The sequence below is a fragment of the Camelus dromedarius genome, chromosome 7 (genome assembly GCF_036321535.1).
Source record: "Camelus dromedarius isolate mCamDro1 chromosome 7, mCamDro1.pat, whole genome shotgun sequence".
Classification (NCBI taxonomy): Eukaryota; Metazoa; Chordata; class Mammalia; order Artiodactyla; family Camelidae; genus Camelus; species Camelus dromedarius.
Genome location: NC_087442.1, coordinates 13,427,184 through 13,650,515, shown reverse-complemented (window position 1 = coordinate 13,650,515; position 223,332 = coordinate 13,427,184). Strand labels below are relative to the sequence as shown.

At 44.1% G+C, this 223,332-nt stretch overlaps 3 protein-coding genes and 1 non-coding gene across 10 annotated transcripts; 2 read left to right on the top strand and 2 right to left on the bottom strand.

Annotated features, from left to right (window-relative positions):
• Positions 1-3,797: 3,797 nt before the first annotated feature.
• On the bottom strand, positions 3,798-73,898 carry ATP6V0A4 (ATPase H+ transporting V0 subunit a4). 6 transcript variants are annotated; one of them, XM_031455449.2, is made up of 23 exons: positions 71,579-71,657; positions 65,327-65,465; positions 64,069-64,146; positions 46,326-46,459; positions 44,731-44,809; positions 44,354-44,448; positions 39,532-39,657; positions 38,984-39,078; positions 37,665-37,791; positions 35,211-35,293; positions 34,462-34,555; positions 31,843-32,055; positions 28,398-28,548; positions 27,398-27,537; positions 25,648-25,805; positions 22,145-22,238; positions 18,623-18,741; positions 15,767-15,980; positions 13,027-13,128; positions 10,738-10,866; positions 7,259-7,376; positions 5,481-5,652; positions 3,798-4,258 (listed from the first exon to the last, which is right to left on the bottom strand). In XM_031455449.2, exons 4-23 carry the CDS (start codon positions 46,440-46,442, stop codon positions 4,165-4,167), a joined length of 2,520 nt encoding a protein of 839 aa, XP_031311309.1. In that variant the 5' UTR covers positions 46,443-46,459; positions 64,069-64,146; positions 65,327-65,465; positions 71,579-71,657; the 3' UTR covers positions 3,798-4,164. The 6 variants fall into 6 exon arrangements, with proteins under 6 accessions (XP_031311309.1, XP_010981477.1, XP_010981476.1 ...); XM_010983175.3 differs by lacking the exons at positions 64,069-64,146; positions 65,327-65,465; positions 71,579-71,657 and adding an exon at positions 73,834-73,898; XM_010983174.3 differs by lacking the exons at positions 64,069-64,146; positions 65,327-65,465; positions 71,579-71,657 and adding an exon at positions 73,260-73,409.
• Positions 73,899-73,937: 39 nt separating this feature from the next.
• Positions 73,938-79,806, top strand: TMEM213 (transmembrane protein 213). The gene is made up of 3 exons (XM_010983169.3): positions 73,938-74,019; positions 77,056-77,127; positions 77,999-79,806. Exons 1-3 carry the CDS (start codon positions 73,938-73,940, stop codon positions 78,166-78,168), a joined length of 324 nt encoding a protein of 107 aa, XP_010981471.1. The 3' UTR covers positions 78,169-79,806.
• Positions 79,807-90,290: 10,484 nt separating this feature from the next.
• Positions 90,291-90,362, top strand: TRNAF-AAA (transfer RNA phenylalanine (anticodon AAA)). The gene has a single exon. It is a non-coding gene; the product is annotated as a tRNA-Phe (tRNA).
• A 7,355-nt stretch (positions 90,363-97,717) lies between these two features.
• KIAA1549 (KIAA1549 ortholog) lies at positions 97,718-213,083 on the bottom strand. 2 transcript variants are annotated; one of them, XM_031454529.2, is made up of 20 exons: positions 212,903-213,083; positions 164,637-167,306; positions 163,271-163,359; positions 162,009-162,186; positions 160,166-160,296; positions 157,828-158,011; positions 156,592-156,651; positions 155,247-155,395; positions 147,277-147,454; positions 144,282-144,466; positions 137,324-137,520; positions 135,479-135,594; positions 130,265-130,467; positions 127,551-127,774; positions 126,423-126,576; positions 122,601-122,918; positions 116,277-116,323; positions 110,887-111,047; positions 105,697-105,842; positions 97,718-103,522 (listed from the first exon to the last, which is right to left on the bottom strand). In XM_031454529.2, the coding sequence occupies exons 1-20, from the start codon at positions 213,051-213,053 to the stop codon at positions 103,268-103,270; spliced, it is 5,796 nt and encodes a 1,931-aa protein (XP_031310389.2). In that variant the 5' UTR covers positions 213,054-213,083; the 3' UTR covers positions 97,718-103,267. The 2 variants fall into 2 exon arrangements, with proteins under 2 accessions (XP_031310389.2, XP_064343396.1); XM_064487326.1 differs by lacking the exon at positions 212,903-213,083 and adding an exon at positions 210,640-212,196.
• Between the last annotated feature and the right edge of the window lie 10,249 nt (positions 213,084-223,332).

Below are 223,332 nucleotides of genomic sequence, written 5' to 3'. Positions count from 1 at the left end.
ATACTTGCAGGGGAAATAGCTTGCAGCCTTCCCAATAACAAGCTTTCCCTGGTACCTTGCTGATGGGGTGGCCACTGAGATACAGGTGGAGGTTGTTGCCTCTCTGTCTCCTCCCCCAGATCATGGGGATGTGATGGCTGGCACTTCAGCAGCCGTCTTGGGTGGTGATAGAAATGTGAAGGTGGAACCACAGAAACTCTGGGCTAAGTCTGGCACTGCATATGCCGGAAAGAGCCTGCGACCTGGTGACAATGATATGGAGCTCTCCTACAGCCTTGAACTGTTTACCTCCAGACATATTTTCCATGGGAAAAAAATAAAGCTCTGTCTTGTTTATGTGCTTTTTTTTTTTTTCTTGAGGCTAGTCAAGTGAAGGAGTGGGAGAAGAAACAAAGAAATTTGTCACTGGCTGTGATCATTGTTAACACCACTGCACTTGGACTAGCCAGGTGTGTGCAACTCTTAACTGATAAAGTTCCTTCTCTGAAGTGTGTGATGCAGATTAAATGAGATGATGCTTGTAATAACATGGCGCAGTGCCCACTGCAGCATATGCACTCGTGGCAGTGCTGTTTCTCATCTCTGAACAAAGGTATCAATTACATTTCTAAAATTTCACCATCATCACAAACCAAATACACTCAGTTTTTAAGTATCTATGGAGTTATCAAATGCATATCTCCCCAAAGACATTTACTGCTAATATTCTGCTAACATTAGAATACCTTGGGCTCAAATGAAAAACCACCCAAATAGGGGTGGGGTTACCTGTTTTCTAAAATAGATTGATTATATTTCAAGGGTAATCGTAAGTGGCATTAGGAAATCCTCACATGGGCCACATACCTACTGGAAAATAAGACCTAAAAAACCTTTCCAGGGAGGTGTCTTACACCGATACCCATTCCACCCAGTCACCTTATACTTATAAAAGGCACAACACGATGAATAAATTTCACTAAAAAGACTCGTATTCTACATTGCCTTAAATTGTAAAATATGCATATCGTATAGAAAGGAAAACCTTCCTGACGTGGAATGATGTAGGGGGAGGTGCTGGTTGAGAAAAGGGCTGGCAGTCACTTGTGACTCACTCTGACTTCACTTAGAAGAACAAGGCTGTTCTGTTTCGCCAATTGTAACATCAGTCTTTCTAACACCCAGCCCTTGAAGATGGTCAGAGGGGTTCCCAGTGTCAGGGGAGGTTGCCAAGAGATGAAAAAAACAAATGTGCAACCTACCTGCAACAGAAAAAGTTCTCATTCCTGCCCCAGTAGGTTATACGGGGTCTTCAACAACAGGGTTCCTCTGATGGGGGCATGTGGGGTGGCGGCAGGGGCCAAACACTCAAACACTAACTCGCAGTTAACAGATAGGGAAAGTACTCTCACTGTTTCCTTGAGTTTCAGCCGAACATTTCATTAAAAAATGTTTCCATAAAAACATTTCATTAAAAATGTTTCGGAGATGGATATGAGGAATGTTACTGAGAGACAGAGCTTGCAATCTCAACTTTGAAACTGAATGTTGGAAAAGCTAAGTTGGCACCTTCTGTTCTTGGCTCCCTGAGTCAATCTAAGTCCCTTATAACCAAGGAAGAGGATGGATGGATGGATGGACGGACAGACGGAGGGAAGGGTGGATGCCTGGCAGTTGGATAATCAGTCAGACCAATTCCAGAAAATGGGACTAACATGGCGAAGGACGCTCCATACCTCTCACTAGCATTCCTTAGAGACTACAATACGCAGGTAACCCAGTGCCTGCTTTCACAGACCTGACAGGTTGGGGATTTACTGTGGAACACAGGGCTCAGATGAACTTCAAGCTTCATTAAAACAAAATCTAAGGGACTGATGGACATTGTGCTCTATTGCATTTTGCTACACTTAATTTTTTTAGCCAGAAATAATTGGGCCCCTATAGAGCTTTTTAAAACTAAACTTCTGTCTGTGTGATGTAATTTGTTTTGCAATATCATCAGAGCAAAATTTTTATACTCCATCTGTACTCTGCCAAGCACTAATGGTCAAAGCCCCCCACCCCCAGACCAAAAAACAAAACAAAACAAAAGATCCAGATCTATGTTGACCGTCAGAGTTTCTTACCTCTGTGTACTTCCTGGAAAGCTTTCCAGTCTCGGGCTGTTTCGCTCCCCCTTACTGCAGCCACGTCTCATACAGAAGTTGGACCACTGATGGCCTCTTGGGGACTTCTGGACTTACCTTCCCAAGAAGGCTGGCTCCAAGGTCTTCTCCTCCTTTTTTGGCTCAGTTCTGTGAACAAGATTCTTCAAGAAACAACCCTGCATCCTGGGCGAGTGAGTGACATCCAGGTCACACCCTCTTCTCAGCAGCCCTTCACCCGATCCCTTTTTAAAGGGGAAATTACATCTCTCGTTGAGACAGAACGAGGCTGCCAAACCTTGGAGGAAACTACCATGCTGTTCTCAGGAGGGCCAGGGATTTCTGAAAGAGTAGGGATCTACTCCAGGGGCAGAGGGCAGCCTTGCTCATTCGAGCCTTTTCTCCCAGCCATCACTGTTTAGACTCAAAGGGCAAAAGGCTGTGATCCATCTAAGCCAAGCACAGGTTTAGATAACCACTGAGAAGGGCAGTGGTGAGCTGAGGACCTTGAAACTGCCCAGGGACCTTGGCGGCATGGGCATTTACGGACTTACAACCACCATTACCTACTGCTTTTGTCTGTTCTTTCCTTTGATCGGTATCTTTGGCCAAGTACCCCGTCCATGCCCGGTGCTCTCTGACCCCCTCCCACAATCCAGAGGGGTGGAGACCACTATTCTCACTTCAGCAAGGATGGGAATAGCTCCATTTCCTGCCTGAGGGCACATGTGATAGACCATCAGACTTGGAACTCAGATGCACCACTTCCGGCTCCAGCGATCACTCTTGGGTTCAACCTGTTTTAACCATTAAATGAATACCTGTTGAGCACCTAATTGTGCCTTAAATGGTGCTGGACAAGTCATGACGCTGACATAGAAGGTGACATGGATGCTTCCCTGGGTTTGAGCAATGACATTTCCATGAGCACCAGTCAATCCCACTACACAGAGGGGCGGGTGGGAGCTTAAAAACTTAGAGAGCTGTCCAAAAGGTGATTTTGAATTTGATCAGATCTTCTGGAATCCTATTAAGAGCCAGATACTACGTGACAATACTTCCTCAACTGCAAGGCACTACACCAGTGTGAACATAGTTTCATAAAGATGGCGGTTAACCTGGATAAAGGTCATTCAGATGGACAGTCGACGGAACACATCTTATTCTATGCCTGGCTCTTGGGAGTCTGCCAATCTCGGTGCCTGAGAAATGACTTTGGGGCCAAACTGATCAGAGAGTGTTGGGGCAGACCGTCCAGCAGTCTCCTTTCCAGCAAGCCATTTTCCAGAATGTGCCCAACTCTACAAATCTCCTTCTCCAGTGACTCTAGCACAATGTGCGTTGAGAGTAAACAAAAAAGATGCTGATGTCATCTGGTTACGCTTCATTCCACAGGATTTAACAATTCTGAGAGCCATGCTGGGGCCAAGAATATTACCTGTTCTTCCTCACCTGGAGTGAAAATTCATGAGAAAGTTCCTAATCCTGTAACGCTTAGCCCCAGACAAGGGGGAAGAAAAGCTGTTTGAGGAAGGAGGAAATCAAAGAATAAAACAAACATAATCTTTCTCTAGGATTAGTTTAGGTAGCCCTATTGTTCAGCTTTGACCTACAATTACCAACACGGAATTTTACAGAATACTGCTGAATAAAGACATCTTACAGAAAACGTGAATGGCCCTAATGGAGTTTATTTTCTTAAAAATAATACTTAAACTATTGCAAGAAACCAGCAGTTCAGCGCTCCGCCCTCCCCATTTCTCAATCATTTCAGTGTTCAACAATTAAGGCCCCCCGTGAGGTTGACATGACTTGCCTACATGGTTCCTCTATGACATGGTTAAGTCATATCAAATCCCACGGCTGAGAGATAAATTACACATGGATTCCTGCCTCCGGTTAGCCGAGAACAATCATCCCATTGACGGCGTGCGTGGGCTGACGTTAAAGACGAGACCGAACCCCTTTCACTGGCGCAGAGGCTGGTGCAGGAGGTGCTCGGAGGAGGAGGAGGCGGCCACAGCCGCCGAGCTGGCAGCTACTCCTCGCCTGTCCCCTCCAGGATTTGTTTAAAGGAGAATGGAGAAAACTTGTAGCCAGCCCCGATGTAGAACTTGTTCTGGAACTCCACCCTGTTGTTGGGGGCAAGGAGAAGGGGGATGGAACACATAAACTAGAAGCCGGCAGCTGGAGGGGAGAAGCAGAGAGTCTGTAAAATCAAGTACCCAGTGTGGAAGGCAGGTGCCTGGGGAATCCTCTGAGGCTTTTCTTAAAAAAATATCTTTCTCTTGCCTCCATCTGACACCTTTCCCACCCCCTCCAGACCTCTGCTAGTGGCCTCAGGCCACAGCATAACACGCCCCAGCCCCCCAGCAGGGAAGCCCTCACTGGCCAGGGCTGTGTCAGGAGCGGAGTCACTAGGTTATCTGTGGTTTTCTGTTTCCATCCTGGCCTTAAACTGCAGGGCTTACATCATTACAGAACAACCAAAGCCTTGACTTACAACTTTACAACTTGCATAACAGATACCACGTGTGATTGTTTAGGTTTTATGATGTTGGACAGTTCATTTCTTTAATGACATGGGGAGAAATGATGTCATAGCCTCAGGCGGGAGCATTGGGGTTCTCTCCACTGAACACGTGAAATGCGAAAACTTTTCTGTATGACGAGGGGCCCTGGAGGGAGGTGGGCAGCATCAGTGAAGCTAAAGAAGGCCTGGGAGGTCCAGCGCGCACGGAAGCACCGATGCCTCAGCGGGCTCGTGCACTCAGAACTCTCAGCTGAAACGTGACTTGGGAGAGAAACAGAAGCCTAAACAAATGTTCTCACAACTGTAAGCCCAGGGATGGCCGACGGTCTCCGGGTGTGTCTGTGAATGTCAAGGGCCTCCCGTGAGCGTCTTCGTCCTGGTGGGTACCCTCCTTCTGCTTCTGCTTTCCCAGAGTTTAGTAGCCTGTTCTGTTGGTATAACTCCTGCACTCAGCAGCAGGGGCCAGACATCCCAGATCCGCTCAGCCTGCGCTCTGTGAGCTTTTCAGGTCTGTCATCTTACCAACACTCGGGGGTTTCCCTTATTTTGAAGCCGATTATAATAACAAATGAACATTCAAAAGAGAAGGCATGAATGGGAGCTAACGTGCCCTGCAGGGCAGCCAGTGCACGTGCATACACGTATACGGATATGACGTCATCTCACGGTACACCAACAGGTGACTACGCTAAGGTTCCAAAAAGGCACATGAGTTGCTAATGTCACACAACAGGTCAGAACTTGAACCCAGCTGGCTGGCCCTACAGCCCACCCTCCTTCCCTGGAGCACACCGAGAGCTCCCAGGTACAACCGTCCTTACCAGTGCAGCCGCAGGGCGTGCAGGAAGGCGGAGAGGCCCTCCATGATCAGAAGGATGGCTACCGTCAGGACAGCAAACACAGCAAAAATGACGAAGACCCCAGCAAGTCCTCCCCAGCCTCGCACGCAAAGGCCGATGTTCATCACCATGGTCCAGAGCACCTCGGACAGTTCTGCAAGGGGCAAGAGGAACAGTCTCAAGCACGCAGTCTATCTGGCAAATGAGGATTGTTCTTACACTGTAATCCTGGACCCACACACCCTGTAATTCAGAAACTCCAGCCCCAGGTGGGGAATGCAGGCATGTGTGCCCCGGGTACCTGCGTGAGACTGTCTACGGCAGCTTTGTTCACCGTGGAGGAGTTTCCTTCAAGGGGACACGTGTATGGTGGCACACTATTCACCAATGAAAGTGAGCCGCCTAGATACTGGCAGCAACATGAATAAACCTGAGTAACATTAAGTTACGCCAAAGAAGCAAAACACAAAAGAATGCATGTAATATGACTTGACAGGCACTGAATGTTTGTCTCTCCCTCAGCCCTCAAATTCACATTAAAGCCCTAACCCCCAAGTGATGGTACTTGGGAGATGGGGCCTTTAAGAGGTGATTTGGGTTAGATGCGGTCACCCGGGTGGGGTCCTCATGATGGGACTAGTGCCCTTATAAGAAGAGATACCAGAGAGCCCTCTCTCTCCCCCTTTCTTTCTGCCCCAGGGAGATGCCATCATTACAGGAGGTGGTGCAAGGAAACCAACGCAGCCAGAGTGGTCAAGAACCAAACTAACTCCGAGCACTGGCTTTTCTGCTGTAGAGCAGCAGTCAGGCTCCCCTCCACTGCTGTGGCTTCTATCCATTTAGCGCACACCTTGGCCTGGCTTCTCTGTTCTTGGCATTAGGCTCAGTGCTGAGCACGCAGAGATAAACGTCAGGGTCCTTGCCTTTCAAGAGCTCACAGTCTAACAGGGAGACAGGCTAATGAGACAAAATTACAATTAGTGCTAGAACAGGGGCACCTCCGGAACCCCAGGGAAGGGCACCTTCCAGACTGGGGATCAGGGAGGAAGACCACCAGGGGAGGTGACATCCGAGCTGAGCTCTGAGGGAGGAATGAGACATCGGGTGGGGAGGGAGTTAAAGAAGGGAAGACTATTACCCACAAGGGAGCCTGTGGGGCAGACACACAGCGGGGCTCAGACAGCCTGGCACCTCCAGGAGCATTGACGCAGCTCTTTGCGGCCACAGCATATGAAGTGGGGGTGGGGGGAACCAGTGGGACACTAAAGAAAATACCAAGAGACAAGACTAGAGAAGCAGGCAGAAATCAAGAAGGGTTTTACACAGCAGGTCGGTGAGTCAGGATTCCAGACTTAAGTCAGTCTTGGGGCTTGAATCTTTACCGAGGCATGCAAGCAGCCTGTGGAAACTAGAAAAGGCAAGGAAGTAGATTCTCCCCTAGAGCTTCTGGGGAAAACAGTCTTGCCAACACCTTGTTTTCAGGACTTCTGGCCTCCAGAACTGTAAGGCAGTCAATTTCACAGTGTTTTAAGTTTGTGGTAGTTTGTTACAGCAGCAAAAGGAAGCTGATACAGAGGGTAAGCATTCCAGCGATAGGAAGCCAGACCTACTGGAAAAAAGTCACTTCTGCTAAGAAAGGAGAGCCGCTTTTCCAGCAAGCACACCAGAAGTGAGCCAGGGAAGGCACTATCACCCACAAGTACACTGCGTCTGTTTCCAAAGGGACACTGTCTCGTGACCCTGCTGGGCGGCCCACTCACGTGCATGCGCCAGGCTGAGGGCCCAGAGCCGGAGGTAGGACGCTGTGTTTGAAATGCAGCCCAGGCAGTACTCGATCGTGTGGATGGCCTGATGCACAAAGACATCTCCAAAGTTGAACTGAAAGAGAGAATTTTTAATTCTATTTCATTAAGTACTTCCTACATGAACGTATCACAAGTGATACCCAGATGAATGAGGCCTGGGCTCTGCTGTTAAGACATTTCCAGTTGAACGAGGGGGAAATAAGTATTAATCTACTTGTAGAAAGAGAATGAGCAGCCCCAAGTAGGACATTGTATGTGTGCAGTAACATTTCCCAGAAGTGGCTGAAAAAAGCTCAAAGCAGAAGAGAGACTGGTTGGTGTCGGGGAGGCGTTCCAGCAGGTGAGAGCTGTGCTGAGCCTGAAGGACGGGGAGGGAAAAGAAGCCAGATCATTCCTGGTAAAGAACATGACTCCAGGTAAGGAACAGACAGTGGTTGGGAACTTCATGAAGGCAAGTTTGGGCGAAAAACCATCCAGCTGAAACTGGGAGCTTGCTGAGGTGAGGGGAGACTCAGCTACAGATGCTGCTGGAAAGGCAAGCACGTGCAGAATGGAGGCGACAACCGGTGTCATGAGAAAGCATAAAAAGTACCTTAATAGAAAGTGGTGGGGGGATAAAGAAATACTGGGGGGAAGATTAATCTGGTAGCAAAATGGATCAGGGAAAGGATAGCCTAAAAGCCAAAAAAGCCAACTTGTTGATTAGGTTAGTAACCCAGGTACAGAGGAAAAGAAACATCCATGCATCCATTCTTTTCCTTCATGCACTCTGATGTTATGGGGGAAAGAATTTGACTGGCACCACCCCTGCCCTCAAACAGCTCGCCATCCAGTAGGGAAAAGATGCAAACAGACAGTCAGTGCACAACAGCACAGTGATCAAGAATGCAGGGGTGCTGTGGGAGCACAGAGGAGGGTCCCCCACCCAGCAGAGGTCAGGGTCATACAGGGCACTGAGGTCCCTGAGTCCAAATAGATGAAAGAATGGCATTGACAGGAACAGATAAATTGGAGAAAGGGAATAGCTGATCTGCGTGTTGCATTGCAGGCCATTCCAGCATCATCTCTCGGCACACAGCAGTAGAGGCAGGACAGGCTCAGAGGAGAAGTCTGGGCTGGAAATGGACACCTGGGACCACACCTGTGGGAGGAGTGGGCGTGGGAGCTAAGAGGACCGAGAAGACTGGCAAGGGGACATCATGAAAAGAAGCGCCTTGGGAAACATCTTAATTCAGAGATAAGAAATTAAAAAAAAAAAAAAGATGATGGAAAGGAAAAGTCAAAGAATCAGGAGGAGTCACCGGACTGCAGTCCAGGACGTGGAGGCTGGAGGGATATCCAGGAAGAAATGGGGGCTGTGGTCCCGGGGAGTTGTAGTCGGATGCTATGGTGAAAAGACTAAATTCAATACCCTCCCGTTCATCAGTGAAAACAGTGAGGAGGAACTCACTGGGCGGAGGTGGAGAGAGTGAGTAGAGGAGTGTGTAGTGAAGGGTTAATCTCAGCCAAAGAGAAGTCTGGCTTTGTCCTGGCTCCCAAGAGGTGACCTCTAAACCCCTGGCATTTCCCAAGTGAAAGAAATGTCTGGTACTTATGGTCCACCCCTGGGACCACACCTCACACTTCTTGCTAATGAAGTGACCATGGTGGGCACGTGACAGTTTACGAGGGAGCTGGCCTCGCCAGAAAGACCAACCAGGTGTTTTGAGATGAGGCTCTGAGCCACTTGCTATCACTCCAACCCGATCTGCAGGGAGGGGAGCGAGCTGGAGGTTGAGGGCAGCCACCTGGACTGCACTTGGATCAACCACATCTACATAGTGACACCGCATAAAACACTGGACACCGAAGCTCAGGTGAGCTTCCTCAGTTGGCAATACCACACGCATGTTGTCAGTGCTGGGAGAGTAATGCATCCCCAAGGACACAGAAGCTTTGCATTTGAAACCCTCCCAGGGTCACATGCTGCCTGTGTGCCTCGTCCTCCGGCTGGTTCTGACTTGTAGACCTTCACTGTAAAGTAGCAAAACTTTAATGGAAAGTATATAGCATTCTCCTGAGTTCTGTGAGCTGTCTGCAAATTACTGAACCCGAGGGAGTCTAAGAGGACCCCCAAACTTGTGGCTGGTGTCAGAAGTGTTGGGTAGACTTGGTGGTCTGGAGAACTGTGCCCTCAACCTGGAGCCTGGCTACCTCCTGGTGGGGAGAGACGGGAGAGGGGCCCTGGACAGGGAAGCAGAGTCAAGTCTAGATTTGCCTGTGCCAGAGACCCATGCATGGCTGTGCTGAGGGAGGAAGCCATCCAACGGAGCCTGAAGTTGCCCAGCCAAGGGCTACCAGTTCATGGAGGAGGTGACAGGTGCACACAGACTGGATATTTACTGAAGCCACGAGGAGCATGGATGGTTGTACTGGACAGGCTGGGACTTGATGAGTCAGAAGATGCATGGGTTGGATTCTAAAACATTCCAGCTAGTCTGACAACCCTAGTAATGCCAATTGCCACTAATAAGGGTTACTCTCTGGACCTGGAATCTTGTTAGGAAAATTTTCCACAATTCAGATTAATATTTCATTAATTCTAATTGGTTACCCATGAGTGCAAATAAATACTTTTTAAAAAAGTAATTAACACCACAAATGGAGCTACTTATAGTATCTCTCAGGCCTCACAGGATCCCTGTCCCCACCTCAGAATTGGAACAGAGCTCTGGTTAAAATCTCCGCAGCCTGGAGTTCAGGACTGTGGGTGACTCCAGTCGTGGATCAACAGCCCACTGCCTTATCTGGGAAAACATGGCACATTCCTGAGGGAGTAGCGGCTGCCCTGGGACAGAAAGGGGCAGGAGGGAGGAAAGAAGAACACAATCTGTGAATTTATGTGAGAGGCGGACAAGGTTACAAAGATACGTGAACAATGTCCAGACAGGGCCAGGGTTGAGAGGGGAGGAGGGCTGGGAATAAATAACCCACTTCTTACTTCAATGCAAGGGACTAGATTTGGGCTCTGCTCTCACGGTTGGAGGGCACTGATGGGAAAGATCGTGATAAATCTAGCAGACTCCCCAGGGCATGGTTCTGAGCCCAGGAGGCCTCCGTAGCATATATGTCACTAAATTGGAGGCCGACATTCACAGATAGAGCAGCACCTGGCGAAATTATTAAAATGCTCCCTGATTGGTTGGTAAGTAGCTGTAAGCACAGGTGCCCTCCCCTTCCCTGGGACCCCCTCAACTTCCCACGACTCAGGGGTTACAGGGCTGCCACCAGCAGGGTCCTCCTGACCCTCCCAGCTCTGCTGCCCGAGTCCATTCTGATGAGCTGGCGCCCACGTGCTGCTGGCTGTTCAATGTGTGAGTGTCACCCCTGACCAGGTCTTGCTTCTAGAACCTGCACAAATTGGAAGTCTTCACAGGGTGTCAGGTCCCACATACCTCTTCTTCATGGTCATCCTGAGCCCCATGGGCACCTGCAGAAGCCCGCTGACCAGAGCTCATGGGTGGACCAGCGTGGCCACCTTCAAAGTCCTCGGCGGCATTGTCTTGGATCATGGTTGCCTGCAGCTGTCCGCAAACAAGAAAGTGAAGCGCTGAATTCATCCTTGGAATTAAAATTACTAAAATTCTCTATAAAATAGAGGCTCTCATTAAACATCAGCTATGCACCGATACTGCTCTGAACTCTCTCTAGTCTCTCACTAGCCTTCATAACAGTCTTCTTATGGAAGCACAATGATCACCCCCATTTTGCAGAGAAATAAACTACAGCACAGGAAGGTTGAGAAACGAGCCCAGGATCACACAGCTGGTAAGGCTAGTCAGGGGCAGAGCCAAGATTCAAACCCAGGCAACCTGATCGACTGCTTTTCTCCACGGTGTTCCAGAACGTGCCGGATTGATCGCAGTCTCTACAGGAAGCCAAAAGTCTTGCGACCTGAACAGCCAGGTTTCTATAAGCAAATTAACTGGGAGAGATTAATGGGCTGGCCCGGCCCCGAGTGGTTCTGGGGAGGAGACACGTGGTCACTGGCTGTCTACGGGGCTTATGGTTAAAGGGCCGTATCACAGGTGGCTGTATCACTCAAGTGAAGGGGTTTCCTAACCACATTCTGCAGGGGTCCTGAGTTACAGGATTATAGAGAACCCTTAGTAGAGGGGACCTCTGTTCAAGTCCCCTAAGGCCCATCAGAACAAATTTGTTTATAATCTCTATGTATTGAGCCTCCTTAAGGTTTCATAGGGGCAGCTGGGAGAAAGCCAGATAACTCCATTATGGAATCATCTCTTGGAGGTCAGAGAAAGTGTTTCAAACTTGAAAAAGGACCAGCTAATCAGCCAACAGCCGTGCCTCCCAAAGGCCAAAAAGGCTGACCTCCAAGCCGTCTTCGGGAGCTCCGGTTACCCAAGGTCAGGAGGTATCATCGAAGACGGCAGACCATCAAAACCCTCTACTTCCTTCCCTGTTGTACAAGTCACCCGTGGGTGCTTTTGCAGAGCAAAGAGCAAGACAGCCTATTGTTTGAGTGTCCTGGGACTCAGGTGAGCCAGCAGTAACCTACGGACAGGCTGAGTTCTAGGAAAGAGCGTTGCATCTATCTCTCCAAAAAGGTATTTGCCACCTTCCTTTGAAACACCCATCACCTCTTTGGACAATGGTCCACCTCACCCGTCATTTACCATCTTGGCTTCTCACCAATTAACCAAACAATAAACAAGTATTCTTTGCTCTGCCTTCCTATGTATTTAGATCCCACATTAATTATATTTCAGACACGCTTTGGATCTAGTCAAGGCTGGCAAGAAACACAGTGGGAGGAGAAGCAGGTGATTTAGAGAGGGCGCCACCTAGGGACGAAACTCCTGCACTCCAGCCTCGTCCCCTCTGGGTCTCTGACTCCATCAGCCAGGTCAATATCCAACAAAGAGTTTAGGGAAAAAAGGAGTTATCTGAAAACACCTACAACCATTTAAAACATATGCAATCTCAGCACAGTCGGCTTAATCTTCTGTACTGACAGAGGAAAGCGAGAGACTGATAACCTCAGCAGCGCGTGTGTATCCTTTCTAGACTCTGGTGCTCCCTGGAAGCTTAATCTTCCCAAATCCTATCTGATCTCGGCTGATAGTAAACCCTTCTTCACTCTGAGTAAACCTGAGGCTCAGGAGAAGTTTAGGCAAAAGGAAGAAGAGGGCTGGAACTGGTGTTTGACAATAGGGGAAAAGTCACAAATAAACAAGAATGGACTTAGTGGCTTTTTGTTGTTGTCGTTATGTGACTTTGTTTACTCCCTCTTCTGGCTCTCTCACACAATCTGTCACTTAATACAGTGAAAGCTCACAACTTTGGAATCCTGATGAAAACAACTTTCAATATTCATTAACACACTAAAACTGTAGTAGAAGACTCTTATTTTCAATAAGAAAATTAAATAAGCAACCAAGGTCAGATTCTTAGAAGTCATGAACTACCCCAGACGCAGCACACACCCCCCAAGCACAGGCGGCCGCGCAGAAGATTAAAGGCGACCATTATGCTGGAAATAAGCAGACCCCGAGGAAAAGCCGGGCTCACAGAAGGAAACGTACCTGGAGTGGGTCAGGTCCTCACCTCACCAGCATCTTTGGGATCCTGGGAAACCCAGCATCCTCTCCAAACCCCTGACATATATTTCCAAGAAACCCACATTCCTACCCAGTGAGTGAGTTGAAATGAATGGCGCTTACCTGGGATTTCCGATGATTTGCTCTAAGAATAAATGGCTTAATCAGAAGCATCCATGGCACAGAAATCAAAGCCATAATAACAAAGAAACTTTGGACTTCTTGCTGTAAGAGCAAAATGGTAAGCTCCTATCATCTCAAGGTGACTGCAGAGCACACTTCATATGACAAAATGAGAAACACGGATCATTTCAAAACACGGATCATTTTGGTTGCACTTTATTTGAGGAGGGCTAAAGCATTTGAATGAACCCATTCACCCTCCCATCATGGGACAGTCCCACTGCAGAGAGAGAACTGCCAGCCCTGCGGTGCCCGGGGGCCAGTCATGCCGGCACTGGAGATCCCTTTCTTTATTCCTTCCTCTCCAAGCGGCCCCGTCTCACACACCCGCGCTACAGGGAACCCGTCATTGGGCAGAAGTGCTCATGAGACATATCATAAGGGCAACTTTATTTGTCACCTGTCCCTGTAACTCTGTTCCAGAGCAGGCTCAGGACATCGCCTGTCACTCTGCGGTGACCAAAAGTCCTTGGGTCACTTGAAGTCACAAACATATCTCAATCAGTAATTTTATATTTCCAGTATTACTGAGCCCTCTTGCTTTCTCTTTCAAAAAAAAAAAAAAAGTCCTCATAATCACCACCTGACTTGCACAGCCTTATTGTGGGTGAGTCACCCAACAGGTTCTAGGAGGCCTACGCTGAACTCTCTTTCACGGTCTCTCTCTCTTCATCACAATTCACTTTGGAGTGAGGAGTCTAGGGGCTTCATGCCTCACTGAAACCTGGGAGTCATGCCATTTTATCATCCTGTTCCAGATCTCCATCCACATCCCCACCCCCACCTCGTTGTCCTACCCTCCCGAGTCACTGGTTTTGAGGCATGACCCAGGGCTGCTACATCAAAAGAACCAGGAAGCATCAGAAGGCTTGGTCAGAGCTGTCAAAAAGGCATGGAAACTGGGTGCTTGGAATGAAAGGAAAATCGTTTCTTGAGCCCTCACATTTCTTTAGCAACTCCGGCCAAGCTCCCAGGGAGACGGTGCATTGTTACCCCCATGGTAACAAGACTGACCTGGACGGCAGTGAGAAGGCCTTATCTGCTCCGTCTCCTACCCACCTCCACTCTGAACTGCTCACCAGATGGAGAGGGACCACGGGAACACACACCGCACCTGCCAGGCCCAGATCCCCACCCTTGGAGCTATCTCGCGCCGTCTGTCCATTTTTATACCACAGTTTCCCCTCACAACGCACAAAGCAACCAGACATTCCTATTTATCTGTTGCTCTTCTTCTTTGACTAAAGCAGCCAGGGCAGTGGGGAGGGGGCTGTATTTATTAACCTACACTGGTCTCTTCCAGCTGCATGACAGGAAAATGAGGTTATGGAAACTTCAAACTGTGTCAAGATAATTAACCTTCATACGAGGGTGTGGAAGCCAGCCAACTCCAATGTTTTTTAATGGAAAAAAGCAATGCTCAGTGCGCTCAGGGAGGGCTCTAGTCTTTATGAAAGGAATCAGCACATGAAATACTCGGTGAATCTGAGACGTGTTTGGGAAATCCAAGGAAATGATCATTTGGACTCCAGCATCGAGCAAACGAGCCTTCCAAACACATTCACTTAACGCCAAGGGTCTAGGGCTGGTTCATACCCCACTGGTGTAGAACAAGCAGGTGCCACCCCAGGAAGGCGGGATACAGGGGAGCGTTCAGAGCGCTGTCTTCTCTGATTATAATCTAAAACCATTCCTTGTTTTTCCTTCTTATTTGCTGTGTCTCTAGGAGAACACAGTGAGGACTCAGACTCACAAGGACGTGCACAGCTGGAGGAGCAGCATGGCTTTAACCAGGACCCAGGACGAGCAATGGCTGGCAGGTGCCATGTGCATCAAAGGGCCACCCAGTATTGGGAAACCAGCCCTAGGGCTTGACCCAGAGGAATCAGAACCTAAATAAGTGGGGCCTCCTTTAGGGAAAACCTAGCCCGCAAACCGCAGCATCAGGCACAGCTAGGAGAAGCCAGAGGAGAAGAGCTATTTGCGTTATCAAAAATCCCTCTCCTGGGACATTTATGCTCTTTAAAAACTAAATACCAAGTTGATAATGAGGCTGAAAGAGACAGAAGAAGTCAGAATGGCGAGAACACCCCATTGCTGGTTGGTACTGCTGTCCATGGAAAAAAAGCCAAAGAAAAAAGACGAAAAGCTCCCTCACTGGCCACAGAGGCTCATAGGAGAGTATGAATTGGGTTCCTTTTTCCAGAAACTCAGCACCCATGTGAACAGAGGGACTCCTCTTCTTGACTCTATTTCAATTTCCTCTCCTGTGAGAACCTTACCTAGAGTTTACTTTTATTATAAAAGACAATTAAATTTTAAGGTGTTCTTTAGAGTGTTTACCGTCTTAAGCCACTCAGATTGAAGGATTATTTTTTTCTTTCTTCACAGATAAAAGGTACAAGCCAATTTTCAACCCCACAGCAGTAATCCCCCTCAGGTACCACCCAAATAGGAGCGGCTAAAGCGGGCAGTTTCTGGATGGTGGCTGCACCACCACACAGCCCTAAGCACCTGGACACTCATCGAGAAAGAACTTTCTGAAATGTGAAGAACCGAACACGTTGACTGGGTGCCGAGATGGCTGAGCCTCACAAACGATTACTCTCTGCCACACTCAAGAGTAGGAGAGAGATTTAACAGAGTCAAGTGCACAAAAGAAGAAGAAAAAAAAAAATACCTGATGTTTGTACAAGGGTGTGTTCGAAGAGTCGTAGTTAAACAGGAACATGTTGATGAAGTGGATGAGGATGCTCGGCGCCCGCCGGGACATGGAGACGTCAAAGTAGCACCATTTGAAAATAATCATGAAAACCAGGTATCCAAACAGACACAGGATAAAAATCATCTCAGGGATGAATTGCAGAATGATGTTGAGAGTGTTTCTGAAGAATCTGGGGGTGGGAAACACACACACACATACAATATAGAACATTGAGGGCATATTGATAACTCACTATTCTTGCCAAAGTCCTAGCTGTTCCTTTCTTTGACCCTGCATCCGCTCCCCTGGCAAGCAGCAATCATGCATGGATGGAAAAGAAGAGAAAGAAAGGGGCTTTTGCACAAAGCATTCAGAGAGAACCAGGGTGTAGGGGGAGACATCTGAGGACACGGTCGGGCCCACACAGACAGCTGGTGATCCAGCCACAGCTCCCCAAGCGGACCTAACTCTTATCAGCACAGCCCAAGGCACCACATACAGGAGGGTCGTCTGGCAGCTTCTCTCCAGTGATGGCCCACGGGCCAAACTGAGCCCATCGCCTATTTTTGTACAGCCTGCAAGTTTAAAATGGTTTTTACATTTTGGAATAGTTGGGGGGGATTAAAAGAATAATATTTCATGTTACATGAAAATTATAGGAAATTCAAATTTCAGTTTTCATAAAGTTTTTTTTTTTTTTTTGAGAGTTATTTTTTATTTGGCAGGAGGACTCGAGCCGGGATGACAGCCTCTCAGATGGCTCTGAGGGACTGCTCCGAAGAGGTAGGGGAGGAGCTAGGATATATAGGACCTTTACAACAAAGACCAGGTAGTTGGAACAATAAAAGATTACTTGTTATCTAAAGAAAACCAGGCATCTCAAGTTAAAGAATTTAGTGCTTTTCTATGTATGGAGGAAGCAAACATTTGAGCTCATTGAATCCATTTCTTTGACAAGCATCTAGCTATCCAGGGCCAGCATCCTGTCCTTTCTTATTCTGAGTCTGCTCAGAGTGCACATTGTGAGTGGCTGCAGAGGCTGGGCTGCAGGCTTGTCTTCACTGGGAAGTTTTCATAAAGTTTTATCGGAACACAGTCACACTGGTTTATTTGTACACTGTCTAAGGCAGCGTTCACGCTACAGCACCAGAACCAAGTAGTCGGGACAGAGGTCGTCTGGCCTGCAAAGCCTAAAACATTTACTATATTGGTCTTTACGGAGAAAGTTTGGCAACTCCTGCTCTGAGACATGGAGAGAGTTCCAGGTTAAGTTGGGGGCCCCCCAGTTAAAATGTTGGAAGGGGCCCCCATACCCTTTGTTAATTGTAAGTGTTACTGGGGGGAAGAGGAGATCCCATCATAAAGCAGGGTGACTGGAGACAGATGAGGCCAGCCTGACACACGATGATGCCAGTCGCCGTGCAGCCCTCAAAGTCCCTCCTGGTCTTATCCCCCACTGGCTTCTCACAGCAGCTGTACCAGGCACTGTCACTCGTTTACTCACTAAATAGTTCTTATTTTTCAATTAGAATCATATGTCTATTAGTTTTCCAGTTAGGGGGTCACCATATGGCCGGCTCTGGTCAATGAAATGGGAATGGAAGTGGTACGTCTCACTTCCAGCAGAAGCGTAAGAGTCGAGTGTAACTGACCACACTCTCCTGCGGCGGCAACTGGCAGCTTCCAGACGGGTGCCGCCCATCAGCCCCGTCCCAGGGTGAGGAGGAGATGGGCAGCGCTCCCTGGTGGGCCCACAATGACATGTGTCATGGTCTTGAGCCACTGAGGTTTGGGACATGTTTGCTATTCCGTAATAACCAGACCTATTTGGACTCCTCTCTGCCCATTCTAGAGAAGAAAACAATCTCAGAGATGTTAACCACCATGTCTATGATCACACAGCTAGAAAGAGTTAGAACCAGAAGCCTACTCACAGATATAGAGAACAATCCAGTGGCTACCAGTGGGCGGGGAGGCAATAGAGGTGTTGGGGGGGTGGGTACAAACTACTGGGTGTGAGACAGGCTACAAGGATGTATTGTACAACACGGGGAATATAGTTAATATTCTGTAATAACTGTAAACGGAATGTAACCTTTCAAAATTATATAAAAAAATTAAAAATTTAAAAAGAAAAAAAAAGAATTAGAACCAGGAGGCAAACTTCTGATTGCATCATTTCTGGGGCGCCACGCTGACCTCCTGGCAGGTGGGGGTTCAGCAATCCCTACAAGCCACTGTGTCCACAGAAGGGGTCTCCAGATAGGCATATTTGAGGCCGTCCTCAAACACCTACAATTTAGCACAAATATGTAAGTTTGAGAAGCTTTCCACAGAGAGAGATCTTCAGAGAAAGAAAAGAAGAGGTGGAAGAATGTTAATAGCCAAAGGGGTGAGGCAGAGGCTGCTCCAGTACGAAGGAGCTACACCAAATGGAATTCAGAATCTGAGGGCACCCTGGCCAAAAAGCACTTATGTCCCCATTTGCCCACTGCAGGGGGCTAGCTAAGGGAGCTGGCTACAACGCCAGCCCTCGCAGGCTGAGGGGACACGAAGCACTGTGGGCTTGTAGCCTCTTTCTGAACCCTTGACCCTTGACCCTTGAATATTTCTGTGGCGAAAGCGCACCCACCTCAGAGAGACTCAGCTCAAAGAAACAGAGGTGCCGTTTCTGGCAAACCAGCTTGTCCTAGCTCAAGGCAGGGACGTGGGAAGGCAGTCCCGGAAGGAAGGAAACATGCACAGAGGGACTTATGACTGAACTGTGGCTCTGTCGCCGCTCACCATCCACGTGGTCAGACCAACAGGCAGGAAGTTCATCATGAAACTTACATGTGATTGAAAAGGCTGAGAATAACGCCAAAAACCATCTGGACAATCCCCAGGATCACCGACATCTTCATCTTATAGGAGTTCAAAAATGTCAATTTGTTTGAAGCCAGGTTCCAAATCTGGAAGAGAAATGTGCAAGAACCACATGAGATCAGAGTCTAGAAGTTCTCCCGGAGTTGGGAGTTAGAGCACACTCCCCTGAGTGAGTCACCCCCGGAACCACATTTTCAGTTTTTTGTCCAGTTCAAAACGTGCATTTTAGGCTCAGAAAAGAAAATGGACCAAACCCCTTATAAATGCAATTTTCATGACAAATACGTCAGAACTAATAGCGCCATTAGTAAAACATCAAGTAGCTGGAAGAAAAATAATCCAACATGATTTTTCCTCTGTTCTAAGTGAGAACACATTCTGAAACATTATGGCAAAATCTCAAACTTACCTGGGTTCCCTTATTACTCGTGTAGATGTCTGGCCCATGAATTTAGCCAATCCCTTCTTAATAATACCACCTTTACTCTGAATTTCTGTAGTGCTTCACATTACAAAGCACTTCCCCGGGCCCTTCTCAAGAAGCCACTTCTGTAGCCAACATTTATTGGCACTCTGGGGAAGACAGGGCTCCTGCCTCCTACACGGTCTGTGTTTTAAATAGAGCTGCCAGGCGTCCACAGAGAGGGACGCGTGTGCCCTGCTCACACAAGACAGACACACCGAGGAAGCACCCAGAGTGGCTGGGGGGCTGGTCAGGGTCTCACCGTGGTTAATGGCCCCGGCCACTAACTTTCTTCTTCCCCACAGAAATCTCAAATGCCCACCCACATGCAAACAATTCAAGTCCTTGCTGCTACCTCTGACCCCTCCAGAACATCAGGCATAAGCTAGACTCATCTGGAGGATTTGCTATACTGTTTCTCGGAAGTAACAAAGGCATGGGGTCTTCTTATCTTTCCTCCTCAACTACTTCCTCCTCCAAACTCCTTTGCTTCTGCTCAGGGGTCAACATCCATCTAGCGCAGCCTCAGCGGATGGTCTCCCTCCCCCTCCCCCATGCACACGCGGCAGGAACCACATCTCACTGATTCTGTCTTGACGATGTCCTGAGCGGCTGCCAGCCGAACAATTGCTAAGGGGGCTGCTGGGAAGATGGGCAAAGGAATTCCAGTAACAGGTGCCCCGACATCAGAGGCACCTCCACTACCCTCTCCACCTGCTTTGGCATCGAAGCTGCACCAAGCTTGCCCTCTGCCCTCTGCTTTTCCCTCTGCCCACCTGGTTGGCCAGTCCCTGTGGGATCACACGACACACTGAGGGCAGAGTTACCAGTGCACCGTAGACCCAGCTTAGACAAACTAAACACGTTCATGGATAAGTGCCAGGCACATACTAACCTCTGTAAGTGCATTTCTCTCATTTAATTCTAACAAAAATCCTATGAGATAGATACAAGCATTCCCATTTTACAGATAAAGGGATTTATCATAATCTCAGGGAGATTGTTACTTACACACCCAGGAGAAATAACACAATAGCAAGTGGAGTGTTACTCTGTTCATGAACCAGAGTCTGTTCTGGGTGTTTTACCTATAAAATTCATTTACTTTTCTGAGCAACTTTATGAGGGCTGTTATTATACCCATTTTATAGATGAGGAAAACAGAGACACAGAGATGTTACCTTGCTCAAAACTCACAAAGCAAGGAAATAGAAATGCCAAGATTTAAACACAGGCTGTCTGATTCTAAGCCTGGGCTTTTAACTATTGTGTAATGTTCATTGATTATGAAGTATTTACAAACACCTTGAGAAAGCCCCCTCACCTCTGCTGCCCAAATATTTTGTGATTTGATTCACAAATAGATGCTCAACACAGTTAACAAATGCAGCTATAGAAATTTACATGACGTAAAAATCAAACCCTTCGTGTATATGTATTAAGTGCTAATATAGGGACAGAAATGTTCTGTGAATGAGGTTATCTCTGGGGAATCAGACTGCAGGAACACGAAACATAGGAAAGACTACTCTTTCTTTTTGTTTTTTTATAATTTTCTCATTACATGGATTTTTGATCATACATATATCATCATTTTATAATAAAAAGACCAGAAATTTTCAAAAATCTAAATGTTACTAGGAAAAAATTAATTATTTTCAATACCCTGCCTTCCCTTTCACCCTCGCATCTTCCCTTTCTCCCTCACATCTTCCCTTTCTTTTCTAACTAGTGGGCAGATGACAAAATTGCATGCAGAGTAGAAACGAGACCACTCAGTTCTAAAATGTGAAATGCACTGCCCTCCCTTTGTCTGTGAGGAGCAGCACCGGGAAGACAGGGTTTGCGGGTGCATTAGATGTGGGCTATGAAAGGAAGAGACAGGACAGGAGGAGCAATGAGACTCAAAGCAGAGGAAGGTCAACCAGACCCTAAAACCACCCCTCCTCTACTCCCCAGCTGCCTGCTTGCTAATCATGACATTCCTTGGACCAAAGATAAAGCCTTCCCTCCCAGTCTACACAAATAATAACTTGCATTTATTCTTAGCACTTTGCAGCTGCCAAACCAGCTTTCAAGGACTCTACCTCTTTTGATAAAACTTAGAATGCAAGTGCCCCTGGGTGGCAAGCATAAACCAATCCTGGGTGATGCTGTTTTTATGGGGGGGGGGGGGGGCGGGCAGACAGTGGGAGGACGCAGGAAAACTGAAGAGAAGATGACCACAAGATAGGAGGGACCAGAGAACCAATTTTATGGCCAGTACTATTACTCTTAACTGTCAGCAATTAAAACTGTGGTCCCACGTTCTCTTCCAACAAAAAGAGCGCAGAGAAAACGTTTCTGGACTGCCTTCTGCCAAGTTCAGTTCTAGACGCCTGTGCCCATTTGGAGCACAAGGCCGCCACCTGGTGGTGATATGCGCTGGGCCCTCGTGTGTGTTGCTTTGCACGGAAAGGCCTATGTGTCTTCTTGAAATCCCTTTATATCTGAAGGCTGTGCAAGGAAGCACCTTGGTTTTGCTTGGCTCAAATCCAATTGAGGTAGATATTAACAAACAAAAGTTAACACTTTTTTAAAAAAATCTTGTATCAATTCCATGCAGTAAACGAAAACAAATATAAAAGCAAATCCATACTTTCCTAGGAAAAAGGAAAAGTTAAGCACCGCAAGAAAATGCCAAAGCTGGGAATTTGGTTAGGATGCTAAATTGCTTATCCAACCAAGGGCCTACTTTGCAGGCAACCAAGGGCCTTTTAAAGAAGCAATTGTTAACCACCAGGGGTATAATTGAGGAGAGACAGATGTTTGGGGAATTGAATGGAAAATGACCCAGGGGCTGGGTAAAGGGTGCAGGTAGGACTTTTACTTGAATCCAGTGCAGAAATCTCTAGGATACGTTATTCTATCTCAACACAAGTTTGTGGATTTGACAGGTTCTGGTACTTTCTTTTCCTCCACACAGAGATCTCCCTCAGCAAAACATTTTACATAACAAATATTTAACCTCAGAAGACATTAATTACCGGATCAATCCCAAAAGGGTATGGATTTCCAGAGTACACTCCCGGAACGGCTGGGTCCAGCTGTAAATACGGGTTTGTTCCCACTACCTTCATACTACAGAGGGAGGAAGGAAAAACAAAAACAAAACCAGTGATCAATCAGAGGTAGGACAAAGACGACGGTGCCATCAGTCATGAACTTGCAAACCAGCCAAAGCCCAGCTGGTGGTGCAACTCACCAGCTGGTTCATTCAATTATTCCACAAATGGGTACTAAATACCTACTATGCGCCAAGCATCGTCCTAGGTGCTGAGGCTACAGAAATTACCACCTGGCCCCCAAGGAGTTCTTACTTTCTCAAGGGCTTTCAGCCTGATGACGTACAGTAAAGAAGAAGTGACATTACATCAGAAAAGAGGCAGGGGGCAGAAGAGATGGGAGCATAGAGGAAATAAAACCCAGCCCTGGGACCAGCCTGGGAAATCTCCCCTGGGAGAAGGAAAGCCCGTCCCAGAGGAGGGAACCGACCTTCACACATACACAGGCCCCTGAAACGCAGCCCCTGGAAGCTGTAGTCCATTGACTGTGTTTAAATCTGTGTCCCGTTCTCGCCCAGAAGCACAAGTGTCAATGGGCAGGAGTTTCTTATCATTTCTAACCTAAAGGAGTTGAGAATATTAGGGCTTAATTTTCCTTTTTTTTTCAAGAGCACACATTTGTGGAGGAGCCCAAGAATGAGTATTTGAAAGCATGAAGAACAGAATGTTGGCCACTTTGACAGGCTGCCTAGAAACACACTCCCTTCCTCCCACAGCTGAGATGCTGGGGGTATCTGGTAGCTCGGGGGTCCGGGGGGATCAGGAACCCCAGCCGTGCTGGCTGGGCCCTCCATGACCATGGAAACAGCTGGCCCTGACTGGCCATCCCAGACACAGGCCCCTGTCCGAACGACACGCCTTCGTGCAAATGGTTGGGTTTAATTAGCAGAGACGTGTTTGTGTGTCGACAAAGAAAAAAGGGAACTGGCCTGGTGCCCACAGCCGAGCTGCGGCCTCTGCTGTTGAACATAAACACTTCGCAGAACAACATCAGTGAAGGCCACCCGGGGGCCCTGATGGATAGAGATAAAAATAAGGCCGTTCCACGATCATATCTGATACCAAAAGGTGGGCATTTCAAAATAAGGACGTCGTCCAAAATACAAAAATCTCCGAACATTCCCTGATGGTCTCAGCAGCCAAACCCCCAAAGCCCTTCTAACACCCGTCCCCAGGGGGCGCCGTCTCCCTCTCTGAGTCAATAAAGCCAACCTCGGTGATCACACACGTTTCTGGTGATCTGTGGCACCAGAATGTTATGAGAGGGTCTCAAGTCCCCTGCCAGGGAAAGCCGGCCCAAGACCTAGCCTGTGGCCGGCGACCACAATCAGCCCGCTCTGCCCTTCGCCTCTCAGGGGCGCCTCAGCTTTCCTTTGCCTCCTTGCTGGGGAGGGGCTGCTTCAGACGCTCCAGGCTTGGGCGTGAGGCTGAGCAGCTCTCACACTGGGCTGGGCCTCCGAAGGCCTGGAGTTGGGGCGGAGGTCATCTGTGTGTGCCCCAAAGACCAGCAATCCGGGCGAAGGGGAGGGGATAGCTCGGTGGTAGAGTGTCTGCTTAGCACACGTGAGGTCCTGGCTTCAACCCCCAGTACTTTCAATTAAAAAAAAAAAAGAAACAAAAATAAATAAATCTAATTATCCCCCCTCCAAAAAAGAAATTTAAAAAAAAATTTTCTAAAGACTAATATTGCAGCCCCGCCTGCAGAGTGACAGCAAGTGGCAGACTCAGGCTTCCTGTCACACTCAGCGCAGAGGACAGTTCATATAAACAGTCTGATGAAGTTATGCTGATTTAACATGTTTCAGATTCCACCCCTATGCTTATGAGCTTAAATCTGAAGAGCAGAACTAAGCCATTGGTCTTGAAAATCTAGGAAAGTTTCGCCCTTCCAGGCATCTCTTCAATTAGGATACAAATTACAAAGAAAAACCAAAACAAAGAAAACCCCACAGGTATCCCCGTCTATAATTGTAATTCTGGAAAATGTTTTCTCCTTCGTGTTTATTTACTTATTCATTGTTTAACATTCCTGTTCTCTGCCGAAGGGAACTGGACCCAGCAGAGGGACTGAAAGGCAATGCATGGAGCCTCTGTGACACCCCCACCTGCATTGTTAAGGTCCCTCGGAGCCCCACCGGGCACCAAGCCCACAAACGCACTTGGGAACACGCCACGCCAAAAGGAGCCCTGCACTGCATCTTTCCTAGCTGAGAAACCCTAGGACGAGACGGATTGTGTATTGTCTCCCCCACTGATGATGCCAAGTGTAGATGTGGGTAAGCAGGTGAAACCCCTAAAGTATCTTAGAAAAGTGTAAGTCCTTCCAGGCTTGAGAGAGAAAAGACGGGAGGCGAGGCTGCAGATATGCCCACACATCTCTGCCTTCACTCTCCTCCAGTGCCCTCCTGTCACACTTTCAGCTGGAAGTTCCAGAATGAGACAGAGAAGCCCAACGTTGACTGGAGGAAGCTGGGCGGGCGGACGGGAGGGCACCCGAGAAGTAGCCGAAACTGCTGTGGCTTTCTCAGGTGTGCGACACAGACAGCCCAACATCCCCCAAGATCACAGCGGTCAGCATTTCCACGTGCTTCCCTTCAAAGTCCCCTCTCCTCCACTGCCCTTCTCTCTTCCCACAATTCATCACCCTGACCCACCTCTCAAACTCAAGAATCTTCCTCCCCACAAACATCTCCATTCCTGAAGCTCTGTTTCCGTTCTGATGACTGTGTGTGTGATGGACGGCACCCTGGCTGCGGGACGCCTGTGGGAGGTGTGGTTTGTGGGGACGTGGAGAGCGTCCACGTCTCTCTTCCCTGCAGCCCAGACCTCTCCTCACCAGCCACCCCTCCTACCCCCGCCTTCCTCACTCTGTCAACCACAAATACAGGGAACCAGCATCACAGAACTCACCGTCCCCTCCTTTGCTTTTAACATTGAATCAATCTGCTCAGGGAACCAATCATTCATATAGTTCAACACCTGCATCAGCCTTTTGTAAAGCCAACCCTTCTCTCCCAAGTGCCTGGGTGCATAATTCCGCTCTTCCTCAACTCCCTGCCAAGCAGGATATGTTTCAAATGCCACCTTCTTCTCCTGGAAGCCTTGCTCCCAGGGCTGCTCCTCTGATGCCCAGTTTATAGCTGCCCCACCACTGTTTCCACACCAGTGCCTGGCATGGGGGATGCTCCCCATGACTCACACTTAATTGAGCTGAAGTTTTAAAAACTATTTCCACGCATTACAGTCACCAGCACAGTTACTGAGGAAGTGGCCTAAGGTCTCACACTCAGTAGATGAAACCAAATTGTTTGTTGAGGGGGTGGGCGCACCACTGAGCAGAGCCAGGCGTAGAATCCCCCGGCCAGGAAGACCATCACTGCGGCCACCGGATGGCCAGTGAGCAACCCGTCCCTGTCCGGACTTACTTCCATGTGCCATTTCTGAACATGGGCTGGACACTCCAAGAGGAGCCGAAGATGCTGAGAGACTTGGAGAAGCAGTCATTGTAGATCAAGCCCGTGTAGATGGAGAAGATGCCCATGAGGAGGATGAGATAGCGTCCGTGGAAGAAGGTGTTCCAGATCTGGCCTCGGGGAGACAGAGGACGACTGTCAGTGGGCTCTGAACCCGGCCCCGGGGGCACGGGGGTTAAAGGGTGTCTCCAGCCCCACTGGCACAGCCCCAGTGCGGCACACGGGCATCCTGCACAGAGGGGCCACGGGGCGAGGCAGATGTCAGAGTGATCCCAATAGAACGGGCACACACATCGTGAGCTTACACGGGTGACTCAGTACAGTCTTCAACTGGTAGTTGTTACTGTGGAAACAAAACCTTATAAGCCTCCTATTCTTTAATTCAGCCTTGGTTAGAAAATGTAACTGAAGGAGAAGCTCGGGCTTCACCTGTGAAGGAAGGGACGTGAAAGTGGGCGGCTTCTGTTTCTCACGTGCTTCCAGGGCATAAGAACGGAGCTGCCTCGGGCAGGGGGCGGGCTGGGGTACAGCTCAGGGGTAGAGCGCATGCACCGCATGCCCGAGGTCCCAGGTTCAATCCCCAGTACCTCCACTAAAAAAATAATAATAACAACAATTTTTCAAAAGTAAAATGAGGGGGGAAAAATGGAGCTGCCTCATATGCTGCTAAGTTTTATGGCAAGTTAAATCTGCACTCATTGTGGGTCTCATTGGAACACCAAGCCTCTGTCTAAGCACATCCACTGAGAGCAAAGTGCTTTCTGTAATACTGGGTGACGTGTATCGACCATTCTCAGAAAGGCTAAAGGATAAGTTTGAGACTTCAAATATTTATTATAGGAAAGCACATCTGATCAAGTGCTTGTCATGGAAAACTATATTGGCCATCGTTTGATTCTCCCACTAACCTTGCTTTTGACTGACTTGCTATGACATGAGCGAACTAGCTCGAGTTAAGTCAACTTAATTTCAAGGTTGCAGATAATTCTTAAAATCACGAACATAGATAAAAGCATGTTTCCCGTTTATGAAATGTGTGACCATGGACATAAAGTGATGCTGACTGATTAATCTGGAAACAACGCAGACTTGAGTTGTCTCACCCTTCACAACACTGTGAAGGGTCTTCACGGAGAATGTGGAAACCTTGAGAAGTCACGATATTCAGAATTTCTCAGTGTTTCATAAAAATGCTGATCGTGGGCTGATTGTAAGAGAAAGGTTCAAATATGAAAGAATATCTGTGATATTTTGAGTGAAAAAAAGGAGGTTACAAACTAATATGAAGTATTTGATCCCAAATTTTGAAAATTACATCCCTGTGTTTAAGCACAGAAAAAAAATTATGATTTTTCTCTAGTAGTTAGATGATTGTACTTCCCCAATTTTTATAATGAATGCATATTGCTTTTATAATCAAAGAAAAAAATCAATGTTAGGAAAAAAAAAGTAAACGAAAAGATCAATGCCTCGTCAAGCAATGTACAAAAAAACAAAGATGCTGGAAGGAACTGCACCAAACCATCTAAAGGATTATCTTTGGCCAGGAGTTTTTATGTTGAATTTTGGTCCTTTTCATTCCCTGTCTTTCCCTTACTTTTTATAACAACATGTTATTTCCATGGTGAAAACAACATACACATTTTTACTGTTCCACTTAGAACCGCCAAGAACCAAGGCGAGACATTTGATGGACACTCACCTCATTGTTCGTCTTCTGGGAGAGCAAGCGTCTCTCATTAAGGACCATCCAAAGCGCTGCCAGCAGCATCACGATTCCGTGACCACAGTCTCCAAACATCACGGCGAACAGGAAGGGGAAAGTGATGATGGTATAGGGAGCTGGAGAGGTGAGACCCACAGCAGCCTGAGTCCTCCCAGCCTGGGACCCACATCAAAGATTTCTCTATCTCACTCCACGATCTCCAAGGTGGTTCCTGTGTCTTTCTGAGCCTGTCTTCCCTCACCATCCCCACCCCTGCCACCCACTTAGCTCCTACAAACATTAGCTCATCAGTGAATAAGCATTATTATTCCCCACTTCACAGATGTGCTGAGTTTGGGGGTGACTAAGTGACCTTCCCCAAGATCACAAAGTTTAACGGGATTTAAAACCGGTTTTCTATCTCTTAAGTGCTTTCTATACTCTTTCCACCAGCACCATTTGCCTGCTTCTCCACCATTCACACGCACCTCATGCCTCTAGCAGTTACCCCGGGCCCCTCAACCTGAGGTGGCCGCTGCTGTATGGGCCACAAATTAGACTGGGACTCAGGCTGGAGAGAAACAGCACCATGAATTGCTTGGCTAAAGGGCATCTGGTCGACCCTTTTATTTTACTAACAAGACTTAGTGACACAGTTTACGTCAGGAAGAATCCAGTCTTCCTAGTCCAAGCCCTGTGTGCGCCCCTCTCTCCCACACAACTACGGGACTGTGAAAATGCCTACAGATGATCCTACAGATTGAATCGATAAGGACGCAAGAGCTGAATCTGACTGCCTGATAAATCTACAGTTTAAGGGAAAACATGTGAAATCTTGACCAAGAGCAAATCTTTCACTAATCACCATTTACACAAGACAACACAGATATTAGGAAACCGAATAAGATTTTAGGAATGTCACCATTCAAAGCAGTCAACTGCCTGGGCCACCTCGGGGATAAATCTTACCTAGTTGTGCAACATCAGACCCCTTTACCTGGGTTCATCTCCCGGTAACAGCCTACACCATACGCATCGACAATATTCTGGAAGCCAGCTGTGAATTTATTGGTCCTGTTAAATGTGGGAGGAGCTGTTTTAGACTGCACTGCTGTCATGATGGGGACCATGGAGGAGCCACTCAGTTCCTGCAGAAAGAGCATACGAGAAACATGTAAGGAAGACAGCCTTGGGCTGGGTGTTGGCACATGGATCCCAGCCCAACTCCTGCCATCACTTACTGGGTGAACTTGGGACAATTTCTTGACCTCTCTGAGACTCAAGACTTATCTGTAAAGTTAGTGCGTATCTAATTTATCTTACAGGAGAGTCATCAAGAAAGTAGAGTTCCTCCTGATCCTCTGGCAATTTCTATTCTCCCGCTCCTGCAAACATATATGCTACGCCTAGTTCTGAGCCCTCTTTTCTTTCTTTCTTTCTTCCTTTCTTCCTTCCTTCCTTCCTTCCTTCCTTCCTTCCTTCCTTTCTTTCTTTCTTTCTTCTTTCTTCCTTCCTCCCCTTTCCTTTCCTCCCACTAATTCTCTCAAGAGTTCATTCACTTTCCTAATGTTGTTCCTATTTTCCAAACAGCCCTGACCCTCACCCAAATTTTAATTCTTTTTTAACTGCCTGCCTATGCTTTCTAATGCACATGTCTCAGCAACCCCACAAAATCCAGGAACCTTAGACTAAACTCATCAACTTGCCCCAAAGCCAGGCCCTCCCTTACCTCTCTGCTCTTTGAGCAATCTCCAATCTCCAGATGCCTGAAACTTTGGAATCATCACATCTGTCCCTTCTTTTGCTTCAGTCCATCACCAAATCTTGCTAATCGTCCCCTTCAAATCCCTTCTCATCTAGCCTCAGAGCCACCGGCCTGGCCCCAAGCCTCACCATCGGACTCCAGTCTCTTTCACTTCCATTTAGTGTATACCCCAGACTGCATAATACTTCTTTTAATAAAACAAAACAAACAAAAAGCACTACTTTACTCAAGTTTCCCTCCTACTCAAAAATATTCAAAGGCTTCCTATTACCTAAAGGATGAAATCAAAACTCTTTAGTTTTATAATCAAGACTTCTTTACAACAGGATGTAAATCCTCTAATTACACCTTCACCCTCACTAGTTCTCCACGGAAATCAGCCAACTCCACACTAGCCTTCTCCCTTCTTCACTTACCCAAGTATTAACAACTTTCCTGCTCACCCCCTGGGAACCTTCTGGTCACTCCAAACTCCAACAGCACTTACAAGGTGCACACTCAGTGGGACTTAGCACCAACTAAATGAGTGCCCATTCGATCCTCCTAACAACTCAATGAGACAGCATCACCACAAACCTCACTTTACAGATGAGGTAACTAAGGCACAGAGAGATTAAGTAACTTCCCCAAGGTCACACAGCAAGTGGAGGAGACCCACCCTCTATTTTTATATACCTTTTCGTATGTGTGATCATGATCTCCTTGAGGGCAAGGACTTCCTCCTTTTTAAACACACCCTCCAGCAGCTGACATAATGCCTGGCAGAGAGGATTTTTCTCTTATTGGTAATGCTGATCATGACAGCTATCCGCTTCCATTTCTCTCCACATCTACACACACAGGGCCTCTACTCCTAGCTGGGGAAACATTTTAATTATCTCAGAGGACTGAAGACACTAGAGAAATCGTCCTAAGTGGTCCTGCAGAAGTCTGACCCCTTCATGATTACAGGATGACACCGTTCGGTTCAGAACCCTGAGTTAGGACAACACCTCCCCAATAGCCCTGCTGTCTTACCCACACTGCCGTGAAGTGCTTCTAAAATGCAAACTGGATCGTGTCAGTCCAGCATGGGGAGACATACCACTATATAGTCCATCTGTCCGTCAGGACAGGCCTGCAGCCTCTCCCGGACCTCCTTCCCAGTCTAAACTTGCCGCCCCCTCCCTCCAGCCGCTGGCCTCAGGTGGGCCTCCACCGTGTGCTCCCCCCACCCCTCTCCAACTGCTCACTGACCGCCCATCCACGTTCAGCTCATGCACTCCTCCAGGAAGCGTCCGGCCCTTCCCAGTCTGGGTGAAACACTCTCTGTAAGTTCTCCATCCGGGCAGTGACCAGCCCATGATGTGGGGACGTTTGAATCTTGCCCCCTGGCTACAGAACTGTGGTCAAGTTGCTGTTACTTTCTGGGTCTCAGTTTCCTCATCTGTACAAAGGGGATAAAGACAGAGCCTGCCTCCTAGTCCAACCCCACCTCAAGGCCTCTACCTCCAGAACTTTCAGCCTGACAGCTCTTCCTCTCACCCCGCCCCAATCCTCCCGTGACTTTTAGGAAAGTCGGCTCCAGTGCCGCCTCCCCAGAGGGGCCTTCTCCCCAGCAGCCCTATAACCATACTGTAAAGACCCAAACCTTCAGGGCCCCACAGGTCAAGCCATGAGCTCCTCTGCTCTCACCAGATACGCCACCCACCCAGCAGGAAAGGCTCCCCACCCAGCTAGTTCTCCCTTCAGCCAGATCAACGGCACACTGCCCAGCCTTCATTCTAATGAGTTTCACCTCCCTGCCGCCCCAGAAAATCACTCAAACAAGATAATCACATCCTCCCATGGAAGCCAGGGGTCCTCTACCCTCTCGTCACTATAAAGCCTGCCTCCCATAGCCCCTGCTGGTTCATTCTGCTTGCAAGAGCAGGTCCCAAGTGGAACCTCCATGTGGCCCTGTGTGACGTGTGCTGTCCTCCCCTGGGCTGTGAGTATGTGTGACTAATAGACCGCGGCCACGCCCACCTGTCCAGTGTCAGGTGTCACGTGCTTGTCCATCTTGTACTATTTAGGGTGAAGTTTCCCTTCTTCACCAACGGGGTGAATAGGTGATTGGACAGGGCCCCCACTTCACACCCCCTCCTTCACCATCCCCCCACTTCACTTCCTGTCCACCACACATCACTCACTGCCTGAAACCACATTAGTTATGGACAAGCTTGCTGTGTCTCCCTTTCCAGGAAGTCTACCGGAGCAGGGCCTTGTTCCACCAGCACAGCCGTAGATCAGTGAGCATCCAGAGAGATGACTCAGGAGCGCCGTGAGGGACATGCCTGTGGTCTCCTCCCTGTGCTCTGGCCGTTACTGCGGGTGCCTGCTTATCTGTCTTTCCAGCCAGACTGAGACCTTGACCTCCACACGGTAAAGGCTGATACCCCCAGACACAACTAGCAAGGTGACGGCACATCAGTGCTCAGTGCACACTCGCTAAGATCAAAGAAATGTTGCCTATTTGTCAAATGAGGAGGAGCTTTGGACATGTGCCCAAGCGCTGGGTAAGGACTGGAGGTCCTTAAAGGAGACAGTCCTACCAGGTGATGTTCACAGGAGGCTGAGGGCCTCCGAGCACCTGGCAGAGGGGCTGCTGAGGCTGGACGTGACTACCTGTCCACCCCCTGCCCCACCAGCCACTCACCATGCCTTGCTCCAGCGCCTTCTTGATGCGCAGGGCATCTGCCACAGGGAACCAGATCTCGGCGATGACACACTGCTGGGTGACGTCGATGTTGCACATGTTCAGGATGTGGTAGACGGCCTTCACCTTCTGCACTTTGATGACCCAGGAGTGCCAGCTGGCGGCTGCTTCTTGCAGGAGGCGCTGACGGTGAGACTCCGTTTGCGTGATGACCTGGGCAGAACAGCGCACAGCCAAACAAGGAACACTCATGGAGATGGCCGACGGCATGGCGACCCTGGAGGCTCCTCAGGCACCAGGGCTTCCTCTGCTCTTGGCTCCCTCCCCTGGCCCACAGCTCTCACCTGGCTGTTAATGCTCATGAGCAGTGTATCTCCCCTGCTAGAGGTTAAAACCTGCAGGCAAGGGTTGTATCTTTCTTTTCTTCTCAACTCCTTACAGTACTCTTACTGTAACATGCTGAATTGTGTCCCCTCAAGAGATAAGTTGAAGTCCTAACTCCTGGTAACAGTGAATGTGATCTTATTTGGAAATAAGGTCTTTCCAGAGGTAATCAAGTGAAAATGAGGCCTGCCCTACTCCAGTATGACAGGTGTTCTTAGAAGAAATTTGGACACTGAGGCACACAGGGAAGAACACCCTGCGTGATGGAGGAGGCAGAAACTGGAGACGTGCATCTACAACCCAGGGAACACCAGGGACTGCTGCCAACCGCCTGAGGCCAGGATGATGTCTTAGTCTATTCTGGCTGCTCTAATAAAAGACCATATAGACTAGACTGGCCATAGACTGGGTGGCTTATAAACAATAAACATCTGTCTCTCATGGATGAAGGCTGGGAGTCAGACCAGAGTGGCAGCATGGTTGGATGAAGGCCATCTTCCGGGTTGCAAACTCAATCATCATTCTATCTTCCCTTGGCGGAAGAGGCTGGGGAGCTCTCTGGGGTCTCCTTTATAAGGGCACCAGTCCCATCCATGAGGACTCTACCCTCATGACCTAATCACCTCCCCAAAAGGCTCCACCTCCTGACACCATCACCTTGGGCATTAGGTTTCCAACATACAAATCTGGGGGCGACACAAACATTCAAAGCACAGCAGAACAGGCAGGGGAGGATGCTTTCCTAGTGCCTGCAGAGGAAGCCTGGCTCTGCTGATACCTTGATTTCGGACTTTCCACCTCAGGACTGTGACGGAATAAATTTCTGTCATTTTAAGCCCCCCAGTTTGTGGTTGTCTGTTACAGCAGCCCCTAGGAAACTAACACACCTGTCAAAACGCCTTATATATCATCTCGCCAACAAATGACAAATGAGGCAATAAATGGAAGGCTGAATAGGCAATTGTGCCCACACAGAATTTAGTTAATGGAATTCGTTTCTGTTCTGGTGATACAGTAGAGTAACCCTTATCAGTAACCTTTACACGTGGCTACCCAAGTCATCCGGAACATAAGCATAAGTTTAGCGTAACTTCTTTTCCATTCTCCTCCTGAAGTTTGATAAAAATCTAGGAGAGTATTTGGGGAAAAGGGCTTCAAGGGTAATTGCTTCAGAGAAACGCAGTCTCCTTGACAAGTGACAAAGAGGGAACACAGAGGATCAAAGAAATGAAACACAGATTTTTCTCTGGAAGATAAAGATGTCTGTTAGCCTGAGTTCTGAAACCACACACACACACACACACACACACACACACACGCCTGATTCCTAGAGACACTCATTGAGAGTCTGGAATTGCACTGACCAATCCAGCAGCCACACAAAGTAAAAATTAAACTCCGGTTCCTCCGTTGCTCCAGCCGTATTTCAAGTGCTCAGTGGCTATCACGCTGGACTTGCAGATTACACAACATCACCGCCACCACAGGAAGTTCTGTCGGGCAGCCCTGACCTAGAACCCACGACCTGCCATAGGCCCAGCTGCTTTTGGTGACTGGTTACTTGCAAAGCTTACTGAAGAAAGTCACATGTGTTGAGGGCCATCCTAGGTGACGACAGGTTTTACAGGAGGATGTAAATTGACAGTGTGTTCATATTGAAACCAGACCCACTGTCCTGACAGAATTCATTGGCTGGCTCACACAACTGGGCAATTCACTGGAAAAAGAATCAGCAAGTTGGCTCTTTGACTTAATTGGCTAGTTAGTCATATCACAGATGCAGCCTCGGCCAGTCTGGCAACAAAAGGCTCCTTTCATCAGACCAGGGTGGGTACCTGAAGGCCGACCAGGGCTCTGGCTAATTCTAAGCCCAGCAAAGCATCACTGACATGCAGAATCATCACCGCAAGCTTACTGAACACTGTTGCCTAATTATGAAACCCGCAGCAGGAGCCAGAAGGGCATAGCAAACATTCCAGCCAGCCTCGGAGCCAGAACTCAGGGAGACAGGACTTAAAAGGAAATGGCAGGGGGGAAGGTATAGCTCATGGTAGAGTGCCGTGCTTAGCATGCATGAGGTCCTCGGTTCAATCCCCAGGACTTCCATGAAATAAATTAACTAGTTAATTAATTAATTTTTTAAAACCTAATTACTTCCCCCACCCCTAAATAAAATGGCAGGTGAATCCCAACAGCAGCCCCCAGCTGCTGTCACATGCCCAAACCGACACTCACCGTGACTAAATCTTCCAGCCTCATGTTGACACCTGCCAGCATCTCTCTGCGCTCCGCCGCCGGCTCTGGACAGGGGTATATGGTGGCTCGAAACCTGTGTTTCATACATTCCAAAGGACACACTTGGGTTATTGCTGAAAAGCCTCCAGCACGTCCTCCTCCTCCGCTAAGCCGTCATCTGCCGACTTGGGTTAGATCGCCGCCTTCCCCTAAGATAACCGTCTCCTCGGCAGTCGGAAACTGTCTGGGTCATAAGGTTCCCAACACATTGCTTGCACTATTTGAATTAAAGCTGTGGTTCTATCATATGAATGAATCTCGCTCAAACCATAAAACCCAGGAACTGTTATGTAAATAAGACTCCAATGAGCTTGATTTATCTCTTCTTCTCCCTAGAATTTATTAATTAATGTCCTTCTCCACTGAATTTCTGCTTCTAAGACGATTCTGTAACATAGCAACCGCTTAGCAGGCATTGGCCTACTCTGTAGAAACCAATCAAGGCGGGTAAGAAGGAATAAACTGAAATGGTGAAAATGTCTTTTAGTTACCTTTAGCTTCTGCTTATCAAGTCCTCTCTGTTCCTATTCCCACAGTTACTAAAAATCAGTTGCATTTTTAACACTATCTTGTCAAATGAGGGGAAGTTATTCAAAAACCCTAAGGGACCTCAAGGAAGCCCCATTCGAGAGTATTTTGCGCTGCACACCCCCCGACCGAATCCTGACCCAAACCACTGGCGATCTTACCCATCACAGATCTTCCTGATCTTCTGCCTGAGCTGTTCTCCTTGATAAAATATGATGAATATATTCTTTTTAATTTCTTCTCTCTGGAAAATCAGACCAGTAAAAAATAGATTTTCAGAAATGTAAAAACTTGTTTAAATTTAAAATGGGAAACCTGCAGCTTCTCCCAGTTGATTCAAGTTCATAAATCGCTGCGGTTGAAGGCAAGGCCACTGAGGCAGGCTGGACGGGACCCTCAGGGAGGCTGATACAGCCGTAAAGCGACAGCCTCGCCATTTGCTACACTAGTTGGATCACAGCTGAGCCTTGTACTCAGTGCTAAGTCCTATACTTAAAAGACATGTTAATAAACAAAAAAACATCCAGAAGAGAGGGACCAGGATATTGCTTAAGATAAAACAAATAAAATAGAGTGAACTCATTCACAACATCCACATTTCAGGGGTGAGTGGGTGTTTGATATTTAACAAAGGTAGAGCCGGGTCTAAATGTTTGACACACACTCACTGTATGCCCATGAGAACACTGATTAAGTGCAATTTTAAAGTCCAGGTTTGGCGTTTCACAGGAAAGGGCAAATAAGCATTTCACAAGCGTATATAAAAAAGTTCAACTTTTACTGCAGCAAAGAGATATGCTCTTTTACTCTTAGTTACTTTGGGGTGGGAGGTAAAGGTAAAATTATGAAACCCATTGTTGGGAAAGTGACAAATCCAACACACCCATCACACACCATTCATGTATCAGGTATCACTGGACTCAGGTATGACCCTACGGAAAAGCCATTTGTCAGGACCCATCAAGGGTTATGAAAATGCCCACCCCCTTGAAGCCGGCGATCCTGCTTCCTTGAATTCACATTGTAGAAGCTGTTCAAAAGAGAATAAAAATCCACATGCTTGACCATGCTTATCATAGTGCCTATATTCTTCAGGAAAATTGGAAATATTAAAGCGTCTAAAAATAGACAGTTAATGTCACATCAACTCAATGGAAATATCAGGAATCAATTGCAAATAAAATCAGAATGAATCCTGTCTTTGGCAGTTGCTTGTGGGAGCAGGGAAGGGCATTTTAAGCTTTGGGGAGCCGCCTGCTTTACATGATTTCCAAAGGTTCCCTCTTGCATGGAGTCCACCCCCAGCCCTTCTCTGAATCTCTCAGGTCTTTCTGTCTCTTGATCCACCAGAACCAGGAATCCATTCTGATCGCCTGTCATCTTCAGTGACTTTCAATGTCATGCAGCTAAACTCATCTTTTTCCAGGTGCTTACTTTATAATTTCTCTATCACCATGACTACTAGGTGTCAAAACATGCCTATGAAAGGTAATGATTCAATGTCAAATTTTAAAGGACAGATAGTAATATGGAAGGAAATTAATATACTTACCTAAAATCAAGAGAAGGCAAAAAGATGATTCCATGTTATTACTACAACCATGTTAAATTAATTATACCTGCCTGTGGCTATGGACTAGAGAAAAATAGTACAAGAAAAAAAATAAAAACAAAGACATTAGAATGGTGAATTGGGGGGGGGGGGTTAAATAAGCTTTTTTCTTGTTTTATATTTTATTTGCTTTAACTATGCAGTTGTTTTCCATGAAATAAAACAACTTTTTAGCCTCTCTTCTCAAAAGATTATGCCTCTTTGAGAAATAAACCCAGCTTCTTGGAATTAAAAAGTAAGTGGATTTAAATAGTAACCAGAAGGGTGGAGGACGCAAACCCTATGGAATTAGTAGCAATAACTGTGTGTAACTCAGTGAAGAGGCCCCTCGAAATCTTCGCTCGAAGCGTGTGGTCTGTGGACCACCAGCCGCTGCCAGCCTGTTAGGAATGTGGACTCCAGGGCCCCACCACGCAGACCCACTGAGTCAGAATCCGCGTCTAGCAGGCTCTTACACGCACACTGCACACTTACATGCACACATGCACAGTGGAGCACGCGTGGGGCACACTGGCCTGAATCAGTTCTCAGTGCTCCATGAATTAGACACAGCTGCCACCCTGGGAGGCACCAGCACAGCTAAGCTTCTAGGAACTGGATTAGCCACGTTATTTGGAGGAATGAACACTTCTGAGGTGGTAACAAGAATCAGTCCTTGGAGGGGAGGGTACAGCTCAAGCGGTAGAGCACAAGGTCCTGGGCTCAGTCCCCAGTACCTCCTCTAAAAAATAAAATAAATAAATGAAGAAAACCTAATACCTCCCTCTTCAAAAAAGGAAAAAATATTTTTAAAAAAGGATTAGTCCTTGAATTGACATTTCATAAGTTGTTTTTTTTTTTTTTTTTTTTTTTTTTTAAGGAGGGATTGGGAGAAAGGAAAGGAGAATAAAAGGAAATGGACACTCGCTTCATAGAGCTAAAGACACAGTGTTTGAGATAACAGAACCCTCTGGTGAGGGCTCCAGGAAGTTGAAGAGAACGTTTTCTGCAGCCTGATACCCACTGTGACCGGATCTTCCAGAATCGTGTCCATCTCAGTGAACTTCAGGTAGATGTTTCCCCGGCAAACTCGCCACAGCAGCCTCTCAAAGGAAGCCATCCTCTCCCTGTTGATCACACCAGCCGTGAACCTGGGCAGTCACAAGAGGAGACGCCACTGAGGAGCAGGGAGTGGGGTGCCGGCTGCAGGCCCTGTGGGCTGTGAAGATGGGCAGCCCGAGGGGGAAGCCCACCGCCCTTTGAGCAGAAGCAATAACACAGCCCACCTGGCAGGGGTCACAAGGCCACTCTGCGTCCCAGCCCCAGCTTACCCCAAGTTCCCTTTGACATGTGGAGGTTTGCTTAATTATCTCAATACTATACATTCACTTATTTGCAATTAAAAATATGATAGACCATTCATTATAGCGTTGTAGCTAAAGGAAGCAAATGTTCAATCTGCCCACCAATGGTCTGTCTGCATTTGTACAAATAAGGTAGTAAGCATGAAGGATATATACTGGTTTCTCTCCATCTTTACTTTTACAATCATCTAGGTATCTAGACAGTTTCTGACCCAAAATTTTCATATTAACTTTAAAATGGTTACTTTCATTGGCCTATTACTTTAAATGTCCATGGATCTTGTATTACCCTCTGATCAAATATTTCCAACACGTATTTTCCTTTCTGTTTCAAATTCAATGTCTAGTGCCTCAAATAGCAGGCCCCCAAGTATCTACAGAATAAAAAACTAGTATTCCAAAACCCATTACTTTCATCAGTTTTGCTTGGACACTAAGTGAAATCGCACCATTCTGAATCACCACACATTCGGGTGGGTGTCACCACATCACATTGCTGCTGCTTACGGAAGACATGGTTGCATAACTATCTCATTTCTAATTACACTTCAAACTTCACACTCCAAATCTGCTTCATTATTAAAACAGTATTTCAGAGGCAAGGGGGAAAAAAAAGGTGTGTATCCCATAGCCTTGTTCCAAAGCCAGGGAACAGCTGAGAAATCCCATCTAAATAATTATTGTTACATCCTTCCCGTGTGGATATGATACAGACACTGCACTCTTCAGGCTCCAGAATGTCAGTATCACCAATAACAAGGTAACACTACCTGTAACTCCACTGACCTCGTTAGGTTAGACCTGGGTTTATTACTGGATGGAGGGCTTATAGTCGTGTGAAATAGTCTTCATGCCAGCCGCTATTTGTTCATTCATTCATTCATTCACTCAGAGAACTCTGCCACACGCCAGGCATCGGGCTATATATGGACCAGGGACCCATCTACATGTAACTTTCAGAGCACGGAGTGTCACTAACCCCAGCTTTCCACTCATGTATGCAGGCGTAGGTCTTAACTCCAGGAGACCGGAAGTGTCTTCCATAAAGAAATCATCAGCTAGATTGGTTTCCGTCTGAAAGTCAAAGAATCACTATTTTCTTTTAAGTGATTTGAGACTAACTTAAAAGCACCCATACCTCATGGTTTTGTCTGTTTTTAAGGATGCTTTAATTCTCCACAAGTACATAGAATCCAAAAGGTAGAATGCTCCTTGTCAGAACAAAAAGCCTCCCCATTTTCTTCCTACCAAAATCACAGATCTGCTCAAACTAACCGTTGTGCTCTGTTCTGACTTCCACACCTGTCTAGGCCATTTTGGGTGCACACTATTTAGTAAGCAGCTCAATATTTTTGCACTCAATTCACCCAGTGCCACATTCTACCCCATTACCTTCCCTCACCCATGGCGTGACCATGGGACAGAAACAGTGCAATGTATTCAGATTCTAAACTAGTCAGTTTTCCAAACAGAAATTTGAGGATCTGGGGGAAAGGGACCTTGAATGAACAGTTCCCAAGTTATGACCTCAAAGAAGTCCTGGGTTTTCTTCAGGAGATATTTGAGTTCAGTCAGTTCTAGGAAGCTTTTCTTCAAAGCCTGATAGTTCTGATTGGCTTCCTGTAATTCTCCTTCCAGTTTTTCTAGAGTGGTCTGTGCAGGAGGGAAAAAGAAATTAAGCCAGGCAGAAATTGCTAGGACATTTACTGTGCATTAACCACAACAGATAACTAACTCCCCAAGAGGTAGTCAGTGCATGAGAAGGTGGCCTCAAGTCCAGAGGTCTCTTCCGTCAAACTCAACACGATTGTAGATTGTAGTTAGAGCCACAGTCACACAATCTCAGGAGTTCCATCACCAAATGGGGAGGACCGGAACACACTCTGAGAGAATGGAAGTGAGTGTCATCAGGAAGTCAAGGCATTTTGCCAAATCACAGGTCTCCTCCCCATTTTAAACACTGAATGGGGATGCTGGAGTGAATTTACATGTTGAGAATTCCTTCTGCCCCAACACTGTAATGATTCAGGAATAAATCTAGTGACAGGAAAAATCACCAACAAAATCAATAATCAGAACACAAAATCAATGGTTGAAATTATTTTTATAGATTAGTCTGAAAAAGGGTTAAAGGGGTTTTTTTGAATGTCCAAAGAGATAAATGAAGGCATTACTTCCACTAAAATGAAAAACAAGAAATTACTAATCAAACATGTCCTAAAGTGAAAGAACAGGAAATATTTTAAAAGAAGTATCTAGAAATTTTAAAAATGTCAAACATAGGTACTGAAATTCAAAATCCAGTAAGTGAAGATCAACTGTCTACTGGACACAACTTGTGAATGCACTACTGAGATTTAGCAAATAACTTAAAAATATGAAAGCTCATTTCTCATTTAACCAAATAACCATCAACAATAGAATGGATAAAGCGTGGTACATTCAGTGAAAGAAACACTACCCAGCGGTGAAAATGAATTAATTTCAGAAACATGAAACAATATGGCATCTTAAAAAATAAAATAATGTAAGAAAACAGCAATTTGCAAAAGAATAAACAGTATGCCTCATTTACATAAAGCTTTGAAATGTGCAAAGAAGCTACACCATATGCTATTTAGAAGACTAAATATGTGATAAAATTATGAAGAACCAAAGAAAAGAAAAATATGAAGTTTAGGACAGTGATTTTCTCCAAGATGGGGGGAGGAAGGGAAGGGAAGGGGTGGGGAGGGGTACACAGAGGGCTTTAAGAGCATCACTTGTGGTCACCTTTCATCTTGTACAGGGTGGTGACACTTGGTATTCGCTATGTTATTATTCTTGTACCTTACATGTATTTACTAAAAATCCTATATCAAATCAATTATATCAATTCTTTAATAAAAACAATTAAAAATAAATCCATACTTAAACACATTGCAGTGAAACTATAGAACAAAGACAAAATCTTAAAGGCTATCAGGGGAAAAAAAGACATGTAATCCACAAAGAAATGACCATGGAACCAGCAGTAGACTTCATGGGAAAAATTTACTAACCATGGATCCTGAGATGTTAACCATAACTATCATCTATAGTTTATAAACCTAGAGAAGAGGAGAAAGGATTGGAAGGTATCACAGAAAGGCAGGAAAGGGGGAAAAAAAGCAAAGGAGTGGTATAACACAGAGCCATTAAACCAGTAATCACGATAAATGAAAATGGATTAAGGTTACCTATTAAAAGATACATTATCATGCTAGTTTTTTTTAAAAAAAAATCCATCTGAGACACCCTTACCAAAGAGATTAAACAAACAAAAAAAATACAAAGATATTCATGCAAATGTTAGATCCCATCTTCCCCCAAAAAAGCACATTAATATCAGACAAGATTGAATATTCAACATTTTGCAAGCATTTTTAGTAGAGAGAACTGCATAATGATCCACACACTCATCACCCAGCTTCAACTGCATCCCATCTCTCTCCCTTCCCCTCTCAAAAACAATCACTACCCTGAATTTTGAAAACTGACTATAGGTAGCACAAGTTTGGGGGGAAAAATGAAATCCTCATTTCTTAACCAACTGCTCTATCCTTTAATGAGTCCATTAAAAATGATGCTGCCATAAGAAGTATTTTAGAGAAGAGAGCAATGTCTGAGAAATGCTTTACAACATGACAGTAAATGAAAAGGTGGAAAACTATAATGTATATTATGGATACAAAGTTATGTAAAAATATTGCTAAGTATGAAAACAGAAAAACTAAGGCAGTTTTTGCTGAGATGGTAGATTTGTGGGTAGATTTTTTTTTTCTGGATTATTATTTCCTGTAGGAGCGTTAGGAAAGCCTCCCTGGAAATTCTACAAGGCGAGGGCCCGAGCCACTTGCGTACTGTTGCCAGAAGATGGAATCCAGGAGAAACGCTCAACTGGCAGGTCGGCTGAATCAATCAGTCCCCGTGATCAACGGTCAGACAGACAGTAAGTACTCTCATAAGTACATGTTGTTTTTGACTGCATCTTTATAGTAAATAATATCTAGAAGGAAACTGCTGAGCAAAGACTGCTGGCACACACCTGACTGCCCCTTATCTAACTGGTTATGGCTACAAATGTATGAGTGTCCAGTTTCAGAGTCAGTCAGCCACTAACAAACTCACTGGTATGAATCGATTTTTTAAGGTACTATCTAAAACATAGAACCAACGTCAACTTGGAAACAAAATCACTTGTTACCTGTTTCACAAAAGCGAGAGTCTCCAAGCTTGTTAAGTGTCCGTGTAAATCAAATACCCACCATTATTTGAAAAGGCTATTAAGACACTCCTCCCTTTTCCTTTGCATATCTGTGCAAGGCTGAATTAACTTTATATACTTCAATGAGAACAATGATTCTCAACAGATTCAAGGCAGAATAGACATGTGAAGCCAGTCTTCCATTAAGCCATGCCACACATTGAAGAAATTTGCAAACATCACTTTCTCACAAAAGTTTTTGTCTTGGAAAAGACACTGATTTTTCATTTAAAAAAAAGTTAACATGTAATATTAGAGTGAATTTTTAAATGAATTTTTAAATGAATTAATAAATAAAAAGGGGCAGAGGATATAGCTCAATGGTAGAGTGTGTGCTTGGCATGCACGAGGTCCTGGGTTCAATCCCCATTACCTCTATTTAAAAAAAATTTAAAATAAAATAAAATAATTACCTACCTCCCCCCAAAATAAAATTTTTTTTAATGTTTTACTTTTTTAAAAATTTTAGCCCTAATGCAGTAAATATCAATGAATATAATCCACATAAATAAAGCTCTTTTGGGATCCTAACCAGCAGGGCTGGTATTAGAAGACTAGCGATTAGACTGAAACCAGAGATGATTTTATGGAAATCCTATTCATATGAATTCAAAACTTTCTCTCCAAATATCCAGATTTTAATATGACAAGATCCAAAATGTTTTTGAGGGGAGCTGCCAATCACCTATTTCTGTTAGAGAATCTGAATGTATACTACTGATGGCTTCACCAATTTCAAGGATTTTAAGTTATCGTAAAAGAAAAAAAACAAAAGGAAACCCAGCCAGAGATAAGGTTCAACTCCATGAAGCTCCTGCCTACCTGCCCACCTCCCTTCCTCCTCCAAGGATAAAAAAAATCAATTTTTTATCAAGCTCTCCAGGCCCTTCCAGGCTCTGCCTACCTTTTGACATTCTCTTCCACCACCTCACCCCTCCCTGCTCTCTCCACCACCTGCCCTTGAAGCTCCCAGAGGGCAAGGCCATGTTTCATTTTTCTCTAAGGTACTCTGTGCATGGCAGATACTCAGTGTTTTATAAAAGCAAGTGGACAGAGAGAGGAAAAAGAGGGGCCCTCCAGCCATAATGGTCTTGGCTACAGAAAACTCTTATCTTCTCATACTTGACCTCCTCCATTTGAGGAGGGGCCTCCATCCAGAGTGGACTCAATGCATCGGCTGTTTCCCATCAGACAGATAATTAGGAAACATCCCATTGGATGCAGGAATTCCACCAGGTATTTATCCAAAGGAAATAAAGTCTTGAGAAGGTATCGGCACCCCCATGTTCATTGTAGAATTATTTACAATAGGCAAGACATGGAAACAACACACGTCCACCCTAAGATGGTGATAAAGAAGATGCGGTCTATATATACCAAGGAATATTATTCAGCCATAAAAAGAAGGAAATCTTGCCATTTGCAACCTTGGATAGAACTTCAGGGCATTATGCTACGTGAGATAAGTCAGGTAGAGAAAGACAAATACTCTACGATCTCATATGTGGAATGTAGAACATTAAAAAAAGAAAGAAAGAAAGAAAGAAAAGCTGAATCCAAAGATACAGAGAACAGATTGGTGGTTGCCAAAGGCAGGGGTTGAGGGATGGGTGAAATCAGTAAAGGTGGTCAAAAGGTGCAAGCTTCCAGTTATAAAATAAATAAGTCCTGCAGAGGTAATGTACAGCATGATGACTATAATTTTCAAAAAGAAGATGAAAGAAAGAAGACATCCCATTGTGCCCGAGTAAGGTCTGTTCAGTGGCACCATATGGATGAGACTTCGCTGTCTGTAACCTCTTAGGCCCACAAAGGAAACTGCTCCTCCAGGTGGGGTGAGCGTCCGTCCCTAGGGCTGCGTTGAGAGAGAAAAAGAGCTCTCTCCTGGAGCAAGAAGAGTGACTCTAAAAATTGCACAGCAGGATTTTCCCGAGGGGATAACACAGAAAAGTGGGCAAGCACACAAGTCCGTGTCCACACCTTCAGCAACTGGGTAATGAGTCCATGAGAGGCTCTGAGTCCCCAGGACACGGGCTTCAGGACGATCCCGGGGAAGGAACCTACCTCCAGGGTGATCATTTCCCGAGGGAGAGGGGTGGGCGGGGACTTCTCCAGCAGTTGAATCTCAATCTCATTTTGCATCTGATCTTCCAGAAAACCTGAGGGATGAAACCCATCGGAGAACCCAAGGTGACTGTGTTTTCTCAGACTTCAGAAATGGGGTCAAACAGGTCAAGTGCCTTTCCCAGTTCAGCTGCCTAAATGGCCCTGGGGGCCTGTCACAGCAGCTGGACCCCATCTCTAACTTCCCCTACCTTGTCTGCAGGGTCACCTCAAAAAGTCTTACAAATAGGGACATGTTTGGTGCAGGACATCAGTCCTGCAAACCATGTACCTCCCTGCCAGGTCGCATTTAGAAAGCAAGCAGAAAATTGACTTACGGAGAATTCTTTCCAGTGATTCACACCTTCTGACTTCATTCACAAATTTCCTTTGGAAGCGGCTCTCATTCACATTTAACTAGAGGAGGTAAAAAACCACAAGGCATGCCAATGCATTCTCTTTGCTTATTTTATTATTTTTTCTTACTGCTGGAGAATGTTGCTGGAATCATCTTCAGAATAGATATTTCCTTGCACAAGAAGGATGAGTTATAGGCAAAATACACCTTCATGTTCTTACACTCAGTCCTCCAAATGCCCCAGCTCTGGTCTTCTTACCCTTCTAAAAGTCCTCCCACAGCTAAGGTTTCCTTAATTTCAGCTGCACTTACTACCCAAATACACTTGGAATTCCTCGATGGAGTCATGAATGTGACAGAACCTTGAAAACTGCACAGCTCCATGCAGTGTATTCTGGTCATCAACAAAAATTCAGCATCCTTGTGCTGGTGACCCTCAGTTCAGCCCAATAAATGTTATTGAGGAACTGCTCCATGTCAGGTCGTGAGCTTGGAGCTGGGGTCGCAAGGAACAAGACATAACCCTTCTCTGCAGGGCTTAGTTTTGACGCTGACCCTGGTGAGAAAGTAAAGAATCCAGTTTTCTAAACTGGATTCAAAAGATTTTGGTGAGGCTCTATAGCCGCCTCTGGGAAACGATGCCCCAACATCATACTCAAGACAGTCCAATGGTGACAGCTGGTAACCAGCCTATCACAGTGATCATTTTGAAATGTACAGAAATACTGAATCACTGTGTCACGTACCAGGAACTAACATAGTGCTGTAGGTCAATTGTACCTCAAAAACAAACTCATAGAAAAAAGAGATCAGATTTGTGGTTATTTATAGGGGGTAAGGGAAGGGGGGAATTGGATGAAGGCAGTCAAAAGGCACAAACTGCCAACTATAAGATAAGTACTAGAGATGCAATGTACATTATAAATGTAATGAACACTGCTGTACATTGCATATGAAAGTGTTAAGAGAGTAAATCCTGCGTTCTCATCACAAAGAAAAAATTTTTTCTATTTATTCTCGTATCTGTCAGAGAAAATGGATGTTCACTAAATTTATTGTGATAATCATTTCATGATGTATGTAAATCAAATTATTATGCCATACACCTTAAATTTAAACAATACTATATGTCAATTACATCACAATAAAGCTGGAAGAAAAAAAAATACAGTCTAGCCCAAGAATGTCACTCTACAGAGACTGTGGACTGACTCCAGGATACTTTTTCCTCAGACAGTGTAATCAGGAAGAATTAGTTTCTGTCCTCAGAACAAGGTTTGCCCGTTGGATATATCAAATGCTTTGAAGATGCCACACAGGAAATAAAATACAATGCCATCTTAGTGACTGCATCAGAGCTTTAAAACATCCCCATAGAGGAGACACAACTGGAGGAAGGAAGAACAATGTTTGTGAGTCACTTGCCCAACGTTATCGCAAATCCTAGCCAGAAGAACTAGAACCACGGAATTCCACCTATTCCAGCCCAGGGCTCTCCTCCCTGAACTTTGTTCACTATCACGAAGTGGTGTGAAACTCCACCTTCCTCCGGTCTCCAAAGAATGCGGTACTTACATCTTTGAACTGAACCAATCCAAGCTCTCCAAGCTCAGCTACACAGCAATATGCAGCCTCCACCTGGAGAAACAGTTGTGACAAACACATCTCCTCACTTCGGAATACAGACGCCATCTTGACCCAGCCTTAGTCTGTAGGAGACAAAGATATGTGAGTTAATGAATGTGTGAAAACCTTAGGACAAAAATTGGTTTTGGCTGAGTTAAATTAAAATCCAACAGGGGGAAGAAAAGCAACAGGAATCACTCCTGATTTTAAAAATATAAACAAAAACAAGGTAGTACTTTTCACCACCTATCAGATTGGCAAAAGATGAAAAAATATGATTAAGAACTCAAGTTTAAACAAAACAAAAAAACCCCTCAAGTTTGTGGAGGGTACAAGGAAGCAAACACACTGTCATACTCTTAGTGAAGTGTAAATTTGTACAGCTTTCTCATAGAGCAATTTGTCAATATTTATCAAATACTGTATTACTCTCCATGACCCAAGATTTCCACTGCTCATCACCCAGCTAAATGGAGACGTGTGGGGAAATGGATGCACAAGCATGTTTCCAATAACATTGTATATAATAATTATAGAAAATGGATCTAACGTAGATATCCATCAACAGATTAAACTGATACAACAGAACCCTGCGCAGTAGGCAGGAATTAAATAAATCTGTACGTTCTCTATAAGGAAAAAGACTATTCACCTAGAATCCATTCTCATCAAAGACCCTCTGGACTGCCCTACTGCTGCCAAACCAAGTTGTTTTCCCCAAAGTCCAACCTTCTGGAAGAACTATCACACCCTCCAGAGGGGCCCCCTTTTCCTCCTGTCATTCTGTAAGGGATAGAGGAGCTGCTATTTGCCAGACACTGGGTTTATCCCTCCTGTCTTATCCTTCCATTGTCCCATTTTCCCACAGGATAAAATCTAAAGCCCTAGACGCAGCCAACCAAGGGCTGCAGGCATCATCTGCCCTCTGCCCTCGTCTCGACTTCATCTCTCCTAACACACGGAATTTCTCCACAAGCCCCCTCTGGACTCTGAGGTCCCCTAGATCTGGGACCTCAACCTCCCTACCCCACAGCCCCACGCCTCACACCTCCTCCCGGGCCTCAGTCTGAGGGTCCTCTTTCCCCATAAGCCTGTCCAGATCCCATCAGCACCCCCGGTGAACTAAGCCCCCTCCTGTAAGCTCCCAGAACACAAACCATCTGCAATTACTTTGCTTAGTGTCTCTTTTGGCCACTAGCCAGAAAAATCCACGCGGTTAGAACTACGTTTGTTTTTCACTCTCACCAGTCTAGTTCAATCACAAAGAAGATGCTCAAAAAATATTTCCCGGTTTATTGACTAGAGGCTAGACGTCCCCCCTCCGCGCTGAATGCGGAGTCCAGTCTTCCACGTTTGCCTTGTGACACGAGATGAATGAACTTTTCCTTCTGCCCTTTCTGGTGAATGAGGCCAGGTTTTCACAGAAAAGAGACAGAAGACGTTAGCTTCCTGCACCAAAAAAAGAGCACCACGGAAAGACCCTTCCTTCCTACCCCAGCCTTGTCGGAGCAGGTCCTGGCCGGAGGTCTCGGGGGTGCCTCGGGGCTGCGGTTCTCCGGCGGCTGCCTTCGCCCGACCTCCAGCGGGGAGCCCGGGCCGCAGCAGCAGGGCCGCGGCGGTCGCGGCTCGCGAGTGGCGGGCCGGATGGGACCAGCCCGGCCGGGGATTCCGCCGGCAGCCTCCCCGCGGCGACGGGCCCCTCCCGGCGGCCGCTCCTCGCCGGGCGCCCGCGGGGCCCAGAGGTGGCTCTGTTGTGTCAACACCGGCCTGTCCTGTCCGGGGTGAGGACAAACCTGCCCCGCCGGCCGGCCCTGCTCAAACCCCGTCCCTCCCCCGCACCCCCCACCCCCACCCCGTGCCCTCGGCCTCGACCTTGGGGCCCCACCAGGAAGCAGGGACTTTCTTCCCTAAGGAAAGTGACTTACCCCCGGGGAAGCCGAGGGTTTGGAAAGCAGGGCCCTAGAGACCGCCTTCTGAGATGCCTACTAAGCACGCTAGAACACTCCTTCCTTTCATCGTAAAAATGAAGTGACAGTGAGAAATAGCTTTGGAACCAAAAAAAAAAAAAAAAAAAAAAAAAATCACATTCACAGCCCGATCAACAGTTAATTTCCCCCAAACAAATTAAATTCAAAGGAGAATAGACAGACATCCTTACACAGAGCCTAGGGCTAAAATACAGCTTCCCTGAGGCCCAGGTAAGTGGGGACCAGTGGGGGGATTTGCCCTTTTCTTACTAAGGACTGCTGTCTTTCCCATCTATGGGGCGGGGAGGGGGGGGCAGAGCAGCCAATTAGGTGTGTTTCTCTTGGCCCAGGGGTTACTCTGCAGGGGCTGCTCCCCAGGTGGGGTGGGCCAAGCCCCCACGGCACCGCCTGGATGTCTGTAAAATGGACCTTAAAATAAGGAGCGAGTGCTTTTTGGCTTTTTACACTTCGTAGTGGAAAAAATTAAAGCATCTGAGCAAGTACGGAGACTAGTTTGAGGAAGCCCCGTGTGCATACCACTCAGCATCAACAGTTGTTGAATTTTGTAACATCTAATCCCCACCCACTTCTCCTACCCACCCTAGACTATAGTATTTTTTTTCAGCCCAGACTTTTAAAGTAAATTCCATACATCGTATTATTTCTTTCAAAATATTTAAATATCAAAGTATTCAAAAGATAAGGATTCTTCCATGAATTTGTTATGCCCACACACACACATTATACTATGGGTCACACCTAAAATTCAGCAATAATTCCTTAATATCAAATATCCCATCAGTGTTCAGATTTCTCAGGTTGTCTGAGATTTGCCTTTTTCCGTAAACCCCCCAGGTGATTCCTAGTGATTAAATCAGAACCATTGCTTTTGAGAACACAGGGTGAAAAATCTAACTTTAGCTGGGGACGGAGCAGGGAAGGGTAGGGTGTAGGGAGGATGGAAACAATCAGCAAAGAAGAAGCAGCAATTTTGAATCTGGGGCCGTGGAGACCGGGGCCTGTGAGGACCCCATAGGAAAGGTACTGCTTGGGTTTCTTAAGCAGCAGAGCTTGGCCACACCCAGCCATCCCAACAGGGCAGATCCACTCAAGACTCACCTGGGCAAAGCTACAAAGACTGAACTCAGGATTCCCAAAGCAGAGCAGGAAGATTAGAAGAGAAAACTTGAAAAGGCATCACCAGTGTTGACTCTGCTTCTCCCACCCTAAAAGCTCTGGAGACAAGAGGTGCCTGGCCCAATTAGTGCCCCCCTCTTTTTGCTCCTCCGCCTGCCCACCTCCATTCCGCTTTTCACCCCCACTGGGATATGCTGTGTCTTCCAGTCAGCTACTGTTCCGGGTAGAACAGTAGCTCTCAAGGGTCCTGGTGCTCACAAATCACTGAGAAGCAGATAGAGGAAAAGTCCATCTTGATGGTTAAGAGCAAAGATCCAATCTGCCTGAATCAGGAACCCATCTCTGCCTTTTACCATGTGTGACCTTGGGAAAGCTATTTAAACCCAGGACCTTAGTGTCCCCATCTGTAAAATACAGTAGGATCTTAGATATTTATTTAGCATGTGGAAGTATAAGAAGGAGAGGTTATGTTAAGGTCTGATTTTTCTCCTAAAGCCTCAAATCAAAGGTGCTTAAGATCAGCATTCTCACAGGACACTGGCAGGACTATACATTACTGCAATCTATCTGAAAAGCAATTTGCATGTCCCTGGACCCAATGATCCCACTTTAGGAAGTTCTCTTTAAAACATCTTTTAAGGAAGTTGTGATATATTCATACAATGGAATACTATTCAGCCATAAAAACTGACAACATAACGTCATTTGCAGCAACATGGATGTCCCTGGAGAATGTCATTCTAAGTGAAGTAAGCCAGAAAGAGAAAGAAAAATACCATATGAGATCGCTCATATGTGGAATCCAACAAAAAAGAAAGAAAGAAAGAAAGAAAGAAAGAAAGAAAGAAAGAAAGAAAGAAAGAAAGAAAGAAAGAAAGGGGACATAAATACAAAACAGAAACAGACTCCTAGACATAGAATACAAATTTGTGGTTGCCAAGGGAGGTGGGTGGGAAGGGATAGACTAGGAGTTCAAAATTTGTAGATACTGACAGACATATGCAGAATAGATAAACAAGATTATGCTGTATAGCTCAGGGAAATATATACAAGATCTTGTGGTAGCTCACAGCAGAAAAAAAAATGTGACAATGAATATATATATGTTCATGAATAACTGAAAAGTTGTGCTCTACACTGGAATTTGACACAACATTGTAAAATGACTATAACTCAATAAAACAATGTTAAAAATAAATAAATAAATAAAACATCTTTTAAGGATATAAACCAAAATTTAACTACAATCACATTTACTGTAGCATTATTTGTAATAAGTGTGTAATTGTAAAAGATCTCAATTCTTTCATCTGTTCAGTAAATATTTATTGAGAGGCTACTACGTGCCTCCGTCTGGGTGCTGAGGACAGGGCAGTAGATAAGAGACAAGGGCCTTCCCTTCATGAAGCGTATGCCCAGACGAAGGAGATAAATAGTAACAAATTCCAGTAAACAATTAATAAGTTAGCAAGGTATTGCAGATTACGAAAAGCTCAATCGTAGAAAGATAGGCTTTAGAAAAGTGGAGTGACTATTTTAGATAAGTGGTCAAGGAAGGCCCCTCTCATTTGGGAGGAGGTGACATTTGAGCTGAGACGTGGAAGATGGAAATGAGCCAGTTTTGCTAAAAGAAGCTGCTAGAAGGGTATTCTAGGTAGCAGGAACTGTGGGGTGCAAGAGTAGGGGTGTGACCTCATCACAAGAGCTCGTGTATCTGTGGAGTACTTCCCATGTGCTGGTCACTGTCCTCATGACTGCAGAACACATTTAAGTACTTTACACATTTTAACCCATGTAATCTTCTTAACTCTAGGAGGCTGGCTGTCTTCTTATCCTCATGTTACACATGAGGAAATAGAGGCACAAAGAAGCTAAGTAGTTTGCCCAAGGTCATACAGTCACTCATGACAGGTCATCTGACACCAGAGTCCTTGTTTATCGCCACTGTGTGATATTGACTCATGGTCAGAAAAGGTTCAACATGTTCCGAAACAGAAGGAGGCCAGTGTGGCTGGAATATGTGAGGGGTGGGGGGTGGGAGTCTTATGAGGACTGTCAAGTGGAGGCAGGGGCCAAGCTCTGAGAGAGTTGATGGGCCAGTAAGAAATTTGGATTTTATTCTAATGATCTTGGGACGCCCTTGGGAAATTTGAAGCAGGGGAGTGACATTACCTGATCCATATTTTTAAAAAATTACTTGGACTTCTGTTCCTGGAAAGATGGAATAGAATGCTTTTTCTCCCCAGTAAGTAAAACTAAAAACACTCAGCATTATATATACAACAAATAATAGTAGACTCCAAAAGGTAGAGAGAAGACAGAACTTCTAGAGACCCTGAGATCTGAGGAACAGCACAGAGGTGGGTTCTCTGGATTTTCTTTTCCTCATATATTCTAGACATGTTGCTGCAGAAGCCAGCAAGATATGCAGACCAAAAAAGTTCCAAAGAGAGCCTTCTCTCTCTAACCAAAGGACCAGGAAGGAGGCAGCCTTCCCAGAAAGAAGACTTTCAGATAGTGATCACTCTCATCCAGCCAAACATCCCAGAAAAAGAACAGTGGCCCATGGCCACCAGTGCCTAGCCGCCTACCCTCACCCAGCAATGCCAAGCAGCCAACCTCCCAGTGTGGTGTCAGAGAAGGCCAAGGGGGAGCCTGAGCTCCCAGCCCACCTGGGGTAATAAGACCCTCCTGTTAGCCTGTGTTGGGGTGCTGTCAGAGGACACTCAATTAGGGATTAACAGATACACAGAACTCTATATAAAACATAAACAGCAAGGACTGACTGTGTGGCACAGGGAACTATACTCAATATCTTATAGCAACCTATAATGAAAAAGGCACTGAAAAAAATATATATATAACTAAATCACTTTGCTCTACACTTGGAACTAACACAATATTGTAAATCAACTACATGTCTATAAAAAAATACATTTTTTTTTAAAAAAAGAGACAATCAGAACTTTCACTTCTGCCCATTGGTAATGAGGCCACCCTTCCACTGGGTTGTGGATGTCACGTGAGGAACAGTAACCAGGCACTTCTGCTCCTCCCAGCCAGGGTGGTGCTGGGACCCAGGGTAGGCCATCCCAACATGTGCCTCAATGGCTTATTGATTATTTTGAATTAAAGTTACTTAAGAAACGGCCCACTCAAGGGGACACTGACTCTCCATCTGTCTTCCTGAAAGCAAGAAGTAAATCCCTCATGTGAAAGGTGCCCTCCCTGCGTCTGGAAGTGGAAGGACACCCTTATCACCAGAGACACAGAATTCAGGCCGAGAAGCCTATATAAACAAACCTTGTGACTTCTTTAACTTACTACCCCAAGCCCAAACTCTGTTTAGATTCTTCACTAATTGGGCACCCAAAACTGAAATTTTTTCACTCTGTCAATTCCTCATATATTTCTTGTCTCTTTGTCTAAAAAGTATAAAAGCTGCCCACTTTGGCCTCTTCTTATGTTCCATTTCTACAGGACCTCCATGCACATGGATTAAAGTCAAGTACTGACACCCTGCTTCATCCTGAGCAACACTTTTATCGATCGATGGCATTGCTGCATTTTTTTAAATTGAAGTATAGTCAGTTACAATGTGTCAGTTTCTGGTGTACAGCATAATGTCCCAGTCATGCATATACATACATACATTTGTTTTCATATTCTTTGTCATGAAAGGTTGTTACAAGATTACTGCATATTTCATTTGTTTGTTTGAACAAAAGATTTCTCCATTAAAGAGAAGTATGAAAACTAGAGAGGGGAAAAAAAAGAAATAAAAAACAAACTACTCTGAAAGCTGCATGAAGAAACAATTTGTAATGGACAAGAGAAGAAGCTGGTTTGTCAGGAAGATACCTGAAATGATTTCCTTGAGAGCTAGTGGTTCATCCTTATGCTGTAATTGGTAAAAAGAATGAAGCAGCCTTTATATACATCATATTACAGATTTTTAGCTGTTTAATCATTTTTGTGATATATATATATATAATTTTGTAAGAATAAATTGCAGAAATTTGGGATGAAGAGATTTTAAGAAGTTAGAAATAATATAAATGTTCCATAGGGAACTGATGAAATAAATTATGGCACAGCTATGTGATAGAATACAGTGCAGCTATTAAAACAGCACCAAAAGCATCCTACTAATAAGGAAATCTGTTCTTGGTACATGTGTTGATGAAAAAGTATTTTATGAAACTGTATACATAGTATTGATGGCAAGTTGAAATTATAATGGAGTGATCACAGTTCATGCATACAAAAATGGAGATGGGTGACCACTGAGGATCTGGTCTGACACCACTGAGAACTTGAACTTTCTTTGAACTGTACCAGATTCAAGGACACCACCAGCCGTGTTCAGAACAACACCCGCCAAAACCAGCAAACTTATGGTCTATGCAACCATTTTCCACCCCAACCAATCCTACTTAACAGGGACCCTTACTTCTTGCCAGCTGCAATTATAAATCTAGATAAACAAATCACGTAACTAACCATAACCTTGCCTTTTTTGCCTTTAAGTCTCCCCTATTTTGTAGTCCCACAGAACACAATTCAAGTGCTTCTTGAATTTGTGTCTCCTGAGCTATAGTCCTAACAAACCCCAAATAAACACTTTTTTTATTTCAGTCATGTCTCTCTTTCTAAAATTGTGAATATACTTGGAGTTTTCTTAGTGTCAACACTCTTTGAGAGTACAGTGATTTTTTTGTTTATTTGTTCGTTTATTTTTCCATCTTGAGATTTGGGTTCCAGGTTTTGGTGCATATTCAGAATAATGGGAAGTTCTTATAGAGAAAAGTCAAAGAAAGATGATCCCACTCTCAACCTTAGGAATCCCTGCTAGCTTTATGTTTAACATCTGTGGACCCTCATCTTGTAACGACTTATCTAAATGGGTTCATGTAACCTGGAATGACTTAAATTCTATTGGCCAAAATGGGGAACTTGCAAAGTTCCCAAATTAGTCTATTTTCATGCATGACTGCAAATGTTCCAGATCCAGACAAATAACAGGAAGCACATTTTAATTAGTGTCTAGAGGCCTCTAAATCTAACAATGAGAAAATTGCCTCCCTCCAAGCTCTATATGAAAAGTTGACTCACTGTCTCTAAACTTGAAAAATTCTGCATCTACTCCATCCTTTTACCCACCTCTTTCCAAACTCATATTTTTTCTATCTGACTGATCCGCCTCCCTTGTCCTCCACCGGACCCCCTTCCTCCTTTTCCTCCTTGACTCCCATGTCCTGGTAGCCCCTTTTAAAAATAAGCCCACTGGACAAGGGGGAAAATCTGCCCTATCACCTCAGCAATTCCTCAGGCCTTCCTACAAATAATCAGAAAATAAATCAGCTAGAAGACAGTATTCAAGAACTAAGAACTGTTTCTGTCTTGCAAATCTCAACAAAACCAGAAATACAACAACTAAAAACAAGTCAAGACCCACCTGTCTTCACCATCCCCGAGGCCTCGTCTATTCCTCTCAAAATGATTGTAGGTATTATAAAAGGTCAGGATATTAGAGCAAAACTGTCCTGTACTTAAAAAAATACTTACCCTAAGACTTATAATGATAGATACATTTTCTTTCTCCATCCCATAAAATTATAAATCTTATTTCTTTGAAATGTAAACACAGCCCTCATTGCCCGAGACTGCAGCCTTGCCTCAATCAATAAAACCTAAAACTTAAAAATAAAGAAAAGAAGAAGAAGAAGGAGAGAGGCTTTTTAAACACAAACTGCTAAAAGGAGTCTCTTGCCCAAAGAGCCTCCTTAAAATTGCTTGCCAAGGGCAAAGATGGATCTTTAAAGTCTTCTCCAGAAATAAGACTTCAGCCGTCTGAGTGAGTAATCTAATTTATTCCCACTGTTACTTACAAACTAGTGAATTTTGTGCTGTATCCAATTCATCACTAAGATTTTAAAATGAAAACTATGAGATCTCTGGTTCTGTCTGTCTCTATATTACCTCTGGATGATATCGCCAAAATTAGTTTGTAAAAAGAGCACTATTTAATTGGCTTAAACAAAAAAGCACATATGTGTGTGTGTGTGTGTGCGTGTGTGTGTGTGTATATATATATATATATATATATATATATCTCCTCAGAAATGTAACAGAAAGTAACCCAAATGCTTTTCAGGCTCATGTGATCTAGGAAAATATTCAGTATTAAAGCTAGCTTACATTTGTTGGTTTAATTAATATAGACATATCCTTAGAGTCATCAAAATTAAATATAATTCTTTCATTGTATCTAGATTTACTCCAAGTCAGTAATCTCATGTTATCTCTGTTGTGAAATTTGTCAGCAAGAAAAATAACTTGGTATGATGATATTTTCATAATTAGTGAAATAGATATAAATGAGATAAGAGTTTTTAGGTAAACTCTTTAAAAATAATTGTTTTATGGTAGGTCCACCTAAAAATAATTTCCCCAAATCTTTTGATAAATTAAAATCTTAGAGTTTTGCTAAATTAAATGAGAATTCATTAAATGTCAAGATCATTTCCAAATAAGATGAAATGCTGAAGCATAAAATCTAAGAAGAAAAGGTATAAGGAATGGGTATGTTTTTTGTTAAGGAAAATACAGAGATTTTGTCCTAAAGCTGTTTATTTCTAAATGAGAAATAAAATAAGGGACAAGTTAAAATGGACACAGAACGTTGTTAAAGGTTTACTGAAAGACAGAGGATATCTTTAAAAAGGAATGTTACGTGTGGTCAGAACTGGATAAGATTGAAGTAAGCTTAATTAAGTAAATGAGTTTTAATATAAAAAATAAGCTGGTCAGATTAGAATTTAGATTTCTCTCTGTTAAAAGGACAAAAAAAAATTTTTCCCTATTGGTCTGCTCTTGATACTGACAGATTGTAAAGAGTTTCTCTTTCCCTTTGAGACGTCTGTCTAGAAATAAAGGGGAAAAGAGATCTTGTATCTTTTCAAAGTGGTCACTTATGCTTTGTGTAGTCTTCATTCAGTCTTTAACTACTTGAGTAAAACTAGTCCTCTCAATATTAAAAGAGCTGGGTTTTGCTCAAAACTATATAGCCTTCTATATTTGAAATTTTCAATTGTTATTTTGGTTAAATAAATAATTAAACATTGTTTCACACTGACCTATTTAACTGAGTGTTTTAAAACCTTTTTGATCCCACTCCTGGGCATATATCCAGAGGAAACTCTAACCCAAAAAGACACATCCACCCAATGTTCACAGCAGCCAAGACATGGAAACAACCTAAATGTACATCAACAGATGACTAGATAAAGAAGACATGATATATTTATATAATGGAATACTACTTAGCCATAAAAAAGAAGAAAATATCACCATTTGCAGCAACATGGATGGACCTAGAGATTATCATACTAAGTGAAATAAGTCAGATAGAGAAAGACAAATATCTTATGATATCACTTATATGTGGAATCTAAAAAAAGGACACAAATGAACTTATTTATAAAATAGAGACAGACTCACAGACACAGAAAACAAACTTATAGTCACCAGAGGGGGGAGTGGGGGGAGGAATAAATTGGAAGTTTGGGATTTGCAGATACTAACTACTGTATATAAAATAGATGAACAGCAAGGTCTTACTGTATAGAACAGGGAACTATATTTAATACTTTATAAAGGCCTATAATGAAAAAGAATATGAAAAGGAATATATATATGTATAACTGAATCACTATGCTGTAGATCAGAAATCAACATAACATTGTAATCTAACTATACCTCAATTAAAAAAAATTTTTTTTTGATATTATTGATAGACTTCCCAAAGTTCAAATTCTAGGTAAAGTCTTTTGGCTTACAGCTCACTTTGAGATATTTCTCTCTCCTTATAAAAAGAGAGCTGTTAAACCAATTAGGCATATTTGATATATTAAATTACATGGGAAGCTTTACCAAATAAGAAGTAACATTAAGCCTTCTTTGTGTTGTGCCTGTATAGGTATTTTTGTAAGTGTTCCAAAAATTGTATGAAATTCCTGGCAATCTATTTCCTGACATAAAATATTATCTGTCATCAAAATTGAGGCTCACACTAAAGGGACCAAATTCGAGTATCAGTGAAAGGCCCTCGGTGACTTTCACGTAAAGACAGCAGCAACAGAATCTGCAAAGATTATGGTACATATGGATGAAGTCAATTCTACTTCTGCAAAAAAAAAAAAAAATTAACCCCTCATAGCCAGACTGTTGCCATCCTGATGTCCTTGTAATATGGCAACAGTCTGCTCCTGCATCAGAGAAATTAAGATTGGTAAACAAAAAAAAAAAACAGATTTCTTTTGTGTAACACAGGGAAATATATTCAATATCTTATAATAATCTTTAATGAAGAATATGAAAACAAATATATGTATGTATATGCATGACTAGGAAATTGTGCTGTACACCAGAAATTGACACATTGTAACTGACTATACTTCAAAAAAAAAAAAGTTGGGTAAACAATTCCTATAAATTAAACAAACAGTCAGGACTATGGGAAACCCAAGACAGCCGCTTTGTTCTTCCCAGTTCCCTGGCAAGCCCCTTTGTTTGTTTGGTGAGTTAATACCTTCACTTGCTGCAAGCTGATGCCTTCACAATGGGGGAAAAATACTATTAGAAAACGTGTTTTCCACTTGGGATACACATTCCACAATCTCCAGTGATCAAGGCACCCACTTCACTGGGCAAATCATACAAAGCCTAAAAAAAACCTTGCAAACGTTTTGGAACTATCACTGTCCCCATCACCCTCAATCATCAGGCAAGGCCAACAGAACTAATGGAAAAACTGGACTCAAGCAGAACAAGAATTCATTACATGGGACTGAATGAGCTGATAAATATGATTATAAATTTTGTGACTTTTTGTCTAACATGTTATTTTTTTCAATCTTTTTGTTTTTTCTTTTCTAAGGCTTACAGCAATTTGGTAAACTATACCTCTGTAAGGCATACCTCTACAGCATACCTCCGTAGAATCAAGACATTTTTTTTCTCCCTACCTGATCCCTCCAGAATTCAGAAACTCTCAAACTACAACTGCCCTTTTCCTGAAGTCCTGAAAACGGAAAGTAGACAACTGGATACAAATTTGAGAGAAATTGCCAGGACAACTCATATTTAAACAATCCTTGTGCCTGTTACTGTGTGAGCCACTCAGAAAGTTTACCTAAATATCCAATGACGTCATCAGAGACATATCAAACTGCAAAAGATGCTTCGACTCTGACTTCTAAACCTGGGGCTCAGAAACTGGTTTATAATTTGATCTAACCATTAACCTTTGTTTTTCTTTTGTTTCCATAGAAACGCCTTGTATTAAATACCTGATTACTTGTACCATAGGCCTGGCTTTGGGAGCCCGCTTGCCTCCTAAAATGAGATACTACTGTTCAAATGAACTGATTTGTTTTCAAAATTAACAGTTGGTTCAAACAAATGGAAGACTAATAATCCATTCTCTCTCTCCACAGTCACCAGCTCAGCTTTTAATATGTAAAACTTCCAGAGATGTTTCAGAGGAGGGAACTGTTGGGGCTCAGGGTAGGGTACCCCAAAAAGGTGCCTCAATGGTATACTGATTATTTTCAATTAAAGTCACTTTAAAAACAGCCAGTGCAAGAGGGACACTCTAACCCTCCTTTCTGTCTCCCTAAAAACAGAAAAGAAATCTCCCATGTGAAAGGTATACTCCGTGCCTCAGAAGTAGGAAGACACCTTTATCGTCAGAAATAGGGAATTCAGGCAGAGAGACTTACATAAACAAGCCTTGTGACTTCTTTAATTTACTACCTCAAGCCCAGATTCTGTTGAGATTCTTCACTAATTGGGCAGTCAAAACCGAATTTCTCACAAATGTACTGTTTCTTTGTAAGCACCCAACAGGAGGAACTTGCCGGCACCACTACCCTTGAGCTTTGGGGCCATTACCTGGTAAAATAAGGGTTCCTTGAACGCAAGCCCTCGGATACCCTGATGGTCGACCTGATGGATAACTAAGAGGGCTACTAAGTTTAGTGCTGGAGAAAGGAATGACTCACATCCAGGAGGGACGAGGCGGGGACAGCGCAAGACTGCATCACGCTCCTCAGGACGGCACACAATTTAGGGAATAGTTATTTGTGGAATTTTCAATTTAAATTTTTCAGACTGCAGTTGACTGAGGACAACTGCAACCACAGGCAGTGAAACCCGGCATAAGAGGGACTCCTGGATACAAGTCAGTAGATCACGCCTTAAGCAGACAAATCAAGAACAGCAATGTGAGCATCTTATCTGGAGATTCTGAAGGTAACCACAAGAAGAAAAAGTTACAACAGTCGAAAGTAGTTCTTGGGGAACTAATTGCAGAGGGAGTGGAGCAGGAGACTTCAGCATTTTTATTTTTTATAAACCCTTCATACTATTTGATTTTAAAATCCATGTCCATTTATTAATTTGAAGAAAATTAAACAATTAAAACCACATTTTTCAATGATGATAAAAGAAAATAATCTCACAAATGTTTGTTGCACAATGACGGTGTGCCAGGGAGGGCACTAGTGTTTGGGGTACAGCACGGACAAAACAGCTCCTGGTCCCGTGAAGTGTCACAGAGTCACACATAATAACCCTCATGGGGGGAGGGTGGTAGTGTTCCAGCTTAGCATGCATGAGGTCCTGGGTTCAATCCCCAGTACCTCCACTAAAAAATTAATTAATTAAATTTATTAGATAATAAATAAAATCTAAAAATGATAATAATAATCCTCATATCAGTGGCTAAGGCACAGATGATGCTTACTGTGGGCTAATTTAAGACAAAACCCTAAGATACAGGTAATGTTAGAATCCTTGTTGTTTGTTCAACTGTTTGTTTTACAGATTAGGAACCTGAGACAGGGAGAGGTGACCTATTCGAGGTTACTCAGCTAATAAGTGGTAAAGAGAGGACGTGAACTCCAGCTCCAGAGCTGAGCCACTCTAGTGTCAGTAATCAAAGTATCAAATAACCACGAGGACGAATGTGTGGTAACTGGGGTGGGTGCGCTGACTGAGGGCGCACCGCTCTCTGAGCTGCATAACCAGACCCAGCCCAGGCTCAGGGGAGGCTTCTGTGGGGAGAGGAGCCAGTGTACACAGGGCGGGGAGAGGGAGGGAGGGAGGGCTGGGAGATGGGGCTGGGGCAGTGGGCAGGATGAGGAAATTCAGGACCATGAGACCATATTAAAGCTGGTGTCTTTGTCCTAAGAGCAATAAGAAGGCCTTGATAGGTGTGAAGGCTGTGGGTGCACGCCAATGATACATCTTTGAAAACATATTTCTAATTATGGGGTGGGTTGGGGGGAAGGGGAAAGGGTCATCTCGGGCAGAGCAGTTAGGAGACAGGCACAGTGGTCCAGGCCAAAGAGGAAATGGTTTTTATTTTCAGTATCCCATGTGTCAAGATGGAAGGTACATACAAATCATTCTAACAGCATAACGAAGTAAAAAAAAAAAAGCAATTATTTGAGTGGCAAGCTGAATTAGCTGCCATTCTCACAGAATACCACTTTTTACTTGAAAGAACAGCTAACCAGCTAAGGTTATTCAGACTTTGGCATTCGGCAGGCATTTTCTCAGAAGTGATCCAAATCATGCTGTCACTTCAAAGGAAAACAACTGACCGATGATAAAATTACAATTTTAGAGAACTCTTACCTGCCACCATGAACTTGACAGCTTTCTAATACTAAAACCTTTCTAAAGAGGATATTTCTGTGGAGATATTTGTAAATATGATCTTCCTCTTAGTGTACTGTATAATGAAACATAACAACATTTGGAAGATCTGTGAACCAGTATTTCTCAAATGACCAACGTGTAATGTTATAAAATCGTGGACAGGCAAATGATTCATCAGAAGTGCATGATTAGCCAGTGGATTTTAATGAAAAGGTTTGGTTTCGAATTCCACATTGCAACTAAGCTTTTTTTTTTTTTTGGCCAGGGAGGGGTAGTTGGGTTTACTTATTTATTTATCTATTTAATGATGGTATGAGGAATTGAACCCAGGACCTCATGCATGCTAAGTATGCACTTCACCACTGAGCTATCCCCATCTCCTGCAACTAAGCTTTTAAATTTTACTACTTGTTAAGTTTTGGCGTAGTATCAAAGGAAAATATCCACAACTGTCTGAAAAAGCTAATAAAACATTTTCCCCCTTTTTAAACGACAAATTTCTTTTCTTCGTCTACTCAAACAAAAATAACCAACAGCAACAGATTGAATGCAAACATAAATGCAAAAGGCATCCAGCTGTCCTTCATTGTCAGACATTAAAGAGATTTGCAAAATAAAACAATGCCACTCTGTTGGGAAATACAGTTATTTTCATTAAAATGTATATTTTTATCAACCTATAACAGGTTTCATATTATTTTAGATGAGCTTATATATAAGATTTTTTAAATTTCTCAGTTTGAATTTCTATTGTGGTAAATATCAGTAGATAGAGTCCGCATAAGCCAGAATATTTTGGGGCTGTTAATTTTTAAGAGTATAAAGGGGCATGTGGACCAAAACATTGGAACTGGCCTGGGGAGGGGATAGAGGGGTGTATTAGGCTGCCAATACCACAAACTGGGTAGTTTAAACAACAGAATTTCTCATCTAATTGTTCCAGAGGCTAGAGCCTAAGATTAAGGTGTCAGCAGGGTTGATTCCTTCTAAGGGCTGTGAGAGACAGTCTGTTCCATGCCTCTCACCCAGCTTCTGGTGGTGTGCTGGCAATCTCTGGGGTTCTTTGCCTTGTAGAAGCATCACCTGATCTCTGCTTTCAACTTCACATGTGTGTGTCTATGTCCAAATCTCTCCTTCTTACAAGGACACCACACATATTGGAGTAAGGGCCCAGCCTACTGCAGTATGAGTGTGGCCTCATCTTAACTAATTACCTCTGCAAAGACCCTGTTTCCAAATAAGGTGACATTCTGAGGGACTGGGGTGCGGACTTCAACATGAGAATTTGGTGGGGGACACAATTCAGCCTGTCACAAAGGGGAAGCAATAAAGTCAGGTCTGAACATGGGAGAATTCAAGGTTTCAAGACGGGACAGAGGAGACAGACCAGAAACAGAGCGGGAGAAGGATCATCTGAAGGAGAGAATTCAAGAGAAGAAAATGTCTCAAGAACCATGGGTTGGTTGTGGAAGAGGAGGCCTGAGAAGCATATGGAGGTTCCTGGTGACCCCGATGGACCTACTTCAGTGGAATGAAAGGGGCAGAATTCAAAGTAAAGACTGTGATGTTAGGAAGTCAGTGGCTGGTGAGGAGACCACAGGGAGCAACAATTCTTTCAAACTATCAGGCTGTTGAAAGGAAGAAGGGCAGGGTAGCAGGTGATGAGAAAATGAAGTGTCACAGGATGGTTTCGTTTATTTTTCAAGGGAAGGGACAGTTGACAAGCCAAAAGAACTCTGTGAGCTCTGGTTACACAGCACATTTAAAAAAATGGCGACATCCACTTTTTCTCATCCATTCTGTACATTTGAGACACTCTCTTTGAACCATACAAAGATATCACTTATATTTCTCTGGAAGTTTCCTGACTGAGTGCTGTATTTTACAGGTAACTTTTCACAGCACTGAGGAGTCACAGACAGCTGGAAGAGGGAAAATGTGAACAACCGCAGTCCAAGTCAGTCTAAAACCAAAGTAAACCTCGGAAACTCTCTAGCAGTGCTGGGGCTCCCCACCGCGAAGGGAGAGGAGAAAGTGGGAGAGGAGCCAGGCTCGGCTCTGGCCCTAAAGGGTTTCCAGTCACTCGTTGAAAGAGACAGAGATTCAGTCCAACCCACTGGCTGGAGCGGAGGCATGGGGAGACTAAATGACTTACCAAAGCCGGACAGTATGCTCGCATTTCTGTAATTATTTGTGTCACTGACTTTTTCACTAAGCAAGTCATTCTCCTATTAATCATTAAATACTATGTATTTTAATAGACTTTCAAGACCCTCATTAACACTTACATTTGGCATTAGGTCTTGAGAGAAACCACCCTCTTAGAGCAGAATCAATTCCATATAGGATCCAAATGAACGCTGCTTTTGACACTGGATGTTCAATACCACTGTCCCCATTCTTTACACAAGTCTGGGGCCCGATGCCAGTTTGCGGCCACTCCACACTTGTCCATGCTGGTTTCTGGCAAAACACTTTCCTGCCCTGAAGACTTTCTATGAAACAGCTCTTGCAGAGCCGAAGAGGGAAGCACACCACTTAGACCTCTTCAAAGTAGGCATTCCTTTAAACAAACGGCCTCCTTTGTTCCCAAATCCTTGCACCCAGGATTAGGATGATACCACATGCTCAGCTGTACAAGATCAGTTTACAGGAGATCATCAGAATTTAAAGAATGGAAAGGGAAAACTGGAGAGCAAGCCAACATGCTTGCAAGAAATTTAAGCCATAAATTAAAAAAAAAAAAGGTAAGCTGCAAAAGTAACAACTTGATTTTCTAAAAGCAAGGCCTAATTTTTCTGAACTGAATTCCAGCCAAATTGCCTTCATTCAAAGAATTGATTTTACCAACCACTTACCTAGCCCTTCTCCACCAGAGGCCAGACACTGAGTCCACCATCCACGAGCCTTCACAATGGGCTCTAAAGGATAAAGCACTAGAGACAGAAAGAGAATGATCTGAGGTTGCCAAAAAGAAAGAATGATATTCAACTTCACACACAATCAGATGCAACTTGTGGACAGTAACATTCATGAGTTGACGAGTTTATGTTATCAGCACACTGAGGACAATATTATGTGTGCTAGAACCAGGACCATCCCCTGCCATGAACATCCCCACTCCTGGCCACAGACCTTCTCCTGTGATGGTTCTTAGTGCACAATGGTGCCATCCAATGTCACTTTGACCCTCACTGCTATTCTACATCTTTCTGTCCTCTAGATCATGGCCTGAGAAAGGGCCCCCCCCCCACCACCACCTGGTGGCTCTCAGGAACACCTACACTCTTCTCCACCCTCCACCCCAGCCCACTTCCCTGCTCAGCACACGGCCACCTCGTTCCTAGGGAGACCCTCCATCATGGAGCCTCTGGCTCCCTTTCCTCCAGCTCAACGCCGGGCTTGCTCTCTGTTTCCCTTCTCCCCAGAGCACAGCCACTTTACATCCCTTTGATTCCTGTCTTCAATGCAAGTCTCAGACTGACCGGAAGTGCGATTTAGGAAAAAGAAGTTTCATCCTGAAGAGGACAGAACACTCCTAAGTTTGTCGAGCATGGATTTTACCCATTGCATCTCCAAGTTTTTCACTGGGGAGCACCTCCCTGGTTATTTGTCTTTTCTGTGATAATATTTACCCTAAATTCTATTAGAGAGTTTCTTTCCAGTATGATTTCTATGTCTACTTTTTTAAAAAAATACTTTACTAGCTCATTTCTCTTCTTTCTCCATTTAATATACTATATTGAGCACAGAGTCATAGAACTGTGCCCCTGGAAGAACTTAGAGATCTAATCCAACCCCTTTACTTTAGAGAGAAAGAAACAGGCCCAGGGAGGTGAAGGGATTGGCCTATGGTCACACAGCTACTGACAGAACTGCACGCAGAACACAGGGCTCCTGACACAGGGTTTTTGCTTTATCCCTGCAGCTTTCCAGTTTGTTTCTCACAGGACTTAACAACCTTTGTGTAGGCAGAGGATGTAGCAGAACCCCTTCTGGGGATAATTTACCCCCTCTGGGGAGTCCTGAGGAGCCCAGACAAAGGTCTTCCCCCGTAGGATTGAAAGGAGCGTTTCTCTGGACTTTCCTCCCTCTGTCCCCCTCCCAGAGACCCACCTGCCATATCTCCTGGGTAACATCATCAGTAAGGTGATGTGACTTCCGCCAAGGTCACATCACCTTACACAAGAACACCAGAATCCAAGACTCCTGGCTCAGGGTTGGTTGTGTTGGCCCCTCAGGGGCCACGGGCAGCCTGGACAGAGAGATGAGAAAAAGTGAGTAAAGGAAAGTTCTAGAAGAGGCTGGAGGCCACAGAGGAGAGAAGTCAGATGCTGGGAAGAGAGAACCAACCATCTCTCACTCAGCTGCCTGGTCCTTTTTAGCTGCATGTGGACAGAACTGGAAAAGAAAACTCAGCTGAGTGTTGATCAAAACATGCAGCTTATTTCCCAAAAAACCTTAGCTTAAAATTACTTTCTGAGAACACACATCTCTGTTTATTAAACAAAAAAAGGAGCTTAACCACAAGCACTGTTGTGCCAACAGAAACGTTTTGCACAAATGGTAAGACTGGGAACTGAATTACCAATCATGGGGCTTGGAGCTGAACAGGACCTCCCCTCCAACCATTCATTAACTTCACCTTAAAATGCCCTTACCTGTTTGAGGCTAGTAACTCACTAACTTTCTCACAGTTGGAGCTATCCCACGGTGGAAATGACTGCCTTAAAAGTTAGTAAGAAACCTGTCACTTGAGGCATTTAACGAAGTCCAAGTAATGACCTTGAGAGGTCAAATGCAGCAATACCAAACTATTAACTACCATTTTCTTTGTAGGGGAGAATTCTTATAAGGTAAAAGACTGGCCTAGGTGGCCTCTAGGTGCCTTTCTAACATGGAGATTCTATGTTTTCTTTTTCCATATCTTATTTCTAGTCTTCTTTTTGTCCTGAACATTTGTGGGTGTGTCTTGTACATTCTGTTATATGTCTTGGGCACCCCAGGAACAGAGGCTGTCAATAAGCAGTTCTCTGCACCATATGCAACTTGAAACTTAATTAAGATTTTTTTAATGGAAAAGATTTACTGATATTGAATGTTTTTCCCAGGCAATCAGACAGATCCTGTAAACTCCAGCCTATCTGCTCTGTGATTGCATTGCTTTCCTGTGAACTACTCTTTTAAAAAATGTATTAACTTGATTTTATTTCCTAATTATAAAACACATTCATTGTAGAGAATCTGAAAGACATAAAAAAAAAAAAAGTATAAAGAAGAAAATAAAAATCACCTCAAAGTGTAATTCTAGATATGACCACTGCTAACATCTTGGGGAGGATGTTTTTCAAAACTTTTTCTTTGTATTATAATACTGGAAACATATTTAATATACAGTTTTATATCCTGCTTTTTCTGCTTTATGTTATATAGCAGGTGTTTTCCCAAATAATAACCATTATCCTAAAACATCATTTTAGAATTAAACATTATATCCCATTATAGGAGGCTTCTAAACTTTTATTTTCACAAATATTGTGATGTTGAGATGGAGAATCTTGGATGTACATTTCGTGTGTATGATTATTTCTTTGGGGAATAATTTCCCAAGAGCCATTAGAAGGAAAGGTGGCCAAAATAAGCTGAACCTAACAAAGTCTACAACTTAGCTACATACAAATCATCTCAGTTACTGAGACTGGATTGACAGGATGGCAGACTGTTGTGGTCCCAAGCACCTGACTGAAGCAACCAAAAAAAAAAAAGATTATGCCTCATCCTAGGTGATCCTAGGACTCAAGTTATTTCTACAAGCAATTGTCTATAATTACAATTTTTCACACAGTAGAATATAACCAGGTACGTGAGGAAACACAACAACATGAAGGAAAAGCAGCAGAAATAATTAATAGAAACAGACCAATGGGGGTGGGCAAATATTGAAGTTATCAGACACAGATTAAAAAAAATTTATCTTCACTCTGTTTGTGAAGATGAAAAACAAGACTGAATAACAGAAAGTTATTTTTTAAGATACAAAATGAAAATTCTAGAACTAACGCTAAAATAACTGAAATTAAGAACCCAATGAGTAGTTATAAAGTGAATCAGACACAGATGACAAGAGAGTTAATAAAAGGGCAGAAGAAAATATTCAGAATAAAGCGCATGAAAACAGAAGAATGGAGAATAAAGAAGAGGGTAAAGAATGAGAGGATTCAGTGGAAAAGCCTAACTTACATGTAACTGGAGTCCCAGAAGGAGAGAAAAGAATGGGACAGAAGCAGTATTTGATGGCTGAGAACTTTTCAAAACTGATGAAAGACATCAGACCCCACATTCAATTGCCTACAAACCCCAAGCGAGGCAAATAAAAAGAAACCCATACCTGAGCCCATCAGAATAAAACCGCTGAAACCCAAAGACAGAGCAAAACTCTTAGAAACAGTGAAATTAAAAAAGAGACAGATTACCTACAAGGAAGCACCAATCAGATGGACAGCTCTCAACAGAAACCAGGAAAGTTAAAAGAAATAGAAAAATATATTTAAAGCACTGAAAGAAAATATCTGTCAACCTAGAATTCTACACCCAGTAAAAATACTGTTGGAGAACATCTTCAAGAATGAAAACTTATCCATCCAGACAGACAAACACTCCAGTGAGGGAATCCTAAAAGGTGTTCTTCACGGAGAAGGAAAATGATGGCACATCAAAGACCAGACTTGCAGAAAGGAGTGAAGAACAATAGGTTGGCAAATATCTGGATAAATTTAAACATTCACTTTATTAAACAGTAATAGTGACCTGCTGAGTTAAAAAGTATGTGTATAGTTAAAAATATGTGACCATAATGGTATGAAAATCAGGAGTGAATTCCCAAAGTCTTTGCAGTATCTATGAAGACAATAAAAGTATCGATTAATATTAGACTTTGATGAGATCAGAATGCATGCTGTAATCTCTAAAAAAAAAAAAAAAATGGAATAATAATCAACTCAGTCCAAATGTAGTGAGGGGGTAAAAAAAGGAACATAAGACAGATGGGAAAACCAGAGAGCACTTGGTAAGATGGCAGATTCAAAACCTAAGCCAGTCAAACAAGTTTATACTGTATAGCACAAGGAACTATATTTATCTTGTAGTGACCCATAATGAAAAAGAATATGAAAACAAATATCTGCATGTATATACTGAACTATTATGTGGTACACCAGAAATTGACATAACATTGTACATTGATTATACTTCAATTAAAAAAAACCCTAAGCCAATCAGTAAATACAGTCCATGTGAATAGATCCAGTGGCCAAATTAAAGACAAAGATTGTCAGTGGGTTTTTCAAAATCCAACATCATGTTTTTTATAAGGTACACATCTAAAATATAATAAGGACTTACTGAAGTTGAAAGAAATGATGGAAAATGATGTACATGCAAAATTAAGCAAAAGAAAGGTGGGAGAGCTGTAGCAATAACAGACCAGGTAAATTTTATCACAGAACAACATTCCTAGAGATTAAGAGGAATGTCACAAAATTATTTCTTAAAGAAGGTTCAGTTCATCAGGAAGGTGTCATAATTCTGTATTTGTATGAAGCCTAATGACAACTTCAAATACTCAATACAAAAATAGACAGGACTACAAGGAAAAGAGGAATCCAACAATCTCTGTCTCAGTATTCAATGGATTTAAAAATATATTTTTAGAAGATATGAACCACACAATCAGCAGTCTTTACCTAACAGACTTATACAGAATACTGAACCCCACAACTGCATAGCATAGTCTTTTCAAGCACTGCCAAGCATTTATAAAAATTGGCCATGTGATGGTTCTTAATGAATATCAAAAAATAAAAATCATCGAAGTGTGTTTGCAGAGCTCAATGCAATGAAGTTAGACATCAGTACCAAAGAGGTAATTGGGAAACCTCCATATGCTTGAAAATTCAGACAGAAATACACTTCTGTGATAAGGAGATCCAAGCCCGGGGGAAGATGGTCTCAGCCAAGAGGAAGTGTTTTGTTAAACCCACCTCTGTCCTGGCCACAGGCCCACCATCCCCACTGCCCCCTAGCGCAACTGTGGGTTAAGAGCAAATCGAATGACTCACCCCTGGAACCGCTCAGAATTGGTTCCAAAGGGTGGGTTCCAGGCCTTGGTCACCTTGTTCCTTCTCTCAGCTCTATGACATGATCTCAGATCGGACTCTGTGTAGTTCTCCTCACTTCCTCCAAATCATGCACCCATAACTGAACGGCAGGTTAAGCTTCTCCACAAAGTGCTGCTTAGGGGGAGGTCTAGATGTTTCAGTCCTACGAGCAACTAGAGACTGACATTATTTTGTGAAAACAGATTCCGACAAAGCCCCACGCAGGGAGAGCCACAGACCCCATCTCTGCTGGGAAGATAGGGACCAGCGGGCACAGGAGCGGTCAGGGCCGCGACTCTCCTCCGAGTGGATGAATGAGAAATAAGTACCCCGAGTTCCAAGCCAGTGATCTCTTCCCAGAGGTGGGGAGGCAGGTAGAGAGGGAGATCAGAATTACAAGGGACGCTTCCTCAACAGAAAATGTCGTTCCCGTAGGCGGATGCGCTTCCAGGCCACGGAATGCTGGTTTTCAATCATTTTGCCCAGGAAACGCTTGGCTCCCTCTCTTTTTCAAATGAAATTATATCAGGGAAAACAGACAAAATGGGAGGCAGTGAGAGCCTTAGAACTCCACGGTCTTGGCCACACTGACCCCAGCACGGAGCCTGGTCAGAGACATTTTAGCCTGGACTGTTTTTAAAGTATGTGTAATCAAACACCTTCCTCAACCATTAAAAAAGAAAAAAGAAAGCTTGAGAAAGCTTCTGCAGAACGTCTAGCTTTGAGCAATACAACTTCCTGGTGCCCTTTGCAAAGCAAACCTGATGTAAAAATGCATGAAAAACTTACTAGGGGAGGTGAGGTAACCAGCTGCCTGGAGTTTTAGTTACAGACCTGTTAAAAAAGACAGCTAATGATGGTGACACTTGGAGAACAGTCACCATGTAGTCCTTCCATTGACAACTACTGAGTTCTCAGAGACCCATCAAAGAGGGGAGGGTATAGCCCAAGTGGCAGAAAGCATGCTTAGCATGCAAGAGGACCTGGGTTCAATCCCCAGTACTTCCTCTAAAACTAAATAAATAAGTAAACCTAATTACCTCCACCCCACCTCCCGAAAAAGGAAAGGAAAAAAACAAAAACAAAAACAAAATCTCAGAGACCAGTCAAGTCCATCCTATTTTAGGATACTAAAATCCTTTCATCTGGTGATAAGAGAATGCTTGTCTTTTAAATTGACTTGCAAACACTTAATCTAAGGCAGTCCCAAATCAAAGAACAATGTATAAAACAGAAAGAGGGTGGGGACAGATCATTACCCGTCCCCTCCGCATTCACTGCTTCCCAGAATTCTTTCCACTGTGTGATGTGATATGATGCTGTCGGCTTAGGTGGGTGCCTGCACTTCAAACCTGCATCACAGCAACCCTAGGCAGGGCTGTTTTCAGAATCTCTGTCCCAGGCTGTCATCATTTTGGAGGGACATGTTTTGCTCACATCAAACTTATCAAAATGCGCTCAACATCCTACATTAAGTTTTCTCTGTTTACATGTTTGAAATGAATTGTGTAACTTCACTTTGGAAAAAAAAAATTTTTTTGATTGCACAGGTTTTGTTGCTGTTCATATTTTGATCTGAGAACATTTTTTTTCAGGTCTCAAACGTCTGGGGGACCCTTGAAAATCCCATAGGCCCAACACACTGCTGTTATCTCCAGTGAGAATTGTATAAATCAGCCCATCTGTGAAGCTCACTGCAGGGTGTACAGTGAGGAAAATGTCAAGAACAGAGATCAAAAGATAGGAGAAAAAATAGGAGAAAGTGTTCATCTCATTAAGTAATGTTGCCCCCGTGGGGACCCACGGGGAAAATTCCTCTCTGGTTTTGGTATCGAGAGCAGTTGGGCTTCCCCTGCCGTTTTCGTCTCATGCCCCCATGAGTCACGTATGTGACCATGCTATGCTCTTCGCACTGGCTGCCAGGAAGCTGAGAAAACATGCGTGCCGTTTTGGGCTCTAAACCCACTCAGGGACCCATCTCCTATTTCCTGCCCTAACTTTCTCTTTGCCTCGTTTCTTCCCGTTTATTTTATTTCATCTAGCTGAACTAATTGTATGTAAACTTCGTTAAACCCTTTTTGGACCAAGGCAGAACATAAATAAATCAATACATAAATGGCATGATTTTTCCCTAAAACTGCCTTTCTCCCATACTTTCTACTTTTGATGAATCTTCTATTAAAATACTGGTTACCATTTGCTGAGTACTTACCATCATCCGGCACTGTGCAATGCATTTCCCATGGACTACTTAACTAAGTCATCATCAGACTCTTGAGCTAGGAGCTACTGTCCCATTACTCTTTGGATTAAGAACCAGAGGCTTGGGTGTATAAAGTAAACTGTCCAGGGCCCCTCAGCCAATAAGAGGCAGGCCTGGAAATCCACCCTCTCATGGCCATCCTCTCATCGCAGCTGGAAACCTGGCCTCCATCCTGGGGGCTTTCTCCTGGACTCCCTTCTGCTGATTTGGCCTCCTGAACACCCCTCGATTCTGTCTCCCTCTTCTCTACCCCTTCTTTTCTCTATCTTCAGTCCTACTTCTTATTTCAGGGCTCTCTTGATCTCCATCTGGGATTTCTGCAACAGCTTCTTAGATGATCTCTCTGAATCCAGGCCTGCCCTCTGTCATCCAGTTTTCTGAAATACAAAGGTGACCACATCTACAGGTGCCTTACAGGATGCCCCGGTTGGAAGGTAGAGTCCCGCTTCCTTATTAGACTTCAGGCCCATTTGTAATCTGTTCTTAGTCTAACCAGACACACTGTGACCCACTGCATGCTCCAAGGACAGTAATTACTCCCCAGATAAGGGACACACGTTCGTGTGTCAGAGGCTTTGCGCATGCTGTCCCCTTCTCCTGTGCCTGGTGAACTACACGGCTCTCAAGTCTCGGGTCATAATGCCACCTCCACTGTGAAATGTTCTCTGAGTCTTCTCACCCACAACCCTCCTCCCCACACTTATTTCATGGTGTTGTCATTACTTGTCGGTCCGTCTTCCTCACTGGACCCCGAGCTCCGTGAGGACGGGGACTGTCAGACCCCCACCCCCACATCAAGGACTAAGATGCAGCGGCTACGCAGTGATTACCGAGCATGCACCCAAGCGGGAGGCCTAAACCGGACTCTGGCACGCTGCTGGAGACTAGCCTTCCTGAAGCACTCCTGCCCCCAGCCCCCAAATCCAGGAGTATCCGGCCACCACTGATTTGTACCTTTGGGCAAATTAGAAAAAGTGCCTCTCCCAGGCTGATGTGTTACAACGAGACGTCCTTATTCGGGGCTTACACGTGGCCCACGTGTCCTTCCACGAGCCCGGAATGAGCTGCACTTCATCCCTCACTCTCTCACCCGGGGCCCGTCCTCGTTCAGGGACACAGCGCACATTCCCAGGCCACTGACGTGCACAGACCACTCTCCTGCCTGTGTTTGCTCGAAAGGCCCGTCAACTGCCGTCTGCACCTGCAAACTTCAATACCCAGCCGGAAGCTCACGTCAGCTGCGGCTCTCTCCCCTGTGGCTCTCAGGCAGACTTCACCCTCTGTCTTTTATGCCCCATCACAGGGGAAGATACCCATATTTGAGGCCTACCATAATCCCTCCCAGTTCTTTCTTCACTGCCTGTTCTCACCACTGCACTGAGTAGGAATCAGGAGGTAGGATCCGGTCTTGATCATCTCTGAGTCTCAAACGCCTGGGTTGGCGCCTTTCAGTACCTGGTCGGGTATTCAATGCATGTTTTAGACGGAAGGCAGAGCTTCATTCAAACTATTACTCAGTTCCAAATCTTCACAAAGCCTCCCTTCAGCCTCCTGATTGTCTCAATCCCTCTAGCCTGGCCCAGGGGAGGCTCAGCCTCACCGTCAAGGTGAACATCTGAGCACCTCTTACCTCCGGGCCTCTGCTCGCCTGTCCCTTCTGCCTGCGTTGCCCACTTCTCCTCTTGGCCTGTCAAAATCCTGTCCATCTTTCAAGGCCCAGATCCAAAGCCATCTTCTTCACAAAGCCGCCCACCAGCCAGTGAGGCCTCCTGCGGCTGAGAAGCAAAGGGCTTTGTCCTTCCCCAGTCCTTCCTGAAACACTGCTCTGTGTTTTAATGACGTGTGTTTGTAATGAAAGCCCTTTGAGGGCAGGTACGGCCAGACTTTAGGAGGATGCTGTGCACACAGTAAGGGTTCAGTAAATATTGGACTCGAAGGACTAAGGAATCTGGCGCTACACCTGTAGACAGAAGACACCACAAGTTTATCTTCAAACCCGCAGGGCACAGATCTCCTCTCCTGTCCTCTTTTTTCTCAGCAGGGACAAAATGTGAGCTAAGGAAGAACCATGTAAACCGCTCTCCCTTCCTCCCCCTCCCCGCAGAGCTCAGCTTCCCTCCCAGACAGGTGAGAGCAAGGTGTGACAGCCAGTTTCCTTTGCTCCACCCCCTGTCTTTTCCCTCAAACACAGAGCAGAAATTCACCTCTGCCAGCCTTGTTTTCAAGCTCCTGCGGGACGCGGCACCCACGGGACGGGTCGCATGCACACTCTGAGGGGCCGGTGCAGACAGCAGCCTCCCTCTCCGGCATGAAGCACCTCAGCTCTGCACCCCGGGCCGCCCTGGTCCTCAGCCTGGTCTTTGCCTCCTTCCCCTCGGCTGGCTTGGCAGGTAGAACTGTGGGCTTTATTCCCAGGCCAACCTGGGAAGAGGGAGGGAGGGGAGGCGGGAGGGAAGAAGGCAGGAGGAGGATTCTTTGGCTGGGGTTAGTCCCCCACAAAGGAAAGAGGAAACAGCTCTTTCTCATCTGAAGGATTAAGTGGGAGAGGGTAGGGTGGGATTGGGGTGTGTCTTAAGTTTACCTAAGACCAGTTCAGCTCAGACAGGAGCATCCACCTCTGCCGGCCCTTGCCACAAAGAGTCTCTCCCATCTGGTGGCCAAATTGGCCTAAACTAACATATTTGGTTGCTGTTTCTCAAGGGCTCCTTCTCAGCATCCCCACATTTTGGGGTTGTCATCCTCCCTTTGCATCTCCTCCTCTCACTAAGGACTTCTGTCCCTCCCCGACCTTTTGTGTCCTCTGCAACTTGCACAAAACCTCAACACACAAAAGCTGCCCTGTGCTGTTTAACCCTCTCCCGCCTCGCCCTGGCTCAGGAGATGTCAGGTTATCGCCCCATTTTCTCGTGGAGGCTGAGGGGGCCGTTAGGTGGCATCCCCCTTCTTGCTCCCCCAGGCTGGGCTCTGCACCTCAGGGACCGCAGTTACAGTCTCATGCTCCTGGCTTTGAACTTGCCCCTCAGCCCCGCTCAGAGCACTGTCTGCCCTGCTCCCTGACAGATTCTCCCTCTCTCGAAATCCATCCTCGCAGTCCCCCCTCCAGTGTGTATCTGTCTCTCTCATCCTCATGGTCTCTCCTGTGGAGGCTCAGAGCCTGGGCTCTCAAGAAACTCAATTCCATTACCTTACTAGCTTACTAGCTTCTATCAACTTATTAGCTGTGTGTCCTTGAGCAAATTACTTACCCTCTCTGTGCTCCAGTTTCCTCATTTCTAACATGGGGATAATCACAGTGGCTTATGTACAAGATTGTTGTAAGGATGAAATAGGGTTACTGCCTGTAAAGAGCTTTTAATAAAACAGCACATGGTAAACACTCAACCAATGTTAACATGTTCCTTTTATTTCCCAGTTACACTCCTCCCCACATAAGTGCTGTCTTTCTTTCTGTTTACCCCTGCGGCACCCTGCTTATGAGAGGGCCTCAAACACTTGACAAGCACAACAGCATTGAATGGTTAGGTCCTCCCCTCAGCCTTTACTTTGGAAGTGCCTGTAAGCAGGACCAGTTTCCTGGCTAGCTTTGCTCATGAAGGAGGTGGGTGATGTTTAAATTCTTCAGAATTTACAACTAGGCTATTTAGTTTGAACCACATAAAACTGCAGATAGTGAATAATGTTTGCCCTATAGAAATGGCAGTTTCATACCGTTTAACTTAACACCAGTGTTCCATTAACAGCTCGGTTGTTTTCACTTGCTCCAGACGGGGACCACTTCCATTTTAGGGTAGAAGAGAGATGAAAGTCAGGGTCAAGGAAGTGATCTGGGTTACAAGGGAAATTAAAATGTTGAGGAATCAATTTTTCCAAAGCAAATAAAGACCAAGCTCTACGGCATTTAGTTGTAAATAATTTACAGTAACAATCAGATTGCATCAAAGTAATGACTATACTTTAGCAGGACATTGGAGTGGCTGGGGCAGGGGGTGGTGGCATAAAATTAGTCGGAGCAGCCATAAGCATGAAGTTCCCTCCGAACCTGCCCTGCTGTGTGACAACAAGCACCTCTGAAGGACATGCTAACCTAGAGTCCGTGGGGCCTGGAGAGTTTCCAAACTTTTTTTTTTTTTTTTTTGTATTCCCAAAGAAGCAGATTGAACAGCAGTATAATTTCCAGAAAGATAGTTTGAAATTGTCTCTTGGTCTTGCTCTGCCTAGATTGGCACTGTCTCACAGAACGTTTTTGATAATGGAAACGTTCCATATCTGTGCTGTGCTTCCAATATGGTAGCCACTAGCCACATGTGGTGACTGAGCACTTGGAATGTGGCTAATATGGACAAGTAGCTGAATTTTTAATTTAATGTAAGTAAACCTGAACAGCCACAATGGTTGGTGGCCACCGTATTGGACAGAGTCTGTTTTCTTATTCCCAGTTAGGGAACTTGGGTCGTGGCTTTTCTCCCGCAGAAATCCTTATGTTCAATTCTGTAACCTCTCACCATCCGCTTTGAAAATTTCTGCTAAAGTGCTTGTTGTCACTGTTCTCCATGCTTATCAGTCAAGGGACAGTTCCAAGTGCTGCATATTATAGCAACCTCTCCACTTGTTGGCAGGGTGTTTAAATTTTTTGAAAACCCTCTGCCTTACAATGGGTGATCATAATCATCAGAAATAAAGAATTAAGGTCAGATTTCAATGTTAATGTGTTCAAGTTTTGGAAGGAAATTGAAGATAGTTATGAAAAGACATTCCAGATTTTTAAGTGACTGTGTTACTATATACTAGAGAAACCTTTGTATAGATGCACCTGTCTGCAGGGAAAGCAGCTAAAAGAGAGTGTTTAGGAATATGCAGAGACTGAAGGGCAATGAGACAAGAAGGTAAAGCATCTCCGGATGAGAACGGGGAGGGGCAGGAAAAGAGGAGTGTGTTCATTTGCTGCCTAACGAAATCCCACAGCCCGGGTGGCTGAAACAACAAAGCTTATTTTCTCACAGTTCTGGAGGCTCCAGGTGTCACCAGCTCTGTTGTCCCCTGCGGCCTCCCTCCTTGGCTTGCAGACAGATGGCCCCTCTGCGCCGGGTCCTCACCTGGTCTTTGAGTCCCCGTTCCTGGTGCCTCTTCCTCTTCTTACAGGGACTCCAGTCCTACTGGATTAGGACCCACCCATATGACTTAATGGTCTTATTTCTGTAAAATCGCACTCCTGTGGGGTAAGACTTCAACGTGCAGATCTGGGGGACACAGTTCAGTCTACAACAGAGGGTTAGATTTGTTGCATAACATCTCAATGTACCTAGACCAAAACTTCCATAATACTTTCATAATATGCACTAGTGATTCAAAAAAAAAAAAAATTTCAAATGCTGTGCCTGAGCATGGCTTTTCCTGCTTTCTGAACAATCTTCTATTGTTCCTTCCAGAATCAAGCAGCAGCAGCAATTCAACCTTGACCGTCCACCATCCAGACCTTGAGACCCTGGAGCAGTGCCCCAGTAAGCTTCCTCTGGCAACTTCCCTAAGCCCAGGGCTCTTCCTGGATCTGGGAGGGACACTTCAGCCTCCTTGCTTGCTGTGAATTGGTATCGGGTGGCTGAGCGCCTCCCTGGCCTTCCTGTGCACTGATGGGGTTTGTTCGCCGCCCCAGAACTGTTTGCCAAGCATGTCTACAAAGCTCTCTTGGCCTTGGTCCCCATTTAGGCTTACAGTCTTTGGGTACAAGTAGCTTTAATGGCCCATCCCCAGGACCGCTGCCAAAGATGTCCTGAGTTCAAATGCTTGTGAAAGACCCTAAAAATCAGCCAGTCCAACTTCTGCTGGGTGCGGAAGCTTTGTTGTGGTACCCTTTGAATATTTCTGTTCATCCTCTACTTGAATACTTCCAGCGGCAAGGAGCCCAGCGCTTCCTAAAGCAACCACTGCTATGTGTATCTAATTAGTAGCAAGTTTGCTTTACTCTCTCTGGTTCCCTTTATTCTGCCCTCATTGAATGACCAATTGTGTTTAGTTCTGGGCACTTGCAAAAGAGGGTAATAGGCTAATACGTCGAGGTTAAGAACATGGCTTTGGACTCCTACAGACTTGGGTTTGAGTTCTAGTTCTGCCGTCTCATGACCTTGGGCAGGTTACAGCCTCAGTTTCTCCACGTCAAACAGGAGGAATAACTGTGCCATCACCTTGTGAGGAATAAATAAGGTAACGTGTGTAGAGCACTTAGCATAGCGTGTGGTGTGCTTTAGTAAATGTTCGCTGTCCTGTTATTACAGTTCCCGATGTTACGCAAATTAGAGAAAAGGCTGGGGGCGGGGAGGAGAGGAGAGGCAGGGGTGATGCGCTCTGCCATTCCTGCTCTCTCTTCCCCAACAGATGTAGACTTCTGCCCACAAGCAGCCCGCTGTTGCCACACAGGAGTGGATGAATACGGCTGGATCGCGGCTGCCGTTGGCTGGAGTCTCTTGTTCCTCACCCTCATCCTGCTCTGTGTGGACAAACTGATGAAGCTAACCCCAGATGAGCCCAAGGACTTGCAAGCATGAGGCTGAGAATCCTAGTTCCAAGAATGGCAGTCACCACCAATCTGTGGCTAATAGCGGGAGGCAATAGTGCTAACGTGGTTTCCATGATTTTAAAGTCATTTTCACCTTTAAGCTTCAGTTACTTTTAAAAGGGAAGGAAGAAGGAAATGGGGATCCGAACGAGATCAGACCAGTGCTGCCATCACACCTAATTTCAAAAGGCACTCGGGGGTGGGGGAAGGGTCCTTTATGATCTGATTATCTCCCTGACAACCTCCTTTCTCAGGATGGTCCCCATGGGTATTGCCCGTATTTTACCCATTGCTTTCTTCGGGTCCCAGGAGTGGAGCACAAGAAACACACACCTTCGTCTTTCAATCAACATTCGAAACTAAACTCATAACCTTCTCACCAAAAACAAGTCACTGTCTTTTGTCCCTCACCTCAGTCAAGGGCATCACTGTCATTTCAAAACATGAGCAGCACCTTGGACACCCGGCTTCCTCCCTGCTCCTTGCCCTTTCCTCAACGTATCTTCCATGGCTATCCTGGCCCATTCTCCCTGTGGGTTCCCCAGTTCTGGCCTTCACTTCACCGTCCCTACACCGTTGTAGGAATATTCTGTTTCCTTCTCCCCGCAGCTTGCAGGTGCTGTCACACCCCTGCTGACAACCTCCAGTAACACTGAATGACCAGGACCTCTCAACCTGGCACTCAGTTCTTTGCAAGCGTCCAACCATCTTCCCAGGTCTATCTCCTAGCACCTCCGGGATGAGGCTCTGACCTGCCCATCCTTCATCCTGACATCTTCCACTCCTCTGCTACCATTTCCTCTGCTGAGGTAGCTGTCTTCCACCTCCACCTGCAGAAGGAAGGCCATTCCTCAAAGTCCAGCTCTAATGCTTGCTCTGCCTGGAGCCTCCTCTGCCTGTCTTAAGGGGGGCCTGGAGCTGGAGCTCTTAGGGCACTTCTGTGATGCTCTGAGGCACAGCCATTGTGAACAGGCCTCCTCACCATCCGCTGATGCTTCCTCACACTCTGGGGGCACAGACAGCTCTTCATAATGTTTGTCCAATGAATGAACGAATAAATGAACTAATGAGCTCTTGCCCTCAATGAATTCATGCTCATCGCTCTGCATTCAGAATCTCCATTTTTCTGTCGATGATTGACATAACTGACTTACTGGAGAAGCCACTTGGTTCCTGGTCTCACAGGGAGTCACTTAGGGCAAGGATGTCACCGTCACTGTGGACTCTTCCAGTGGGAGTCTGGAGGAGGGGAGGGTGGGTTCATCAGAAGGAGGGAAGGACAATGACTCTTTCTTCATGAAAGCATGTCTGCCCTTTGGGAGCAAACATGTGTTTAGATTGGATAAACTCTAAATAATCATAATGCAAAAGAGAAAAGTGAGAATCCTCTGAAGTAGGAAGAAACATCTAGAGGTGGCAAAGGACTCAAAGCCACCCAACTGCTCCTTCAGAAAGTGTAAATAAATTTCCCCGGCAATGGGAACTGAAGGGATTCCCTGGCTTGCTTTGCTGCCTTCTGAAGAGCCAGTTTCAGAATCTCAGTTGTTTAATCAGTAAAACAGGATAGATTTAATTGTTCCTCAGTGTTAAATAATCATGTGAATAAAAGTGTCTGTGTAAGTCCCAAGTGATGTCATGGATAGACCCATGGGCACGTGTTCCACTTCTTTAGAAATTCAAGGGAAGAGTTTCCATGATACGGGATGGTTTAATTCTTTCTTGATGAAAAGATTCAGTAAGGAGCTCACTTTGATTTACTATCTGCAAACATTTTAAAAATAAATCAGTGTGCAGTCGTGATCAGAACACTGGTTTAAAAAAAGAGAAAGAAAGAAGGGAAATTAAGATTTATTGCTGGTGATCGTGAACAGGGTTGATTCACTTTACCTTGCTGAGCATCGGCTTCCTAAGGGGAAGATGTAAGAACTGCATCAAATCAGTGGTTGTGAACCAGGTTACCAAAGCTCACGGCACTGTTTGAGGTGCACGTGGAAGGGGGTGGGCAAGAGGGCCTTCCTTACAGCCACAGCAGGGGGCTCTTGCCTCTTTTCTACATCGGACCTCCACAGCAAGACTGCATTTGCTGCTTCAGAAAGCAGAGACTCTTAAATTAGGAGTTTGGGATTAGCAGATAAAAACTACTGTATATAAAATAGATAAACAACAAGGCCTTACAGTACAGCGTAGAGAACTATATTCAATATCTGGTAATAACCTATCATGAAAAAATATGTAGATACACACGTTTGACTGAATCACTTTGCTGTACACCAGAAACTAACACAACATTGAAAATCAACTGTACTTCAATTTAAAAAAAAAAAAAAAGAGCAAAGAGTCAGAGCAGCAGCTGACATCTGAGATCCCTTCCAGTCTGGGACGACGTGTAGATTCTTAGACAACATTAAAATGAATTATGTGTAGCTGCTGCCACCCTCACAATAAAATTTAGGCATTTTGTGAATTGCTTTTCTTTCACAAAAGGAAGGCTAGATCAGATCCAAACAATCCTTCTTCTCTCTGAGACTGGAAAGAAAGACGTTTGTAAAATTTGATGGTTATGCTTCCCAGATGCTGTATCTCAGGTTGGGCTCCAGCATGGAATCTCTCTATTCTAGCAAAGCAAAGATCTGTCAATAATAAACCAAAAAGGAAAAGCTGAGCAGGGAAATCAAGGATCAGCATCCAGGGAACAAACTAAAAGCTTCCTGGTGAAAAGCAGCAGGACCTGCCTAACAGTAGCTGAACTTTTCATTAAAAATTTTTGCTTCCGTAATTTATGCTGTTCTCAGCACAGTTACAGACAGTGTGACCCAGAGCCCACACATTTCGGGGCAATGCTCTGTCAGAATGTCCTATGTAGAAATAGAATATTAAACATTAAGGTGTGACACAATCATCTGACTTTTAAAATCATCATTTAAAAGGTCTATTTCTTCTTAGTTGCAGGATACTCAAGGACAAAAAACACACAAATATATACATTCCTATTCAAAATGAAATGTTATGCCACACAACATTAATTAAAAACATATCATAGGCTAAGTTTGAGCCTCTTTTCCACAAAAATTGATGTAAGCATATTAAACTTAGAGAAGGAACAATCCAGCAATGCTTTTGATGAGGCACAGTTCTCTCTGTGGAAGCCCCGGCTTCTGTTCGGAAGTCACATATACACAAGACGTGCGGTGAGGTTGTGTGGGTCTTTGTTGGCGTGTAGCAGGAGTGCCCTGTAGACAACGTCTACCTGGTGTCTATAACTGGCCTTACCCGGCTCAGCCCGTCCTCCACACTTCCTTCCAGAGTGATCATTTTAGTATATAGATCAGTGATCTAGTCACTCTTCCCGCCTAAACCCCAGCAACTCCCCACGGCCGACAGAGTAAAAAACTCCATACTCTTACCTGACTCATGAGACCTTCTGTAATTTGACCCCCAGGCAGTTTCTCTAGCTTTACCTCTTCTGTGTTCTCCGTGCACACTCAGTTCTGAATTATTTCAGTTCTCTTTCTATCCTCCAAGCCTTCGTTCTTGTGCTTCACACAGCCTGGAACATACCCTTCCCAATAAGCAGATTTGCCATGAACCAAGAGAAGCTTAAATTTGGGGCCCCCTTACTTGTAGGCCCCCAATCCCAGTCCCACTACTTAATTTTGCATCTTCTTTTAAAAGAGGGCCCTCTTAAGTGGGGAGGGGAGAGCTCAGTGGTAGAGTGCATGCTTAACATGCACGAGGTCCTGGGTTCAATCCCCAGTACCTCCATTGAAAATAAATAAATAAACCTAATTACCTTCCCTCTTCAATAAAATAAATAAATTTATTTTTTTTAAAGGGGGCCCTCTTATTGTATACATTTTAGGTCCCATAACCCTGGACCTGCCTTCTTCTCTTTTCTTCTCCCTCTCCTGATGGGGTTCATTTGGTTTTCTGGGATTGATCTTCCAAGTCAAGCTATCCCCTCCTCCCTGGATGGACACACGCACGCACACATGCACGCACGCACGCACACCCCACTCAACAGCCTGTGCTCACCTCCAGGGCAGCACGGTGACCGACTCTCTCCTTGACAAACTCCTCCGAGCCTTCTCACCCAGGCCTCCACCTGGCCTATAAAAACTACAGACTCTCAACACAAATGACTTTTGTCCACCCTGTCCCCGTCACATTAAAGACTTGAACAAACACTAACAAAGTCCTCCTTAAAATGCCTGTCTGAGAAAGCTCCAGGCTACCAAAAGAATGTACTCTTTGTTCTAGAAAATGCCTGACGGCAGGCCTCTGACTACGCTTTCTTGGATCATTTACTAATAAGGGCTTATGTGTGACTCCTTCCTCTGTCCCTTAGAGATGTCTGCATCTCTCTCTCTCTGTCCACCTACATATCCATCCATCCACTTACTTCTCCTACAACTCAGGACCTGAAAGCCATTCCTCTAAAACTTAATCATTGGGAAGGATGGGGCCTCTGTCTTCCAGTCTCTGTAGGAGGATAGAATCCTAACTCTGATGACCGCTAGCAGACAGAGCTGGCCTGATCAGCACGGACATTGACCAGCTGTCTGTGATGTCTCACTTCCTTGACTCTGCTGAGCCCCCATTCATCCCTCCTTGCTCTCTTATTCTCCCTGTAAGATGCCCAGCCACCGCTGTACAGTTGAGTTCAGTTCATATTGGACCCACTTCCTTATTGCTAAAATCTCCCCTTATCACCTTAGTGTCCAGCTTTGTTTATCTCTGGTAACTGAGCACTTTGGACAATAGTATCTACCTGCTTGCCTTCCTCACTGGTCTCTCTGAAGGTAGAGACTGTGTCTAACCTCAGACTCCTCCCACCTCCCCAGAGTCTGGGAGTGCTGAATAAATGTCCGATGAGTTGGTGAATCAGAGGAGACCCGGGAACGTGACCTGTGTGATGACCCAGGTGAAGCAGGAGAGCTGGGAAGACAAAGAAAGAGGCTCTTGGGAAAACTTGAGGTTTCAAGATTGGGAAGAATTTAAATTATTGTTTTCATAAGTTTATAAGGATACATAATTAAGTCATTTGTGGAAATGAATATCTGGCAGATCTACCCAAAAAGTTGATTCTGTGATGAGAGATGAACTATACAAAGGGACGAGGGCCAGACCATATATAAAAATAGAACTTTGACTCACAATCCACAGCCACCAGTCCAGGAAGCGAACCCACTACCCTAGGGAACTAGTCCAGGAAGTCAAACAACCTCCACAGCAATTGATCCAAACAACCAGGATTTGGTTAACAATTGACAGCTGCAGTTAATTTAATTAATCAATTCTTGCCCCTACTTACAACTCAGGACCAACCAGAGAAAGCCAAACGTACCGCTGACCAACCACAGAGGATGTCCCACCACACCCAGTTAGCCCGTCTTACACTGTCCCATGCCAGTGGGCTTCGATGGGGCACACCTGAAGGCCTGGAACCTTCCCTCTTTTCACCAGCAAGCTTTCCCACCCCACCCCCCCAACCCTCCCATCCACCCCCGCGTGCCTTTGAGTCTCTCTACCAAATGTAATGATGGTGGCCAACTGGCTGAATAAATAGCTTTTGCTTGTTCCCAGTTGGGTGGTCTTTGTTTCATTTCCACAGTAATTATCTGTTGAACTCTTTGTTGAAACATTTGTCTTGTCCTTTGTACCTTGAAGGAGATCTTTTTACCTAGGAGATTCCTGTTACCAGGTCAAAACTGATGAAACAATTGAGAGGGACTGTTATGGGCTGAATTGTGTCCCCCAAAATTCATATGTTGGAATTCTAACCCCCAGGACCTCAAAATGTGACCTTATTTGGAAATAGGGCCGTGGCCGTTATAATTAATTAAGATGAGGTCACCCTGGCATAGACCTCCACTGGGCCTCTAATTCAATCTGTCCTTCTATAAGAGGGAGATTTTCAACACAGACACACACACAGGGAAGACAACATGTGATGAAGGTGGAGTTTGGGGTGATGCACCCACAAGCCAAGGAACCCCAGAGATTGTCAGCAGCCACTGGAAGCTGGGAGGATGCCTGGAACAGACTCTCCCCACAGCCCGCTGAGGGAACCAGCCCTGCCAACATGCTGATCCCAGACTTCTGGCCTCCAGAACTCCGAGACCGTACATTTCTGTGGGTCTTAGCCACCCCATTTGTGGCACTCTGTTAGAGCAACCCTAGCAAACTAACACAAGGAGTGTGGATTTTTGAAAAAAGAGCAGTTTCAACTTGAACCCAAGGGTAGTCTTGTGCTCAGGGTTTACAATGTCTGGACCACAGACCTGAGGTGGCTGAAGGCAGGCAGGATGCAGGATGTAGTTCCCCACAGAGCTTCAAGCTGTGGGAGTATGGAGTGATTCACCCTTGGTGATCAGAGGCCCGGCAGCCTCCCTGCACCTCCCCATGGCCCAACATAGCTCTCCTCTCCCACACGGCACATTACCTGCCCAAGAACAGGTCAAGAGGGCGGAGACCCTGCCTTGGGAGATGCGACTAGAGGAGACGTATACCACCCCTAGGGCCACACCATTCCATCCAGATTTACCGAGGTGAGAGCTGGGGGCAGCCGGGTGTGGGGAATGCAGGACTCCAGGGCTCTCTTTGAAGCCATGGGCAGCAGGGAGCCCCCTTCTAGAAAACCCCTCTATTAAACCCACACTGCACGCATGGCCGTGCACACACACACTGCCACCTCGTGCTGGCCACGCACCGGGGTCCCTGAGCTCGCTTCCCTCCCCGGCCCGCTCCCTAATGACTGCCGGACCCTGCCACGCTGGACGCCCCCCGCCTGACTCTGGATGGCCCTGGGAAGAGGAACATGGAGTATCTGAGAGCTGGAGGGCGGGCGTGGGGCCGAGGCTGCTGCCCACGGGGGTCTGGAAAGCTCTTCGCGGGTAGCTCAGGCTGTTCATTCACAATTACTCAGCTTTCCTCGAGGATTGGGCACCTTTTAAAATTCACGTAGAGGTGTCCTAAAGGCTGCCAAAACCTCAGAAAAAAGAAATGACATATAAGATGGAACACTTGTGCTGTACACCAGAAATTGACACAACATTGTAAACTGACTATACATATGTGTATATATATATATATACACATACACACAAAAGAAAAAAAGATGAAACACTTGGCTTCAATTACAGGCTTATCTGACACAAAACACACTGGCTATATATTTGTAAAAGCACTGTTTAAACCATCCTGAAAACAAAAAGCTGAAGTGTTTTTTAAAAATTTGATTACAAACAGTCCCTCATGGCCAGGCTGATAAAGCATCATTGATGAAAGAGGCTGCCGCTCGGGTGGCACCGCTGTCTAATGGACCACAAACGCCGAGTTCTGCGGTTTCCCCGCGCAAAGAAGCCATTCCTCTTCCCCACCAACGCAGACAGGAACACAAATGTAGCGGTCATATTTCTTTTGTGACATGTTCATTTCTATCAAGAAGGGATACAAGCTAAACTGGTGCTATAAAGACAAGCAAATATTTCTCTTTTCACTGGTTGAGCAAGTAGTTTCTTTCTCAAATTTTGTATTATTATAAAGCAATACGTGAGATACAGAGAAGAGGTAAATTATACTTTGGATATGCTCAGATCAAATACCCCTTTAAAAATGGATTTCTAAATTATCAAGCCACGCAAAGACATAGAGGAAGCTTAAATGCACGTTACTAAGTGAAGGAAGCCAATCTGAAAAGGCTACATACTGAATGATTCCAACTGTATGACATTCTGGGAAAGGCAAAACTATGAGACAGTAAGAAGACTAGTGGTTGGGGGTGGGAAGGGATGAACAGGCTGATCACAGAGGATTTTTAGGGCAGTAAGACTATTCTGTTATGATGCAGTAATAATGGTGGACACATGCCATTATACATTTGTCAAAATTTATAGAATGTACACCAAGAGTGAGCATTAATGTAAACCACAGACTTCGGGTGATAACATGTCAACGGAGGTTCATCAGTTGTAACACATGTAACACTCTGGTGGGAGATGTTGAGAGCTGGGGAGGCTACGCATGTGTGGAGACAGGGAGTATGTGGGAACTCTCTGTACATTATGCTCAATTTTGCTGTGAACCTAAAGACTTCAAAAATAAAGTCTACTTTTTTTAAAAAAAAAAAAAAGTGGGTTTACAAGTATCTGGGAAACTCTCAGTACCCATTCCAGAGAAGGGTGGTATTTTCTGCATCAAGTTAAATACCCATGAGTTTAAAATCCTGAACAAATGACCACTAATGGAAGAGTAAGTTCTGTATCTTATGCACTAACACCAAATTTTAATGCATGCGTTAGTTTATCAGCCCAATCTTAGGATCACTGAATAAATCAAATTGTAAGTACTTGTTTACTCTTAAGAGAACTGTACTCATTTATTTACTTATTTATTGGGGGAAAATGTATGACATAGAGCCAATGGTTGACCCAACCTTTCTTCATTTTACTCTTTGTTCAAATTACCCCCATTTCTCCTTCTCATTCTCCTGCTCCCATCCCCTAAGACAACCATATGCATCCTCATATGTGCTCCTGTAAAATACAAAATATGATTATAAGTTTAGGTGATTTGAATTTACATAAACTAGATCTCGTCCTGTCTCTTACTTTGTTCACTCAGTAGTAATATTTTTAAGATCTATTTCCTCTTCTATGTCCGTAAGTCCAGAGCTTCCTGCTGCTGTACTGGGTTCTACCCTGTGAGCAACCACACGGCTGACATCCCCGTTCCTGGGGACAGGGACTCCTAGATTGGCTCCAAACCCCAATTCCACATCACACTCCACGAAAATCCTCACAGGCTCCCTTTATGGGCCTGTGGATGTGTTTCCTTGCAGGACTGCCAGCTGCAGTAACGATGGGTCACGGGAGAAACACATTCTTAATTAAACTAAGTGTTATGGGATAACTTGCTTTCCAGTCAGCATGCAGATATTTCATTCAGTTGTCCCAGAAATTGAAATTGACTTTTCACTCCTTCTATCTCCTTGTTCCAGAATAGACATCAGTCATATCCATGCTTCACCCAAGAATAATATGCACATTTCCACTGTCAGATGGTGAATTCGATTTATTGAATGCAATTTTATCTCAGATCTGAAGACAGCATTGTTATCAATTTGTATCAGTTAGCATTTTTCTTTTAATGTGATTTTTTTGAAGCTTAGCTATAAATGAAATTCTAGGCAAGTGTGCATTTTAGCTGAATTAAAAAATAAAATTTATTGCCTTGTTACTCTCTTCCTGGCCCCAGGGCAGATTTCTCACCTTCAGATAGGCCAGGATCGTGCCAGGTTTGGGGAAATGTGGAGAAACCGTTTTGTTCAAGACAGCAACTCGGATGGACCTTTTGGGAACTATGATGAGACCTCAGTGTGTTTTTGCCAGAAATGAGCCAAAATGTAGCTATCGGTCAGTTCTGAAAGCGTCTTAGCAGTGAGAACAAACAACAGACTGGGCTATGAGGCTGTAGGACAGCCGAGCTCTGTGCCAAGGGGGTGAGAAAACCTCAGACGTCGTGACCTGCAAGGCTTATTATACTGAGGATACTTCTGACCGGTGTCATTTTATTAAACACTAGAATGTAAATGCCAAGGAGGCAGGGGTTTTTAATCATTTTAAAAATTTATTTATTTATTTATTTATTTAGGCGGGGGAGGTAATGAGGTTTACTTATTTATTTTTAGAGGAGGTGCTAGGGATTGAACCCAGGACCCTGTGTATGCTAAGCATGCGCTCTGCCACTTGAGATACAACATCCCCGCTAAAAATTATTTTTAATCATTTAAAATCATTTTCACAGACTTGACATACGACTGCAACAGTTAAATTTTACAGGAGACAAATGGAACCTCCCAGGGTTCCCCCATCATCTTCAGTTTGCACTCAGAGATGGCAGCCTTCCAGCCCATCTCTGGAAGAAGACACGTGGAAGGCAGCCCACTTGAAAGGAGCAAACAAACCTCTCACGTCCAGCTTCCCAAGGGTGATTCCCTTCGAAGAACCTTGGGGTCGGGGTGAGGGTGGGGGTGCAAGGGGCCAGGTGGGTAAGATCTGTGCGGTGGGAGGAATTTGCACATAAGGCAAATCAGATCTGCATGAGTCTGGGGATTATAACTTTTTTTCTTTTTTCAGCTTTATTAAGGTATAATTGACAAAAATTATAGACATTTAAGGTCTACAATGTGATAACATTAAAAATTTTGGACCAGAGGTGTTTAGCTTAACATTTAATGTTATCTACATAAATTATTTCTACGTGCATCTGTGGATTTCAGTGAAACCCAAGGAGACAATGGGAGTTGACCAAAGTCACATCAATCTGAGTAGCTCAGCCGGGATTAAAAATAATAATAATAATAAATCTGATTCCCTCCAGGCTTGGAATTCTCTGCTTTAAATCTTCATCAGCAAGACTGCCTGGGATACTGGGACAATATAGTGAGTCCCAGAATCAGACATGGAAGGGACCTCAGTGACCAATAGGTTCCATCTCCTTTTCTTGTTCATTCATGGTCACACACACACACACACACATTAACCACACCTCAAGAAAGATGACCTGTCTTTGCTTGGTGACTTCCAAGAAATGATGTTCATCACACTATGAAAGAGTCCCTTAAAACCCATGTATATTAAAGACATAATAATTCACGGAAATTCATAATAATTCAAAGGAAAAAAGCTAGCAAAGTAATCTGGAAAAGTAATAGTTGTTTCCAATAATTTGCTATTCTAGATAATGTAACATATTGAGAAAAGAACACTAAATTGCAAAGAACAAGGTAAAGGAAAGATAATATGACTGGAATATTATATAGATGTAAAATGATAACTATGAAAAGTATGTGGAAACTTTTTTATTGGTCAAATTATAAAGTATATATAAAAATATAATTCTATTACTCAGTTCTGGTGGAAGGTACAATCAGATGTATTCTTGAAGTGGACATTGGGGATATAAATTGGCCCAGGATGTCTGAAAAATAATTGATAATATGGAAAAAGACCCTTTAAATTTATTGATACCGTTCACTTCAGTAATTTCACCTCTAGGAATTTATTCTAAGGAAATCATCTAACAATTAGATAATTCATCCACAAAGATATTTAGCATTCCATTATTTACAATAGCAAAACATTAGAAACAACCAAATGTTTAACACTGGGGGAATGGCTAATTTATGGTAGATCCACAGAGAGGAATACCATGCAGAAAATACACAGCCCCCTTCGCCAGGTCGGGGGACAATGAGAAGTCTGCGACCAGGAAGAGGAGCCTCACCCCCACACCCACGCTGAGCCTGATCTCCGAGTCCCACCTCCGGAACTAATTACACTGCTCATATTTAGGCAAGAGTGGTGAAGGCATTAGGAACTCCTTTGCTGAAGTGTTAAAGGAACCAGGAGTGCCAACCACAAACCTTTACAAAGAAGCAAATGTAATCAAGTTGCTAAAGGAGGAAATGTTTTCAGTAAAGAAATTAACTCAGATACCTGGAAGCGGTAAGATGAATAACGAATTATGTAAGAATCTGGAAAAACAATGTCTACTGAGACATAAAATGATGAATAAAATAGGTCTTTAGTGACATGAGAAAATGTTTATGACAACATTAAATATAGAAAATTGTATATGGAGCCTGCCCCTCATTAGAAGCATAAGAGGCATAGGAAAAAGCCTGGAAGGAATTTCACCCAAATGTTGAGAGCTGTCTGAGTAAGTTGCACAGTAACCTCGGGCAACAACACTACACAGGGGAACGTGCATGTCTGGGTGGCACATGTGCATGTGTTTAATTGTGAAGTAAACATGACCATGTCTTCCCGATTCAGTGCGAAGAGCCTGGAAGTCGGAAGGTCTCTGCACCACTCGGCAGTATAGTGCTACTAGCAAGTGGCCTTGGCTTAGCCATAAATGTATATTATAAATGCTAGGGCAACGGCTCAGAGTAAAAACAGAAGTAAAAAACTGATATGTTAAGATAGAGGAGAGAAACAGAATGATATAAAATGTTCATAAAACCAGAGAAGCCAGAAAAAGAGTGGAAGACAAAAAACCAGAAAGGAAGAGCAGGGTTAATGAATGACTACAGTAACAGTGAGGGACGGTAGTATAGCTCAGTGGTAGAGTGTGTGATTAAAATGCACAAGGTCCTGGGTTTGATACCCAGTACCTCCATTAAAAGTAAACCTAATAGCCATCCCCCTCAAATATTTTTTTAAAAAAGAAGAGAGAACAGTAACAAATATGGCAAACATCAATCCAACCACATCCATAATCACTCTATTTTTATTTATGTTTTTTAGTGGAGGTACTGGGGTTTGAACCCAGGACCTCGTGCATGCCAAGTATGCACTTTACCAACTGAGCTATTACGCTCCCCCCATAATCACTTTAAATGGTCTAAATACACCAATTAAAAGACCATCAGAATGAATTTTTTAAAAAGGCCCAACTGTATGTTGTCTACAAGAAACCCCCTTTAAATATAAAGACATAGATTAAATGTAAAGGGATAGAGAAAGATACCATGCATCAAAAGAAAGCTGGTGTAGTTACATTAACTTTAGAGCAGAATTCAGAGAAGGCAATTTATCAGGGATAAAGAAAAGCATTACAAAATGATAAAGGGGCCAGTTTTCCAAGAAGATATAACAGTCCTTAATGTGTATAGTCTTAAGAACAGAGCAACAAAATATGTGAGGCAAAAACTGATTAAACTGCAGGCAGAAACAGATGAATCCGCTTTTATAGCTGGAGACTTCACCACCCCTCTATCAGTAACTGACAAACCCTGCAGGCAAGAAATCAGTAAAGACACAGTTGAACAGAACCGCACCATCAATCCCCTGCATTTAGTTGACATTTATAGACTACTTCATCCAACCACAGCAGATTACACATTCTTCTCAAACTCACATGGAATAGTCACCAAGATAGATTACATCCTGGGCCATAAAACACACCTTAATAAATGTAAGGGAGGAAATACCACTGTGCTGCTCAGTCATTATGTTACCCCAAATAACAGGCACTATTAATTTGAATATATCTTTCTAGCCATGGAAAATGAAGCAGAGTTCATCTTTAAACAAGTGCAAAATAAAACAATTTACTGTAAAATAATGTTTTTCTGCCTATTTTTAAAAGTCCTAAGCTAATAAATCTAAAGAAATGGAAACATATTCACTTGAAATTAATTTTTCTCAGAAGCAGAAAGGTTGTCCATTTTTGTATCTCTGCAGACTGACCTGAATTTGGGCTGTGTTCCATTTTCTCTCCTTGCACAATAGGATAACATCCCTCCTCCTCCAAGTGCCAGTTTCCTCAGCTCTTAATCCCGGCCCTTCTCAGTCTTCACTCCATGAATCAGCCCCATCAACGCATAACACATCTGGGACCCATAATTTTAAGATTGCCAGATTTAGCAAACAAAAATACAGACACCTAGGTAAATCTGAATGTCAGATAAACAATATTTTAGTATGTGTGTCCCAAGCAATATTTAGGACATACTTCAACTGAAAAAAGCATTCCTTGTTTATCTGAAACTCAACTTAACTGGGTTTCCTGTATTTTATTTGGCAATCTTACACCGCTTACTCTTCCAGTTAACACCCCGTTTCTCTGCTTCCCTTCTCAGCAAAGTATCTGAAAAGAGTTGTCTAAATTCTCAGCTGTCTTCATCCTACCTCATGGTCCTCCTTGATTCCTCCTTCAAGCTAGCTTCCACTGAGACCAATGACCTCCATGCTTGTTTATCTACAGCCCCCCAATTGGAGCAGGGGACTTGTCTTATTCCCCAGTGTATTCCAAGTTCCTGGTGCTTAGAACAGTACTATCACATAGCTGGTACTCAATATTTGTTTAATGAATGCATTCGTGTATCTGCAATATTACCATATAATCTCGTCAGTTTTCAGCCAATTTACTTACTATTGCACGAGATTCTCAACACTGGAATCATGATTGTTTGCTCTTAGGTAGCATGTTCTAGCCACAGAGGTGTATTTATAAACCGTTCAACTTTATTCATAGCTACTTTTCCAAGCCGTATTAAACAACATCTTTTTCTCCCTTCATTTTATGGCATGACTATGCATAATGGAACGGGGGATGGAGGGCTTCCCCATCCCACTGACTCTGGGGAGAGCCTGAGTTGGTTTTGTTCAGTCCCATCCATAGCACCATCTCCCTCCAGGTGTCCAGAGCCTCACCTTTCATGAAAATCTTGGAAAAGAACTTGGTGGGCTGCGGGGGGGCCTCAGGTTGCAGACCCACAGTTCTTCTGCTGGAGGACAGGTGAGGGAAAATGGGAGGACTTGGTGCCATGGGAAGGAGGTCCTTACAAGAGGCCGAGGGTAAGGACTTCTGGAGAGAGGGCTTTTCTGTGTTGACCTACTGAGATAATTGCTAAGTCCTTTCCTTTAACTGGGCAAGCCCTGCTTCGAGTTGGTCTGTCTTCCAGAATACCATTCAGCAGGTCAATTCTCCTTCTCATGATGATGCGTTGAATATTTGAAGACAGCTTTATCTCCTACAAGTCTTCACTCCTCAGGGCAAACACCTGCTGTCTTGATTTCTTCTGCAAATCACATGGTTTCCAGTCCTGACATTCCGGCCCCCTTCCTCTCAGTCTCTCCATCCAATTCATAAGCATTTCTTTCAAAATAGAGTACCTACATTCTTCAAGTAACCAGCCCAGTAGATAGGAATTCTTATAGGGCAATAATTTCTATTTATAATGTCTAAGTCTAGGCTGATCCTCAAACATCCCCAGTGCCCCTAATGATCCCCAACATGTCGATGAACATCCTCAGAGCTTTCCCTAAGTCCTCTTAGACTGTGTTCTCTTTATCATATTCACATATTACAGATTTTTTAAATCTATAAGTAGGACTTTCGGTTTAGTAGGAATAAACGAAATTTTGTTGATGTTTTTGTCTGTGTTTGAGCCTGTCGATACCACTTTTTAATTCTGGCTGCCGCTCATCACAATACCACTCTTCTGTATTTTGAGGCATATCAAATTCAGTCATGGATATGGAGCACATACAAACCCTAACTTCCGAGGTCCAGGGGCCAGGAACCTCAGAAGATAGAAGCCTTAATTATCCAGAAAGGGGTTAAGACACGGAGGACTCTGCCATAGGCGCCCACAGCACACTTCTGACCCTGCAGAAATGGTCAAGATGCTACTCTTGGTTCATCCTCTGTGTGGTCAATGGTTTTGCGGAGAAAGAGGCGAGCAGCCTTGGCAGGAAACACATTATGGAGAGTAGATGTGTATGCCTAGTTAGCCAGTGACGGGAGAGACATCAAGGTAGACACTTTTCACAAGGGTCCCCCCAAGGCAGTTTGTGGGCGGAAGTCTCTAAGTTACCTGGCGTTAAAGGAAAAGGCTAGAAATGGAATATTGCTTTCTGGACCCAGCCTCCCTACCCATGAAGTCCTCTATCTCAGCTACAAACACTGGGAAGTCCCTGCAAAATTCCATGAAATGTGTCAGGGGGTCAGTTGGGCAGTGCCCCCCTCAGTGGAGCACAGAATAAGGCACAGAGGAGTCGTGTTCTCAAGGACATGGTGCCATTTTCCTCCAGCAGTTGAAGACCCCCAAGCCCATCCCCGCATCCTTCTTTCCAGATTACACCCCACACCAATTCTAATCATTTTGCCCTCCTCCTGATCCTCCCCCCCACTCCCTACCTTAGTGTACTTTGGAATCCAGATCAACTGTTTACTGTAAGATCAATTAGAAAACAAATCATCCTGATCAGTCCCAACCACCAAACAAGATTAACTGGCTGAGATTTAAAACTTTTCAATTAAAATTTTTATTGCAGTATCTCTGATGGTAGACTTATAGTGGGTTTTATTTCCTTTTTTGCTAATCTGCATTTTGACCAGGAAAGGTAAAATAAAAAAGATTAGGGTTAATGGGCTACCTATAGTAATATGATATTCTGATTTAAATGTGGTTAATCACATCTTTTTTAAAAAAACTTTACTCCTAATTTGTGTACCAAATTTGTCTTGCAAGGAATCCAGAAATAAGAGAGTCTGGAAATGTAAAACAGAATTCTAAACACCTACTGGTTCCTGGACTTCAAATCCAGGCAGTGATTACACTCTCTCTCACTTAGAGCTTTAGGGATTTCTAAAAGGAACAGCTACTTCTGAATTCTGCTAAAAATAGAACATCCCTGCTGCTCTTCAAAAGCAGCCACAGTGCAGAACTATTTAGGGGGGAAAAAACCAACACTCATTTGTACTGAAATGCAACACTCCATCTTAGCCTTTAAGCCTTTTTTTTTTTTCCTTTTTTGACTCTGTACTAATGTTTCCTTTCAGACAATCACAGAATTTTCAAGTGCTGAATGAAAGAAACCTCGGATTGAGGTACATCATCACATCACAGAATCAAAATCTAACTGCTTCCCCTAATGCACATTTTCAAGGCACTGATACAACCACCCACGACCCAGCCACTCTAAAACAACTGTACAACAGGCGTTTTCCAGATTCATTCTGTGTTTCACACTTCTGTAATGCTATCCTTTGGCACAAGTTACAACAAATAGTTTAACTACATGAAAGTGGGTGACCTAGACTTGTGGCTATAATTTTTCCAGTTTCCCAACCCCAGAGAGATCAAACACACACCACCTCCATTTATTCCCCTAGAAGGAGTGTAGCAAGGAAAGTGTGGGAGATCTCTAGAGGAAGAAAGTTACTAGATAAATGGTACATGGTCCAACAGCAATAAAAACATTTCATTAATTTTGCTGGAGAGGGTGTGGAGAAAAGGGAACCCTCCTATACTGCTGCTGGGAATGCAGTTTGGTGCAGCCATTATGGAAGACAGTATGGAGATTCCTCAAAATACTAACAATAGACTTACAATATGATCCAGCAATCCCTCTCCTGGGCATATATCTGGCGGGAACTTTAATTCAAAATGATACATGCACCTCAGTGTTCATAGCAGCACTATATACAGTAGCCAAGACATGGAAACAACCTTAATTTCCATTGACAGATGACTGGATAAAGGAGTTGTGGTATATTCATACAATGGAATACTACTCAGCCATACAAATGAATAAAATAATGCCATATGCAGCAACAAGGTTGCACCTGGAGAATGTCACTCTAAGTGAAGTAAGCCAGAAAGAGAAAGAAAAATATTGTATGATATCACTCATATGTGGAATCTAAAAAAAAGAAAAGAAGAGGATACCAGTGAACTCATCTACAAAACAGAAACAGACTCATAGAAATAGTAAACAATCTTACGGTTATCGGGGGAAAGTGGGTAGGAAGGGGTAAATTTGGAAGTTTGAGATTTGCAAATGTTAGCCACTATATATAAAAATAAATTTAAAATAATATTAAAAAGAAAAGCAACTGAAAAATGATAACTAAACTAGCAGGTGATTTTCTCAAAGACAATTATGGTCATCAGAAAACTTCAGAATGATGTCTTTAAAGTAATGAAAGAAAACAGCAGTTAACTGAGAATCAAATACCCAGAGAAAGTACCTTAAGACTGAAGGCAAACCTTGGTTCATTGTACCAAATAAGCCACACTGATGAGGGATGTTGAGGGTAGGGGAGTATACATGTGAGGGTGGAGAGGGCTATGTGCGAACTCTGTATTTTCTGCTCAATTCTGCTGTAAACCTGAAACTGCTCTAAAAAAACGGTCTATTAAAAAAAAGAAGATTTCAAGTATACAACACAGTATTATTAACTACAGTCACTATGCTGTGCAGTAGGTTGCCAAGAGATGGGGGGATGCTGGTTAAAGGGTTCAAACTTTCAGTTATGAAAATAAGTCCCAGGAGCTAATGCAGCATGGTGACTCTAGTTAATAATATACTGTGTTGTATACCTGGGAAAGTTGCTCCAAGAGTGAAGCTTTAATGTTCTCATAACAACAATAAAATGGTAATTATGGGAGGTAAAAAAATTTTTTTCAAACACACACACAAAAGCAAACAAAAATTTCATTAATTATCTAACCCAGGCACTGGATCAAAGGATCTCCCTTATTTGTTATTGTTTCTGGTTTTCTTTTTACCTTAACTTGTGCTTGGCAGGTGCAACGTGGAAGAGGAGAAAAGCCACATGAGATGCCAACTGTGGTTTAAGTTCATAGTCACGTCAACCCAGTGGTCAGGCTCTGGGTGTGGGAGCAGCCTGACCTTCTTCCTCTTAACTCCTTACTCTTCTACCATTTTGAACCTATTTACATCCAGAGCATATAAAATCTCTTAGGCGAACGAGGTGTACCGGTTAGTCTACACTGTGTTTTTGGTTTTTGTTTGTAATCTGAAGCATATTCATTAAAACATAAAGATATATTAAAACTATTATCATGACGTCTTCAGTTAGGTCTAAAATATTGGGAGTCTCTGGTCATTGTGTGTATATATGTATGTTTTTAAATCCCTTTTTCTTTGAAGGATTCATTTTTGGTTTCATCATATGTGCTTAAACTTTCCTGATATCCTGTTCTTTTGTTGTTTACTTTTTTTTTTTTAGCCTCTTTAAACATCTGAAACATATTTTCTTTAAGGTTTTGTCATCGTGGTCTATTTTCTCTAATTTTTAGGTTCAGATTCTCCTTCTGGTTGGTCCTGCAAACCCCTCCTTCATGAAGGCTTATTTTCTGCGGAGACTTGCGGTTGTTAACTGTGGTTTCCGCTTCAGCAAGGGGCTGGCTGCCCAGAGGAGCGAGGGAGGTCCCAGGTTGTGGGTGTGCAGGGCGGGCTCATCTCAGCCTCTGCAGGGGCCTGTGGACTTTATCTGTACCAGATTCATTTTTACATTTTCAATTAATTTTAGATTTAGAGAAAAACTGCAAACATCACGGAGAGTGTTTCTGTATACCTTTTACAGAGCTTCCCCTAATACTGAAGTCTTAATAACAAGAGTAAAGTTAGCAAAGCCAATAAATTAACCTCTGTACAATACTAACTACACTATAGACTTCGTTTGGATTTCACCATTTTTTCCACTGATAACTTTTTGTTGTTGTTCCAGAATTGTCTGCAGGTTTCCACCTTTCAGTCCTTTGTCGTGTTCCACTGCGTTTTGTAGTTCCTCTTGCTTTCCTCTGTTTCAAGGGGTTTTTATTTTCTTGAGTTTCGTAAACAACTCCAGGCTTATCCTATTGCCTTTCAAGACTGTGCAGCCTTCGATCTCTGTTACCTTTCTAGATTCTAGTCCTAATCTTTTAATTCCAAAATGAATCTGCTCTTAGTGGAAGCATCAGTTTGATTACTGGGAAGCCATAAAGCAAAGCAATGGGTAGAAGGGAATGGCACCAACAATGTGAGTGACAACAATTAAGCAAACTCCACACATTGAATAGACTCCTTTTAACTTAATTCCTCGGAAAATGAAAATAGCAGGTGTTCTCACCAGGGACATGGGCATTAGAGAACAAAAAAGCATCCCATTCAACTTCCACATTTTACAAATGAGAGAACCATCACGTTGCAAAGGAAGTAAACAGAAAGTATCACTTGACACCAATTCTTAGCATTTATTGACACTTCCATTTAAAATGCTAGAAAGCTGTATAAATTGTAAACATGGAAACCAAACACTTGCATAAATTATTTCAAAAACTCTACAGCACATTAGAAAACAGTGCAGCTAACTGAAGGGTAGAAACATAACCGACAAAGAGAAGGGAGGGTTCCATCACTAAATCATGTACTCATACTGAAATTTAAGTGCCCGTCTTGAGACCAGCAAACCATGATTGTCAAGTTCAAGTTGCAGTATTGATGCCACGAGTGGCCTCAATTTACTCGGCATATTTTCGTACATTAACACTCCTAATTGGGGAATGAGAGTGCAGGAAGTCAGAAGAACATGGACCTTGACGAAGTAGGAGGAGACAAGTGGGCATCCCAGAGCAGCTCTGCTAAGCAGCCTTTCCCGAAGGATAAGGCTCGCCCGACCTCTGTGCTCCCTAGACCATGCCCTGGAGGAGGGCAGAGTTGAGAGTTTCTACTCGCCTCTTCTGAAATTAGCCCTCTGCTGTTCAGGGCAACTGAGCACACTGGTGGAGCCTCTGTTCCTCTAGTGCCTCCTCCTCCTGTCCCCACATCTGCAGAGGAACAGGTGCCTGGCTAGAACCCAGCCCGGTACTATTCCTGCCTTGCACACTTAGGGAGTCAAGTTATGAATGCTTGAAATCTGGTGGGCATGAGTAGGGGCTATTCATGACGCTCCAAGTTGTTCGGAAAGATTCCGTGGAATCAGGGACTGCGAGACCCAAATCACTTCCATTTTTCTCTCTGTCCCTTCTACTTATCCAACCTTTCTTTAAATGTGAAGCAGTCCCAGAGCAGAAAAATCTGAAGGAAGAAGGAAAAGCAAAGATCCTGCATAATTATCTACCTGCGGGAAACTCATTTGAATGAGGGTGCCTCAGAGGGAGACACTCCTTCCTTCTTTCACTTGCTTGCAGCTTCCCAACTTTGTTTCACGTTTCCAAGGCGTTTGGTATTTTTCCCCTAAATGTCAACGCTGCTGCGTGTTGAACTGTCAAGTGTACTGTTACACACACAGCATGGAATCAGGACTGTATCGTAAGGTTTCGGTTTTCAAGTCTTTTCAATATTAGCAAAAGGAGTCCTCGTTTAAACACTGAAAATCACCTCCAGTAATATCAAAAGAAACCTGAAATGCACAGACTCCTCGTTCATTTGGGAACAAGCGTAAGCCCAATGCAGTTCTGAGTGTGTTACAGCAACTGCTCAGAGAAACCCCTCTCAGCTGTTACAAGGCAATCTGTTAAGCTGTTGAATTAAATGTAAAAACAAAGTTCAAGCTCCCATTCCATAAAAACGTGTTTTGTGTTCCAACAATCGACATGCTTTTGGAGAAGTGGACTCCCTCACGTCCTGCCGGGGACCAAGGTGGGGAAGCGGGCTCTGGAGACTGGCTTTGGGGACTGGCTCTGGAGGCAGAAATGAAATGGCAGTGGGTGCAGTACTTAAGACTGGAGCCCCCTCTCCTCTCCGCCCAGAATCCTAACCAGCTTTCCTTCCAACCAACAAATTCATTCATGTCTAGGAATCTCGTATGAAAGGGATAGAGAAGTGTATTTAATGATTAACTCCTGAATTACTGCAAATGCAAATCCGTGTCCGGGTGACTGCTTTGCTCACCGGAGCGCTACAAAGTTGCACAAACGCAGTGTGGACACTGACCCTGTACACAGTTCAACGGGAGGCGCATAAAGCACAGAATTACCTGTTTCAGCCCAAAGCCCCCAGGCGTACCTTCACCTGTGCCCTGCATCACACGCCTCCTGCCCTGAAAAACCTGGTCGGCAGAAACCAGCTTAGTCTGCTGCTCAAAAGCCACATATCACCAAAGTAAAAACGCACTCTGAAATGAAATATAATTTGGAGGAAAATGTGTAGGTCGCCGTAAAGAAGTCAAATACATTTATTTATAACCCACTATGCTCCACAAGGGACGTAATGTGGCCGAATGGCTGACCACTGAGACCTGCTCTCAGCAGCAGACGTCGGTGCAAAGCTCACTCTTCTCACACTCGACACCCGGGCCAAGAGCCGTGCCTGGGACTCCCCGCTCCAGTCCCTTCCTGAGTGGATCTCTTCCTCTGCAGACCTTTTCCCAGGCCTGGCCATTTTCTCTCTGTATCGCTGCAAATGAATCCTCATAACATCACCTGCTCCTCTTACAGAACTCCCTCGACAGTGCTGGGAGGGACTCTGTCCGCTACTGGAGCAACTCAGGATCAAGGTCATTTTCAATGGCAACTTCACCCACTTTCTACATCCTTCCTCAGGCCCACTCCCGGCTCTCCCCGTGCCATCTCACCAGGTGCTGGGAAGCTCCTGTCTTCCTTAAAGTAGCTTCTGGCGTCAACTTCTCCCCAAGACCCCACTGTTTCCAAATGTGCAACCTTCACTTTTTCTTCTGAGTAACTAATGCACCTGTGTGCTTTCCGTGAATTTTACTGGTGTTTAAACTGCGTTATCCTTCTGTCTCTTCCATCTCTTATGCCCGTCTCTGTTGTCTGATTCCAAGATCTCAGAAGGCAGGTCTTGTGTTGACTTACTTGGTGCCAGAAACAGCAGAACATCAGGAGCAGAAAGATGCGTAATAAATGCTGTTTGAAAGTTAATGGCGAAGGAAGTGAATTTAAAGCAACACAGGAGAGAGGAAGAGGAGTCACAGGGCCTCTGGTTTTGCTCTGGTTACCGCCACATGAACCCCCACACTGGGAGATCACAGCACATCAGCTGGTCCAGCCCAGCGCAATCACCCAGGTATCACCCTGCATTTCCACAGTGCTTTGTGCTCCCTCCTCAAGGGACGTTTGCACACATGATCACATTTGATTCTCACCAAGAGAAATCCTGGGGGGTGGGCAGAGGAGGCCCGTTCTCTTCTGGCTGATGGGAGAATGAGGCTCAGAGAAGGGACCTAACACAGCAAGTCAGTGACAAGGTAGATTCTGAAAATGATCGTTTCTCCAAACAATCTTCTCTAAAATTCTGACTTAAATTTATTGCATGTTATTATCACTAGAACTTTAAAAATGGGGAAAAAAGAACAGACACTGAATTTAACTTTTCATTTTGGAGTGCTTCAATAAACAGAATTCCAAAGCCACGTGTGATTGCCACGAAGACCTTTTGTTTAAGGAGATCACATTCACTGAGGGTCTGAAGACCCCTCTGAAGGTGGGGCTCCCATGACAGCGTGTTGGTTCTGAGTCTGGTGACCATAAGACTGAGGGCAAACTGAGAGTGCCTGACGACCAACACAAGAGGGCTGGGGGTCTCACCGGCCCGCCCACACCCACCGCACACCACAGGTTCTTTATTACACAGTCTTCGGTCTTGACATCGGTTTAAAAGCATATCGGTTCTGAGAATAAAAATACAGGTAGGATCCCCATATGCCAGTTTGCAAGGCATCAAATTCACTACTGCAGCCCCGTTGAAAACAGAGGCTTGTTTCTTCAACGTACAAAGGAAGGAGCCGTTTCGTACGCTGCCTGCGAACCCTCAGGACGCTGAGCAGAACAGGAGGAGACGGGTCTGCACTGACTCCAGCAGCTGTCACACCATCTGAACTCACCACAGGGCATCCGTGATAAAATTCCGCTTGGATCTCTGAAACTTTAATTACACATTCAGGAAACCTGGTATTTTTGAATGACATGCAAAGGGAACCTTCCACTCGGGAGAAATCTGGTAGAAAAGCAAGACAGAGGTAAGAAATCCAGCCCAGACGGGGGTCTTTCTCCCACACTCTTTGGAGCCTGTGAGAGGTGCCTTTGGTGGTTCCGTTGCTTTATTTAGCATCCTCAAGAGACTTGCCTTTCTGCATCCCTCCTTTTTCCGAGGTGTAAAGATGAAAAATGGCCACGTTTTAATTTCCCACAACCAATTTTCCCTGGGTTGTGAGACTGTGGGCCCGTACAACAGACTTCATGAAGGAAGGGCAGAAACATGATTCTGGAACCCAATGATTACACTTTGGGAACCCATTTCAGCTGTTTCACAGTTTTTTAAATTTGACACAGATACACAGATTTTGATTAGTCAGAGCCCAAGCTCTGCCCGTGTATCTGTTGTTTAATTAAAAGCATGAATTGATCAAATCAAAAAGGATGCACAGAACTCTGTTATCTACTTCTGCTTTTCTTCTTAACCTCACTCAGGTACCAGAGAACAGAACGGCCCTCATTACTCTTCTCACGCGGCTTTGGGAAGGGGACAAATGTTGACTTCAGGAGTCCATCTCAAGTGAGAGGGTCCCTCTGTCAGGCCCAGGGTACATAAGATGGTTTTAACAGTCACTCAGCAGAGCCATGCAGAATGACATCAGAAATTAGGAGCAACTCTCTCCTTTCCCCCGTGGTCTCAAAGCTCTTCCAGCTCCTGATTCATTACAAAGAGGCTGAACTGAACTCCATTTTGTGTCCAGATCTTAAAACTCAGGGAATGTGATTACCTCTATTGGTGAATAATCATTTGGTGGCCCTAGGAGTTTTTATAAATAATTTTCACTTACATAAAATTTCTCACTCAAACCCAATTTGGGAGCAACTCCTCGGCAAAGTGCAAGGATTTGTTAGGACCCCCTGAAAGCCTCATTCTACAGGACTGGCCTTGATGAAGATATGTACTAAAATCAGATGCTATCTATAGTTGCCTGTGCCCGATTAATGAACAGCAAAGACAACTAAGAATGTAAATCTAAGCTTTGATATGTATTTTGAATAACCAAATAAATATTAAGCTTTCCCCCCCCATTTGGGGAGGGTTTTTTTTTTTTTTCCTTCTTTCTAGAACAAAATGAAACCTTCGAAATGAATTCTTCCGTTGAGAAAGCCAAAGCTGCATTTCACAGACAGGGTCAAGGGGCTCTTGGAGCGGTAGCACCAGAAGTAGAAGGAAAATGCAGGTGATGCTTCGTCTGGAATCATCAGGCTCTACGATCTATCATTTGGTTTCTCACTAGTAGCTTTTTAAATCCCCAAACAGTCTTAGTGTTCTTGTCGGTAATATTACTATTAAAATAAGTTCCTATGGAGGAAAAGAGGTTTAAATCAAGCTGTTAATAAAATGTCTTCAAATCTCTTTTCTCAGAAAACAAAGCAGCAGGTCCATCGTACAAACCAGCCTGAATCACATCTTCCCAAGGAGATACTAGATGCCTTTCATCCCTATGCCATCTACACATTTTCATCTTTTGCCTTTAAAAAAAGAGACTAACTTAGTAATTTCATTAGCTTAGGATTGTGGTTTGTCTTTTGTGAAGTGCTGCTGGCTTGTGGCCAAAAGTACATAAATTTCAACTGAACCCAAGTGGTCACAAAATTGCCAACTTTGCAAAAGCGTCATGAGCTGTCATGTGACTTATGGCATCTTCTATAATTGCAGCTTGCTCCTTTACTTGGGCACCGAGCCCAGGAGATGCTCGTCCTCTTACAAACACCTGCTCAGTTGATTTCCTTTTAGTCTTGCTTCCACAGGAAGCGGATACTTGGCAAATCTGCAAGGCGAGGCCGATCAGCTGTGGAAGTTCTGCACGGCGGTCTGCTTCTGGGAGAGCCGGAGGAGCTCCTCACGGATCGCTTTGATGAGGGAGGCGGAGGAGTGGCCGGGCTGGAGGTCTTCCGTGGAGCTGGCGGGGTAAGCCAGCCCGGCGCCCGACAGCCCCCTGTGCGGGAGGTTCCCAGGCGGAGCTGAGGGCTCCCTGCTTGCAGTCCTCGGCACCTGGAACAGCGGTGAAGAAGAATACTCCTGATGTCCACGCACGTGTGTCTGGAAAACATGGCAAACGTTACTGTGCTTCCCGAGGGCAAAGCGGAGGGAAGGGCAGGTGCAAAACCTGGCCGCGGACGGGCTCTGCCCACATCCCGCCCGACAACTCAGCCTCTGCGAGGGCCTCCCAGGAGTGGAATGGACAGAAGAAACTGCTGAGCAGTTGTCTGGGGGATAGCCCAACAGTAAAGACACCCATGAACGTAACAAGTGCCTGACAAACACCTGCTTAGAGACAGACAGAATGAATGGGCGGGCAGTCACCCCACGGGCTGACCCCTGCGCCGCGGTGCGGGAAGTGAGTCGGGGAACAGCAAGGGACCTGGGGAGCTGGAGGTGACGGGAGGCTGGACTACCCCTGGGAGCTGAATGGGGCATGGGGCTCTCAGTTCAAAGAGATAAGCAGAAGCACCGACAGGAATAACAACTGCCTTTGCTCTGGGTCCAGAGCCCAAGGAGGGCGTGTAGGGGGGCACAGCCTGGGACCACAGAACAGGGACAGGATCACAAAGCCACTTTCCACTCTGTGTGTCTGTCTGTGTGTCTGTCTGTGTGTCTGTATATCAGTGCTCTGTAGAGCCTTTTAACAAGTTATCTGCACTAAAATACACAATGGTTTTGCTGACATTGGCAAAATATAGGTTAACTGGGCATTCGTTTGACAAGAATTACACTTTTTCAGTGATTTTTTTCAGTGAACAATACATACACGCACAATACACACACATACACACACTAAATCTGTGGTTTCACTTGTGCCAAGAGCAACCTGATAGCCCAGTAAACATGACATTCGAGGCCTAGAATACTTCTATATTTCACTTCACCAAAGAGCGATAAAAAGGCCATCTCAAGTGAACATCGGATTTGACAGGAAAACCTGAAACATCTCAGGAAACTAAGTTGGGCACAGAAAAAGCAAAATGTTGGCAAATGTAAAGCAGATACCTGAGATTATGAGTGTAACAGTATGTTTTTCAGGGGAAAATCATATTCTAAAGTTGATTTCCTTTCAGTGAGTAAAAGCACCCAGTCACAGAAGAATTTAGTGTATCTGCTGCGAAGACGCATAAACATAGTGAAAACTGAAGCACAGTAATAAGGACAAAACAAAAAGCATTACCTTGGTTTGTTTTTTTTCCAAATTCACTAATTTATTCCCCCTGAATATAAAGTTCTTGAGAAAAACGAAAGAAAGCATTTGTAGAAATTACTTGTGCCCATATTGATTTTGTTCTTATAAAGGAACAACCAGACTGTTAAGAAGCCCCAAAAGATACCTTGTGTATTGAAATGTCCCAAACGGTGACCTGATGGCAAAGCCTCTACTCATGGTGGTCATAATGGAAGTGGCATTAACAAACCCACAATAAAGCTCAAATGGTGAGTAAGTAAGTACATAAGATCATGAATACTTATATAGTGATCACACCAAAGATCAAGTTCAGATTTTAGTTACCTCCAGGTTCAAGTTCACTACTTAAAAGTCAAAACTAGAGAGACAGAAAGGGGAGTGGTGGTTGCCTGGAGCTGGGAGGTTAGGCGAATGGGAAGTTAGTGTTTGATGGGTAGAGAGTTTCAGTTTTTCAAGACGAAAAGAATGATGAAGATGGATGGTGGTGATGGTTGCATAATATTACAAACATATTTAAAACCACTGGAGTGTACACTTTAAAAATGGTTCAGATGGTAAATTTTATGTTATGTGTATTTTACCATAATTGAAAAAAATGAGAGAAAAAAGTAACCGTTACCTAGGTCTCTGTGCAGATTTTCTGTAATGAATACTGCTTTTAAATTTTTTTCATGAATGGAGGTACTGGGAATTGAACCCAGGACCCTGTGCATGCTGAACATGTGTGGTACCACTGAGCTATATACCTCGACCCCTGCTTTTATAATTTTAAAGTTATTTTTTAAATTCACTACTTCAAGCCTGAAATCTACCTCAAGAAAAATTACATACTTTCCCAAATTTCAATGCCAATACTCTCCCACTCTGGTCAGAGGGAATTTACCATCTAAAAACTGCAAGGAAAAAATACACTCAAGGGGAAAAAAGTGAGGGAGGTGAAAACTTTATGTAGGTTTTAAAAATTGATTCCCTAAGGCGGCAGCAGCAGCAGCTACATGAAGTGATTGTGTCTGATGATGGCCCCAAACAAGATACTCACGGCCTCCCTCCGGCTGGCTTCGTCCTCCCCGTACGAAGGCCAACCTGGTCCCCCATACTGGCCACCTCTGCCCGGTGGGATTTCCACTGGCTGAGCTCCAATTCTGCTTGCGATTCCCACCTGCGTCAGGTGCTGGATCTGGGAGCCTGGAGGAACACAGCGGAGTGGCTGGTCAACACCGGCCGGGGAGCGAGGCTGCCCAGCAGGACACTTCAGTCCTGACCTCGGCACCCCCTTGGGGATACAAGCGTCGTTCAAACGTCGCCCCAGTTCTACCTCCAGAGAACGACATTTCCTAAGAAAAACACACCCTGAGCTTCTTGCTTCCTGGGTTTTTACTTCCCTTCAAAACACTGGCTGACAATGAGGTTCATATTTTCCTGGCTAGACATCAAAGAACAGGGAATCCAGAAAATAACAGAGGGCCCGTCCATTCATTTCTGCAGAGGCTACAAATAAGGATGACCTGATTTATTCAGAAGGAAGGTGTGAAAGGTTTTGGAGCCATAGAGAAGCTGAAACCTGGCTCTTTCTTGCTTAAGGCTCTGAGACTTACAAGAACTTGAAAACAGTATATGCATTCTTTTTCCCCCTTAACAGGCAGAGCATGTATTTATTTGAATTCAGAATGTTAAAGTATATTTTTCTTATTCTCACACTGTTTCCATAATAAAAAAGCCACCCGCCCAGCCTCCTTAGCAAGGGGTACAGGTGCAAAGGCAGACGATCTCTAGCATCCATTCCACACTTAATTTGCTGTAACCTTGTGTGGCTGGGAAGGCCAGGCTTTAAACAACATATTTTTCACTTCCATCAACTTTCAGCATAGGAAAAGATCCCTATTCTACAGACTAAGGGAGGAAAAACTGACCTTTAAGCACTATGAAATAAAATACCTATTTCCAAATGCTCCTAGGATCATCTAATTCGTATCTGATGCTCAGACTGGTCCTACAAAGGTTCAGTTTTCACAGAGGTAAGGCAGGTGGCCCCCTCCATCCTCAAGCCTACAGCTACTCCAGCTGTCTAATTAACAGCTTCCATTGATCAAATTCATTTTTTTAAATGTATTCTGCAGGAACACTTGTCAGTTACTGAAGATCCGTAACAGTATTAAAATTATTAGAACGATTGGTAGTGTTTGCCCAACAGACATTGTTTGAACAAATCTTGGAAAGAACAGAAATGCAGCACAGGGTCCCTCATCATTTATAAAGGTTCAGACAACTGCTCTAGGGAGAAAAGCACACCTTTGTGTTAAAATCCCAACAGCAGGTGAAATCATAGTGCAGGCATCATTTTGTATCTTGCTTTGTTCACCTAACGAGACAGCCCAGGCTCACCCCATGATTCAAGCGGCCCATCACGCCCAGCAAGCCTGGGTTTGCATTCCAGCTCAGCCACAGACAAGCCCGTGACCTTGGACACCCAGCCACCAACTCCTGCTGAGCCTCAATGCTGCACTTCTCAACCGGAGATAAAAAAAAATCTACCCCATAGCGTTATTTCAAGGATTAAAAGAGATAAAATAGGTCAAGTACAAAATGCATAGGATGTAACCAGGAAATCTTAAATTCTCTTTTTTCTGGCTCTGAGTTCTTCATTTTATGCTATACAGTTTACTCACTGATGCCCTTATAAGTAGGTACCGAGGGAGCTCACAGCTGTTTACTAATCTGAATAAGTGCTCCAATAAACATCTTTGTACATGTAGTTTTTCCTTCAGTATTTTGGAATTCTTTGGGCGCGGGGGGTAGCTAGTTCCCAGAAGTGGAATTACCAAATCAAAGGCTCATGAAGTCACATTGCCAAGCTGCTTTCCAAAAGTTTAATGATTTACACCAACACTGGAAATAATACAATAGTAATAATAGTAATGGCAGCTAATATTTATTAAAAGTTTATGACACTCCAGGCATTTTTTAAAGCATTTTATGTCTGTTACCTTCTTCAATCACCAATCAACCATGAGAGGGAAGCATTAATGTTACCATCACTATACAGATGAAGAAACTGGATGCTAATCTTACCACATCCCATTATTATAAACAATTTCATGATTGAACTGGTGCCTCATCATGGCTTTAATTCACATTTCTTCAGTCATTTTCAAAACTGGGCATTTTTCATGTTTACTTCTATATGACATACACACATTTCCTTTGTAGTCCTTTCTGTCCTTTGCCTGTTTATCTTTTAAAGTTTGCCCATTTAGCAATTTATATGAGTCACTCTCTACAATAAAAACACCCCTTGGTCATACCTGCTGTAAATCTTCCAAGGTAGTATTTTCCTTTTGTTTTTGGTCATTTTTAGACATGTACATATCTGATAATTTTACATACTCAGAAAAGTAACTTTTCTAGTATATCTTAATATTTTTTCCATTACAAAATTTTATACAATTTAATCTCTTATTACAAATTATTAAAAAATAGCTTCCTCTTCAAATGTTTCATACATATAATTTCTATATTCTTCTAGATTAAAAATGAATATGTTTGAATTCTGTTTGGTATATGTTCTACACAACAAGTTTAAATATATAACAATTAACAAAAGAAATAAGACTCACTGCAAAGCATAGCACCTGGAAAGTGTGGGAAATCCTGTAAGTTATCAGGATACATTATTTGTTTTGTTGCTTGACAGACAATGCAAAATACAAGAACTGCAAGAAGACCATGTGGATAATTATCCACTATTACTGCAAATTTGGAATTGGAATAAACTAGTTACTGGATGACATTATAAAACTGGATATACTCCAGAAAGTTAGAAAATAACAAAATAAATTATTTAACATGTAATGGCTCCTCCTAGCAAAACATCAATCTTCAAAAGGAGGGAAAGCGAATGGGGGAAAAAAGGAGTGACCGTGACCCCTTGTAATAAAATGCAGTAAGATGGAGTAATGAACTCTGAGGACTTTCTAAGAGTATGCAGAGCTGCACAAGAAACAAAGAGCTCAGAATCTCAAAGTACACAGGTGTTTAAGGAACACTGAGTGATATGCACAAATTAGTGCTCACAGTATCAACTATTCATGAGATGAAGTTTCAGGACATGAATCAGTGATTTGTAATTTGGGGCTATGAGGCTGGATCTCAGGCAAACTGGTGAGGACGATCAGCCAACTGCCTTTTAAGAATCTCAGCTCAGCCATGCTGAGTGCTATCTGCAATCTACCAACAGTGCCTCTCACTAGGCATCTGGAAGGGTCTCTTAGCTGGTCCACTTACACTTCTGTTGGACTGATTAGGGAAATCAACTATGAAGTACAGCAGTGTTTGAAAGTTTGAGGATTTACAAAGATCTCAGAACAAACCCCTCATAAATGTCAAGAATCTACTGAACTTGGTAAGAATTTATTGTGGGTTCAACTATGATCACAAAATTCCCAGGAGACTCTGAGATAAAGGGTTTTTTTTTTTTTCTTTTCTTCTCAGCTCATTTTCTGAAAATAAATTTATTCCTAATCTAGATGTAATTACTGAGGACACTCAATTCAGAAAACATTATACCTTTTATGCTTTACCAAAATTCTGAAAGCCCTTCCTTTTCTCAAATCTTTACATGCATCTCAAAACTGACCAAAACTAAGAGTGTTAAGATTGTTAAAATACAGGTATTTATAGCTCTTTTTCTAAAAAGACAAAAGTGAACACATAAAAAAATGTGATCCCTAATTTTTAATTGTGGTCTGAAAAAAGCACACTGTATGTTTACACTGAATATACTAAATATTATACTTTTATATAAGTAAACTAAGTTATACACAATGTTTCTCAAACAACTAATTAAAAATATATTTTAGCACATCTATATATTTTAGAATCCTTTCAACACAAAATTTATTTTCCCTCTGGCTTCAAGACTTCCAGAAATTAGACACTTCATAATTTGGGGGGGGGATTAGGTTTATTTGTTTGTTTGTTTATTTGTTTATATATATATATGGAGGTACTGGGGATTGAACCCAGGACCTCGTGCATGCTAGGCACATACTCTACCACTGGGCTCACCCCCCAACCCCAGAAATTAGACACTTTAAATTATATTCTTTTAGGAACATAAACGGAGAGCTTTTTTTCCTAGGTGGAGATAATTTGGTAGAGATTTTTATTTGAATTCCAACAGGTAATTAAAGCAAACCTAAATACTAAAAGTAAACAAAAGCAGTGTGCAAAAACTTAAAAGTTTAATAACGAATTAGAAGAAAACTTGAGAAAATGTGGCCTTTCACTGCTGAATTATCAAGTAAAAGAGCTGTGCTGGTTACACACAAATGCCACTAAGATTGTCCTTTTAATGACGACTTAAGAGAGGAGGCAGGAAAAAACTGGAACAGTTCCACACGGCCACCAACTCCCCGCAGGCCCTCCACCTCCTGACTCTGCCCATGCATGTGACAACAGGGAGGGGACAGCACAGAGGCATGGGAAGATAACAAGAACATTTTAAAAAGGGAGATAAGGTTTGAGGAGAAAACAGTGGTTGTACCCTCCCAGAAGTGACCAGATAAAACAAAAAGCTCCCTCCAGTCTCTGTCCATCAACTTTGAGTTGCTTATTACAAACTAGAAAAGGCCTTCTTTAAAATAAATAAAAGTGTTTGTTTTAAACTTATGGTTACCAAAGGGAAAAGGGGAGGTGGAGGGATAAACTAGGAGTATGGACTGAATGGATACATATACCACTATATACGAAATAGATAAGCAACAATGATTTACTGTACAGCACAGGGAACTATATTCAATATTCTGTAATAACCTATAATGGAAAAAAAATCTGAAGCTATACACCTGTAACTAACACAATACTGCAAATCAACTACAGTTACATTTTTTTTTTGAAGTGCTTGTTTTAATGCCATAGCAAGCACTCAGAAATAGGTCCTTCAGTTCACTGTAAGGCTTTAGAAATGTTTTTCCTGGAAGAGGTGTGCTGTGAATTCCATGTGAAGGGACTGTTTTTGAGACACTGACTCAGGAGCAAATCAGAGGGCATCAGTCTTGGGATCTCGGCCACTCTCCCACCTCCCCTGCCCTACGTCTCCACCAGGATCCGAGGGAATGCAGCTCTCACCAGCGAAAGAGGCCGCTGAACACTGGGATGCTGAGACCCTGCCAAGTCTAAAATGTTCGCCGCGGAATTGAGCCAAAAATACAAGGCAGACAGTCACACGTACCTGTGGTGCCCCCAACAGGCCGAGGCCGGGCCACCGATGGCATCTCCTCAGAGTAGATCCCTCGTGAAGCAAACGAGGCGGCTTCAGATGATGCTTGTGCTTGTTGGGGCTCAGGAGGCACCAGCTCCGCAGACGGCAGCAACCCGGGGCCAAAACCTGGTCTGAAGGTGGAGCACATCCAAGCATCAGGACCACTTACCCTGGCTCTGGCATTGTATTAACAGGTCCACCCCCAGCCCTGAAGACAAATAAGACCTATTTGTCTTTTGGCTTCTTCTCCATCTCCTCTCTTGGAACACGGGCTCTCTGAGGGCAGGGACTTTTTCTATTTGCTCACAACAAATCCCCAGTGCTGAGAACAGCGTACACACTGTCTAGTACACATCCTGGAGAACAGCTGACGCCTGGCCAATCTGTCAGACGACTGAAGAAGAAATGCTCTAGTTTACAGACCCAAAGAAGGTGCAGCTCAAGTCCCAGGGCCCCTTCGTCTTCAGTGCCTGGTGGTTCTCAACCCTGGCCGCACATTAGGATCCCCTGGGGGGACCCACGCTGCACCCTAGACCAATTAAATGAGGGACCCAGATACTGGCAGTTTTTTAAAACTCCACTGATGACCCTGAGGTTCATCAAGGCTGAAAACTAGTGCTCTAAAGCAGTGGTTCTCACACTATTTAGTGTTAGGACCCCTTTATATTCATGAAAGTGAAGATCCCAAGAGCTGCTGTTAATGTGGACCGTATTTACAAACAGTTATTACATTCAAAATTAAAACTGAGACGTTCTTAAAACACTCATTTTAAAATAATAAGAGTAAACCTATTACATGTCAACATTTTTCATAAAATTGACTATGTTTTTCCAACCGCCCCTCAAAAAATTTAATGAGAAGAATTCTACATTAAAAAAAAAATTTCCTTAGTATCAGACATCAGCGTTCTCATATACTTTGCATTCAATCAGTTGTCATCAGTTATTTTAAGAAGAAAATCTCACCTCACATAAATATGTAGTTGGGAAAAGGAGGAATATTTTAATAGCCTTTCCAGATAATATTCAAATAACAGTTTGTTATTAACAGTTCAGTTAAATATTCTTCTTCGATACCATACCAAAGTGCAACAGTATTTCCTTAAGGGTTAGTGGCAATACAAACTCTGAAATAGTATTAATGAACTTTTCACCTTCTGTTAGATTAAAATCTCTGGTCTTTCTTGTACTTTGAATGGACCTATACATGCTTTTATGACACTGGTCATTTGTAAAATATTGGTTCACTGAGTTATGCAGACTTTCTAAATATTGAGACACTTTATTTTACAGTCACCAAAAATCACATTCATTAATATCGCCATCAAGCTGACTAGAAAAGGCTTTAAGTACCAGGAAGCTGTCAAGGGCACGAGGGCAGATAAAAGTTTCCCAAATTCTAATTTTCATTTAGAAGCTGCACTTTATCACTGGTAACAAATGCTGTCAGTTGTTTCCCTTGAAGTGACAGGTTCGTTTTGTTCATTTTCGAGGCCAAACATCCAAGCCTGCCAGTTATTTATCCAAGCAAAACATGGCAGTGGTTAGTTCAGTTCTCAACGCAAACAACTGAAGAAGTTGCTTTCCTTCAAAAGTCCATATTTAGCAGAAGTGCTTCATATGTATCTCCTCTTTTGCCTCCCAGACCATTAAAGACTCAAGGTCTAGGATTAATAAAATTAATTTTTACTACTTCATCAAGGACATACTAACATAAAACTGGCATTTTTAAAAAATTGTGATTGCATAGCAGTGAAGGACAATTGAGTGAGTCCTTGAACAGCTGGGTGCCCCCACCTGGATTCATGCTGAGGCACCACAGTCTCACCCAACATTGCCTTCGTGCCTCAGTGCAAATGTCAACACAATGAGGAGAGTCAGATGAGGTCTTAATATTATAAAAATAGTTTTGATCTCACAGACCTCCCACCCTATCGAAAGAGTCTCAAGGACGCTCTAGGGGTCTGAGAATCCCACCCTGAGAACCACTCTTCTAAAGAAATTCAAGAATAAAAAAAGATGATAGTTTAATTATAGTTTCTTGTAAATGACAGTTAACCAGTCATTCATAGATCAAAGCAGTTTGATGACAAAGTACCTTGACTTGCCCTTATTCTACACTGTTATTTCTGGAGTACATCTTGTAAATTGAAACTACCCATATTACTCTCTTTAAATAAGAGCTGCTAATTAGATTGACCTCAGACAGAGATGTCTGACATCTCCAACCTCACAGATCTGAGAGCTTAGCAAATGCACACTCCTCCTTCCAGATCTGTAAACTGCAGCTCACCTAACCTAATCATCATCTCTGGACCATCCACCCAGAAACCAGCTCTTGCCTTTTACTTCATTATTTCTGCATTATTCAGTCAATTAGGACCTTCCAGCCCACATCTGTATCCCCTGTATCCTAAATTATGTGCTCAGATAGTTCAGTTTCAGCCAAATCCTCTAGAATCCTTTATCTTGGGTGACCATAAGATTTATCATCCAAACCAGAACACTTTTGAGAGTGAAAGTTATTAACAATTATGCTGAACAGCAGGTGTAAATTAGGACTGAACTGGGCAGACCAGATGCCATGGTCTTCCTATCACAAGCTTCTGCCCCGGATCAGCTCACCACCACCTATTCCTTTTACCTTATTGCTTTTGGACCACAAAGCAATGCCTGGGTTCGGGAGGAGGGTCGGGGAAAAATAAAACAAACCCCTCTGAAAATGTGGCAAATAAAGAAAAGTAAAGAAAAGGTAGGGAGGAAGCAGATAACATTTCTACTTCTGTATGGCTTCTGGTCCTTGAAGGGATAGTTAAATATGATTTCTGAGACTGCTTATGATTTATATACAGTCCCTTCTTTGTAATAAATCAACCGTCCACTCGTGTGTGGGTCTGATGATGAACTTTCTCTTCTATTCTGCTGGTCTATTTGTCTAGCTTCACAGCAATACCTCACCCTTAATTACTCGACAATCATTTGTAATATTTACAACAGTCCTAACAAAGTGCCTTGGCTATTCTTTCTCAAAGTGTCTTGGCTATTCTTGGCCCTTTGCATTTTCACATATGGTTTAGAATGAGTTTGTCAATTTCTACATACTAAAAAAACCCAATGAGGTTGCAATGAATCTGTAAGTCACTTGGGGAGAACTGATACTTTACAAATATTGAGTTGTCCAGTCCATGAATATCTTTCTTTAGAAAGCTTGAATAGCTTCAGTTAGATTTACTCTGAGGTATTTTATATTTTTGAGTGCTATTTTACATAGTATCTTTAAAATTTTTAATGTTCTGTTGTTGTTCACAGACTTTCGTGTACTGATATTGGAATTTTGTATACTGATCTTTGTAATCTCTGTATCCAGCTACCTTGCAATTTAGCTGCCTTGCTATTTAGCCATCTTGCTAAAGTCCCTTAATTCTAACAATTCATATATTGACATTTTAGGATTTTTTTTTTTTTTACTACAAAATGGTATCATCTGCAAATAAGAACACTATTATTTCTTTCATTGAATCTCTTAATCTTTTTGTTTCTTTTTCTTGCTTTATTACACTGGCTAGGACCCCCTGGGCAAAGCTGAACAGAAATTATGCAAGCAGGCCATCTTTGTCTTGCTCTTGCTCTCAAAGGGAAAGCATTTAACACTTCACCATTAAGTAATATTTCCCAAGATGCCTTTTATCAGATTACAGAAGTCTGCTTCTATTCTTTGTTTGCTCAGATTTTTACCATGAATAGATGTTAGATTTTATCAGATATTGTATCTGTTGAAATGAAAAGATCTTCCTCCTTTATTCCACCTCTAGGTGGTGAATTATGATTGATTTTTTAACATTAAATCACCCTAGCACTGCTGGAAAAAAATCCCATTTGATTATGATGTAATATCTTTTTGTGTATATTGCTGGACATGATTGCTAATATTTAGTTTCAAAATTTTTGCATCTATGATCATGAGTGAAACTGGCCATTAATGTCTCCTTTCTTGCGATGTCCTTGTACCTCTTATCTTTGGTATCAAGTTTATGCTGGTCTCACAAAATGAGTTGGGGAGCGTTCTCTTTTTTTCTGTTCTTTAGAAGAATTTGTATTACTTTAGTATCTTTTCTTCCTTCAGAGTTTGGTAGAAGTCACTGTTGAAGCCACCTGGCCCTTAAGTTTTTTTGTGGGAAGTTTTTAGGGTTTTTGTTTTTTGGTTTTTTTTGGTGCTTCCCCCCCGCCCGCCCCCCCTCCCCCAGCAGGAGAAGGTAATTAGGCTTATTTGCTTATTTTCAATTATTTTTATTTTAATGGAGGCACTATGGAATTGAACCCAGGACCTCGTGCATGCTAAGTATGTACCCTACCACTGAGCTATACCCTCCCCACTAGAAGAATTTTAATAATGATTTTAAATTCTTTAATAGTTATAGGACTATTCAGGTTCTCTCTTTCTAGGAGTTTTTCCACTTCAAATTTATTAACAAAAATATGTTCATAAATTATTCTTAATGTCTGTAAAATCTTTTAAAAATCTGCCTTTGTAAAATCTGTCAAAATCTTCTTAATTTCTGTAAGGTCTGGATTAACATGTCCTTTTTCATGACTCTTATTGATAATGTTACACAGTTTACTTGACCAAGTTCTCCAGGAGTTTATCAATTTTACTACCTTTTCCCAAAGAACTAACTTTTAGTTTTGTTGCTCTTCTCTAGTATGGTGTTTGTTTTCTATTTCATTAACTTCTATTCTTATTTTTATTATTTCCTTCTTTCTACTTCCTTTAGATTTAACTGGACCTTTTTTTTTTTTCTTTTTTAATACTGAGATGGATGCTTAGCTCATTGATTTTCAATCGTTTTTCTTTTCAAATATATTTTGAATCGTTTAAGGCATCAAAACATGCCTTAAACCAGCATCCTCCTAAACATGACTTAAAAGAGATCCCACAACTCTTGATATGCCACATTTTCAAAAGTCTGTCAAAAGTTTTGCTCAGCTTCTCAGCCACCTCCTCTGGAATCAGCAGGTATCTGCGGGAGAAAGTAGCCCAAAAGGCAGGGCTCACCTTCTCTGGATTTCCTGGATCTTGGCCCTATACTGCTTCACTGCCCTGTTAGCTACCTGGGTTTGGTTTCGTTCTGTTCTTAAATCTGTTCAGCTTTCCCAGTTATCCTCAGCAAATTATCTAGTCCATTATTACTGGAAAGAAGACTTAAATTCCAACTTGTTCTCTCTTCTTCTGGTTAGATCAAGGGAACACACCACCCAAGAGTTTTGTGTCTGCTCACATCAGCTAAAAGAAGTGAGTCTGCAAAGGTCAAGAAATAGCCTGTATAAGAAAGTCCTAATACATTTTCTCCTAAAAACCTTACCTTGGTAATGGGCCTGACGGGGGAGTCATTCCATAGTCTTCATATCTCTGGAAGAAATTCAAAAGGAGATGAAGATTAACATTCAATATTTATTATAAAGTGACAACAGCAAATTTATAAATTTAGATTTGCAGGATTGACTTCCAAGAGAATTATTTTCTCATAAAAAGTTAACATGCTCTCGGGGCATTCCGCCATTAAGTAATGCCAGAAGTTTCATTTTGGGGAACTGGGCTAATAAACACACAACTAATTTCTAGACCTTTCTTTCTTTTGTAAAAACATGAACAATAAACAGGCTTCTGCACCTACTCTTCCCTACAGACTTAATCTCTACAGGCCTGTACCTTCTGCTAAAAAGGGAGGCCTCCAAGGCCACATTTCGCACAGATGACTCCATCAACGATGGTCACCAGAGCTAGCAGGTGCCCAGTATCAATTCAAATACACTCAAGAAACTAAACAATGCAAATGCTGTACCATGTTGTAGAATGCTGTTAAAAGAGAAAGAATATAAAGAGAACCATAAGTTAGAGAGACTCTAAAAGATGAAGTGAACACCTTCAGTTTCTGACAGTTTCCTGGTACCAAGGAGGCCCAGCCATTCTCCCTGCCCTTAAATTCTGTAAGGTGCCCCTGGATCTGTCAATCAACTCTCTTTTCTTCAATCAACTCTTGTACTAACCTGCACTAACCAAGTGCTCTCTGACTAAAACAGTATGGCACCAGATTTAAAGAAACACAGATCTATGTTGCATTCCTCATGAAATCAACACATCCTAACTCTAACATACACGGGGCTCGCATTTCAACACTTCAGCAACTGTGAATCATTATATTGGAATCAGATACTTTAGCAGAATAGTAACTCTGGATAGCGTCCATTCAACCCCAGTCAGTTTGAATCAACTGGTTGTCCAGGATCAGGAACTTCAAGTTAAGTCACTAAGTCAGCGTTGCTTCTGGATCTTCTCTAATATTAGACCTTTATTTTTTCAAAGCTGCCATTTACTGAGTTAGTATATTGTGCTAAGCACTGTATGAAAATTAACTCAGGCCCACAGTAACACAAGAAAAGTGCTCACTACCTCTGCCTACAGATTAAAACAACACACAAGGAAGTTAAACAATTTCCTTCTAATTCATGTTTCTGACTCCACAGACCATGATTTTAACCACTGGGCTACACTGCCCAGTATTCCTAAAATCAGACTCTCCCTCTCCAATAAATCTCTACTTTTGGGGTGGGAAAGGCAGCTTTGGAGTTAGACACACTGACCAAACTACTCCACTCCCCTTGGCCTATTTCCATAGGCCAAGAAGATAGAATAATCTCTGCACTTCTCAGAGTCCTGAAGAGATTATTAGACATGAAACTGTGCTCAAATTACTTCACCTCTAACCCTCACTGCTTCCCTCCCCTTGGCAGAGGGAGAGAGATTAGAACCCTGTAGAGTTTCCCAAATGAGGTAAAATAAGCCAAAGGGATTATGGAAGAAGAGAGGAAGAGGAGGAAAAGGAGTGTCAATTCCTTTTCCAAATAATTAAACAGAAATCTGAGACTGGATAAAGATTATTCAGTGTGGCCTTTGTGCTTTCAGCACAGCGTAGATTTTTAAGAAATATTCATATGCAAAATAAAACTTAAAAAGATCAAGGCTTAACAGCTTACCTATCAGGATTTTAGGAGATCTAATAAGTGATAAACTAAAAGAAAAACAGAGCTGTCTATTCTTTATCTGTTTTACTGTTGTAGTGCTAGGCGTTTCCACTCTATTGTAGTAAAAAAAAAAAAAAAAAGGATTTTATGTTTCTAGAGACTTCACCCCCCCCAATGAAAAGGTGGGTTTTTTTTTGTTTTTTTAATTGCAAACAGATGGCAGGCATTTCCTTTAAGTGGGTCACACCTGTATAAAAGTTTAGGGGACAAAAGAGGATTTTAAGGTTTCTACCAGCCAGGTGAATAAAAATCCCGCTTTAATACATCCTTTCTTTCTTTCTATTCAGTATAAAAAAGACCAACAGAGCAGGAAAGGCAAGTGGGTTGATGGAGTCTGGGATGGGCCTGAGGCAAAGCAACTAGACAGTAAGGTCTGATCATAAAATACCTTAACTCAGGTATTCACACCTACTATGTAAAGGACTACTCCAGGGAGGTTAACTGTATGCAGGAAAGCAGAAATACCACCTATCAAGGGACCTGTCTCACCAATGTATAACTAATACCTTTACACTGGTGAAAAAAAAAGGGGGAGTGAAAATGTCATCAGATGAAGTAACTGAAGGTTTACCTGTGGTTTTTACTATAGTCAGAAAAGCAGATAAGGTTCCTCCTGGCAACAAACAGTAAATTTACAACCAATTTACAAACACATTGAAGTTACATCAGACATGCCGAGATACAGCCAATGATTCTGGTTTTCCCCGAGATTAAACTGCTACCACTCCCATCAAAATACATAAGGATAATATCAAAAGTTCACAATGAGAAAACCACTCAGTAACAGTATTTATAAAAACCTCGTTATAGGTCTGAGTTCTTGGTTAAGATGGTGGATAAAGGCATTATCATGGAATCATTAATCTCCAACACCTATGAACAATGAGGAAATAATAAAAATAGTAACATCAATCTGTCAAAAACTACTGCTAGAATTCATCAGCAGAAACCAAACAATACAAGAGTAGAATCATGCCATAAACTGAGGAAAGCAGTGGCCAAGGGGGAAAAAAAATAATCAGGCAGCACAGAGTGGCTCCTAACTTAACAAGAATAGCAATCCCTTTTTTGAAGTTCAAAGAATTGATGATAAAACAACAAAATGAGACACCACAGAAATGTGGAAATAATTTGAGAACCAAAATGAAGTCAGTCTGACTTTACGAAATCAACTAGCGGGGAAAAGAATAGATATGGCTTAAAACCAAATCAATGCCACAGAGGCCCATGACAACCATAAGTGAAGGCAGAGAAAAAAGAACAAAGTAGCTCAAGGTATTAGAGATAGAGTGATAGATACAGAAAAGAGACAAAGACGAGCCAACATAAAAATAACTCGTACCTTCAACTCTAATAAATAGAACAGAGTAAGAAAATTACTTCAGAAATAAAATAAGTTTCCCTGATGTGAATGAAAGAGCTGAATCCGAAGATTAAATGGACACTGGTTATTCAGGAGATAAAATTATTCAGAAAAACGGGTTGAGTGCCAAGAAATATTTATGCTTCCTACCAGATAAGACCTCTACATCTTCTATCAGGAGGAGGGAGATTAAGATGGACACAGATTTCTGCACCAAACAATTCAAGGAGCATAGAGAAGTAACATGTAGACACCAGTAATGAACAAATAAGATTGTAAAGTGAGATGAGAACTCCCCCTTTAGAAAACTCGAGCCTAAGTGAAGAGGCTTCTAGTAGGTCTTCCTCTCCATTCCAAGTCCTCCTGTCACCCACAGGATGTGTCTACTGTGTTAGACTCTGAGCTCCTTGGCCTGCTCAACATCAATAAATGGCATTTTACTTGTCAGCCACCACCCTGACATCCTACATTCAAGACCAGAGGCAGGGAGACAGTTAGGAAGTCTTTCAATAGTCTTGGTGAGAGATGGTGGCTCCAATCACTGCAATGCAATGGATGGATTCGAGAGGAAGAATCTACAAAGCTCCAGCATGTTTAATTGATCGTAACTTCCTCTACCTTCCCTTTCAATGTATGGTCTATCCGTATTTCAACTGCATTCTCTAATCTGCACAACTTTTTCCAGTTATCCTTTCACCACATGTGCCTGCTAAAGCCCCAGTCCCAGATCAGTCCAACTGCCTGTTTTCTCCTTGTCTACACCTGGGTATCTGAATGCTGATAAACAAAACTACAGAACTTTAGTCTCTGCCACTATAATTTCTTAATTGTCAGTCTCAACATGGGCCTCAATACTGCTGGGTAATTACTCCCACATCCCTTATCTCTCTTCTCTCATTCTCCACAGTAAGTATTTCAAGTCTCTACTCTTCCTCAACCCTCTTTCCTTGCCATACTTCTTCCCTCAACAGATGACTCTGCTTTCTCTACTGTGAGAACAGAAGTCATGAGATGGACGGTCCCACAATGTACTGCCACCCAACTACAAACCTGATTGCACCTGCACCCAACTCTTCCTCCCTCTCTCCTATTAAATTGGAGGAAATATATCCCCTCACTTCTAAATATAATTCCTCCATTGGTACTCTGGCTCCCCTTTCCTGTATCATCAAGCTCTCCTATAGTAGCCCATTGCCATCAGCAATTAAACACGCTGAAGCTGTGTCGACTCTTCCTCTCGTATCCAACCTCTGCATTACATTAGCTGGGACCATCAAAAATCACCAAGATCACTACAACAGCTTCCTAATTATCTCCCTGCCTCTGGTCTGCACTATGACAAACCATTCTCCAGTGTAAAATGAGAGCAATCTTTCTAAAAGGCACACCTAATGATGTCTCTTGCTTGCTGCTCAAAACCCTTCAGTATCCTGGCACTACCCTCAGGATGAGGTCTAGGCACCAAACCTCTCAGCTTCTTGCTTTCTCTCTCCTGCCTCATGTCTTATCACTTTTACTTCCTACTCAGTATTAGTCCTCAGAACTAATTTCAAGGGTCAACTGTCTTCATTCCATCAACTACTGAAAGAGGAGTGTTGAAATTTCTGACTAGAACTTCCAATTTTTCAACTTTGAAGGTCTATTACTAGGCACATAAACATTTAAGACTTTATGTCTTCTTGATGAACTGACCACTTTATTATTATGAAATAATCCTCTGTATTCTTGGTAAGGTTCTTTACTATGAGATCTATTTTGGCTAATATTAATATAGCCACTCTATTGCAAAAGAAACTGGATTAGACAGCTCAGGCTGCCATAGCAAAATACCAGATTGAATGGCTAAAACAAGAGAAATTTATTTTTTCACAGTTCTGGAGGCTGGAAAATCCATGATCAAGTTTCCAGCAGGGTTCAGTTGCTGGTGAGAGCTCTCTTCCTGGCTTGTGGACAGCTGCCTTCTTGCTGCGTCCTCACATGGGGGTGGGGGAGAGAACTCTGGTGTCTCTTCCTCTTCTTATAAAGGCACCAGTTCTGTTGGATCAGGGTTCCAACCTTATAACTTCATTTAATCTTAATTTCCTCCTTCAAGACTAATACAGTCACATGGGGGTTTAGGTTTCAACATACAGATTTGGGGGGAACACAATTCAGTCCACAGCAGGAACTTATTCCTATGCTTATGTGAGCTCTAAGGACTGTTCCCTCTAATCTTTTTGGGTGGTCCTTTCCCTAGTCTTGGGTAGTTTCCTTATACCGTTAAATTGATCAGTATTCAAATGAAGATTCCCTGCAGATCTCTAGAATTACCTCTCTGCATTCTTCTGCTTTCCTGCCCCGTCTATTGTGAATTTCAGCTGCCTCTTCCTCCCCAGACTCTTGACTCTGTTTTCTCAACTCAGGAAGACCACTGAGCTCTAACTGTGGTCTCCCTCCCGGCACCACACCTAGAAACTCTCTCAAGACGGTAAGTTGGGGTGAATGTAAGCTTCTTTCTACTCATCTCTCAGTGACCCATCTCTCTGGTTGCCTAATGTCCAGTGTTGTGAAAACCCATATAGTTAACAAAATCAGAGAAACCCTATATAAATACTCCTTGAAGAAGAAATTTAAGTTGTAACTTATTAATACCTCTTCAGAGTCAAATGTTTCAGTCTGATCATTTAATCTGAAATTAGCAAAAAATGTTATGTCCTTGAGTTTTACTTCTCCATCTCCATGACTTGAGAAGGTACATTTGAAAGGAATGACTGAACATGAAAAAAATAAAGGTTCACAAGGACAGGTGAAATGCTGAAATGTCAACTCCCACGACGGAAACCAGGCATTTGACAATGGTTGCGCCTGCCTACTTGGGGACTAGCTGCCAGCACTCCCAGAGCCTCAAGGGCCTCCTTAGTCCCAGGTGGCCTACAAGATGAAGCTTAATGATTCAAGTACATTCTTAACCTTTTATGGAGACATCAATGAGAATATATTTTGACAGTTACTCCACTTCTATTTCATGACATTGAAGGGAACCCTGAAAGGTACTTCCATAAAATATGCGACTTGCATAAATGAATGCTTTCAACATTGAGAATTAACCTAGGAGAAGATAATAAAAACTAAGACTCATTATGCAAGCCTTAATTTTTATCAAATACAACCAGAGTATTGCAGGAATCCTGAAAATGAGGCAGTCAGGCAACAAAGCTCCAACATCTTGCCCATGAGAGAATTCTGGAAGGTCTACACTTACACTGCAGGGGTTGTTGGCCGTCTGAGCTGGGCTGTAGAAAGACCCCCACTGGGTGGCTCGTCTCTCTTCTCGGGATGGGGTGCTGTTCACAGGCAGGCCAGCTGGGACCCCGGGGCCTGCAGCTGCAGCGTTGGGGGGCTGGCTGCTGGGGGCCACGAGGGCAAAAGCATCGTCCAGGAGGGAGTGCATGGTCTGGCGCGCCTCCTCGATGGACGGCTGGGGCGGGATATACTGGGAGGCCGGGAAGGGCAGGCCTGGGTACCGCCCCAGCTCAGCAGAAGACGGCGTCTGCACATCTGCTGGGAGGTCGGGATCAGACTACAGCGGGGGACACAGCAAAGGAGAGAAGAGTCAGACGCAAGCTTCTGTGATGACTTGAAACCAAAACTCTAGGGCCAAGAGGAATTTGATGGTTTTTGCTGACACCAAGAAATATGTTTACCATTAGAACTTTAAAAATCACAGCTGAGGAATGTCCATTACCTTTCATGGGAGCAAAATGCTTGAATCAGAAAAAATAAAAATTAAAATATTCAACAATCATGTGTCTGGCAAAACTTCAATCAACTATCTGAAATGCATCTCAGTACTTGGAAGTACACGTTTTTTATTGAAAGCCCCATCAATTCAAAATGATGTCTCAGAGTCTACATACTAACATATCTAGTTGATTTTCCATAGCTACAGAAATCTAAAACTAAAGCAGTTCACTGACAGTTAACACTAAGAAGAGCCCCATACACCCCCAAAAGCGTTCAAAGTCACCACCAAATTACAACTACATGTGCATAAACAATTTTAACACCTATTACGACAACTCTTTACAAACAGTAAATAGTACCAATTATCTATTCAGAAACTATTTCTTTAAAATGGAGGTATCCCTGGATAACATGTGTCAACAAGAAAAGTTGAAATTATATTCTATACTCTCTAAGAGACAGGGATATAAGTAACAAGAGCTTTTAATATTCTTATTTCCTTATACTGCCTTATGAGCAAAACATCGTCCCAATATACACTCAGTAAATTGTAAGAGACAAAACAAGGAACCGATGGAAGACGCCACCTTTCTGGTCTTGGTGGCCCCAGAAGCCCAAACATGAAGGTGTGAAGCTGGGTTCCCTTGGATTCTCACTGGTCCCGTGAATCCTGCTACGAAGGCAAAGAGCTACGGAGCCATGATCTTAGCACTTTCTGCTCTTTGATCTTCCTGCTGCCTCCTCATTTCGCAGGCAAGACTATCAGCAGCCCAGAGTCCAAGACGACATCTTGCTCATTTTCCTATGTCCCCATACCCAGCAGAGTGTTTCACGTGTAGATGGAGCTTAATCATAAATGAATAACTGTGATCTACAGAAGTTTAAGATTTACCCAGGATCCCCAATTTGGAATTTGAAGTCCATTGTCTTGAATCAAGTTTGATGATTCTGTTATTCAATTTATTTCCTTTGCATGGATACATGCTTACCTATCATTCCTCAGAAAATATGTGGGAACTTTTTTATCTTTAGTCATCAGAGATGATGTATTCTGGTACCTACTTTGCAATTTGTATTATATGAGGGTGACCATACACCATGGTTGGCCCAAGACAAATCTTAGTCTATACTTGCTGTTCCAATATAATTATTTACAGCACCTCCTTTCACCCTCCTGAGTGTCTGCCTTGGATAATAAATTATATCAGGGTTGACAAACTTCTGTAAAAGGTCAGACAGTAAATATTTTAGGCTCTGTGAGCCATACAGCTACTCAACTCTGCCATCGCAGTGAGAGCAGCCATAGATAACATAAAAATGAAGGGAGCAGCTGTGTTCCAACAAAACCTTATTTACAAAAACAGACAGCAGGCTGGATTTGGCCTGAGGGCTAGTTCGCTGAGGCCTGAATTATAATAGCAACCCTAGTTACAAGGACTCCAGGAATATTTCTTTCTCCTTAGGAAAAGAGAGTTCTCAAGGAGAAGATATTTTGAGGGGAAAGCATAACATTAAAGATCGTTCAAAAACATGTATGTCTAGTATAACCTTCAAGATGAAATACTAAGAAAAGGTGAGTTCCAAAAAAAGGCATTATCTTTGAAAGTATATGTTTCAGAACTTTTAGAGAGACAAAGTAAAAAGTCCATCTGAGGAAGAATTTCTTTTTAGGGAATCTTTGAAAAATGGAGCCACTGGGGATGAAGCAGCTGGCTGAGTCATGTTCTCCAGGGAAGGGCTTCTTTCCACCAGCTGAGGGGGGAACTGCTATGATTTTTGCTAAGAAAAAAAGCAAGGAGAAAAAGGATGGTCTGGACCACCATGAAAACAGCCTGATTTAGGGTCATCGATGAAAGCAGATGGGAGAGCAAGACAGGGCATTCCGCATCCACAACTCCACGGCACTGGGTGATGGACTCCGGGACAGGGCTGCAAAATCTCCCCTGAAGGCTCCTCTCAGAGGAGGAGCCAGGGGCCAAGGAAGTGATGGGATGAGAAGGCGTGTTCCCCCTTCTTCTACTCACACAAGATCTCCAAGTCCCCACAAGGGACAAAAATGAAAGCTCCAGGGGACCATTCTGGGAAGCCCAGAGGACAGCCCTCCCCAGATCAAGACAAACACCACAGACACCCGGACAACCACCGGCCCCAAAACACAGCAGCAGCACAAGAGCGCCACCTATTGCAAGAACTGCCAGCGATGGTCCCTCCACCCTAGGAATTCATTTGCAGCGCTTAGAGAGGACTCAATTCATTCTGACCAGGAGCAAAGCAGCCTTCCAACCCTCTGGAGTCACACCGGTTTCCAGGAGCTAGTTGTGAAGGGACGGTCAGTCTTCAGAACACTAGAAACTCAGTAAGTTCCCAAGGAAGAGCCTGCCTGCCTCTTTCAGATGATCATGATTCAATTATATTTAGCCCCAGTATCAGTAAGGTATTTGGCACATTTGCGTAATTATGTTTACTGTCTCTCAATGTTAGTTATTTGCATAATTTGAGAGCTAAAATGTAAAATTCAAATCAGAAATGGCTAGTTACATAAGCTCCATCTAAAGGGATTGTGTACATCACAGATTTTTTTCTCCAAGGATGTATCTTTTGGTAATTTCTCTCTAAACAAAGATGGCTCTCTAAGTTTGCCTCCAGAAGGAGGAAGGGGTCTTGTGCACCAAGACAGGGCTATGCCGCAGCCCAGAGCTCAGACGCCCACTGTGTCCCAGTGCTAACGCTCTGGGGCTCCCGCTCCTCTTGGGGTGCTTCTGTGTCTGTATTTCACAGCCCCTCGGGGAGGCTGGCCCTTTCTTCCCTGTACCGTGGGGTCTGTATGTGTCTTAGTGCAGTCAACGTCTGCTTCAACACTTCAGCAACTGTGCCCCTTTTCTTTTGAAAAAATTGCTTAATTCCTTATTTCCTAATTTCCATTAAGCTCTTTCTTCCCTAAAGTTAGAAATACATACATTAGCAAATGTAGTATCTTCTTGGCACTCCAAGAGCAGAAAGGGGGACAAACCCTAAATAGCCCTCCTACCTCCAAGAAACTCAAACAACTCATTGACTAAAAGAAGGAAAAAAAAAAACTTTCTGGACATTTCTCTGTTTTCCAGTTAACCTCAAGAAGTGCCCATTCTGAAGCCTGAGAGGACAGAGCTTACATAAAGGAAGAGGAAACACTGAGTGTGTTTCCAGAGGGCTCACCCAGCAGCCTCCCGGTCTCTATGACCGGAGTCTCTCCTTCAAGGAGCGGCCCGCCCTCTCCCCCACCCACATGCCTTACAACCCAGCTAGCCCTGGAGCACCAACCACTGGGCAGCAGCCACCCCACCCTGATTCCATCACGCACCGGGCAACCAATATAGGCAGAGTTGTGGACCCCAGGGGGCCTTTTGTATGTGCCCTCGCTGTCGGTGGTGATAAGTCTGTCCTTCTCAGCATCTCCAGGGCAGCCGTTGACCTGGTGTTTCCGGCGTGGCTTAGGAGAACGTTTTATTCTGGAGCTGCCAGGAGACAAAGATGTTATCCTCAGAGGAAAGAAACCTTCCGGCCGCTGGCTCATCAACTAAACGCTAAGTATTTTCTGAGCCCTAAGGATCTGCTGGATCTGCTGTATTAAACTCCTCACAGGATGTAAACAATGTGTAAGACACATTCTGCGCTAAGAAAGCTGACAGTCTACCTGGGCAGACTATACTAAACACATGGAACAAGAGAGAGAAACATGTGACAATACACTCATGACATTATTTAGCCATACAGACTCTCAGAAAAGGGTGAGGTCCATGTGGGTACTGGTATCATCTCTGGCCACCTGGGGCCTGACTGGGTCTTGAAGAGCCAGTAGGATCTGCAGACCCAGAGGGAAGTGTGAAGAGGGTGTGAGGTGCAGGCAAGACTGTGCCAGGGACCAGAAACAGGAATGCAGACACATGTTTGGAGAGGTGGGGGAATAGCTGGCATGTATGTGTGACAGGAGCACAGGGGCCACCCGGCGGGCAACCCAAGCCATTTCAGGCGTTGAGCAGAGCAACACAATAAATGAGAGCTGATCTTCCCAAAAATGCATCCGCATTAGGGGGCAGGGGTCTGGGAGACCAAGCGGCTGGGACTCTGCGGGTGGCTACGGGAAAGAAATGAGAATCCACCAGAGGACCCACTGACCACGCAGAGGCGGCTGGAGACCCGGGTGGTGAGAGAGGGATGGGGGAGGAAGGCAGGAGGCAGCGTCTGGGAGGGGAGGGGCCTGGCAGTTCAGAATGCTGAACCCCAGGAGACACTCAACCCAGGGACGTGCTCCCAGGCATGCCGGGGTGCAGGCGGAGTGAACGCAGCCTTCCACACACGGTGACCGAGCGGGCTGGGGCCGCCCAGCAGCCCACGCCGCCCGCAGCCGTTCCCGGAGACTTCCGCCTGAAAGATGGCCGGGCCCTGGTCCCCCGCCCGCAGGGGCCTTTGGCCCCGCTCGGGCCCCCACCTCTTCCTGGGCTCTATGAACACGGAGGGCACGCTGGCCGTGGGGTCCAGGATCTTGTCGATCTGCATCTGCGCGCGGCGGTACACGCGGTGCCGCTCCCGCGTGTCGCCCGAGGACAGCTCGTCCACCACCGGGAACTCGTAGTGCCCGCGGCGCTTGGCGCGGAGCCGGATCTTGTTCCGGTGATGCTCGATCTCCGACTTGTGCCGCAGCGCCGTCTGAATCTGAAAGACAGGACACCCAAATGTCCTGCGGGCTTCTGGGCCCTGCGCTCAGACAGCATTCTGGGGAGGCCTTCCTGCCACTCTCCTTCCCCCTGAAAGGCTGTCCGAGGCTCCCACGAGGCCGCCAAGGGTGGCGCAGGCACGCCCACCCCGCCGGGGCACAGAACCTGCCATCGCCCACGAGTGGGGGATGTCGGGGGGGAAGCCTGGTATCGGCCCCCAAACGTGGCGAGAAGATTCAAACCTGGGAAATCTGCCGGTGACAACTAGATACAATACGCCCAGAGAAAAGAGTAAATATTTTTCAATAGTATTATTACTTTAAAGATTTTTAAATTAAGACAGATTCAAAGGAGACATTTGCATTATACAATAAAATACCCATTTACTGATGATTTAGCTCCCTGACAGGAGACCCCTCTCCTCAAAGAGGAAAATCCACATGTGTTGGAAACACATGGTCACTGGCTACATGGGGCCTGATCAAGGTCTCAAAAAGTGAGTTGGAATCTGGGAGGGAAGCGGAAAGAGGGTGTGGGGTGCAGGCACTCCCATGCTGTGGACCGGAACAGGGTGGAGGTCTGGGGGACCAGGCCCCGCAGGAAGCGGCAGGCCTGCTGGGCTGTGGTGTAGTGCAGGCCAGGAGGAGCGTCCCCTTGTTTTGTAAGCACTTAGCCCTGCTTCAGAGGACTTACCAGCAAGCGAGATGGAGACAGAGGGAGAAAAGGGAAACCAAGCTGGGAAGCTGACTGGGAGGAGAGAGCAGGACCAGGATAAGGGGGAACATTCCTGGCCATGCCACAGTGGACCAAAGCCACGTACTCTGAGGCTGTGCGAGGAGAGTCAGCTGGATGAGATTCATGACAAGTTCCCAGCAGGAGAGTTCAGGAAGCCCCTCTCACTCTATCTAACGGGTTTTTTTAAATATATGAGGTCCTCACTAGAGGACCAAGGTGTGCTGGGAATCTGCACCAGCACCTCCTACTAAGAAAACATTTCAGTTTAAATGTATGGAGCATACAGGCAGGCGCACCAGTATTGATAATGCTCTTGTTCTTATATTGGGTTTTTATTACTAGGATTTATAATCAATATATATATATTACCTATGGCCATACGTATGCATCTAATACATTTTTAAAAGACAGTAAAAGAAAAAAGTGGAGATGGATGCTATCCAGTTGTGAGGCCAGATGGATAACCCACTCCAGGGTGCTTACTCATGGCGGTGTGAGGCACACCCAACACAAGACTGATGGAGACCCATCCAGGCCAGGATGGGGGACACGCAGGGGCAGGGCTCCTGAGCATTGGTGAGAAGGGACAGCAAACGCCATCTTGAACTTATGGCACACCGTCTTGTGGTCACGTCCTTGGCAAGGAGCCAATGAGGTGCGGAAAGGAGAAACTGTAAGAACTCTTGATTAAACTTCTATATGATCCACTTTAAGGAGCACCTTGAAAGTGGGGAGGGGGATTCAGCTGCACCGATTTCTTATCACTTCAACCTGGCAGAACTCACAACAGCAGCGGCTATTTCTTCGAGGCAGGAAATGGGCAGGGCACTGCCGTATGCGCAGCCCTAAATGGCATTCACTCCACTCATGGTCCAGCCTGGTCAAATCTCTCAAGTTCAAGTTAACAGGGACCTGACCTGGCCTTCTGGTTCCCAAAATCTAAGGAGAAAAGCAGATCTAACTCAGTCTTCCAGGAGTCACTGGAACAAGGTGTTTTACCAAGAATTATCTAGATCACTGGGGCCAGAGCAGATCTATCAGGATCACAATATCAACTGTGGTCCCATAATTACCCCAAGTTCAGTGATTCACTGAACTCTCAGGACTCAGCACTGAGTCCAATTTATTACAGCAAAAGGATACAAAGTAAAAGCAGAGGAGAAGGGCACACAGAGTGAGGTCTAGCGGAAGCAGGCACAGCTCCTCTCCCAGTGGAGTCACGCAGGATGAGCTTCATTCCTCCAGCAACAAGTTGTGACAACATGTGTGACATGTCTACCAGGGAAGCTCATTAGAGACTCAATGCCCAGGATCTTTATTGGAGGCTGGCCACGCAGGCACCCTCTGCCCAGCATGTACCAAGCCCAGACTCCCAGAAGGAAAGCAGATGGTCCGCATAAATCATACTGTTTGCACCAACAGTTGAGGCACAACGAGCCACTATGTTCTGGGAATGTTTCTAAAAGCCAAGTTCCCAAACCCCAGCCACGGGCTAAAGTGGGACTTTCTAAGGACAGCCGTGTCCTAGATGTCTATCCTGCACCCCCGCCAGCACACCTACTAGCATCCCTGAACAGCATCTGATCTCAAAACACTGAGGATCAATCATATCTAAAATTAAAAACACTCATCAGCAGCTCATATCTTTCGCTACCTTGTGACACTGTAAGTCTCCCACATTTTTAAGCACTGACCAAATCAGAATGTGAGCGTTTTTTAAAAAATTAATGTACTTTTCAATAAAACCAAATACCTCTTTGTTAATTTTGTTGGTTTCTGCCACCCGGTCGGCCAGTATGGGGTGTGGAACTGGAGGTGCTGGGATGGGCTGCATGGCGATCAGCTGGATCTTACTGGGGACCCGCCGACTGGCCTCCGAGGAGCGGGAGATCCTGTCCACATGCTCAAAGATGGAGGCTGATGAGTGCTGCTCATTCCCTGAGCTGGGTGGTGCCCCTGCAACAGAGGGGAAAGCAAAATAAATAAAATCATCCTAAGGAAACAGCCAATAATCAAACTCTTGGATTATTTCTTAAAGACTCCTCAGATGGGCCCCTGATCAAAAAAACACATCCCCACTCTGTGGCAGAGAACCTGAAATGTCACTATTTGAGGTTAAATTGTCTAGGTTAAATAGTGCCTCCTACAGCCTCATTAAAAATTACAAATACCCTTAGGGAAGACATAAAAAATCTTTATGATGCTTTATGCCCCCAATGGCCCTGTTTTGTCTAAAGATGTTCTTCAGTAAGGCAGGGTGTTACGGAAAGGAGGAGCCTGTAGTGGGCTAGTAGCAATTTACAGAGCTTTGAGGACAATATTTACAGCAGCTCTGAACTTCCACACTCATTTGGAGTGGTATCAATTTTGTTGCCAAGGAAATTACACTGTTGAATAAACAAAAGCCAAGGGGACTGTGACTGTGGGCATGCAGGCATGTTCTGCTGAATGATGAACACTGCTGGCTTTTCAGTTCTGATGCAGAAAGAAAATTAAGTTGAAGAGTCAGGAGAAGAAAAAGTTGCTGCTTGTTGGAACTAGTTCCCCCTTTAAAAAGAGATGAAGGGAACACTGAAAAAATGGATAAAAGGGCAAATTGTATGGTATGCGTGTTTTAGCACAATGAATTGTTTTTAAGTAATCAGAATTGCAAAGAAGGATAAAAATGTAAATGGGTAGAGAAAAGATAAAAAACACTCTAAAATGTAGAGACTCGACCTTGGTACAGTTTTCTCTAATTGCTTGTATTTTCTGTAATGAGGGTTTTCCCCAATCAGTATTACTTTTATAATAGAAATAATCCTAATAAACTTTAATTTTAAAAGGCAGGGAGAAAGAGAGATGAAGAGGGATTGAATGGATGGAAAGCGCTCTCTAGTTAGATGCCCTAAGATCACTGATGCCCTCTCTCTAAGCCACAGGTCACCTCCAGACAGCATTGCTTGAAAATAAATAGCCAACAGGCCAAGAGAAGGGTTTCTGCGAGCATGCCAAAAACTGCTTCTAAACAAAAGCCTCAGGCATAGGTGAAAAATACAGAGGTTTCCTCGCTGTGTAAAAAGTGTTGCACAAAGCAATGAGTAGTAGTTGATATTTTACATAAGGAATGCACATCAGTGGTACATGTAAATCTCTGTTTTTCCTCTCAATCTGAATTATAGTCATTTGTTACGCCAAGCTATTAGAAATCATGTCTATAACTCTATGAACGAAGGACTCTCTCCTAGCGAGGAGTATTTGTCTGGATTCGGGCTATTCTCAGGCCTTCTTGCCCTGCCTGAAGGGAGCCTGACTATTTGCATAACACAAGCACAGCCAGATACCACCATTTATCCCTCAGCAATGACTCAAATTGCAGGCACAATGCCTAAAAGGAGATGATTAGCTTTACCAGATAAGGCTAGCTTCGCTAACCCGAACTTACAAAGCAAATGCCCCAAAGGGTGGCTCATTAAGCTACAGACACCCACTGGTGAGACTACTTTCCTCCAGAATGATAAAAAGACCAGGGTGCAAAGGTGAAGGAGAAAGAAAGGCCCCTCCCCACCGTGCTGTCCACCTGCCTGGGTCCCACAGAGGGAGCTGTGGGCGCGGGACTGACTCCGGTCCATGCCCCATCCCCCAAACTGGACCCTCACTCTGTAATTCACCAGCTGAAACTGGAGAAACAGGATGCACAGAAAACCCTCAAGCTTCCATACTGCCTGGACCCCAACCCTTCAAGAAGGCTGAAAAGGAGCCTGTTATTTGTCATATACATGTATTACATACACATAAATACACGCATCTCTAGATCTAGGTCTACTGGATTATTATAAACATGTTACATATATGAACATTGGGTTATTTCTATTGTTTGCTATACATAGCTCAATTTTTTAAAAACTACCTGGATAATAATGACCAATGGAAAGTACAAGTTTCCAGAGACCGATGCTATGTGAATCCTGCCTGAAGGCAAGCAGGGAATTCGGATTCAAGTCCTTTCTCTTCAAATATTATAAAGCAAAAAAAAAAAAAAAGTAATGATAGAAATTACAGTATAGGATAATGTCCACAAAGCAGATGACACAGGAAAAGGCAATTTGAATTACTGAATGCTGAAGCAATCGAACATTTTTAAAGAAACATTAATTCCATTATCTATAGGTAAACACACTGAACTGCATTATTATAACGCCTGTGACCCACAGTCATATCCCATGAGGCGGGGATCACATTGGCTCTTCTTCAACCTGTCCCAGCAGCTAACCCATCACAGGCACTTAGTAAACATTTGCCATATGGATGACTAAATGACTAGTCACCTCAACTAAGTTCATAAAATCCTACCTTGAGGAGGCCTCTGGGAATGTGCCATACTGAAAAGGGGAGAATTACAATCTATGGTCTCAGTCATGTTATAAATGGGTGCTCCACAATCACTTGAAAAACTCTGATGTTATGTGTAGTCGAAATAGCCAAACTGCAATCTCGCTAAAAATTTAATTTGCTTTGCAAAACTCTTTAGCACATGCAAAAGTAAATGTCAGCTTAGTTCCTATGCGAGATTCTAGAATCTGGACTTGCTGAATTCAAATTAATGAGGTTCTAGTTACTTAAAAATCACAGCCTTGCACACAGGCAGCCTACGGAGAGCGTGAAGGAAAGACTCAGCATTCCCCATCCTTACCCTGTGCAATTTATTCCTGATGACAAAGGGGAGAGAAAACTACAGCCATGCCGGGCTGAGACATGGCACTGGCAGCACAAACAGCCTGAAGATCACTGCCTTCGCTCAAGGAAGATGTGTTACCCCCAGCCTCAGCTCTCTTCACTACTTTGCAAAGGGGGAGCAGTGGTAACGATGTGACATTTTCTAAAACTGCAGTAACTGAGAACACAGTGACATTGAACTCAGAGTAAACCATCCCAGGAGGGTCTCGATGGTCAGAAAGGTTTGCATTGTGATCTAGCCACTTCCCAGAAATGGTCAGCTGGCAAGGGAACAAAGCACAGCCTTGAACTGACCCAAAACCAAAACAATGGTCTTTTCCCAGTTTCCACTGCAAGATGGGCCTGGATGACGTGTGACAGCCGTTGAAAGCCTAGCCAAGGAGTCTAACAGGACCCAGCAGCCGTGCCACCCACTGGAGTGAGCGGGGACACTGGTCCCAGGGCAGCACGGAGGGGCTCAGAATGGCTCTCAAGCAACCTTCTGCCGCTCCTAATTTGTATTTCATTATATATGCAACACAGGATGGATTTTTGTGTGAATCACAAAATAATTTAAAAGCTAAGAATAAAAATTCCAAATCTTTTTTATGGGGTATTTAATTAACTAAGTTCTATGCAAGCAATAAACTGCCTTTACAGCAGCATTAAAACTTTAAAGAAGTAATTAAAAGTTTTACGAGTGAATTGATACCTGTAGTGAGAAGATCATCTTTCTAAAGCATGAAAAGAATGTACAAATGCTGGTGTGTCTTCAAATCAAAGTAGCAGCTCCTGCACTCCCAGTGCCCACAAGGTCACCCAGCGCCCTCGTCTCCTTCCACAGCCAACTCTGAGTCCCAACACTGACATGCTTACCACTTGGATTTTGAATATATGCTGAGAGTGATTTTTGATTTTTGTTAGCTGTGTAGAATAGACTGGTTCTAATACTGTCAGTAAAGAATTAAATGCAGGAACTAAGAGCAAGATTTTCTCAGATATGCAATTAACAGAAATTGAGAAACTCCAGGGCTGATTCTTTTTTTTTTTTTTTTACCAAATATTTCTGTCCCATGATCAAAATTAAGATTTTAACCCTGTCTATCTGAAACAGTGCACCTGTTACCACGGTGCTAAACAATTTTTAAGAGTCTATGAAATTAGATCCAAAGAAAAAAATTCTTCCCTTATTCTAAGGGCTTTTTTTTTAACATCAAAAAAGAAACAACTGGAAGGAACTGGAAGGAATCTCAAAAACCAGCTAGTTTAGTACCATAGGAGCCCTAAAGAGTAAGGGACATACAAGGTCACAAACAGGACAGTGAAGAACAGGCCCTTTGGCTTCCATCCAGAATGATTCATTTATAGAATATGGTTCACTCTGTACTGCATTTTCATACAGAGAAATTTGTGATGAAAAATGCAAGTATAAAAACTGCTATTAAAGTAAATGTCAACTAAACAATAAATATTAAAAATACTCAAAAATTACTATTAAAATGATATCCTAAGGCATCTCAATTTTCTTTGCAGTATTAAAACATAACCTTGAAATATAAATAAAGCTCCATCAAGCACAAGGGCTGTCCTAGCATCCTTATTTAACAGAATCTAATAAACTAAAACCAAGCTACCTTGTCATCAGGCCAACAAATGCTCCAAATCTAGTAAGACCTAGGGGCTTAATTCGACTGCAGGACATGAGGTTTACGACAATGCTGCTTAGGAGGGGAGTGAGGTTCATTTCATACCCAGCCTAAGAAGCTATGGCATCTGAAAACATATGCCAATAGGCTAAACCATCTGAGCACATCGACCCAGTGCTGCACGACAGATCTAGGGCCAGGACCAAACACAGTGCACCTGGACCCATGACAAATAATCAACTCCCGGACAGTGACAGCTGTGAAGCACTTGAATGGGCTCCCAAGGTCACTGAATCCTGGGGGTAGTTTTTGAGACTCTGGTTTTAGTTCGATTCCTCCTTGTCTTTCAGAGAGGAAAACCATCAGGACCCTAAACTAGAACACACACCGCAGTGAATCTCGAACCTCCGCACGGCCCCCCGCCTCAACGCAGACACCAGTACAGCGTCAGATGGTGACAGCTGATGCTGAGGACCTCACCACACAAGCAGTGAACATACACATGCACAGGTTTTGTTGTTGTTGTTCTTTTTCCAATACTCAGCCTCTGAAGTAGCATAAAGCCCTAGCCTATTGGAACCTCATGATTATTACTTTTCAAGTGGAGAACAAGAAGAGTCACAGACCACTCTGTGGGGCTCTGTGGGACTTGCCATCGGTCACCGCTCCTGGAGGCTTGTCCCCTGCTTCCCTCTCACTGGACTCTTCACTTACTGTGGAGTCAGCATCTGAGGGAGAAACCCTGCAGACACAAGACAAATGCAAACGTTAGGACAGAGAAAGAAGGGGAGGGCAACGGCATATTCATTTGGATGTGGAAGTCAGGCTTCCAGGCAAGAGTGGTGGAAATCAAACAGTCCAAAACATTGTTTCGTGGCACGGCACCTCCACGGACCACATCAATGGCACACAGTCACCTCCTGAAGACAGCTTAATACGGCTCACTCAATAGCTCAGCAGTTCATCTCAATAAACTCTAGGAAATCAGGCGCCCAGTGGAGGATGGTCCCCTGGGTAGCAGGGCCTTGACTGGCAATCTGGGGCTGGCATGGGTTGGATCAGAAGATCTGGGGCTCAGGCCTGGTTAGGGTTTCTCTGGGTCTGCAGAATTCCTAAGAAGCCAGGGTAGTTCTGCAGTCACCCCATATAACTCCAGATCTTTGGAAAAGACCTACACTTAACAACATAAAGGCAATGATTAAAAAATAAATAAAAATAAAAATAAAGGCAATGATTACCCCTGAGAGTTGATTCTATATTCTATAAAAACAAGGCTATCACAGAACCCAGGCCGTACCAGGCTAGTGAAAAACCTTAATCAGTTAGCACCCCTTCTGTCTGGGCTCCCTGAAATGCCAAGACATTCTGGTGCCCCTAAGGGATGCTAAAATATTATATTAACCATGCAGACCACTGAGATGTTGTGACTAAATGTTTAGGATTAGGTGACCAGAGAAGAAAAAAAAGACTTTGCAAAACTGTACGAGCATATTCAATAATCTTTAATGATTTGATTTATTCTTAGCCTGCAAAATAATTAAGCAAGTGATCTCTCTCTGCATAATTCATCTTCTTTTGTAAAGATCATGTTCTAACATCCATTAAATTCTTAAAACTAGGCCAGAACCCCTGGGGTAGGTTTTCTGATAAGCCAGAAATTATAACATCGTTTGAATGTTGGTATGATCACACACTTTTTCCCCTCTCAGCAGAAAATCAGGATTTGGAGTTCCAAAGCTCAAAGGCAGGCTGATAATCTGAGGCTTCAACAGCGAAAGCCTGATCATGCTCTGATCTAAAGTCAACATAATAAAACCTGATTCTGAATTTTGTCTTCTTACACAGCTGGAGCCCGTCTATGAGCGAGAAGTTCTCTGTGTGTCTAATTCTGGTAGGAGGACTGGAAAGAAATGGGGACCAGGGAGCTGGGCAGAGGGGATGCAATGAAGAATCCATGCACATGTGCTAGCAAGGGTGACAATAGGAGCACGCAGAGAAAAGCCAAGCAAGGACAGAAGGATGTGCTGAAGGTCACCTGCCGACCAAGCAGTGAAGCCACAGCTAGCCGCTGGCATGACAGGCAAGAGCAAAGCTGACACTGGCTGAGTGTGGATCACACACCAGGCACTCTTTATACACTGTTCCTGAGATCACCTCTGGGGGCCCAACATAGTCACCCCAGAATCTATACACTCGAGCTGGTCAATCCCTGATGAAGTCCCAGGGGGACCGCCCAACCATGACCAACAAGTGACTGACAATCTTAAACATTTTGGGAAGAGAAAGCACTCCTTCCACAGCCCATTAGAGCAGATCAAGAGCTTTTGGGCTCATTGACTTTGGGCAACACGTTGTCAGTCTTCAGGGCTGCAGACCCGGGCAACACTTGCCGCCAGCCCTTCTGCTACTGGAAACTGACAAACGGAAACATGCAGAGCGACAGAGAACAACACAGAAAGCCCAATAAGAACCTTCCTCTGTGACGGATGTTCTTGGAAGGGATCTTCGCCTTGGGGCTCGGCACATCTCCGTTCTCGGAGGGCGTGGCGTGGTCCTTCACAGGCCCCGGCAGTGGTGCTGGCTCGTGGATAATCAGTATGTCATCTTTATTGTGCTGACCCAGGTGCTGCTTAGCAAAGTCGAAACCCTTCACGCTAGGGATCTGCAACTGAAACACACACACACATAGGCGAGACAGTCAGTCAGAATCTGAGGGCTGTCACAGGAGATCATGGGGAGCGGCAAGACTGAGTGCCAATCTCTGACCCAAGATGGTACTTGTGATTACACCCATCCAACTCAACGTGCGTCTCTAAAATGACTACCTGTACAAGGTGCCATTTATACCTAGAGTTCGCAGAAAAGACAGATCCTCACTAAGGATTAAAGTACCAGGATTAAACAGATCATAATACAAAAGGCATCACCAGACAATCCCTGCCCTCTGTCACAGCAGCATGACCACGCGCCATGCAAGTCCACAGGGTCCAGGTTCAGCTGCGAGCCTGCGCTAAGACAGAAAGTGCCTGAAAGGATATAGAAATGGGAGCAATAACGGTGAGGCATCATTTTGGTGACGTTGAAAGTGCAGGGGTGGGATTTAACAGTTTCCTTTATTCGAACCTGCAGAGTAGAGGAAAATAAACCAGGTATCAGTAATTGTCCCAAGGGTCTCCTCGGCAGGAAGGCAAAGGGTCCTCAAAGCCCTCCCACCAGGCTGTATTCCACACCCACAGATAGTCCTGTCACCCAGAAGACAAAGCCCAACCCATCAAAGGAGCTGTTCTAGACATTATACTGTGTGTAGGAGCAAAAGGTATTTGGGCTAACTTTACACACAGATGAGTGACAATGTCAATGGCTTAGATTTGTGATCTCTAAGGTCTTTTTAGCCCTGAAAATCCAGGATGGATGGGAAGGAAAGTAGTTTGCAATAATGACTTATGCCAGCAGAGGGGGACAGAACTTACCGCAAACAGAGTTTACAAAGATGTTGCTCTGAAACAAAAGGCAAAGTCTGGCGTACCTCTGTTTTCTAAATTAATGATGTTGTGTTACAAGCAGTCTACTTCAGACTGTGAGTGGCACACAGCCCTCGGCTCAAAAGCGCTGTTTCCCAAACCTGCAGCTCCACAACTCCCCCCACTCCCCAGCCATCTTCAGCTGGGGTCCCCAAATCTCTGGCATGTACACTTTCCTAGGGGCAAGAAGCTCTTTTAAGGGAATCAAATTCCAGCAGACAATCTCTGTATATACACTTCTGGCTTCTCCTTTCTCCTTTCATAAGAATCCTTCTCCTTTGCAGAAGAAAGGCACATCTCTTACCCTTGCAGCAGCTTTTACCCTGGCTATACCTCATTTTAACTCGATAAGGTGCCTCTAAATAAAAGAATAATGGAGATACTCAATAGTCATTTAATCATCACCATCAACACCCTCTCTTTTGCAAGTTAGATGGCTTGCTTTATCAAAATTGAAAGCGGATGTGGGGAGGGTATAGCTCAGTGGTAAAGTGTACACTTAGCATGCATGGGATCCTGGGTTTAATCCCCGTACTGCCATTTAAATAGATTAGGTAGGTAGGTAGATAGATAGACAGACAGACAGATATAAACTTGATTATCTCTCCACCCCAAATTTTTTCTTAATTGAAGGAGGAGCCAAAGACGGCCTCCTCTAATCAAAGGTCTCCAGAGTAAACAAGGGGAAAACATGAACAGCACTGCCTCCTTGGTGCAGTCTGTGTGCCCAAGTCCAGGAGCTAAGTGCCTTCCCTGAAGCACTCTCAGGGTTCATGTAAGAAACATACATGTGTCTATGTTGTGGAAGAACAAAATTTGCCATCTCCAAATGTCTCTTTGGCATTCAAATTATTTGAGGCTGAAAACAATCAAGGCCCAAAAGACTCAGGAAGAAACTTTGACCCACAAGCATTCATTTACCAAACACTTGCTTTTCCATCTCCACGTGAACTGTCTTCCTCCCCTCTGAAGTCCCAAACCACTACCCCCAACACCTTGTTTTGTCTTTAGTGAAGGTGGTATTTAAGGCGAGGGCTTGGTGAGTCACTCCGTTCTCCTGGGTCTCTCGCATGGATACATGTTATTAAACCTTTGTTTAATTTTCTCTTACTAATGTCATGTCAATTTAGTTCTTAGACCAGCCAGAAAAATCTAGAAGGGTAGAAGTGCTTTTTCATAAATGCCAAGGCACCATACAAATGAGATGGACAGCAATGTTATCGCTGTTGGTTGGTGAAATATCAAGCAGTTAATACAAATAGGCAGCTAAGAGTTCTAGGGATCAGATAAAGCTAAACATACAAATTTAGATGCAAAACTTTGTAATTCGGCTACAGGACGTGACACATGGTAGACCCACAAAATTAATATTTGATGACTGAATGAATTTCAAAAAGGTCAGCTGAAGTCGCAAACTTGCAGGATTTTGTGGGGAACCAAGAGAAGAGTAGATGTCATAAGTGAGAAGTGCATCCATTACAGACTCGAAGTCCTGTTGGCTTGCTAATTCTGACTAATATCTTTAAATACACCCATGAGATCTCTGCACTTCTCCCAGGCTGGGTGACTCATCACCTTCTACAACAATAGAAATTGGGCAGCCAGTCTGTGCTTACACACAGAACAAAAGCCGTCTACACACAGAAGGGAAAACTTAGAGGAAACACTGTCCCCCTCACTTACGGAATGAGCTCCTTCTGTTTCAGCCCTATTTTCTGGAACACTTTTTCTAGTTTTTCCATGTCTTAAAAAAAAAAAAATCTAGAGTTAAGTCTGGCTGTATTACGTGTCCAGTGTCCACATTCAGAATAAGCTTCAATCAGTATTTTATGAAAGAGTCACCATTAATTAGCACCTCCAACATTCCTATTAGGACCCCGTCACTTCGGAGGAAAGATGGCTCTTTTTCTCCTTTTTTCTTTACTAAGTCACAGAGGGGACAGACCATCTTGTCTGTGCCCCACAGGAACACAAGTCAGGGTGGGCTGGTAGAGCAGGTCAGCTATGTAACAGGAGGGACACTGGATGAATTTTAAGACGTAGGAGCCATAAATATAATACGACCCATATGGAACAAGACAGAGTCAAGTCCCCAGTACTCGGGTCACCTGAACCCCTGGGAAGGAGCAGTTAAGATGACAACAGAAACCACAGGGCAAATCCCAAAAGCATCCAAATAAAAACGTGCAATCTCGAAGAGAGTGCCATTTACACATTTCTGCTATTTGATGGATATGATCGTCACCATAGCCACCATGCTGTTTCCTTTCAGAAGGTGAAGACATGGAGAACTTATGGCATCTGTGGGTCTCCAGTGCAGCCCAGCAGGGGGCCTCTGGTCACCCTGAGATCTAGGCGTTGAGGGAGCAGTCCTCCAAGATTCCCCCATCCCCAGGCCACAGCAAGTCATGGTCAGCTGACCGCAGGCACACTGGAACCACCAACTTATCAGGTATTACAGGGACCCCTATAGCAAAGGGATGAGCTGACCTTGGCCGAGAGGGAAGAAAGGCTCATCGAGCTTCTCTTAAACCAGTTGACCACACCGCCCCCATGGTGCCTGCTCCAAACACCAGTATGCTCAGGCTGCTCTCCAGCAGAAAACCCTTCAGTAGCTCCCCAGGATCTACAGCATCCCCTCCGACCCCTGATACATCCTGTAAACCCCTCTGAGCCTGGCTCTTGCCTCCCTCCGTCACCTAGTTTGGGCTATGCCCTTCCTTCCATCCACCTTCGGTCCACCCTTCCCAAGGTTCATGGATCCCCCCCTGCCTGGGCCACTTCATCTGCCTTCACCTCCTCCACCTCTGAGCCTCAGCCCCAACACTGTCCCCTCTGAAGACACTGAGGTGGCTGCCCCAGCTCTGTGCTCCCACAGCGCCCTAGACAGACTCATTGCTGCACGTCAGCTTTTCGACTCCTTGTCCACCCCACTTACGGAAGCACCCCCAGGCAGGGAACGCGTGTTTTCTGGGCTTGTCATCCAATCTGGCCCTGCTTGGCTGAGAGCAAATGTTCAGCGTTTGGTCAATGAACATGCAGTGTTCGAGGCAGCTCACCCTGGCTGCCCACAGTGCCAGTCGGCCAGAAACCAAGGTCCCGGGCCAACCACGGGGTGTGGACTGTCCCCATCAGAAGGAACAGGCTTCCACAGGACCAGGAGCATCAAACCAACGCCATTCATATCTTTAAATAGAACCTCAACAGGGCGAGGCGGATCCAAGCTGCAATTTTACTGGTAGCAGTAAAAAGCGGTGCCTTTGGGCTATGGATTAAAGAGAAAACAGATAAAGGAAAGACACAGTTAGGGTTTTTTTTTTTTTTTTTTTTTTTTTACTTTATCAACAGAAACTTTCAAAGACCCTGACTCAAAATAGAACAGGATGGCCTCTCTCCCTCATCATATTTCAAAACTAATCTACTCCCAGACAACTGAAGAGGTTCCCCTTGCCTCACAAGAAGGAGGGGGTGTGGATTTTCGGTCAGCAGATTTATTGCTTCCAGATGTTTGCAGCTCTGGGATTTGCTGAAAGATCTCAGAGAGTAGCAGTGAAGCAGCCTCGGGGGGCGGGGTGGGCAGAATGGCCAGAGACGAAACAGCCACACAAGAAGGAAAGGAGCTCTTGCAGTCACAGGGGAAGACAGTATCTTTTCAAAGTGCCCTAAGGAAGAGGCCAGAGGCCTTTTGCTATTGCCAGACAATCTTAGAAGAATTGCTTATGAAAGTACAGATATTTATTTTTAAACTATATAGACAGCACCATTTTCCTATTATAAAAACACGACAAGATCTACACTGTAGGTTCCTGTGCCAGCCAAACAAAGACCCTGTGCTAACCCTCCTCACGGTGTCAGAAGACACCTGTTCTCTCAGGGAATCCTTCACGCAGAAGACCTTTCCCGCAAAGATGCTGTAAAAGTGAATGCACAAATGTACACAGCACTTGCAGAAAAAGAGCAACTCCACAGGCTGGAAGTTCTGCTGGAAACTGTCTATCTGATGTACAGCAACACCTGGGACGAGAGAGTATTTTGGAAGTAAAAGTGGGAGAAGCTGAAAGCTTGAACAGCCTGTGGTGAACTTGACGGATGCTGTCCTCTGATCGTTTTTGAAGTAACAGATAATGGAAAGGCCTGCACAGGGGTCTTTATGTTAGGAAGCACGGAACATAGAAGACCTAGATACATAACTGTCTCTGCTGGTTAAATCTCTCTGTAGCAATACTCTTTCACCAGGACAAAAACACTGTCGATCTCATTACGATGAAATTCACACCATGAATCATTTAGTATATCACGGACTTTTTTCCAGGTTTTTTCCATGCTATTCACCAGCCTAACGACAAAACAACCTAAGCAGACTATGTAAATAATAAATGAAGACAGGTAACGAACATAATCTTAACGTATAAACTGCTTCCAAAATACTGGATAACCATCAGCTTGCAATATAATCAAGAGTTTGCATTTCTTAGTTAATTCATAAGAAAAAGAATACTCTTCATTTGCTTTTACAAAAATAAAGTACATTTTAAAAGAAGACTTATTTTTTCATTCCGCGGGTCTCTTGGCTTGTAATGTGCAGAATTGTTTTATACCCAGAAAATCAGTAAAGTTAAAAGGTCAATGGGGCACGATCTTCTATTTCTTCTGCCTCTTGCTCGCTTTTTCTTGTCAAACTTGTAGAGCTGAGGGAGTCCTCGAAATTTGGGAGACCCCGAGCGGGTACATGTTAATAAATCTCCTCGGTGAGGAGCACTTCCCAACGCCCTTGGCGTGGCTGAGCTGCGTGCTGCGCTCAGCATCCGCGCCACACAAGCACTTTTCTCTACTTGGCACGTTCTCACTCCACCAGGGCAGCCAGATGCTGACCAAGAGGCTACGTCTTTGCTCTGAAACTTGTAGGTGACAATTAAATATTGCAGAAACAGTTGGAACATCAGTGTGGGAAGAGAATTGCTGTTACTGTAAACACTAAATTGAATACTTTGGAAAGACATGGAAAAGGAGCTGCTAAAAAAGACCAAAGACTGCTGTCAAGTTAGGTGTAGGTGAATTAACTCTAAAGATCGCAGAGGATGGTGGGGTCGGGGGATACTGAAAAAGGCTAGAAAATTTTGCACTCAGGTTGCTTTGCTCTTCTCTCAAGACTGGAAACTACAGCTGATGTTTCTTATAAGAAAGACCACACAGAATTCCTTTCAGTAGACAGACACTCTCAAGAATTTTTTTAGAAAGATTGGCAAATACTTATATAGAGGAGAGAGTATAGCTCAATTGGTAGAGCGCATGCTTAGCATGCACAAGGTCCCGGGTTCAATCCCCAGGACCTCCATTAAGTAAATAAATATATAAATAAACCTAATTACCTCCCTCAAAAAAATTTTTAAAAAAGACTCACTTATATATATTAAGTTAAAACATTTAAGGCATGTATTATCATTTTTTTAATGATTAAGTGGTCTTGATCAAAGTGGATAAACAGGCTTGCAATATGGTGGAAGGAAAAAAAGGAGCCGTCCAGCAGAGTGGTGTGTAAGGAAACAGATACACATAGATCAAAGAAAACCTTTGCCTCCTGTTCTCTGAAAATATTCAGGGTTAAAATAGATCAGAATTTATATACAGAATGGATGTGACCCTCTAACTGAGCATCTCAAAAATAAAATCACAGTGGAACTCAGTCGCTCATAGCATTGTTAAGCCTTCACACGGCTTCATTTTCTTGGCATGCATTTAATATTACAGAAGAGCTGGGTTTCAGTAAGCGAACCTGGAGACAAAGGGACACCACCACTAACACAGGATGATTTCCTTTCTAGCTCTCCCCTGTCCTTCAGGCTCAGGAGCCTGAACTCACCCTGTCCCAGCCCCTAGGATGCTGATGTGAACACTGGGAGGGTCTCACCTTCTGACGCTGCTGAATGTTGGCCACGGTGTCGGGCTGAAAGTCCAGTTTGTCTGTGCGGCAGAGCTTCCAGTAGAGGATGATGACGATCACCACCACCACCAGCACAGGGATGACCACGCCCACGATGACCCAGAGGTTGCTGCTCTGGGACTCGGGGGACGGCCTCTTCACCCTGTCCACGGCTGCAGACAAGCAAGAAAGGTCTTTCAGTGACTCCTCTGCACTCCTCACTGGCAGCCCTTCTGGACAGTGAGTGTAACCCTGGAAGCCCTGTCATTCCAGCTCAGGACAACTGGCGAGGAGCTGTGATCTCCTGATGATAGGAAATGGGCTGCAGTCAACAAACACCACACGCCATGTTACATGGACAATGCAGCAGGGATCACAGTGACATGTGAGTGGTGCCTCAAGGAACGTAGTTAATTCAATAGCAAAATGAGGTTTATTCCAGGTCTCATGACTTGCAGTTTATTTTACCAGATGCCTCTCTAAATTCTCACTGCAGGAACGCTTCCATACCAAAAATTAGAAGTCCCAGTGAGCAGTCTACGAGCACCACCTTCATTTCCTCACCTGTGTCTCTCCCTAAACCCTTAAAACACAGCTTTTAATGGAAACTGCATTACTTACAGTACCCATTGTCAATTTTAAAGTTACATTAAGTCAACTTACTTATTTTGAATCTGTCACTCCCCATCCCCACCCCCACCCTGGCCCCATCGCTCATGGCCTTGGACAATCATGCTTCCATCATTCGGTCCTTCTTAATCTTCACCAGTTCCTTTCCCTCGCCCTGCCTCCCAGCACTGGGCTTCCTACTCCTCTTCATTCTGTACTCATCCTTCCCCAGGATTCAGCTCTTCTTAAAAGCTCAACTGCTCCCAGTCCTCTTAAAGCTCAGCTTCCAATCACCAGGCTCTGAAAACCAAAATGCTCCCCTTTCTCTGCCCAGCTTTCTCATCCATTCCGGCCACTTCAGGATGACCCCTCCACGACAACCCTAGATTCCTCTCATCTGAGCTCTTTTGTTCTGGCTTGTCACTATCTTGAAACCCGTACCTCACTATTCCTTTAAAATGCATTTTATGACATGAAAGTCTCACCTGGATCAACTATACTACTTTGCTCGTTAATGTGGTCATGACTGTAAGTCTTGTGTTTTCAAATACACCCCGGTCTTCCTGGGCAGGGACTAAGGTTTCCGTTCTTTTCACTTCCTATCATGGTGAAAACAGGCTCCGGGGTCAGAATGTTTCTCCTCAAAGATGTAACGATAAAAGAGATTCTTGGTGCTGGTTTAAATTTGGGGTTAGGCCTCTCAGAGAGTGACCAGAGAGGGGAGCAAGCCCTCTAAAGCACACACCCTAAGAAAGAAGCACAAATTACAGAGCAGGGACTATGCAGGACACATTACAAAAAGTTAAAAATTTGTATTTTTAAATTTGGTCTGAACATAGTTGATATATGTAGTTCATTTTGCATGAAAGCAGCTGACGGACAATAAAGGAATGACAGAATCAAACTGAGGGGCTGGGAGAACTGGATACTCTTTTTAGTTCTAACCTGGTAAAACCCTGTGAGAGGCACACACTCATGAAAATGAGGGCCTGACATCAGGACCACAGCTGCTCTGGGCCTGGCCCTGGTGTTGGCTGGGGCTCCCAATCCCAGGATTGTGTCCCCTGTGGTTTTTAGCACAAAACTGAGAAACAGAGGAGCACAAGCAGATGGAAGTGGCCTTGAAAGGTGCCCGTAGCCTATTGCAATTAATCTTTTTTAAGAAGTGAACTGCTTAGCTGGAGCGGGGCACCTCTCCAACAATCAGAAATGTCATGTATGAAGAAATGTAAGTCAGTGCTTCAGTACTTTGTTCTCACTGCTTTGAAACAGGACACACGAATATACAATTCTATTTCAAATACACAAACACAAACCACCAATGGTTATTTGTTTAAACTCTCCTATCATCACGTAAAAAACAGAGTAAGTGTGCCCATGGGTCTTCATCCTTGTTAGCTTCGGGGCAAGTACACATATGACAAAGAACATTCCACTCGTGAGGATAATTTTAAAGGTATCGTTTTTAAAAACTGCCTTCGTGGCCTAGATGTGCTCTTTGGGACTTTTCCTATAGCCTCTGATGCTGAATTCCTTCTAAACATTTATTTATCCCTTTCCAGTTGGGAGCAAGATTCACTGAGCTCTTACAAGAATTGCTCCCAGGATCATAAAGGAAAAACATCCACACTAAAAGAGAAGTCCGATTCATAAAGGTGTACTTAGAGAAACACACTCTTCCATTCCTTGCCTTTTCTTAGTTTTAAATACCCAAAATCTGCAAGTTGGATTAAAAAAAAAAGGCACTGAGCGCAGCTGTTGCCGGGGGCAGGAATCTAGACTCCTCCAACAATAATACAGAAATATCAAAGTAACTCTTTCTAAATTGTGAGTGGTGTGAGGACAGGGTAGAAGAGACACAGGACTGAAAAGGGTACGGATCAAGGACCTCTTTGTGTTAAAAGACCCAGAAGGAAGCCAACAAATGCAGAGGGTCCCTCTCAGCTTCCTGCCTGACTCACTCTCCCCACCCACGTTCAAAACATGACATGGAAGAGTTCTGGAATAAATACAGGGAAAACACGTTCTGCCTAAGACAAAATTCTTAAAAGAGAAATAGTACAGGAGCTGGGGAAAAAATATTAGAGTTAACTGAAACTACTCTAATTCACTGTAACACTATGAATATAAAACGGTAGAAAGACAGCAGTGAAGGCTACAACAAGAAGCAATTGAAATAAAGAAGGTCTTGGCAAGTTCATTTTAACAACTGACACCTTATATAAGTGCCACTTAATAATAAGGATTTAAGACAAATCAACCAGACACACATAAGAATGCTTGAAAACTCAGAGCTCACTGTCAGAAAAAGACAGGCTCTCTACACGGCAGCACAGCTCAGACGCCTGCGCAGGGCCGAGCCGGACGCACTTACGCTGGGCGATGGCGCCCTGAATCCGGTAACCCAGGATGATGGCCGCTCTCTGGACATCTATCTTGTTAATCAGATCTGAAGACTTGACTGCACTGAGCCTTTCTCCGTCTTGGTCCTCCACGAAGTAAATGAGCTGCACGGGATCGTCATCTCCCTCGAGCCTCGACACATTTACCACCTAAAAGGTAACAGAAACCGCTAGCTTGCGGAAGCCCACGTCTCCGGATGTCCTTGCGCAGGGCGCTCAGCCTTGCCTGCGCTGCTCAGGATTAATTCTGGTCCTTCTAATAAGGTCGTTACCCCATTCCGGATCCCAGAATCCCCACAGCACTTTCTTGACGGGAAGGAAAAATATGTGAAGTGAAAGTTCCTCTGTGCAGAATAACCAGCGTGCTTCGTCTCGCTCAAAGTCTTCTCAGACAAAGGGGCAAGGAGGATACACGGAACACAGGACTGCCACTTCTACAGTCTAGAACTGCTAGCAACCAGCTCCAGCAGGTCATGGGAGGGCGCTGCTATCCTCCCAACGTCAAACGTGTTAGGTACCTCCCTGGCACTCTCAAATTAGTAATGGCTCTAGCCAATCCCCTCTGGAATCTATTAACACTTTCTCCCTGCTCTTCAAGGGCAGGGTTTCTCAACCTTGGCACTATTGCCATCTTTGGTCCAGATAATTCTTTGATGTGGGGGGTTATCCCAAGTATAGCAGGATGTTCAGCAGCATCTCTACCCTCTACTCCCTAGAGACCAGCAGCAACAGCCATGCCCTTCCTCACCAGCTGTGACAATCAGACATGCCTCCGGACATTGCCAAATGTACCCTGGAGGGCACAAGCACTCCCAGTTGAGAGCCACTGCTCTTGGGATAATATATTTCCTAAATTCTTTAATAGCCCACTCTCAGCAAGAGATAGATCACCCAAACAGGAATCAATAAAGAAACGGCAGATCTGAATAACACTGTAGGCCAAATGGACCTAACAAACCCGCACAGAACATTCCATCCAGCGGCAGCAGAACACACATTCTTCTCAAGCACATACAGAACATTTTCTAGGACAGATAATTTGCTAGGTCACAAAGCAAGCCTCAATAAATTCAAGAAGATAGAATTTTTATCAAGTATCTTTTTTGACCACAATGGTATGAAACTAGAATCAATAATAGGAAGAAAGTCAGAAAATTCACAGATACATGGAAGAGCTGGTTCTTTGAAAAGATGAACAAAATTGACAAATTTTTAGCTGGACTAAAGAAGAAAGAGAAGACTCAAATAAAAATTATAAATGAAAGAGAAGATATTAATCAGATATCACAGAAATAAAGAGGATCAAAAGAGACTATCATGAACATTTATATGCCATCAAATTGGATGAACTAGAAGAAATGGATAAATTCCTAGAAACATATAACCTACCAAGACTGGATCATGAAAAAATATAAAATTTGAACAGACTAATAATGAGTAAAGGAATTGATGCAGTAATCACAAACTTTCCAGCAAAGCCCAGGACCAGATGGTTTCACTGATGAATTCTACCCAACATTTCAACCAGAATTAATGCCAATTCTTCTCAAAATTTTCCAAAAACTGAAGAGGAGGGAACACTCCCAATTTTTATGAGACCAGTGTTACCCTAATACCAAAGCCGGACAAAGACACTGCAAGAACAGAAAACTACAGGTCAATATCTCTAAGGAATACAAACGTAAAAATTCTCAACAAAATATTAGCAAACTAAATTCAACAGCACATTATAAGGATCATGCACCATGATTAAGTGGGGTTCATCAGTGTTTGCAAATCAATAAATATGGTACATCCCATTAATAAATGAAAGATAAAGGTCATATGATAATCTCAATAGATACAAAAAAAGCATCTGACAAAATTCAACATCCAATCATGATAAAAACTCTCAACAAGTTGCGTACAGAGGGAACATACCTCTGCATAGAAAAAGGCTATATATGACAAACCCACAGCTAACACTGTACTCAATGGTAAAAGGCTGAAAGTTTTTCCTTTAAGATCAGGAATAAGACAAGGGTGCCCACTCTAACTATTGCTATTCAACACAGCCTAGAAGTCCTAGACAGAGCAGTCAGGCAAGAGAAAGAAAAAGAAAAACAAGGCATCTGAATTGAAAAGGAAGGAGTAAAACTGCCTCTGTTTGCAGATGACATGATCTTACACATAGAAAACCCTAAGATTCCACTGAAAAACTACTAGAGCTAATAAATGAATTCAGTAAAGTTGCAGGTTACAAAATCAACATACAGAAATCAGCTGTGTTTCTCTACACCAACAACAAAATACCTGAAAAAGATGTAAACAACCCCATTCACAACAGCATCAAAAACAATAAAATATTTAAGAATAAATTTACCCAAGGAAGTAAAGAGCTGTACACTGAAAACTATACAATATTAATAAAAGTAAATTGAAGAAGACACAAATAAATGCAAAGATATCCCAAGTTTATGGAATCAAAAGCATTAATACTGTCAAAATATCCATACTCTCCAAAGCTATCTCTAGATTCAAGGCAATCTCTATTAAAATTCCAATGGCCTTTTTTTATGGAAATAAAAAAAAAAAACCAATCCTAAAATTCCTATGGAACTACAAATTACTCTGCAGACAAAGGAGCCAAGAATACTCATTGAGGAAAAGACAGTCTCTTCAATAAACGGTGTTGGGAAAACCGGATATTCACATCCGGAAGAATGAAACGGGACCCCATCTTACACCATTCATAAAAATTAACTCCAAATGGAAACATCTGAAACTATAAAACTCCTACAAGAAAACATAGGGCAAAGACTCCTTGACATTGGTCTTGGCAATGATTTTTTGGATAAGGCACTCAAAGCACAAGCAACAAGTGGAACAACATCAAATTAAAAAGATTCTGCCCAGTAAAAGAAACAATCAACAAAATGAAGAGGCAACCTGTGGAATGGGAGAAAACACTTGTAATCACATATCTGATTTTTTTTAATTTGAAATTAATTGGCTTTATTCAACAACTCATGAATCGGGCAGCATCCCATCTAGCAAGTAGAGAGATACCCCCAAATCATATATTTGATAAGGGGTTAATATCCGAAATATATAAGGAACTCATACAACTCAACAGCAAAAAAAAAAAAAAAAAAAAAATCTGATTAACAAATGGGCAGAGGATCTGAATAGACATTTTTCCAAAGAAGATACACAAATGGCCAACAGGTATGTGAAAAGGTGCTCAACAGCACTAGTTATCAGGGAAATGCAAATCAAAACCACAGTGAGATATCACTTCACACTTGTTAGAATGGCTATTATCAAAAAGATAAAAGATAAGTGCTGGAGAGGATGTGGAGAAAAGGGAGCCCTCCTGCACTGTTGGTGGGAATGTAAATTGGTGCAGTCCCTATGGAAATAGTACGGAGGTTCCTCAAAAAATTAAAACTAGAACTACCATATGATCCAGCAATCCTACTTCTGGGCATATATCCAAAGGAAATGAAACAACTGTCTTGAAAAGGTAACTGCACCCCATGTTCACTGCAGCATTATTTATCACAGGCAGGACATGGAAGCCACATATGGGTCCATCTAGGGACAAATGGATAAAGAAAATGTGATATGATACATGATACATACACACACATATCTATACACACAAAGGAATATTATTCGCCCATAAAAATGGAGAAAATCCTGCCATTTACAACAACATGGGATGAACCTTGAGAGCATTATGTTAAGTGAAATAAGTACGACAGAGAAAGACAAATATTGCATGATCTCACTCATATGTGGAATCTGAAAAAGCCAAACTCATAGAGAGAGTAGACTGGTGATTGCCAGGGATGGAGGTTAAGGTAAATGGGTGATGGTGGTCAAAGGGTATAAACTTCTAGTCATAAGAGGAATAAGTTCTGGGGACCTAATGTACAGCATGGTAACTATAGTTAACAACACTGTATTGCATACCTGAAAGTTGCTAAGAGAGTAGATCTTAAAAGTTCAAACGGAGGAGGGAGGTGGGAAGGGATAAACTGGGAGTTTGAGATTTGCAGATATTGACTGGTGCATATAAAATAGCTAAACAAGTTTATACTGTATAGCACAGGGAAATGCATTCAATATCTTATAATAGCTCACAGTGAAAAAGAACACGAAAATGAGTATATGTATATTCATGTATGACTGAAGAATTGTGCTGTACATCAGAAACTGACACATTGTAAACTTGACTATAACTTAATAAAAAAAAATTATTAAAAAAAAAAGCTCAAGTTCTACATGACCAAAAAAAAAGTTCTCAACACATACACACACACATACTAAAAGGTAACCATGTGAGCAGTGGATGTGTTAACTAATCCTACTGTGGTAATCATTTCACAATATATACACATATCAAATTATCACACTGTACACTTTAAATTTACACAATGTTCTTTGTCAATTATATCTCAATCAAGCTGGGAAAGAAGTCTCATCAATTCATAATCTGCTGGGCCAAACAGTACTTTGATTTGTCCCAGAATTTCTACCTCTCTGGTGTAAACAGGGCAGCCCTTTTACATTAGTACTTCAGAATCCAGTATACTTGATTATCACTGTTTTGCATAAATACACCTTTCTATTTTGATGCTGTTTCTTTTAGTAATATGCAACAACTTTACTGCCCCTTTAGACTCCAGTAAAAGGTGAACTGATGTCCTGAGAGAATCATCAACGGTAACTCCAAGCCCTCTATTTTACACACGTAATTTGAATGTCTGGTCTCTACATTTGCCATTGGCAAAATGCAGCTGCTACTTTACTAGCCACAGGTGCAGAACTGTAATAGTGCCCTGTGCTTCGGACACGGCTGCTGGCCTCCTCCTTCACCACTGGAAGCTTTTGGCAAATCAACTATTTCATGATTTCACTGTGAAAGCTTTCTTCCAGTTCGTGTATAAAGAGCCTTAACAGCACAGGTCCAAACTCCCGTCCCTGGAGAACCTGTTCTTTACAACCTCTCCACCCTGAGAAAGGCTCACCTGCCCAGCCTTTTACTTGCTGTTTCTAGGCCAGTTCCTTGACCACTTTTGCTCCCTAAACACCTACTTCCCTCCCTGAGACTGTGCTGTAAGGGTTAATTTTTATTAGCTTTTAGAGTGGAAAACTATCAGAGGGCTACTGAGCAGCGTGTAGATCACGCCCATCTGTGCGTCTACCTGTCTGCTTATTTATTCCACTGAAAAGTTCTGATAAATTTTAGAAACGCTTCTTCTTGTAGAAACCATAAACCCAAATATGCAATGATATCCACCTCGATTAAAGATTCTACAAGCTTGTCCAACCTGAAAGTAGCAGTCAGGAAAATCTAATCCCAGCATCCTTTCTAGATGACGTCTTTTCAGATTCGTATTCTGGAATCCACAAAACCATAGTATGACAGAATCATCATTTGGGACAATTTTTCAATTTCATTTTTAAAATTATTTTCTGATGAAAATCACACATTCACTATACAAATTATATGCTCACTGGAGAAATTTTGAAGAGCATAGAAAATAAATATAAAGAATAAAATGAAAATCATCTGAAATTCAACCAACCAAAGAGAATCACTGTAAACATTCTGGCATATTTCCTCCTGTTATTTTTTTAAGAGTTTCATATTAATATTTGGATTGCACTGCATACATTCTTTTGCAGTCTCTCTTCACTTGGGCTTTTTCCTATATCCCTTCCTAACTTAAAATAAAAAGAAAAAAGATAATGGGACATTTCAACATATAAAGGTTTCACTACATGAAGGGCTGCAAATGGCAAAATATCCTTCTTTCTTTTGGGTGAGCTGTATTCCATTCCATACATATGCTGCATCTTCTCCATTCATTCATCTATCGATGTGCACTTGGGATGCTTCCATATCTTGGCAGTTATAAATAATGTTGCTGTTAATAGTGGGGTATATCTTTTTGAATTAATTCTTGTTTTGTGGTTGGCTTTATTCCTTTGATAACTATGTAAGTTTAAAAAGCTAAAGCTCTAAACATTCTTAGAAACAATGAACAGTACACATATGTAAATTTTAAAAATATGTGCAGTACATTGTGTATATGTATTTACATGCAATACATTGTATATGTGCAGTCAAATTGTAACCATTCTACCTAATAAAACAGATAGATAGATAGATAGATAGATAGATAGATAGATAGATAGATAGATAGATAGATAGATAAAAGGTTTCACTACCATTTATTCACCCATTCTCCAATTGCTGGACATTTGGGTTGCTTTAATACTTTCATGCACTGTTTTGATGAAGAATCTGTACTGTTGTACATAAGTTCTTGTCTCCGCCTTCAGGTTTGGTCACTCGCAAGAGGAAGAGATGTAGGCACGGTTTCTAAGCAATCCATCAGACGTCACCATTAGCCTGGGATGGCTTGGTTAATGGCCACAAATCCTGCATTCTTATCTGAGGGAACTTGAACAACTAACCTAGCCCCTCATTACGTAGCCTCGTGGTGATCTGTAACTGTTTTATGTGCATGAATTAACATCCAGTGAGACATGGAGCTCTATGAAGCCAGGGCCACTGAATAAGGCAGGGCTTTTTATAACTCATTTTAATTTTTATTCTTGGTTTTATAGTTATTTAATATTACTCTCAATTTTTTTAAAGTGAGTTTTGAAATTTCTCTATATTCTACTGCATCTGGCAAAGGAACTCTTTTGGAAACCTAACAACCACCTTTCTGGGAGGGAAAATAAAGAGCAAAGCTTACAGGGAAAATCTGGTAAAAGATCTGAGGGACGATGGTGCCAGCTCTAGGCAAAATGCCCAGCTCCCCCTACCCGATGTCAGCTTCACATCTTTCTCTCTTCTGCCTCTAAGCCACCAACCTCCCAGCCCCCGCACATCAGGGTTCCACCCTGGTTTCCTGTCTCCAAAATGCCATAGCTCTAAACATCCCATTTTCCTAGCTCTACATCTGGTAAAGTCAGCATTTGGTAAAGAAAAAAATCCAAAGCAACATAATTCACATTGAGATGGGAATAAATTACAGCCCCAACTTCCAACTCTCTATGAGTATGTACATTTTTGGGGGTGTGTGGGGGAGGAGTAATTAGGTTTATTTATTCATTTATTTATTGGATGGAGGTACTGGGAATTGAACCCAGGACCTCAGGCATGCTAAGCACGTGCTCTACCACTGAGCTATACCCTGCCCCCGAGTATGTGCATTTTTAAATGGGTCACTTTTCTTTCTTTTTTTTTTTTTATTGAAGTATAGTCAGTTTACAATGTTGTGTCAATTTCTGGTGTTCAGCATAATAGTTCAGTTATACATATACATACATATATTCGTTTTCATATTCTTTTTCATTGTAGGTTACTACAACATATTGAATATAGTTCCCCATGCTGTACAGTAATAAACTTGTTGTTTAACTGGGTTGCTTTTCAATTCAAATGAATCTGTCATTTGTAACATTCCTGCTAGTGTACACAGCAAAGACACTCAGGGTAACATGAGGCAAGTAGGGTTGGCGGGAGGTGGGGAGGAGGAAGTAGCAGAAGAGAGGGCAGAACATTTTCCCCTTTCCGATCTCTCAGGGTCTCTTCCAGCTGAGAGATTTATCTCTACAATGCTATCAATGATACTTAACATTCCATAAAACTGATGACATTTTTGGTAATTAAAAAACCATTCTTTGAAAAATTCAGGTCATCCAATGGTATGGTAACCCACCTACAGATTCTCCTGCTGTGGTTTTCCTGTACCGACCACATACTAAGGAAATATCTGTCCAGGCTCAAGTTGAACTGAAATGTTACCCTGTTCAGTTGCTGCCCAAGATAGCAATCAATTTATCAAAACATTCCCCCGGCATTTTCCATTTGTGTGAAAATATGGCCTGTTTTGCGATGGTTCTCTCTCTCCACCATCCTTCCCCTTTGGCCTACCTGCACCATGCTGTTCCCAGCGGCGATGGTGGCCCTTCTCCACATCCGCCTTCTGGTGGAAACTTCGCTGAGCAGCTGGGCCAGTTTGCGCTCCATCTCGGCTTGGAACACTTCATTCTGGAGCTGCTTCTCAACAACACCCAAGAGGACTACATTTAAGATGAAACACACGCAGGCCCCCAAACAAGTTAGCAGTGGAGAAAAAAGGATGTGTGCATAAGAGAAATTAACACAGGATTACTATGAAAGGCCAGTCTCAAGAGAGGAGACGTTCAAAGGGGAAAGAGGGACGGTGAACCGGGTTCAGGAGAGTCCAGGAGGGTAGCCCACGGGTCTCCTCTCTGAAGGTTACAAAGACTGGTGGCCAGAATTCCCAGGAGCTTTGGAGCTGACAGCCCCTACACAAGATCAAACATTTTGTCTGCACTTATTTCAACATTTCTGGAAATGGTTTGAGTTCATATCTTATCTTGACTCAAGATTTGGACTCACTAACTCAAGGTAAGGGTGCCTGTCTTCAGACATTGCTGTAAACAGGATTATCTAAACAGACAATGGCTTATCAGCCTGCTATAGGAGGGGGAAAAAAGCATGTGCTTTTCAGCCAGAACTGGTTCAAATCTCCTCTGAGATAGTACCATGGGCAACTTACTTAACCACTACGAAAATTAAGGGGAAAAGGAGGCCACTGAACCATGCAAACAGGTGGGGCCTTTATATGGGATGTTGTGTGTGAAGCAACGGGAACTTGAGGGTCTGGGAATCTGTAAATGCTGACTGTCCCTAAACTACCAGCTTTCTTCCCATGACTAGTTAGTTACTCACTGTGCTGTTTACATATTGGGCACCCAGTGAGCACCTATCTTTTACACTTTTGTGTACCAGGTTAGAAAGCCTTTATCTGCAAAACCATAGCTGTAAACATCTGACCCAAGCCCGTAAGACTTTAAAGCATGCTTCTTACTTGCTCACCAAGTTGCCTTATCTGTCCTTATAAAACCAAATATATGAGGGTTTTAGAAAAAAAAAAAAAAAGAGAGAGACATCCTTGCTTTGCAACCTTGTCCTATTCTGGGTCAGAAGATTGTCAATTGCTATTCGACTCTGCCCTGAATTTGATGCATGAATTTTAAAGAAAGCCAGTCCTTTCTGTGCCATAACTCAGCGGGACACATTCCCACAGCCAAATATGAATCCATTTCTCATTCATTCTCTGCCAAGAATCTAAGGTACATTTTGCCCTGAATTTAGGACTCAGAAACAGGAAAGGCGATATCTTTCTCAATACCCCCACACAGATTTCTTACTCTTGCCCTTCCCAAAACATTACATAAGTTAAACATACCTGTTCTTACCCAAGAGGACTTCAACAGCTGAGATAAGTTGAGCTGCGGGTACTGGAAGGCTAGAAAGAGAGAAGGGTTAGAAAAGGAGAAAGATCCATAAAAACATGTTTGCAGCAATCAGAATGGTAAGTGTTCCAGGGAGTGCTGGGTAAGTCACAACACATGGCCTCGCCTATGCTAATTAGCTCTACAGACGGAAAAACATAGTGCCAGACTAGGGTGAAGGCAGGGACAATAAGAGGGTTCTGAGCACATCAGTCTCCAGGAGAAAGAGGGAGAAAGAGAAAGAAAGGGCTTACTCAAGCGACATCATGGGACATTACTTCACAGAGCCCCGCAGACGTTCCCCTTGAAATGTCACTGTTCCGGAGCAATGAGTTTTCACACTGTGTTCCTCAGCACCCTGGGATTTCCCAGCAATGACTCAGGCCGAGTAAAGTGCCCCTGTGTTCAGATACTTACTATTTTATCCATATCTGCACTGTGTATCACTGAAAGCTGCTTTTCATAAATAACAACTTTATCCCTGCCTACTTTTGCATTTTACAGGTTATTCTTTTTCATTTAAAAATTACCAGTACACTAAAATCCGGTAGGAATCATTAAGCCATTTGGCTGTTCCATTTTGGAAAAGAGTTTGATATCCTTTTTGCCTGACTTTAACTCTGGAATCTGCTGATTTTTTTTTTTTTTTGAAGTAAACATTTCCCCACCCCTACGCCACTCCATTTGTACTGTAAATACAGGAAGGAAGGTTTTGTTTGTTTCTTTTCTTTTTCCTTTCTAACTGTACACACAGTAAAACTCACTCTTTCTGGTGTAGTGTTAATGGGCTTTGACAAATGCATAGAGGTGTGTAACCACCACCACGATAAAGACATGGAACGCTCCCATCACCCTCCAAAATTGCTTTCTGCTTCCCTCTTGCAGTCTCGCTTTCCTCGCACCCTTCACCGCTGGCAACCACAGATCTGTCCTCGGTCCCTCTGGTTTCACCTTCTCCAGAACTGTATTGTCTGGGATCGCACCCTTGAGTCTCTAAAGAGAATAAAAAAGCCAGTCCGGGGGGAGGGGCGGGCTCCAGACACCTACCCTGGAGTGATCTGAGAAGCTGTAATTTTATCTGATTTACATTCTGGATTTCTGCTAACTGTTTCATTTGAGAAAAAAAAAAAAAAAAAAGGAGGTCCACCCGCAGCCACTTTCCCAGCACCCCACAGGAGAGCAGCACTCACGCTCCGCGATCTGCAGCACCGGGTACCCCAGGTAGAAACTGAATTCCACCACACTCAGGTTCCTGAGCAGCTCACTCACTTCAGACCCATTCAGAAAGCCCTGCGAGCCCTTAACCGCAAAGACGATGTTCACCGGGCCCCGCCGAGGAGCCATCCTTGAAGATCCCACGGTGATATTCAAGATCTGAAAGAGAGGCACCGGAATCAGCTTCTAAAATAAATGAAAACGTCTAGCGGAAAGCCTGACTGTGATTTCTCTCTCAAAATTTCCCTTTCCATTTTTTTTCCTTTAAGGGAGGTAACATTTTTAAAAGAAGAGTGACTGGCTTCACAACCTGGTTCTCTCCTGTAATACTTTAAACCCTCAGTTTACTAACCATGTTTTTTACATTAAGTGAGGAACTGAGCACAGGTATTTATCACCTCTCCCTCCCCTTTTTCTTCTCACCCCAGATCCCACTGAAATAACAGTAAGATGAACAAAGGGGAATAAATCTACAACAGCACTGAGAGTAGAGGAAAACCAGATATTCTGTCAAATTATGGACGATGGAGAGAGGATGGGACCATGCTGACACAAACCAGGACAGAGGGAACCGAGACCCTACATACACAGGCACAGACCACAGTCACACCGAGAGCGTTCCCCCGGGGGCCCCAGGAGGCCTGCATGGCAGAGACCCATAGGACCTGAGGCTAGCAAACTGCAGAACAGCAACTAGGGCCGCTAAGTGACGACTGTGTGCCAACAGCTGAATCACCTGTTCTCTCCCTTTTTTTCCCCTTCTAACTTCACACCAAGGCCAACTCAGAAGGGCCAGCAGCAGCCCACCTTCACCCCAGGAGCTCAAAGAACTGTGGAAGGTGAGGAAGATAAGCTCCCTGCCTGAGAGGACCCAAGACCCACTGCAGGGTGGCTCCTAAGCAGGAAGGTGGGTGGAGATAACTGTAGTGCACACAAGAGACAAAGAAGGAAAGAGAATGAAAGAGCAGCTCTGCCACGAAAAACACACGAACATGCTTCATCCCCAGGGTACGATCTTCTCATCCTACATGGCGGGCAGGGGATATCTGTCTGTCTGTCTCTGACCACACACTGCCGGTAACCAGGGCTCCGATGAATCTTCCCATCAGGGAACACACAGACTCTGACGCAAACACAGACTCCACAGTTGAAGGGGAAAGATGAACAGGGTGCCAAAACTAACCACCTGCTTCCTCATTCCTAAAGACAACCACCAACAGTCCACAGACATTCACAGAAAACTAATAGCACAAGAGCGAAGGACCAAGATCAACCAAGAACAACGGCAAAGAAATAATGCAGAGAAAACAGAGGTGACTTAGGACACGAAAGACAACTTATTCTGATTAATATTCAAGGTGATGTTGTATCATCATTCAAGACGAGCCTGCATCATTAAAGAAAAGACTGTAAAGGAAAAAGAGCAAACAACAATGAGAAAGAGAGACGGCTAAAAGAAAATTCAAGAGGGACAGAAACACACAATGAACACAGCTGGAGACTAAATTAATGACTTGGAGGACAAGGTTTAGAAAATCTGCTTTTTAAAAAAAAAGAATTTAAAGAAGAGATGGAAAAAATAGGAAATATGGAAGGGGAACCCAGGAGCACCGAAATCCATTTACTATGAATTCTAGAGAGAACAAAGAATAGGGAGGAATAAATATGAAGGAAACGTAAAAACATCAGCATTTCCTTACAACACAAAGAAAGCCTGTTCTCTGACTAGTAGCTACATTTTCTGTTCTTAAAGTGAAGCACCGCAGGTCAAGGTATTCAATACTATGAAACACCAGTGGATTCAGACACCACACCATTGGCTATTTAAGTTGATACTGTTCCCTTCTAGAACATTCTTGCTTTCCCGGCACAGGCTCATCTCTCTTCCGCTCATCATATCGGGGCTGCCCAGTTATTGAGCTACTGTGCAATCTTCAAATACGCTCAGCCTACTCGTGCTCTGTGGACTGGAGGCCGTGGAAAGGAGATGCAACCTGATCTACGTGAGCTGAAACTCCTCTGCTGGAGGGAATCAGAGTTAAGGGTGTCTTAAAACATTACGATGCGGGGAGGGTATAGCTTAGTGGTAGAGTGTGTGCTTAGCATTCACGAGGTCCCGGGTTCAATCCCCAGTACCTCCATTAAAATAAATAAACAGACAAACCTAATTATCACCCCCAAAGAAATTAATACAACATTGTAAACCACTATACTTCAATTTTTAAAAAAAGAACACTCATTTAAAAAAAATTACAAAACTAGCTCCTGTTTCAAAGACAGAGCCTCTTGCCTTGCACTGAGTGCCATTCCCACCTGCACCGTGAGGTTATACGTCCCCTGCTGGTGTTTCCTCACTTCCGACAGGGCGACCATCAGGCCCTTCTCAATGCGCTGGGTGAAGTTGCAGAAGCCAGTATCCACACTCTGAGGCACAAACTGAAGTACTGAAAAGAAGGACAGCATGACAGTCCCACGAACTAGGCATTTCTTTAACATGAAGGAATGAGGAGAGGGACAAAATAGTGTCTAAATCAACGAACTCATCCACAGTACGGGATTACAAACTATGATGTATTATTATTTTTTATTAAGGTATAGCTGCTGTACATTATTATATGTTTCAGGTGTACAACATAGTGATTCACAATTTTTAAAGGTTATATGCTCCATTTATAGTTATTATAAAATATTGGCTATATTCTTGTGTTGTACAATGTATCCTTGTAGCTTATTTATTTTATACATAGTAGTTTGTACCTCTTAATTCGCTACCCATCTCATGCCCCTCCCCCCTTCCCGCTCCCCAATGGTAACCACTAGTTTGTTCTCTATATTTGTGCACCTGTTTCTTTTTTGTCGTATTCACTAGTTTGTTTCATTCTTTAGACTCCACATATGAGTGAGATCATACAATATTTGTCTTTCTCTGTCTAACTTATTTCACTTAGCATAATGCCCTCCAAGGACATCCATGTTGTTGCAAATGGCAAATTTCCTTCTTTTTTATGGCTGAGTAGTGTTCCATTATTTATACCACATGCTCCTTATCTGTTCATCTGTTGATGGACACTTAGGTTGTTTCCCTATCTTGGCAATTATAAATAATGCTGCCATGAACATTGTGGTACATCTAGCTTTTTAAATTAGTGTTTTCATTTTTTTTGGATGTATACCCAAGAGTGGAACTGCTGGGTCATGTGTTAGTTCTGTTTTCAGTTTTTTCAGAAACTTCCATACTGTTTTCCACAATGGCTGCACCAATTTACATAACCACCAATAATGTATAAGGATCTACAATGTATTATTTATATGTATGAGATCATGGAAATGTAGAAAGCCAACTGAACCAAATGAATATACACAATGTGAAGGTGACTTGTATCATTTTAAAATGGAAAAATATCTAAGGTAACAACTGGAGCATCAAAAGATGCAACAGTGAAAATTTTCAAATATAAATAAACTCATTAGAGATGAATTCTTAAGTACTTATGGGTGAAATGACATGATAGCTGGTCTTGTTTTAAAACACTCCAGCTTCATCAAAAAAAAGTTTGTGTAAGATCAACGAGACAAAATTGGGAAAATGTTGATAATTTTTTCAGCTTGGTAATGGGCATGTGTGGGCTAAATGTTAGTCTCTCTACTTTTGTATCTGTTTTAAAAATGTCCATAACAAAACGTTAAATAACATTAAGGAATTACTGTTAATTTTAGGGAGTGTGATAACAGTATTGTGTACAGATGTGTGTGTATGTATGAATGCATGTACATGTATGTGCATGTGTTTATATACGTGTATATATACATATATGTTTAAGGTCTTATCTTTTAGAGGCAGAGGCTGAAATACTTAGGAATGAGATAACATGATGCCGTATCAAATTAATATGAAAGGAGGGGATGTGGTAAGTGTGTAGACATAACAAAATGGCTAGTAGTTGAAAACCAGTGAAGCTGTACAATGAGTCCATGAGGGTTCATTAAACTAATTCTGTATATTTTTGAACATGCTGGAAATTTTCCATAATTTTACAGTTTTTTTTTAAATTTAAATAATAAATTTTAACACAATCCTCTCCCAATTTTCTAAAAACATAAAAAATAAAAAGAAATTCTATTTACAAATCAAAACAACTATGCTCAGTTTTCTTACCAGTTTGAACTTGGAACCTGGACTCTGGCACAAAGAAGGAAGGTTTCACAGCCAAGATTAAAGGAGTTTGGTCACGTACAAGTTTACTATTTATAAGTACATTTATGACTGATATGGCCGTGTAAACGAAGGGACCAGATGTTACCAGAAAAGTGAAGTCAGCAAATAGTTCATAAACCTATGAAAATAAAAAATGCAAAAGACATTAATTATCAAATTTGAGGGTACCATAACTCAAACTTAAAGGAAGTTGTATTGAGTAGGAAAATAATAAAGTAAAAAAATAAATAGGTACTTTTAAATGAAGGGGTAGTGCTTCACAGATAATTAAAATTATATTTTAGTTATGCCTCTTACACATCTGCCAACTCTCTCAAAAACAGCACAAAATTACATAAGCAAGGACAGTGAAAAAGAATAGTTAAAAATATAAACTGAATAAGGAATTAAGGAGAATTCAGGGTGTTTTGCTGTATTTAACCCACATATAAAGAAGCACTTACTCTATTAAGCAGAGCTGTCCGAAAGAAATATGTGAGCCACATATGCAGTTTTTAAATTTCTGGTAGCCACATTAAAAAATATAAAAAGAAACCAGTGAAATTCATTTTAAATACATTTTACTTAACCCAGTATATCAGACCTATCTAATTGCAGGCAATGTAAAAAAATATTAATGAGATATTTTACGGTTTTTTTTCATTAAGTCTTTGAAATCTGGTGTGTATCTTGCACTGACAGCACATCTCATTTGGGACAAGCCCCATTTCGCAAGCTCAACAGCCACATGTAGCTCATGGCTCCATTCAGGATGGCGCAGGTCTAAAGCATGGCTTTCTGAGCTCATAGGAGAGAGGAGGCACTAGCCGGCGTCCAGCATAAAACATCTAGAAATCCATCTCTGTCTCACTCCATGTACAGAAACATACATGTGCACTCACTCTTAACTCTAATTTAAACTCTAATCCAAGCCCTTTCACGTAAATCAAGGGAAGCGAGATCATTAGGTCATCGCCCCAAGGTCTGGTTTTAGAGCCCTTTGTTCCAACTCTGTCAACCCTTCCTCCTGACGGACAAAACCTGGCCTCATCTGGGGTCAGAAAGGGCTGCCCTGAAGAAGTGACATTTGAGTGGGATCCCAAGGATGAGTGGGTGTCCACAAGGAGAAGGGAGGGGAGAGGGGAACGAGACTGTCCTGCTCCCGTTACGATGTGCACACGCCCCGAGTGCCCACGCCAGACTTCCAAGCCGCAGGGACCCACCTTGAGCTCCACCACTCGGTGGAAGTGACTCCTCAGCACCTCTTTGATGGATGTGATGATGTACTCCTGCACAGCTCTGCGGGCCAGCACTGCAGATCCAAGCCAACCATCAATGCACTTCAGTGTCCTTATGAATGAGCCCGTCCACGGCCCCCCTCACTCAGCGCGGAGAAGCAGGATCCAGCCCATTCTCTTCCCTCCTCCCCCCACCTTCCACGGTCCGGCTCCTGCCGTGTCCCCTCTGCTCCACTCCTGCTCCACCTCTTCTGCCATCTGCGCCCCTCTTCCTCATTTCCATCCCATATCCCCATCAAGATGGACACACAGAGACATGCTGATAGGCATCACTTTGTATTCAAGCCTACAGTCACGGGGCCCGCAACCTGCCCCTTCTCACAGAGGAACACAAGGGGGAGCCCGATCAAGGGGCCACAGTCACCAGGCTTGCAGAGACATGACATCAAAGGTACTCCAGCCCCACGCGACCAGAGCAGCCAGGCAGCTGCAAGGGAAGCTGCTGCCTGTCAGCTGGTGACGCAGGCTGCAGACGGGGAGGAAGTTCAGGTCTGTGACCCCACTCAGAGGATGTCTAATAGGGGAGGGTATAGCTCAGTGACAGAGCACGTGCTTAGGATACCGAAGGTCCTGAGTTCAATCCTTGGTACCTCTTTACATAAACAAACAAACAAGCAAGCAAGCAAGCAAGCAAGCAAGCGAACAAACCTAATTACCCCTGCCCCGGCCTCCCCCAAAAAATCAGGATAGCTGGTCACTCCACGTCTCTCTCCTCAGAGTCCAAGTGATATTTACAGGAATAGATAAGAACAAAGTGCTCCCTCTTCTCCAGGAAAAGTGAGAACAGTAAATCAGTAAGAAGCTGCAGGCGTGGCCCTTACACATTTGCCCAACTGCCTGAACTAAGCATGAAGGTGTTTTTGCCTTAACCACATCATCTATGCATCGAATGGGTTCTGAGCTCCAAAAACAAAAATCCCAGCAAACACTTCAAAGGCCCATTTGAATCTTGTCTTCATTCTTGTTTCCACTGCTAGCTAATCTGTAACATTTTATGGGTGCTTTTTATAGGCCAGGCACTGAGGTAAGTATTTTAGATACATTAATGCATTTAAATCTTTCAACAGCCCAATCAAGTAGGTACCACTATCCTCCCTGTTTAAATAGTTGAGGAAACTGAGGCTCAGAAAGACTACATAACCATCCGGATCACTCCCAGGAGGGAGGCAAAGGAGTGAGGATTACAGCCCAGGAGGAGCCTGGGGTCCAAGGCCTGCACCCTTCACCACGTTTACCGCCTGAGCATCTCCTACAAGCACCGACAGAGAGGCGACGTGAGGCAAGGCCTTACCAGTTGTGATCAGATAGGCATCAGGAACCGTAATATCACACACATACGGCAGCTTGGTGGTGACCAGAGCTGGAGTGTGAATCGCTGCTTCGGGAGTGGGGGTGGTCCCAGGATGAAGGGACGGAGGTGGGGGCGCCGTGTCACCCTCGTGGGGATTCTGACTTGCAGTGTTGCTGTTCGGGGCGGTGACAACAGGATTCTCCGAGGCAGCCCTGGTGTCTGGCGTGCTCAGTGCAGTGGAGGTGTTCCCGGGGAAGCCTGTGGGTGCGAACGACGGGCCGTGCAAACGCCCTGGCTCTGTAGGTAGAGGTGAGGGGACCACCTCGGGAACAGACGAGGACGCTGACATCAGGGACACGGCGGTGGCCGGCACCGTGGGGGCAGGAATGACTCCAGAGAAAGAGGATAAGGCAGATGTGGGCTGGTTCGTAGCACTGATATCATCCTCAGAAGGTGTCGGGGTTGGAAAGAGAGAGGATTCGGTTAGGATGGGTGTAGCATGAACAGCAGTCAGAAGTGACATGACGTGAACAGTCGAAATGGGCTCAGAACCTGGCGGCACCGCTGTGGCAGCTGCAGGGTCGCGGGACATGAGCGAAAACTCAAAATCGGAGGTAGTTTCAGTGAAAGCTGAGGTAAAACGAGCTTCAGAGTCTGTCAGTGACACCGTGGCTGCTTCTGAGAACTTGAGAGGATCAGAGGGGAAGCTGGGGAGGAGTGACATTTGAGGGGAATGGGGAAGAGGAGGGAGTGTATGTAAAAGAAGCTCTGAGCTTGGCCAGAGCTGAGAAAATGCAAGGTTTGTGGAGTTGGGAACAGAAAACTGAGGGGGCTGCAAATGGACAGAGTTAGTCCATGGAAGTGTCTCAACCAAGGCAGAAGCTGCCAGAGGAGAGACAGCGGACGAGTCGCTGGACATGGGAGATGGAGAAGCAAGCCCCGCTGAGGCCGGAGGGAGCCCGCTGCTGAAGTCCAGCGGCGGGGTGGAGAAAAGGCTGGGTGCGGAACCCAAAACACTTGCACTTTCATGAGGGGGGAAGCTGGCAGGTTCTTGGTCGGGGAAAAGTGAAGACGCCACTGATCTGTCCAAACCGTAAGACGGAAGAAGACCCGGGCCTCTGGGCGACAGCAATGGTGTGTTTTTGTTTGCTGTGACGGGGAAAGACGAGTCAGGGAGGGCACTGGTGGGGACCAAGGATGGCGTGACTTGAGTTTCAGCAACAGGGGAGGGGCCGAAAGCAGCAGCATCAAGTGACAGAGGTACAGAGAGGGGTCCGTGGGGAGGAGACACGTGTGTGCTCAGAACACCACTCGTGTCCCCACTAGCTGACACACCGATGCTCACTGCTGAGATGTCCGCAGACGGAGAAGAAAGGGGGACTGTCGGTCTGGAGGGGAAAAGGGTATTAAATTCTTGAGGGTCATCCTCAAACTCAGAGAAGTCCGCCACAACGCTGCTCAGTGGAGAGATGCTGCTCGCTTCCAAGAGGGTCAAGGACAGGGTCTCAGCACCATCCCCTGACCCCAAGTCCTTCTCCGTGAGGCTCGCGGACACCACATACCGAGGTGACACCGCAGTGCAGGACACGCACCACATGGACGGTCTGAATGGGGACACCGGGCTCCAGATGGGAGTGTCGCCTGCATGACTTGGGACCACTGCATGGCCAGGCAACTCTGACGTCTCACTGGAGTTGCCGGGAAGCAAGGGGTTATATGAAACATCAGTGGGTTGAGCAGAAAAGGATCCAAGCTCAAGAGAAGTTGAAAACAAAGCCGAATGTGTATGGCTGCCGCTGACAGCAAAGGCCGTCCGGGACAGGGCTACAGGGTGGCCTGTTCCTGGAGACACGGTTTCATCTAGACTGTGACCCAAAGCAGTGGTCATATCAAGGTGCCTGTCTGTACTCACGGCCAGAACATCCTCTGGAGGTGGTGAGACCTCCCCTGCCAGGGGAGACGACTGCTGAGTACCACCAGCACCCAGCAGCCGGGACTCTGAAGATTGAGAGCTAAAAAGGAGGGTTTCTGCACTCTCCGTTCCTGAAGCCATGATCTCTGGCAAAGTCCTGCTTGATATGTGCCCATAAGTATCAGTAGGATAAAACACCAGATTTCTACTCAGAGTTGGAATTATGCCCTCGGAAGTGGGAAAAGTGGACCGAAAAGCATTGAAATGACTCGGGGATTCAGCATACGTGGTAGGTCGCTGCACTGGGTTTTGCCAGGCCGACGTCACTTCCTCATCTTGTAAAGAAATGATGGGTAGCGAAGGAGTCAGCACGGGGTCGAACATCTCCTTGGGCAGCCCTGGCGGGCTGAACGTGACGTATCGCATCGGAGAAACCACACGGGAAGTGGTCCAGTGAGTCTCTGGCAGAAAGTTGTCCATTTCATCATCATCTGTGACCTCGTTGCTCAGCACTGACACATAATGTGCCACAAATATGCTGTGATCTGCTGTCCTTTGGGTCCATGTTCCTTGGTTAAAAAAGACTGTATCAAAAGCAGTGGTGGATGGAGAGGATGGGATGGGGAGGGAACTGCTGTGCTGGGACCCTGGGGCAGTTTCTGTTAAGGCCACGTGTGCAATGCTGTGCTCAGGGCTCTCCCTCAGCATGCGCTCCACGGAGGATAAAGAAAGGTTGTGCTGATCCAGAGGGAGATCATCTACGAAGAAAATAAAAGCCAAGTTCAGCTGCCAAGACAATGCAAGTCACACTACGAACATTTTGTTTCAGATACACAAACACACTCATTCAACAAATGTCCACTCACTGTGAACAACCACAATTCACAGCTGAAAGTTAAACAACCAACTGGAAGCCAGAAATTGCCAGAATTACTGTCACCATAATACCTGCAAATGGTCATAAATCTGAGCACCACTTTTACTTAAGTGTGTGTGTGTGTGTGTACATACCGACATGTTTCTCTTACTTTCTAACACCACCAAAGAATACGACTAATGGTGGAGGCCTTAACAGGTTGTCTGGCCTGTTCTCTTTCATTTATTATGTGAAAAAGAGAGGGTCAGAGAAGGCAACTAAATCAATTACATGATCACCCAGACAGAGGTGGCACTGGAATCTGAGGGTAAGCCTGACTTGACTTCCAGGCCCATGCTCTTTTTCTTCCATAAGAGTTGTCTCCAGAGAAATGAACATGACCATGCTGACAGCGTCACCCACTACCCAGGGAAGAGGTCAGCAGTTCCCCAGTTACAGGACCTCCCACCTCCAGGCCTCAGACGACCTTCAGGCTCACCGCTCCTCATTCCGTGTCCCACTCTCACATCTTCCAAGCTATGCGCTGGCCAGATGAGCTACCTGCAGCTCCCCATCCGAATTCTCTGTGGCACGGCGACTTTGTACATCCCTCTCTGCCTGGGGTGGCCTTCCCCAGCTCTCTACCTGGATTGCTCCTGCCAGCCCTGAGATGCAGCAGAGACATCAGCTCCCTCCTCAATACTCCCCACGTGGTCAGTACCTCTCCTTCAGCTTCTACCAGTCACATCCGTTAACTGAAATGAACGGTCTGCTCATTACACTGTGAGCTTCTTGAGGACAGAGACTGTTGATCTGTTTCCCTATGCCTAGCACAGTGAGTGTCATGTAGTAAGAGCTCAATAATCATTTGTTAAGTGAATGAATAAATAAATCAATGGTGTCTGAGGACCAAGTTCTGACATGTACCAAAAGCACTGTATTATCCCCTCAAACTTTCACATTCTTCACCCTTGCGATGGCTATCATTGTGACTTAAGTGGTTTAGGTGTCTCTACCTGTAATTCAGATACACTGTAGAAAGAGGCAGGAAATGCAATGGCCCAGAACTCTGATGAAGGCCCAGGGCACAGGGTACCATCCACTGCTGCACAGGCTGGACACTGAGCAACTATCATGACATAACGACACCCTCCTCTCACTTATCCAGTCTATTAGAACACAAGTGTGTGAAACAGTATAGAGATAATCTTGAATTCACTATTTTTATTCTTTTTAAAGGAAGTTATGTCTATTCTATTCCTGGCAATATGACAGACTAGAGATCCCGAAGCCTTAACACTTCATAACAATGATGCTTAATTAATGTCCAAAAACATCCTCGTACAGGACTGAGTGAGCCCTCAAGACGACGAGGGACATATGCTGAGTACAGGAGCAAAGCAGGAGCTGGACCAGGGAGGTCAGCACTGAAGTCACCAAATAGCCTAAAAGGACACTGGACCAGACAGCCTAAAGCTCAGGCCGTGGGGGCCTGAGGGACAAGTAAGGGGTCTAGACAGTTGAAGACCATCTCCTAAGAGTGGAGACCCAAGAAGTGCCTTACTCTCAGGGAAAGAGTGAATTAGGAAGAAAGACAGCCTCCCCTCAGACGACAGCAAGAAAAAGTGTTTCAACTTTGACTTCATGCAGATATTTTACAAAAAGTCTCCCCAAGTTTGGAATATACTACTTGTATGGTCCTAAAAACTGTATGTTAAGAATCATAATTTTAAGTGGACCAGGCCTGCAATGCCTACCAGAGGCTAACATAGAACATTTCCAGAAAAACACACTCTCAAACCAGGCATCAAAGTATTCCTGCAGGTAGAATTCCAACAAACATGAGCACGAAGTTTAAAATTACAAGACACGTAAGAAATAAGGTACTATGCAAAAAAGTCAAGAAATATCTCCACCAAAAGTAAAAAGAAACACACACAACTAGTATCAGATCTGTAAAGACTTCCAATTACGGGATATATTTTTTAAGTATGTTTAACTTATTTAAAATTATAAAGAAGGGACTGAAAACATGAGTAGAAGCAAAAGACCATGAAAAATGGCCACAAAGATTTGAAGAACAACCAAAAGACATTTGGAAGCAAAAACATATAATAATTAAAGATTTAAAACTGAATATATAATGTACAATAAACAATGAAAAGTAATTTAGACATTGCTGAGGAGAGATTTAGAGAACTGGAGGACAGATCTGGAAATTACTCAGAATGGAGCACACAGAAACAAAAGGAGAATATAAAAAAGAGGAGGTAAGAGACGTGAAAGACAGAATGAGACAGTCCAACATACATCTGATCAAAGTTTTAAAAAGAAGTAATAGAGGGAATTGAGCAGAGACAATATTCAAAGAGATAGTGCTAAGAATGGTCCAAAACTAATGAGAGATGAGAATCCTTCAGTTCAGGAAGATAAAGAACCCCAAGCCAGGTGAATTTCTACACATATGATGATATCAGAGAACAACAAAGATACAGAGAAACTGTAAAGGCTATGTGTTAAAATAAGGGCATTTTCATGTAATAAAAGTGGTTATACAAACAGAAGACCACTAGAGGAGTCTCTCGAAACAAGGATATACTTCAAAGGGAAAGGTAATTATCCCAGGAGGAACATCTGATAATAGAGAATGTAAATGATAAAAACATGGTTAAATCTAAACAAACATTGATGGTATAAATGAACAATAATAATATGCAATTTGTGAGCTTGCAAAGAACATAATATAGAATTAAAATAGCTTATTACATCACACAGAAGCTGAAAGAGGGGCGTCCAGAGAAATTTGTGACTCACCAGCAGAGATAGAAATCAAGAGTCAAGACCAAAAAAAAAAAAAAGTTAAGACAAAATTCTGTGAATAGATTTTGTGTGTATACACTAAAATTGACAAGTGATATTTAGTCATACATTTATATAGACGCAACATTCCTACCTGGTTCCATTAGCATCTGAAAGTCCAAACTTATACCAGACGTAAGTGGTTTACTTGAAAGGGTCACACTCCTTTCTATGGAATGTGGTATTAAAAATAAAGAAGAAAACCAGTTCTCAAAGGTTTTTTGGTTATTTCATAGCAATATTCTCAGGCATTTGCTGTCTTCCATTCAACCTGGCTCTAGGATTTCTCGTCTACGTGCTTTTACTATTTACCCGCCACATTCCAAGCATGGGTAAGGGTAACGATCATAAAATTACAACTTGGGTAAAGAAGCAGCTGTTCATCTCCACAGCAAAGGCTAAAAAGTCATAAATTTAAGAAGTAATAAAATAAACATTCTATCCAACTCTGTAGCATATAGATTTAGAATTTTTCCTAAGGCTGTATTATTTTATGTGTCTATTTTAAAACTCTGCTATATGATATGATTTATTTTGAAATGTAAGATCTGAACAGAAAGTAAGATCCCTTTTTAAATGAATCAGAAAAAAATTAGCAAATAAAATGAATCAGAAACATTGTAAGCGCACTGGAAGACTGCAAGAGAGAAAATAGTAAAGAAAGGGGCGTTTAGTGCCTAATATACGAGCCCAAGTATAGGATGCAAGTCAGAACTCAATCAATTCTACCTACAAAGGACAGGGGACAGGGAAGCAAAACAATCAGAAGAATGAAAATTTTTCCTGGCCAGTAAAACAGAGGAGCAAAAACTTCCTATGAAGACCGGTGAGGTATACCAAGCTGTGATGTTTTTTCCCCCTCCTTTTGGCCAAGCTCCAGGAGGGAGAAACCAACTCTAAAGAGACAGCAGCTAAAATGCCAGGGGAATCACTTCTGGAGTTAATTCAGGAAGAGGCTAGAAAACCCAGGTGAGTCTCTCCCAGCAGACAAGGCGTCAGGCACTCTAATTTCAAGCCCTGGAGATCAATTTTCAAGCTCTCAAGCGTTAGTTCACGCACCAGTGAAAGGTTCTCTCTGGGATGACAGAGGAAAAGGAACGAGGATGGTACACGAGGGATGGGGGATCCTGTTAAGATGCAAACCCTGTCCAGCAGGGCTGGGGGGAGCCCTGACGTGTGGCCAGGCCTAACCACACTCTGAGTGGCAAGTATTGAGCCACCTTCTCCTGTGTAGACCGCACAACACATACCTATCAGGTGCCTACCCCGTACCCACTCCTGAGCAAGGTCCCTGCCATGCTCTACTTAATAGAGCCAGAGCCTCCCTAGTGCATGCGGATTCACAGTGATTACAGATTCACAAGGCACACCCACAGAACACAGGACACCAAAGGTGAACCCCAAAGCAAACCACAGACTTCGGGTAACAATGCTGTGCCAACGCAGGTTCACTCACTGTAACAAATGTACCGCTCTGGTGGGGGACGTGAATAATGGGGGCAGATAAGCATGGGCAGGGGCAGGGGGTACACGGGAACTCTCTGTACCTTCTTCTCAATTTTGCTGTGAACCTGAAACTGCTCTTAAACGTAAAACTTTTTAAAAACTCATGAGGGAAATGCCTGTCTCTAGGAACTTGTTGGTCTCACCCACACATGCATAGTTTGCTGTTTTATTTATCTTTTTTGAAAGTCATGTTTTTCTATTATAGGGCATATATATAATGTTATATGTATGCCATATTTTCCTGGCAGTCTTCTCTAAATATAGTAGTCGATCATGGAATCATGAATTTTTCAGGCTGAATGCATCCTTTAAGACCTTGGCAATCCCCTTACATTGCAAATGAGGCTCAGAGTTTAAGCTGACTTGCTCAAAATAGCACCCGGGGCAGAGCCAGCCTAGAATGGCAGGTTTATAAGTTCTCAGTGATTGAATGCTCTTTACCCCACACCGTGTTTAGTCAAATCAGTCCATTTCATGAAGACTGCTGGTAAAGAAATTACACTGAAAAACATGCTAAGTTATGCTATATTGAGGTGAGTTGAAAGCACACGCTAAACTCTGTGTTACTGAAACCCATGCAAAGGCACGCTTATTGAGCTGGGAGGCCCCGCCGGCCACACGGGACAGTTCACAGCTGCAGGCCTGGGCGCTTGGAAAACAAAACGTCCTCTGAGGGCTGGCCTGGGAAACCCAGGCGACAGCAGCGTCAAAAATCCCTGAAGCGCTTCAATCCAAACAGAACCATCACTTTTGTTTTTCTGCTAAACTGTGTAGTTTTCAAAGCATGATGAGTCACCTCAACTCTGGATATTAAGTCTACTTAATAAAAAACAAAAGCAGTCAGATAATTAAACCAAATCCAATTTGGTAAATCTTCAGCAACTTTCATCCCTCTTCTAGTTCTCAGGTTGTCCTAAGGAGGATTTTAGTGCCATTATTAAAACCATCCTTCCCCCTTTCCTCACTTTTCATTTCTCTCTCTCTGGTTTAAAAAAAGAGTCTCTCCTCTTTCTCCAACCCCAAGTGTATACTAGCACCTCCTACCAGGTTTCTCTCTCCTCCAACTGGTACTGGTTTCATTATCAAATGCCAAGTAGATAAGAAATACTATTTATAAAGATATATTTATCAGGTTGCAGATAATAATATAAAGAACACCTGAGCTCCCATCACCCAGTTTAAGAAAAAAGACTATTACCCAGACCCCTGGCATCCCCCGTGCACCCCCTCCCATGGTTTCCCTTCCCACTGAGGGAACCACGGTTTGGGATTGTACGTCCCTCATAGCCATGCTTTTCTTTGCAGTCTTGCCACTGGTATATATCCCTCCAGAGTCTCTTCTTCAGCTTTGTATGCTGTCAATCTTCATCCAGATGGAATTGATACTATATCTATTCTACTGCAACTTATTTTCTTCACACCATACTGTTTGGCACCCATGAGCAGTTTTTTTTTTTTTTTTTTTGCATGAAGCTGTCATTCATTCATTTTCACTTCAACATGAATTCCATCATAGAAATTATACCAAAAGTTACTTATCTATTGTTGATGGACAGTTGGACTGTTGCCAATTTTTATTATTACAGACATTTCTGATACTAATTTTCTTGCCTATCGCCTGGTACACATGTATATAAACAAAGTATCATGTGCGTGTGTGTACATGTGCATTTATGTGTGTATATGTGCATGTGTTCACGTGTTGGTGTGTGTGCACGTGTGTGCGTGTACATGTGTACATGTGTGTGCGCCTCTGGGGTGTGTGTGGGGGTGTGTATTAATGTCTTGCGCACATGTGTGTGTATGCACACATGAGAATTGCTGGGTCAGAGGATATGTTCATCTTGAACTTTCCTAAATAACACCAAGCAGTCTTTCAAAGGAGTTGTATCAATTTATCCTCCCACCCCTGACTGCTGCAAAGCCTCACCAACACCTAGATACTCCTAGACTTTCACATTTTTACTAAACTGGCTGGTAAGAAACCTTATGGTTTAATCTGCATTCCCCTGATTGTAACAGACCTTCTGCTGGCCACTCATGTTACCTCTTTGAGTGTCTTCAGTTCTACTGCCCATCTTGCTATTGGGGTGTCTTTTTCTTTCTGACTCAAAGGCATGCTTGATAGGTTTTGGAGACTATTTCTGTGTCAGTTATAACTTCTCCCAGTGTGTGACTTGTTGGGTTCTCTTGATGTGGTCTCTTGACGAACAGAAGTTCTCAGTTTTAATGTGGTCAAATTTATCCATCTTTTCTGTTATCGTCTGAGATTTATTTGTGTGTGTGTGTCTTAAGATGGAAGGTTTAAGAAATTTTTCCCTACACTAAAAGGCATCATGATACTCTTCTATATTGTCTCCTGAAAGTTTTAAGGTTTTCTCTCTCTCATTTCAAATCAAATGTGCCTAGAGGCATAAGGGGTGTGCATGCACACATGTGTGTGTGTGTGCATATGTGTACTGCTCCTTCAGAGGGTAGGTCGTGCTACAAAAATTTGCCAGCTGACCCTGGCAGCATGCTCCATGAAGGGTCCATCCACTCTCTGGTATAAGTTCCTTTCTTCATCTTGGATGGAAACAAGAGTCTGCAGGTCAGCTCGTGCGCGGTCCTGTGTGGGCACAGGATGTGGGATCTGCATGAGGCCCAGGTGGGCAGAGTGGGGGGGGGGCAGTACTGCTAATGCAGGCCACTGAAGAACACAGAGAAGACCAGTAAGTCTGGGCAGGAAGGGATGGAAAGAGAAAGCGCCCCAAGAAGGGGTTACAGGAAGGTAGGGGGTCAGAACATGCAAGGCTTGGAAGCCATGATGCTGAGGATAATGAACAATACCATAAACTCAAGGGAAAGCCATCGAAGGCATTTAAAAGCATGAGAATGATACAATCAGAATAATGATCTGTTTAAAAGTCCCTTCTGCTGCAGTGTGAAGAACAGGTTAACCGGGGGCCAGAGGAGATGCAGAGAGGTCAGTTATGTGGTCATAGCAGCTGAAGCGTGAGGTGATGGTGGCTTAGACTGAGTGGCTGTTTTAGAGCTGCATTACTCAGACTGTGGGCTGCAGACCATCAGCATCGCCTGGAGTGTTTAGACGCACAGCATCGCAGGCCCATCGAGGGCCCATTGAAGCAACACTGCTTTTGACAAGAGCTTCAGGTGCTTCGTGTGCCCATTAAAGTTTGGGAGGCACTAGCCTGAGATTTGTTTTAAAGAAATCCACGTGGAGAGATCAAGTTTTCAAGCAGATATCTGAACCTGGAGATAAACCTGAAAAAGTTAAGAAGGCAAAGCCTGGGGGGCAGGGGCAAACTGCAACCATGGGATGAGATGACACGCAAACAGCAAAGGTGTTCAGGAGCCAGGTAGGGGCCACCTGTGTGGAATGACCCTGAGAGGTCAAGAAAAAGAAGCACCTGCTACATGTGATGGCAGGTTTCTTTGGCCTTGTGGTGGCAGAAGCCAGGTGGCCACAGGTTGAAGAGTGAATGACAGGTGAAGCAAAAGGGTTATGTGTAGACAACTTTTCGAGCAGGTTAGCTGTGCAGGGCGGGGGACAGATGAGACGGCAACTGGAAGGGGCCAGGGAAGGTTGTGGCTGTCAGACAAGAGATAAGAATCACCAAGGAGCTCATTAAAGATGCTTCAAAAAATGTAAAGCGTAAATCTAAACAAGAGAAAACACCAGGCAACCCAGAGACATTCTAAAAAACACCTGACCCTTCAAAGATCTCAAGGTCATAAGAGACAAGGGAAGACGGGGGAACTGTCACCACCTAGAGAAGACTAACGAGGGGTGACACCCAAGTGCACTGCGGGGTTCTGGACGGGGTTCCAGGGCAGAAAAGGTGGGAAAGAAGTGGTGAAATCCTGTAAAGTCTATAGTCTAGTTAACAATATTGTCCTAAAGTTAATTTCCTCATTTTAATAACTCTACTTTGTAAGATGTTAACATTAGGGGCAGCTGAGTAACAGGTATCTGAGAACTTAGGGCTAATTTTGCAACTTTGCTAGATGTCTGAAACACTTTCCAAATGAAAACTAAAATAACGCAGGTTTTCATCCAGCAGGTTGGGCCTGGGGCTCAGGAATCGGTGCGGGCGTTTGTGTTTGCCACTGGTCCTGTTTCTGTGGAATCCATGTTTCGAACAACACCATGAGGACCTCTCACACAAGTCCAAGGACCTTTCTTTGAAAAGTGCTGCACTGGGAGCTGTGCTGATGGAACCATCCAGAAGAAAGAAAGAAGTGGAAGATGCCCAGGCTGAGTGCTGAGCCCAGGCGGCCAGGAAGGAGGCAGGAATCGGGACCCAGAGGGGAAGTGGCCTTTATTCCTTGCCTGGAGGAGAGGCTGGGAGGCCGAGGGCAGACGGGACAAGTTGCACAGACTTGCTGGGCGAACTTGAGGGAATTCTGGTCCGGGGTGGGGACAGCAGTGTGACCAGGACAGTGGAAAAGCAGACAGGGAGAGGGCGCTGCCTACAGACATGAAACGAGACAACGGCCAGGCTCCACAGTCTGAAACAGGAGAGCCGGCTTCCCACGCCCCATGGGAGGAAAATCTGCTGCTCCCAAATCAGCGTTTAAGCGACAGTTGGATACGGGGACTCAGCCAAAGAACAATCACTGATGAGTTCTCTGCACAGAAAAGAATCAAGCTTGGGGAGAATGACATGTACCTGAGGGCCTACCCCCAATTACTTTAAGACCACAGCACTAAGTAAAACCACCTAGAAAGCCTCCTTTGACATCCTTTGTTTCTCAGCTTGTATAAAGTCACAACATTAAACTGTCTGGATTGCCATATTTCACAACTGTCATGAACTGACTTGGGCTGCCCAAAATTTGTAGGTTGAAGTTCTAACCCCGACTGTGACTGTCTGGAGACGGGGCCTTTAAGGAGGTAATTAAGGTTAAATGCGGTCATGAGGGTGGGGCCCTGATCCAACAGGACTGGCCTCCTCATAAGAGAGAGGCCCCAGAGCCCACTGGCCCTGAGTGCACCTGCTTGGAGAAAATGCCACGTGAGAACACAGAGAAGACACCACCGTAACCCAGGAGAGGAGCCTCACCAGAAACCAACCCCACTGGCACTTTGATCATGGGCCTCCTGCCTTCAGAACTGTAAGAAAATAAATGTCTGTTGTCTACGTCTGCAGCGTTTTGTTACGGCGGCTCGAGAGGCTAAGATAACATCCTTCATTCCTGATTCAAGCAAGAGGCTCTGTGATGAAATAGAGATGACCAGAAACGAGAGCCTGCGGGCCTCGGGACTGGCCCTGGTCCACAAGTTCCCTAACCGCCAACCCTGAGTAACTCACATCACGCTCCTGGGTCTCAGCCCACTCTTCTGCTAATAAGATAAAGGGCTCCTGAAAATTACTACCTGAAAAATGAGCATTAGGGCGTTGACCGCCTGTGTACAGGCCCGACACACGACCCTGTGCTAACTTCTGCTGTAAGGGTTTCTCGGTCACGGTTCTCTGCTGTTTGTGGGCAAACAACTCTGGCTATGGAAGCAGGAGGGTGTTCAATGGGAGGACACCTGAAGGTCCAAGAACGGACAAGGTTGCCCAGGTTCAGAACACAGTTGAGAGCCAAGGGAGACTGGGCAGCGGAGAAGCCCGCTGGGGTCTCTGCAGAGAGTGTTCACCCCTGGCGCCGAGCTCAACGGCCACCGGGCCCCCAGGCCTCTGCTTCCAGGCATCACTCCCTCAGAGTTCCAAGCCCAGCCGGGAGCGTCCCACTAGGCACGACGAGGTCACACCCCACGCTGCCTCGTCAACTCTGCGGCCCTCTGACCCTCCCATGATACGGCTTCCCCAGAAGGGGAAGGAGCTGTCCCCCAGTGACAAGTGGCCCCTACACGGGGGGGGGGGGGGGTGCTTCAGTTTGAGCTGGAAAAACCCAAGCTAATAAAAAGCATGGCCCTTCAGCACTGGTCTAATGCAATCCCAGTCAGAGAGGGGAACAACAGCTCCAGAACATTCCACAGGTAACAGAACTGGGTCCTGTTCTCTACCAAACTTGATCAGTTCCCCTGAAGAAATCTCCTGCAACTGGCCACACCTTCTCCTTCCATTTCCTCCTCCAGAGACGAGGACACAAATAACAATTAGCGACTGAAACATGAAGAGAACTAATGAGCAACTTCAGCAAACAGCAGTCTCAACCAAACAATACTGAAGTAATGGTACCACTAAGCTTTTTCAAAATTCATATTATTATAATTAAAACCCCAGGATAGGCTTCACACTGGCATTTGGGACTCTCTCTTGGCACGATTTTCTCATTCGAGGAGGCTAAGTTATTAAAACGTTGGTTTAATTCAAAGCACGTTACAAGAGTATTTATTGGAAGATGGTCTGTTCCACTTTGTTTTGCTTTATTCTCTCCTAAACAAAGTGCAATCCTCTTTTACCAACCTGGAAAGCGAAGCTGTCAGCACTTTAAGTAACCAAAACAAACTCAACCAAATACTCAATTCACGGAGAACAAAGGCAAAAAAAACTCTCAGTCAGCCATCTGTTTCTCAAATAATTTAATTCAAACACAGTCCCAGAACAACACGGAAAAGGACCCCATCAGCTTCAAGATAATCTCCTGTCTCCGATTTCGCTCCGCACTGGAAGGCACACGACACCCCATGACTCAGCGTGATGAGGACTTCGCCCCTGAACCCAGGAGCCTGAGGCCACTGGTTTCCACACAAACACACCAGCCCCGAACAGAGTGACCAGGGGACATCACTGCTGCATGGGTGGTTTTCACCCCAACCAACAGTCAACAGCTTAGGCTTCAGGCTCAATTCAGCTCTAAATTAAGCTTTTCTATCAAGGGAGCAGAAGGCTTCAAAGGGGTGGGGGGCCATCCCAGCTGGAAACGGCAGCGTGGACAAAGGCTCCAAGTCTGGACAATACGGGATGTGTTTGCGTAACAAACAGCAGTGGCTCCATTGAGCTGGAGAGAATACTAGAAAAGTTGGCTGAGGAGCGTGAGAATGTCAGTAAACAATGGGGAGCCACTGGGTATTTCAAGCAAAGTGGCCCTTTATTTTCAAACTAAAGTTACAGTGCAGAAGAATCAAGCTGGCAGAGTAGAGAGAAACTTGAAACACACACAGGTATGGTCGACGGGGCAAGGAGTGAGGAGGGTGTGATCACATGGGAACAGAAAAGAAGTTGCAGGCGAGACTGCGCAGAAGTCCAGTGATAAGATGAGCCACTGCTGGAGTGGCTGGAGAAAGACAGAAAAAGTCCAGGTGGTTCTGAGTCACAGACTCAACTGCCCACTATGGACAATTCTATTTGGGTATCTAACAGGCCCCTAAAAAAAAAAAAAAAAAAAACCTGATCCTCCCTCTTTATGCCAGTTACTAACTCATTCTCACAGTCAAGTTCTTCTAGTTAACTCTGAAATCCTTTCATTCCCGCCGCCACTACTTAAATAATTTGGGCCCTCAGCGTTGCTTGCTCAGAACTCTGCCCGGCTCAGCTGCTGTGAGGAGCTGGGCTTTCCAAGCTACTGGAGAGCACAGGAGGCAGAGATGTTCTGAGACCCTGGACACCAATCCTGCTTTCTTGCTCACCCTGTGTTTGGTTCAAGAACCTGGAGAACCCAGAGCATCCTTAAACAGTCCTTCCAATGGCAAAAAAGAGACCACTTTGATAACTGCTTGCCGAGTGGTGTCGTACACCCTGAGTACAAAGGGTGGTGGCCCCGTAAGGCCCAAGCACCTCCAACATGACAATTTTCTATTTGTGCACAGTGTCCCGAGAGCTGTGTGACTCCCCACTCCCATGCCTAGGGCTCTAGGGCCCAGAGAAGCTTGCTAGGAAATGCGGTAGCCACCCCTGCCTGATCAGAAGTGTGTTCTTGACCACAGAGATCAGCGGGGCTGTGGTCTCTCCCCACCAGCCATGACCCACCCTAAACCCTGAAGCCTCTTTGAGTGCCTCCAACTCCTCTGGAGTTTTCTAACATGCAGATCTGATCAATCCATTTCTGCATTTCTGAGATCTATCTAAAGGAAGAAGAGAAATCATCTTTCCATGTCATCCCAGTCTTAAGATCCTCCAAGGGTTCGTAACAGCCTTCAGAATCCAAAGTCCTCAGCTGCGACACAAGGGCCCTCATCTTCCAGTCACTGCCTGTCCTGCTGGTGCCACCTCCCCCATAACCAGCCCACACTCCCACATCTCAACAGCTTCTCTGACCACCATGCTTTTGGAAAGGCTGTTTCCTCTTCCAGAAATACCCATCCCTCCCCTTCTCTCCCTAACTCCTACCACACCCCCAGACTTCCCTTTTCCCTCATCCCGAGAACCCCATGTGTGCTTTTCTCATGAAACTCCTTAAATTGTAATGTTTGGCTTGCTCATCTTCCCCCGATCTGCCAGTCTGTCTCCCAAGTCGAGCCCAAAATCTGACATGTTCATTCATTCATCAATCATTCATTCATACATTTAACAAGTGTCTACAGATCATGTGAGCTACGTGCAGGGTACGAAGTGTCAACCGAGGCAGAGAAGTCTCCCGCTCGTGGACAGAGGAGACAGACAATGATTATAAACTGAGAAGGCAGCAAGGAAGTGAGCAAGGTGCTGTGACTGAGAATGACGGGCAGAGAAGGTCAAGAAAGGTGATCTGAGGAGGTAAAGTCTGAGCCAAGCCCCGAAGGACAAGAAACCCGGAGAAAAGGAGCGGGAGACTGCTCTGGGCAGAGGGTCTGCAGCAGGAAAGATCTTGAGAGATGTGACAAAAGCTGGTGTGAATGGTTGCACAGCCAGCAAGAGGAGCCTGGCAGGGGCAAGCCTGGCGCGGAAGGCAGGGAACCATGGCCGGGTGGGTGGAAGTGCGATTCTAGTGTCCAAGAGCATAATTTGGGCCAACGATACAGATTTGGTGATTATCTTTTAGAAAGATGATAATTGAAGTCAAATGACTCCATAAAGGCAGAGAGTGAGAAAAAAAGTGTGATTCCCACACTCTGCCATGCGATGCTCATTTAAGGGGTGGCAGGAGAATTCTACAGCAGTCAGAAGGGACCACCTTCAGCAAACACACCAAATAGAGGGCTATTTACGCACACGTCTGCAATCCAGTGCAGTCAGGCACGCAGATTATTCTCATCCTTACTTAATTTATTTCCATTCACTGGCAACTTTCCCCAAACCCCCTCTCTCGCCTGTTTTATTGGTATGAAGAGCCTACTGATTAGCAATTACCCATAACGTTAACTCTCTAAGCATCTATAATTATGACTTCTCTTGGTTTATTTGAGGGCTCCTTGGGACTTCAGGATGAGGAATAGCATGAAGTTAATGTAAATACTAATTTGCCAAGAAACTAACCAGACCAAATATGCAGAGAAGCCAAAAGGCAATTTTCCAAAACTGAGGTTCTACCAGCCTGGAGAGTTCTATATTTGTTTTTTGCTGTTTAAAGTGTTTAAATGCCACCAGTAAACCAGTTTTGACATTTTCAACTTCCTATTATGAAATTTTGAGGCACACACAAAAGCTGAAAGACTAGAACCCATTAACCAGCGTCAGCACCAACTTTCTGACATGCTCACCACGTCTATCCCCCCGAACTTATTTTTTTAATGGAAGTAAAGCAAATCCCAGGCACCATTTATTTCACTAATAAATACTTCAGTATCTCTGAGAAGGGCTTTTAAAAAATCATAACCACAACAGTGATCACAGCCAACAAAATTAAAGGCAATTCCCAGCATCACCTACTTATCCATTCCACTCACAGTTTGCCTGGATGGCCTCAAACTATTTTTGTGTAATTGCTTTTTGCAAATCAGGATCCAAAACACGTGCACACATTGGTTTAGTGGATGTGTCTCCCAAGTCTCTTTTTCTAGGTAACGGTTTTCCCCTCCTTTCTTTTCTTAAGCTCGCCTTATTTGTCAAAGAAAAGGGTCGTTTGTCCCAGTAGACAGCCCATATTCTATATTTGGCTGACTGTCTTCTCATGGTGTCATCTAACATGTTCTTCCACCCTCAAATTTTCTATAAACTAGGTGTCACATCAAGAGGCTTTATTGGATTCAGGATCAATGTGTTTGGCAAGAATACTTTCCAGATGGTCCTCTGTACTTATCACTACACCACGGCAGGAGGTGCCTGACGCCTGGCTGTCCCGCATTAGTGATACAAACATCAGTCCAGCTTTCGGTGGTGGCAGCCTGCTCTGCCCATTATAAGGCTCCCTGTCAACTTCCCACGTAACAGTGAAGCAGTCAAGATGACTACTACTTACATCCATTATTTCATTAGGGAGGTTGGGTTTTTAACGCCTGCCTTAATGAAAGATACTCCTACCGCTCAGAGATATAATTACAGAAAGAATAATAATTATTTGGTTTCTGAAACAATAACATATTTGTGTGTGTTTGAGACCATGTCTTAAGTCACCTAATTAGTAATTCAATACAAAGATGCTGATTTCTAGACTGTTCTTTTGAAAGACTACAGATAAATTACTGACTGTGCAGTAAAGCTCTATGTGTCTCTTTCTCTCTGAAATTCAAAATTCCAAAAAGACAGTGAATAAAAGAAATATTGGGAAGTATGAGAGAGGAGGAGAGGAGGAAACAGAAATGTCAAGAATATTTCCAAAGCAGTACATTTATTTCAGTCCTTTTCCAAAGGAGAGATTAATGAAGTACTAAAATAACCTTAAAACACAACGTTAAACAGTTTCAATTTCCACTTCTTCCCAAAGCCCTGAACCAGAGTTTCTACAAAATAGCCAAAAACAATCTGAATCTTTTCCTTCCCTATCCCATATTCAGGCAGGTGTTAATAAACAGTGTAACACCTGTGTGGACAGAAGCAAGAATCCTCCCCACCTCCAAATCTGGAGGTGAGGTTTAATACCTAATTCGGTCTGCAGAATCATTTCACGACCCTGAGAAAGCCTCTGTTAACAGCCATGCCTCCCAGGATGCCTGTGTTTCCCTTCAGCCTCAGGGAGACTGCAGCTCACTCAGCTTCACCAGCTCCAGGGATGACGATGAAGGAGACTGAAGTGCGCCAGGGGTGGGAGGCACGTGGATGAGAAAATGTTTAAAATGTTGCAATGACTGCCACTGAGTTGTATACTTAAAAACTATTAAAATGGTAACTTTTCTGTATATTTTACCACAATAAAAAAAAATGTTGCAATGATCAACTGTCAACTGCCAGGCTGACAGGCTCTGGTCAACAATAACCACCCTTCTGTGCCAGGCAGGAGGATCCATTACCTTTCTCACTTTATTAGTGAAGAAACTGAGATTCCAAAGATGAAGCAACTTGTTCAACGGCCCACAATTAGGATCTGTCCGTCTGCCGCCAAACCCCTTGCTCTCTCCACAACACCATGCTGCCTCTCTAGGGTGGTGTGTCTCGAACTGCACCCGGGAATTTTCAAGGGACATTTCTAGATTATTGGTCTTGAATAGCTATGCACCAAAATCTTCACAATTATACAGCAAACAATAATTTTATATATTAAAAACAGCTGCCCAATTTGAAAAGAACACTCTGCTCAATGCATCCCAATGCAGCCTTATCAATCTGGGGGGTGGGGGGGGCGTTGAACAATAGTTAAAGGAACAAAACAGTAAAAATAAAGTATCGACACTACATCCATGGGGGCGCAAAGCTAGCTCCTGGATCAGCCCTGCCTCAGGACCACACATGGGTGCTGCCACGGGAGGGACCCTGTAACTGGTCACGGTTGCTTACGTCCATGGGAACCTTCCCGGGATGGGCTTCCCAGGCCTTGGGCTGGTAACACATTGACACCCCACCCCCACCCCCACCAACCTGCCAGGGCAAGCTGGAGGTCAGGCTAGAAGCAGGAAAACTCACGTGAGGAACACAGAGGACCACCACCCCCAGCAACCTAGAAACAAACAGTTCCCCCGCACAGCAGATGGGCAATTACAACGTGTCCCTCCAGGTTGCCTGTCCTCAACGCTGAGGAAGCTAAGGCTGCTGCTAGACCCATAAGAAAGAAGCGGGGATATAATGGCAGATCTCCTCGTTTGTGTTGTGAGGACAATGGCTCCACAGTGCTCACTCTGTGCCCCGATGCTTTACGGGTGCCCCCTTGGTTCTCCTAAAGCCCCATGGAGAAGGTTCTGTTAGCAATGCCACTTCACCAACAAGGAAGTCAGGCATGGAGAGTTCTAGTTTGCCCAAAGCCTGGCAAGAGTCAGGACTAGCACCCTGGTCTCTCTGCCTCCAGTATCTGCAATCTCAGTCACAACATAAAAACTGTTAACATAAAAGCAATACAGTCGCCAACTAGCACATGAAAAGATGCTCAAAGGCATTTGGTCATTAGGAAAATGCAAATCAAAACCACAATGAGATAGCAATTCACATCCACTGGGATGGCCACAAAAAAGAAAAGAAAGAAAAGAAAAAAAAAGTGTTGGGGAGGATGCAGAGTAACTAGAATCCTTATACACTGCTGGTGCATCCGCTGTGGAAGAGTTTTGCAGTTAAACATAGAATTACCACATGACCCAGTAATTCTACTCCTAGGTATACACTTAAAAGAACTGGAAACAGGTGTTCAAACAAAACCTTACAGGAATGTTCATAGCAGCACTACTGACAACAGCCAACAGGTGGAAACAACCCAAATATCCATCACCAAATGAATGGATAAACAAAGTGTGATACATCCATACAATGCAATATTATTCAGCCATAAAAAAAGAATGAAGTACTTGTGCGTGCTTCAACACAGCTGACCCTTGAAAATGTTATGGTAAGTGCAAGCAGTCAGGCACACCCACAAAAACACATTTTGTATGATTGCATTTAGGTCGAATATCCAGAACTGGCCAGTCCATAGAGACAGAAAGCAGATTAGTGGCTGCCAGGGGCGGGGGGAGCAGCAACGGAACGAGACAGTGATGACGGTTGCACACAACATTGCGAATGAACTTAACACCACTGCACTCTTTCAAATAGTTAAAGTGGTAATTCCAGGTTCTGTGTATTTTACTACATTTTTAAAAGGCAACCAATTTCAGGGCTCAAAAACAAAAACTCTTAGGTGCAAATTAAACATCCTTATCCCAACTTAACTTTGGTAAGCTCTCATTATCCTCAAGCTGTCTTTCCTTTCTCCCAGTGCAGTGTTTCCCAGAGTGGTCCTGCTCTCTGAGTCACCTAAGGACCTTTTTAAAATATAGATTTCCAGGCCCCTCACCACATAGCCCAAGGGGGCAGGACCGAGGAATGCAGTTTAACACATGCCCCAGTGCCTTAGCACCACCTCTGAGATTCCTCCCATCCCTGTCCTTCCAGGCAGTTAGCCAGTTGCTGGAGCTTCTCAAAAAGAAAAGTGTTAATCACCTCCTTCCCACCTGCTGACAGCTGCTGTCTGGGTACCACCACTGAGCTGTTAGCATCTGCTGTGTTTAGCTCTCAGCTGCATTTTCCAAGCCAAGCCCCTCCACCTGGCAGAAGCTGACCTTGGCTTCACTATTTGGGGTTCTATGCCTCCTCTGGTCCACAGAGGTCCATTCTGTTTTTGAGACTGATGAGACTTTCTGGTTTTCTACCTACCAACTTTATGTATTTAAAGGCCTGTCCATATTTAAAGCATGAACTCACATGTGCCATCTTACTCAAAGACTCTGTTTGATTTCTGATCATCCTCACTTTAAAACCAGATTGCTAACATGTTTTCTTCCAGGCATATTAAAATCCTTCAAAATACACCAATTTTAAAATAAGATTATAAAGGGTTTTATTTTATATATACATACATATATGGCAATTTCAAAACACATATTCACGGTCTAGGTCAACAGCAAGCTTGGCAAAGAATCTGTTGAAGCTGGATCCCCCATCTCTGAGCTCACTAACCTCCCACCCCTTCTTTCTGTCCCTCCCGCAGCCTCTCTCCATCCTTTGCCAGCCTCACCCCAGCCCTTATCTGCCTCTCTTCTTCTTCCTTTCTTCAACTGGTTTAACTTAAGATTATGAAACTAAGTAATATATTCATTGTTACATTTACTGAGGGAGGTTTTTATTCTCTGCTTTTTTTCCCCTCTGCTTTAAAACACTGGTTACAATTTGTTCTTAAAAAACAACAACAATAACAACTTTTTCCTGCTTGTATGTAAGCCTTGGTTGATTTCTCTAGAGGAATCAGTGGCCTCTAAGAGAAAGACTCTTGATTGCTGATGCTATGTGAATAAGGAACACAGGGCATCCTCAGTTAGAATTTTAAACCACTCTACTGTCATGATACAATTACTCCTTCTCTTCCTTGGCTATCAGGACAAAAAGAAGTCTCTCATAGACCAAATATATCCTAAAACAGAACTTTAACTTCTAAAATGTGAAAATAAAGGCCTTATAGCAGTCCTATTAGAGGCACCCAGAGGTCCCCAATTCTTTGGAATCCCTGACCCCACCCATTGTAACGTTCCCCCTACTCGGACAATGCCGATAAGGGCCCCTGCAGTGATACTGCTCAGCTAAGAACCACTGGCACATGCTGCATCTTCACTGAGGAGGCCTGAGGAAAGCCATACACTGCCCCTCAAGTCACCCCTGGCACCCCCACCGCCAATTGGTGTAGGAAAACCACAGTAGTGCATTCACTTGGAGAATCAATGAAAGCCACTAATTTTTTTTTTTTTTTTTTTTTTTTACTGCTTGTTACATGTCATGCTCTGCCAAGCATCTTGCAGGCATTGTATCACTTAAATCTCCAACAACACATTTTATAAACAAGGAAACTGAAGCCAGACAGGTCAAGGAACCTGCAAAGGCCAGCTGCTGGTAAGATGTGGAGCTGGGATTTGCATGCAGGCCTCCAGCCCTGTGCACCGGAAGCCCTGTCGGACAGCCCAGGCGGTGGTCTCCAGACTGAAGGGGTGACACACTCCAGCGGTAAACACTGAACCACATGAAAGCATGACTTATTCAATGAAAGTTCGATGAATAAAAATTTTTAAAAACAAAATATAACAACATGCCTGCTGGTTCTGGCTAGAAGCTTGTGACCCATGACTGAGATAATATATGTGCTGGAAAATAGTTAAGTTACTAGTGCTAAGAAAACCTTACATCAAAGACACAAAAAGTTGTGGCGATTCTGAAAGTTCTCCCTTTGCAATCTCAGGAGACTCAAACACAAATGCCTAGAGGAGCAAAAAAGAGAGAGGCCTGGGAGTGAAACTTGCAAAATAAAGGGCACAGGGTCCAGGAAAGGGGGCCACTGAGACTCACCGCGGACACAGCACAATTCAGGGAAGCGGGCTTGGTGAGGCCAAGTATTCAGTCACTCCAAGAGGAAACAGAAATCTACATTTTGATGTGAAATCCATTTTTAAATGTTGGTAATTCTTTCAACATTTAGAAAAAAATAAATCAATCTTCAAGCCGTTGAAGCCACTTTGTCAAGCTCAAATTTGAGAGAAGAGATACTGGGAGATGCTTGCGGCAGGATTACAAGTTCCTAAAGTTACCTAACAGTCGCTTGCGTTCCCCACGATGAATGGAGAGGCCCGGGGACGCCCAAGACCTGGGACAGACCCCAGAACCACCTGTGACACATCAGGCTCCCAGAGACACACCAGTCACCGGGCACACACATCCGAGCCAGCCCCCCAGCAGGGCATGGGGGCAGCCTGTGCAAGCTCCCGAGTGCAGTGAACAGACCCAAAGTCAACAGACTGCACGAAGCCACGGGCCTCCTAAATGACGCCACATTTTCAGGAAGACGCTGAGGCTGTCATATTTCAAGAACAGCACCAAACTAGTTACCCTGCAAAATGGGCTGTGGCCACATTTGTATATGGCATGACTGCACACGCTAACGTACTATGTGAGCTCTTAGAAACCAGGATAGGGATTACCTTGGGGGAAGGGCTTCTAAAGGGCAGGTGCTGTTCTGTTTCTCGACCTCAGTGTTGTTATACAGCTGTCCTGTTTGTGCAAATTCATCAAGCTGTACACTTAAGAGTAGTTTTCTGTGGCTATATTACACTTCAAGTTACAAGTAAAAGGTGTAGATAGATAAATGAGATAGAGATATATAAAATTTCCATCAAACCTGTAAAATCCTTAGAACACTTCTAACAGATCCAAACACTCATGCTAAGCTGGTCATTGAGTTAAAGCCACTCAACTAAGCCATTCGAGAAAGGAAAAGGCTGCCTACAATCTTCCTTCTTTCCAGCCAGTTTACTGGTCTTCAAGAAAAAGAAAATAACACTTTGTGAGCTTTAATTTGGGTTACGAGATGAATTCTTGAAAAGCTGTTATGAAAACCACTTCTGGAATCTGAATTATATTTAAATGCCTTGGGGGACTCTCATTTAAAGACTCTTTAGCACGAGAATAATCACTTCCAACTTATAGGCCAGGGTGGCCCCAGCGTCTCCCGTCTCCCGTTGCACTGCGCGGGCCTCCGCCCAGAGCGGCTGTCACTACTGGGTGATCAGCTGCTGTGCTCCGGCCCTCCCCTGGGACTGAAAGCCAGCACTCTCATCAGATAATCTCTCCTGCTTTGCTGAAACTATCTGCACCATCTCACATGAGGTCTCTGCCACCTTCACCCTCACCTCCGCCCACTCCCTCACCAGCTCCCTCCCTACCATTCCTTCATCTCCAAGGTCAGGTGCGCCTCTCCCCTCCCCCACCCACACATCGTCCCCTCAGAATAACGGGACTCCCAAGTACAGCATCACAGAATGCAGGCTTCACAGAACCTTCCCTGCACCGGCCTCTTCATCTCTCCCTTTTCCTTAGGATCTCCTCTCTCGCCTTCAAAAGTCAGAGGCCTTCTCTCCTTGGGACAGTCCTTTACCCTGGGCTGCCCGGGCCACTAGTTCTTCCTCCCTCCCCCTCTTCCCTGGCTACTTCCTGGAATGCACAGTTGACCTCCCCTCCCTGCATTTTCTCTTTGCAAGCTCTGCATTCACAAGGCTGGCCCCAGGGGCTGTTTCTGTCCATCCCTGCAGTTTTGTGAGCTGCTCCCAGATGAACAACTGCACAGGCTTAAGCTACACACCCACCTGTTATATGCGAACACCTGCTCTCTCCACAAAATAGTACATTTTTCATATAAGCACACCTTTCAATAAAGTACCAGAACCTTAACAAGTCATTCGTCTAGGATCATTCAGGGACAATCTGAGTTAATGAAATGCAAGGCAGCAAATGCTCCTGAACCAACAGAAATTCTATACGTCCCAATGAGCAAATTGCAAGAGAAAAGAGCACAACAGAGATGCCCGCACGATAGCCAGGAACTTAAAGTACTTCATGGACAGATGTTGAAGAGTTACCTTTATAAATACTGCAGAACGCCACTGCATTGTTTTAATCAAACAGTCTGGCTCCAAGGCATAACTAATATGTACTGAAAGGACGGTGTCTGGAATCAAACTGTGTTTGGTTCTCCACTAATGCTGGGTCAATCAATCCTGTCCTCAGTGCTTCCATCTATAAAATGAGGAAAAGAATACACACCCCAGAGGGCAGGAATTTTGAAATTTTGCAGACAATTCTAATGTGCACAAGGTCAAGAACCACTGAACTAACGCGTGGCAAGCCATCCTCCCAAAATACCAGCTATTAGTATGGTCATTCATAATATGGCCCGAAAGAAGAATTCAGGGTTCTAGGTCTACACAAGATTAGGCACATAAGACAATCAGGCTAAGGCAAGTGAGCATTTTAATAATCCGGAAACAAGAGAAAGTATGTTTGAGGGAACATGAAAACAAATGCTGCCTTCTTGTTCTGCTCTTCCCAGCTGGTAAAATCTGAAAAACGTCATTCCTAGGAATAAATTCAGGACTCCATATATCACGTGATGTTCCTGAAGGTCACTCATGGTTAAGTGGCAGGGACCCGAGTCGTCGATGTGAATTCTCAGGGCCTGGAGCTCTAACCAGCCACTAATACGATAATCACCTAACGGGCTGCTTTAGCAAAACACATCTACTCTAGTCTAAAAATGTATTTCTCACCCACTGAAATTTGCACTCTTGCTCTTATCAATCTTCTGTCACTTTATGATAATCATGAGAAGATTGTTGGTTCCTGAAGAAGGGTTCTAGACAGTTCTACAAGGCTTTGAAAAAAAGGAAAAGGGTCACCCTTTCTACATGAATCACTGGCAAAAAAAAAAACAAAAAAAACAAAAAAACCCACAACAAACAAGCTGAAAAATCTACAGTGAAAAACAAAAACATGAAAGAAAACATGAGTGAAATAAAATGAGGAAAGTCATCTTAGGGAAGAACGTAGTGCTACATCCAAATGGGGAGGTTATGTGACTCACATTCCCAAAAAGAGAATCCATGGGAATTTAATTAAACATTTTCTAGAAATAAAATTTTAAGACCTTTTCCTGTAACATTCATAAACTTTCTCATCTACTTTCCACACAACACAAATAACACACACAATGAAACAAAATAAAGACTTATTTCACATCTATTGTGATTCACCCATTCAAAGGCCCATTTTCTTCACATTCTAAGATACTTGAAATGAGGGTGCATTTGCAGCCAACGGTGTATCATCCTTTAAGTGGCAATGTTTTTTCTTCATGATTTTTCTTCCTCAGAGGGACAGAAAATAAATGGTACATCACAGTATCAACAGCACCTTAGCTTCAGCGAGCTATTACGTTAGTAATCAGCAGTAACATTACCATATGCAAGGCTTTATGCTAGCAAGGGGCCAATAATCTAATCATGGAAGCAGGATGTACACAGAAAAACTTAAAGTAATAATGATTAAAATTAGCTCCTAATAAGGGGCTGCATGTAGCATGGATGCAGTAGATAGAATATGCCAAGAGGGCATTCATGCACTTGAACTCTACCAGTAAAAATTAGCCCTGACCTTTGCTCTGCAGGTGGCCAGAATTCAGCAACCGGGGGAAGCCTGGACAGGTGCTGCCTCTGGGGGAAACAGCATGAGTAAGGTGTTAAGGACAGAACACAGGGCCTATCTGGGGCAGAGTTAAACTGGGTCAAGTAGGCAGTTCAGGTGGTCACGAAATGGGAGATGGGGCGGACGAGGGGGCTGGACTACAAGGACCTGAACTGTTCGACTAAGTAGTTTGGAATTGATTGAACAAGCTGGCCTGGCAGCCTTAACATCCAACCCCTGCCAAGCGCAGGCTCCCGGCAACAGCCAAGAGAAACTCCCCAGGCGCCCGTCCTCGCCAAAAATGGTCTGCTTCCTCCCCGACGGCTATCAGGGAATCCCACTGCCGCTGGGACCCTCTCCTCCCAGAGGATGCTAGGGTTGGTTTTCCACTTCGGTTTCCCCTCCAGATGTGGTCTCAGACCACCTTTCCTGAGTTGCCGAAGCTTCGGCCTCTCCTGGGAGGGATCTGGACCTCGCAGAGCTACTGAAGCCTCAGGGGAAGGTGGCATTAAGCAAGAACGATAGGAAGACTCACGGAGCAGTGTCAGGGGCAGGTGATGGGGGCTACACGGGAGCAGGGAAAGCAAAGCAGCAGCAGATGCAAGGAGCACCTGGAAGGCAGGTCCAGCGACCAAGGGCAGAACAGGGAGAGAGCAGAGTCAGGAAGCATTGGATCCGCGACGCCCGAGAGGCTGACGGCACCACGGGGAACAAGAGGAAAGACCCCTGAACAGACCAGCCGGGACCTACTAGGTCACCGCACCTGCGGCCCTCCGCTGAAGCGCCCTCACGCGGTTCCTTCATGTCCTCATACAGACACTGATGGACCCTTCCCACATGCCGGTGACAGCACCAGACCTCTGGGATCTGGAGACCCTGCCCCGACCCTGAGATGCTCCTAGTCTGGTAGTAAAGAGAATTAAACGTTAAGTCACTGTGAGAGTTTCCATGTGAGAGGTTGAGCCGTTCTGGAGAGGGACAGTGGTGATGGCTGCCCAGCAGTGGGAAGGTACTTCATACCCTGAAAAAACCACACACTGAACAGTGGCTACAGGGTCAACCAGAGGTATTTTCACCACAATGCCAATCGATCAATCACTGTAAGACATGGTGGGAACAGTCAAATAGAGACGATGAACACAGCTGTGGCACAAAGGAGGGCTAAGAAAGAGGGGCTTATGTAACAAAGGACAGACGGACTGGCCTGGGCTCTGAAGGATGAGCAGAGCAGACGCTCCAGAAAAGAGCCTGTGTTCCCCCAGCTCCCACCCTTTCATCCCCAGATCACACCATCAGTCCCTCAGGAAATAACTGTGCTGGCTGCTCACATGCCCGGTGTGACCAAGATTCCCAGTGCGGAACACCTTCTGACTCCTGGGCTCTGGACCTTGGAGGGTGTGCAGAGGGTAGTGACCCCTTTATGGGTGAACACCTGTTTACAATGAGATGAAAAGAAGATAACCAGACAACACGGCTGGGAAGAAACAATAGTCCTGGCCAGGTATTCTCTTTCAAGAAAATTGCTGAAGTATATGAACTATAAATATGTTTCTAAAATCCCAAAACAGAGGGCGTATTTTGGAATAGTTATTCTGAAAAGCATTCTGGTTTACACACACACACACACACACACACACACACACAGGGTTATTACTTTTTTGACCCGTTACTCTCCTTCTATAAACTCATCCTAAAAGAAATATGCAGAAGCTCAGAGGTCTACATATAAAGAATTTCTTCACAGCCTTGTATAGGATGGCAAGGATGTACCAACAAAGATACCAAACTAAGAATGGCTGGAAACAATTTTGCTCTACAAAGGATGGATGCAGCTATACATCCATCTAAAAATATTTTAAAGAATATGTTATAGTGTGGAAAATGTTTACAAGAAAATGAAAATTGCAATATGGAAAATTATACAGATCGTTTGATCCTATTTTATGAAAAGTCTATTACATATACCTGTATGCACATTTTTCTAAAAGATGAGAAATACACATATCAAACTGTTCATGAAATGCTGTGGTTATTATTAGGTGGTAAAAATAAAGGCGTTTATTTTCTTCTAAATATATCTCCACACTTTCTAAAGAATATATAAAATAGAGTATTATTTATAATCAGAGACAAGGAAACTTTTCTTACCCTAAGACAGAAGGAATCAATGATATGTAGGAAACTTGGATATTGACAGAATGGACATTAAAATGACATTTAATCATCCACGGGGGTTTAAGTTCAAGGACTAGGTCTGGGACAAAGACTCAGTTTTGAGGCTCAAGTTTATGGAGGTGACTCCTGAAGCCAGGACACTGATTAAAATCTTCAAGAAAGAAAAGAGGATGTGAAAAGGAGTTCTGAGTTAGGAATCAGGAGGAGGGAGCAGACATGTGGCAACGAAAGAGAAAAGAAGTTTAGCTTTATGAAGAGGCTGAGGAGTCCACGGTATGGGATTCACTGAGTCGTTATTCTGGTTCATTCAATCATTCATATAATCATTTATCTATCCAGTCATTCATTGACAGGATCATCCCTTTCTTCAATCATTCATTTGAGTAGTCAACAAACCTTACTGAGGGCCAGGCGTGGTCCTAGGTGGTGAGGACACAAAGCCAAGTAATGCATCACTTTTCTACCCTCGAGAAGCTTCCTATCTAGTTAGAAACAAATATTGCACAGAGCGGTCAGTGCTATCATAAGGGTGCATGTGGATCAATGGTGTCTAAACCAGTCTGGGGTTTCTGGAAGGCTTCCTGAAGGAGTGATATCTGTTCTGAGATTTTGAGGGGAGAGGAGAATCAGGCAAATGAGGAAGGGAAAGAACATTCTAGCAGAAGCCATAGCAGAGGGATGGCATGTGCAAAGGCACTGAGACATAAAAGAACTCAACACTCTTCCCCTTGTGGGGAATGACCATACAGCCGGAGTGGTGCGGTGGAGAGGCAAGGCAGGAAAGAGGGGAGGGGTGTTGACTGTTCCACTAAAATACTCAGATTGAGAAAAACGAAGATTGAACAAACCAGGGACACTGCCATCTGTGGCATCACATTGCCCTTCTGACCAAATGAATTTAGTGAACACGCCAACAAGGAAGAGAGCCAAGAGGCCCATAAAGGAAAAGACAAGCAGAAGCCGAAGTCAACTGTTAAACTTCAGCCAACTATCCTGTTCTTGCATGTAACTCTAGACCCCATTCACATCCCATATCACTTGCTGTCCCCTCCTTATCTCCACTGTCCCTCCACTCTCTCCCTTACCCACGCTCTACCATTCAGCCTTCCTTCCCCAGGTTCTCTCCGAGCACCCAGCCACTTTGCTATGGGCATGTACTCACAAGTGTGTCTGTATTTCCATCTCTGTCTTGTCGGTCTGTCTATCTCCTTGTATGTACTGCTATTAACCTATACACTTGCACACATGATGCTTCTTTATGTACTCACGTGTCTTCATGTATTTTGTATTTGTGAAAATGTCTGTTAATACATATTTGTCTTTCTTCATCTCTGCCTGAGTGTCTTCCTCTGGAGTACATGTTTATCTGTATGTGTGTGTGTACAGGTGAAAAGATATGCTGACAAAAATAGACATGTGGACCCATGGAACACAATAGAGAGCCCAGAAATAAACCCACACACCTATGGTCAATTAATCTTTGACAAAGGAGGCAAGAATATACAATGGAGAAAAGACAGCCTCTTTGGCAAGTGGTGTTGGGAAAGCTGAACAGCTGCATGTACATCAATGAAGTTAGAACACTCCCTCACACCACACACAAAAATAAACTCAAAATGGCTTAAGACAAGACACTACAGGGGGGTGGAGTATAGATCAGTGGTAGAGCGCATGCTTAGCATGCATGAGGTCCTGGGTTCAATCCCTAGTGCCTGAATTAAAAAAAAAAAAAAAAAAGACAACACTATAAACTTCCTAGAAGAAAACATAGGCAACACATTCTCTGACATAAATCTTAGCAATGTTCTCCTAGGGCAGTCTGTCAAGGCAGTAGAAATAAAAGCAAACATAAACAAATGGGATCTAATTGAACTTATAAGCTTTTGCACAGTGAAGGAAAACTATAAACAAAGTGAAACAACATCCTATGGAACAGGAGAAAATGTTTGCAATCAATGTGACGGACAAGGACTTAACTTCCAGAATATAAAAACAGCTCATACAACTCAACAACAACAACAAAAAACCCAATCAAAAAACAGGCAGAAGACCTAAACAAACATTTCTCTAATGAAGACATATAGATGGCCAAAAGGCACATGAAAAAATGCTCAATATCACTAATTATCAGAGAAATGCAAATCAAAACTACAATGAGATATTGCCTCACACCAGTCAGAATGGCCATCATTAAAAAAGTCCATGGACGATAAATGCTGGAGAGGGTGTGGAGAAAAGGGAACCCGTCTACACTATTGGTGGGAATGTAGTTTGGTGCAGCCATTATGGAAAACAGTATGGAAATTCCCTAAAAGACTAAAAATAGACTTATTCTATGATCTAGCAATCACACTCCTCAGCATATATTCAAAGGAAACTCTAATTAGAAAAGATACATGCACCCCAATGTTCATAGCAGCACTATTTACAATAGCCAAGACATGGAAACAACCTAAATGTCCATCAACAGAAGATTGGATAAAAAAGCTGTGGTATATTTATACAATGGACTACTACTCAGCCATAGAAAATAATAAAATAATGCCATTTGCAGCAACATGGATGGACCTGAAGATCGTCATTCTAAGTGAAGTAAGCCAGAAAGAGAAAGAAAAATACCGTATGATACCACTATATGGGGAATCTAAAAAAATGACACAAATGAATTTATTTACAAAACTGAAACAGACTCACATAGAAATCAAACTTATGGTTACCAGGGGGGACGGGAGGGGGTGGTGAAGGGATAAATTGGGAGTTGGTGATTTGCAGATATACACTACTATATATATAAAAACAGATAAACAACAAGGTCCTACTGTATAGCACAAGGTACTATATTCAATATCTTGTAATAGTCTATAATGAAAAAGAATATGAAAAGGAATATATATACGTGTATAACTGAATCACTATGCTGTACACCAGAAATTGACCCAACATTGTAAACTGACTATATTTCAATTGAAAAAAGAACGTGCTGAGCATAAGTGGGCATGTGACGCACACATGGGCCACAGGAGTGGACATCTGCAGTTTCAGCCTGCCTGGCGCCCGCTCCCCCAGTCTTGCTTTGCGGAACACTCCCTGTACCAAGATGCCCATTCCTTCGTGGCCAAGGGATAGCCCAAGCCCCAGGCTCTCCCTCCAGAATCTGAATCTTGAACAGAATAATAATAAAGGTTGAAATTCACCTTGTTGGCAATACCCTAAAGGAACAGTCTCGGACTCTGAAAGCCTGGGTCTGGAAGGTACACACCCTGGGGCATCTTGCCAGGGCCACAGAAGTAGAAACTGACATATATATGAATATTTATACAACTTCCCAGCTGTAAAGTTCTATGATTCAGCAACTATTTTACAGCCTGTCACATACTTTCCATGACAACGGCTTTGCCTGGGATTATTTTTAAAACTATTTCTCTGTCCCGGGTTCAGCTGATTGCTGCCCCAGTGTCCCACCCACTACTCTTCCTCCCCAGGTCCAACACGACCAGTTTCTGCCTAACAACCCCTAACTAATGGGGACGGCAGACACTTCTGGATCACTCAGCAACAACCCAGTCTGACCTGAACAGTGTGGCACAGCACAGAACCGGTTCCTGTCCCGGAAGCCATACAAGTCACACTATTAGAGAAACACAGATGTGTTTTTGCACTATGGCCAAAAGTTCTAATGCATAATTTTTTAACCAAACAACATGAGTTGTATTATAAAAATCTGGCGTACTTTCATTTATTCCCTCTTGGCAATTAACCTACCATCAAAACTAAAAGACTACCAGAAAGCATGACTGGAAACAGCTAGAAAAAGCACCGCTGAGCCATCCATTCACTCACTCACCTACTGGTGCGAGACACCACATTGGGCCCTATGGGATTTGTGTCCAGTGTGGAAAACAGGGAGTGAGCGTGTGTGGTGGAGAAGCCCAAACTGCACAGCGCAAAGGGTCTTTGTATTTATTTCCCAAAAAAAGCCTGCAATTAGAACCCAGACTTTATAAACAGAGAAAACGCAATCATTGTTATGATCGCTTTCACCTTGGCATTCGTTTTCAATTATTTCAGCATGAAACATGTTTTGAATGTCTGGCTACAAAATAAGATTTATTTAAATTTATGTTCAACTAGAAACATTTTGTCCTTAATTAGAGGATCCATTAGCAAACTTCTTTATAAAATTATGTAAATGTTACTGTCAAAGAATTATAACTTGGTAAATTCCTAAGAGATGAACTGCAGGGTCAAAGGATGTATGATGACAGAGCAATTGTGTAGGGAACTGTGCCTCTGAACCAGACATGATCTGTCTTTAAACCCTCAAGGATGAACACTTTTCAACTCCAAATGTCATGGCTGTGTTGTATCAGGTCAGTGCTCAGGACTCAAGGACTAAGATAGGAAAGACTGCCAGTTCCCTGACATGGATATGATCTGGTCTGGATAGAGGCTTAAAAAGTTAATCTAAGACAGGCTGAATCAAAGCAGGACTTAGAGTGATGTCCCAGCCTCAACTGGTCAAAGGCTCACGGGGCTACGAGGTTCAGGAGAAACAGAATGGACTCTTGGAACTCCAAAGCATAGGACAGAGTGCAAATCATGCGTCAGAAAACACACACTAAAATGTTTCCCATCCCAGCAGCAGGCTGAACCTCCCCGATACCCAGGCTGGAGCCCAGGCTGCAGCCCAGGCTGCAGTGGCCGGCACGTCACAGGAGTTTATCTAGAGTTAAAGCTGTTCCTTCCGGATGGAATATGCTTCTCTCAGGAAGTGCTTTCTAAGGTCCCGTGGGACTAGAAAGACATGTGGCGGTGCCTTCTGGATTTTCCAAAGAGATGAGACTGTTACGGAGATATACTCCTATAGCTCAAAGTCTCCAAGAACATAAACGATCAGAGTGCTGGGCAACTGCAGACCCCATGCAATACAGGCCAGTCAAAGAGATGGACGGACACACAGGGCAGCCTCTCCCTCAAAACCCTCATAACCATTCGGGCCATCATCACAGCTTGAAGAGCAGGGGCCCTCTCCCACTTCCTCCCTGTGAGCTGGGGGACAGCCAATGCCCACCAAAAATAGTGAGTCTCTTCTGGGGGCAAAGAAGGTGGATGAAATCCCATTCTTAGTTGTCCTAGGAGCTGTCTGAAGACTTGATGTTTGGACTTGAAGGGTACATGAAAGAGGCACCCAATTACAGGTCAAAACACACCTGTAGTGTCAATGTAGGGAGATTTTTTTTTCAAATCTATGATGGAAATGCTGCTTTTTGAGAGCTACTCGGGAAATCTTGTGAGACGGGCACTCACAGCAGCTGGAGAGAAGAGAGATCTGTTATCCTGCTACCATGAGCTGGAAGAGCCACTCGGGGATCAGTCCCACAACGCGCCTTTTCTCCCTGACAAGCCTGCTGCAGAAACCCCCACCAAGGGGACCAGGGGAGGGTGCTGCTGTTCACAGACCAGCCTCATCTCCACTCACCTCAACCACTCACAACACTTCACAGCTTCCTGCTTTACTCCTTCTGCTGTGATCCACGGATACGACGATCATAAACCACCTTTTGCACGAAGCCCAACCTGCTCCTGCCCCATCGCACTGAATGATGACTATCTCACCATCAAAAAGCAAAAAGAGGCTGGAGAGGGGGTAGTCCAGTTCAGTGATAGAGTGTGTGCCTAGCATGCACGAGGTCATGGGTTTGATCCCCAGTATGTCCAATAAGATAATAATAAACAAATAAACCCAATTACCCCCCCAAAAAAACACACAAAAAAATTTTAAGATTAAAAGAAAAAGCAACTGGACATTAAGTTCCTCAACAGCATCATCGTCCCACCCGTCACCTGCACCCACTCCCTCCATCCCACCTGCCTCAATGGAAGAGGCACCATTCTTCCTGCCTGAGAATGCACTGGAGTTTGAACCCCTCTTCTCCCAGTTTCTAGCTGGTTGGTCTACGGTGAGCTACTTCATCTCCTGTAGATCAGTTGTCTCACCTGCAAAATAGCTCCTATTCCCTCCTGACCCTTGAATCTGGGCTGGCCTTGTGACTTGTTCTGACCAACAGAATGCAGCAGAGGCAACATTCTGGTTGCTTCTTTGGGGAAATTCTAGGTCCAGGATCTTAAAAGAACTGTCAGCTTCTGCTTCTTCCCTCTTGGAGGCCTGCTGCCAAATTTGAAGTCTTACTACCCTGAGACCACTATGTTTTGCGGAAGCCAAAGACATGAGAAGAGCAAGGGAGGGTATGGGGAAGAGCACTAAGATACTAGACATGTGAGTGAAACCCTCTTGGACCTTCCAGCCCAGTCCTGGTACCAACCACATGCAGCCAAGTGAGTGACCTCAGTCAAGGCTGCATGGGGCAGACGAATCACCCATCTGAGCCCTGTCCAAATTCTGGATCCATAGAATCATGAGAAATAATGTATCATTACTGTTTTAAGCCATTCCATGTTGGGGTGATTTGCTATCCAGCAACAGGTAACTAAAGCAATGCTCCCCTTCAGCTCTAAAAGAATGCTCCATTTTACATCCCATCTTAAAACAAACTATCCCACACAGTTCTTCGATCCTACATTTACCACCAAGTACTGACTTTGCATCACCACTGAGGTCCTCTCTCATAGCACTTAGCACACTGCTGGGTGGTTATTTATGTATAAGACTAACTGGATTGAGTTTCTTGAGGGCCATGACTGACTGCCATATTTATCTCAGTATCCTCACATCTAACATCATGCTCAGCAAGTGGCAGTGAGTGCTCAAAAAATGTTAGCTGAATAATGCATGCAGGAATGAATGAATGAATGAATGAATGAATGAATGAATGGGATCTTCGTACAACTGGTCTACCTGCAGATATGCATTCCAGCGCTGGAAAACCTGACACAAAGATAGAAGAAGAAAACACAGGAATTAAGAAAGCAAAATTTCTAGAACCAGACAAAATTCAAAAGGTGCTGGAAAGAGAGAAAGACAAAGATCAGCACGGGGGAGTCAGAAGCCACAAGATGAAAACCACTGAGACTTGGGGGCTGTTTCTGCTGCACAACTCATTTATCCCGACTGACAAAACACCTATTCTACAAGTGCATGTGGTTTCATGCTCGTGGGGAGCTGAACCTTAAACTGGAAGAGGGGGAAGAGGAACTTCAAGGTTATAAATTGAGCAAAGTCAAAATAAATTCTGATTTAAATAATACAGAGCAATGCAGGGAGGGTACAGCTCAGTGGTAGAGGGCGTGCTTAGCATGCATGAGGTCCTGCGTTCAGTCCCTAGTAACTCCATTGAAAATCAATCAATCAGTCAACCAACCAACCAACCTAATTACCTCCCCCATCAAAAAAAAAAAAATATATATATATATATATATATAGTACTTTAAAGAATACAGAACAGTTTCAGGCCCAGGACTTCTGAAAATTATTTAAAAGGTTAAACTTTAACACCAGATCCAAGCAAGAACTCAAGGTGTCAATACACTGTGCTTTATGAACTAAAAAGACTCAAGGGGCGTATAAAACAATAGAAGCAGGACAGCTTGGTACACTGGTTGGGTTTCAAACAAGGTATTTATTTTAAGGCATCGACTTTTTCCCACCAAAATTTCAAAGTTAATAAGAAATTGATTTTAAACCGGCGGTATACACCAATTTATTAACAAAGAGGATGCATTACAACCACACACTCTGTTGTCAGAAACAAACCACAGAAAAACAGTATAGTTGAAACAAAGTAGAAATATTATCAAAACCACAAGGATGTGATCCGGGACACAGTAAGAGAGGAAATGCAATAAGAAAATGTCACTTGGTATTAAGAAAAATACTATCTCTGTGCTGGAGGACATGGAATATGGGTTCAGAACATGAATTTTAACTTTCTGAAATCTTCTGTTCTTAAAATTTTTCATTTTTAATCTGCTTAAATAAAAAAAAAAATGGCACCTTCACATAATAGTGTAACTTTCAAAAGCCTGTTTCCTTCATTTCTCTTAACCAGTATTTGGTGAGTACCTTTCTCTACGTGCTGGGCTTCCGACGTGCCCTCACAGCCAGGACTTCTGACACAGGCAGGGGGCTGCTCAGGGGCCACAGATGACTCTGACTGCAGCTCTGGTCCCACAGAGCTCACTCTACTGAGTAAGCAAAGCCTGTGAGTGGGCATTTCAACAGTGGAGATCATATAGAGTCATTCTCTAACATGGACCCAGAGCAAAGGACATCTCCAGGGTTAGAAGGACTCTTTTACTAGTTATGTGACCTTGAGCAAGTTTGTGGACCTCTCTAACCTTTCTTTTCCTCATCTGTAAAACGGGGACAATAATGGTGCCCACCTCGTAGAGTGTGCCCACCACGCTATCTGGCACACGGCTAACACTCTGGAATTATTGGGTATTATTCCCAGGTCAGCCCTGAGATTTCTGCAAGGGAAACCAGGGAAAGAAGCACAAAGAGGGCCTTGATTAAAGGCCCGAGTTAACAAGCAAAAAAAATGCAACTTTCAAGGAGATATTTTTTACCTATGAGTTTGGCAAAGGTAGTAAGGATTGGTAACAGCCTGTATTCTGGAAGGGTAGACGCAAAACTGGCATTCAGATTCATTGCTAGAGAGAATGCTGATTGCTTCAGCCTTTCTAGAGAGCAATTTGGCAGCAAATATCAAAATTTAATATATGAATACTGCCTAGTCCAGCACTTTTATTTCTGGGAATTTATCCTCAGGAAATAATTAGAAAAGTGTGTAAAGATAGATGTACAAAGATGCTCATGGCAGTGTTTTTTATCACAGCAAAAGCTGAAGGCAATATAATTATCCACCAATAGAGAACCAGTTAAAGTACAGAACATGCACAGCAGCGAATAAAATCATGATGTGGATCTATATTTCCTGACACCATAAAGGTTCTATGATAAAGTGTGAAGTAACAGAAAGCAAGTCAGCCAACAATACACAGAACACGACACAGTTCCTTCGCATGTCTGTGCTTGTACGCGGCAGAAAAGTCTGAGAGGAGAAATACCAAAGGGTCACAGGGGTTATCTCTCAGTGAGGGGATCCAGGGGATTCTCACTTTCTAACTTACATCTTTCTGTACCATCTGAATTCATTCAAGGTGCAATAAATTTTACGTGTTAAGCCTCATCACATCACTCCTCTGCTAACTCTAACTCCCTGGGGTAATGACAAGTTCTGTGACCTATGACCCCACACTCACTTCCTCCCACACCTGAGCTCCTGCTGCCTCCCCCCTCTCCCCCCTGCTCTGTTTGGGGCCCACTGGCCTCCTTCCCATCCCAACACTAGGCACACTCCCACATTTAAACTGGCTGCTTCCTGTGCAGGGAACACTGTCCCCCCAAACACCTGCCTGGCTTACCCCCGGCCTCCTTCAAATCAGAGTAAACATCACTGTTGAACCATGACCCGCCCCCAAATTCATATGATGGAGTCCTAAACCAGAGTACCTCAGAATGGGACCTTATTTGGAAATAGGATCACTACAGATGTAATGAGTTAAGATGAAGTCTCACAGGAGGAGGGTGGGCCCCTGATCCAACGACTGTCCTTAGAAAAAGGGGAAACTTGAACACAGGCACACACACAGGGAGAAGGCCACACGAAGACTGGAGTCACTATGCCACACACCAAGGAACTACCAGAATTCAAGAGAGAGGCCTGAACAGATCCTTCCCCTGTGCCTTCAGAGCAAGGCCCTGCAGACCTCGATCTGGGGCTTCCAGCCTCCAGAACCTTGCAACAATAAACTTCTGTTGTTCAGCCTACTGGGTTTGTGGCACTTTCTAATGGCGGCCCGAGCTAATAACGCAGTCACCCCCTCAGTGAGGCCTCCCTACCCACCCAGATGAAAACTTCAATTCCTCACTCCCAAGCCTTTATCTGCCCCATTTCTTCAAAGCACTTAGCACCTAGGAACACACCATACAACTAACTTTGTTCACTGATGTATCTCAAGGGCCCAGCAATGTCTGCACTCAAGAAAGATTTGCTGAATAGATAACTCAGAACAAAACAGATAAAGTCTGGCCTGGTGGAGCTTACTGTCTAGTGGAGGGAAACAGGGAACTAAACAGACACATATAAGACGGTGGTAAGTACGGTGGAGACAGACCAAGCAGGATCAGGTGCAAGCAACTATGGAAGAGGCTGCTGTTTCTTTAAAACAGAGAAGGCCTCTCTGATTATGTGAGATGTGAGCAGAGACCTGAAGGAAGGGGTGTAGTAAACCATGTAGATAATATGTGAGATAAGAATGTTCTAGGCAGAGGGAACAGTAAGTACAAATTAGTGCAATGAACACATACCATTTTTATAATCAGGGGAAAAAATAAAGCCATTGTAATCCTGAAAATGCACAAAAATATTTAAAAGCCTAATTCCAACAGCAAGGAAGAAGAATCTGGTTCTATAAATTCTTAAGACTATCCAGCCTCTATTCAGGCCCAGGGTGAAAACTCCAACCCCTTCGGAGCCCCCAGCCCCCAGCCCCCGCCCCCATCCTATCCTCCATCAGACGGCTTTCTCAACACAAGGATGGTGAGGTGAGGTGGGGTGGGCTGGGGTGGGAGGAGGTCCCTCCTGCCCTGCCCTAGACCACCGTGCTCCCAGCTCTGATGAGCATTCACTTCTGCTACCCCACCGGCTTGTTTCCACGCAGCCTCACTTTAGTTTTTTTTTTTTTTTAATAATTGTAGTATTTTTAAAACCCCACATAACATACAACTTACCATATTACCCACTGTTGAGTTCACAGCTAAATCGTGTCTGATATATTCAGTTGTTGTTTAACCAGCCTCCAGAACTCTCTTCATCTTGCAAAACTGAAACTCTGCACCCATTAAACACTAAAGCCCCCTTCCCTTCCCCTACTCCCAGCCCCCGGCAGCCACCACTTGACTTTCTGTCTCTGTGACTCTGACAACTCCAGATGCCGCATATAAGTGGAACCACGGAGTACTTGTCTTTTTGTGACTCATTTCACTCAGCATTAATGTCAAGGATCATCCACGCAGTAGCATGTGTCAGAACGTCCTTCTTTTTTAAGGAGTAATAATCCCCTAGCATGGAGAGACAGCATTTTGCTTTTCCATTCATCGGCCGATGGACATTTGGGTTGCTTTCACCTTCGCCTCAGTTTTAGCACCTGTTTGCTTCAACTACCTCCAGGTGTGTCTGCAATCTTCGGTGGTCATCGCGAGATCAGTGCAGGGCAGCCCAGGACAGGACGAAAGTTCCCCCAGGCCCTGAGGGAAAGCACTGAGCAGGAGCAGTCCTCTGAGTTACACGGCCAGCCAGACACCAGCCCGGTTCTGAACCTGCTACTGCTCCTTCCCTCAGTTTCCCCAACCAACCAGAAACCTGGATTTTTTCAGTTAAAGACTCCCCACTCATAATGTAATGACCAGAAATCCCAGAAATGCACCCAACCTCAACAACACACTGCCTTGGACAGAGCTTCTCAAACCTTAGTGTGCAGACAAGTCACCAAGACGTGCCTTTAAAAGGCAGATCGGTAGAACTGGGGCAGGACCTGACTGCCGTTGGAGCCAGCTCCCAGGTGTGCGGCCACTGCTCCACGCACCGCACCTGCACCTAGCGGCTTCCCACCTGTTCACACCTGTCTCCTGCGCTTGGCCCAAGTTCCCCTCGAAGCTGGCTGCAGAAGATGGCTTGTGCTGTGTATGTGAGGCCTCCCCCTTTGAAGGCTGCCAGGCAGCATTTACCCAGGGTTGACAGCAGCTCTTCAGGTCGATTAACTTCGGAGCACCCAGAACGATGGTGAGGAGGGCTTCCTTCCACCGGCCCGAACAAGAGCCAGAGAACAAAGAGAGGAGGAGGGAGAGTTTCCCGGCGGCCCCACGGGGCTGTGAACACTTGCCAATCACTGGGAGCGAGGAGCCTCCAGGGCCCCGTCCTCCCGCCAAGACGTGCAATCCCTGACCCAGGACCGCTGTCACCGCTCATTCTCACTCAGGCTCAGGGCCGTCAGGGCCGCAGGAAAGGCGAGCGGAGAGCGCCGCCTGCCCTACTACCCAGACCGGCCTTTCCCCTTCAGCGGGGCCCCTGCACCACCTGGCAGTTCATTCACTCACTCGCCTCCTCTCAAGCTCCTCTGGAAACCAGGGGGATTTTCTCCGGCTCCCACTCCCATCTCACACTCACCTCAGAAGATGGTCTCACCTACCGCTCTCCACCGCCAGGCCCCGCCCCCCCGCGCAGCCCCGCCCCATCCCTCACCTCCTACTTCTCCCTCCGCTCTCCTCCTTCTGAAGTCAATCCCTCGTCTCCTGCCCTGGGCTCCCCTCCCCTCCGAACCCTGGAGAGACTTGGCTCCTGCCCTCACTGCCTCCCTTTCCAGCAATCTCTCTCTTCCCCTCCAGCCCACCCGTATCAGCTGATGCGCCCCTACTTTCTCACCTGCACAGGAGGCCCCCCCCCTTGCCTTGCCCCCACCCTTCCCCTTCCCCTTCCCTTAACCCACTGCCTGACTTCACTCCTTGAAAGGTCACAGCAGCCACCACTGCCCGAGTCAGCCCTCTGCAGCTGCTGGCCGGTCACCGCAAAGTACACCCTCTCTGCTGCTGACCCTCGGCCAGAGGAGGGTGAATCTCAGTCTTCAAATCATTTCACATCCCCTCTCTTTTTGGCCCTTTTCAGCACCAACATTTTGAACACTCTGCACCTGTGTCCATTTTCTCATGAGCCCACACATCGTAGATCCCCACTTCCACCCCCGCCAGAAACCAGTACTGAGAGCAAAGGCTATCGACTCGGACTTGGAGGGTCAGTAAAACCAAGGGGAGCCCATCCAAGTGTTTAAGCAAGAAGTGGCGTGACCAGATGTGTTTCTGAAAGGACCTCCAGCCTACGGTGGAGGATGAACTGGATGGAGGCCATGTCAGTAACCAGGGAAAATATGATGGGAGCTTGAACGGCACTGGTGGCAATGGTGATGGGGGAGGACAGAATAAAGAGCCATGTCCTCTATCACGGCCATCATCCGGTCACTTCCCTTCGTTCATCAAGGACTCAGTGCCCAGCTCACGGTCCTCTCACCTCACTCCCGGCAAATTCACCATCCACAGATTATTCACCCAAAGCCTGCATTCATGTTCCAGTCCAACAACTGACTCCCATAGCCATCCCACCCCTGGTTCTTAACCAAGACCAAAACCAGAGTTGGTCCACTTCTAAAGCCTTAATCCCTCCAGCCCTCCCGCTACCTCACTGCTAACACCCCTGCTCTGGTATCTTATCCGGACCCCCTTTCTCAGTCCTTTGCCCACTGTTCCATCCACTGCTTCCCTTCCTTCCTCATCCAGCCCAGATTCCACACCGCATCATCCCCACCATGTCTGATCAGATCTCTCCAATCCCCCCGGCTCTTCTCTGCCCTGCCTTCACCAACTCTGACTCAAGCCAACCGGCCACCTTCCTGGCCACATTTGACATGTCAGATGCTATGGGACAAATGGCGTCGCACACCTACTGGCAACATTGCATACTTCCATCACCTTAGACTTCACTCCCAACCTTCCACCAGTCCCCTCAATTCCTTCTCCCAATATCATTTCTCCCCAGCCCTCCTATGGTGAGCCTGCCTGCCCACAGGAACTCCCTCACCTAGGGCAAATTATCCTTCAGCTACTTCTAGTCTTCCTTTACTGATTCTTTCTTGAAGCCTATAAACATGACCAAGTCTATTACATGTTTTAAAAACCTCCATCGACCCCAAGTCACAATGAAGTTACAGGTGGCAAATCTGGTCACGTCACTTCCTCCTTGTTTAGACATTTATGACGGGGGTGGGAGTGGGGATCTAGGATGTGGGGGCTCATGAGAAAATGGGCACAGTGGGTGCAGAGTATTCAAAACCTCATCACACGTAAGAATCATGTGAGGAGCTTACTGAATATCTTCAAACTACAAGACCTCAGACATCACCTATTTCAGCAGGTCTAGCGTGACTATGAGTCTGGGTTTTTAACAAGAGCCCAGGTGATTCTGATGAGGTGGCCCTCCCACCACTCTTTGAGAAAGAGTTTAGGGTAGCAGCACTGGACACGATGGACTGATATGAAAACACCCCCTCCCCAGCTTTCACAACACTATTTTGTCACGACAGTCATTTTCATTTGTGGGCTCCTCTTTCTCTTCCTCTGTCCTTAATGTTAATTTCCTGGGCCTCTGTCCTTGACCTTCTTCTCTTCCAACTCTATGTGTTCTCCTTCAGTGGGGTCATCCAGGTCTATCACTTCAACTACCATCAAACGCATCCACTTAAACTTTTTTTAGCACTGGGTCTGGGATGGATGGATGACTGGGTGCATGACGGATGTCTGTGATACTCAACAGTGTGAAGAGCAGGTGCGGCATGAGCACTGGCCGACAGGAAGGGGTGCTGTTCGGAACAGAGTCCCGAGGTTCCTGCTACGCTGAGCAGTAACCCTTCAGCTGCGAGATCTTGGGGGTTGGGGGATGCTCAGTAGAGCAGCTCTTTAACAACTGGTATGGTAGCATTTCAGAGTCTTAACAACCAGCCAAATGTCCATAATGCATGAATGGGTTATGAAGCAGGGCAGATTGAGAGAATCATTCTGTTGTGAAGTTGCCTGGTCAAGTGGAATAGGGTTCTTATACACCATTCACAGTGACTCAGTCCCAAAGGCAGGTAGAGCCCAAGGTCTCTGAAGAGCTGGACTAGCTCCAGCATAGTCTGGGCTGACTCAGGCCCTAACAATCCAACACCGCTTACTCCCAGAAGCTTGGAACAGGAGGCAGTACCTCTCAGGCCCATGCTTCTCAAACTTCATGTGTGTGTGCAAAGTCATTTGGGGGTCTCGTGAAAACGCAGGCTTTGATTCAGAAGGTTTGGGGTGGGACCTGAGACTCTGCATTTCTCACAAGTTACTAGATGATGATGATTCTGCAGGTATGTGGTCCACACTTTCAGTAGCAAGGTTAGATTTTCACTAATGAGGAGACAATGCCTAAAGCACTAGCCACAGCACTAGCTTACCCCAAAGCGTTATCAACAAAGATGGGAAAACGGACAAGACAAAGAGATAGAACAAGAGAGAGCAAAATATGTGTCCTGGGGGTCGGGATGCAGGTGGGAAGAGTAGAGGAGGATTTTTTTTAAAGAAAAATTACATGCAATGGTCTTCAGTAGGTCACTGGGCTAGAACACCTATAGGACAGTGAGACAGTGACACTCATCAACATTCAGTAGAAACAGGACAGTTACTGTCTATAACAGGGGCCTTTGAAATGTAAGAGCTAAAAGGGAACTTAGAGATAATCTCTGCGACCCCTCTGTACAATGATGAAAAAAAAACAGGACAGTGTATCCCACCCACAGGAACACAGCAAGTCATCAGCTGAGAAGAGCACACTCGGGTTTGCTAACTCAGTTCAATGTGCTTTCCAACAAACCATGCTGCCTTAGCACATGAAAGAGAAATCATGTGGCTGTGAGTTGCAGATGAAAGGTAGGTGGGCACAACTTGGAAACAAATTCGATCAGTGAGAATAGCATCTTTCTATCTGGGAAAATCAACCTAGTGTAATTATAATTACAGTAATTAGCTGCCTCTAGCACCCAGGGCACTGAGAGAAAACCTGTGGCTCCCAGGTCCCGGGTGACTTTTAACAACCCCTGGCTGGGTTCTGTTTTCAGGATTAAATGAGGCATTTCCTGACGAAGACTGCAGCAGCTGTTCCCCAGTGGCCAGGAGGTGAGGATTTAAAATCATGTCCTCTACGCCCTCTGATTCCCAGCCCAAAGAGAACCAAGCAAAAAAGATACAACAAAAAACAGTTTCAACGTCACGATTTTAAACTGATTGTTCTAATAGTGAACAGATTGCCTGATATTAAGTGGTATATCCCTAAAATGCCATTAACTTTCAATTACAGGTTTATGGTATCTGGATCAGTGTCCCAAAGGTGGAAGTGCCTAAAACTCAGCTGTGAACTTGTTAAAAAGGAAGATTCCCAGTTACGACCACCAAAAATTCTACTGTAGGTCAAGGGTGAGCCCCAGAAATCGAAATTCTTAACAAGCACCCCAACATCCCCAAGGGACGCTGATGTAGGAGTCTAGGGTTCACACCTTTGAAACATGTATCTAAGTCTCTGTTTATAGGACACTAAATCACTCAGAATGTGTAACAAATATTCATCTCAAAATGCTAATCACAATGCATTAAGATAAAAATGTAACATGCCATTAAGCATAAACGCAATGAAAAAAAGAAAAACAAAATGGCAGATTTTGCTAATCAAAATAATCAAAACTTAGGAATTTCAAAATTATATAAAATTTAAAAGAAAATCCATTAGGAGAGGGAAAATGCAACAAAAGGGAGAAAAAATGGTTGCTATCTTTACTATATAAAGACTTTAATAGATGTATATCACAACAGATAAATAAGCAAAAACAGAAAATCCACAGACTACAAATACGAAATAAACAAAAAATATTCAACTCAAAAGTAATAAAAAAATTAAAGCAACATGTTACAAATTTATTTAACAATGATTTTAAAAATATTCAATGCTAGTGATGATGAAGTGAAACAGTGAGTTGTGTAAACTGCTCCAGTTAATTTCAGTGTTATAGCTTTACATAAAAAATTGATTCATTCAACAACCACCTACTAAGCACGGATCAGGCACCCAGCACACTGAACAAAACAGGCGAAGATCCAGCCTGGCAGATTTAAATTTAGATCTAAATTACTTTCTAAATTTCCTTCTAGAAATGTATTTTTTTTAAAAATCCCACACACGAAGAAATATAGAAAAGCCTTACCTACAGAGCTATTCATCATAGCATTATTTATAACAGCAAAAAAAGCTGGAAATAATAAAAGAACAATTAAGTAAATTATCAGGATAGAAACTGTTTTCAAACAGTGCTTAATGAATAGGGAAATGCTTAAGTTAAATACTGAGTGAAAAAAGTAAATACATATAATTCAATTTTCTTTTTTTCTAATGTTAACAAAAGAAAGACAAAACTGTTTACAGGAAAAAACTATTTCCGGTGTTATCTATAAGTTGCGGGATTATGGGTACCTGTTTTCTATACCTTCCAATAATTTCCAAAGTTATCAATTTCATAATAACTATTATTTTAAGAAAGACTTATCCCTGAATAAGATGAAGAAATGAGGCACAATTCTTTCTTTTTATATTGTGGATGGAAGTAGGATATCCTAAGAGCACTACGTTCAAAAACAAGTCCAAAAGATGACAAATTGTTTCCACAACAGTGAACTGTTACGACCAAACTTATAAATGTTTAAACGAACAAACAAAAAAGAGCACAGTCAAGATGCTGAATGAAACAGAAATAGACAAGAATCAATGAAACATGAAAATTTCAATAAAGACTGAACTAAGAGGACCAACTGGAAAGTGGACTCCATCTAACAAAAATTAACAAGGAAAGAGAATCCTGCGGAAAGAGGAGACAGTCTGCAGGCAGCCACGGAAGGGACTGCAGCCTAACCTAGGAAAGCCAAGGCAGGAGTGAGACATGCCACTTTCCGCCTAGCACCATGTACTCTTCAGAAAGACAACCACCACGGCAGGGTTCGGCAGAGCCTCCGCCAGCCCCACTCTGATGGTAAAAATACAACACTTCGGCCTGGGAGCCAGAGGGTCCTAGTGGCACAGAGACAAGACGTGGGCCAAACAACTAAAATGTAGCATCTCCCCAGGATCACCCACCACTCACCACACTCAGGTATCCTACATTAGGAAGCCACCCTCTATCCATATGGCTCCTCACAGCCTTCAAGTGGATCGGGACCACCTTTAAGAGGTCTTCCCTGAGGAGCCCTTTTACTGGCTGCCTTTCTTGCCTGGGGAGAGTCTGTGCAAGGGTCTGCACTCACTTATGTACTGCTTCGTACATATCCCCACTGGATACTTGAGGACAGGCACACCATGTCCTCCCCTTCTTCAGTTCCCATTCTCTGACGCAGCATAGAAGCAGCTGTGCAAACCAGAAGAGCCCAATACACCAATTAGTGAAAGGATGAAGCCTCTGCATCTGTGATGTCAGCTCTAGAGTGGAAATACAGTTAATTTCAAGTCTCCGGGTGGAATATTTGTATTGAGGGTTAAGGGGAAACAGGAACAGACTTGTAAAGAAGAGATAGTTATGGAGGGACACTCCAAACAGCTCCATTTATTTTATGTTTATCAAAAGAATTACTTACACCGTCCACAACATCTGCAGCATGTCCAGATGGCCACATTCACATGCGGAAGCTGTACAGAGGTTACATGCTGAGAGTTTGGAGTCAAACTAACCTCAACTCCTGAAGCCTTAGTTTTCTCATCTGTTAAGTGGGGATAATGAAGCCTCACTCACAATGTGATTGGCTTATGTATGTAAAATGCAGCACCTGGCATGCAGGAAGCACTCAGTAAATGGGAAGGATTAGTTTGGCGTGTCCCACAGCAGATGAGTCCATCAGCATCAGATGGGCTTTCTTTGGTGACTACAGAGCCAAGAGTACGCTTCATGATTATCTCTTCTCACAGAAAGCCCAGGGTCTCCTCCCCTCCGGACACACTGGCCAGGACATGCAGAGGGCAGGACTGAGACCTGAGGTGCTGGGTCAGGCAGAGCTGTCTGCATTCTTTGTACACTGCCTGAAAGAGACCCATTTTGTCGCCCCAGCTGTGGTGCAGCTCCCTGAGCAGGGTTCCCAGCTATGGGAAATCTATGAAGAGGCCTCAGGTGTGTATAAGTCCACAGGTCAAGAGCGGTAAGGAGAGGGGGAAAGTCATGACCCTGCACCAACTAGCCTGTGACCTTGAGCAAGTCACTTCTGTGTGTCAGTTTCTTCAGTTAGAGGAGCAATTCCATTCTATGATCACTGAAGTCCCTTCCTGTGCTTTTTTGTACCAGCCTCTATGTGGCACTGGTTATAATTCTGACAGTGAAGTCCAAGGGACACCTTCAAACGTGTTCCATTTCCTTCCAAAGCCACTTGGCAGTCCTCTGGCACTGCTCCCATGAGAAGGGAGGATCTGGAGTTGCTTCCATGACCCTCTGGCTTTGCTCAGCTCTGCACACTGCTCACTCCACCTTTCCTTTCCTGCCCCCAAAGTGGTCGCGTGTGTGAGCTGGGGCAATCACTGGCTTGCAGCATGTCAGCTCAGAGATGGTTTCCAGACCATCCTGTGTGTATGCTCGGGATGGACAAATAAACATTTCAGAGAAGCAATATGAATTAAATCATTTCCTCCACAACAAAACCCGCCCACGTGCTTCTTCATAAATCATGCCTCTTAATTCCATGCCTACGAACAGTCAGTAAACTGCACCTATTATAAAAACAACCCTCACTCCTTTCATGCCCTGACACTCAAGAATCACAATATTTTCACACTCTGTTGTACTAAAGCCTTTGCAGAAGTAATAGCAATAGCTATTTCCCTGGAAAGATTCATGGCCAGGGCGCTTTCCAAGAGATATTCTTTGACTGTTCTTTGTGTCCTGCGTGCACTGGGGGACACGGCCAGCTGCCTGCATCTGGGGGACGCAGGGTTACCCAGAGTAATACAATACTGTTTTAAAGCACACACACCGAATGTACCCCTTCGACCAGACAATAAACTATTTCCAAAAATTTGATGTAACCACATTCATATGGCCATGCACAAATACAATCCCATTGCCTGCGATGTTGCAGGAAAAATAAAGGCACATTGTAAGACGAAGCCACCAGATCCGCCTCGGACTCCGTGGATAACAGAACAGCTTTGCAGACCTTTAGCAAGATTGGCCGGAATCCGCTTGCTTTTTCTCTTTATTTTCCCCGTGCCTGTATTTGCTGGGCCCGAGAAGAATGGAAAAGCATCTCAAGAAAGGAGGGCGAGGGAGCGGTGGAGAATAAAAGAGGATGGGCGGGGAAAGCAGGATTTTGAAAATAACAGCAATAAAGGAAGGCAGGGTCGCGTCGGAGGGTCTCCGCGGTGCTTACCTGGGGCGCACGAGGCCGGCCGGGCAAGCAGCAGCAGCCAGAGGCCGGGGAGCAGCAGCCCCGGGCGGCGGCGGCGGGCGCGGAGGGCGGAAGGCCCGCGGCCGCTCGGCCCCGGGACCAGCGCGACCCCGGCGCGGGGCTTCCCTTCCATGGCCGCGCCTCGGCGTCGGCGCCGCGCCCCCGGCAGTCCCGACCGGCGCCCCGGCCCGGCCTCGCGGCTCGGCGCTTTCAGGCCCGGGAGGGGCGTCCGCTGTGGCGGCGGCGGCTGGGACGGGGCGCCGCGCACCGGCGCGGAGGGAGGCCGGCGAGGCGGGGGCGGGCCGGGGGCCGGAACCGCGGACGGACAGGGGCCGCCAGCCGCACGCCGACCTCACCGCTCCGCCCCCTTCGGAGCCTCCGAGCCGCTGCCCGGCAACGCGCGGGCCAGGGCGCGGGGAGGCGAGCACCACCTCCCGGCCGGCCGGGCTCCTGCCTGCGGGGCGGCCAGGCGGCGGGCGCGGGGCGCGGGCGCGCGGGGGCTGCGCGGCGCGGGGCCGGTGCCCGGCCCGCCCCCGGGATCCGCCTCCCGGGAGGGCACGCGGGAGCACTGGGCCCAGCCGACAGCCGGCGCCGCCCCGACCTGCACCGAATACCGTGCCCCGCCGCCCTGGTGGCCCCTTGCGTCTCGTCCCCAGGGACGCCCCGGGGAGGGAGGCCCGCGAGGAGGGGTCAGAGCCGGGAAACCTGGACAGCGCGAGCGCGGCGGGCCTCTCGCTTCTCCTGTCGCTCGAGTCTGTGCGGGGCAGCAGGTGTGAGGGGGGCGCCAGCGTTGGGAAGACAGCCTTCGGGGCTGCAGCGGAGACAAAGCAAAGGAAAGGTCGGTGCTCCCTTCCCAAGAGCCCGATGTGAAGGAGAGGGGGCGAGGAAAGCGCGCGCACAGCTCTACCCATCCTGTCTCCCATCACGAGGTCTTGCCTCCAGTCCAGGCCGTTGGGAAATGAACATGCAGATCGTTCTGGACCTGGGAAACCCGCACGTAGTGGGCCTTCACGAGGCGCCTGCCGACCCGAATGGAAGCAGAGCTGGAGAGGACCGCACACGTTCAGGCTCCTTTAGGAAAAGCAGTGCTCTTGGGAGATGAAGAGAATGTCAGAGGATTAGCATTTGGAGGGGAGAGTTGGGGGGAGAGTGAAGGATGAAGAAAGAAAGCAAGCAGTTAACATTTGTCAAGTACCTGCCACGTGCCAAGCATCTGCCGATGGATTAAAGGTCTTGGAACGTGAAATTGGCAATCTTGGGTTTTTGCATCCTGTTGGAATGCTTGTACCAGGCAGACTGCAAAAGGTGTGAACTGGGGACACTCTTATTGCCCAGGAAACTAGTGGACGGTGGAAAATGTGATCATCCACATTTACAAAAGGACCCGGCTTGCTCTCCAGTCTGGCTCCCCTGCTAGGCCCAGTCTTGCAGCTCCATCCCAGCTAGGCATCTTTCCTGGTGGGAAGATGATTGGAGACTCAGTGATAGTCCATCCTCAGAATAAGGCTGAGGCACCCATCTGTAAGTACCTACCAGCTAGTTGGAAGATATTGAGAACAGAAGTTAAAGATAACTTTTGTTGATGTTCCTCATTTGTTTTCAGCTTAAACTGCCTCCTGATCATAAACAGCCCTTATTCTTTGCAGCTGATCTCCCATCATAAACAGAGGGTTTTGCATGTCTTGCCTCTAGCTCATAATCTCCGTGAATATCAGTGTGGAGACATGTCTGGGCCCTGGTCCCTGGATGAATTCACCTCGTGTGACCACAAACCGCTGCCCTGGGGTGATTTTTAAATTGTCTTGACCTGTTATGTTATTTTGTCTTTTATAAATTTATGCTTTGCCTCTCCAACCAAATTAATATGAAGCTCGAAAATGGTGTCATTTTGCTCAGGACCGCCCATAGCACCAGTCAATCCTCATTATGCATTTGTAGATTTGAACCGGAGAATCCACCTGCCCTGTGAAGAGGTTCAACCTTTCAGGTTTGGCCCCAGCCTCCAGGAAGCTCCCACCTACTGGAGAACCCAGGGTGTCCAAGAAAGGAGGTGCCTCTCATTTCTCGGCCAGTTTCAAGGAAAATGAAATGTTTGCCGGCCACTAAGAAGGGACTGACACCAGTCAGAGGTAAAAGTTGAGACTTCAAGATAATAGAAATGAGTCAAGGTCACCAGCTCTCTAAGGAAAGTGAGACCCCTAGTGTCCCATACTTTCCCAGCTCTGAAGGATATAAATCTCAATGTTCCCTCTGTTAGAATTTAAAGCATTCTGCCTGAGTGCCTAAGGAAATGTTTCCCATGGAAACAACCTAAATGTCCATCAACAGATGACTGGATAAAGAAGTGTGGAATATATATATATACAGTGGAATACTACTCAGCCATAAAAAAGAATAAAATAATGCCATTTGCAGCAACATAGATGGACCTGGAGACTGTCATTCTAAGTGAAGCCAGAAAGAGAAAGGAAAATACCATATGATATCACTCATATGTGGACTTTAAAAAAAAAAAACAAACTGATTTACAAAACAGAAACAGACTTACAGACATAGAAAACAAATGTATGGTTACCAGGTGGAGAAGGGGGTGGGAAGGGATAAATTGGGAGTTCAAGATTTGCAGATACTAACTGCTATATATAAAATAGATGTACAACTTTCTTCCGTATAGCATAGGGAACTATATTCAATATCTTGTAGTAACCTATAATAAAAAAGAATATGAAAGCGAGTATATGTATGTCTATGTATGACTGAAACATCATGCTGTACGCCAGAAATTGACACATTGTAAACTGACTATACCTCAATCAAAAAAAAAAAAAAAAAAGAAAATTAAAAGAAAAAGAAGAAAATGTGTCCCAGGGCTCCAACCATCCAGCAGATAGGTTGTGGGACTTAAAGTGCAAGACAGACTGTGCGGTGCAGGGTAGAGCTGTGTGTATGTACACACGTGTGCATACGTGTCCCTACATGTATAAACACACACTCCTATACACATTTGTGTCTGAGAAGAAGAGGGATTCAGACAAGGCCTTAGGGCAGTCAAACAAATTACACAGCAAATAAATCCAGTGAACAGTTCTGAGCACCTATTTTGACCTTTTAATGTCGGGCAGGGTTGGGGGTGGGGTGGCACGGATATAAAGAAGATAAAAGCAGCAGTTTTAGAGATTGTATTACCTCATACAATTCTCACCAGAGAGATTAGTTTACTTACCTAGGGCTTAACCACAACTCCAATCCTCACCTCCTGTTTTCCAGGAAAGTACAACCTCATGGGTTGTAGTAAACAATTCACAGTATATATGTGTATCAAATCATCACCCTGTACACCATCAACTTACACAATGTTATATGTCAAATTATACCTCAATAAAGCTGGTAAGGGAAAGGAGTGAGAACCACTGAGCTGGAAGAGTCAACCTTTCTACTAAAAGTAAGACAAGGGGGGAGGGTAAAGCTCTGTGGTAGAGCACATGCTTAGCATGGACGAGGTCCTGGGTTCAATTAAAATAAATATATAAACCAGTGCCTCCATTAAAATAAATATATAAACCTAATTACCTCCCCCAACAACAAAAAGATGGTTAAAAAAAAATTGATAAGACAGATACTTAGGTGGAGTGTAGAAGAGCAAAAAGGGACACTGGGATAGAAAAAGGACCCAAATATCTGGCTAATGGGTCTAGACTTAACTTTGTAGGCAATGGGGTATCATCAGTGATTTTTCTCTGAGATATTATTAGAATTAAGCACAAGAAGGATTAGTCTATTAGCAATATATAAGAGATTGAAGAGAGAAAAGGCTGCAAGTGGAGAGACCAATTAGGACAAAGATCATAACAAGTATCAAGGATCATAAGTTTTTTCACCATCAAACAGACAGACCTTTTAAAAAATTGATAATATCCATTTGTGCCAGAGTGTGGGGAAATAGGCACTCAGATTCTACTGGTGGAGGTGTAAATTGGTATAGCCAATTTGGAGGGTGGTTTAGCCTTATCTACCAAAATTTAAAATCAGCTCACCATCTGGTGCAGAAAATTCCACTTCAAAAAAAAATATATATATATAATATATATATATATTATATATATATATATATATATGCTTTTGCCTCTTTTTGCTTCTTTTTCTTTCTTTCTTTCCTTTTCCTTTTTTTTTTTTTTTAAGTCAGGCTTAATTCAGACAGGTAAATTCAGTCAAATAATTCAATCAGATAAAATTCACCTTTTTAAAAAGTATACTGCTCAATTAAGTTAGACAAATGTGTAACTACCACCACATCAAGATGTGAAACATTTCTATTGTCCAAAAAATTTCCCTTGTGACAGCCAGCAGTCTATCCCCGGCCCCCACCCCAATCCCTGGCTACCACCAATTTGATTTCTGTTTCTGTAGCTTTGCCTTTCCCAAAATTTCATATAAATGGAATAATACCATATGTAGACTTTTGTATCTGGTTTCTTTTATTTAGTATAACATCTTTGAGATTCTTCTAAGTTGTTATATATATCACTAATTTATCCCATTCTAACTAGTATTCCACTGAATGGCTATACCACAATTTGTTTATCCATTCACCAACTGATGGACATTTCAATTATTGCAATTTTGTTTTGTTTTGGCTATTAGGAATATAGCTGCTATAAACATTTGCTTCCAAATCTTTGTGTGAACAGATGTTTTCAGTTCTCTTAGGTACAAAGATAAAAACCTAGGATTCAAACTGCTAAGTCATGTGGCAAATGTATATTTACATTACACAAAACTGTCAAACTGTCTTCCAAAGTGGATATAATATTTTGCATCCTCACCAGCAACGTATGAGAGTTCCAGCTGTTCCACATCCTTGTCAGCACTTGGTTTTATCAGTCACTTTAATTTGAACCATTCTAGTAGGTATGTAGTGATACCTTGCTGTGGTCTTTAATTTGCAATTTTCTAATGACTGTTGATGTTGAGCACCTTTTCATTAATATTTCTTTTTTAATGAAGTGTCTGTTTGAATCTTTTACTAATTTTATAATTGTATTGTTTGTTTTCTTATTATCAAGTTGTAAGTATCTTTATATATCCTGAATACAAATTCTTTTTCTGGTATTTTTGCAAATCTTTTCTCCTGGTCCATGGCTCGTCTTTTTATTCTCTTAACAGCATCTTGTGAAAAGAAGAAGTTTTTAACTTTGGTGAAGTCCAATTTGTAATTTTTTTTTTTTTTTGGCTTATGCTTTTGTGTCCTATCTGAGAAATTTTTGTCTAACCCAAAGCCACAAATATTTTCTCCTATGTTTCCTTTTAGAAATGTAATGTTTTAACTCTTATGTTTAGCTCTATGGTTCAACTGAGTCAACTTTTATGTATTTTGCTAGAGAAAGGTTGAAGTTAATTTTTTGCATATGATGTTCAGTTGTTATAGCACCATTTGTTGAAAAGACTATCCTTTCTCCACTGAAATGACTCTATACTTCTTCAAAATTAATTGCAATATATGTGTGGGTCTATTTTGGACTTTCTATTCTGTTCCATGGAAGATTTATGTATCACATGAGGGAGAAAAGCAGGGTGCTGTCTAGTATAATCCCATTAGTGGAAAAAAAGGGTTGATTGTAAATCCACTTTCCCACTAGGAAAAGAAGCAGAATTTGGAGAGGACTTGAGGAGTACATATTTGAAGATGAATGTTCACTTTTGTGGAGAGGAACATTCATTTGTTACTCTATACGTTAATACATCTGATTATAATAATATTACATCATTTGAACTTTTTAACACAAGCATGTACTACTTTTGTATTTAAACTTTTCTTAACTAAAAACTGTGGGTTTGAATGGAAATTAGAAAATGGATGAGACACATTCTGGATGTTAAATCAGCTGATGAAATATGAGGAGAAAAAAAGAATAAAAGATGATGATTCAGAAGTTTTGAGGCCATATGTGCAAGGAGAGATCAAAGGAAGTCAGTGGAGAGGCTGGAGGAGGGGAAAGAAGGTTGGGTGCTGAATGCACTGGTGGGGAGAAGCTGGCCCAGCACCCAGGGGGCTATGTTAACACAATCAGTGGGTGGTAAAGGAGAGCTGAGGCTTGAGGGGTGAGGCAGGTAGGGCTAAAAGCACAGATCTGGACATCATTTGCACAGAATTATTAGCTAAAGATGTGAGTAAATGACTGTGCATGGGACAAGGGCTGAAGACAGGCCCTTGAGAAAGACCTTCGTTTTGGACAAGCTGAAGAGGAGTTGATGAAAAAGGCAGAGAAAGACCCTGAGAGAAAGCTGAGAACAACGGAAATGTGATGTCGCCAAGGAGCTGGGGAGCCGTTTCACAAGGGCATGGTCAGTGTCAGGGGCAATAGGACTAGGAAGGTGAAGGTCTCTTTGGACTTGATGACATGGTCATTAAAAAGAGACTTTCAGGGGAGGGTATAGCTCAGTGGTAGAGTGCGTGCCTAGCATGCACGAAGTCCTGGGTTCAATCCCCAGTACCTTCATTTAAAAAAGCTAAATGAATAAATAAACCTAATTACCCCCCCCCCCAAAAAAAAGACAACATGTATGGCTGGAAAGGAATTGTGTAATACTTAAAATTGCTGTATTCAGATGATGGGATTGTGAACATCGTGTCTTTTGATGTTGTTGTTATATTTGTCTTTTCAATAAAAAAGAAGGCGGCAATGCCTTCCTCCAAGAGGAGAAAGGACAGATAATGATGGGTCAAGATGAAGGGCTTAGGTAATCTCTAAAGTGATTTCTCCCTCTTCAGCACCCTAACTCTCAGTGTTAGGTGGCAGGATTTGGACGATAAATTTTAGATTTGGGGGGCAATCCAAAAAAGGAAAAGATTAGCGAGAGCTACAGTAGGTAGGGTTTCATAGACTGTGTGGGGCTTAAGCTGGGTCTTGAACAATGGGAGCAATGGTAATATTTGTGAAAGGAAGGAAAAGAGAAAGAGAGAGGGTATCGCAGAGAAAAGAAAGGTGGAAAGACAAGGCAAAGAAAGGCAAGGTAGACACTGCAAAGGCAAGTGGACAGAAATGAACAGAATGTGGGCACAGGATAGGGCCACTCGCCCAACTGAAGGACAAGGTATTTAGAGGAACTTAGGAGAAGAGCAAACAGGTGGGATGCGGTCAGGTTATAGCAAGCCAAGAGTTTAGACCTACCATGATTTAAACAAAATAATTACCTCAATTTACCTCCATCCATAGGGAAGATTTCCTGCTTACCAATAAGGAAGCCAGTGGAAAAAGAGAGATCCTCAAAGTGCCTGTGATTGAAGGTACAAGGTTTAAAACCAGGACCTTTGTCTTGGGGAGATTTGGCTGGAGACCTCTGTCCCTCTTGCACAGTTTGGTAGCCATTATGGCAAGTGAGAATGTTTGTTTTTTGGTCTTTTTTTTAAATATTTTTTTGGGTTGGGGGGAGTCATTAGGTCTATATATTTATTTATAATTAGTTTGTTTTGTTTTAATGGAGGTACTGGGGATTGAATCCAGGACCCTGTGCATGCTGAGCATGCACTCTACCATTTAAGCTATCCCCTCCCCTCCAAGAAAGTTCTTGAAGCAGGTTTCCAGGCTTTGCCTCTCTGCCTGCTGCAGTTTTCCTGACCTCCTTCCTTCAGGTTGCCTCCCCCCAATACACAAACTGCCATAGATCAACCGGTTCAATCCTCTGCCCACACTCTCCACAGTCATTTCCCACTCTAGCCCCAAACCCACAGGCAGCTTTCCTGAGACACGCCGAAAATCCACATGAGGACCGTTGCAGCAATTGGCAAAAGCTGTTTTTAGAACCACCCTCCTTCTCTGGCTTCCTACTAACTCCAACTCACATATGACTGTGTTCTAAAACTCATCCAGTCTGGCTCGCATTCAGAATGAGAATGAGGATGATAGCCTAGCTTGGTTCCTCGCTCTTCCATCTTGTCACAAGTGTGGATCAATTACATGAATAAATAAAGCCAAACCCATGCCTGAATTTCCCTGCTTCTCTAGTAAACTCTCTCCTCACTCCACTCCCTGGATGGGTACTCTTCCTGGGAGAGATCTCTGCTCCTGAGCCTCCTGTGGTTGTGTTCATCACTTCACTAATCCTTCCCAGATCTCCCCCGAGCTGGGTCGGTTGCCCTTCCTTTGTGCGCCCACAGCCCCTGTGGTTCCTTGGCCACTGCACTGACCACGTGGAATGAATCTTCACGTGTCCGTAAGTTCTTCAAGGCCAGAGCCCTTCTCGCCTTCACCTCTTTATTTCCAGGTGCCTCGTGCAGTGCTTGGCAAGTTGTAGGGCTCAGTTAATACTTGTTGAATGAATAATTTGAGGTTCAAGACCTAAGCTCCAAGCCCGTCTCTTCCCTCACCTCAACCCTCCCCGCTCACCAATTAACAATTAACTTGATTAATTACTTAAGAGAGCATGAGTTTGTCCATAGTCCTTTGGTACCAGGGCCAGAGGGATGTACCATGGCATCTTCTTATCCATCCTTATACTGACAGAGTGACTTCTCAGACTTCAAAGCATATCAAGGAATGCTGGATTCCTCTGCTATACACGATGATCCACCACCCAGAGATTGCTTAAAAAAACATAAAAGGTGACTTCAGACATGACATTAGCTCAGTCTTGTACAGGGTTTGGTAAGCTATAGTAATTGGCACCAGAACATGTTTATTAAATTTAGTGAATAACCTTAAAGGCACTTCACAGAAAAAGGAAGAATACAATCTCTGCCCTTTAGGAAATGACAACCTCCAGACAACATGCTAGCAAAATTTGGATTTTATGAGCTCTGGATGAAAAATGTGAGAAGCTGGATGATAAGAGCTCTGTGTGGAATTCATCCACCATTTAAAAAAGCAAATTAAGAAGCTTCTAGATCAGCACTGTCCAGAACTCTATGCAATGATGGAGCTGTTCTATAAAATCTGTCCTGTCCAAGGAAGTAGTAGCCAGTAGCCACAGATGGTCATGAGCACTTTAAGTGTGGCTAGTGAGACTGAGGAGCTGAATCTTTAACGTTACTTAAGTTTAATTAACTTAAAGTTGAATATGCACACATGGCTAGTGGCCACCATATTGGACAGCACAGTTCTAGACCATGAAAAAAGGAGTACAATGACTGTCGTGTGGCAAACTAAACATAGAGCCTGCCAATTTCTAACTCACTATGTAGACTCAATGGTAAATCCTGGACTTGGTCTATGACAGGCTCTTGATTTCTATGGCAAACACCAGTTTCTGTACCTGAGTTTCCTCACCTGCAAAATGGGAACAACTTCCTCATCCACCCTCAGCACTGTGTCCCTCTAACCTTCTGAGAATCAACTTGAAATTCCAGGTTTGGGTGTGAGGGACTGTCTGCCCGAGACTCAGGCCAGAATGGAACTCAGCCACCATCATCCCTGACCACAGAAGATGTTGGAGTGAGTCCCATGTAAAGGAGAGACCAGCCATCAGTTGAATTAAAAATAAAAGATATCTGCAGATGAAACATCTCTAGTGAAAACAAACACTTCATAAATATAAAAACAAAACTTTGAGAGCTCCTCATCACTCTTCAAATACAACCAGTTGCTCAGCATGCCCTGCGAATGTTGGCAGATTCCTGCAGGGAGGCCCAGCCTCCGGGACCATCCTTCCGGCACCGCCTCCTCACAGGCTCTCCCTCTGGCCCTCCCTTGTCCTTCACCCGCCCTTCATCTGCTGGGCTTCTTTCTCCTCACCCCAGCCTTCCCTGACTGCCCTGCTCCATCTAAGCACGGCGTTCCTGTTAGCCTCTTCTTTAGCACTGACTACTTAAAACTGTGTATTTAATTTTGTGTTTGGTTTCATGCCTATGTTTGCCATTAAGTCCAAATCTCCACGAGGACAGAGACCAACACTCCCTGTTTAGAGAGGGATATTTACACGATGGTTAATTGCTCGGACTCTTGAGCCAAGACTATATTTGTGTCACAGCTTCGCTACCCATTAGGTATGACACATTAGCCTGTCTGGGCTTCAGTGTCCTCATCTATAAAATGGAACCACAATAATAGTAACTACCTCTGGGGTCATATGAAGATCAAATGATGATTAAAAGTATGTAAAGCACTTAGAAAAGAACCTAGCACATAGCAAGCTCTATGTGTTAGCTGTTGCTCTCCTGTGCTATACTATTCGGTCAGCGCCTGCTACAGCGCCTGGCACATAGCGTGTTCTCAGGAAATACTGAATGCATGATTAGGTCTCCATCAGGCTACTATACTGATGTTCCAGTCTTTTTTTTTTTCCCTAACCATTTTTGCCATCTTAAAGCAGTGACAATAGTCTCTAAAAGTATTCTAAAAAATTATGACAGTGGCCAGTAAATTTATAGTTAATGTGATATTGACTTGTTTTTAAAGATACAGATGCCAAATTAATGT

Bases quoted from the DNA above. Each gene is read 5' to 3' on its own strand.
- ATP6V0A4 (XM_010983175.3), bottom strand. From the start codon at position 46,442: ATGGCGTCTGTATTCCGAAGTGAGGAGATGTGTTTGTCACAACTGTTT. The intron at 18,742-22,144 runs GTAATTAATGTC...TTTCTCTTCCAG, and splicing joins ACCCTTTTGGGATTGATCCG to ATTTGGAACCTGGCTTCAAA. The intron at 7,377-10,737 runs GTATGTGGGACC...TCTCTCTTTCAG, and splicing joins AGGATGACCATGAAGAAGAG to TTCAACTTTGGAGATGTCTT.
- TMEM213 (XM_010983169.3), top strand. From the start codon at position 73,938: ATGAAGCACCTCAGCTCTGCACCCCGGGCCGCCCTGGTCCTCAGCCTG. The intron at 74,020-77,055 runs GTAGAACTGTGG...TGTTCCTTCCAG, and splicing joins CCCCTCGGCTGGCTTGGCAG to AATCAAGCAGCAGCAGCAAT. The intron at 77,128-77,998 runs GTAAGCTTCCTC...CTTCCCCAACAG, and splicing joins GACCCTGGAGCAGTGCCCCA to ATGTAGACTTCTGCCCACAA.
- KIAA1549 (XM_031454529.2), bottom strand. From the start codon at position 213,053: ATGGAAGGGAAGCCCCGCGCCGGGGTCGCGCTGGTCCCGGGGCCGAGC. The intron at 162,187-163,270 runs GTGGGTCCCTGC...TTATTTTCATAG, and splicing joins ACCGAGTGGTGGAGCTCAAG to GTTTATGAACTATTTGCTGA. The intron at 126,577-127,550 runs GTGGGGGCCCGA...GTCTCCTGGCAG, and splicing joins TTCATAGAGCCCAGGAAGAG to CTCCAGAATAAAACGTTCTC.